This window comes from Pteropus medius, unplaced genomic scaffold (assembly GCF_902729225.1).
Source record: "Pteropus medius unplaced genomic scaffold, Ma_sr-lr_union100, whole genome shotgun sequence".
In the NCBI taxonomy this organism is placed as follows: Eukaryota; Metazoa; Chordata; class Mammalia; order Chiroptera; family Pteropodidae; genus Pteropus; species Pteropus medius.
The window spans coordinates 8322549-8610906 of NW_024346771.1; the positions used below are offsets into that span (position 1 = coordinate 8322549).

The 288358-nt window shown below is 40.5% G+C and overlaps 4 protein-coding genes and 2 pseudogenes across 6 annotated transcripts; 5 read left to right on the forward strand and 1 right to left on the reverse strand.

Moving 5' to 3' along the window:
• Nucleotides 1-25745: 25745 nt before the first annotated feature.
• On the forward strand, nucleotides 25746-26062 carry LOC120613862 (60S ribosomal protein L36-like; annotated as a pseudogene).
• Nucleotides 26063-37576: 11514 nt separating this feature from the next.
• TEX51 (testis expressed 51) lies at nucleotides 37577-40063 on the forward strand. The gene is made up of 6 exons (XM_039876523.1): nucleotides 37577-37727; nucleotides 37881-37955; nucleotides 38221-38310; nucleotides 38654-38789; nucleotides 39319-39450; nucleotides 39835-40063. Exons 1-6 carry the CDS (start codon nucleotides 37577-37579, stop codon nucleotides 40061-40063), a joined length of 813 nt encoding a protein of 270 aa, XP_039732457.1.
• A 25339-nt stretch (nucleotides 40064-65402) lies between these two features.
• LOC120613848 (NADH dehydrogenase [ubiquinone] flavoprotein 3, mitochondrial-like) lies at nucleotides 65403-66453 on the forward strand. The gene is made up of 2 exons (XM_039876524.1): nucleotides 65403-65471; nucleotides 66127-66453. Exons 1-2 carry the CDS (start codon nucleotides 65403-65405, stop codon nucleotides 66451-66453), a joined length of 396 nt encoding a protein of 131 aa, XP_039732458.1.
• Nucleotides 66454-93764: 27311 nt separating this feature from the next.
• On the reverse strand, nucleotides 93765-237157 carry TSN (translin). Of its 3 annotated transcripts, XR_005655779.1 has the most exons (9): nucleotides 236862-237157; nucleotides 235586-235679; nucleotides 234603-234699; nucleotides 232393-232508; nucleotides 231609-231688; nucleotides 139201-139268; nucleotides 109292-109360; nucleotides 101177-101264; nucleotides 93765-94003 (listed from the first exon to the last, which is right to left on the reverse strand). XR_005655779.1 is itself a non-coding variant. In XM_039876506.1 (6 exons), exons 1-6 carry the CDS (start codon nucleotides 236925-236927, stop codon nucleotides 228339-228341), a joined length of 546 nt encoding a protein of 181 aa, XP_039732440.1. In that variant the 5' UTR covers nucleotides 236928-237154; the 3' UTR covers nucleotides 226414-228338. The 3 variants fall into 3 exon arrangements, 2 of the variants coding, with proteins under 2 accessions (XP_039732440.1, XP_039732439.1); XM_039876506.1 differs by lacking the exons at nucleotides 93765-94003; nucleotides 101177-101264; nucleotides 109292-109360; nucleotides 139201-139268 and adding an exon at nucleotides 226414-228431 and having other exon boundaries at nucleotides 236862-237154; XM_039876505.1 differs by lacking the exons at nucleotides 93765-94003; nucleotides 101177-101264; nucleotides 109292-109360; nucleotides 139201-139268 and adding an exon at nucleotides 226414-228412 and having other exon boundaries at nucleotides 236862-237149.
• LOC120613837 (60S ribosomal protein L7a-like) lies at nucleotides 127357-128616 on the forward strand (annotated as a pseudogene).
• Nucleotides 237158-241638: 4481 nt separating the features above from the next.
• On the forward strand, nucleotides 241639-250891 carry NIFK (nucleolar protein interacting with the FHA domain of MKI67). Its single transcript, XM_039876507.1, has 7 exons — nucleotides 241639-241828; nucleotides 242766-242909; nucleotides 246216-246324; nucleotides 247901-248112; nucleotides 249216-249281; nucleotides 249403-249474; nucleotides 249947-250891. Exons 1-7 carry the CDS (start codon nucleotides 241724-241726, stop codon nucleotides 250130-250132), a joined length of 894 nt encoding a protein of 297 aa, XP_039732441.1. The 5' UTR covers nucleotides 241639-241723; the 3' UTR covers nucleotides 250133-250891.
• The last annotated feature ends 37467 nt before the right edge of the window (nucleotides 250892-288358 follow it).

The window sequence follows — 288358 nt, forward strand, 5'->3', positions numbered from 1 at the left end:
CACTGGTCTCAGTAGGGGGTGCAGTTGACCTGACAGGGGGCCTCACAGAGAACTGGTACATCTCTCCACTTGGATAGTATGGGGTCTGTTCAATTCCCATAGAGGGAGTCTTCCCTAAGACCGCAGCCACCCCTCCATGGGTTACGTGGACTAAGCGGTTATGGGATTAGTGCCAGTGATGGCCTCGCTGGCCAAAAGGACTGCATATATGGCAGCCAGTTGCTTCTCTATCAGAGAATACCACACTTCCGTACCTATCAGAGAATACTACGCTTCCGTGTTTTTCCACAATTTGGACCAGAAACCTATTGTTACCTTCCAGGAACTGTGCTTCTGCCACAAGCCCCATCCAAACATCCACCTGCACTGTAAGCAGGAATGGGCAGCCTGGATCTACAGCTTGCTTTGTAGCCTTAAAGTCTTCTTCTATCTCGGGGATCCAATCCCACTGAGTACTCTGTCACAGGGGTCACAGGGGTCACATCAGGGAGGCCAAATGAAGGATGAACAGTCTCCAAAATCCCAGCAGTCCCAAATAGGTTTGGAGTTGCTTCACCGTCTCAGGTCGGGAATATGCTTGTATCTTATCAATCACCACCTCTGGCATTACTTTTGTCTTACCCAACCAGAGAACTCCCAAAAATTTAACAGAGAACCCAGGACTCTGGACCTTGTCCTCATTGATTGCCCAGCCCCAGTCGGCGAGAGCTTCTCAAAAGCTGGTCACCACTGCTTCTAGTTCAATAAGAGAATCACGGGTTAGCATTACATCATCAATGTAATGATACAAGTGCACTGCGGGTAGCCACTTCCACGTGGCTAAATTTTGAGCCACAAGACTATGGCACAGGGTAGGGCTAGAGAAAAAGGCACTTGCCAAGTCCCCCAAATAATGGTATCATCCAAATTCATGTGACAACCGGTCCATTATGTACATAGAGTTGGCATGGCAGCATACAAGGGTGGTGTATCTTTATTCAACTCCTGCGGCCTCAGGTCAGCCAGCTCCCCTGCCAATCAGGTGCCCTGGCTGTATCCCTAATCAGAGATATAATTGGCCAGCTGCACCTCATAGGTTGTGGCTTTCTCGGGAATAAAAGTCAATTGCTGGTCAAGGCACAGCTGATTCCACAGTGTCAGCAGCCTTTCATTAGGTTGCTGCTCAATCTTCTCTGCAGCAACCCCTGCCAGGAGGAGATCAAATTGCATTTGCCTGTGGCTCACTCTCACAACCAATCAGACTGGGGGCTGCTCTACTCCCACTTTTCAGAGACGCCTCCCTCCTTGCACTGGCTGGTTTGGGAGTCAGGCAGGCGGTATCATGCGCACTTGGGTGGAACGCTCCCTGCATTTCACTTCCACATCCCCCAACCTTGCCATAGCTGACATCACCTCATGGATTTGCCTATCCATGTAAGGGGACCCCAGTGCCATCATGGTGCCAAAAGTACCAGCTGAGCCAGAAGTCAAAATCAACTCCTTCATATGGGTTGTAAATACCTCTTCATCAGGGCTTGTATACTGGGTGTGAAACATCATCTGTTGCATGCTCATATCCCAAATTATCTGGACCAGATCTAAGTACACAGTCCATCTACTCACTGTCTCTGGCAGCTCCCCCGGATCAGCCCACACTGTCCATGCCACGGAAATGAGCTACTTAATCAAGGAGTGATTGCCTACACCCTTGCGCCGTACGTGCCACATTCTGGAGGTGCTGCCTGAGGGACAGTATCACTGTTATGGAGGCCAGCTGAGCCATCTTTTCCGGAGATAATTCAGTCCTTTCAGCGCTGTCATCCCACAGCCTCAGAAGCCACCCCGAAACCATTTTTCCAGCTCTCCGCCATACCTGTTGCATCAGATCCCGGAGTTCCACGGGAGTATATTGGATCAAAGTGGTTTGCTTTTTAACCTGGGGAACATTGCTAGCTTGCTGCCCTCACCGCCCCACCCCTGGCTATTCCACTTCAACCTGCTGCTATATCACTGGCCGCGCCTGCCATGGTATTGCTGGTGGTCTCCCAGACCGGGATGATGGCAGCTACGCTTCAGGGTCCTGAAGCACACATTCCACTGCCGCCAGCCACTTTTCCAGCACTTCTTCCTGGCATCGTAGCTGCTGCACCCCTTAGCCTGATCCTGAACCTCCAGGCTGGCCTGCTACAGCAACACCAGGAACACCTAGGCCACCTGACCCACTGCATCGCGGTAAGTGGTCAGGACATTCAGCTCCAACATCTAGAGGGCTTTCTGGATGTCCTCTGGACATGGCATCACTCCATCCCCAATCCTCTCAGGCATCCATGTACCCCGATATACAGCCATGGGACACCACTGGGAGACAGGGAGCCACATGTCCTCCAACTGGGTCTCCTTCACCCAGGAACAATCCAGAGCTCTGGGGGCCATACTCACCTCATCCCGCTAACTACGCCAAGTGTCAGCACCGAGCTGATCGAGAAGGGAAGATTTTGGTGGTGAGACACCCATTTGAAAGAAGGCACAAGGGGTTGACATGAGAATGAAATGGCAGGCACCAACTTTATTGTGGGCAATGCATGTTTGCTGCTCCTCTTCTTCTGCTCCTCTTCTTGTGCTCTCTTTCTGCTCTCTAGGGGACTGCTCCACATATATCAGTATTCAGCCACACATGCATGATACAATAAGCTGAATTATGTTTACATATTTTAGGCTCAGGCACCCTACTAAACTAATGTAACATTCTAAATCCAGGGTCCTATTCCTAGCCATGAGCCTGGATCACAGTCAGACCTGAGACCAGCCAGGTCTGGGACCCCATATATAAAACACTCTACCAACAAAATCAGAGTATTTTACAACTGTAAATAACTGCTTTAAAAAAATCAAATCAATAACCTTATTTACTTAAGACATCAAATATACTCAATCTCAAGCAAGCAAAATAAGGTGAATAATAACAAGTGAAGTGGAAATCAATGAAATAGAGAATAAAAACAAGAAATTTAACAAAACCAAAAATTGATTCTTTAAAAAGACCAAAAAAAATTGGCAAACCTTTATGTAGACTGACAAAGAGAGAAATTTAAATAACTAAAATCAGAAATGAAAATAGTGATATCACTATAGCCTTTATAGAAATAAAAAGAATTATAAGAGAATACTATGAACAATTGTATGCTAACAAATTAGATAATCTAGATGAAATGGATGCCTAGAAACTTGCAAAATACTAAAATTGACTCAAGAAGAAATAAAAGATCTCAATAGACCTTTGACATGGAGAGTTTAAAGCAGTAATCAAAAACCTTCTTAAAATCAAAAAGTTTAGAACCAGATGGTTTCAATGGTGAATTCTACCAAACATTAAAAAAATTAATCCCAATTCTTTCTAAAACTCTTCCAAAACATGGAAGAGGAAAAAACACTTCCTAACTCATCCTTTAAGATTAGTATTATGCTGATACTAAAACGAGACAAAAATAACACAAGAAAAAAAAACTGAAGTGTAATATACCATATAGATATAGAAGCAAAAATCTCTGAGAAAATACTGGAAAACTGAATCAAGCCACATATTAAAAAGATTATAAATGATAATGAAGTGGGTTTTATCCTAGGGATACAATATTGGTTTAACATATAAAATCAGTCAATGTAACACTTGATATTAATAGAATATAAGACAAAAACCACATAATTATTTCAATAGATATAGAAAATACATTCAATAAGCCCTAACACTCTTTCATCACTAAAAACACTCAACAAATAGGAGTAAAAGGAATTTCCTCAATCCGATAAAGGGCATCTATGAAAAACTCACAGCTAATGTCACTGATAAAGACTAGAGACATTCCCTCTAAAATCGGGAACAATGAACAAGGATGTTTGCTTTCAAGACTTCTATTCAACCCTATACCAGAGGTTCTGCACAGGGAAATTAGGCAAGAAAATTAAATAAAAAACATCCAGATTGAAAAACGAAGAGTAAATAAATATCTCTATTTGCACATCATGATCTCTCATACAAAAAAAGTCCCAACGAATCCACTAAAAGCTATGAGAACTAATGTAAGTTCAGCAAGGTTTCAGGCTATAGCATCAATATACAAAAATCAATTGTATGTCTATACACTAGTAATGAGCAATCCAAAACTGAGTTTTTCAAAAATGCTATTTTTTGCAGAAATTCACAAGTCGATTATAATATTTGAATTAGTTAGCTAGGGCTACCATAACAAATGCCACAGACTAGGTGGCTTAAACAATGGAAATTTTATTTTCTCACAGTTCTGGAGGTTGGAAGTCCAATATCAGGGTTTGGGTAGACTTGATTTCTTCTGAAGCCTCTCTCTTTGACTTGTTGCCTTCTCTGTTTTGTAGAATGTGTCCTCACATTGCTTTCCTCTGTATACAAGCTCCCCTGGGGTCTCTCCTCTTATCAAGACACCAGTCACATTATATTAGGACTTCACCCTTATGAACTCATTTAACTTTAATTACCTCCTTAAAGGCCTGATCTCCAAATATAATCACATTGGGGGGTTAGAGCTTCAACACATGAATTTGGGGGTGGTGCACAATTTAGTTCATAACAATATTCATATAAAAATGCAAAGTATCCAGACTAACCACAACAATCTTCAAAAAAAAACAAAACCAGAACGAAGTTGAAGGAATCACACCTTCTGATTTCAAAAGTTACTATAACGCTATAATAATAAGACAGTGTGGTTGTCACATAAAAATAGGTATAGATTAATGCAATAGAATTGAGAGCCCATAAATAAATTCTCGCATTTGTAGTGATTGGATTTTTAACAACAGTGTCAAGACAGTTCAATTAGAAAAGTATAGTCTTTTCAATAAGTGGTGCTAGAAGAACTGAATTCCCGCATGCAAAGGAATAAATATGGACAACTTCCTTTTATCATACAGAAAAATTTAATCAAAATCCATCATAAACCTAAGTGTAAAAGTTAAAACTATAAAACTCTTAAGAAGAAAACATAGGTGTAAGTCTTCATAATCTTGGAATACGCAACGGTTTCTTTGATATGGCACAAAAAAAAACAAGCAACATAAGAAAAAAATTGATAAATTGAACTACATCAAAATTTAAAGTTTTATACAATAAATGATATCATCAAGAAAGTAAAAAATAACACAAATGGGAGAAAATATTTACAAATCAAATATATCTGACAAAGGATCAGTATTAAGAATATTTAAAGAAGGGGTCAAATATTTGGTGACAGAAGGAAATCTAACTTTGGGTGATGAACACACAATGCATTTTATATATGATATAATGTTGAATTATACACCTGAAACTTATTCGATTTTATTAATCAATGTCACCGCAATAATTTTTGATAAAAAAATTAAAACAAAACAAAAAGAATATATAAAGAACTCTTACAACCAAATAATAAAAAAACAGATAATCCTATTTAAAAATGGACAAAAGATATGAATAGACATTCCTCCAAAGAAGATATACAAATAGTTAATAAACACATAAAGAGATGCTCAACATCATTAGTCATTAGGGAAATGCAAAGCAAAGCCATAGTAAGACGTTGCTTCATACCCATTAGGATGGTTATATTCAAAAAGATAATAGTGAGTATTGATAATGATCTGAGAAATTGGAATCCGCATACATTGCTGGTGGGAATGTAAAATAGTACAATTGCTTTGGAAAGCAGTTCAGCAGTTCTTCAGTTAAACAGAGAGTTATTATATGACCTGGAAAAATTACACTCTTAGTCAAGAGGAATGAAAACATACACCACACAGAAATTTTTACACAAATGTTCATAATAGCCAAAAGTGGAAACAATCCAAGCATCTATCAACTGCTGAATGGATAAATAAAATGTGATCTGTTTATACAATGGAATATTATTGGGCAATAAAAAGGAACAATATGTGCTGCAACATGCATGAAAGAAGCCAGTCACAAAAAAGCACGTATTGTATAATTCCTTTTATATGACAGATCTAGAATAAGAATATTTATGGAGACAGTAAGTAGATTAGTGGTTGTCTAGGGCTGGAGACAGTAGAGGATAAAGAGGATTTCCTCCTGCAGAGCAGTCCTCAAAAGACTGTTACCATGGCCTCCATTGGTTGAATCTAGACTATATGCCAGTTATTTCCCATAACACTCTTATTTAAATCTCACAAAATCTCTGCCAAGTAAGTATTACTATTGTCTCTTTTTATACATGGGATATCATTATTTGGGTGAATTAAGGAGCCTGTCCATGTCACAAATCCTATAAGGGGTAGAGCTTGGTTCAGACCCACTTCTAAATCCTCATTCTCCAACATGATGCCTCACCACAGGCCAAACCAGTTCTACCTCTGATCCTTCCATAAACCTTCACCTCCACAGCCTCAGAGCAAATAACAGCATGTTCAGGGTCCAGTGCTTGCCTCAAATTTCAATAGGGCAGCTTTTGGGAATTCTACAATTCTCAAGTATTTAAGATATTCTTGACACCTTAAAAAGACAACAATCAAGGTAAGAGGGTTCTCCTGGCTGCTGAGTTCAAGAGAACTGGGATGTCAATGCCCAGGAAGCTTCTTCACTCTCTCCTGAAGGTAGGTGAGAGATCATCGTTGTACACATTGGAACTCCACAGACACATCAGCAGTGGGGAACTTTGGAGAAGAAACCCATTTGGTTGGATAGAGTGGACTGATATTAAACAGGAAAGCTCCAAGGTGAACAACATTCAGCCACCATCCCGATCACATGTTGGCCCAGATATTTATCAAGACCTCTGATACAGGAAATCTGCCCATTGCACAAGAAGAGGGCTTAATATCACATGCCCCAACCTCCTTGTGGGGTGGCAGGGAACAAGGCTTTAGTGGGGTGAGAGATATTTGCTGACTGCTTGCTCTGGACTTGGTCCTGTACTAAGCTCTAAGGGTCCAGGAGTAAAGAAAAAGTGATCTTGTCCCCAGTGAGTTTCCAGTCTAGAGGGGTAGACTTACAATGAGAGTTCATAGGGGCAAGTCTCATGACAGAGGTAAGAGCACAGAGGATGAGAGCCCAGGGAACAGCACTTCCCTTAGCAGGTGTGGGGTTGAGGGAGAGCACAGGAGGGCTTCCTGGAGGAGGTGGGACTGGAACATAAATCAAGACTATGAACCCACAAGATTAACCAGATGGGGGTAAAGTGAGGGAGGAGAAGTAAGCCCACTTCAGAGAGAGGGACCAGAAGGAACAAGGGCACAGAGGTTATCACAGGAAGGGCTGAGCTGAGAAGTACATTTGGCTTAGTGTTGGCAGAGTATTCGGCATCCAGCATGAGCATCAAAGATGAGGCTGGAAAGGTGGTCAAGAGCTGGGCCACCAAGTGAGGACTTCACTCTGTGTTCAAGACCAGCATTGAGGCCAAGCAGTGGCAAAATCAGGCTTGCATTTTAGAAAGAGGATGAGATAATAGGGTGAAGTCAGGCCAGGAGAATAGTGCTGCAGGTAAATGAGAGGCACAAAATCCTCAGCTGGACAAAGGGGACTGAGAGGAAAGAAGAATGGACTGGAGGGTGATTCAGAGGTAATCGAAGTCTGGTGGCCTTAGGGGAGAAGCACAGGGAATGAGGAGCGAGGAATGAGTTCACATCTCCACCTAGGGTCCTGGCACCAGATTCTGAGCCAGTTGGTAAATAACAATCATTCCAAGTGGGCACTCTGATGCAGCCGAAGCCAGTTCTCCTCCTGCCCAACCAAGTGGAGCTTCTCATGGGCCAGATAAACTAGGCTGAGGTCCCAGGCAGGAGCCTCAGTACTAGCTGGCCTCCTTCCAGCACAGAGCATAGCAAACAGGGACTGGCCACACCTTCCATGGTAGGCTTTTCTCCACTATTACTGACATGTTCACTGATATATTCATTTACTATGCTTAACGAGAAACCTCCAAGTTCTTCAACCATCAAGATGTCACTTGATCATCTTAAACACATAGGATTTGTTAGCAAGACCCTGGAGCCCATTCAATGCAATAACCCCTTTTGATGTGCCTGAGATCTGAGGAAGCTACAAAGAGCCCCAGGAGGAGTGAGCCCTCAGTTTCTCTTCTTCTGGCCTGGGGATGGATAGCATGCCTGGCAGTCCTTTCCCCCCAGAATTTGATGTCAGAAGCAAGCCATCTCTCTGCTGAGAGCATCCAGGTTGGGCCCGTGCTATGGAAATGCATAATTAGGACCCTGTGGCATTCAGATGGTGCTCTATCTACATGGGGGGAAGAGTGAGATATGGGCATCAGACTCCCATTGCCCTAAAGTGAAAAGGAACCTTCCACGATTCCAGTGAATGCAGACCTGCTCCCTGGTGAAACCTCAAGACCCAGGGCTATAGGTCTCCTGGTGAGAAGGAGGTCAGGGATGCAGAATAAGGCACACTCCAATGTTCACTTCAGTCTCCAGACAACAAAACAGCCTGAGAACTTCAGGTTCTTAGGACATGAGCCCACAGTTTCTATTAGATGACATTGGGCTGTCCAAGTTGGGCACTATCCTCCAATAGGCAGGACTGCTCTAGAACAGGTGTCCTGGGGCAGTTCTTTCCAAGCTATACCAGCTACATACTCTCCCTGGCTTTGTCTTTCATGCCTTCACACACAGAGATCTGCACACTTGGGGTTTGATTCCATTAAGATTTAAGATGGGGTGGGAATGGGGCGGGTAATGGAGTTAGGGAAAACATAGATGAAGACAGATGGGGACAGGGATGAAGCTGGGAGGAATGTGAAGGTGAGAATGAGACAGAAAAGGAAGATCTGCCCACTAGAATCATTTGCCAGAACTAAAGCTGGAACTATAGCAAGGCAAGCAAATCAGTCGCTTCAGGTACGAAATTTAGGAGCCCAAAAAACTCAATAATCAAGGTAAGTAATATTTTAATGCAATATTTTTAAAAATCTAAATTAATGCCCAAAAAAAGTCCATGATGAACAGATACCAACGTTTTAAACAAAAATAAAATCCATATTCCTAATTTTCCCTTTTACCTCGAGCTCTAATGTGGCCATCTAACATGGCTGGGCAGGGCGCCGCTATTGAGTGGCTCAGAGCCAAAGGGAAGAAACTGAGTGGAGCTTGGGCCCCTGGGATGTCATGTGTTCTCTGTGAAAACAGTCTAAAAGGAACAAAGGTAGGTGGAAATGGCAATGTTCTAATGGAGAACTCAGGTAGTCCCAGAGGGAGGAGGTCAGAGTGTTCCCAGAAGCTCACATGCCAAGCTTATGCTCACAGGAAGGAACCTTCTTTGGGACATGGTACAACATCCCACCTGGATCAGTGAGTGTAATACTCATAACAACTCCAGGCCTTAGATGATTTCAATGTCCCCATTTCTTAGGTGAGAAAACCAAGACCCTAAGAGTGAAGTAACATTCCCAGGGCCACACGGCTGTCAAGGAGAAATAGGGGCAGGACTAAATACAGACTCCTGATTTCAGCCTCTACCACCACACTTTCCCTCATGTATGACCATAGCCATGCCCTCCATGGAGCTACTCCACGGTCAGCCTCCACACCTGTGCACTGCCTGATACTATCTGTGCCTGGGACACTGACTGCTGCATTCCTTGTCGTCTGTCTCCCAGATTTGGACTTGATGGATGATCAGCATTTATTAGGATAAAAGTAGCCACAGAAAGGTTCTGAAAAGCAAATGTCGTTCCACTTGACCACACAGCCAATGTTGGGGTGAGAACTACTGTGTCTGAATACCCACAGGGGCACTGAGGATGAAAACTCCCAAAAACTCTCAAGCTGGACATAGCTGTACTCAGTGCTAGAGGGTTCCTGGCCTATCACTGGTATCCAATAAATATTTGTTGAACCTTCAGTTTCCCAACCTCAACACTGCTGACAATCTTGGCTAGATAATTCTTTGTTGCAGAGGCTGTCTTGTGCACTGTAGGATGTTGAGCAGCACCCTTAACCTCTAATACTCTTTTAAGTATTAAATGTTAGTAACACCTCCCAGTTGTGACAACCAAAACTATCTACAGACATTGCCGAACAGTCCCTAGAGAGCAAAATCACCAAGCTGGGCACTACTGTCCTAATGAATCTGAGGATGTGAGAAAGAACAGAGAATGAACTGAACAGCTATTGGCTATCTTAGAGGAGAAGTGGGCCCAGTGTGACGTTGAGCAGAGCCAGGTGAGAGTCAGCTAGTAGGCAGAAGGCCCTGGAACATCTTTATTAGGAGGATGAGATGAAAACATAGTGACTGCTTTTCACTACTCATCAAATGGACTATCATAACAAATTTGCAAAGTGTGTCACTTCCAGTAGCAACAAATGACCTATCTGGAATCCAGCCCAGGGCTGTGAGCTCTGCCACTGTTCCAAGCTGCTGCTTGACTTAAACTCAGGCCAAAACCAATTCACTACTTCTTAAAAAAACAATTTCCTCTCAGAGTGATGGGTAGCCTGCCATTCACCAGCCACAGACCAACTCTATATCTCACCTTTCACACAGCTGCACCACTCCAGGGATTTATGGTAAATTAATCAACAATGGAGAGCAAGTTGTGGAAGGGCATGGGGTGGGGAGAACATATATCCAAATCAAAGAGACAAGGCTAATCAGACATTCCCTGCACACAACAAAGACTCAATGACTGCTTCTGTACACCACCATCTAGGGGAGCACTCTCAGAAAGCCAAAAAATATCTGAAGCTAAAGGAAGTGGGGAGAGGGCCACCTGGAGTTACTCTGCTGCCTCCTAACCACCTTCAGGGAGCACTCATAACCTAAAAATAAAAGACCAAAGTGAGAGGCAACAAGCATTTATTTTAGATCAAAAAAAAATAGCTATTCAGGAAGCACTGACTCAGGCAGAAGCTCAAATAGTATTCGTATTAGTATACAAAGGTAAGAGGTATTTATGAGAAGGGGAAGGAGAACAATTACATCAATAAAAGGAAGGCATTCCTATTGGTGTAGATACGCTAGCACAGTGACGTTAATTCTAAAGAATGTTTTTAATGTTCAGTTCGGTGGCCATCCATCTGTTAGTCATAATATCTGCTTTCTTGTTATTTTTACTAAAACTTCTTTGGGGTACATTGTTACTTTAGCCCCAGTCCAAGGGTTATTTTGCCGACTTTAACATTCCAAAGACTTGAGACCTAAACACAATGCCATTCCTCTAGGATGGCAGCTCCGGCTCCATTTTAAAGTGGCTCCATTAATGTTATATTTTTACAGCATGCAGGGCTTTGTAGCTTGGATGGCGTTGGACTATGCATCAGCCATGAGTTATTTATTCCTCATAATAACTCTGCAAGGGAAGCTTTATTATTCCAACTTTACAGGAGGAAACTGAGGCTTAAAAGTTGACATTACTTGTTTACAGTTACACAACTACAAAAAAGTATAGACAGGTTGCAAACTCAAGTCTGTCTAAGGCCAGAGCTTGATCTTTTTGCCAGGCTGCCTTTAGAGTGTCATCATTTATCAACCCCTTCCCATCCACCACAGAAATGCTTTTGGAGAAACAAAACAGAAGCACACTTTCCTCTTGGGCTGTTCCTCATAATTAAAAAGGAGCAATTTTAATGGCCAAGTTGAGTGATTTTGACAGAGATGGTATAGCCCACAGAGCCTAAATTATTTACCATGGGGAAATTTACAGCAAAAGTTCATCTACTAATATGATTGCTGGGCAAAATGAAGCATTTACTTGAGGACTGTGATCCTAAACTTAAAATAAGACACATCAACATAGTCATACTGTTTTCTTTATCTGTAATGTGGCAATAATCAGGCCTGTAACTAGATCACAGTCTGGTTGTTGATCGAATTTAAAAAGATCATATATGTAGAGTGTCTAGCACAATGTGAGTACTTACTCATCATGAAAACCCCAGCCACCTACCATCATTTCCTCCTCCTGGGTCTAAAATGCACAGGTGATGTGAAGTGCAGAGATCACAGTGGGATTCTAAACTGACAGGGCCGCTTCCTAAACCACAGCTCCCAAACAAGCTTCTCCTCTATAAACTGGGCTTTTTGAACCCACACCCCCCAAGAGAAATTTTCTGTGGCCCCTTGAGTAACTGTTTGGCTTTCCTATTACACCAACCCCAACCCAAAACTGTTTTGACCAAATGCTCCTAATCAGTGCTGGGAGGCCAGGCTGTGATCCTGTACCCAGGGGATCCAGAGCAAAGGTTCAGGATCATTTGGGAGGAGATCCCTCCACCGCACTCCTACCCAGCCCCACTACAGACCTTCTTTTGCCAATGCAACTTCCTAATACAAACACAAGAAAGAGTTCAGGGGGATTGTTAGTATAAATGTAATTTCTCATGAATGAGAGTTGTCATTGCCTCCTTAAGACATTTTAAAAATTTTAATCTAATGACAAAAAAAGAGTCATTATTTTCTTAAATTTAAATAATTTATTAAACTCCTCATGGTTCCTTGGATTCAATCCTGTATCTATGATCTTTCTGGGTCCATTACAATCATGGAATTCAACTTTATGTTTTCTAATTTATAAAAATCTCATTAAAATGTAAATAAAATGCAATTTTGAACTTTCTAATGAAGTCTCCCATCTTGGCTCCCCAGCACTCTAAAATTAATGGCTTTTCTCTCCCACCTTCATTGGTGAGAACACTTTAGTTCTATGCCAACCGAAGGGAAAAAGTTGTCATTATTGTGACCAGCCAACGCCTCTCAGTCATTCAGCTGGAACATCATCCAGGAGGGACACTGAGGAGAGAAGTACCCCTGTCCGCAGACCCTGACAGTTAAGGTTGGCTGGCTCCCCATGGAGATTTTTGTTGTTGTTCGTTGTTGTTGTTCTTGTTTTAATAAAATGGAAAGCACTGTCTCAATTAAGGAAAAGTGTAAAACCAATTTTGAATTGGCACCAGCACAGAGGTGGAGTATAAGGGGCCACATCCCCAAGACTACCTCCACACTCATCCCTGCTTGTGCTCCCCACACACACCACGCACCTTCCCTACACCCACTGAGCATCTACTCAGTATGGCCTTTGGACATACGACAACTCTGGGATATAGGTATGGTTGTTACCATTTCTCAGATTAGAAAGTTGAGGACTGAAAAAGCATTTAGCAACCTGTTCACACTTACTCAGGTACACAGGTAGCAAAGGATAGAGCATGGTTGGTTATGCCGTAACAAGGTCAACTGTGATAATGATGAGCAGCAACGACATATCAAGCATTTGTTCCTGCTCAGATTCAATGCTAAGTGTTATCCATGCACAGTCTCATTCAGTCTTCACAGCTACTTGAATAGTGGAAAAGGTTATCAGCCTCATTTTACAAATAAGGTGGAGAGGTGAAGTAGCTCCCCAAGGCCACAGAGCAGGACAGTGGCTGACCTGTCTGATCCAAGGACTGTGGACTCCTTGCCCCACAGCCCATACTATATCCCATGGCCACCTCACACCTGCCCCCTGAAGATAACTCCAAGACAAATGTGTAAAATGAACTCTCTACTCTTGAAATATATGAAATGATTCTTTTTTTCAAATTGACATTTTATTTAATCCAGGCACCTCAGAGCATATCCAAACTTCTAGCCAAGGAAAAGAAGTTGATACGATGTCCAAGACTTATGGAATGTTCAGCCCTTCCAAACTGTACTTTCCAGCCCACTCTCTGTATCCTGGATCTTGCCCCAGTTCCCAGATGTTGAGGGAGGAAAGAAGGTCCTTCTAACTGGTCCCAGTAGCTCAAGGCTTCAGTGGTCATCCATCGGTAACTGTGTTATCCTTCCCACTTTGAATTAGGTGAGGCTACATGACTTGCCCTGAACAATAAAAAAATGAGATAAAATAATGTGTGTCAATTCTAGAGGGAAGTGTTAAGAGGAACTGCACATTTACTACATGTCTTTCTATCTGTCTCAGTGATGAAGGAAGTCATGTTGAGATGGGGTCTCCATTAGTCTGGGTCCAAGTGGGTCCCTGAGTGGAGACCCCTGCCAACCTTCATTGTAAGGAGCACTAAATCTTTGTTGTATAAATAAAACCACTCAGAAATGGGAGTTGACACAGCATAACCTAGCCACACATATAACACATATATCTACAATCCCACACACATAAAACACATATTCGTACAAGCCCCACACATTCTTACAACCCCACTCTAGGATCTGTTTCTCCACTCACAATACCAAATGTGTTGGTTTTCCATACCAACCAATTCTCCAGTTATCTGTAGATACCAATTGGGTGTCTTACAATTTAATTCCATTCTGACACTAACTACCTCGATTTATTTAGCACAGATCCTACGGGTTAAGGGCTCAGTCCCACAAGACTACCCCCTCTTCAGGTGCCAGCCACAAGTAGTGGATTACCCACACTTCTGTCCGACTTGACTACAAATCAGGAATTCCCACTTCCCCTCCTCAAGTTCAATAATTTGCTATAACAGCTCACGGAACTCAGGGAAACAATTTACTGATGAATAGCCAGATGAAGATGTACTTAGATTGAGGTCCAGCGGAGTCCTAAGTGTAGGAGCTTCATTCCCCATGGAATTTGGGATGTGCCATTCTCTCAGCTTGTGGATGAATTCACCAAACAAGCAGCCCTCCAAACCCCAATGTTTAGGGTTTTTATGGAAGTTCCTTTACATAGGCATGATTGATTAGATCATTGGCCATTGGTGATAACTCAACCTCCAGTACCTCTCCCTTCTCTGAAAGTCAGAGTAAGAGGTTGAAAGTCTCAACCCTCTAATCATATGGTTGGTTCCTCTGGTCATCAGTCCCCATACTCCAAGAGTCACTTCATTAGCCTAAACTCAGGTCTGGTTGCAAAGGGCTTATTATGAACAACAAAAGCTCCAATCACCCCTATCACTCAGGAAATTACAAGCATTTTAGGAGTGCCTGTGCCAGGAATGGGAGAAAGACCATATATACATTTCTTATATCACGATTTCACGCTGACACCCACTCACACACATGACTACTTCCCTTCCCCACCCCTGGGTAGGAATGTTTGTTAAGCATCAGCAAATTCCTGGTTCTGTGCTAGGCTGCAGGGAACAAAGACGAATAAGTTATGTTTCACGCACTGATAAAACAATGAGGAGACAGATATGTAATTATATAAATGTACTTAAACTCCTTCCTTGGGGCAGAAACCACCAGGGGAACTTTTGCTTTAGTGTTTTCAGAATCTTTTTTTTATTAAGGTTGTATAAAACTACCTCATCTGTATACCAATAGTGATAGATATGATTCCACAGTTCTACCACCCATTCACTCACTCATCTCTCTCTGTTCTTTTTCTTCTCCTATCCCATCAACATTTTAAAGGAATTCTGTGTGCTAGGCACCTTAAATATACAGATCCTACCCCTTAGGGAGCTCTATGTCCAGAGGTGAAGCCATGCAGCATGATGGGTCTCCACCAGATTAAAAGTGGGGTTGGGACAGTTCTAGTATAGGAACAGCAAAATGAAAGAAGTCCTAGTATAGGAACAGCAAAATAAAAGAAGGTACATTTGGGAAATAGAGGTCTAGCTCATCCGCATGTTAGGTGTGCTGGCCAGACATGAAGTATATAGCAGGGAGTGTGACTCACTGGGAGACAGGCAGGTGAGCAGGGCCTGGCAGTGGACATATAATGTAATTGTATGTAATTCACTGGAGTTGTGCATCTAGGGCTTTCAAAGGACTTTCCCTTGATGAATCAGGGAGCTAGTCAGGGCCTTGAACTGGACAGTTATATAATCAGGTGTGCAGTAGAAAGGACAACAGGCCACTGCCCAGAGAGTGGCTGAGAGCCAAGGCAGGTGAGAGGTAGGGCGTGTCATGGTACCAGCCATGGCAGGGGTGGGGACCAGTGCAGTGGGTCAGGAGGCAGATAAGACATAGAGCTAAGACATAGCAGAGTTGTCTCCTCACTGCTGTTTTGTACTTCCACTCTGACCTTCCTCAATTCTTGGAACGAGACAGATAATTTTTCTAATCTCATTTTGTGTCTGAGAAACCTGGGCCTAAACTGATCTCAGGGAACATCCCAGAGGGCAGAAGAGTGGAAGGAGCCCTCAACCCCATAGTGGTTTCCCACCTTCCTGCCCATCAAGCTGCTTCGTGAGCATGGTGATAACATTACTCCTCTATGCAGTTATAAAGGAAGGAATTGAGCACCCAGAAGCACAAGAAGGGAGGTTAACGAGAAAGCCCATTTCATTACCTGCTGCGTCTAAGCACACCATACCACCCTAGCTCAGACCCTCTGCACCCAGCCCACCACTCAGTGCATGTACAGCTCATACACAACATGGAAGCTCCAAGAGAAAGGTAAGTGCCTGAGTTTCCATTTCATGTTCTCGGTGTGCATCATAGGGTAAATGCAAATCAGAGCCACAATGAGATACCATCTCATACCCATTAGGATAGTAAGATGGTTACTATTAAACAAACACACTTATACACATACACAAAATAAGTGTTGGTGAGATTGTGGAGGATTGGAGCCCTTGTACACTGTTGGTGAAAATGTAAAATGGTGCAGCTGCTATGGAAGACAGATGGACGTTCCTCAAAAAATTAAAATTAGAATTATCATAATATCCAGCAATTTCACTTCTGGGTATATATCCAAAAAAATGAAAGCGGAGTCTTGAAGAGATATCCGTACACCTGTTTTCATAGCAACATCATCACAATAGCCAAAGGGAAACAACCCAAGTGTCCACTGACAGATTAAAGGATAAACAAAATATGGTACATGTATACAATGGAATATTATTCAGCCATAAAAACAAAGGATTCTGATACATGGAACAACATGGGCGAATTTTAAGGACACTACGTTAAGTGAAATAAGTCAATCACAAAAAGACAAATGCTGGATGATTCCACCTATATGAAGTACCTAGAATAGTCACATTCATAGATATAGGAAGTGGAATGGTGGCTGGCAGAAGCTAGGGGAGGGGGAATGGGTGTTATCATTTAATAGGAACAGAATTTCAGTTTGGGATGATGAAAAAATTCTGGAGATTGTTAGTGGTGATGGTTGCATAACAATGTGAATGTTCTAAATGCCACCAAACTGTACACTTAAAAATGGTTAAGATGGTAAATTTTATGTTGTGTATTTTACTACAATTTTTTAAATCTAATTTCTTTTCTAAAAATCCAGATCTGCCACTTCCTAGCTGTGTGAATTTTTGGAAGTTAATTTAATTTCTCTGAGCCTCCAATTACTCGATTTAATGCAGGAGCACTCTCCTTTAAGAATTCCTAATGGCAATATGCATAAACTGCCCCACACATTGCATGGCACAGAGGAGGTACTTATGATTAGTACAATGAACTGCCTGCTCCACGCCCCTGATGTGTGCAGAGTACTGAAGAGTTCACAACAGGAAGGAGGGACCTTGCCCCCTCCTCAAGGACACTGTCTAGAATACAGGTCAGTTGCCCCAGAGGGAGCTTGGGTCTGCCAGAAACATCTTCCTGTGGACAGAAAGAGGAATGCCTATGGCAAACACCCCACCTGGATACCTCCTGCCTCCGTTTACCCTGTGTGCCATACAAACAGTGTCATGCTCTGTGTGTTGTATAACGTGGAAACACTTGGGAAATAGAGGTCTAGCTCATCAGAAATTGCTTGCACTGATAAAACAGTAATAACTGGCTGTTCCTGGGAACCCACCATGTGCTAGAATTGTTTCCTATAAAATATGTCATCAGTTCTTAGTAGAAATCTCCTAGATATGTGTTGCCATTTCCATTTTGTAAACAAGGAAACTGAGGTCCCAAGATGTTAAGTGATGTGCCCGAGGTCACACACCCGGCATTGGCAGAGATGGGTTATGAGCCAGGTAGGTGTGTCTGAGCACAAAGCCTCTATTCTTTCCCACATGCCCCAAGATTCCATACTTGGCTGTCGCTGGAGTGGATGGTGTCCTCCTTGTTCAGCTGTTCACAGAATCCACCCAATTCAGCTTTGCCCCCTTCTAGTTACCATAATAAGTGACCCTGGAAGACTAGATCACTTGGCACTTTTTGACATCCTATGACAGTAGGTGGAGAGAGAGGGAGGCAGACCAAGCAAATTGCGTGATATTTTTTTTCTTTATTTTTTCGTGTGTGTGTGTGTGTGTGTGTGTGTGTGTGTGTGTGTGGTCAGCTCAGCATCTAAACACAGAAAGCCCCCACTTGAGCCCTGAAAGACTGAATTACTCCCTCCCGTGCTCAGGTCCTGGCCTCCTGGACCCAAGGATATCTCTTGGTGCTCACCTGTGCTGGGCATCTATTAACAGTTCAGACGAATGCCAGTATGGCCTGTGCACCACAGGTCATCTGGGGAAATGTGAGGGCAGGCATACAGAGTGGAAACACAGGTCACCACAGAGAGGCCCTGATTAATGAACAGGGACACTTAGGATGATAGAACGGTGTCTTAAATCTGAGAAACACAACTCCTCAACAAGGTAGGTTCACCTGAGTCACACCAAACCCTCCAAAGAGGAGGACACGCAGAGCTTCTCAGTTCTCAGGAAAGACCCCTCTCTACACAGGAAGTTGAGAGCCTGAAAACCTTCGGTTAGATGGAAGGCAAGCCTGGGGAGCCCCACATCTTAGCAGGCTTCTATCTTCTGGTCTCCTGTAGAATGGGACACATCCAGGAAGCCTGCCCTAGCCTGCAAGCCAAAGTCCAAAATGCATCACCTCCTTGAGTTCATTCCCCTGGGTTGTCTCCAAACTCCTCCACTGGCTTTGAAAACTTTCCCCCGGCATGACACCACACTCACTGGAAACCTGGGACTCTACTCTCTGTGCTGCCCTAGCCCTGCCATGGAATCAAGGGGTGGAGTGTGGGGCTCTCATTTTACTTGTAAGTAAATTGAGGACCACGGTATGAAAGGGATTTGGCCCAAATTTATCGGTATCCCAAATCCCAACATCATCAGCAATCTGCTGACCTCAGCCTTTCAGAGATATAGAACAAAGGGATCACAGTGCCAAACTAGCCCTAGAGGAAGGAAAGCCTCCACCCTGCAGGAGAAAATCACATTGCAGAGCTCTCTTCACTCACACTGACCTGGCTCCCCCACCAAACCACCCACCCACTCACCTACCCATCTATTCATTCTTCCATTCATTCATCCATCACCCACCTATCCATCCATCAACTCAATAAATGTTCTTTCCCATCTACGCTGTGCCAGGCCCTGTGCTGGGCACTGGAGGCCCAGAGAGAAAACAAGGTCAACAGGTGGTACAGGGGCTATGTTGGAGGCAAATAAATATAGCACAGGATGACAATGGCTGGCCGCACAGCAGAGCCACTCAGGAAGCTGACTTCTGGCTGCCTGTGGTTGGAATTCTGCTCTGTGCATGTGGCCTTGCCTAGAATTGCCTTCTACATGCATGTCTGGACTTTCCAACAAGACCCTTCGAGAAGGAATGTGGCTTTCACAGGTTTGTGCCCCCACCTGTTGGGGAAACTGAAGCCTAGAGTTGGCTATGTGGACAGAAGATTCCTGTCCAGAGGGTAGTGTCCGGCACATTCATCAGGCCCTAGAACGCATCTGATTCCCTGTGTCATTCCTCTTGATAGCACAGGTGAGTGTGAGCAAGGGATACAAATGAAATCTGCTCTTGATTCATTGTTTCTTTTGCTGATTTGACATCTATTCCCCTCGGGCAGCTTCATGTAGTTGCTTTTCAAATCACTTTAAATCTTGCCATGTAATTATAAGGCCTGGTATTCTCCCATTTGATTTGATTTCGAGATCTCATTAGGACAAAGATGTAGGGCCAGATTTCCCCTAGAATCACCTCCCCACCCAGCTCAGAGGCCTGGGGGCTGGATATTGAGCCCAGACTAGGATGCATCAAAATAAAGAGGAGGAAAGCACCATTAGCCCCATCTCCACACAGCATATGTGACCATGCTTTGAGGCCTGCTTATAATTCTCATTCACTCCCCTATACCCAGGGAAACTCAGCTTCAGAGGGCCTGGCTGATGGCTAGAGGCCATGATACCCTCACAGAATCCACAGAACTGAGGCTCTGTGGCCCCAAGAAACATCGTATTATATTATCTTCAGTCCTGCAGACACCACTTACAGAGGTATGTGCAGTAATCATGGACAAGGAAAAGAAGGTGAGTGCTTAAAAGCATTAATACCACTGCCTGCGTGGTCCCTTCTAGGAGGACAGTTGAGACTGACCAGTGTGAGTCTGACAAAGAGACACTGTGGGCTAAGCATGTCACAGGATCATAGGTGTCGTCAACCATTAACTTCTCTCCTGCTCACAACACACTCTTCAGTGATGTGAAAACCAAGGCTCAGAGACACAGCCTCATGCCCAGGCACCTAAAGTGGCCATATCACCTCTTTCCCCACACACTTCATCCATGATGGTTAATTTTATCTGTCAACTTGGCTGGGCCACTGGTGCCCAGACATTTGGTCATACGTTGTTTTGAGTGTTTCTATGAGGGTGTTTTTGAATGATATTAGCACTGAAATCTGTAAATAGAGTAAAGCAGATTGTTCTTTCTAATGTGGGTGGGCCTCATCCAATTAGTTGAAGACCTGAATAAAACAAAAGGCTGACTCTCCCCTGAGTAAAAGAGAATTCTTCCTTGCTGAAGATCTTCAAACTGCAAAACTTGCTCTCTGTGGTTCTCCAGCAACTTCGGCCTTTGGGCTAAAAATGGGACATCAGATCTTCCAATTTTGGACACGCCAGCCTTCATAACCATGAGAGCTTCAGCTGACTGACAACCCAAGCTGCCTTGCCCTAGCCCAGCTGCAAGTGAGTGGGCTCCATCAAAGGGCCTGTGCCCAAGCATGCCCTGCATAGCCAAGCTCCACAAGGCTGGTCCTGTCACAAGTCACTGATCCACCCAGGCCACGATCCACTATTTTGGGCCTGCCAGGCCCATAACTCAGAGCCCCTCCTGCCCCCTCCCAACTCTTCTACCCAGGGATTGCGACCTGGCAGACTATGCAGTCTGCCCCACAGCTTCCCATGTACCTCTACTTGGCTGGGCTTCAATTCAGCTCATCTGAACTTTCCTGGACAATAGGGTACAGAAGTCTCCTGCTCCTGATGGCCCCTTTTATAGCAGGGACTAGGCTCTGCCCATGTCTCTCCCCTGAGTTCCATTTTTGGGGATGCTCCCATCAGCAGCAAAAGATAGTGCCTGAGCTTCAATACATGACCCCTGCCAGCCTCCCCTTTCTCACCTCCTCCACTTTTCTTCTTACCCTCAAGATCCCTCCAGTATTCAGTTGATCTCAGCAGACAGGGTCCTGATCTTATCATTCTTCCTTCTCCAGACCTTCTTCTTCACTCCACATCCCTATCTTCCCTCTCTCTTTCCTGCCTAAGTCCTCCATGCTAAGAAGCACGGCTCATCTCCCCATAGGGGAAATGCACAAGGCTGTGGCCATGGTTGGTATGCACTAAACCTGTACTATTTTCTGATTCCCAATATTTGATCCTTGATCTCTACTTTAAGTTTCTTGTCATCTCAAGATCCATAGGAGGTGCTCCCTCAGGCCCAAACGCCCTATAGCCATGCACTATGCTCCAGGCATGTGTGCCCACACTGGCGTGATATGTCTGGGCCTCCTTCAGCTCCTGTCTCACAGGAGAGGTCAGACTGCTGAGACTGACTCCAAAGCACATGTTCTTCCCAAGCAGCTCACAATCCAACTGAATGTTACTCTTAGGGTCTATCGCATGTGCACAGGGTGTGGGGAACCCAGCCTCATTCTGCATAACAACACTCTGAAGGAGAGACCAGGCCTATATTAGACTGATAAGGGCCCATGAGTGGGAGACTGTGTGTGAGTATACATATGTGTATATATGTGTGGTATGTGTATGCATGCATCTGTTTATGAATGGGATGTGCTTGTGTGTACATAGGGATTGATGTTTGTACATAAACACATGTGCTAATGGTGTGTGTGCAGTGCTGGTGGTGGTGGTGTGTTTGGTGGTATGTGAAGTGTGTGGTGTGTGTACACATGTGCCTTGCATGTGTGATGTGTGTGTGCCTGCACACACATGAACATGATGGTGGTGGTGGCAGCGGCGGTGGCAGTAGTGTGTGTCCTGCGTGTGTCTGCATGATTTCTGGACTATGTAGGAAAGGCTGCCTTAGATGAGGACATAATTTCTTCTCATCACTGCTTCCTGGAACCTACAGAATTGAAACTGGGAAGGTAGGGTTAAGTGCAGAAGGGAGGCATCTGCAGACACGCCAATGGAAGGCAATAGAAGAGCTTTTCTTCTTGGCCTCACCAGTTCTTGGCTGTGTTGCTTCGGACAAATTACTTAGCCTCTTTGAATATGTTGATAAGCACATGGACTCACAGGGTCACACTGAGGGTTAAATACAACGCCGAGTGTGAAGAATCTGGGCAGTACCCAACCCTAGGTGGGCTCAGTGCTCAGGGAGCCCAGCCCTGAGCCCATAGCCCATTAAGAAAGGGGGAGTCAGATAAACACCCAGCCATCATCCCACCCAGAAAGAGAGAACAAGAAAATGTGGTATGAGTGTGAGAGAGTCCTGCCAGGCTTGGCTCAGTGCTGGGAAACTGTAAATGTAGCTTTATTATGTAAAGTGCATAAGTGATTTTCAGTATAATTAAGATGGATGGCTCTAATAATCCTGCAGGGCCCAATTCTGAGCCACATTACCAGACATTTACAGGGAGATTTTTGCACTTGGCTTCAGTGAACACCAGGGCCCATTAGAGGAATGTGTGAAAGACTCAGTCCTCAAGCCAACTGCCCTGGACAAGCCAGCAGAGGGGGCTTAGGCAAAGCCCCAAGGGAATCTCTGCACAGCCTCCATGTCCCTAGAAAATCATCCCGTCTCCTTACTTCTGCAGAACAAAGCCATTTTTTATTCTTCTTCTTAGACTCCCTGTTTCATCACTCACATAAAACTTTTTTGTATGGAATTGTTTTCCTACTGCTATGGTGAGAGAGCAGAGCCTACAAAAGAAGAAACCAAGGTTTCAAGTATCCTGTCCAAGATCATCAATGACAGAATCAGAGTCAGATGAAGGGATCCAAACGTCTTCAGGTTGTATCTTCCTCATTGCGAAAGTCTCTTCTATAGCACCCACGGACTCCCATACAGCAAGGAGTGATGGTGCCAAGCAGTTCGCTGAGCCCCATTTCACTGAAATAATGTTAATAATTCTAGTAGCTATTATAATTATTAATTATTTATTATATTATTATTAATTTGCTGTGCTTACTGCATGCTAGGCTCTTTAACATTTTAAATAATTCTCACTATAACTCTATGAGACATTATTATTATTATTATTATTATTATTATTATTATTATTATTATTTTCCCTAGAAGGTTAATGACTGGGGCCATGTGGCTGGTAAGGGACTGTGCTGAGTCTCTGCCTGAATCTCTCTGACCCTGGAGTCTACAGAGAGCACAGAAGTTAAGTCTGCACAGAAGAGTCTGCACAGAAAGTTGTTTCTTGTAAAAAAATGAGTGATCCAAAATCTACCTATCAGAGAATCTTGTTTCCTCAAGCCTGGAGAGCTCCTCTCTCCTCCCCAAAAGCAGCCCTTCCCACCCTATCTACTTTGGAGGTCTCATACCCCACCCTACGCCTAAGCCACTTCCACCAGAACGCAGATTCATGACTCTTCCACCCTACCTGTGAAGGTCTTGGTTCCTCACTGGGCCTCACTCTCCTCACAGCTTCATCAACAAGAGGGCCAGCCAGGATCTAGGCAGAATGCCACCTTGCACCCCATGCGCCCCCATACCGCTGGGCTTTCCCTCTTCTCTCAGCAGTGGGTGTGCAGGTTGCACTGGCCTCAAGGTCAGAGACCAGAGTCAGTGCCTTGCTCTGTCCCTTACTCACTGGGCAGCCTTGGACAAGTCACTCTAATCTCCTTAAACCTCAGTTTCTCCATCTTTAAAATGGTGACCAGGATGACCAAGGGCCATGATGTCTACAAAGTTTGATCCTTGTCTATTGCCAACCTTCCTCTTCATGCCTGAGACTGTGAGGGGCAGATAGGGTCTCACTCTGAGGAGTTGGCTCTTTGTCCCTACAAAGCACACCTGAGGATGGAGACTAGACAAAATGCCAGAGGAGAGAGAAAACAGGGAGGAAGGAAAATTTAAGCTGCAGATGTCCTGTCCCTTGGAGCCTGATTGGATTGATGGGGCGGGCCTCTTTGCTGCAGCAGGAGCCTTCCAGCATGGCTGCCCTGGCTCTGAAAGGGGCATGCATGTTTGAGCCTCAAGCTCCCAGGACTCCACATAACCCCCAGGGAGGGCCTTGGAGGGGCCAGGCTCCCATGACACTCCACACACCCTCCCTCTAGGCTATGATTCCCAGTCATGGAGAAACTACAAGCTTCCTCTTGGTCCTGGCTTCTGCCTCCCCAAGCCTGAAGGGCACACCAAGCCCCAAGACCATTGACTTTAACCCACAGCATTTGAACCAGAAACTGCGAGAGATAGCCAGCAGTCCTCACTGGACACTGAGTGCCTCCTAGGGCCTTCCTAACCTAAAATCTCTCTAACTAGAGTTGCCTGCTCAGCTCAACATTCTTGGACAAATGGGTTATTTTAAAGGGCTGTGTGGGGCCATGCTCAGAGCAGGGTTCATGATGGGGCTCAGATAGCCACACCTCATGGTTCTTCAAGGTGTGACCATGGCAGATCCCTCACCCTCTCTGACCTCTGCTTTCTGCACATATAAAATGAGGATAGGCCCATCATTGCAGTGGAACTCCATTTACAGAGCATACACCCAGACTTCCCTTCTTTTCCTGTCTCATCATCTCTCTGAATAGGCTACAGAGCTCTGTGGGAGAGACAACAGGAACAAGACAGTGACTAACATCATCGACTGCTCCCAAATGTTTCTTCTTTGGGTTACCTAAGGACATGACAATTTTCTAGGCTGGAACTTTGTGTAAGTTTAAAACCCTTTTAAAATCTTATAAACGATTTTTGATAATAAAGATTAACCTGGAAAAAGAAAACTAATCACCCAGAACATGGATCTTAGAGTCAGACTTGGGTTTTTATCTGCTATTTCATCACTTTACAGGAGTGACTTGCAGCCAGTGAACATCACACAAAGGGTGCTCACACTTGCTTCACAGGCTGATATGGTGATTGATCATCCTTACTGGTCAGTAAGCATTGCCGCCTCCCCTCTTTGGGGTTGGGGTTGGCAAGGGGGGGGGCGGCAAGGGCGTGTTTCCTCAGCAGAAGTGCTCTTTCTAGACACTTTATAAGGTGATATCTTTGTAAGGTGACCACATCTTTGTAAGGTGATTTCATCATTGATGGGAGAAGGCATATGTCTAGATCTGCCCAAGACTCACAAATGGAAGCAGTGTCTGCGGCATGCTAGCTACAGCCTTTAGGTGCCCACATAATACCCTCCCACACTCTTTCCTCCCTTTGGCACTATGGCCCACAAAGTCTAAGAGAGGGGCTACTCTGTCTGCCCAGATCTCTAAGTGGCTCTGATGAGCAGACTCACAACCAACTCATATGGATAAGTATGTAATAAATATTTATCACATAATAAATAAGTATATAATAAAGACAAATAAATATGAAAGGTGGAGGTGTGTGGCCAGGGCCCGACCTTGCCTACCGGGACTGATAAAATTACTGTAAAGATGAAATGTGATCACTTCTACTACAGCAGGCATTGAGGAGCAGCAGCCATGGCTCTGTGCTACCCCATGGCCATGGGCCTCAGCAGGATCACAAAGTGACCAAGAACGTGAGCAAGCCAAAGCACAGCAGCTGCCGTGGGCTTCTCACCGAGCACGCCACGTTCTTGCGGGACGTAATGCGAGAGGTGTGCGGCTTTGCCCGCTATGAGCAGCACACCATGAAGCCACGCAAGGTCTCTCAGGACAAGTGGGCTCTGAAGTTCATCAGGAAAAGAGTGGGGACACACATCCATGCCAAGAGTAAGAGAGAAGAGCTGAGCAACATCCTTGCAGCCATGAGGATGGCAGCAGCCAAGAAGAACTGAGCCCTAACCCTCGGTGTATAATAATGCCTTTTGGGGGGAGGGGGGAAATAAAATGCAATTATGTACATAAAGCACCTGGTTCACAGCAGATTCTGAAATAATCACTGTATCCCCTTCATTCACAAAATTCAGAAGATAAGAACCTTTTTTCCACGGCAAGGATGTCAAATATCCTGACCAGAAAGGACACACATGGGTGCATATGAGATGTAAGTGGTGAGGGGAGCATAATTTTTTCCCCAAAAAGCAGCGTAGCTAGGAAGGTGGTGAAGACATACAGGATCCAGGTGGGAAGAGAGCATGCAACATATCACTGTCCCCTCCATGGAGACATCCAGGGCTCTTGGGGATTTTGCACCAGAAAACAAACCCCAAGGCTATGGGATACCTGGGTAGGATGAAGAGTGGAAGAGAGGGTTGGCCAGGAAGCATGAGAGTGAGGAGCAGGACCTGGAAGATGTCTGGTAGCACAGCCCAGCACCCAGCAAAGGAAGCAAACTCTTAGCAAACCCCTTGCATGCCCTCCAAACTCTTGGCAAACCCCTGGCAAGCCAATGATGCTGACCTAACCACAAACACCTGGCCCTACTCAGGAGCCACTCGAGGCTAGAGCCTATGCCTAAGGTCCACATCTACCACTGTCCACTCTTCACTATCCCAGCAAAGGAAAAACCTCTGAGGGAATGATCACCCACATCTTCCCAGGCCTGGTGGAAGCCTCTTCATCCCATTATCTCTATAGAGCTTCTAGCATGGCCCTTGGCAAGCTCGGGCATGTAGTGAATGATGTTTCGTAGACATGTGGGAAAAGCCACACACTGCATGTGACACAGGAGCAGCCAGAAGCTTGGCCTCTGTCACAAAGCCTGTTCTTGGTTACCAGAGAAGTCTCCACCAGAGCCCCACCCACAGCATCTCCACTATTCAGAGCTTTCAGTGCTAAATAGATCGCCATTTGCTCTGGCCTCAAAGGAATCAATTTATAGATACTGCTGGCATGTGTGCTTAAATGACTGTTTCCTAGATGTAAATGCCAGTAGCAGTCAACTATTGATCTGTGCTGGCTAGCCCTTAGGTAAGAAGCACACCCAGCTCCAAGCACGCACACATGTACGTGTATGTGTATGCATGTTCCCAGGGTGCTGACACATGGCTGTGCTACTTCCAACAGAAGGCAGCCCAAAAGCACTACTGTCTGATACCTCGTATTTTCTGATGATGCTGAGAGTCCTTTGAGGAGCCATCCCCTACTACCCTGACAAACTGGTCTCTAGCAGGAGGATTCCCATTGATTGTGCATGTCTGAAGATATCTGTGATTTGAGCACCATGCTGAGTAGACTGTATGTACTTCATAATGTTTAGTAAGTGTTATTTAGCAACCAGATTCAGTGTATCCAGCTTCTTCCAAACATAAGGGAAAGGAATTAAGAGCAGCTGAGTGCCTACATTATACTAAGCACTTGACACACATTTTCACAAAAACCCCAGGAGATGGCACTCTAATTATTCTTGTTTTATAGAAGAGGAACCCCAAGCTCAGACATGAAAAACTGACCTGAGATCACACAGCAAAGAAACATCAGAGCAAGACTCAAAACCAGATTTGGCTCAGCAAAGACTGCACACACATTTATTCCTCCGCCTCCACACTTCCACAAGGAGGAGGTATCAGAGTGAATGCAGTTTGCCTAATTGCCCCATATCCACTACTTCTTGGATAGTGGTGGTGGATGGCAGTGGCCACAGCATCCATTCACCTGGGGGCCTAAGACTCTGGCCCTCTGTGTAGCTATTGGCATTTGAGTAATCAGAATCCATTCAGAGGCCCAAAATTTTTCCATGCTCAAGTCCCCAGGAGTGGGGGCTCACAGGGAGAAGCACTGTCACCATTTGTTTTCCTGCCCTGACTGAGCCCTCTATTCCCACTTTGCAAAGCCCCTAATTACATGCACCACATGGGCCATAGGGCTGAGTCCTTCCCCCGTTGATGAACAAGTATGCATGTGGTGATGTCTGTATAGACCTGTGTTCCCTGTACCTCTTGTCACATAAAAGTTCACAGGCCTTAACTGGGAGCACTCAAGAGGCCAGGGCCAGTCATCTGGAGGCTTTTCACTCAAATGCTGGTGTCTCAGCTGATACAACTCAAGGGTGGACTCTGCTCGGACTTCCCACCAGAGTGCCCACATGTGGCCTCTTCACATAGCATTGGATCTCCCAGCATGGAGGCTGGGTTCCAAGAGGAGCATTTCAAAAGCAACAGTGAGCTTCCCAACATAACCAGAAAAGCTGTGTGGCCATTTGTAAAACTAACCCTGGAGGTTACAAAGAGTCACCATTCATGATCAGCAAATCGCTACTGCCTGCCCAGATCAAAGGGAGGGTCATTAGATTTACCTCTCACGGGGGAGTGGCCAATTCCCATTGCCTAAGAGTGTGTGGGTGGGAGATAAGGACTTGACTTCTTTAGAAAAATTCCCTGGAAAAGGAGTGTGATTAATAAGGTTCAGGGACTGAAGCTACTGTCACTCCTATGACAATGCTCCTAATGGCTGCACTATACTGACCCACCCAGGGAGCACTACACAAAACCCTTCCTGCCTAGTCAGAGGAGCAATCACAGCCAGGCCAGGACTTTCCAGATCCTCTACAGTGTCACCAGTCCTGAGAAGTGTGTGTTGGAAGCCTGCAGCTTTATTCTTCCCAGACAAGGAGAATACATTCTGGCAGAGAAATATTTCAGAAAGTCTGGGCAGAGAACCCCCTTTGCCCTTCAAATGTATCCAACATTCCTGGCAGTGGCACATGCTCCTAACTTCATGTGTACACTATGACAGCCTCTATGACCAGTTCATCAAAGGAATAGTCCTCAGCACAGCCATGGCCTTCCAGCACCCAAGGATCCTGGTCTACCTTAAGCAAATACCAACATCTGAGGGCCATCCCATGCAAAAGTGGAAGCATCCCATGCCTGGGTGTCCTTTTTCTTTTCTTCTGCTTCTCCAGGGAGAACAAATACCTATTTAGGAACTGGAGCCTTGTCTCATCAAGACCAATTTGACCAGTATAAATACAATCATTTTCTCTACCCGCCACATTTATTGTAGATTTCAGACCTGTCTTCAAGACTTCTCAGAAGGCCCCATCCTTTTGTGCAAGGAACCTTAGAGAAAGAACTTACAGTAAGGAACAAAGAGGAGATGAGCAAGCTTGCTTTGAGGGCAATTGCACATCTCCACCAGAAGAGAGCAAATGGTATCAGATCACCCCTGAGCCTCGGAACACAGACATTCTGCTTTGGACCTGTGGCTGAATGAGAAGAGTCATTTCTCCTTCTTCACAGGGCAGTGATTGGGGTCTAGAGTCTCATAAGGGCAATCAGGAGAGCCCTGGGCTCTCAGCAGGGAGCCAGAACCCCCTACATCCAAAATAGAGAAGAAGAAGCTAAGAATGTGATGTGTGGGGAGTGGCAGTGCAGAGCTCAATTCCACAGAGAGAAACAGACACCCCAGGTCAACTGCATAAGCTGCGCCCACAGTTAAATGGGGGATAAAGCCTGAGGGCCGCGCAAACTAGTGATGGCAGGAGAGGCAAGAGAGCCAAGCCAAGACCACACAAAAAGGAGATGAGCTTTTCGTGACTGGGTTTTAATGACATTTTAAATCAACAACAGAAAATGTATCCCAAATCAGCATGCAACTAATTACCTAATGAAAAATATAAATGAAGAAAAAAATGGCGTAGATGATAGAGGCTCTGTTCATCCTTCTGGTGACCAAATCAAAGTTGTGATGGAAACGAGCAGCAGCAAGGAAAAATCATCTGGGATCTAGATGAACAAGCCATGCAACTAGGGGAAAGTCCAAGAAAACGCCCTGGAATGGAAGAAGGTAGGATAGAGAGAGGACAGGGGACTGCCTGGTCTCGAGTGACTGAGTGAGACGGAGGCTGCAGCAGTGGCAGTGGCAGCAGCAGAATCCTCTTAAAGGGGCCATGTCCATGAGCAGATTGTCACAATAATGGACCTGCTCGCTCTGAGCACCAGTGCCAATTCGGCTGAGTGCAGGGGACACCAGGGACTTACAAGGAGACATCGTCGGAGTGAGGACAGATGCAAGATTCACCCTGTACAGAAGTGTCAGCAGTATCCATTGTCCCCTGTTGAGCCCTCCCCACTCCCAATGCACAGACACAGCACCGCCCTAGCAGAGAAGTCATCAAACTGGATAACAGAGGTAGCTCTGCCCAGAGGATTCCCTGAAACTCTGCCTCCCCCAACTCACAGCTCCACCCAAGTCACATCCTGGTATAGCCTCAGCAAGTCAGGTGCTCCTTGGTGAGCAGCGCCTAGACTCACATTGGAGGCAGCTGGCCTCGGTTTCTGGTGTGGCCTTTTGAGGCAACTACAAGCATCTGTGGATTACTTGCTGAATTTTAACAAGTGGCCAGAGAAGGGTAGAGGCTTGGGTGAAGTTTGGCCTGTAACTGAACCCCTCTCAGGACTGTGTCACTGGACACCTATTTCACAAATCCACACTAATAAGACTGGGAGACTTAGAGGCTTTGCTTAGTACATAGAAACAGACATGGAAAGGCAGCCAAAATGGGAAGACAAAGAAGCAGAAACTATATGAGAGAACAGAACAGAGATCCAGATATAATGGAGTCAAGTAATCTAACAGATGCAGAGTTCAAAACACTGGTTATAAAGATGCTCAATTCACTTTTGGGACATGTAGATAAATTCAGTGAGAACTTCAACAAAGAGATTTAAAAAAACATAAAAATGGAAATGGAAATTATAAAAGAGAACCAGTCTGAAAAAAATATATTATCTGAGATGAGAAGTATATTAAATGGAATAAACAAAGTGAATAAAGAAGAGGGTCAAATGCCCTATCTAGAGGACAGAAAAGCCAATCAGGACACTCAAACAGGATGGCAAGAAAAAAGATGCCAAGACTATAAAAATAATTTAAGGAGGATATGGGACACTATTAAGGCTCTAAACATTTATCTGATCGGCATAAGTGAAGAAAAGCAAGATGTTGAACAGTTGTTTGAAGAAATTAGGATGGAAAACTTCTCTAACCTGATGAAGGAAATGGACATAAAATCCCAGGAAGCTCAGAGAATTCCAAAAATCTGGAATCCAAAGAGGCCCACACCAAGACACATCATAATTAAAATGCCAAAGGTTAAATACAAAGAAAAAAATATTAAAAGCAGCAAGAGAAAAACAAATAATTTCATATAAGAGAACACTCATACGACTGGCAGCTGATTTCTCAAAAGAAACTATGCAGGACAGAAGGGCTTGGTAAAAAATAATCAACAGGATGAAGACCCAGGATATACAACCAAGAATAATATATCCAGCAAAGCTATCATTTAGAGATGAAGGACGGATAAAGAGCTGCCCAGACAAAAATAAGCTAAAGGAATTTTTCACACCAAGCCAGTGTTACAGGAAATGTTGGAGGGACTTCTTTAAGAAGAAAAAACATGTATCAAAAACAGGAACAAAGAGTGGTAACAACTACATTCCTATCAATAAGTACTTTAAATGGACAAGAATTAAGTGCTCCAACCAAAAGATAGAACGGCTGAAAGGATAAGAAAACAAGACCTCTACGTATGAAAAGAAAGGGAATGGAAAAAGATATTGCCGTGATGAACCTAGAAGCTATTTAAGTCAGACAGAGAATGATAAATGCTATATGATTTCACTTATATTTGGAATTTAAGGAGTAAAAAGAACAAACAATTCAAAAACAGACTCACAAATATAATGGACAGTTTGGTGTCGGACAGAGGGGAAAGGGATTTGGTGGGCTGGGAGAATGGGGTGAAAGGTTAAAGAAGTACAAATAAGTAGCTGATGGATGGTCATGGAGATGGGGAGCACGGCATAGGGAATGCAGTTAGCATTAATACATTGGCTAAGTGGAGGGTAAGGGGAGGGAGGATGCAATGGGGCGATCGTTTTATGAACTATATAGATGTCTAACCAATGTACTGCACACTTGAAACTAGATTTAAAAAATTAGAAACTAAATTTAAAAAAAGAAAAAGAAAAACATAAATATGACCATCACAGAAATCAGAGGATGTGGGATAGAGAAACCCAAATAGGCTTTATAGGTGTAGGAGCTGAGCTCAGTGACCATAAAATTGAAAAAAAAAAAGAAAAAACTAACTATATACAGAATATAATACATAGAGTGTTGAGCACTGGTCTGGAAAGCACAGATCTGAGCTTGAATCCTCACTGGGTCCATTCAGGGTCTCAGTTCACTCCTCCTGGCAGCAATGCATGGGCTGCACTGAGTCCTATTAAGGCCATGCTCATTTCTAGCCCTACATATTTCTCTAGGAGCAGCAAGGAGATGGCCAGGAGCTCCTTGTTTGCAGACCCTCTGGCCATGTCCCCCAATTGTGGAGAGAATGTTTCTGCCCAGCAACAGGGGTGAACAGGAGAGTGTCCTAGCAGCCTCCAACCTTCTGGGCACCAAAGACTGGTGCTCCTATGAGAATCTAATGCCTGATGATCTGAGATAGAGCTGAGGCAGTAATGCTAGCTCTGGGGAGTGGCTTCAAATTCAGAGGAAGCATCACTCGCTAGCCAGCAGCTCACCTCCTACTGTGTGACCCTGTTTTCAACAGGCCATGGACCAGTACCCATCTGTGGCCCAAGGGTTGAAGATTCCTGTTATAGATGCTTGACCTTGCCTCCTTTAATACCAAAGGACCACGGCTTCAGCCTTTCCCAGATGAAGCCTTTCACTTTAAATTCCTCCCAATTCCAGTCAAAATTTTTTGATGGTCATTAAAATTACATAAGTGATTTCATGAAATTTTAATGTCCTCTACCAACAAATTCTGCAGGAGAAATTCCCGCAGGCATCTCCATTGATCATTCTAAGTAGATACAACAAAGCATTTCAAGACACGAGTTTTAATCAGAAAGAAAATGAAATGAATATTTCATTTATGATGGGTCATCTGGTGAGAAATTTTTTTCTAATTTTTTCATTTAAAAATCAAACAACTAAATCTAACCTCTTGTAAAGGCATTGACCAAGCAGATAGCAACCTTTTGGGTTTATCAAATACTCTTTCCACCAAGGTTTCTTGTAACAACAAGACAGAATTTACAGGTCAATAACCTCTAAGACAGTTTTGCCAACTCAGTGAGTGAATTTGGTCCCACACTTTGTGAAGATGGATGTCCTTGTAATGTTTTACTTGTCCCTAGATCTCTCACTGATGCTGTCCTAATATCCTCACAACTCAGTACCTATGAATAAAAGCTTGTGTCCACAACTTGAGAAACTCTCAGAAGATTCCAACAGATGCCAGAAGCAGTACAGAGCCTGGATCCAGGTGAATTCAAGCCAAAATGTTAATAAGTAATAATGACTTTACGTGTTGTCGTTGTATAATAAAGAATCTAGCTGGCCTTCATCACTGGTTCTTGGGAGGTAATTTCAAAATCTTTGGAATTTCCGAGTGCTAGAAGTATCTTTGCTACGGATGGTGGACTTATTGCTGGCTTTATGCAAAGACAACGACTCGGGATAGATGCTGGCCCAGCCAGAAAGACCAACCAGGTGATTAGAGGGTTGGGACTTTGAACAAAATATTATCAGCTCAATCTACAGTGAAGGTGAGGAGATGGCGATTGAATTCAATTACATAGCCAATGATTTAGTCAATCATGCCTACCTAATGAAACCCAATAAAAATTCTGGAGGCTTGGATGAGCTTCCTGGTTGGTGATACACATCAATTCACCAAGAGGGTAATGCATCCTGAAGGCCCAGAAGTTTCATGTTTGGGACCCTCCCAGACATTTCCCTATGTGTCTCTTCATTTGGCTGCTCAAAACTGACAGGATAGTGAGAACCCACATGTTTGTAGCCAGTTGATCAGAAGGGAAAGTGGCCTGGGACCCCAGAGCGTATGGTTGGTGTCTGACGTAAGAGCGATCTTGCAAAGGACTTGACCCTTAACTTGTAGTGTATGCACTAATTATGTCAGCATTGCATCACAGCTATGCCTCCAACTAACTTATTCTCATTCTCACGGTATTGGGGCTATGAAGAGGCACAATTTCCTAACCCAAATGGCGACTAATTATGTGGGGATGTCGGGGATGATACCATAAAAAGTCCAAAGGGTAGATAATTGAGATTTAGGGGTGGAGTAGGAAGAATTCTGAGATGCCCTCCAAGATTCTTGTTCCCTGGTATCCATACTCAGTATAATCCTTTTCCCTTGAGCTTGAAGCTGCCCTGTGAGTATGAGGGATGCCATACCTGTGATTAGGTTTTGGTATATAACATCACAATTTCAGCCTTGTGAGACACTGAGCAGTGAACCCAGCCAAGCCAAACCCAAACCTCTAACCTATGGACACCATTAGATGATAGATGGGTGTTGTTTCAGGCTACTAAGTTTGTAGTAGCTTGTTATGCAGCAATAGAAAACTAATATGCAGGAAAATCGGTACTAGTCGAAAAAATAGGAAGACACAAAGACAAACTTTGCCAACGTTAAAGGCAATCCAGTTGCAAATTTTGTCTTGCCAAAGGCAGAAGGGAAGATTTAAGAGCAAGTAATTAGAATGAGGGAGAAAAGAGCAATCAGATTCTAAGATGAGAACCTAAAGGAATACCTGGGCTGGAGAGCAGATGTTTAGCCTCAAAAGAAGAAGCTTAATATTTATCTTCAAACACCAAATGAGGTATCCTGTGTCAGAGGTATTAGATATGCCCCAATGACTGGAAGCACAACAGGTAGATGTGATCTCGACATAGGGATGAAAGTTCTAATACCTCAGGATGCCAAGAAAATGGAAAAGCGTGAGTTTATCATTGTGACTCCTAATTCATGTCAAGTACACAATATACTATTGAATTAAATCAGAAAAGAGAGAAGAAATCGGGACAAGCAAGTGGAAACTAGAAAATGAATAGGTGAAGAGCTGTCAACCACAGGCAGCAAGCTGGAGTAAAAGTTTCCCACCCATAAGTCTCTGTGATTCTACATTCAAATGTCACTTCAAAGAGTTGGTACCACTTTAGCCACTTGATGCTAAGGATATGGGGTGAATTAAAATAGCATTGGGTCACAGACAAAGTGACACCTGAATTCTGCCCTCCGCTCAAGTTTCCCAAAGGAAAAGCATAAACTGAGCAAAATGAAGATTCTAACGTATTCTAGGGCTTTGGCCCCAAACCTCGGGGTAAAATTCTATCAAGTATAACTTCATCTTATAGAATACTCTCTTTTCTTAAGCAGGGGTTATCTCATGGCCTCACGCCAAAGCGCTCGAAAGACCTCACCCTCAAAACAAAAGGCCAGAGGAACCCAGGTCCCAGAGGGAATTGACACAAACCACGGCTCCAAACCACGGCTTCCACACCCAGGACAAGCCAGTTTGGACTGTTTGTCCTTCTGGGGTGTCTGTTGACTGTCACCATAGAAGTTATCTTCACCCTTCTGCATAATTCTAGTTTTCATTTCCAGACCTTCATGTTATCACCTTTCTTGTTTGATTTGCTCATTTAGTTGGATCACATTCTTTAACAGTTTTCTAAGAAAAGGCAATAGAGGTCAACTTTAAAACTTGCCTGGCTAAAATAGCTTTAGTCTTTCCTTCTCCTTAACTGACATTTTACTGAGTAGAGGATTCTAAGATGGAAATATTTTTCTCAGAATGTGAAAGCATTGCTCCATTGTCTACTACTTTCCTGTATTGCTCTTGAGAAGCCTGAAGACATTCTAATTACTGGTCCATTGTACATGGTCTGTTTCTCCTCTGTGCTTAGGTGTGATATTTCTTATTCCTAGCATTGGATCTCTTCTCAGTGGGCCCTTTCAATCTGGAAATTCATGTCTTTCTATTCTAAAATCTTTTTTTTATATTGTTTCTGTCAGCACCCTATTCTCTCCTCCCTCACACACATGCTGCGTAGGGCAACCTCAGAGGTGACGGGTAAAACAGTAAGCAGCAGGCTTGCATGCCTTGCATACTGAACCCTGCTCGGAGCATCATGGGAGGGAGCACCAGCCTCAGTTTCAGGGAATCAGGGCCTTCCTTTCCAAAGCATTGGCTGAGTAAAAAAAAAAAGAAAGAAAGAAAGAAAACGGGCTAATTCCCTAACCACAAAACTATCCAAAGCCAGTAGGAAAGCAACAACTCTGCAGTGTTCAAAATCACCCTCTCATCTCAGAGCCCATCTGACTAGTGCAACCTGAATTTACCAACATATTTTTTTCTGGCAACATTGATACCTGTCCTCCACATCCTGCTCCCTGTAAGGTAGAATTTCTCCCACCCGAATTCTGTTATAAATGATTCCCTCTCCTCTATTTTCTCTGTTCTTTCTTTCTGAAACTTGTATCAGCTGGACATTAGACTTCATGGACTGATTGTCTAATTTTATCATTTTTCCCCTTTCTCACTGTGTGTTTTTTTTTTAATATTCTGTCTAGGAGATCTCTGAAACTTTGTCCATGAATATTTCTATGAATTTTTTAAATTCCTGATATCATATTATTAATCTCCAATAACTCTTTTCTTATTCTCTGGCTTTTTCTTTTACATAGCAGCCTCTTTTTTTCTAGGAAAATCAATGCTTCATCTATTTAATTGTAGTGGTGTTCTACATGGTCTTCTGTTTCCCACAATGTTATCTTTGTACCTTAATTTTTCCTGTGGTTTTTACTTGCTTTTGTTTTTAATTTTTTATTTTGTTTTTGTCTCTTATTCACATTAAAAATATCCCTCAATGTCCTGGTGGCTTTTGACTGTTTATAATCCACTCAGAATTTAGTTGGAAACATGACATGGAAGGGCAAAGCTTAGCAACTGAAGAGGAACAAGGATCCCACTGGCTTTTTCTTTACTGAAGAGTGAGGAGAGTGCTTTTCTTCGTTGAACTGCTGCCCCAAAGATGACTTTTTTCTCTGTGCTTCCATGAACTGGCTGAAACTCAGCACTCTCTATCTCCACTGTGGTGGGAGTAGCTGTCTAAGCCCCTCTGGCATGGTCAGGCACAAGACAGCTGCCAGTTTATATGCACCATGAAAAAGATGCATGTTCCATAAGCTTCCCCAGGACTGACCACTTCTGTGTGGAAAAGTGATTCAGGTTCTTTATACACCTAACACTTTCTCCTTACCTCTCAAATTTCAGACTGTTGAACTACTCCATACATGGTAAATGCCATCAGGAGAGCTGAGCACCAGCCACAAAGCAGCACAACCATATTTCTGTTCCTCATGAGAACCCCACCACCACCACCACCAATGAGCATATTCAGAGAAGGATTTTGTCTGATGTCAAAACCTAGGTTCTTGCCATGGCTGGCCCTCACCTTATCCTGCGGAATTTACTTTTGTCCTGCAAATAGAATGTGGTTCCCAGGGAGATAGGGCACCAGCATTCCATGTGGAACTGCCAAGCAGGGTGGTAAAAGCACAGAAAGGACAACCCCAAAAGATGCTGCTTCTCCTGCTCAGCTATCTTCTGCCTGCTGCGGACACCAACGGAAAGAACTGCCTCCACTGCTGGCCAGAACTGCCTGCATTGATAGACTATGACCTCCAGATTCTTTGGGGCACCCCAGGGCCACCTTCAGAGCTCTCTCAAAGCCTCCACTCCCTATTCCTGGAGACTCGTGTCTTACTGGATCCCTGGTACCTTGGTAAGGTGCAATCTCGAGATCAGGAATCAAGGCTGGCCCCCTTACCTGGCCTGAGATCTTACTCCCCTGACTTGCCTTCCTTTCATATCCCATTCTCAGATCAGGACCATTTGGAGGAAGAATTAGCCAAATTATTCAATCACATAGATCAAGCCATTAAGACATTTAGAAACGGTAAGGAAGCCGAGTGTCTCAGGGCCCCTAGGTTTGGGTTAACAAAGCCTGGTTCTTGAATGCATTCCCAGAGGACTCACTTGACCTGGGGTGGACAGGTGCTGTGAATGGTAGAGCAGTCACAGCATCTTTCTGTGTGCTGCTCTATGAAGTTTATGTTTGAAAAAAAACTGGTTTGCATTCCCAACCTTGAGAAAGTTATGTAATTCATTTGACCTGTGAGACATAGGTGACCAAAGTATCCTTTCTCTTCTATTCCATCCAGATAAACCATTACTTCTGGAAGAGGTTCACATCCAGAAGAAGCTATTTTCTGAGAGGCTAAGTGAGCTACCTGAGAAGCTGAAGAATAAGGGTGAGAGGTGGGGCTGCCCCTGCCCACACTCAGCCCTTCGCCTCCTTCAAGACCTAAGGAGGAGAGCAGAGTCCAGTTGGAAGCCCCTCCCAGACCCTGCTCTGGAGCCCCCATCCCTGCCCATGTACTGCATACCTATCCACACCTCCCAGCTTCATTTCCTGCTCATTCCCCTACCCCTCCTGGCTCTGTCTGCCTCCCCAGCACCTCAGTTTCTCTACCATCTCATCCACCTGGGCAGCCTGCAACAACTCCTGTGGTGAGTATCTTTGGGGACTGGGCCTGGGCAAGGGGTGAGGGGCACCTGGCCCTTTCTGAGGTTCCTGCCTATCCCCTCTTGCAGACCTACCCTCCTCACTGGTGGTCATCAACTGTGCCAACTGCAAGACACACATCCTAACCTGCAAAGACCCAACTATCTGCCCAGGTCAGTGGTCGGTGGCCCATCTGGCCTTTAGCTCCCCCACCTCCATTCTCAGGTTCATTGTGGATTGTCTCTTTCTGGATTGTCTCTCTCCTGTCCAGCCCTGAGCTCTTCTTGCTTTCCATCATCACTGGTAAAGGTAGCACCTCCTGATATTTCTCAATTCTACATGTCCAGCTTCAGAGCCATAGAGCCACCAACCTCTAAGGCATCTTTCTCGGGTCCTCAAAACCAGCATGCCTGGAGACATGCCCAAACCCATCTTCACTCCCCCAAATCTTCTCTTCCTTCAGGGCCCCTCTTAGCAAACGGCCCCACTCAAGACCTAACTTCCCAAACCAGGAACTGCACTCTCCCTTTCTCAGTAAATGCAATCACCAAGTCATGTGAAATAATTCTTGAATGTGTTGCCATATTTTCATTCAAACATCCACCTTTTCTTCAGACATCTTCATCTCTCACCCACATTATGGCAACATCTACCTGGCCTCCCTCCCCCTCCTAGCCACATCTCACTCAGCAACCAAAAAACTTTTTCTCACAAAGAAAATCTGCCTATGACACTCCCTGTTTATAACCTTCAGGGGCTCCCAGTTGCCCTCAGATAAAGTGGACTCCCCATTGGAGGCCCTGCATGAGCAGTTCCCACTCACCTCCCAAACCCCTGACACCTCGGCCACACTGGACAGCTTCATGCTTCTATCTTTGAACATCCTGTATCCTTTGCCTGGAACACAGTTTTGCCCCTTGACTATCTGAACTAAATTCCTACTTGTCTTTCAAAGTCCAGCCAGAAGTCCTAACCAGTTCCCATCCCCACCCTGCGGCTTATAGCCCTCCTTCAGATTAGTCTTCCTCTGCCCTGTTTTGTCCTGCTTCCCTTAAACACCACACCATAATTCTTTGTCTGCCTCCTAGAGGACAGGGACCATGTCTCATTCATCTCAGTGTACGCTAGGCACACAATAGGGATTCAGTAAGTGTTTGCAAACAAGTGACTGAGTGAGTGAATAAATCAAGGAAAGAGTGTGGCTTTCTCTCTGGGCCAAGTTGGACCTGACTGTTCCCCAAACATCTGGCTCCCTCTTTCACACCCCCAGCTGGGACTCAGAGGAACTTCGCATGGGCTGCGAGCCTCGGCATTCTTCTGCCCCTGGCAGTCATAGCTGGAGGTGGGTGAGTGACTTCTCCAAGGCCCAGCATCCCAAAGGAAAACACATCTACTCCTTAACTGACCCATCTCCACCCTGTTTCCTGGCCCAGATATTATATTTCCTGGCTCGAGAAGAAGAAAGCAGAAGAGGTACTGGGGAAGAAACTTTTGTCTGATGCTAGGGCTCCCAAGGAGGGGATGCTGGGTTTGCTTTGGGTGATGCCCCCAAGAGGTCCTGTGGGCATGTCCCATCTCCTCACCCTCCCCCTGCCAGCCCACCACCCTTCTCTTCCATGAACACCCCTCTTCTACTCTCCTGGTCTCAGCAGTGATAGCTACACAGCCTCACACCAGCCTCACCTAATTCTAACACCAGAGATGAGGGCAGGGAAGTCCTGCAATTCTTGAGGAGTTCCAGTGTCTGAGTGTTGAACAGAGGTGGCAAGAGGCCAGATGAAAGTCCAGCAAGAGCAGGGACTAGCGTAAGAAGACCAGAAAATAGGGTCCATGTCACATTAACAGCAGTCTTTGTCCATGTCTTGGCCAAAATGTCTACCCTGAGGACACCCAGGTCCCCAAGTGAATCTCCCCAAGTGGCTCTGCTAGTGGGAGAACTTTGCCTACTCTTGTTCCATCCCCCTCCATGTTCCTTTTTTCTTCAGGTCCCAAGGCCACCAAATTAAATGGAACTCTTGTATCCCAAAGGCCCAACTCTGCCCCTTCCCCTCAGCACCTTGCCCCTCCTCACTGATTCTCCAAGTCTCTCAGCCTTGGCCCAGGTTCTGCCCTGAGACTAAATGGAACCTCTCTAGCAACCTTGAGGCATCACCAGGTTCACGCTGCTCAGCAGGTCATCTTCTGGGGGTGAAAGAAAACAGGTTTGAGGCCCAAGTTGCAGGAGGGTGGCCCAGAACCTGGACTCAAATCCTGGCTCTGATGCTGAAGTTCTGGTTCCCCACTGCATCACTGTCTCCCCATCCGAACACAGAGAGGGGGATACAAGGCTTTCATCAGGTTGGTATGTTCTGACCCTTCAGTTCACTGGATTCATATTTGTCACCCCATATTTGCTTGTTCTGTGGGTCCAAACTCAATGCCCTTATTCCCTTACCCTCCTGCAGTCCACTGCAATCCTGCCAAGGCCCACAGCCCAGCTCCTAAAAAAAGGCCTCTTGCCTCCTTAAGCTGGCTGGTGATTTGCCCAAGGAGCTGGAAGCAAGCTGACTTTAGCAGCACTATCCTGCAGTAAGGGCCACTCCTTGGGCAGGGGCAGAGGGACTGCAGGAGACTGAAGCGAGACATTAAATGGACCATAAATGGCATCCTGGGCAGGGAGCCCCGTGGCCAAGGGCAGCTGTGAGTCCCCAGCCATGGATATCTCCAGCTTAGCCAGCCAGGGATCTGAGAAGGCTTCTCTGAGCTGGTGTTTTCAATTGTGAAAAGTTGGAAAGGCAGGAAGGGAGGGAAAACTTTTCATTGAGGGTTCAGAGTTGCAGAAGAGTGGAGGTATGAGAGACATTGATAGGTTTGGGCAACTCCAAGACATGTGGTATGGTTGAAGGAGAGTCCCAGCTGAGAAGGTGGTAAGAGGTGAGGTCCAGGGAAGCTCCCAAGCCTATCAGGCCCAAAAGGATCAGAAGAGAACCCTGAGACAGCAGATGGGCAGGGGATCTAAGGGACAGGCCATAGAAGGTTTTGCCAGAGGCAGGCCTGAGTCCCATGGAAACAGATGGAGATGCAGAGTGAGGAATGGTGGGCGCGCTGAGACAGACATGGTTCCATGTGCTGGGAGCTGAGGTGCCACTTCCACCCATGTCTATAGACCCTCCATGCATCACAAAGCTGAAGAGGGGTCCATAGATGTAACATGTTTTTGAAGGTATAAAACACTCCAAGGACATTACTATAGCCATATAGTGAGGACATGCTCATAACCACTTTAAGTGACCCGGCCAGAGCCCCCAAACAGTGGTCATGTGCCTTCAGGGCACTCTAGTTCTTTCCACATATCTGTGAAAGCTGATTGCTATCCAGGGCATAGGAAAAGTCAGACTTTTTTGGTAGTGATGTGGTTTTCCTATTTGTATTTAAATTGGGGCTTATACCATTATCTCAAAAATATCCAGAGCAACTGTTTTCTGATGCATGCAATAAAAATAGGAAACCCTGGATATAATTTATATGAAGCATGAATTTGCATGTTTGTCTGTATAAGTGCATCTCCTATCAACAGATGTTTTTATTATTTGTGGTCTTATTTTATGAAAACTAGATACTGAGTTCTGCTAGAGTAGAAAGATTAAGAAATTTTGACTAAGGTAAACCTTGATCAAAATATAAGCTCTGGGAGACTTCTGCACCTGGCTATGACAGAGAGGCTTAAAGCAGATCAAGACTCTTGCCAAAGGCAACTAAAAATAAAATAAATAAATCAAAAGGGCAAAACAAAACACAGAGTCTGTTTAAAGCACCGGAAGAGGTAGGTCCTATGTGTCCAAGGTCCCAGGGGAAGGCAAGCTCTCTGCAGTGAGCTGGCATTCTGCAGCACACTTCCCCTGTGCTCAAGGGAGCATCAGGAGCACAGGCCGACGAGCTTGGGACCTGGGCTGAGGATGACCTCCAAGTTTGGAGAAGCCAACAGAGCTTTCTGCATTATCACGGCACTGAGGAGACAGAATGTGGAGTTCTAGCTTGCCAAGACAGAATGTGAGGGGTTCAAATCCCTAAAAGTAAGGAGGTGCAGAAAAGTTAAATAAACCACGGCACTGGTTTCCTCCCCAACCTCCAAGATGCCTGCCTATTGTTAATAGCACAGAGCTTTAGACAAAGAAATCAAGCAAAGAATCTGAAATACAACTTATCAGAGATTCGTATGCTCGGGAAATAAAAATTGGAGTTCTTCACACAAATAGGAAGACATGTTTTGATAAATATTCTAGGTTATTTATTGGCTAGACAGGCAATAGCCTAAAAGAAAGGATGCACCATAGGCAGACCAAAGCTTACAAAGTTTGGAGCATGGCCTCAAAGCACTGCATCCCTGACAAAATTAAAAAGATCTATTCTTATTCCATATCACTGCTGGAGGATAGAGTAAATATTTTCTGGAAGAAAATAATGTCACCTAGAGCCAATGCCATGTTTCATTTACAATATGCAGTATTCAAACAAATACTAACAAGCATACCAAAAACAGGAAAAATCAGACAATAGAAACAAACGCACAAGTGATCCAGATATCAGAGATAAATTTTAAAATAGGGTGATTAATGCATCAAAAAATATTTTCCAGTCTTATTGAGATAAAATTGACATATGTCATTGTGTTAGTTTAAGGGGTAGAACGTGTTGATTTGATGCACTTATATATTGCAAAATGATTCCCAACCTAGTGTTAACTATCATTTCTATGATGTCATATAATTATCATTTTTTCGTAGTTACAATACTTAAGATCTACTTTCTTAGGAACTTTCAAGTATATAATATTAACTAAAATCACCATGCCATATATTAGATCTCCACAACTCATTTATCTTATAACTAGAAGTTTGTATCCTTTGACTGATAGCTCCCCATTTCCTCCACTTCTTAGCCACTGGCAACTACCACTCTACTGTTTCTGTGAGTTAGACTTCTTCAGATTCCACATATAAGAGATCTTATACAGTATTTATCTTACTCTGTCTGATTTATTTCACTTAGCATAATGCCCTCAAGAACCTTCCATGTTGTCACAAATGGCAAGATTTTATTATTTCTATAATTGAATAATATTCCATTGTATAAATGTACTGCATTCTCTTTATTCATTCATCCATCAATGGACACTTAGGTAGTTTTCATATCTTGGTTGTTGTAAATAATGCTGCAATGAACATAGGGCTACATATAGATTTCCACATTAGTGTTTTTATATTCTTTGGATAAAAGTGGAATTGCTGGACCATATGATGGTTCCATTTTTTAGTTTTTGAGGAACCTCAATACTGTTTTCTATAATGGCTCCATTAATTTACATTCCCACTAACAGAGCACAAGATTTCCCTTTTCTCCACATCCTCACCAGCATGTGTTCTTTCTTCTCCTTTTGATAATAGCCATCCTAACAGTTGTGATGTGTTATATCACTCAGCATGCACTCAGTTATCTCATTTTTGCAAGGCAGGCCTAGTGGTGGAGATCTCCCTCCACTTTTGTTAAGGAAAGTCTTTATCTTTTTTTTTATTTTTACTGGGGTAACACTGATTAATGCAATCATATAATTTTCAGGTGTACATTATCATTTGACATCTGTATATTCTATTGTGTGTTCACCACTCTAAGTCCAATTTCCTTCAGCTACCATATATTTGATCCCCTTTACCCACTTCACCTTCACCCTACCCCCTATATTTGAACCACTTTACCCCATCTACCTCCCCACTCCTCCCCAACCCCACTAGTAACCACTACTCTATAGTCCTCTGGTAACCACTAGTCTATAGTCCATGTCCATGAGTCTCTGTTTGTTTGTCCTGCTCATTTGTTGCTTTTAGTTTTATATCCCACATATAAGTGATATCATGTGATTTTCAACTTTTTCTGTCTGGCTTATTTCACTGAGCATGGTTACCTCAAGTTCCATCCATGTTTTCACAAATAGCAGTGTTTCATCTCTTGTTATGGCTGAGTAATATTCCATTGTATATATGTACCACAGCTTCTTTAGCCAATCATCTATCATAGGACACTTTGGTTGCTTCCATGTCCTGGCCACTGTGAAAAATGCTGCTATGAACATTGGTGTGCAAATAAATTTATAGATATGAGTTTTCAAATCTTTGGGGTAAACACGCACTAGAGGGATTGCTGGATATGGTAGATCAATTCTTAGTTTTTTGAGGAATCTACATACTGTTTTCCGTAGTGGCTGTACCAATTCGCAATCCCACCAGCAGTGTATGAGGGTTCCTATTTCTCCACATCCTCTCCAACATTTGTTATTCCTTGTCCTGTTGATTATAGCCATTCTGAGAAGTATGAGATGGTATCTCATTGTGCTTTTGATTTGCATTTTCCTAATAGCTAGTGATGTTGAGTACCTTTTCACATATTTGTTGGCCATTTGTATGTCCTGTAGGGAGAAATGTCTGTTTGGGTCCTCTGCCCATTTTTTTATTGGATCATTAGTTTTTTTGTTGTGATTGAGTTGTATGAGTTCTTTGTATATTTTGGATATTAGGCCCTTATCGGAGGTGTTGCTTGCAAATATATTTTCCCATTCAGATGGTTGTCTTTTTACCTTGTTGATGGTTTCTTTTGTTGAACAGATGCTTTTTAGTTCGATGTAGTCCCATCCATTTATTTTAGGTTTTACTTCTCTTGCCTTTGAGGTCAAATTAATAAAACCCTCTTTAAGTCCAAGGTCCTTGAGTTTAGTTCCTATGTTTTCTTCTGTACATTTTATTGTTTCAGGTCTTTAATCCATTTTGAGTTAATTTTGGTGTGTGGTGATAGACAGCAGTCAGCTTCATTCTTTTGCAGATGGCTTTCCAGTTTTCCCAGCACCATTTATTAAAGAGGCTTTCCTTTCTCCACTGCGTATTTTTGGCTTTTTTGTCAAAAATTATTTGCCCATATAAATATGGGTTTACTTCTGGACTCTCAATTCTGTTCCACTGGTCTGTGTGTCTGTTTTGCTGCCAATACCATGCTGTTTTGATTACCATCACTTTGTAGTATAATTTTAAATCAGGCAGAGTGATGCCGCCAGCCTCGTTCTTTTTTCTCAGGATGGCTTTGGCATTTTGGGATCTTTTGTATTTCCATACAAATCTGATGATTTTTCTTGTTCTATTTCTTTAAAAAATGCTGATGGGATTTTGATGGGGATTGCATTAAATCTGTATAATGCATTAGATAATATGGTCATTTTAACTATATTGATGCTTCCAATCCAAGAACATGGAATATCTTTCCATTTCTTTGTATCTTCTTCGATTTTTTTTAATAGAGTCTTATAGTGTTCATTATATAGGTCCGTCACGTTTCATTAAATTTATTCCTAGGTATTTTATTCTTTTTGTTGCAATTGCAAAAGGAATTACTTTTTCCACTTCTTTCTGACACTTCATTGTTAGAGTATAGGAATGCTATGAATTTTCAAACATTGATTTTGTATCCACATAATTTACTGTATCTGCTTATTGTTTCTAATAGTCTTCTTGTGGAGTATTTAGGGTTTTCTTATAGGAATCATGTCATCCCCAAATAGTGACACTTTGACTTTTTTGTTTCCTATTTGGATGCTTTTAATATCTTTCTCTAATCTGATTGCACTTGCTAGGACCTCCAATGTTATATTGAATAACAGTGACAATAGTGGACAGCCTTACCTTGTCCCTGATCTTAGAGGGAAAGTTTTTAGTTTTTCACCATTAAGTATAATGTTGGCTGAGGGTTTGTCATATATGGCCTTTATTATGTTAAGGCACTTTCCTTCTATACCAATTTTGTTAAGTATTTTGATCATAAATGTATGCTGTATCTTGTCAAAGGCTTTTTCTGCATCTATTGATATGATCATATGTTTCTTATTTTTTTAATTTTTGATGTGGTGTATCACATTAATCAATTTGCGTATGTTGAACCATACTTGTGCCCCTAGGATGAAGCCCACTTGATCGAGGTATATAATCTTTTTAATATTTTGCTATATTCGGTTTGCTAGTATCTTATTTAGGATTTTTGCATCTGTGTTCATGAGAGATATTGGTCTGTAGTTTTCTTTTTTGTGTGTTATCCTTACCAGGTTTTGGTATCAGAGTAATATTGGCCTCATAAAGTGAGCTGAGAAGTATTGCCTCCTCTTTGATTTTTTGGAAGAGTTTGAGGAGAATAGGTATTAAATCATCTTTGAATGTTTGGTAGAATTCACTGGTGAAGCCATCTAATCCTGGACTTTTATTTTTTGGTAGGTTTTTGATGATTGTTTCAATTTCCATACTGCTGATCAGTCTTTTTAGATTTTCCAGTTCTTCTTGATTCAGTCTAGGAAGATTATATTTTTCTGAGTACTGGTCCATTTTTTCTAGGTTATTAAATTTGGCGTTATATACTTTTTCATAGTATTCTTGTATGATCATTTGTATTTCTGCAATATCAGTCATAATTTTCCGTCTTTCATACCTGATTTTGTTTATTTGTGTCCTTTCTCTTTTTTCTTTAGCGAGTCTAGCCAGGGGGTTGTCAATTTTATTAACCTTCTCAAAGAACCAGCTCTTTGTTGCATTTATTTTTTCTATTGTTCTTCTGTTTTCAATTTCATTTATTTCTGCTCTAATTTTGGTGATTTCTTTCCTTCTGCTGACTTTAGGCTTCATTTGTTCTTCCTTTTCTAGTTTTTTAAGGTGAAGCATTAAGTTATTTATTTGAGCTAGTTCTTGTTTTTGGATATAGGCCTGTAATGATATGAACTGTCCTCTTATGTCCGCTTTTCCATGTCTCAAAAGTTTTGATATGTTGTACTATCATTATCATTCATTTCTATGTATCTCTTTATCTATCTTTTTATGTCTTCTCTGATCTGTTATCTTCAGTAGCATGTTGTTTAATCTCCATGTATTTGTGGTTCTTCCTGATTTCTTTTTGCAGTTGATCTCTAGTTTCAAAGCATTATGATCATAGAATATAGTTGGTATGATTTCTACCCTCTTATATTTGTTGTGGCTATTTCTGTGTCCCAGTATGTGGTCGATTCTTGACAATGTTCCATGTGCACTGGAGAAGAATGTATAAGCATTGTTTTGGGATGGAAGGCTCTGTAAATGTCAGTTATGTCTAGTTGGACTAAAGTGTCATTCAAAGTTGTTATTTACTTATTAATTTTCTGTTTGGATGATCTGTCCATATCCGACAGTGGGATATTTAGGTCCCCTACTACAATAGTGTTTTGGTCTGTTTCTCCCTTTAGTTCTGTTAGTGATTTCTTTATTTTGCGGCTCCTTGATTGGGAGCATAGTTATTAATAAGTGTTACCTCTTCTTGGTACATGATTCCCTTTATCGTTATGAAGTGTTCCTCACATCTTTCTTTCCCTTTTTTATTTTGAAGTCTATGTTGTCTGATATGAGCACTGCTACTCCTACTTTTCTCTGAATGCCATTTGCTTGAAATATCATTTTCCACCCTTTCACTTTGAGTCTATATTTGTCTTTGGAGCTGAGATGTGTCTCCTGGAGGCAGCATATGGTTGGGTTTTGTTTTTTGATCCATTATGCAGCTCTGTGCCTTTTTATTGGTGATTTCATTCCATTTACATTTAGGGTAATTATTGAAATATGATGTCTTCTTATAATCATTTTATCTTTTGCTTTCTGGTAGCTCAGTGTTTCCATCGCTTCCTTGTCCATGTGGTTCTGTTTTCTTTATTTTGGTTGGCTTTTGTGGGTTTTGCCTCTGGTTCTTCTTGTTTCATGTTATATACTTCAGTTCTGAATCTTCAGTGTGTGGTTACCATTACGAGTATGTAAAGGATAGTTTTATATATATATATAGTCGTCTATTTTCTTCTGCATGTATCTTATCTCCATTCCTCTTTGTGAATTTGGATTTTTGAATCCTCCCCTTTTCAGTCATTGTTGTCTCAATTTTTCTCTATGTATATTGAACGTTCATTACTATCTTGTTATAACAATTCACTTATTATTTAAGCTATAATGTCCTGCTCTTAATAAGGGTTGCACTCCTCTATTTCTACTTGCCTGCTAGTCACTTTATTTCTAATTATGGATTTTTGTTGTTGTTGTTGTTGTTGTTGTTGTTGTTTTGTTTTGTTTTAGATGAGTTGACCCCTTTCAGTATTTCCTGTAGTGCAGGTCTCATAGTAGAGAATTCCCACAATTTTTGTATGTCTGAAAAGGTCTTGATTTCTCCCTTATATCTAAAGGAGAGCTTAACTGGATATATTATTCTAGGCTGGTAGTTCCTTAATAGTTTAAATATTTGATTCCATCCCTTTCTGGCTTGTAAGGTCTGTGCTGAGAAGTCTGAGGATAATCTAATGGGTTTTCTTTTATATGTTACCATTTTCTTCTCACTGGCTGCCTTGAGAATTCTATCTTTGTCATTGATTTTTGATAACTGTAATACAATGTGTGTTGGTGAAAGTCTTTGGGGGTTGAGATAATTAGGTGTCCTGTTGACTTCTTGAATTCCAAGCTCCAGCTCATTCTTTATCTTTAGGAAGTTCTCATCAACTGTTTGTCTGAAAATACTTTCTAGTCTTCGCTTCTTTGTCTCCCCATCGAGAATGCCCTTTATTCTTATGTTTCCTGTCCTGATGGTATCAGATAGTTCTTGTATTTCTCTTTCATTATTTTTTATTCTTCGGTTTCTCTCTTTTTCCTTCTGATTTATTTCTAGATTTCTGTCTTTGATATCACTGATCTTTTCCTTCATTTGGTCAACTCTATTTTCCAAGCTTGCTATTTCATTTTTCAACTCTTGCAGTGTGTTCTTCATCTCCGGAATATCTACTCTGTTCTTCTTGTGGGTTTCAATCTCCTTGCTCTGCTCATCTAGTTGTTTTTTTTAATTCATGAAATTGTTAATATGATTTGTTTTGGATCTCATTGAGTTTTTTCAGAAGTATTATCCTGAAGTCTCTGTCATTTAAGTCGCACATTTCTATGTCTGTAAGCTTATTTTCTGGAGATTTTTCTCTTTCTTTCTGAGATACCTTGTCACCTTGGTTGTTCATGGTGTTTAATGGACTATTTCTCCACCTGGGCATTAATGGAAGTGTATTCTGCATTTTTTCCAGAAAGAAGATTTGTTAAATAAAGGTCTCTCTTTAGCCTGCTGCAAAGAAGGCGCTCTTCTTTTGGTTTCCAGTAGATGGCGTTAAGCCTTCGGATCCCCAGCAGTTTTGTTAGCATTTGCTCAGATTCCTCTGGGGCTCCAGGATAATTGGTCTCGGAGGGTAGCGGGGGAGGAGCCCTCTGTGTTGGGGGTTGGGGGCTGCGGCTCAGCCTCGGTTTTGCAATCTCCACTAGCAAAAATCAGCTGTTGTTCTTCTACAGTCCCACCCCGCTTTTCTGCTTTCTGCCCTGATGACTGTACCCTGCAGCCGGCCAGCCACAGCTCACAGCTTTCCAAGGCAGAGCTGTTCAGGAAACTCACCTCAGGAATTCGTGCTCCTTTTCCCCTCCCCCTCCCCCTGCAGAAGCTCCAGAGGCTGCAAGAGGTAGCTTCAGTCTTGGCAGGGTTTGCTCAGATTCCCCTGGGGCTCTGCAGTGATCGGTCTCAGAGGATATGGGGAGAGGGGCTTTCTGGGTTGGGGGTTGGGGCTGAGGTTCAGCCTCGGTTTTGCAACTAAGGCTGGTAAAAATCAGCTGTTGTTTCTCTGCGATCTCGCCTCATTTCTCCACTTTCTGCCCTGATGACTGAGCCCTCCAGTCAGCTGCATACAAGCCCCAGCATGTCCCGACAGGATTGTTCAGGAAAGTCATTGTGCTTTCACCCCTTTCCTTCCTCCTACAGGGAGCTTTGGTGGCTGCGAGAGGCAACTTCTTTATTACTCCCAGTCCACTGCCTGACATCCAGGATTCTGACCTGTGGTAGCTCTTATGTGTAGATCCAATGTTCTGAAGTGCTGGTGTGCAATTTTGGTGTTTTATGTTGAGTTTTAGATGTTCAGCTTATTGTTGTTTCAAGGGGAGAGATCTAGGGATGTCTCTCGCTCCGCCATGTTTCCACCAAATCCAGGAAAGTCTTTATCTTGCTTTCACTTCTGAATGACAACTTTGCTGGGTAAAGTATTCTTGGTTGCAGTAGTCTTCCCCCTCGCCCCCCACCACCACCACCACCACTTTGAATGTATCATCCCACTCTGCCCTGGCCTTCAAGATTTTTGCTGAGAAATCTATGGATAGCCTTTGGAGATTCCTTTGTATGAGAATTTTTTTTCTTGCTGCTTTTATATTTTTCTCTTTGTTGTTGATTTTCAGTTTTATAATGCGGATTGAAATTTTGAGTTGACACATGAATTTCATGAACTTGGATGTCTGAATCACTTCTCATGTATGAGAAGTTCTCAGCCATTATTTCTTTAAAGAAGTTGTCTACCCCTTTCTCCCTCTCTTCTCCTCAATTCTGTATGTAGTTTCTCTTAAAGGTATCCCATAAGTCCCACAGGTCTTCTTGATTTTTTCATTCTTTTTTTTTTTCCGTATTTGCCCCTCTGATTGGATAATTTCAATTGATCTGTCTTCAAGCTCACTGACTCTTTCTTCTGATTGATCAAGTTGTTGAAGGTCTCTAGTGAATTCTTTAGTTCAGCCATTTTATTCCTCAGCTCCAAAATTTCTGGGTTTTTTATTATTATTGTTGTTGTTTTTTAGCTCTTTGTTGAAATTCTGTTATTGTTTTTTCTGATATTATTTCCCCAGTTTTACTAAAGTGTTTATCTGCATTCTCTTGTATCTTTCTCATCATCTTTAGAACAATTAATTTGAATTGTCAGGTAACTCATGGATCTTCATTTCTTGGGGTTAGTTACTAGAAGTTTATTTTGTTCCTATGGTAGTGTCATGTTTTCCGATTTTTCATGATCTCTATAGCTGTGTGTACATGTCTTCTCATTTGAATTAGATGTCATCTATTCCAGATTTATTGACTGACTTTGGTGAAGAAAGACCTTCACCTGTGAGTAGGGCTAAGTTGCAGTGACCCAAGTCTAATGTTCAAAGATGCCAAATTCAAGGGTATGTGGTGGGACCAGGTGGGGAGGGGCATGGTGATTCATCACCTCAGGCCACTGGGGTCCACAGCACCAACAACTGTGTGATCCTCGGTGAGCAGAGGCTTTAAGGCCTGTTGGAGCCTCAACAGTACCTCTACACCCAGCACCTCCACATACAGGTGATGTTACCCATTCTAAATGTTTAAGATGCTTTTACAACAAAGTTTCTGGAGCACTGGGTCATTCACAGGCAAATATGAGCCTGGACTTATATTTCATACATAAAAAAAATAACAAAATGGATCATGGGGTTAAAGGTAAAACATAAACTATAAAACTTTTAGTATAAACCATAAAAGAGAAATCTGCAGAATTTAGGACTAGGCAAAGAATCCTTAGATGATACCAAAAGCACAGTTCATGAAAGGAAAAATTGATAAATTTAACTTTATCGAAATAAAAATTTTTGCCCTAGGAAAGACTCTGTTAAAAGAATAAAAAGACTGGCTTGAAACTGGGAGTAAAGATGTGAAAACTGCATATCTGACAAAGGACTAGTATCTAGAATAAACAAACAGTTCTCAAAACTCAGCAGTAAAGGTCAAACAATCCAATTTAAAAATGTCCAAAAGACTGAACAGATATTTCAGTCTTTTGCATATGAAAAGATATTCATCATCATTAGGCAGTAGGAAAATGCCAATGAAAGCCCCAATGAGATACCAGCACACACCTATCAGAGTCTACGCTGCACTCTAACACTGAGAACACCAGGTGCTAGTGGGAATATGGAGCAAATAGATCTCATACAATGCTGGAGGAAAGGTAAGACAGTACTGCCACTCCATTAGAGGGGTGGAGGTACAGAGTGTGTGCTCACATGTCCCCAGAATCCACAGGTTTCTGAGCGATTCCACTGGCAGGGCTCCAGGGCCACCTTTCCCTTGTCCACTAGGAAGAGGCTACTGATGTTCTTGTTGATGATTAGGGGAGCCTTGGTACATGGCCCTTTTTCAGAATCTAGTGGTCATACGTATTTCTGAGCCTGACTGGTCAGTCTGAAACAGCATGGACAAGAGCCCCAAGCTCCCAGCAGTGCTACACTCTACCCTGCCCTCCCTGTCCTCAGCAATACCTCCCACCAGAGCCCTGCTATTAACATTCTATGGTGTTAATTGATGGAAACTATTTGACTAAGATCCCATCTCCTTGAAGAAAGAGAACTGTAAGTAGATAAAGAGGCATATCCACATATCCATTTTCAGTTAAGGATCTGTATTTTTCCCTGACTTGGGAAATTCAGAAGGCTTTCATTTTTGTTTGTAGTTTGGGGGTGAAGAATAGAAGCACCACTTTTATCAAAATGCCCAGGCTGAGGTGGCAACCACCTGACACTCCTGGAGACTGAGCCCATACTCTGCAAATACATAATGTCTCCTGTCAATGAAAGTGAGCTATCCAGGCCACTCTCTGAGATCAGAGATCAGTCACTGCCTCCCCTCCCTGTTGCTGGCTGCAGACCCAGTGTCCTGCACATTGTCCGCCTAGTTTACATCACTGATGTCCTCACAACCATATTTTATGTGAGAAACTGCATCATTCCCTCCCTCCTTTCAACATCCCAGCTCTGCCTTCTTTCTGGAACCTCTTGGCTTCAATGTGATATATCAAATTTCCCTCTAGCTGAGCAAAGAGAATAAGACCTCTGTATGTGAGGCAGGGCATGGGGTGTAGAAGTGATAGGAGGGCCTCTCCAAGAGCAAGCTGAGTCTGTTCTCAAATTTCCTAATAAAATTGATGTGAAGAGGTCAGCACATAGATGATTGGTAACAAACAGGAGACCTCTGGCTTCTTGTCTGGTGCTCTTTTCACTGAGAAATGAGCCTCTCCAGAAGTGATGGAGTGTCTGTTTCCAACTACAAACTATAGAAACAAAGAACCTCAAGCCTGAAATGGCCCTAGGTATGTTTCTGGAGTTACTTTAACTCCACTGACTTGAGGACAAAGGTTAAAGGGATGAAATGACTCTGGGAAGAAGGGTTTGCTTAAAGTTCTAGAATTTCTAACTTGTGAGAACCAGTCTATGCTTGTTGAAGCAGCAAGTTAAATGGTGGGAGAGAGAGAAAGCAAACTAAAAAGCAAGTATCATATAAGTATTGAATATATGATTTATTGGAAGATTATCATGTGCCAAACACCTGATCAACATTACCCCTTTCAATCTTTACCATGACCATGTGAGCTGTGGCCCATTATCCCCATTTTGAGGATGGGAAATTGAAAGTTCAGCAAGGTTGGGTCACCTGCTCAAAGTCACACAGCTGGTCAATGAATGAGCTGGGTCTGTGTCAACCTAGAGTCCTCATTTCTTCTATACCACTAAGCCTCCCCCATTGGCTCCCTAACAATGGGATGGCTGTCTCCAAGAAGCTAACTGCTCACCCAGGAAGGGTTGGGCAGATATTAATGGACCTGGGGACTGTGAGCTTCCTCTGATTGACTCTCAGGAACTGAAGTTGCAGGCACAGACGCTGTAGCCAGGTTAGGAGGGTCCCATCCTGGTTCCATCACTCACTAGCTGTGTGATCCCAGACAAGTTACTGCTGACTGCCAACTCCCCAAAGAGACAGCCAAAGTACCCTGTTGATCAAGCAAAGTCAGGTTTGTTGCTCCCTGCACTGAGGGAAGCCACAGGCTTCTAGAGTAGTGTCAGAGGGGAAAGGCAAAAGTGGGATATTTATAAGGTTTGGGTGGGCTGGTTCTGAACATAGATATTTCAATGCAGGGCCCTCAATGGCATGGAGTAAAATTCATAATACTAATAGGATTGGTGGATACAGCAAGGAGGGGGCTGTGAAACAAGTCCTTGGAGTATAAATAGTCATTTAGTACGTCCAATATATTTTTAGATGGGGCTATTTATTTACACTTTTGAGGGAAAGTTGGGTAGTCTATTGCCCAGATAAATGGATTTTCAGGAAGTTTCTAAAACAAACCAGAAAATTATTTGCAACTTCGTCTTCCTGAGCAAGCATGTCCTGTAGTAGTAAAGTCATATCAGTGCTGAATGTCCCACAGTAGTCACAGTAATACCCACAGTAAGCTGTGGGTATAAATGATTTCTGTTCTTACCCCTGTTCCTTGATGTCTTCATCAGCACAATGGGGAGAGTGGTGGCATCTGCTTCTTGGAGTTGGCATGAAAAATTAAGGTCATATGGATAAAGGACTTAGACCAATACCTGGCACTTAGTAAGTGTATTCGTCAGCTAAGGCCAGTGTAACAAAATACCAAGACTGGGCAGCTTAAACAATAGACATTTATTTCCTCACACTTCTGGAGCTTAGAAGTTCGAGCATTGTCAAGGTTGGTTCCTTTCATGGTCTCTTTTCTTGGCTTGCAAATGGCCATCTTCTCCCCGTATCTTTCCTCTGTGCATATCTGTGTCCTGATATTCTTTTTTTTTTATAAGGACACCAGTGATATTAGATTAGTGCCTACCTAGTGATCTCATTTTACTTAACTACTTTTTTAAAAACCTACCTCCAAGTACAGTTGCATTCTGAGATACTGGAGGATAGGGCTTAAACATATGGATTGGGTGGCGGGGAGGGGAAGGTGGGGCAAGATTCAGCCTATAACAATAAGAATTTGCTAATATTATCATTATCATTATTGGATGCCTCAGCTTTCATGTCTCAAAGAGCTAGACTAAGCTCTGGCCATGCTGGGCTATTTTTCATTTCTCGCCACGCATTTCCTCTCTGCCCCTTCAGCTTAACCTTTCTTTTCTCTAGGAAGTCCTCCCCGTGAGCCCCAGATCAGAACAGACTCCTTCTACACAAAGCATTCCTGAAATACCTTTTGCTCCTGTACCTGACACAAATGAAATGCAATAAGGGTGGATCTACTTGGTGCTGTCTGTCTGCCCTGCAGAATGTGAAATGCAGGCTCTCTGTGGTGGGAACATTCCTGCCTGCCTCCCCTTGTGTCCCTAGCCACCAACAACAGGCCTGACAGATGTTCACTCAATATTTTTTGAGTAAATGAATAAATGAGAAATACAAATAAATGAATAAATTTTACTGATTGTTTTGTACTGATAAGTTATTTGAATCCATTGGTCATACAAACAGATGTCACCGTTCATGCAAAAAGATCGGAGAACAGTGAGGAAGATACCTGACTACAAAAACTTGAACCCTGGTTTTGGATGGGACAGAAACTCCTACATCTCAATTCCTTCCCAATGTGGGTGGGGTATCCAGCTATGAGAAAATGGCAGGATGTTAGGCAGCCAGGCCCATCTCGCTGCTCAGGGTCAAGTGATGGCCATATAAAGCTAGAAAAAGGCCAACCCCATCTCTGTGTAAACAAGCCCTCAGCCTCAAAAGTTATTGGAGTGTAGCTTTGTTCTTTATTTGAGTCACAGGCATTTTGTCTTTTCTCCAGCTCTCTGCCTCAGCTTTGACCATGGCAACAACGTTATTCTGAATCCTCTCACCCAGTTTCTGCTGCCCCGTCCACTCCTCACATCTCTAAGGGAATAGACCACACAGTCAACCAGGAGGGACACCAGTGCTCAGTGTGGCTGCTGCACAGAGGTGCCTGCTCCTCCCTCCAGCTCTAGGGTCTGCACATTAACCCAGGTCTACTACACTCCCCTGGGTTTCTTAATTGCCCTGCTGGCAGCTTCCTGATTGGGCCAGTCTCTCCAGCCCACGCTCACCTCATGCCTATCTCAGCACACGTTTTTCTTCCTGTCCAGAGCCCCCAGAATGCACCTAAATGTTTGATTTGTCCACTCTACAGCCTCACTAAGGATGCACCACAGCTCTCTGGTCTGTGTATATGAAATCTGCCTCCTTCTCTGTCTCAGTCAGCTCAGGATGCTGTAACAGAATACCATAGTCTGGGTGGCTTATACAACAAACATTTATTTCTCACAGTTCTAGAGGCTGGAAATCCAAGATGAAGGTGACAGCAGATCCTGTATCTGGTGAGAGCTCACTTCCTGATTCAAGAACAGCTGTCTTCTTGTGTGTTCACATGGCAGAGAGAAAGCAAGGGCACTAATCCCACACATGACCTAATCACCTCCCAAAGGCCCCGCCTCCTAATATCATCACATTGGGGATTAGAATCTCAACATAAGAATTTGGCGAGAACACAAACATTCAGCCCAAAATATTCCCCTTTCTGAAAATCAGAGTGCCATTGGCCCAGCCCAGCATCATGGCACTTCTCCTGTGCTCCTGGTTACTGATGGTGGCTCCAGGCTCTCCTTAGCCAGGCACCAGGTGCTGAGTGCTGACCACCAGAGCATTCATAGACAAGTAGCCCAGGTACTTCACAAGGACTTCACACCTGTGCAGGTACAGACATGGTCTCCTCAGCAGGCATTTCAACGTGCACCTGAATGGCTGCTTCCTGCTAATTGTGGTGACTGTCAGCTTGGCTTGCCTGACCTCTGTTTCCTGGAATTCCTTTCCCTGGTGCTTCTGGTTAGGATGGGCCACAGGTGATACCCTGCACAAGATATGAACAGCAGAAGCACAGCAGTGACCATTTTGTTGCTTACACTCAGAAGGGAGGGGCAGCACCCACCTATTGTCACTAACTTGCTCACTCACCTCATCAGCATCCACGGCTGGGCTGAGGCTGCTGCATCTTCCTGGATCCTTCTCCAGTCCAGATGTAGCTTTAGCTCTATGACTAAGGCCACCAACTTCTCCAGCAAGACACCCATATCACCAAGGTTGCGGCAGTTAGTTCTGCTGTTTTGATTGAGTCCCAGCTGACTGACATGTTAACTGAACCCACCAGGGAGACGTGCATAAACCCAGCATCAGCTCTCTGTGTACATTAAGAAACTTACCTGCCAAGCAGCCCCAGAAAAGAGGCCTGTCTCTGAAGGTCAGTCTAAGTGGGGAAGCAAAGTCTGGCCACAAGTGTTCAAGTGGAGTCAGGGAATGTACCTGGTGGCTGCTGACCTGCACATCTGGTGCCTGAGCTCATCTTCTCTAGAAACCCCAACCAACACTGGGGACTAAAACTCAACTCTTATTCCCTAGCGCTCCTACTTTAGAACATTCAGTGTGCCTTCCCCAAGTCCTGTTTCCACCATCAGTTCTTGACACACATTTTCTACCAGCCAGGTCAGGCCACAGCTCTGTGCTCACCAACTGTACCTTCTTGAAAATTTTGGGGTCAATGATCGCTTGTGTATTGGGTTTCTATGTACCAGAAGCAGCCACAGAGCATCACCAGTGCAGCCCCTAATGCCTGCCACGACAGCCCAGTGAGATGATTGCTCTTTTTATCCCCATTTTACAGGTGAGGAAACTGAGGTTTAAAGAAGTTTAATGACTTGATCATTGTAACACAAGGAAGTGACAGAGCTTGAGCTCAAGCCCAGTACTGTACGTGCCTAAATCATTTCACCAGGTGGCCCTTCCAAGGGCTACACCAGGCCTTTTGATGAGTCCTCCCTAAAGTTTTATGGGCCAACACTTAGTTCATTTAATAGATGACTGAGCTGATCCACTATATATGGACTCATGTTAGCTCCCCTTCACACTAGCTGTGGATGCTGCAATCTGGATGTAGCTTCCTTACTCGTGTAAGCTTATGTTAGCTGGGACACCAACACACAGGCTGGGCCCAGCCTCACATGCAGCAGGCAGGAGCCACCAGAGGGAGCCACAAGAGTGACCCAGAAGGAGAAGGCAACCAGGACAGACCTTCAACCTGGGGCAAGAGGGTGGAGGTGCCATTTTAGAAAAGGAGCTATAGCAAAGCCCTCTTGGCCAAGGGCAGCTTGTGCAGGAGCCCTGAGTTAGGAGCCCTAAGGCGGGATAACCTTGGCCTCTTGGAGGAACAACTAGTATGCCTGGTGCACAATGTATAAGGAGAAGTAAGAAGGAGAATGGCAGGAGCCAGAGCCCAGATCACACAAAGCTGTGTGGTTCATGGTGGAACATTTGGATATTTTGGAGTGAAATTAGAAGGCACTGGAGAGTTTGAAGCAGGAGTAAAATATGATCTAATTTATGCCTTAAAGGCTGATGGTAGACAAGGGCAACAGGGGAGTTAGAATGGAGAGGGTGAGCATGGTGGGGCTCTCTGAGGACCAATAAAAAGGACCACCTTCCCTTTTTCTGAGATGTGCAATGCTCTGAGCACATGGCCTGTGGTCCTAGGAGATCCCGCCCTCCCGCACGTAAACTGCCTCACCACCCCTCTGCTTATCTAGTGAACAGGTCACTCAGGATTCAAGTTGATAAATAAGCAATTTCAATTGCCATAAATTAAAAAATCTTCATGCACTGCATTCCTTCCAGCTTAGCATCTATTGCTTCAAAATGCTCCAGAGAAGAGTTAGAGATGTGAGAATGTTTATTAAAAAAAATAATTCCTAAAGGTTCTTTTGGTTTCCAATGGAGGATTAAATACATTTATCTAAGTTTGCTCCCTCCTGAAACTCCATTAAAACTATATCGAAGATTTTTTTTTTTTTATCATAAATTTGTAGAGATGGGGAGAAGGGGAGAAAAGACAGCAGCAATTAAACTTTGGTAGGTGGAGAGCAAAAATTCAAAGGCGCCTGAGTTAGCAGACCCGAGACAGTCAAATTGAAAGCCAGTAAGGGAATAACAAGCGATCCCTCCCCCCACCGCCAACCCCCCGCCCGACCACCAGAGTGCCGCAGGAGCCTGAAAGCCAGAGGCACACCAAGTTGAAGGGCCTATATATTTTTAATTTTTTTTCTGGAGCAGCGGCATGTTTTTAATTCACATTTTGCCTAGAGTCGCTTCCTTTCATACAAAGATGAGGTCTGCGTGGGAGGAGGCAGAGCTGAGAGTAGGGGCATTTGACCCCTCCCGGCAGGAGGGTGGCTCCTTCTGGCAGCTCCACTTGAGCCTCTGGGCTCGTCCCTGGGACTCTGTCTTCTCCTGAGAGAAGGCCCTCTGGGGTGGGGCCTGGTACACAGCTCAGCTGGGAGGCCCCGCTTCAGGCAATAAGAGAGTGTACTATGTGTAGAAAAATTAAAACAGTAATAAAACTCAGTTTTTCTCCATCCTATGAGTCTCCTTTACTACTTACACAGAACACTTCTGACACTTTTGGTCACCAAATATATAGGGATTTTCCCCCACAACAAGCGATTCCCTGTGATACCACTTGGGTGTCTTAAAATTTAACTCAGTTCTGACACTATCCACCTGGAGAGAGTGTAAGATCTCAGTCTCACAAAACTGTGCCAACCCATTCCTCCCCCATTTCATAAGCCAGTCGCAAACTCGGGTTATTACCTGCACATCTAACCAACCAGCTATGGATGGGAGGTTCCCATGACCCCCTCCTTGGGATCAATTAATTTGCTAGAACAACTCACAGAATACAGGGTAACAGTTGCTTATGTTTACCAGTTTATTAAAAGATATAATAAAAGATACACATGAACATCCAAGTGGAAGAGATGCATAAGGCAAGGCATGTGGGAAGGAGTGCAGAGTTTCCATGCCCTCTCCAGGCAGGCCGTTCTCCCCGAACTTCCACCTGTTCACCAGCCTGGAAACTCCTCAAAACCCATGCTATTGGAATTTTCATGGAGATTTCCTCCTGTAGACATGATCAATTCTTAACTCCGATTCCAGCCTCTCTCCCCTCTTTGGAGAAGTAGAAGAGGAGGAGAACCTTTAGGAAGAACTCTAATCATGGTTTGGTCTTTCTGGTGACCAGCCCCCATTCAAGAGTCCAGGAGCCCACTTAGAATCATCTCAATAGAACAAAAGATGCTCCTAGTGCTTTTATCACTTAGGAATCTACAAGGGTTTTAGGAGCCCTGTGCCACAAATGGGAGTAAAGACCAAATGTATATTTCTTATTATAAATCACAATATCACACTGACTAAAAGTCAGTCTGCTGTTATTACCACCATGAATGGGCAATTTAAAACAAGGTTGATCACTCTCCCCACCCCACTCACCACCGCTCAACTTTCTCTGGCACTGGCAACCCCAGAGCCCTCTGCACTTTGGGGCTAATGACAGTGTTCAGAAGCCCCTTTCCACTCCATTCCCAGGGGACTGCTCCAGCTATACCTCAAAAGAAGGCTGGAGTGGGGGTGCCAGGCACAAGTGAGAATGTAAATATTGGGCCAAACAGATGGTTAGGTGGGGGCCCCCAGCGCTCTACATTCAGAATGCTGGCAGTGGCACTCTGACCCTGGTATGAATCATTTATTTTCTGTATTTCTGATGTTTGGACATTCTTGCTGACCCCAGAGGGACTGCACCTCCCTGGTCCAGCTATTTACTAGATAGCAACAACTCACCTGTAAGTGCACCTTTCAAATACAAACCAACCAACCCAGAACCCACACACCAACCACTTCCTTTATGGGCTCTCTTACTTGATGGTCACTATCCACCCACACTAATCACCTGAAGGTCAGATACCAGAAGCGGAGACAGCCGCTATGTTACAGAGCTAAGTGAGATTATTGAAACAACCCTATCCTAAGCTTCCTTACCCTGCTTCTCCTGTTCTTCCCACAGAAACCACAGCACAAGCTCTTGCCCACATTTTCTCCTCACTCCATCTTCTGACTGACCCTGTTCTCCATGTGGCCCTGCATGCTGTGCTTTGCCTCTTGTTTCCAGGAACCAATGATTATAAAAAATTTCTTCCTTCATGACAGTCATTTCCATGTCTGCATGTCTTCCTGTCCACTGGTGACTTCCTATTTCTCAACCTGGGTGGTAGATTTGTGGGTTCACATTTCATTATTGTTTTTATTGAGATATGATTCAAATAACATAAAAATCACCCTTTTAAAATATAGAGTTCAGTTATCTCAGAATATTCATATAGTTATGCAACCATCACCACTATCTCATTCCGCAACTCTTTTATCACCCTTAAAAGAAGCCTCATACATTAGCAGTCACTTCCCATTCCCCAACTCAGCCCTGGGAAAACATCAATATGCTTTCTATCTCCATGAATTTGCCTACTCTGGACTTTTTACATAAATGGAACTATACAGTGTGTAGACTGTTGTGTCTGGCTGCTTTCATTTAGCATAACGTTTTCAAGGTTCCACCCATGTTGTAGCATGTATCAGTATTTAGTTCCCTTCTAAGAATGAGTGATTCTATTATACAGATTTACTAGATTAGTTTATTCATTCACCAGTTGATGGCCATTTGGATTGTTTCTACTTTTTTGGCTATTATGTGTAATGTTGGTATAAACATGTCTGTAAAAGTTTTTGTGTAGACATATTTTTAATATGTCAACATATTTTGTGTAGACATATTGTCTTGGGTATATACCTAAAAATGGAATTGCTGGATCAAATGTTTACTTTATGTTTAACTTTCTGAGGGATGACCAAATTGTTTTCCAAAGTGTATGCACCATTTTACATGCCAACCACCAATGTATGAGTTCCATTTCCTTCACATACCCATCAGCACTTGCTATAATTTTAAAAATTTAATTACTTTCTCCCATAATTTTCTCACTCATGGGGCATTTATTTTTCTTACCTCAACTGCTACTTATATGTTTATTTGTTTTTAATTTGTTTAAAGATTTCATCCCCTGATTAGACTGAGTTTTTTGAAAACTGCTGACTACAGCATGCTCAGCACTTAGCTGAGTGTCTTACACTGAGTGTAATACGTGTTAATTGACTATTATCAGTAAAGCTCTTGGTCAACAGTAAGCTATCAATAGTTAAGTTTTTGAGGAGTTAAAAGAATTTCAACCATGTGGATTTCAGATCTCCTAATCCCTATTGTTCAAGGGTCAACTGTATATCCTATTGATTCTGTTTCTCTGGAGAACCTGACTGATACAACAGAGATTGACCTAGGTGAAAGGAAGGATAAGAAAACTTTTTATTCTTCCCTTTTATATCTTCTCCCATCTTCCCCACTTTCAAACTGTGCCTTCCAGGCCACCAAGAGCAGGCACCATGAGCACCAGAGGCCCTTTATATCCATTCTGGGCAGCACAATCACCCAAACAGGGTCTGAGAGCCCTGCTCAGAAGGGCCAATTCACCTCTGAGGCACAGCACCATCTTCCTCTATATTGGTAGCAGGAAAGAAAGAATGGTTGTGTCCTAGAGGAGGCCTCTGAGGCCCTGCTCAATCAACACACCTGCACCTAGCATGGGAAGATGTTCAGCTCATTCAAGGTTTGGGGATTTTTTGCTTACCCCACCTCATCTCACCCTGACCCTTTTGATTTACTCCCAGAGATCCACCTGAGATAAGGATGCGGTGAGTGTTGGGCTGGCAGCTCACAGAGAGTACTCCATTCTCCTGGTGGGCCAAGCTTAGCTCTGTAGAGCCTTGCCTTGCACTCTGACCTCAATGTGCACAGAAACACTAGTCTGTGAGCCATGCCACCAGGCCTCATGGAGCTTGCAATGCCAACACTGGGCGATCTCGCCTTATCTGGGCTTCCCCAGACCTAGATATTCTCCATCCATCTTACTTAGGGCCTTCCCTTCCCATAAGCCTCAGCTTCCAGGAAATCTAGGTAGGTTTCAGGTCTAGGGGTGAACATGGGCTGTTCAACCCCAAGTCCTGTGCTGACACCACTTCCCCAGACAACTGATGGAAGATGCAAAAAAAAACCAGAAACAGTTGCTATAATCTAATTTAGTTAGAAGAAGGTATGTGGGTACAAAGCAAGCATTAAATGACTCTAAAATTAGCATTTCATCAAGACCTAATTTGAGTTCTGTAAGAATTCAGACAGAGAAGGACAAGATCAGGGGGTTAAAGTAATTACAAACCACTTCAGGGCAGCACTAGAAGTTGAGTTGGGTGGATAAAGGTGGAATAGTGACCAGGCCAGTGGGCAGTATGAAGGCATTCAGGACACAGGAAAGCATACTGACAATGTCCATTCCAGCCCTGATGTTGTAGCCCTAACACATGGTCTTTCCATCTATGGTCCATGTCTTCACCAGTCAGGTCGGACACTGAGAAATAACTACAGCAGAGGAAATATCCAGTTCATGAGCTTGCAATTCTATTGCCAAAGCTTACCACATGTATTTCACTCCTACGCTCGCCTTGGTTACTGCAAATGGGAATCAGTGACAATTTCTCCTGAATTTGTACAGATGTGATTGAATCATTCAGCAGGGGCTCCTTTTCAACAAAGGTCTTCAAAATTGACCACTGTGATTCAATTCCATTCAGCATCCATTGAGCACCCATCTGTGCTGAGCAGCATCTGAGATACTAGGGACATGGACACAGAAAATGTCATTCGGACCCTGGAAGAGTCCACAGTCTATAGGGAACACATGTGAGAACAAATTACACTGCAATGTGATCAATGACAACGTAAAAAGTTCCACTTGAAAAACAGTTTTATCTGAGCAAACTCATTACTGGTCTCATAAGGACCTAGTCAGAGAAGCTATAGGCAAAGAGGGACAGACAGATCTGGAAAAAAAATAAAGAATATGTATTTTTTAAGGTAATTGCTAACTCCATTTTAGAGATCAGCTGTTATCTGATTAATTATCTGAGAAAAGAGAAGACAATAAGCTCACAACTGAAATTTTGTTTAAATAAATGGTCTGGCATAAGGTTTAATGAGACCACTTTTTGAAAAGTATTTAAAATTATAGTTTTTGTTAAAAGAACATTTGTTGAGGTCCAAAAAACTGTTGATTGTGCATGCAATTTTTAAAAATAAATCAAATCTCCCTTCAGTAGTTCAAAACTAATATAGGCAATAACTGTCTGATTGCAGCCTTAATGGTTCTGTAATGGGGACAGCACATAGAGTTCGTGTTAAGCATTTTACAGTTAACAACAATTGCCTGTAGTTAAGAAAGCTGATCAAGAAAAGAGAATGTTTATTATTCCTATAATTGAAAAGAGCAAGTCACATTCCATTTCATTTGAGGAAAATGATTCTGTTAGAATATTTATGTGAACCCACGGCCTCGTCATCATTCTCTATTTTTTATTCTCTCAAAAGAGCTTGCAGGGTCTCAGACTGGTGCTTTGCGAGGCCAAGTGAAAACCCAATGGAGAAGGATACTTGCTCCAGGACCAAGAGCTACAGTTCTCTCTGACCTCCCCTTTGTAAGCTTCTCCAATCATTGTTCCCACCCAACCCAGAAAATAGATCAGTTCCCTGGCTATTGCATCTTTGTTTATCACCTGTTCCCACTTGAAGGAAGGTGTATCAGTTAGTTCATCCTGCATAACAAACCACCCCAAAACTCAGTTACTTAAAACAACACTCACTATTGCTCATGTGCCCGCCGGTTAGCTGAGAAAGGCAACTGATCTAGAACAGACTTGCCTCAGCAGCAGCTCTGGCTGGGTTTGACTTTCCCCTGTGGGTTGGGCTCAAGTCTGTTCCAGGAAAGGACAGCAACTACCAAATGAGAGCTCCTGGCATGAAGATGGCAAAAAGACAAACCCAACACCACAAGCACATTTCAAGCCTTTGCTCATCTTTTATCTACTAACATTCCATTGGACAACACTAGTCACATGGCCAAGCTCAACATACTTCCAAGAAGCTATGAAACATATTCTGTCTCTAGTACAGAGTGGGGGCAAATATTTGCTGAATAGTAATTGAAACTGACATGGTCTGCCCTATCACTTCCTTTGCACATGCTAAGCCCACCCAAGCCTTTGCCAAGACACCCAAAAGCTTCGCCCAATCAGGCTTGAGGTCCAGGATCTCATGGTTACATCAGATCCACGTCTCCTCTTTATTCAGAGCCCATGGATTACAACTGGTCAGAGAAATTTGAAATGCTACTGAGAAAATATTGCCAGGACTCTTACCTGAGGGTATAGATTTTCTTTTGATAAGGCTCTGGGTCTATATCCTGGGAATAGTCCCCTGTCCATCATTTTCCATGACTCTTGGATCCACTCTGGAGAAGGCCCTTCGTTTTCTATCATTCTCCAATGACTTCATGTGCTGAGAGCACTAAAGAATCTGCTCTCTTACATTCCTGAAAAACCTGCCTAGCCTGAGAGAGCTGGGGCCCCAGAATTCTTTTTGCATCTTAAGCAATCAGTCTCCATCCCTTTTAGATCAGGCTGGCAGTATTTTTGCCAACTGAGTTCTTCCAAACATAGGTTTCTATGTATTTGATTCTGGGTACCTTAATATACCAACAACCACATCCACAATTTTCTGCTGAGGTATGCCTTGCTCTCTTGACTTCATTATGGGCACTTTGGAAGCATTGGGCTCAGATGAGCCCAAGCACTTAATCATTCTAGGGCCCCTTTGACAAGCTGAGGAGCTCTATGAAGTGCCACCTTAATGATTTTAGAAGTCTTAACAAGGCTGTGTCTTACTTCGAGAACCTTTTCCTGAATGGAGAGGCTAAGCGTGAGCAATAGTGTCATTTTCAAACCCAGAAAACCCAGGAATTTCTGACCTCTCTATGTGCCCTTTCACTTCTGTTTACCAACTGGCCATTTCTTTCCTGAGTTTTTCTCTTCCCTGGTGGCCCCCCTGTTGTGGCAAGGACGAGTGCTAAAGACTATGCTCCTAGAAGGACCAGTGTTTCAAAGACTTGCTCCTGCAGTTTCTCTCTCCGCAAAATCAGGAAAGAGTAACAAGGGACTGCCACCAAATCCCAAAAAGCAAAGTCTACCAAAAGATCCCACAGGAGCCACCATGTCCGCCGACAACACCACCTACAAGAACCTCCAACATCATGACTACACCGGGTACACCTTCTTAGACCTGAACCTGAACCTCTCGAAGTTCAGGCTTCCTCAGCCCTCTTCCAGACGAGAGTCACCTCGCCACTGAGCTCCACTTAAAGATCACCCTCCCATCATATTTGCTGTATTCTGCAATGAAGGTGTTGGCCAAAGCATCAATTTCATTTGGGACCTGGGTCCTCTTTCAAGCTCATTGACAGAATTCAGTTTTGTGCTGCTAGAGGACTGAAACACTGGGTCCCAGAAGCCATCTGCAACTCCCTACCATGTAGCCCTCTCCACATATGGAAGTTTGTTTCTTTAAGGCCAACATAAGAGTGCTGCTGCTGCTTTCATCTCTGATCTCTAGAACCGCTTTTGAAGGACTTGCCTGATTAGACCAGGCCCACCCAGAATAATCGTTGGTTTGATTATATCTGTGAAATACCTTTATCTATAGCATAATCTAATTATGAGAGTAAAATCATATTTACAGGTCCCACCAACAGTCAAAACAAGGTGATCATACATGGACATGACCCTTTGGGGACCATCTTAGAATTCTATCACTCTTCCCATTCTTATCTGAACAGAACACAAAATCTCCTACCAGAAAAATAAGACTCTAATAGTATGCCTTGTTTAAGGTCCCTGAAACAACTTCCTTTTAGGGTTTCCCTAACAAATGCATTTTATATCAAGAATGGGTTTCTTTGGTAACTGGGTTATCCTTGAAACATAAAGCTGGGTGGCACAACTTAATTATAATACAACACTGTGAATTTAGGCAAAATGACACATCATTTGGAACACAATAGTCTTGGTTGGCTTTTAGCTCTATCTTTTAAATGTGTTGATGAGTTCCTCAGATTGGAGAAGTACTGCCTTGGAATGCCCGGCCATTCACCGAAAGAGTCCCGATGTCCCCCAGTTGGCCTGATGGATAGAGAAGGTCCAGGCCTTATCAGTCCAAGAGGAAGAGAGTTTTTCAGAGCTAGAAATACTTCTGGATACCACTCAAATCTGACCCCATGAGCAGTGGCTCCTGATAGGGCTGCCCCTGCTTCCACCACACCCCACCTCCTAGCTCTCATCTGTCATTCTACAACTCCTCTCATTGAGGGTGTCATTAACACCCATTACAGTGAGGAGCTCTCTGACAAAAGGGACAGACTTAATTTTCAGCTTTAGCGTGAAGAAGAAAGAAAATCATTAATGTTAACAGTTCTTAAAGAAGAAGGACATACATTTTATATCCATTTCCAGTCATCCTCAGTAATATACTGATGAATATTTATACAAAGAAATATTCTCTTCTGCATCATCCTGAATATGCTTCTCCAGTGTTGATGGGTCTACACTTAAAGAGCTCTGACAGAGCATCATGCCAAGGCTTTGAGCAGGGGAGGATTCACTGGGTTCCTGACTTTGTGCTCCAGGCCTTCTTCATTCGTGACCTTGCTAAAACCCCATAATTGCCCTGTTGAGGATTATTAACCCACTTTTTTAGATGAGTTATCAAGTTCGCAGAGGCTAAGAAAGTTTCCCCAATGTGTCACCCTTGTGTTTCCAGTGCAGGTCTGTCTTGTCTCCACATTCCCCCTCTTTATACTTCACATCACCCTGCTATAAAGAAACACATATTTCTGCTCTGTTCCAGTGGAGTTTCACAGCAGAGCTTTTCATGAAAAAGGACTCATGGTCCAACTGCAAATGTGTTTGCATACATCCTTGGCTGGTGCTTAAGTGAACTTGAGCATTTTATGTAAATGCCAAGAAAGAAAGAAGTAAATTTTTACATGCTAGAAAAGAAGAGTAAACATTCTCAAACTCTCTTGGGTACACCCTGAGAGCTGTCAAAATGCAGCCCCTTGCAGAGATTTGGATTCCTAGGTCCGGATATTGCCTCAGTGGTTGGACGCTGGCCTACCTATCAGCTGGCATAAGCAATCATCCAGGTTTGCCAGGACTGAGAGGTTTCTGGAATACAGGACTTTCAGTGCTAAAACTGGGAAGATGCCAGGCATTGAGATGAGTTGGTCATCCTACTAGTGTCTGCTGTCTCTTCTCCCTTCCCAACAGCACCCTCAATTCTATTGGGTATCCATCTGTCCCACACACAGGCTCTGGGTTGTGGCCTATTGCCCTTAGTCATTGGTTCAGAGGTAGGCATGTGACCTAATCAGACTCAACCTAGGAGAATCGAAGACTGAGGCCTGGCCTACTGGGACAGCAGTACTCCCTGCCCCATGGATTATGTGGAGTAATGTGTTGTGATCTCTAAAGCAGAGGCAGCCATATTACTACTATGAAGCCAAGGCCATAAAGAGCAGGAGCAGTGAGATCAAATGACGCCTTGTCCCTGAAAACCTAGAGTCTCACCTAACCTTCAACCTACCCTACCTCCAGCGTCTCTGGATCACAAATCCTCTTTATTTTTTTTTCCCTCCTTTAATTCCCCCACATACACTCCCACTTCCACCCCTAACCTATGGATGTTGCCGTTTCCCCTTAAGAACTGGATCTCTGAGCGTCTCCTCCCACACACTCGACAGGAAAAGAGGGTGGGGTGAGGTGGTGCATAGAGATCGGACCTCAATATAAGACAGCATTTTTAACTATTCCCGTTGATGTGCTTTACTTGATCCTGTATGCATTTGTCAGTGCTGACTCTAACCATCTTCATCTGAGCAGAGTCAGTCAGGCTGTTTCTGGGAGGCCCTGCTGACATCCTGGTCACGTCAGGTCACTCAGGGCAGTTACAGCCCTTACCCAACAACATGTGCCTCTTCACGATGAAAGAACATAGCCTCTTCTCTCTGCCCCTTCTCTTAAAAAAACAGGTAAGTGTTCTCCCACTTTATATAGCGCTTCTAAACATATATAAGAAAGGAATATTGTTTAGAGTTGACATGGAAAGTGTCTTCTTTTGTGTTGTGTGACGATTCATTTTCCAAAGCCTTTTTCCTCTGCTTTGGAAAAGCCCTGGATCCATGTGGGACCTTGTCAAGTGGCATCAACAGCTGCCTCCTAAATGTCATCTTTCTGAGAGAAAACTCAGAACCTACCCTGGAGAAACATATAGTGTGAGCGAAGGGAAAGACTCTTGACTTAGGAGCACCCAGCATTGCACTAGGTGGGCTTGGAAGAGGTGGAGACTGGTAGTCATTTTGCTGTGTCACCGTGGCTGGGTTGTGGGATCCAGGTATTTAATCAAACACTAATCTAGATGCTGCTGTGAACGTATTTTGTAGCTATGATTAACATCTTCAATCGTAGACTGAGTAAAGCAGTTTACTCTCTATAGTGTGGGTGAGCCTCATCCAATCAGTTCAAGGCCTTAAGAGCATAACAGGTTTCCTGAAGAAGTTCTGCCTCAAGACTGTGACATCAATTCCTGCTTGAGTTTCCAGGCTGCCATCCTGCCCTGTGGATTTCAGACTTGCCTACTCCCACAATTGCATGTACCTATTTTTATGTGTGTGTGTGTGTGGATACACACGGATATGGATATGGATACACCCTATTGTTTTAATTTCTCTGGAGAATTCTGTCTGTTACAGAGGCCTCTTTCTCTTTTCTATGCTGCATTTGGGACAAAAGCAGAGCTTAAGCAATGCGCAGAGGACAGGAGGAATTAAATGCAGTTCCAGTGTCCCTCCAGCTCTGCCACTAAGACAATGGGACTAGAAACAGACTGGCTCATTGGAGCAGAGAAAAGTCTGATTTAGACACTAGCCTCAGTCCCAGAGGTTGAGTACGGGAAAAGGTGAGATTGCCATGGTACCCCGATCGGCCACCTACTTTCTCTGCATCCATGATTACTAACACCACATACAGAGTCTCAGATTTGAAATGATTTCAAAGGAAATTGTCAGAAGCAATGGAGATTCCTTCTAGTTACAAAGAGGGAGAAGGACACCATCTCCTATCTCATTTCACAAAGATTGCATTATGGCAGCTAAAGCCAAGCTCTTTGGAAATAAGCTCCTAACACAGGGAATGGTGTGTGGACAACATTTGAGCACATTCTCTGTGCCTGGCCCCATGTGAGCACCCACAGGGAAAAATGCTAGAAGAAAGAGGCCTGGTTCCTGCCTCAAGGACATGACCTTGTAACTGTTAGGCTCATATCTCTTTCAAGGCCAGCCCCAGCCCTAGAGAGCATCCCAAACCATAATGTATAGGATGCATTGGCAGGTCTTCATGATCCTGCCTGCTCTACCCCTGCCCTCTTTGTTACTGTTCTTGCAGTCCTTTGTTCTACCTCTCCGTCCTATGCTCTGGCCACTCTATGCCTCCGCACCTTGCACCCCCTCCTCTCTCTGCTTCATGGCCAGCTCTGTGTAGGGCTCCTTGGATGGCCTTCCGTAGTCCACAGCACTAACTGTGGCTTTGTGATTTGACCCTTTCTTCTGCATGTTCATCTCTGATGTCTCTGTGTGTCTAAATCTCCTCTTCTTATAGAGATACCCACCAGATTGGATCAGGGTCCATCCTAAAAATCCCATTTTCATTTAATCACCTCTCTAAAGTTTTTGTCTCTGAACATAGCCAATTTGGAGGTGATAGGGGTAGAGTTTCAACATATGAATTTGGGAGGACACAATTCAGCCCATAACACAAAGAATGTGAGTTTGTCCCAGAAAAATAAGGAATGAGCCATGGGGCAAACCACCCTGGAGGATGAGTCTGAGGAAAGCAATTCACCAGAAATCTAGCTCCCTCTGGAACTGGCTCCTTCATCCCCTCCATGACACTCACCTGGAGTTCTTAGGTGCACGTGTCATCCTCCTTCGGGGAGAGAAAACTAAAGACATCTCCAGGAGTAATGAGCTTTCTTCTCCCCCAGGTCTGAGTGGAACAGAATGCACTCCCAACAGCCACTAGGTCTTTGGATATTCTTGTCCCTTCCAACCAGTCTCAGAGCAGCTAGGTAGGTAGCCTGGTGGAATTAGCCATTTTTTGGATATTTTGGACACAACTCTAAAATAGAATATTATGTAACAAATGAAATGATGAAATGATTTGTTGATTTTATTAAACAAAAATCAAAAATTCATAAAATTATGTGCATCGCAACTGTATTTTTAGTTAAATCACATATTTATGTGAGAAAATACTCAAAAATCTCGTGTTATCATGCTAACTGGTTCCATCTCTATATATTAGAGTTTCACGTAATTTTCTTCCTGGTTATGTATTTTCTTTTTTGTACAATGGCCATGTATTACGCACAGTGGAGGCAGAAGAGTATAGTTCTTAAAAATGTATACTCTACAGTTGAAATTTCTAAGCTCCTCCAGCCCACGGTGTGACTTGGTGTATAGAGAATAAAGAATTAAGAACTTTAGAAATGGACTTCACTGGGAGCCAAGACAATAATGACAACTGGTAAACACAGTCACATGATTGGACATCCCTCTGGATGTGAACAGAATGCTCAAAACCACAGAAACATCAGCCACAACTGCAGTCAATAAATTACGACTGCGAAAGCCAATAAGCAAAAGGATTCCATCCTGTAAGGACCATATAAGCTGAACATTTCAGGCAGATAATGTCCAAGTCTGACCCAAGACCACCACAATGAGCACTCTTAGAGATGAAGACTCTGACTTTCTACCTATTGTAGCAACTGGCTTGGACCTACGCCGGACCATCTGTGCTACCAGTCAGCAAAGTTCACTTTGGAGACCCTAAGGACTTTCATCCCTTCTCTCTGCCATGTAAGCCTCTGTACCTTCCCCTCTCAATGTGTTGTGTGTTGACCTGCATGGATACCTGATTGGTTTATCTGAGAAGGTTCTACTCATGTTACGACGTAAAGTAAAATAAACCTGATATTGTGGAAAAACACAAACACATCCAAGAGTGTTATTTTGGTGGCTGCCTTCCTTGCTCACAACAGAGAAGTAGTTGACACTCTTTGAACTTCAGTTTCCTCATCTGTGAATGAGGCTATTACAGCGTCTGCTTCACAGGGTTGTGCTGAGGATGAAATGGGAGAAACCACTTCAAGCTCTCAGCACAGTGCCTGGGATACAAAAGTGCTCAAGAGTTATTATTTCTGTAATTAGTACTCAAAACTAAGAGCAAATCACCTTACATATGCCCCTCATTCATAATTACTAGAATGGTGTCTTGAGACCCCAGGCATTCAATAAATATATCAAAAGTAAAATAAATAAAATAAAATAATAAAGAAATGAATAAATGACCAAACCACCCAGCAAGGAAAGCTGCTCCACACAGGGCAGGGTTCACACCTGTGGTGTCCAAGGTCACTGCAGCAAGTGGTGACACACACTGTGCACCGCCAGGCCCCACGACTGGCCCCACACCAACTCTTCCCTCAGGGCTGGCATCCAGAATGCTGACTAGCTCAGCACTGGCCCCGGTTCCCAGAACTGGTCACCAAACACAAATGGTTTGCCCTGAACTCACAGTCCCCACAAGACTGATGGGCCCTCAACCACATCCTGCTCTACGCTCTCACCCTTCATAACCCCACCTTCCAGCCAGTCTCAAGGACCATACTGAACTTGTGGGATTCTGTTACAAATTAACGCTATTATTTATTGAGCACCTGTCATGTGCCAGCCCAGGACTGGATTCTTTACATATGTTATTCCATTCCAGTTCATACAAGAAGCCTATGAAGTAAATAGAGTATTAAAATGGAAAATGATGTATTACAGGTCAACCCCAAGCTCAATTTCTTAAACCAGTAACACAACTGAAATAATGTGTTATGATGTAAAATGCTTAAACCATTGCTTGCTAAACAATCAACATGATTATTAACAAATGTTTACCTTTTGTCAATAATAAGACATCCCGGCACCAACAAAACCTAAGAAAAACATTCTCTCTATCTCTCTCTTTTTTTTTTTTTTTTTTTTTGACATTCAGACATCTTCAAAAGTCTGCCAGATGTGCTGATAATGAATAAATTGTATTTGGAATGTAACTCAAAACTTTTTTCTCACATGGTTTTATTTTAATTAAGGTATAATTTATATACAATGGAGAGCACAAATCTTAAACTTTTTACATTGTAAACACCCATGAAAGCACCCCCACAACAAGTTACAGAATGCTCCAGCACCCCACTAAGCTCCCCTGTGCCCTTTCCAGTCAGCACCCCCGACCTCCAGAAGGAACCTGCTATAGACTGAATTGTGACCCCCCAAAATTTGTATGTTGAAGCCCTAATCCCCAGTGTGCCTTGGAGATGGGGCCTTTACAGAAGTAATTAGGGTCAAAGGAAGTCATGAGGTGGGGAATTCATGATGGGTTTAATGTCCTTAAAGAAGAGACAACAGATAGTTTGCTCACTCTCTTCCTCTCTGTTTGCCATGTGAGGACACAGTAAGAGGTGACTGCAAATCAGGAAAACCGCTCATACCAGAAATCAGCCATGCTGGCACCTGATCTTGAACTCCCAGCCTCCACAACTGTGAGAAGTAAATTTCTATTGTTGAAACTACCCAAGTTATGTCATTTTGTTATGGCAGCCCAAGCCAACTAAGACAGAACCTCTATCTCGACACCATCTACCACAAGCCAGTTTGGACCTTTGCCACCCATGTGGAGTTTGACCTTAGCTACCCATGTGGAGTTTGACCTTAGCTAATGAGATGGAGGAGCCAAGAGAAATGTGGTATCTCATCAGATGGTCTCTTCTCTGTTGAGCTGGGGCCCGTGACCCTTGAAGAAAAGACCTTGGAGTCACGTGGAGAAGCCAGATGGCTCTGGGAAAGGACAGTTAAGGGATCTCTGCTCCCGCCAGCAGCCCTCAAAAGCTTCCACCTCCGCATTCCATCTGTTCAAACTCAAGTCCAAAGGGGAGCCTGCAGTGTTCTCAAGGATGGGCTTCCAGATTTGCTTTATTTTTAGACAATTTATCACTTTCTTTCTCCCATGGCCAGTCCTGTCAGTACGAGAGAGTTGTATCAGTGGAGGGTAGCTGTAATAAATTCTTAATTAGTTGTGAAATCAGTCCCAGAAATATGACAGAATTTATTTGGTTAGGAAGTGGGTCTCCACACTAGAGGTTTGTTATTATTAATGAGAAGTTGACAGAGAAAACTCTCTCAAGGTAAGAATCACAATAAATTCAAACTTACTTTCTTTCTCAATTCCATAGCAGGAGAGCTTGAGAACTCAGGGAGAGCCACTTAAAAGGGAAAAAAAAAACTGCAAAATACCTGATAAAATACTTTTACTGGGACAATGACCCACAGAGTGGCTAAGGCTGTACAGAGGTATGTGACAATGGGGTCTGTGGGGAGCACATGGAAGGAGCACTAACCCCAGACTGGAAATTATGAAGGATCCGCAGAGCTGTGGCTCCTGAGCTGAGTGTTCAAAGGCAAGTAGGAGACATCCATATTGAGAATGGATGGAGACTCAAGTAGAGGAGTGCAGACAATAGCACGGAGAGCAGGTGCTGGAAATGGGGTGAGAGGGACTTGCATGAAATGCTAAGGTGCTTGGAATTTGTCCCACAGGCAAGACAGCTCCAGAATAACTTGAGGCAGAGGTGTGATATGGTTTAATTAGAAGTCAGAAAAATGAAGGAGAAGTGATAGAGGAGTCAATGACTCCTTGGTTTCTGGTCATCCCCAAGAAAGAGAACATGAGCTGAGGAGCAAGTGGGAAGGGGTAAAGTGGGAGAAGATGATGAGTTTAGTTCAGGGCATGTTGGCTTTGTGGCTTCTGTGAGACATCCACATAAAGGCATCCTAGACACAACTGGATGTATAATTATAAAGCTCAGGAGAGAGAGCCTTGAGTTATAAATACAGCAGTGGTAGCCACTGGCATGAAGTGTGTATAAGTTGTTCCACAATACTAACAGTCGAGTCATCAAGATGTCCCATTTCACAACCTTGGGCCTACTTCTCCCCACTTCCTCAATCATCCAAGAAGCACAGTGGCTCATTCAAACCAAAGGAAGATTGTCCACTTCCTGGATAATATAGCTCTGAGGGGCTGAGTCTGCTGCAGAGAGGATGCTCTCAGTGTGGCGTACTGGCAGGCACCCAGCAGCCACATAACAACAAAGCTGTGCGTCCAGGTCGACACAACCCTCTGAGGGAGGGAAGTACACCTAAACTTCCCTTGTTTCCATACCAAGCTCTGTCCCAGCAGCCTGTGGCCTATGCCCTTCACATATTCTCTCAGCCCTTCTCTTCCAAAGGTCCATGATGTCAGAGCTGGCTCAAATATCTGTCATCTATGACATGCACACTAGCATCCTTCCCAGCAGTGCCAAGCAACTAAAAGCATGCATTCCCTGCCATTCTCAAAAAAAAGCTTAATTGCCTTCATGGTTTAAATGAATCGGTTAGATTTATTTCTTAAATAAGATAATAAACCACAAAGTAGTTTATTATGTAGTACAAAGTCCACATAATTTAGAATTCTGTGAGTACAAAAGGAAAGCCACAAAAGAATTTTTCTTCTCACTGATGTCCTCCAGGCCTTCCAGCTCCCCACCTACAGACAGCCAGCTATCAGCGTCTCCTGCTTAGCTCTAGATACATTTTTTGGCTATCCAAGCACATACTTACCCATATTCCCAGTGGACTGCAGACCCTGGTCTGTACTTTGATTTTTTTATTTAACAATATATCCTGAAGATCATTTCAAATTAGTGCTTAGGAAGCATTCTCATTCTTTTTAGAGATATGTTATGAATTTGCATTAATAACATAATTTGTGCAGCCACCTCTCTAATGGCGAGCACTTGGCTTGTATCCTATGCTTTTCTCTTGTCAACAATGTTGTAACTAATAACTGTGTTATTAGTTACACTCATCTCACTCATCTCACTCATGAGTGAAAAATCTGTAGGTTGATACCCTAGATGTGAAAAGGCTGAGTCAGTGTTACCATCTCTCAGAAACCACTCAAGAAACTCACGAGTACTTTTTTCCTAATAGCAGAAAAAAATAAAATGTAAGGTAAATGTCATCAGAAAAGGGAATACAAAGGACAGGAGACAAGATGGCACTGTGTCTAGATTTTCTAAAATATGCAGGAGTTAAATAAAGGAGTAAAGGATAGCCAAGTAATTGATGGATGTGGCAGGTTAGGCTCTCCAGGAAGCAGAACCAAAGTCTGAGGTTGTTTATTATAGGATTGCCTTTGAAATCCACACCTGTCGAAAGGAGGGAATGGAAACAGGAGTGGATGGGAAAGAAGCGAGGTGTTATGCAGACTAACATTGTGGGGCACTCACCCCTGAAGTGAGTGGCCAAAGGTGCTCTGAATAGGACCAAAATAGCTAAACCATAACCCCTCTTCCTCCATCAGTCATCAGCTGTGTGCTACCCCATGCAAGGAAAGCTGAGAGAATCCCTGAAGACAGCTGAAGGCTTTATACCAACAGCACATACAGCAGCTGGGCAACAAGTCCTTCCCTGAAGGGAGAGCTGGGCAGTGCATCTCCATGTCCATCTCATCAGAGGGCAAGACCTCAGGAAAAAAACAGTTTCTTTTGTAGATAAAAATGCAAGACATCAAGGGAACCCAAGTCTTGGTGAAAGGGTTCCTCTTTCAGCCAAGTAAAGTGGTATAGAGGGCATGGCTGAGTGATAGAGATGTGAACTCCATGCCTGAACTGCAGAATCCTAATCCTGACACTAACTAGATGTGCTATGGACAAGTAACTTAGTTACTCTGACATCACTTCTAGGCAACCATCTTACTGCTGAGAACTGCTGTTCCTGGTGCTGCTTAGAGTCCTCACCCAACCTCTGGGCCTGGAGCCCTGCAGCAGGTGAGAGGTAGAAGAGAAAGTGCACAAGCTTAAGGAAAGTTCAGGTTAGTTCAGGGTTTAACTCTTCTGAGCTTCAGTTTCCCCATCTATAAAGTGCATGCAATAAAACCTACCTTGCAGGGTTGTATGAGACTCTGATGAAGAAAAAATATAAAATCCCTGGCACATAGCAAGAAATAGTAGCCACCTCTGTTTTAATATTGTTGTGATTATGAAAAGAGATGCTCTGAATTTGAAAATTCGACCTTTGTGAAAAGAGAGCTATAGCTGATCAAAACCTCTGCTTTCTCTTTTTCCTTTCTGCTCATCTCCTTTTCCTTTCTCCCTCCTCATTCTCCCTTCTTGGACTCCTCTCCTTGCTGAATCCATGCCCTCCTTTTTCTCTTTCCTCCCTATTCCTCCCCTTCTCTTTTCTTCTCACATCATCCATCACTCCACAAACCCTAAATCTTGGGAACTTGTAAGAAATAGTAAAATCAGTCCTTAATACCATCATTCTTCCCAGTCAACACCGTCTCTCCCCATGCTATCACTATTTTCCCAAGACCTGGCCACATCCTGTTCTCAAAGTTCTGCTACCTACTGGCTTTCAGCCAATCCAAAGACAGATCGGTTATATTTCTATAGGAACTCTAAATTGAAAAGCCTGGGAGACTCAGATCAATGGAACAGCACTGAGGCACTTTTTTTTCTGTACAGGCCATTATGCTATGTGACCACACCTGAGTATATAAGTGTATGCACAAATGTGCATGCATGCATATAACCAGACTTGGTACCACATTTCTGTGAGATGGAGAGAAGTTTGCAAAGAGCCTTCAGGTCCTGGGTAAAGCTGATCTGTTTCCCAAACCTAGTTGTTCTCAAAATCCAACCCCAGACCAATAACATCGGTATCACCTGGGAACATGTTATACAAATTCTCAGCCCCAGCCCAGATCTCCTGAATCAGAAACTCTGGAGTTTTGTGGGGTGGGGTTACAGAGAAAGAGCTGATCCTGGGTCTGATATTCAGCTTCTGAGCCTCCTTCCACTCACTACATCAACTAGTATTACCTACCACTGCCTCATTGGGCCACTGACACACTCTTGTCCCTGGTTTGCTCAAATTCAGATTCCTCAATTGCTAGATTATAGTTATCAAGGAATAGCTCTGAACATTCATTCTACTGCTCGAACACCTTCAGCACCCCCCACTGTCCATAGAGCCAAGGCTAAACCACTTGGCAAAGCCATCAGATGATCTCTCTGACCAAGAGGCAGTGTGCCCTCTCTATTCATCCCCTGGGACTCTCAACCCAGATACTGTTGCTGAATACACTGTGCCCACTTGGCAGAGTTCATTCAAATGCAATGATCCATCATTTCATTTTCTAATATGACCTCCTCCATGAAACCTCATTCTCTCAAGCTCTTTATCTATTTTTGCATCTCAGATTCTCCTTCCCATGTTTATTACACAGATCTTCATGGGAAGCCTGACCAAGTTTCATCTCCTTTCCCAAGGCCCCTAAAATCATGCCCCTTTATCATAGATGGACAACATCAAGTTTAAGAGAGAAGGATGATCTGCTAAATAGACGGACTAGTAAGACATCCCACACTAAGGACGAGCCTAGTGAGAAGTGTTTTACAAGAGAAAATTGCATCACCCATAAACCATAAAGAATTTTGTAGAAAAAAATTGGCTCTCAATGAGCTTCCCCATTGTTGGTAAAAATTATTATTAATTTTAATGGCTTCAAGCAGTGCCATTAATAAGCAGGTCAATAAATCTCTACTTCTGCCCTTGCAAATTTGCTAATTGCCAATTAAAATGCCAGAATGTCTTTCTAAGTGACTATGTTAAATAAGAATACCATGACTGATTCAGAATCTCCTAAATGTTTGAGGGAGCATCTCCTCTCCACTGAGAAAACACCAATTATTACTAAAACCTCTGGAATTTGATTAAGGAAGGGCAGAGAGAACTAACCAGAGCCAGCAGAGATGGGGAGTGTCTCACTGAAGACCACCAGGGGAAACTCATCAGCAAGTCATTACAACAGCAAACACATATATATATCTTACTGTGTGCCAGTTACTGTTCTGAGCCCATTACACTTAACTGGTTTAGTCCTCAGCTCTCTTCTATGAGGGAGTTGCTGTGAGCATTACTATTGGTAATACTTTGTACTTACTGATGTATTATTATTCATTTTCACTCTGATTTAAATAAACCAACATTTACCTTAATGGTTCCTGTGAACTCAGCTTTGATTTTCTGGTTTGTTTACAACTAGATTGTTGTTATCATGATGTTGAGCCTCATTCATCTATGCATTCAGAGTCATATACTGAGTCTGAAAATACTCATTAAGTGCAACACAGTTTTATTGAATGTGCAAAATGAAAAAAACAGGCACGATATATGTGTTTCGAAAATCCTTTTATTTTCTTCCTAGGAGCACAGTTTAACACAGTTACTGAGCCCCCAGGAGTTAGTTTGGAGCTGTGTGACTGAACTAAAATGAAGGGAATGACAGTAGAAGTGGCATTGCCAATGTGAGAAATGTCCAAACCTGTAGAGAATTTTAATGAGTTTATTGAGCCAAACTGACAACAATTGCTGGGAAGCAAAATCTCAATGGATTGAGAAAATGCTCCAGAGGCTGGTAGTTTTGCAGCTTATTTTATACATTAGAATCAAAGGAGGAGACATAAGAAGGGTTTACATGAAATCCATTGGTGGTAGATTAAGGGAGTGGGAGAAAGCAAGGCAGGGAAACCTCTGGGATTGGATAAAAAGGCAAAAAAGAGCAAAACACACTTCTTTTACATTGCTAGGTACAGGATAGTTAATGATTAATATTTATAGCACATAGAGATGATATGTGGTAAACACGATAATAGTGAAGGATCTCATGCTCTGGTTCCAGTGCTTGGGCCTTGAGAGGTCTGGAAAAGAAGATTACTCTGACATTGTAAACATACACAAACTTCATTTCTTTAATATAGCTTTTTTCTCTGATTCAAGCAGGCTTTGCCTAATATAACAACATTATGGCTCACTTGCTGTTCCGCCCTTATCCTTCCACCTTTGTATGCCTACTTCCTTAATCATTAAGCCTTAGGACATGAGGTTCTGGAAAGTGTCGAATATTTTATGAATAGAGCCACAGGTCTATCGATTATGAGAACCATAAGTTTCAGTTAAACTAAGGATAACATATTGGCTTCAGGTGTGTTTCAGCCCCAGACCCATAGAGGTGGAACAGCCCCACTGACCACCTTCCCACAAGACCAGACAGGATAATATTATGGCTGATTCCAGAACTGGACAATTACACCAGCCCTGCCCAATCAGAAGCACCCATGACCCCAATTCCCTTAGTTTCCATGACTAAGGGTTTTTCACAATATACTCTATCCCCTTGAGACACCTGGGGGACAAAGTATTTCAGCAGTAGCTCACCTATGTCTCCAGGACTTGCGACTCTCAAAAATAAACCTTTACTTTCTTTTCTGCAAAACTCATATGTCTTTCTTTGGACTTAGACACATGCAGGCAGACGGACTCCTTTGCTGGGGTAACAACGATGCAAAGGTATGTTATCTTAGATGCAAAAAGACAATAGACAGACTCACTTAAATTAAAGACTGACATTTGTTAGGGAAGCTACAAGCCTAGGATGTGACTAACGACCATGACTACCTTTAATTTATTTATTTTTTTAATTTATTTTTTTATGGTGACATTGGTTAACAAAAACCAATAAGTTTCAGCTATACACTTTAATAGTAAGGCATATATATATTTACACTGTGTGCTCACCTCCCATTGTTAAATTTCTTTCTGTTACCACATTATATGACCACCTTTACCCCATCTACCTCCTCCCTGACCCCAACCCCCAACCCTCTGGCAATCTCTAGTCTATAGTCCATGTCCAAGAGTCTCTGTTTGTTTGTATTGTTCATTTGCTACTTTTAGGTTTATATCACACATGTAAGTGATATCATGTGATTTTCAAATTTGTCGATCTTGCTTATTTTGCTTAGTATGATTTTCTCAACGTGCATCCATATTGTTGTAAATGGCAGTATTTCATCTCTTCTTATGGCTGAGTGATATTCCCTTGTACATATGTACCACAGCTTCTTTAGCCAGTCATCTATCGTAGGACATTTCGATTGCTTCCATGTCCTGGCCACTGAAAATAATGCCGCTATGAACATCGGTGTGCAAATATCTTTTTGGATATGGGTTTTCAAGTCTGAGGTAAATACCCAGTAGAGGGATTGCCGGATCATATGGTAGATCAATTCTTAGTTTTTTGAGGAAACTTCATACTGTTTTCCATAGAGGCTGTACCAATTTGCAGTCCCACCAGCAGTGTATGAGGGTTCCATTTTCTCTGAATCCTCTCCAGAATTTGTTATTACTTGTCCTGTTGATTATAGCTATTCCAACAGGTGTAAGATGGTGTTTCATTGTGGTTTTGATTTGCATTTTCCTAATAACTAGCGATGTTGAGCATCTTTTTACATATTTATTGGCCATATGTATGTCCTCTAGGGAGAAGTATCTGTTCAGGTCCTCTGCCCATTTTGTGATTGGACTGTTTGTTTTTGTTGTTACTGAGTTGTATGAGTTCTTTGTATATTTTGGATATTAGGCCTTTATCAAAGGTGTTGCTTGCAAATATATTTTCCCATTCAGATGGCTGTCTCTTTACTTTGTTGACAGTTTCTTTTGCTGAGCTGAAGATTTTTAATTTGATGCAGTCCAACTCATTTATTTTTGCTTTTACTTCCCTTGCCTTTGAGATCAAATTCATAACATCTTCTTTAAGACCAAGGTCCTTGAGTTTGGTTCCTATGTTTTCTTCTATGCATTTTATTGTTTCGGATATTATTCAGGTCCTTAATCCATTCTGTGTTAATTATGGTATGTGGTGATAAATAACAGTCTAGTTTCATTCTTTTGCAGGTGGCTTTCCAGTTTTCCCAGAACCATTTATTGAAGAGGCTTTCCTTTCTCCACTGTATGCTTTTGGCTTCTTTGTTGAAAATTATTTGCCCATATAAATATTGGTTTACTTCTGGACTCTCGATTCTGCTCCACTTGTTCATGTGTCTGTTTTGCTCTCAATACCATGCCATTTTGATTGTTGTCACCTTGTAGTATAATTTGAAGTTGAGTAGAGTGATGCCTCCAGCCTCGTTCTTTGTTTTCAGGATGGCTTTGGCAATTTAGGGTCTTTTGTGCTTCCATATAAATCTGATGATTTATTGTTCAATTTCTTTTAAAAATGCCAATGGGATTTTGATGGGCATTGCATTCAATCTGTATAATGCTTTAGGTAATATGGTCATTTTAACTATGTTGATTCTTCCAATCCAAGAATACACAATATCTTTCCATTTCTTTGTATCTTCTTCGATTTCTTTTAATAAGGTCTTATAATTTTAATTATATAGGTCCTTCACATGTTTCGCTAGATTTATTCCTAAGTATTTTATTCTTTCTGTTGCAATTGCAAAAGAAATTATGTTTTCCACTTCTTTTTCTGACACTTCATTACTAGAGTATAGGAACGCTATGGATTTTTGAACATTGATTTTGTATCCAGAACCTTTACTGTATTTGCTTATTGTTTCTAGTAGTGTTCTCAAGGAGTTTTTAGGGTTTTCTACATAGAGAATCATGTCATCTGCAAATAGTGACAGTTTGACTTCTTCGTTTCCTATATGGATGCCTTTTATATCTTTCTCCTGTCTGATTGCACTTGCTAGGACCTCCAATGTCATATTGAATAAAAGTGGTGATAGTGGACAGCCTTGCCTTGTTTCCTGTACTTAGAAGGAAGGTTTATAGTTTTTCACCATTAAGTATAATGTTGGCTGAGGGTTTGTTATATATAGCCTTTATTATGTTAAGGTAATTTCCTTCTATACCAATTTGTTAAGTGTTTTGATCATAAATGAATGCTGTATCTTGTTGAAGGCTTTTCTGCATCTATTGATATGATCACATGATTCTTATTTTTTAATTTGTTTATGTGGTATATCACATTAATCAATTTGCATATGTTGAACCATCCCTGTGCATCTGGGATGAAGCCCACTTGATCGTGGTGTATAATCTTTTTAATATGTTGGTGTATTCAGTTGGCTAGTATCTTATTTAGGATTTTTGCATCTGTGTTCATGAAAGATATTGGTCTGTGGTTTTCTATTTTTGTGTTATCCTTACCAGGTTTTGGTATCATGGTAATATTGGCCTCATAAAATGATTTGGGAAGTGTTGCCTCCTCTTTGATTTTTTGGAAGAGTTTGAGGAGAATAGATATTAAATCTGTGAATGTTTGGTAGAATTCACTGATGAAGCTATCTGGTCCTGGACTTTTACTTTTTGGTAGGTTTTTTATGATCATTTTAATTTCCATTCTGCTGATCAATCTGTTTAGATTTTCCAGTTCTTGATTTTGTCTAGGAAGATTGTATTTTTCAAAGTACTGGTCCACTTCCTCTAGGTTATTAAATTTGATGTTATGTACTTTTTCATAGTATTATTGCACGATCCTTCATATTTCTGTGATGTCTGTCGTAATTTCCCCTTTCATCCCTCATTTGTTTATTTGTGTCCTTTCTCTTTGTTTTTTAGTGAGTCTAGCCAGGGATTTGTCAATTGTATTAACTTTCTCAAAGAAAGAGCTCTTTGTTGCATTTTTTTCTTTTTTTTTTTTTTGATTAGTTTGTTTTTTTATTCCTTAAATTCTGCATATAGTGAAATCATATAATGTTTATCTTTCTCTATCTGACTTAAATACCTTCTAGGTTAATCACAGCAATATCTTTTTCCATTCTCTTTCTTTTCACATGTAGGGGTCTTGTTTTCTTATCCTTTTAGCCACTCTATCCCTTGGTTGGAGCACTTAATTCTTTTCCCTTTAAGGTATTTATTGATAGGAATGTAGTCGTTACCAGTCTTTATTCCTGTTTTTGATACACGTTTTCTTCTTAAAGAAGTCCCTCCAACATTTCCTGTAATTCTGGCTTGGTGGTGATAAATTCCTTTGGCTTATTTTTGTCTGAGAAGCTCTCTATTTGTCCTTCAACTCTAAATGATAGCTTTGCTGGATAAATTATTCTTGGTTGTATATCCTGGGTCTTCATTCTTTCAAAAATTTTTGCCAAGCCCTTCTGTCCTGCGTAGCCTCTGTTGAGAAATCAGCTGCCAGTTGTTTGGGTGTTCCCTTATATGTAACTATGTGTTTTTCTCTTTCTGCTTTTAAAATTTTTTTCTTTGTATTTAACCTTTGGCATTTTAATTATGATGTGTCTTGATGTGGGCCTCTTTGGATCCCTGATTTTTTTAATTCTCTGAGCTTCCTGGGGTTTTATGTCCATTTCCTTCATCAGGTTAGGGAAGTTTTTCATCATTGTTTCTTCAAACAGCTGTTCAACATCTTGATTTTCTTCACTTACACCAATCACATGAATATTTGGAGCTTTAATAGTGTCCCATATCCTCTTTAAATCATCTTTATAGTCTTGGCCTCTTTTTTCTTGCCATTCTGTTTGAGTGTCCTGATTGGCTTTCCTGTCCTCTAGATAGGGTATGTGATCCTCTTCTTTATTCACTTTGTTTATTCCTTTGTTTATTCCATTTAATATACTTCTCATCTCAGATAATGTGTTCTCCATTTCAGACTGGTTTCCTCTTATAATCTCCATCTCCATTTTTATCTCTTTATTGGAGTTCTCTACTTTTCCCAAAAGTTCATTGAGCATCTTTATAACCAGTGTTTTGAACTCTGCATCTATTAGATTACTTGACTTCATTATATCTGGACCTCTGTTCTATTCTGTCATATGGTTTCTGCTTCTTTGTCTTCCCATTTTGGCTGTCTTTCTGTGTCTGTTTCTATGTACCAAGCAAAGCTCCTAAGTCTCCTGGTCTTATTAACGCAGATTTGTGACATAGGTGTCCAGTAGCACAGTCCTGAGAGGGGTTCAGCTACAGGTCAAATTTTGCCCAAGCCTGTGCCCCTCCAGGGCCACCTGTTAAGATTCAGCAAGCAATCCACAGATGCTGTGCTTATAGTTGCCTCAAAAGGCCACACCAGAAACCAAGGCCAGCTGCCTCCACCAGTGTGAGTCTAAGCAAGGAGCACCTGACTCACAGAGGATATATGTAGCTGGATGGGGCCGTGAGTTGAGGGAGATGGGGTTTCAGGGAATCTTCTGGGCAGAGTGACCTCTGTTATCCAGTCTGATGACATCACAGCTATGGCAGCACTGTGTCCATGCACTGGGATGGGAGAGGGCTCAACAGGGAACAATGGATACCTCCGGCACTTCTATACCAAGTGAGCCTCACCTCTGGCCCTCACTCCAACAATTCAGTGTTCCCCCTGTAAGTTCCTGGTTCCCCTGTAGCAGCCAACCCAGTGCTAGTGCTCAGAGTGAGCAGGTCCGTCCCCACAAAAATCTGCTCGCAGACGTGGCTCCTTTAAGAGGTATCTGCCACTGCCACAGCCTCCGTGTCTCCCTCAGCCACTCGGGACCGGGGCATCCACGTCCCCACCCCATCCTACCTCCTGTCTTGGCAGAGTGCTTTTTAAGATTTCTCTCTAGTCATATGGCTTGTTCATCTAGCTCCCAAGTGACTTTTCTTTGCTGCTGCTCCTTGTTTCCGTCACAACCTTGATTTGGTCGCCAGAGGGATAAACAGAGCCTCTATCTTCGACACCATTTTGAAGCCCTCTCCCTGTTGTTCTTTTTGTTTGTTTGTCTTCAATTTCATTTAATTCTGCTCTAATTTTTATTATTTCTTTGCTTCTGCTGACTTTAGGCTTCATTTGTTCTTCCTTTTCTAGTTTTTTAAGATGAAGCATTAGATTGTTTATTTTGGCTCATTCTTATTTTTGGAGATAGGCCTGTGATGATATGAACTTTCCTCTCATGATTGCTTTTCCATGTTCTGAAAGTTTTGGTATGTTGCACTATCATTATCATTCGTTTCTATGTATCTCTTGATCTCTCTTTTTATTTCTTCCCTGACTCAGTTATTCTTCAGTAGCATGTTGTTTAATCTCTATGTATTTGTGGTTCTTCCTGATTTCTTTTTGCAGCTGATCTCTAGTTTCAAAGCATTATGATCAGAGAATATGGTTGGTATGATTTCAACTCTCTTATATTTGCTGAGGCTATCTCTGTGTCCCAGCATGTGGTCAATCCTTGAGAATGTTCCCTGTGCACTAGAGAAGAATGTATAAGCAGCCATTGTGAGATGGAAGGCTCTGGAAATGTCAATTATGTACAGTTGGTCTAATGTGTTATTTAAAGATGTTATTTCCTTATTAATTTTCTGTTTGGATGATTTGTCCATATCCAACAGTGGGGTATTTAGGTCCCCTACTACAATAGTGTTTTGGTCTGTTTCTCCCTTTAGTTCTGTTAGTAATTGCTTTACATATTTTGAGGCTCCCTGAGTGGAAGCATAGATATTAATAAATGTTATATCTTCTTGGTGCATGATTCCCTTTATCATTATGAAGTGTCCCTCAGTATCTTTCTTTACCTTTTTCATTTTGAAGTCTATTTCATCTGATATTAGTACCGCTACTCTCACTTTTTTTTGAATGCCATTTGCTTGAAATATCATTTTCCACCCTTTCACTTTGAGTCTATATTTGCCTTGGGAGCTGAGATGTGTCTCCTGGAGGCAGCATATGGTTGGGTTTTGTTTTTTGATCCATTCTGCAACTCTGTAACTTTTTATTGGTGAGTTCATTCTATTTATATTTAGGGTGATTATTGAAATAGGAAGTCTTCTTATAACCATTTTATCTTTTGCTTCCTGGTAGCTCAGTGTTTCCATTGCTTCCTTGTTCTTGTGTTTCTGTTTTCTTTATTTTAGTTGGCTTTTGTGGGTTTTCCCTGTGGTCTTTCTTGTTTTATATTACATCCTTCAGTTTTGAATCTTCTGTGTGTGGTTACCATTACAAATATGTAAAGGATAGTTTACACACACACACACACACACACACACACACAGTCCAACATTTTCTTCTGCATGTGCTTTATCTCCATTCTGCTTTACGAATTTCGATCTCTGAATCCTCCCCTTTTCAGTCATTGTTACCTCAGTCTCTTGTATGCTCAACATTCATTACTATCTTGCTATAGCAATTCTCTTTTTATTGTTTAAGCTTATAATGCCCTGTTTTTAGTAAGGATTGCCCCTCTCTGTTTCTATTTGCCCGATAGTCACCTTATTCCTAAGTATGTATTTTTTTGTCATTTTGTTTTAGGTGAGCTGACCCCTTCATTATTTCCTATGGTGCAGGCCTTGTAGAGGAGAATTCACTCAATTCGGTATGTCTGGAAAGGTCTTAATTTCTCCTTCATATCTAAAAGAGAGCTTAGCTGGATATATTATTCTAGGCTGGTAGTCCCTTTCACTTAATATTTTAAATATTTGATTCCACTCCTTTCTGGCTTGTAAGGTTTGTGCTGAGAAGTCTGAAGATAATCTGATGAGTTTTCCTTTATAAGTTATAGTCTTCTTCTCCCTGGCTGCCCTGAGAATTCTGTCTTTGTCATTGATCTTTGATAACTTTAATACAATGTGTCTTGGTAAAGGCCTTTTTGGGTGTTCTGTTGACTTCTTGAATTCCAGACTCCAGCTCATTCTTTATCTTTGGGAAATTCCTGTCAACTTATTGTCTGAAAATGCTTTCTAGTCCCTGCTCCTTTTCTTCACCTTCAATAATGCCCATTATTCTTATGTTTCCTCTTCTGATGGTATCAGATAGTTCTTGTATTTCTCTTTCATTATTTTTCATTCTTCAGTTTCTCTCTTCTTCCTTCTGATTTATTTCTAGATTCCTGTCTTCGATATCACTGATCCTTTCCTCCATTTGGTCGACTCTATTTCCCAACCTGCTATTTCATTTTCCAACTCTTGCACTGTGTTTTTTATCTTAGAAGATCTAGTCTGTTCTTTCTGAGAGTTTCAGTCTATTGCTATAGAACTCATTCTGCTCATCTAGTTAGTTTTTCAATTCCTGAAATTGTTGATATGACTCATTTCAGAACTCACTGAGTTTTTTCAGAAGTACCATTCTGAATTTTCTGTCATTTAAGTTGCATATTTCTGTGTCCATAAGCTTATTTTCTGGAGATTTTTCTCTTTCTTTCTGAGATATCTGGTCACCTCAGTTGTTCATCATGCTTAATGGACTATTTCTCCACCTAGACATTAATGGAAGTGTATTCTGCTTTTTTTTTTTTTTTCAGAAAGAAGATTTATTATATAAAGCTCTCTCTGTAGCCTGTTGCTAAGAAGATGCTTTTCTTTTGGTTCCCAGTATGTAGCATCTAAGACTCTTGGATCCCTGCTTTATATAAAGCCTAATAATGCCTTTTTATTTTCTCATAGATGTTTAATCATGCTCAGTCTCAGTCCTTGTCAGTGTTATCAACAGTTTCAGTAGCATTTGCTTAGATTCCTCTGGGCTTCATGTGTTCAGTCTCGGAGGATATGGGGGGAGGGTCCCTCTGGGTTGGGGGTTGGGAGTTGGAGGCTGCAGCTCAGCCTTGGTTTTGCAACTGGAGCTGCTAAAAATCAGCCGTTGTTTCTCTGCCATCCTGCTTCTTTGCTTTCTGCCCTGATGATTATGCCATGCCACCAGCAGCGTGGAGCTCACAGCACTCCCAGGCAGGGCTGTTCAGGGAAGTTGCCGCACCTTCTCCTCTCCCTCTCCTCCTACAGGGAGCTCCAGCAGCTGCGAGAGGCAGCTTCTTTATTTCTCCTGTCCACCTCCCAATACCCACGGTTCTGACCTGTGGTAGCTCTTGTGCGCAGATCCCACGCTGGTGAGATTTACTAGGTTGAATTTTTTTTCAACCAAATCCCCCAACATTGCTACAGCACCAAAGCACCAAAGAGACATGCTGGTGTGCAGTTTGGATGTTTTTTGTTGAGTTTTAGATGTTCAGCTTATTGTTGTTTCAAGGGGAGAGATTTGGGGACGTCTCTCACTCTGCATGTTTCTCCAAACTCCCATAACCTGCTTTTAAATAGGAATTTTTATGTTCAGATCATCTTATGCGGTTACTTCCAGTCTCTGAGTTGTAAGGCCTGCTTGTCAGTTGTAAGGCCTTAATCTTGTCAGATTTAGTATGTGGCCCCTTTTTTATCCACAGTGTATATCACCTCAAGGCCTGGCCCATAAAAACCTTCATTCTATTCTCTATCTTTCTGTGGTAACATTGGTAGCCACATTTTGAAGATAGTAGCACCATGAGATCGAAAGAATATGGTCCTTGAAAGGCTACATGGAACAGATCACCCCTAAGCACCTACCAGCCACATCAGAATTGAGCAATTAATACTGTTTTGCATCTTAAGCTATTGAGATTTGAGGACTTTTTGCTACAACAGCTGCCCCTACTTCTCTAAAATATATGATAGGACTATGAGATTTGGGGCAACCAATGTTCAATTTTTATGTCAATATCCCTACTATACTACTTAGAAGCTGTGTGTTTTTGAAGCAAATGATTTAACTTTTGTTAACTGTATGTTACATATTGCAGAAGGTCTAATAAAACATAAAATATTGGGTTGTGGGGATATTTAAATACAAATCTGTTACCATTTGGGGAGTGATTTGAACTCCAGCATCACCCCAGCAGCATCGGGGGTGGGGGGCAGTAAAGACAGAGAAGTGCAATTAACACTCTTCCTTAGTTCTTCTCTGCCAACGCAGCAAAGAATCACAGGTCAGTGAGATTTAGAAAAAGTAAGATTTATTAAAGGTGTATTTTCAAAAGAGATGGGCCATGATAAGGAAGGCTTAAGCCATGTGTAATTTCGGAGATGAAAAGATAGGAGATAGAGTACATTCCAAGAAAGGAGAGGGTTCTCAGCGAAGAGATCTGAAACAGTGCAGAAGTGCAGAAGGTCTGTATTATATTAGGGCCATGAAGGGTGGTTACAAAGATGTTCCTAAGTGATTGCCACAGGAAGTCATTTTGATTGACAGGTGACTGCTATATAACACTTTGTCTAGCGCGCATGTGCTTACCCAGAATTCAGTTTGTCACAATTACATTCATGAACTTCCAGGTATAACATGGTATTATAAGGATAGTATAATGAGGCTGAGGTTGTGGGCAGGTTAGGGTAGTACCTTCTGCTCACACATCTGTAGCCAAATTAAACCAGCTACAGGTTACGGCCCTCCAGTCCTTGGTTTCCCCAGATGCAGGAGGGATTCTCTAACTACCACTGGGGTATTCTTTGGGTGGTCTCTGGGCTGGGCCTCCATTCCTTTTTCTCCTGTCCCTCATGTCTGACTAGCTACCTAACAAATCCCCCAACATTGCCACAGGCTTATAGAGTTAAAAAAAAATAATAATTTAACCTAGTAAATTTGAAGCTCTAATTGGCTTTATTAAGTGATTCCTGAATCAGGAAGCATCTTGCAACTAGAATGGTGCTCTGAAGGATTGTGCAAAATGGAAGGTTTTCATAGGAAGAAGGGTGGGGCAAGGGAACTATTAGCAAAAGAAAATAAAGAATTATTTTGGGGCCAGAACACCTTTTCTTTGGGGGAAGAGAAGAGGAAGGGTCGTTATAATGTGCATTGCCTCTTCTTTCCATGAGAGATGGAGAGGGCCTATGTGACAGGTTACCTAACCGTGCTTGACCAGAAGATTCCAGACTAGTTAAGATTACATTTCTGGGAGAGGCTAAAACTGCAATTAGATCAGGTATTAAATCTAAGTGTGGTATCATGGGCTTTCAGCAAGAGTGATGCCATTTGGGGCTTGTGGTTTTTAGAGGTGTTTGCTTTTGTTTTTGTTTTTTATCAATAGTAAATGCTCGATTAGTGGTACTTAGTTATCACCCTGGAAATCCTTCAAGTTCAAATTTTTCACAAAAAGAAATGATACTGGATGAAGAAGGATGAAGAAGGAAGATAATTGTATTTCTCCTTCCCTTGGGATGGATTGAGTCCAGGATTTTCACAGTTTGCCTCAGTTTGGCTTCACACTTCTGTGTTCACCAGGGGATGCTTTATTTACCTGGACGTAGAATTGAATAGGTGTGAATTCCAAGGTAACAGCTCTGTAGGACTGACATTAGCATTTCAAAAATGCTGTCAAATGGCTGATGGGAAGTGTTTTCACACACTGCCTAATCTCTTTTCACACATCTATGCTCCAAGCTAGATGCTTTTATCACCTATAGAAGGAATTGAATAGCTGTGAGTTCCAAAGCCATGAGGCTTACATTAAATTTTAGCATTTCAAAGAGAAATCAAAGGAGCCTTTAGAAAACAATTTCATATTTCTAAAAGTTATACCTGAGTTTTCTGAGGCTTCTAGGAAGTAAGTTTTTATCTAATTCCAAAAAGAACCAAACTGAGAAATATTGGCAAACCAAGTTTCACAGTTGGAAAGAACCTCAGAGTCCAGCAGGGCCCCTTCTGCCACATGCTAATGAAGTGATCTCTCAGCCTATACTACATCCCATGAGGATGGGAAACTAATCTGTTGGACCCCAGTGTTAGACCCCTCTGGCTGTGAGGATTTTCCTTCTCCTTAGCAAACATCTGTTTCCCTAAACATCTATCCATCCATCTGAGTTATATGCTTTACAGTAAGACCAAATGAGCTAGGCTTCCTGTTATGGTGCAATCCTTCAGATATTGCAGGGCAGCTGTTACAGATTCCCTTGCTTTCACATCTACCTACCCAGTGAAAAGATCCCTGCTGTTCTACTTAACAAACTGTGTCTTTAAAGCAAATTATTTAACCTATGTGTTGATGAAAGAACATCCAGCATTAAAAAAAAAAAAAAAGTCTTATAAGAGTTTATCTGAGCCAAACTGACAATTGCCAGAAAGAAAAATCTCAATGGATTGAGAAAATGCCCTGGAGAGTGTCACTTCTACAGCTTATTTAACACATTCGAATCAAAAGAGGAGATATAAGGAAGGTTACATGAAATTCATTAGTGGTAGATTAGGGAAGTAGGAGAAAGCAAGGCAGAGAAATCTCTGAAACTGGATAAAAAGCAAAATAGAGCAACACATACTTCTTTTACATTGGTGGGTACAGGATAGTTAATGATTAACATTTATAGCACATATAAATGGTATGTGGGGAACAAGATAACAATGTGGTTTTGTGCTCTAGTGTTGGCAGTTGTAACTTTGAGGAATCTGGAAAATTATTCTGACATTTCAAAGGTATGTGTTACTGCTGGTGATGGTCTAACTCTGTCATTACCCCCAGTAGCTCTGAACGACTTTATAGCTTCTTTCCTCCGAAGCTATAAAGATTTACAGATTAGTGAAATTTAGGAAAAGTTTTAATAAAGTACATTTCAAGAGAGAAATGGTCTATGCCAGGGATGGCCGCAGTGCCATAGAAGTAGGGAGGTCTGCATTATATCTGGGCCATGAGGGGAGGTTACAAGCATGCTGCTAGATGATTGGCATATGAGGTCATCTAAGTTGGCTGTTATATAACCATTTGTCATTGTACATGTGGTCATCCAGAATTCAGTCTGTTATAATCAGAGTCATGAACTTCTGAGTATATGTATGATATAATGATGGTATAATGAGGCTAAGGTCAAGGATGGACAGTATACCTACTAACTGCTCAAGCTTGTGACTGGACTAAACCAGCGGTTAGTTTTGTGGTTTTTACTTCCTTTAATGGTAATTTTTAACCACAATAGGGGTGTTTCAGGGAGGTCCTAAAGAAGGTCTCTGAGTTGGGCCTGCATTCCTCCCATCATTCATGTCTACCTAAGTGCCTAACATACACACTAAACCTGAGAAGCTCAGGGGAAGCCTGCATGATGGGTCTTACGAACTCAGAGACTGAAAGTAAGCACATAGGATGGTCTGAATATAAAAATTCCTAACTAAAAGTGGGTCATGGTGGGTAGTCATATCCTAAGCCTGTAGCTTCCTTGACAAAGGTCAGTCTTTACTTTAAGACTGCCTATTGCCTTTTTTTCATCTAAGATAACACCTTGGAAAGTCAGAGTAATCTCCTTTGCCAGACTCCTCAGAGCACAGGCTCACACCAGAGCAGAAAACCACAAAATCCCTCATTATTATCTTGTTCCCCCGCATACCATTTCTATGTGCTATAAATATTAATCATTAACTATCCTGTACCCAACAATGTAAAATAAGTATGTGTTTCTCTATTTTGCCTTTTTATCTAATCCCAGAGGTTTCCCTGCTTTGCTTTCTCTTGCCTCCTTAATCTACCACCAATAAATTTCATGTAAATCCTTCTAATGTCTCCTCCTTGATTCTAATGTATAAAATAAGACGCAAAACTATCATTCTCTGGAGCATTTTTTAATCCATTGAAATTTTGCTTCCTGACAATTGTTGTCAGTTTGGCTCAAATAAACTCATTAAAATTCTCTACAAGCCTGGACATTTCTTACATCAACCTATGTTATCTTAGATGCAAAAAGACAATAAACAGCCTCTCTTAAGGTAAAGATTGACCTTGGTCAAGGCCAAGGATGTGGCTACCTGCTATTGTTACAAAAAAAATCAGACAGGTGAGAAACCAAGCACCACACAGAGTGTTGGAGAACTCAGGTTTATTTTGCTGGCGGTCCCAGAAGAGCTAGCGCTCTGAAGATCTGGGCCCCAAGCTCAGGGGTAACCTTACTTTTATAGGGCTTATCCACACAGCTACAATTGGCATGGGCGATTGATTAAGTCGTCCTCAGATGGTTACAGAACACGCAAGTTGCTATGGGCTACAGGCAGTTACAGAGGATGAGATTTTCAGGCAGGAACTTAGGCAACACATCTGTTATCTAGACAGAACAAGCAAAGGGGAGAGTGAGTCTTCAGTTAATCTCAAGATCACCCTGCCCTTCGGCCTCTGTTGCAAGCATGTCTACAGAAGCAGAACAGGGAGCTGATTACAAGGTAGCCATTTGAGTGGAAAATCACTCTTCAATTCCCCCTTTTGATGCCCTTTAAATTCTTATAGGGCATCAACCTCTTGATTTTCTTGGCCTAGAGGCTGATAAAAGGGTGGTCTAGATGTCACAACCATTTGTAACTTTATAGATTCTAAGCGTGAGGAGAAAAACTTAACAAGATAGTTCAGGACACAGGGACCAAATAAGAGAGCTATGGAGAGCATGAGGAGAGGACCTGCAAGTGGGAGAAGCCAGGATCCCCAACTCCATATTCTGGACCAGGACCCCCATGACTCGTTCAATCATTGGTGGATTTTTGAGGCTCTGTCTGTGAGCATCTTGGCTGCATCTCTAACTATACCAGATTGATTAACATAAAAACAACATTCTTCTTCTAAAAATAAGTATAACCTTCCTTTTTCGGCCCTTTGAAGATCATGTCCCCCACGGTTTTGTAAAACTACTCCTGCTAAGGAATCTAATTGGCTTTGTAAAGTGACAATGCTTTTGGATATGTCTTCTAAGCTGTCAAATAGGTCCTTAGATAACCTTTGGTAATAAGACAGGGAGGAGGCTAGGCAGGCTGTGCCAGTGCCTACCCCTGTGGCAATACCAAGGCCTGTAAGAAGGGAAATGAATTGTATCGCTCATTTGGTTCTGTAGGACATTAAGAGTTTAACTGCCCATCCTGTCAGTAATTTGGCAGTTCAAATGGGCTGCCTCCTCAATACTTGGGGTGAAGAGTCATGTTACTTGTAGCCCAGTACCAGATGGGGATAGGGAAGCCAAGTAGCGGGCAAAAGATGGAGATAGGCAGAACCAATAAGTCATTGTTAGAAGAGTTTGAGACAATAAGCTAAATTAAGAGTTCTATATAAGTACTTGGTATCCAAAATTCCATTATAGGGTGATAAAAGACACCCGAATATAAAATCCTACTAGAATTAACAAAGGAAGGATTTTCCTCATGGTTATAAAAAATTGAAATAACTAATGGCAATTAGACAAAGCCTCTAGAAATGTATTGAAAAAGGGTTTAGCCTGAACATGCAAGAATTGATAGGATCCCGACGTAGGCGAAATAGGTCAGGGCTAAAGTGACTCTTTGACTCAGGGTCCAACTGGTGGGTGCTACTGAGGCAAACCTTGAAGCAAGCAGCAGGACAAGTATACTAAAGAGGGTTAGGGCTAAAGGATGATAACAATACATCTGGACAATCTGGACGGTTGATCCTCAAGCTTCTGCCGTGCATAGACTGGCCAGCTTCTGGGGGTGGCCAGAATAGGGCCGAAGATCTCAGGTAGCCCTCTGCTGCCTCCGAAATGTGACTCAGAGCAGCTGATCAGGAAGAGACTCTGCAATCCAAGTCTCCCATTTTTCCAGAGGCATCGCTCTCTTTACCCGGTATGGTGGACCCATGGGGTGACACCTGCAACCTTAACAGCAGTGGGAGTTGCTAATATAACAATGTGAGAGCCAGTCCAGATCAGCTGGAGTGGCTTCTTCTTCCAGTCTTTAACCCATACTTCATCTCCTGGCCAATAGGGATGGACCCAATTTCCTAAGGGGATAGGGCCTCTTTCTAGGGTTTCCTGGGTGGTGTGGTGGAGGATCTTCCCTAGGCCTGAAGGTGTCTGAACATTTCTAGGTCAGCTATAAGTCAAGGGTCTCCTTTTGGCTTCCCTATCACTGGGGGAGGTCTCCTGTAAAGGATTTCAAAAGGGGAGTAGCCCGAAGGCCTTGGGGTGCACTGTACTCGGAGTAGAGCCAAAGGTAACAAGTCAATCCAAGGTAACTGGGTTTCCTGACAAAGCTTAGCTAGAGTGGTCTTAAGGGTCCAATTCATGCGCTCAACTTTCCCTAACTTTGTGGCCTGTAGGCTATGTGGAGCTTTCATTTGATTCCTAGAGCTTTAGACAGAGTCTGGACTGCCTTAGACAAGTAGGCAGGTCCCCTGTCAGATTTTATAGAGTGGCAGCCCGAATCTTGGAACAATTTCCCTCAATAAGGGAAAATCTATCTACTTCTCGTGCCCATTCAGTGTGTGTAGGGAAAGCTTCAGCCCATCTGGAGTAGGTGCAAACTAATACAAGCAAGTATCAGTGGCTCTGGCAGGGCTTGACCTCAGTAAAGTCCACTTCGAAGGGCATAGTCCCAATTGTTTGCACCCCTGGATTGGATTTTGGCCTCTGGCCAGCATTGTTTCATGTGTGTTATACATCTAGCACTGATCTGGGCACACAAGGTTGGGAGCCTGGGTATGAAATAGCAGCAGCCTAACAGGCCTTCTAAAGTAGCCTTCCCTAGGTGAGTAAACTCATGATGTTGTGTTATCAACTGAGATGCCACCGCAGCAGGAATAAAGAGTCTTTGATCTGGAAGCTCCCGCCAGCCCTCAGCCCTCCTTTCTCTTGGTTCCCCCTTCACTTAGGGCCCATTGTTCTTCTTCCTTGGTGTATTTTTGGGACAGAGGCAATTCTGGTGCTAGGAGAAATTTGGAGACTAGCTCAGGGCCCATTGTGGCACTTGGTTGGTTGGCAGCCTCCTTAGCTGCTTGGTCTGCCAGTTGGTTTCTCCTACTAATAGTGTCGGTACCTCTCTAGTGGCGCTTGCAGTGAATGACTGCCACTTGACAAGGCTTCCAGACTGCCTCTAACAGTTGAAGGATTTCTTCTTTGTTCTTGATTTCTTTTCCTCCTGACAATAGTCCCCTCCCTTTATAAAGGGCTCCATGTACATACGAAGTAGCAAAGGCATACCTTGAGTCGATATAGATATTGGCCTGTTTCCCTTCAGCCTACTGCAGAGCCTGGATGAGTGCCCATAGCTCGGCCGCTGTGCCGACCAGCCCTGTGACAGAGCCTCAGCTCTAATTACCTCATCTGTGGTTGTTATTGCGTAGCCGGCTTTGCGCTGTCCTTCCTGGATGAAGCTGCTCCCATCGGTGAACAATACCAGTTCTAGGTTCTGAAGAGGAACGTCGATCAAGCCCGGCCTGCTTGAGACTTCATCCATGACCCCTTCACAATCATGGTCAGGAGGTCCCTCCTCAGTAGACAGAAAAGTAGCAGGGTTCAGCGTCCACACAATCTCGAGGCGGACACGTGGATTTTCGCAAAGCGGTCCCTGTTAATGAGTTATCCCGGTGTTGGTCAGCCACTTGTGTCCCTGAGTATTCATTAATGCAGTAACATCATGGGAGACCTTTACATTTACATTTTGTCCCTGCGTGAGCTTGTCCACTTCTCTGACCAGGACTACCATGGCAGCTAAGGCCCAGAAGCATGGTGGCCATCCTGCAGCCACTGGATCTAGTCATTTGGACAGATATGCAATCGGGTGCTGCCATGGCCCGATTGTTTGTGTGAGGATCCCCAGTGCAGTATAATTCTTCTCATGTATGAATAGGTTACAGTCCCCTTTCATGTCCAATAGTCTTAATGCTGGGGCACTGGTTAAAAGTCTCTTTATTTCTCTGGAAGCCTTTTCTTGTTTGGTGCCCCATCCCAGGAGGTCTTTTCTGGACCCAGCTGTGGCCTTGTACAGTGGCTTGAAAATTTCAGAGAAACCTGGTATCCAGATCCGGCAAAATCCAGCAGCCCCTAGGAATACAAAGACCAATTTCTTAGTGTTTGGCCAAGGTATTAAACAAATGGCCAGTTCCCTGTCATGTCCAAGTGCCCAATGTCCTTCTGAGATGATGAACCCAAGGTATCTGACCTCCTTTTTGCAGATTTGTGCCTTCCTCCATGACACCTTGTATCCCGTGGTAGAGAGTAGGGCTAGCTCTAGTACCTCTCCAGCAGTCTTCTTAGGTAGGGCTACCAGCAACAGGTCATCTACGTACTAGAGTAGGGTGCAATTCAAAGTCTCTCCAGGGAAGACAGCAAGATCTGTGGCCAGTGTTACTCTAAACAGGGTGGGTGAATTATTGAAGCCCTGTGGCAGTTGAGTCCAAGTCAGTAGTGTCTTTCTCCTGGTATGTGAGTCTTCCCAAACAAAGGCAAACCAGAGGCAGAAAAAGGCATCCTTGAGATTGAGGCAGGTGAACCAGCCTCAGGAGGGTGTACGGGTTCTGGACCTCTGGGTGGATGGTGACCACTGCATAGTTGATGATGCAGAGGTCCTAGACAGGGCGGTAGTCATTCCCTCCAGGCTTTTTGACAGGTAAGAATGGAGTGTTCCAAGGTGATTGACATTCAACTAGAATTTCGGTATCACACAAACACTGGATGTGGTCCCGAATTTCCAAGTGCTTCCCACGGCACTGGATATTGCCTTTGTGTGACAGAAGTGGCTCCTGGCCTCAGGTCTACCACGATGGGTGCGTGATTTTTGGCCTGACCTGGGGGTCCCTTTTCTGCCCAGATAGCAGGTAACTCTTCTAGCAGGCTGGTTCAATTTCTTTGTTTTCTTTCCAGAGAATAGAACTACTATTCATCTTCCCTGGGCACAGTCAGAGCCATAATTAGAGCAGGTTGGCTCCCCAGGGTGAGATTGGTGGGCTTCCCAGGGGCAAAAATGATCTGTGCTCCAAGCTTCATTAATAAGTCTCTACCCAAAAGAGGGATGGTGCACTCTGGTAGGTACAGGAACTCATGAGTCACTAGGTGGCCCTCTAACCGACATGAGTGGGCTTTGCAAAACAAGAGGGCAGCTCGGTCCCCTGATAGTTGTTGTTCAGTCTGTAAGGAGAGCCACAGGCGTGGTCACCACAGAGTGTTAAGCCCCAGTGTCTACCATAAAGATCATTGATTGGCCTCTACTTCTATTGCAACCATAGGCTCCCAGGGACCCAGGATAAGGAAGCCCAGTCGTCCCTAGTCTGACTTTGCTCCGGCCAGGCCAATAAGGTCTTGGATGACTGGTTCAGGCTGGTATGTTCTTTCATGGGGTTGATTGAACTTCTTTGACCTTTCAGACATCTTCTCGCAGTGGGGCACTCATTTTTCCAATGGCCGGTCTCTTTGCAGTAGGTGCATTGGTCATGGTGTAGTGGTGGTCTCCTTTTGGTCTCTCCCTTCCATGGGGGAGCAGTCTGTTGTACCAGGCCTGGTTCCCTAATGCGGCTGCCAGCAGGAACACTTTTTATTCCATCCACTTATCAGCTATCTTTTGAGCCTCCCGGTCATGGTTCACAAATACCTTTTTGCAACCTCCAACAGCTGGGTGACATTCATCCCAGCAAAGCCCTCTAATTTCTGCATCTTGTGGTGGATATCAGTGTAAGAATGAGCCACGAATACTGTGTTGACCATGCATTGGTTTTCTCATGCTTCAGGGTCAAAAGGGGTATACACCCAGAATGCCTCGCATAGTCTCTCATAGAACTCTGTGGGTGATTCATCTGGCTTCTGGAGTACTTGTGCCATTTCGGAAATGTTTGTCAGCTTTCTGGCCCCAGCTTTCAAGCCTGCCAGTACCTGTCGAGAGATTCTCTTCTGTTCAGGATGTTGAAGTCTCAGTTGGTCCTGGCATCAGGCACAGCCCCCAAGGCCCATGCTATGGAGTCTAGTACACTGTCCAGTGCTTGTTCTTGGAGCTACCCTCATGTTTCTGACAGAATTCGGCATCGTTCTTCAGTGTTGAAGAGAGTTAGGAGGAGTTGGTGACAGTCATCCCACATAGGCTGATGGGTTTGGAAGATGGACTCAAGCAGGTCAATCATTGCCTAGGGTTTCTCCAAATAGGACGAGGTATGATATTTCCAGCTGAGGAGGTCAGTTGTGCTGAAAGGGTGATAGTAGAGAACAGGGCGGCCTGGCTGAAGTGTACCATCTTTGCTAATCTCAGGAGAGCCTCGTGTCTCTCAGAGAGGCATCTTGAGAGGCACAGCCTGCTGGGCTGGCTGTGTGGCTGAGCGAAGATGCGCTGTGGATTTGGGCTTGGTGGCCACTAAGGCTGTTGGGGTGGCGAAGGCACCGATAGCAGATGGCTGTCAGGTAATTGGGGGGTAGAGTGGCTGTGCAGGGACTAGTGGAACTGTTGGGATGTACGGTAGTGGGAAGAGAGGTTCTTCCTCAGGGTCCCCTTGGTGGATGACTCTTGCTGGCTCTTCCTTGTCCTTTCCCTGAGTCAGTCGAGCCACAAGTACCTTATTCTTTCCCTGCTTATTTGCGCAGAACCAGGCCCAAGGGGGCACTACAGTAGTGATTTTCAACCATGAGTCTATGTATGGAAACTGGTCTGGATGTCCAGGGATCCCTGTCACTACCAGGTATACAGCTCTAAGAGTGGGGACGTCTAGGGTCCCTTCGGAAGGCTATCCTACCCTGAAAGCAGGCCACTCAAGCTCACAAAGAGGCGAAGTTTTCTTGGGGTCAATTTGACCTCGTAATACCCTGGGAAATCTTTCTTAAAATTTTTCAACATACAATTTAAGACAATTGGCTTAGAGGAAACTCCACCCATATTGCCTTAGGGAGCTTCGTAATGGAGGGGGAAAATAGACCTTAAAATTTCAAGAAAATAATTTGACAGAGGGCCCCTATATCAAAAGGGCCATTTGGAGATAGACAATTCTTAAGCTAAATCAGTAATCAATTGTTTCCCCTCCTTGTATATCCCACCCTGTGTTGGTGGTGCAAAGACAAACAAGAGTGGGTGCCTCCTCCAAAGAGGAGACCACTCAGGTGCTTGTCTGGCCGTGTCTCGAAAGAGCTTTGGTAATCCTTGGCCGTAGCAGACTCAACTTTGTGACTTATGATCGGATACTAGTCCAATGCCTCCCTGGACCATATGCTGTGCATCACAGAATCGTAGACGAGTCCACTCAGACTCCATAGCCTTTAGGGGACCTTACGGGTACCCAGTCATATAGCCACAAATTTGTACCTGACCAAGTCAAACCTGCTAGGTCGCTCATTTACTTGCACATTCACACACCAGATGTTAAAACATTGCCTCCCCGCTTTTTGGAAGGCCCTGACCTTTGTCTCCCCACAACCACCCCCAGGAAGACCCTGACCAGTGTCTTCTAACTGAAGACTTTAGGAGGTGATCAAGCTCCTCTTCCATCTGAAAACAGAACCTGACTGGGGTGCTGAGCCCTGGGGCCTTACCTTATCCTGTGGCTATTCCTGGTGAGTTGGTCCGTCCCTCCTCTGAGTCTGGTCAGGGCTCGGCCATCCGGAGAGTCAGAGCTCCAATCTGAAAGAGAACCCAGAATACTGTCAGGTGATGCGCCTTCTCATTCATCTTGGAGCCTCTCCAGCCCAGCCTGGCCAAGCCACCAGTTCAGCAGCTCAAAGGGCCAGCATGGTCAGAATCTCACTGGGGCCTCCAGAAATGTTGCAGAAAAATCAGACCGGTGAGAAACCAAGCACCACATAAAGAATTGGAGAACTCAGGTTTATCATGCTGGCGGTCCCAGAAGAGCTAGCACTCTGAAGATCTGAGTCCCGAGCTCAGGGCTAATCTTACTTTTATAGGATTTATCCACACAATTATAGTTGGCATGGGCTGATTGGTTAATTCGTCCTCAGGCGGTTACAGAGCGTGCAAGATGCTATGGGCTACGGGCAGTTACAGAGCATGAGATTTTCAGACAGGAACTTAGGCAATACATCTGCTATCTAGACAGAACAAGCAAAGGGGAGGGTGAATCTTCAGTTGATCTCGAGGTCACCCTGCCCTTCGGCCTATGTAGCAAGCATGTCTACAGAAGCAGAACAGGGAGCTGATTACAAGGTTAGCCATTTGAGTAGAAAATTCCTCATCACCATGACCCGCTTTTAATTAAGAATTTTCATGTTTGAGATAGTGAAAGATGGCAGACTAGGTAAAAGCAGGGTTCACCTCCTCCCAGGTCTGCATTGAAATTATAACCCAATTATAAAATAATCAACATGGAGAATCACCTGAATTCTAGCTGATCATACATATATATCTGAAAATATAAAGAAGGAGCCACATCAAGGCAACAGGTAGGAAAGGCAAAGTCACAAACTGGTCTAAGGGCAGTTAACTAATGACAAGTATATGTTAGCCTATGCCACTGTGCTCAAGCAAGTCTTCTCATGCAGACATGACCTTTCGATCGAAGGGCTGTTAGGTGGCCATGTTACACAGATACCCTCATTTTCACAGTGCTTATGTGAATTTTACCAAGGAATGTGGAAGCGTTATTCAAAAGTGAGCACCACACCATCACCCCAATGTCACGTGATCTCCCTGTGATGCACTCAGGCCAGTCTCTTGATGGTCACGTGAATCCCGTGGGTAAGCCTGGTGAATATCACAAGATTCCCTAATTCTTGTTACAAAATTTCCAGATGACTTCCATCTCATTTTCCTGTGCTTGTTAAAACAAGCATTTTGAGTACACTTTTTAGGGACTGCTTCAATGTCAATATCTCAGTTTTCTTTCCATGGTAGTTAAACTAGTCTTTCACAGAATTTGTAGTCTGAGGTTTGCTATAGAGAAATTCTGAGGCAGCCATTCTTTCTGCCATGAAGAAGTATCCTCACAATGACTCAGCATTTTTCCTACAATACAGCCAAATATCAGCTGTTGTTTCCATGGCTATCCAGTGGCTTCCTCACAGACCCTCAACCTCCAATTATCAACGCAGCTAATGTGCGACCGCCGTCTCCACTGCCATAAAACAGGTTTCCTGACAAACAAACAATACGTGAAATGAATTAAGGTTCATTGACTGCCTGCATATATCGTCGACCTCAAGGAAAATTTGTAATGTGGACACTACATTTGTTTGGAGGTCAGTTAGGAAGCTGTCTCGGCTACCTTCTATTCCACACAGACAAATGTTTTCTTAGTGTTTATGTGAATTTTCTCAAGTGATATGCACTCTTCATTGTGAAGGGAACACTACATATTCCCATCTGTCACATGATCTCCCTATGTTTCATACTGTCCAGTCTCTTGATGGGTACCTGTTTCCCATGAGTGGTCAGGTGAGCCTGCCTTGACTCCCTCTAGGCCTGACTCCCAAGGTTAACACTGTCTAATTTTGAACAGACTAAACTAAGGACCTCTACACACACCCAACATCCTAGACCCTGTGACAGAAACTAATATGCAGTGCATGGCCCACAGATCAAAGCTGCCGATTCCTACTGAAAGCAAAGGAGACTGATCTTCAAGTAACAGTACTGTCCTCTACTCAAATGACATAGACTGCATACCAGCAACACTGTATTCTCTTGTGAGGATGTAGATTGGTGACATGGGCCCAAGGCACAAAGACTGTCTTTTCCTGACAGAAAGTAGAAGGGATACTGGGACCCAAGGCACTAAGCCTGTCCTCTCTGAAAACTAGTAGATAGGAAAACTTAACCCACAGGGCAAGCCTGTCCTCATGTAAGAGAGTCTTATCTCGAGATTTAGGACCTTGTCTCTTGCCTACATTTCTAATTAGGAACCAGTGTGCTGACCTTGGTTTGCAGTTCCATTCCCTGCTGCTAATTCCAGGAAGTAGATCTGAAAAATTAGCCCACAGCATTTCTTCTAACTTTGCCCAAAAAAGACAGAAGGGGTGGCATAAGCCCTCAGTCCCAAGCCTGTCCTCTGTGAAAAAATGTTGCCTGGAGTCCGACACTCATTTTTTTTTTTTTTTTTTTTTTTTTTTGGAGCCAGGATACAGAGTTTATTCAAGTCAGCACAGACCAGCCAGACTTGCCTTCCACACTGTGGACAGAAGCAGCTCCAGCAGAGGCAAGGTTGTCATGAAACCGCTTTAATTCCGTCCCTCCACGTGACAAGCCGGCGGGCAGGCAGTGAGACATGCCGCACTCACTACAATACTGAGCCTGTAATTGCTGGTATCAAAATATACATCTGTGTCACCATAAAAAACCACACGTGCTGCCCTCGTCTCGAAAGAAGACTGTGGAAATCTGAACCAAGCCTGGACCATCTAAAAGGAACTAGTTAAAGCCCCAGGCCCACAATGTCAAGACACCCAATTGATAACAAATTCCATTCTGAAGACCTAGGCCCACAAATAACCAGCCTGGCCCATGCTACCAGAAAATCTTGTGGACACCTTGGCTTACAGAACCAAGCTGTCATCTCCTAGGAGGAGAAAGAATGGAGGATTCAGTGCATGGCTTCAAGACTGTCCTCTCTTTAAAGAATTTATGAAAGAAATTGGGCCGAAGACACCAGCCATGTGTCATCTTAACAGTACATTCAACACAAACTTGTCCCACATAACCAATTTTCCTTTTCAAAAATTTTTGAAAGTGGACCATAATTTACAGCACCATGCCTTTCACCTGGTAAGAGAAGGTAGTGTGGGCACTAAGAACCTGGCATAAAGCCTGAACTGTTTTGTAAAGAACTCGATTGGGGACCTTGGAGGCACTGCCAATCATGCCCCCTATTTCCAGGAAGTAGAATGGAGACCTTGGCCCACAGAATCTAGCCTAACTTTACTTAACGGATCCTGAGGTGGTGGATGTGGCACACAGTAACAAGATCTTCTTGGTAAAGAAAAAAAGTCTATAGAAATCCATGGCCCTGGATCCAGTCCTCTACCTGAACTAGGGTAAGCTAGGTGGATTTAGAAAACACAACACCACACCAGTCCCATTTACAAGGTACACTCGAGTCCAAAATGTTTCACACTCTGAGGCCCTGTTCAAAGACGTAAAGTGAAAACCTACGGCCACAGCAACAAGACTAGTCACCTGGTAGACAACAAATTCCTAGGGGGTCTTCCTTGATCCCCACGTGAATCCCATGAGGTGTTCACTTGACCTCCTTGTGATTCCCTAGTGATCGACATGTGATTTTCAAGGAACGTCCACCTTATTGTTCTTTCCCTATCCTCAAACACGTGTTTTCATAACAAGTCTCATAAACTCTCACTCTCAATATTTCAGCATTGAGACATTGGTCGATAAACAATTCCCTCTCAGCAATAGTGGCCTAAGGTCTGCATTCAAAAATAGTGTGGGTGTCCCACCTGAAGCCTTTAAGAGTTATGCTCACAATGACTCAGCATTTTTGCTACAATACAGCAAAATGGCACCTACACTTTCCACCACTCTAAAGTAGCTTCGTCAATGAGACTCAGGCTCCAAATTTCAACGTGGTTAATGTGGGACCGCGGTTCCCACTGCCTTCAAGAATGTTGCCTGACCACAGATGAAACCTCAGGGCAGTTAACCAATGATAAGTGTGTGTTAGTCTATGCCGCCATGCTCAAGTGAGTCTTCTCATGCAGACATGACCTTTTGATTGAAGGACCGTTAGGTATCTATATTACACAGATACTCTCATTTTCACAGTGCTTATGTGAATTTTATCAAGGAATGTAGAAGGGTAACTCAAAAGTGTGCACCATACCATCACCCCAACATCCTATGATCTCCCTGTGATGCACTCAGTTTAGTCTCTTGACGGTCACGCGAATCCCATGAGAAAACCTGGAGAATATCGTGAGAGTCCCTAATTCTTGTTACGAAATTTCCAGGTGACTTCCACCTCATTTTCCTCTACTAGGCTAAAACAAGTCTTTTCAGTACATGTTTTAGGGACTGACTCAATGTCAATATCTCAACTTTTAATCCACTTTTAATCTCAGAATTTGTAGTCTGGGAATTGCTATAGCGAAATTCCGAGGCAGCAGTTCTTTCTGCCATCAAGAGGTATCCTCACAATGACTCAGCATTTTTCCTACAATACGGCAAAATGGCAGCTATTGTTTACACAGCTTTCCAGTCACTTCTTCACAGCACACTGAACCTCAAATTATCAACATGACCAATATGCAACCACTGCCTCCACTACTATAAATCTGTTTTCCTGACAAAAAGGCAAAACTTGGGGCGAATTAAAGATTATTGACTGCCCACATTTACTACTGACCTCAAGTAAGATTTGTAATTGGACACAACATTCAGTGGAGGTCAGTTAAGAAGCTGTCCTGGCCACCTTCTGTTCCACACAGACTTCTCAGTGTTTATGTGAATTTTCTCAAGTGATATACACTCGTAATTACAAAGTTTGCACTACATCATCCCCATCTGTCAAATGATCTCCCTGTGTTTCATACAGACCAGTCTCTTCATGGGCACCTGTTTCCCATGGGCAGTAGCGTGAACCTGTTGTGACTCTCTCTGGCCCATACTCCCAAGGTTTAGACTGTCTAATTTTGAACAGTCTAGGTAAGGACCTACCTACATTACCAACATCCTAGACCCTGTGACAAAAACTAATATGCAATGCTTGGCCCACATATTAAAGCTGTCGAATTCTATAGAAAATAAAGGAGACCGCTATTTAGGTAAAACTATTGTCCTCCCTTCAAATGATGTAGACTGGATCCCCGGCCCATGACTGAAAGCCAGTTTCTTCCTAACACTAATACAATGGATCCTTCATGTACAGCCAAAAATCGTGCCCTCATTTAAAATTAGTGTATTGGAGACCTTAATGGCAAGGCCTGTCTCTCCTCTGGTAAGAATATCTTCCTTGAAGAAATAGAACCTTGGTTCCAGGCCTGGACATTCTGTAAGGAGCGAAAGTGGTGACTTGGCTTGCTGGTCCAATTCTTCACCTATTCCAGGAAGTCAAGCTGAGAGGTCAAGTCACAGCATTTCTTCTGTATTTTTCTAACGAAGACTGAAGTGCTAGCCTGGGCCCACCGTTATAAGCCTGTCTTCCCTAAACGAATGTCGAGTGGTGTACTAGGCTCACAGCACCAAGCCCATCTTTATAGAAGGGAGACTAGAATGGAGACTTAGGCCTCTGACATCCAGCCTGGACTCTCCTCACAAGAATTAGAGTGCAGACCCAGGCACCGAAGTTCAAGACCATCCAATTTTTAACAGCCTAGATGAAATAACTACTTACACTACACTCGAGTTATGCCCTGTGAACAGCAACTCATGAGGAGTGTATGACCCCAAAACAAAGCTGACATCTCAGAACAAAAGAAGAATAGAGGCCGCCTTTCGTAGCAGCAATGCTGTCTTCTCTTGTGAGGATGTGGATTGGCGACAGGGGCCCAGGTTACTAAGCCTGTCTTTTCCTAACAAAAAGTACAAGAGAGACTGGGACCAAAAGCACTAAGCCTATCCTCTCTGAAAACAAGTAGATAGAAGAACTTAACTCAGAGGGCACGTCTTTCCTCAGGAAGAGAATCTTATCTCAAGACATAGGACTTTGTCTTCTTCCTGACTTTCTAATCAGGAACCAGAGTGCTGACCTTGATTTGCAGTTCCAATCTTTTCCCCTATTTTCAGGAATTATATCTGAGAAGTTGGCCCAACAAATATCTTCTATCTTACCATATAGAGGCTGAAAGTGTGGCATACCCCACAATACCAAGCCTGTCCTCTGTGAACAAATGTCACCTGGAGTCCTAGGCTCACAGTAAAAGCCTTTTTTGGAAGAGAAACAAGAATGGAGACTGTGGAAACCTGCGCCAAGCCTGGACCTCCTAAAAGGAAGTAGTTGACAGCTGTAAGCCCACCACATCAAGACCATCCAATTGGTGACAAATTCCAAACTGAAGACCTAGGCTCACAAACACCCAGACTGGTCTTTGATACCAGAAACTCTTGTGACAACTTGGCCTACAGAGCCAAGCTGTCATCTCCTAAAAGGAGGAAGAATGGAAGACTCGGTTCACGGCTACAATACTGTCCTCCCTTTAATGTATTTATGATAGATATTGGGCAGATGACACCAACCCTGTATCGTCTTAACAGTGCATTCAGCACAGCCTGGTACACATTACCAATTATCCTTTTTGACAATTATTGAAAGGTAACCATAACTTACAGCACCAAGCCTTACTCCTGGTAAGAGAAAGTAGTGTGGGCACTAAGAAACCTGGCACAAAGCCTGAACTGTTCTTTAAGAAAGGGGAGCTTGTAAGCACGGCCGAGCAATGCTCCTATTTCCAGGAAGTAGACTGGAGAACTTGGCCCACAGAATTTAGCCTAACTTTACTTAACGGAACGTTAGTAGGTGGACTTGGCACACAGTAACAAGACCTTCTCTGTAGGAAAAAAAAAAGTTTATTGAAGTCCATAGCCCAAGACCCAGATCTTTGCTCAGACTAGGGTAAGATGAGTGGTTGTTTGAAAACACAACACTACACCAGTTTAATCTACAAGGTTAACTCGAGTGCAAAACATTTCACAATGTGAATCCTGGTCATTGTAAGAAGTAAAATAAAATCTACACCACTGCAAGAAGTCTAGTCACCTGGTAGACATGAGATTCTTGCGGGGTCTTTCTTGATCCCCATGTGAATCTCACGAGGTGTTCACTAGACCTCCATGTGATTCCCTAGTGATTGCTACGTAATTTTTAGGTGACTTCCACCTTATTCCTCTTCCCCTATCCTCAACCAAAGGTTTTCAAAACATGTCTCATAAACTCTTATTTTCAATATTTCAGTATTGAGGCATTGGCCTTTAAGCAATTCCCTCTTGATAGTATTGGCCAAAGTTCCATGTATAAGAATAGTGCGGGTGCCCCCCAGAAGCCGTTAAGAGTTATGCTCACAATGACTAAGCATTTTTGCTACAATACAACAAAATGGCGCCTACAGTTTCCACTACTCTAAAATAGCTTCGGCGTTCAGACTCAGCATCCAAATTTCAACATGGTTAATATGTAAGCACCATACCCATTCTCTTCAAGCAGATTAGCTGACCAAAGATGAAACTTTAGGGTAACTAACTAATGACAAGTGTGTTATCCTATGCCACTGTGCTCAAGCAAGTCTTGTAATGCAGACATGACATTTCGATTGAAAGGCTGTTAGGTGGCTATGTTACACAGGTACTCTCATTTTCACAGTGCTTATGTGAATTTTACCAAGGAATGTAGAAGGGTAACTAAAAACTGAGTGCCATACCATCACCCCAAATCACATGATGCACTCAGGCCAGTCTCTTGATGGTCATGTGAATCCCGTGCGTAAGCCTGGTGAATATCACGAGATTACCTAATTCTTGTTACAGGATTTCCAGGTAACTTCCACCTCATTTTCCTCTACTAGGCTAAAACAAGACTTTTCAGTACACGTTTTAGGGACTGCCTCAATGTCAATATCTCAGTTTTCTTTCCATGGTGGTTAAGCCAGTCCTTCTCAGAATATGTAGTCTGAGGTTTGCAATAGAAAAATTCTGAGGCAGCCGTTCTTTCCACCATCAAGAGGTATCCTCACAATGACTCAGCATTTTCTTACAATACAGCAAAATGGCGGCTGTTGTTTCCACCGCTATCCAGTCGCTTCCTCACAGCAAAAGCCTTCTTTCTGGAAGAGAAACAAGAACAGAGACTGTGGAAATCTACACCAAGCCTGGACCTCCTAAAAGGAACTAGTTGACAGCCGCAGGTCCACAATGTCAAGACCATCCAAAATTCGTAACGAATTCCAGACTGAAGACCTAGGCCCACAAACACCAAACACCCAGCCTGGCCCTTGCTACCAGAAACTCTTGTGGAGACTTTGGCCTACAGAACAAGCAGTCATCTCCTGGAAGGAAGAAAAATGGAGGACTAGGTTCACGGCTCCAAGACTCTCCTCCCTTTAAAGCATTTACGATAGAAATCTGGGCCAGTGGCACCAACCCTACTGCATCTTAACAGTTTTCAGCACAACCTGGTCTCACATCACCAATTTTCCTTTTTAACAATTATTGAAAGGTGATCATACCTTATAGTACCAATACAAACCCCTGGTAAGAGAAGGTATTATGAGGAAGCGAACAAATAGCGGTAGAAACAGTAGCAGCCATTTTCCTGTATTGTAGAAAATATGCTGAGTTATTGTGAAGATACCTGTTCATGGCAGAAAGATCGGCTGCCTCACAATTTCTATACAGCAAACCTCAGACTAACAGTTCCGCCAGGGAAAGCTTTAACCACCATGGAAAGAAAGCTGAGATATTGACATTGAGGTTGTTCCTTCAATGTGTTCTGAACACTTTGTTTTAGCCCAGCAGAGGAAAATGAGGTGGAAGTCACCTGGAAATTTCGTAACAAGAATTAGGGAATCTTGCAATATTCTCCAGGTTTTCCCACGGGATTCACGTAATAGTCAAGAGACTAAACTGAGTGCATCACAGGGAGATCACAGGATGTTGGGTGATGGTGTGGTGCGCACTTTTGAGTTGCCCTGAGATTTCATCTGTGTTCAGGCAACATGCTTGAAGGCAGTGGGAACCGCAGTCGCACATTAACCACGTTGAAATTTGGAGCCTGAGTCTCATTGATGAAGCTACTTTAGAGCGGCGGAAAGTGTAGGTGCCATTTTGCTGTATTGTAGCAAAAATGCTGAGTCATTGTGAGCATAACTCTTAAAGGCTTCAGGTGGGACACCCACACTATTTTTGAATGCAGACCTTAGGCCACTACTGCTGAGAGGGAATTGTTTATCGACCAATGTCTCAGTGCTGAAATATTAAAAATAAGAGTTCATGAGATGTGTTTTGAAAACCCTTGGTTGAGGATAGGGGAAGAGGAATAAGGTGGAAGTCACCTGAAAATCAGGTAGCAATCACCAGGGAATCATGCAGAGGTCAAGTGAACACCTCGCGGGATTCACATTGAAATCAAGGAAGACCCCACAGGAATCTGGTGTCTACGATGTGACTAGTCTTGTTGATATGGGTGTAGGTTTTCACTTTACTTCTTAGAATGAACCAGGCTTCAGATGTGAAATGTTTTGCATTCGAGTTTACCTTGTAAATGAGACCAGCAGGGTATTGTGTTTTCAAATATCCACACAACTTATCCTAGTGCCAGCAAAGAACAGGGTCCTGGGCCATGGACTTCCATCAACATTTTTTTTTTACCAAGAAGGTCTTGTTACTGTGTACCAAGTCCTCCACCTAAGGATCCATTAAGTAAAGTTGGGCTAGATTCTGTGGGCCAAGGTCTCCACTCTACTTCCTGGATTTAGGAGCAATGATTGGCCATGCTTCCAAGCTCCCCAATCAAGTTCCTTAAGCTTGTCTTCTCTGAATGAAAGTGGAGTGGTGTCCTAGGCCCATAGCAACAAGCCTGTCTTTAGGCAAAGAGAATCTGAATGGAGACTTAGGCCTGTGACATCTACCCTGGACACTCCTAACAGGATTTAGAGTGAAGCCCCTGGCACCCAAGTTCAAGACCATCCTATTTATAACAGACTAGACAAAATAACTTCTCATAGTACACTTAACAGATCCCAGGTGAACAGAACTTATGTGGAGTGTATGACGCACAAACAATGCTGATATCTCAGAACTAAGAAAAATAGAGGCCACCATTTATACCAGCAACACTGCCTTCCCTTGTTAGAATACGGAGTAGTGACATGGGCCCAAGGCACAAAGCCCATCTTATCCAAACAAAAAGTACAAGGGATACTGGTACCCAGGGCATAGTCTGTCCTCTTCAAAAACTAGTAGATAGGAGAACATAACCCACGGGATAAGTCTGTTTTCAGGTAAGAGAACCTTATCTCGAGACCTAGGACCTTGTCTCATGCCTGCATTTCTAATCAGGAACCAGAGTGGTGATCTTGTTTGCAGTTCTAATAACTTTTCCTATTTTCAGGAATAGAGCTGAGAAATTGGCCCAAAGGATATCATTTATCTTTCCTAGAGAGAGGCTGAAGGGGTGGCGTGAGCCCACAGTTCCAAGCCTATCCTCTGTGCACAAGTCCTGGCTGGCATTGTAGGCTCACAGCAAAACCTTCTTTACGTAAGAGAAATAAGAATAGAGACTGTGGAAATCTGCAACGAACTTGTACCTCCTAAAAGGAACTAGTGGACTGCCACAGGCCTACCACGTCAAGACAATCCATATGGTGACAAATTCCAAACTGAAGACCTAGGCACACAAACACCCAGCCTGGCACTTGCTACCAGAAACTCTTGTGATGCCTTGGCCTACAGAAGCAAGCTGTCATCTCCTAAAAGGAGGAAAACTGGAGGACTCATTTCACGGCTCCAAGACTGTCTTCCCTTTAAAGCATTTACAATAGAAATTTGGGCCAATGGCACAAAGCCTGTGTCATCTTAACAGTACATTCAGCACAACCTGGTCCCATGTCACGATTTTCCTTTTCGAAAATTATTGAAAGGTGACCATAACTTACGGCACCATGCCTTTCCCCTGGTGAGAGAAGGAAGTCTGGGCACTAAGAAACCTGGCATAAAGACTGAACTGTTTTGTAAGGAACTCGACTGGGGAGCTTGGTAGCACAGCCAAGCATTGCTCCCATTTCTAGGAATTAGGGTGGAGACATTAACCCACAGAATCTAGCCTAACTTTACTTAATGGATCCTTAGGTGGAGGATTTGGCACACAATAACAAGGCCCTCTTGGTAGGAAAAAAAAAAGACAATCGAAGTCCATGGCCCTAGAACCAGACCTCTGCTCAAACGAGGGGAAGTTGGGTAGATGTTGGAAAACACAACAACATGCCCATCTCATTTAAAAGGTAAACTCGAGTGCAAAACATTTCACATTCTGAAGTCTGTTTCATTCTAAGAAGTAAAGTAAAAACCTACACACACAGCAACAAGACTTGTCACCTGGTAGACAACAGATTCCTGCGGGGTCTTCATTGATCCCAACATGAAACCCGTGAGGTGTTCACTTAACATCTGCGTGATTCCCTAGCAATTGCTACATAATTTTCAGGTGACTTCCACCTTATTCCTCTTCCTTTATCCTCATCCAAGTGTGATCAAAACACATCTCATAAGCTCTTATTTTCAATTTTTCATCATTGATGCATTGGCCATTAAGCAATTCCCTCTGGACAGTAGTGGCCTAAGGTCCGCATACAAGAATAGTGCAGGAGTCCCACCTGAAGCCGTTAAGCATTTTTGCTACAATATAGCAAAATGGCATCTACACTTTCCACCACTCTAAAGCAGCTTCGTCAATAAGACTCAGGCTCCAAATTTCAACGCGGTTAATGTGCGACAGCTGTTCCTATTGGGTTCAAGTAGGTTGCCTGACCATAGACAAAACCTAAGGCCAGCTAACACCAATTGTCTATTAGCCTACGACGCCGTCCTCAAGTGAATCTTTTCATGCAGACATGACCTTTCAATTGAAGGGTTTTAGGTTTCTAAGTTACACAGGTACTCTCATTTTCTCAGTGCTTATGTTAATTTTACCAAGGAATGTAGAAGGATAACTCAATAGTGAGTGCCACACCATCACCCCAATGTCATGTGATCTCCCCGTGATGCCATCAGGCCTTTTTCCTGATGGTCATGTGAAATGCACAGGAAGGCCTTGTGAATATCGCAAGATTCCCTAATTCTTGTTACGAGATTTCCAGATGACTTCCACCTCATTTTCCTCTACTAGGTTAAAACACGACTTTTCAGAACACGTTGAAGGAACAGCCTCAATGTCAGTATCTCAGTTTTCTTTCTATGGTGGTTTTAAGCCAGTCCCTCTCAATTCGTAGTCTGAGGTTTGTTATACAGAAATTCTGAGGCAGCCATCAAGAGATATCCTCACAATGACCTAGCATTTTTCCTACAATACAGCAAAATAGCGGCTATTGTTTCCACCACTATCCAGTCACTTCCTCACAGCCCACTCACTTTCAATTATCAACGCTGCCAATGTGCAGTTTTCCTGACAAGCAGTCAAAACTAGAGGTGAATTAAAGATCATTGACTTTAATGTGAATTTTATGTGAATTTTCTCAAGTGATATGCACTCATCACTACAAAGGGAGCACTATATCATCTTCCCTTGTGATGCTATGAATTGTTGACATGGGCCCAAGGCACAAAGCCTGTCTTTACCTAACAAATGTAGAAAGGAGACTGGGACCCAAGGCCCTAAGCCTATCCTCTCTGAAAACTAGTGGATAGGAGAACCTAATCCACAGGGCAAGCCTATCTTCATGTAAGAGAGTCTTATCTCGAGACCTAAACCCTTGTCTCCTGGCTGCATTTCTAATTAGGAAGCAGTGTGCTGACCTTGGTTTGCAGTTCCAATCCCTATACCTATTTCCGGTGAATAGATATGAGAAATTAGCCCACAACATTTCTTCTGACATTCCCCGACATAGACTGAAGGAGTGACGTAGCCCACAGTCCCAAACAGGTCCCAAGGGTGTGGGCCCAGCCCAGTTCATCCACAGGTCCTCTGTGAACAAATGTTGCCTAGAGTCCTAGGCTCACAGTAAAAGCCTTCTTTACGGGAAAAAAAAATAGAATGGAGACTGTGGAAATCTGAACCAAGCCTGGACCACCTAAAAGGAATTAGTTAAAGCCCCAGGCTCACAATGTCAAGACCATCCGATAGGTAACAAAGTCCAGTCTGAAGACCTAGGCCCATAAAAACCAAGCCTGGCCCTGATGGCACCAACCCTATGTCATCTTAACAGTGCATTCAGCACAACCTGGTCTCATGTCACCAATTTTCCTTTTTGACAGTTATTGAAAGGTGACCATACCTTACAGCACCAAGCCTTTCCCGTGGCAAAAGAAGGTAGTGTGGGCACTAAGAAACCTGGCACAAAGCCTGGACTGTTCTTTAAGAACTCAATTGGGGAGCTTGGAAGCATGGCCAGGTTTTGCTCCTATTACCAGGAAGTAGACTGGAGACCTTGACCCACATAATCTAGCCTAACTTTACTTATCAGATCTGTAGGTGAAGGACCTTCTTGGTAAAGTAAAAAAGTCGATGGAAGTCCAAGGCCCAGTACCCAGTCCTCTGCTGGAACTAGGGTAAGTTATGTGGATGTTTTAAAACACAACACCACACCTGTCTCATTTACAAGGTAAACTCGAATGCAAAATGTTTCACACTCTAAAGCCTCATTCATTCTAAGAAGTAAAGTGAAAACCTACACCCACTGCAATAAGACTAGTCACCTGGTAGACACCAGATTCCTGTAGGGTCTTCCTTGATTTCAATGTGAATCCCATGAGGTGTTCACTTGATCTCCACGTGATTCTCTAGTGATTGGTAAGTTATTTTCATGTGGCTTCCACCTTATTCCTCTTCCCCTACCCTCAAACAAGTGTTTTCAAAACATGTCTCTTGAACTCTTATTTTCACTATTTCAGCATTGATGCACTGGCTGGTAAGCAATGCCCTCTGACAATAGGGGCTTAAGGTCTGCATACAAGAATACTGCGGGAGTCCCAGCTGAAGTCATTTAGAGTTATGCTCACAATGACCCAGTATTTTGCAACAATACAGCCAAATGGTGTCTACAGTTTCCACCACTCTAAGTAGCTTTCTCATTCAGACTCAGTGTCCAAATTTCAACTTAGATAATGTTCAAAATAAAAAAGGTAAAGAAAAATACTGAAGGACACTTAATAATACTAAAGGAAATCATGCACCAAGAAAACAGAACACTTATTAATATCTATGCTCCCAATCAGTGAGCCCCAAAATACGTAAAGCAATTACTAACAGAACTAAACAGAGAAACAAACCAAAACACTATTGTAGTAGGGGACCTACATACATGACTGTCAGATGTGGACAGATAATCCAAACAGAAAACCAATAAGGAAATAACATCTTTAAATGACACTTTAGACCAACTGAACATAATTGACATTTCCAGAGCCTTCCATCTCACAACGGCTGCTTATACATTCTTCTCTAGTGCACATAAAACATTCTCAAGGATTGACCACATACTGTTACACAGAGATAGCCTCAACAAATATAAGAGAGTTGAAATCATACCAACCATATTCTCTGATAATTCTTTGAAACTTGAGATCAACTGCAAGAAGAAATCTGGAAGAACAACAAATATATTGGGATTAAACAACATGCTACTGAAGATAATGGGTCGGAGAAGAAATAAAAAGAGAGATCAAGGGATACATAGAAACAAATGATAATGATAGTACAATATATCAAAACCTTTGGGACACGGCAAAAGCGATCATGAGAGGAAAGTTCATATCATTACAGGTCTATCTCCAAAAACAAGAATGAGCCCAAATAAACAACCTAACACTTAATCTTAAAAAACTAGAAAAGAAAGAATAAATGAAGCATAAAATAAACAGAAGGAAAGAAATCAAAATTAGAGGAGAAATAAATGAAATTTTAAAAAAACAATAGAAAAAATATATGCAACAAAGAGCTGGTTCTTTGAGAAGGTTAATAAAATTGACGAATCCTTGGCTAGCCTCACTAAAGAAAAAAGAGAAAGGACACAAATAAACAAAATCAGGGATGAAGGAGGGGAAATTATGACTAACATCACAGAAATACAAAGGATCATACAAGAATACTATCAAAAAGTATATAACACCAAATTTAATAACCTAGAAGAAATGGACCAGTACTTTGAAAAATACAGTCTTCCTAGACATAATCAAGAACTGAAAAATCTAAATACACCGATCAGCAGTATGAAAATTGAAACAATCATCAAAAACCTACCAAGAAGTAAAAGTCCAGGACCAGATGGCTTTACCAGTGATTCTACCAAATATTCAAAGATTTAAAACCTATTCTCCTCAAACTCTTCCAAAAAAATCAATATTTCCCAACTTATTTTATGAGGCCAATATTACCCTGATACCAAAACCTGGTAAAGATAACATAAAAAAAGAAAATTACAGACCAATGTCTCTCATGAACACAGATGAAAAAATCCTAAATAACATACTAGCAAACCAAATACACCAACATATTAAAAAGATTATACACCACGATCAAGTGGGCTTCATCCCAGGGCCACAGGGATGGTTCAACATACGCAAATCAATTCATGTGAGACACCACATAAACAAATTAAAAAATAAGAATCACGTGATCATATCAATAGATGCAGAAAAAGCCTTCTACAAGATACAACATCTATTTATGGCCAAAACACTTAACAAAATCTGTATAGAAGGAAAGTACATTAACATAATAAAGGCCATATATGACAAACCCTCAGCCAACATTATACCTAATGGTGAAAAACTAAAAACCTTCCCTCTAAGATCAGGAATAAGGCAAGGCTGTCCACTATCGCCACTCTTATTCAATATGACATTGGAGGTCCTAGCAAGTGCAATCAGACAGGAGAAAGATATAAAAGGCATCCAAATAGGAAACAAAGAAGTCGAACTGTCACTATTTGTGGATGACATAATTCTCTATGTAGAAAACCCTAAATACACCACAAGAACACTGCTGGAAACAATAAACAAATACAGTAAAGGTTCTGGATACAAATTCAATGTTCAAAAATCCATAGCATTTCTATACTCTAATAATGAAGTGTCAGAAAAAGAAGTAGAAAAAATAATTCCTTTTGCATTGCACCAAAAAGAATAAAATACCTAGGAATAAATCTAGCAAAAGTTGTAAAGGACTATATAATGAAAACTGTTAGACCCTATTAAAAGAATTTGAAGAAGATACAAAGAAATGAAAAGATATTCCGTGTTCTTGGATTGGAAGAATCAACATAGTTAAAATGTCCATATTACCTAAAGCATTATACAGATTTAATGCACTCCCCATTAAAATCACATCAACATTTTTTAAAGAAATTGAAAAAAATCATCAGATTTGTATGGAAATACAAAAGACCCCGAATTGCCAAAGCCACCATGAGAAAAAAGAATGAGTCTGGAGGCATCACTCTGCCAGACTTCAAATTATACTACAAAGCGACAGTAATAAAAATGGCATGGTATTGGCAGCAAAACAGACACACTGACCAGTGGAACGGAATCGAGAGTCCAGAAGTAAACTGGTATTTATATGGGCAAATAATTTTCGACAAAAAAGTCAAAAGCATACAGTGGAGAAAGGAAATCTTCTTCAATAAATGGTGCTGGGAAAACTGGAAAGCCACTTGCAAAACAATGAAACTAGACTGTTGTCTATCACCACACACAAAATTAACTCAAAATGATTAAGGACCTGAACATAAGACCTGAAACAATAAAATGTATAGAAGAAAACATAGAAACCAAACTCAAGGACCTTGGACTTAAAGAGGATTTTATTAATTTGATCTCAAAGGCAAGAGAAGTAAAACCTAAAATAAATGAATGGGACTACATCGAACTAAAAAGCATCTGTTCAGCAAAAGAAACCATCGGCAAGGTAAAAAGACAACCATCCAAATGGGAAAATATATTTGCAAGCAACACCTCCGATAAGGGCCTAATATCCAAAATATACATTTGTTTTTTTGTTGTGATTGAGTTGTATGCAAATCAAAACCACAATGAGATACCATCTCACATCTCTTAGAATGGTTATAATCAATAGGACAAGCAAAAACAAATGTTGGAGCAGATGTGAAGAAATAGGAACCCTCATACACTGCTGGTGGGACTGCAAATTAGTACAGCCTCTATGGAAAACAGTATAGAACTTCCTCAAAAAACTAAGAATTGATCTACCATATCCAGCAATCCCTCTACTGCGTATTTCCCCGAAAGACTTGAAAACCCATATCCAAAAAGATATTTGCACACCAATGTTCATAGCAGCATTATTCACAGTGGCCAAGGCACGGAAGCAACCGAAGTGTCCTATGATAGATGATTGGCTAAAGAAGCTGTGTTACATATATACAAGGGAATATCACTCAGCCATAAGAAGAGATGAAATACTGCCATTTGCAACAGCATGGATGGTCCTTGAGATAATCATGCTAAACGCAATAAGCCAGACCAAAAAAGTTGAAAATCACATGATATCACTTATATGTGGGATATAAACCTAAAAGCAACAAATGAACAAGACAAACAAACAGAGACTCATGGACATGGACTATTGACTAGTGGTTACCAGAGGATAAAGTGCAGGACAGGAGCAGGAAGGTAGATGGGGTAAAGGGGGTCTAAAATGGGGGATAGGGAGATGGAGAAGTGAGTAAAGGGGATCAAATATATGGTAGCTGAAGGAAACTGGACTATGGATGGTAAACACACAATAGAATATATAGATGTCAAATTATAACGTACACCTGAAAATTATATAATTGTATTAACCAATGTTACCCCAATAAACTTAATAATTTTTTTAAAAAGTGTTAATAAAAAATTTAATTTAAAAAAGTTTAAAAAAGGGGCATTACATAATGATAAATGGATCAATACATCAAAGTGTTATAACCCTAGTAAACATATATGTACCCAACATAGGAGCACTTACATACATAAAACAAATTATTGACTGACATAAAAGGAGAGATCAACAGTAATATACTCATAGTAGGAGACTTTAACACACTGTTGACACCAGTGGACAGATCTTCCAGGCAAAAAATCAATAAAGAAACAATGGGCCTAAAGTATACACCAGACTGGATGGATTTAATAGATATTGTCAGAGTATTTTACCCCAAAGCAGCAAAATATACATTCTTCTCAAGTGCACCTGGAACATTTTCTAGGATAGACCACATGTTAGGACACAAAACAAGTCTCAATATATTTAAGAAGATTGAAATTATATCGACTGTTTTCTCCAATCACAATGATATGAAACTAGAAAAGAACTGCAAGAAAAAAAACTGTAAAACACACAAACATGGAGGCTAAATAGCATGCTACTTAACAATGAATGGGTTATCAATGAGATGAAGGAAGAAATCAAAAGATATCTAGAGTCGAATGAAAATGAAAACACAGTGACTCAAAATGTATGGGACACAGTGAAAGCAGTCCATAGCAATATAGGCCTTCCTCAAGAAACAAGAAAAAGCTCAAATAAATAATCTAAACTTACACTTAAAAGAACTAGAAAAAGAACAGCAAATGAAGCCCAGAGTAGAAGGAAGGAAATAATAAAGATCAGAGAGGAAATAAACAAAATAGAGTCTAGAAAAACAATACAAAACGACAATGAAACCAAGAGCTAGTTCTTTGAAAGGATAAACAAAATTGAAAAACTCTTAACCAGACTCATCAAAGAAAAAAGAGGACTCAAATAAATAAAATCAGAATTGACAGAGGAGAAATTGCTATGGACTCCACAGAAATACAAAGGATCGTAAAAAAATACTACGAGCAATTATATACCAACAAATTGGACAATCTGTAAGAAATGGATACATTCCTAAAAACATACAATTTCCCAAGGCTGAGTCAAGAAGAAATAGAAAATCTGAACCAACGGATTACCATCAATGAAATCGAATCAGTAATCAAAAACTTCACAAAAAAACAAAACTCCTGGACCAGATGGCTTCGTAGGTGAATTTTACCAAACATTCAAAGAAGAATTAACGCCTATTCTCAAACTACTCCAAAAAATTCAAGAAGAGGGAAGGCTCTCTAAATCCTTTTATGAGACCACCATTACCTCGATTCCAAAACCAGAAAAGACATTACAAAAAAAGAAAACTATAGACCAATATATCTCTTATGAACAATGATGCAAAAATCCTCAACAAAATATTAGCAAACTGAAGTCAGCAATACATTAAAAATATCATACACCATGATCGAGTTGGATTTATTCCTGGGATGCAAGGTTGGTACAATATCCGCAAATCAATTAAAGTGATACACCATGTTAACAAATTGAAAGATAAAAACCATATGATCATATCAATAGATGCAGAAAAAGCAGTTGACAAAATCCAGCATCCATTTATGATAAAAACTCTCAGCAAAGTGGGAATAGAGGGAACATACCTCAACGAATAAAAGCTAACATTATATTCAGTGGGGAAAGGCTAAAAGCATTTTCCTTAAGATCAAGAACAGGACAAGGATGCCCACTTTCACCGCTCCTCTTCAACATTGTATTGGAAGTCTAAGCCACAGCAATAAGACAAGAAAGAGAAATAAAAGGCATTCGAATTGGAAAGGAAGAAGTAAAACTCTCATTATTTGCCAATTTACATGATACTGTGTGTAGAGAACCCTAAAGATCCCACCAAAAAATTGTTAGAATTGATTGATGAATTTAATAAAATAGGAGGATACAAAATTAATATTCAGAAGTCAGCGGCATTTTTATGCACCAATGATGAACTTTCAGAAAGAGAAATTAAGAAAACAATCCCATTTACAATTGCATCAAAAATTATAAATACCTGGGAATCAAATTAACCAAAGAGTTAAAAGACCTGCTCTCAGAAAATTACAAGTCATTGAAAAAAGAAATTGAAGAAGATACAAATAAATGGACATATACCGTGCTGATGGGTAGAAAGAATCAACATTGTTAAAATGGCCATACTACCCAAAGCAATCTATAGATTTAATGCAATCCCTATCAAAATACCAATGGCATTTTTCAGAGAGCAAGAACAAATAATCTTAAAATTTATATGGAACCATAAAAGACCCTGAACAGCCATAGCAATCTTCAGAAAGAAGAACAAAGTTGGAGGTATCACATTACCTGATATCGAACTATACTACAAATCTACAGTATTCAAAACAGCATGGTACTGACAAAAAAACAGATACATTGATCAATGGAACAGAATAGAGAGCCCAGCAATAAATCCACATCTATATGCTCACTTAATATATGGCAAAGGAGGCAAGAACATACAATGGGGTAAAGACAATCTCTTCAATAAATGGTACTGGGAAAATTGGACAGATACATGCAAAAAAAGAAAAGAAAGAAAGAAAGAAAGAAAGAAAGAAAGAAAGAAAGAAAGAAAGAAAGAAAGAAAGAAAGAAAGAAAGAAAGGAAGGAAGGAAGGAAGGAAGGAAGGAAGGAAGGAAGGAAGGAAGGAAGAAGAAGGAAGGAAGGAAGGAAGAAGGAAGGAAGGAAGGAAGGAAGGAAGGAAGGAAGGAAGGAAGGAAGAAAGAAGAAAGAAACTGGATCACCTTCTTACACTGTATACAAGAATAGACTCAAAATGGATTAAAGACTCGAATGTAAGACCTGAAACCATAAAAATTCTAGAAGAAAACGTAGGCAATAAGCTCTCTGATATTACTAACGGTAATTTCTTTTTGGATATAGCTCCCTGGACAAGGGAAACAAAAGAAAAAATAAACAAATGGGACTGCATCAAACTAAAAAGGTTTTGTACAACAAAGAAAACCATCAACAAAACAAAAAGATGACCAACTGATTGGGAGAAGATATTTGCTAATGATACATCTGATAAGAGGTTAATTTCAAAAATATATTAAAAACTCATACAACTCAACAACAAAAATCAAACAATCCAAATAAAAAATGGGCAGAAGACCTGAACAGATATTTCTCCAAAGAGGAAATACAGATGGCCAATAGACATATGAAAAGATGCTCAAGGTCACTAATCATCAGAGAAATGCGAATTAAAACCACAATGAGATATTACCTGTCAGAATGGCTATGTTCAATAAATTAAAAAACAACAAGTGTTGGCAAGGATGTGGAGAATAGGGAACTCTCATACACTGTTGGTGGAATTGCAAATTGGTACAGCCACTATGAAAAACAGTCTGGAGGTTTCTCGAAAAAATTAAAAATGGATATACCTTTTGACCCAGCAATTGTACTTCTGGATATTCATCCAAAGAAAATCAAAACAATAATTTGTAAAGATTTATGCACCCCTATATTCATGGCAGCACAATTTGCAACAGCCAAGATATGGAAGCAACCTAAATGCCCATCAACAGAAGATTGTAGAAAGAAGTTATGGTTCATATACACAATGGAATATTACTCAGCCATTAAAAAAATGAAATCCTACCATTTGCAACGATATGCATGGACCTAGAGGTTATTATGCTGAGTGAAATAAGTCAGACGGAGAAAGATAAATATCATGTGATTTCACTTATATGTGGAATCTAAGAAACAAAAAGAACAAACTAATCAAAAACAGACTCACAAATATAGGGGACAATCTAGGGACAGCCAGAGAGGATGGGGGTTGGGGGCTGGGAAAATGGGGTGAAGGGTTAAAGAAGTACAAATTAGTAGTTGATGGATGGTCACGTGGATGGGGAGCATAGCATAGGGAATGCAGTTAATATTAATGTATTGGCTAGGTGGAGAGCCAGAGGAGAGAAAGAGCAATTAGAGGGATCATTTTGTAAACTATATGAATGTCTAACCAATGTGCTATATACTTGAAACTAATAATAAATACAATTTTTAAAAAAAAAAGAAAATTAAAAAAAAAGAATTTTTATGTTCAGACAATCCTATGTAGTTAGTTTCGGTCTCTGAGTTGTGAGGCTCACCATGCAGGCTCCTTCTCTGTCCGCATACTAAATACTATTAAATTTTATTTGAGATCCTCATTCCATATGATTTGAAATCTTAATTCTGTAGGAAAAGATATATACTTTTTTCCTCTATCCTTCTAAATTCTTGTCTAAGACCTCCCATAATAAAACAGATTAACAAACAATATAAAAACAGAAGTTTATTAATATATATATCTCGTGTACATGGAGATACCCATGAAAATTGAAACCCCCTTACAAATGGATATTTTCTTTGAAAATGTACATTGTTTTTACAAAAATTAACTTCTACTCTGTTTTCAAAGCTTCTCCTGTGTCTGCAGTTTCTCAAAATAATCATTATGCCAGAGGTATATTCTGAGGTAGCATATTCTGCTACCCTTCAGTCCTATCACATTAACTACCTCACTCAGATTTTAGCCTTTCTGCATTGACACACACTTATATAATGAAAATTAAAACATCCTGCACAACTTAACTGTCCACATTAACATGACTTTACTATTCCAGAAAACTCTTACCCAGGCAACACAGTACCTGCTACACAGTAGGTACCTAGTGAGAAAAACCAAAGTTTTGCCGCCCCAAAATATGCCCTTTGGGATGTTGATTTTAAGCTCATTACAAAGAAATAAAAGACTCAGAAAGAATCTTTGACCCTTTATCCTTGGCTGCCTAAATAGAGTCAAATAGAAAAATCTACTTCAAAAGAGAACCTTAGCATATTCACCTTATCACCTATGAATTAAGTGTGGCAGACTGAGAGAAACCTAGCAAAGCCTGTCTATTAGACTTCCCTCAATATCCCATTGTTTCTGGGTGGCCCAGCAAGAATTTGCTTACCACATGTTTATTCTTTCTCATCTACCTGTAAATTGACAATTTCCCTAAATCCCAGACACTTGCCCCCTTCCTCTTTGTCCAGAATGGCATATAAGCCTCAATTGCCCAATGAGACCTCAGGTGTCACTTCTTATCGTACTCCCAAATATACAGCCATAATAACTTTTGGACACTTTCTCCCTTCTAATTTGTCTCATATTAATTTGACTCTTTGCCCAGCTTAGAAGGTAGTGCCACCGTTGGGAACAATCTAAATCTGTTGTTGCTCCAGTGGTACTTGGCGGGGGCGGGGGGGAGGCCTCAGTCCTTTCCACTGACACAGTAAAGAATTATAGATCAGTGAAGATTAAGAAAAGTAAGATTTATTGAAGTACATTTCAAGAAAGAAACAAACTGCACCAGAGAGGGCTATAGTCTCGTAGATGTGGGAGATCTGTCTTATATCTGGGTTGTAGTAGATGGTTACAAGAGTGGTGCTAGCTGATCGATACGTGAGGTCATTTTGATTGATAGTTGGCTGTTGTATAACCTATTGTCAACTGCGCATGTACCCTCCTATAATTCTGTCTGTTATAATTAGATGCATGAACTTCCAGGCATATGCATAACATTATAATGATGGTATAAATGAGGTTGAGGTGACAAGAAGGTCAGAGTACTCCTTACTATATAAGTGTTTGTGGTTGGCCTAAAATGGTTTCTACACTATGGTCATTTATTTCCTTGTACTCTAGGATGTAGGGGTATTGTTATTTTAAAAATGAGTTTTTTGTGGGGAGGCCCTAGGGGCAGCCTTTGGGTTGGGCCGTCAGTGTTGTCATTCCTATGGTTAGAGATCTGGGCCTTCACTCGCATTACTCATAGCTATCTATCTACCTAGCAGTGGGAAGAAGGTTATTTTTTTGCCCCCACATTAAGTTATAATTAATTGATAGGGCTGATTAATAACAAGCAAGGCATTAAAACTTTCTCTTCCCTGAGCATTGGACCATTGGACTTGAGAAGCAAAAAGAAAAAGTTGGAGGGGTAAATGTGGGGGGAGAGAGATGAAAGGAGAAAATGAGAGAGAGCTCTAACACCTTTCAGGAATGTGTCAGTGTGTAAATGCACTAATGCCACCAGAAGGCTTGAATGTCTAAGGCAGCAAAAGGCATCTGCCCACCAAAAGTTCATGCTCCCTCTTCCATCAACACTGAGATATAACTAGAGAGAATCACTCAGCCAAGACTACATAACTTAGACTCATGTATCCAGGTTGGGCATGTAATTCCTTCCTACTGCTAGGGTGGAAAAATAATTTTCCCTCTGAAGCAGGATAGATAGCCCAGGAACAACCCCTCCTGCTCCAGGATATGTTTTTCGAAATTTTTTCCTTTCTTCAGACCTCTCCCTGTTTTAGCCAAAAACGGTCTTTTCCAGCTTAGATGCCATCTTTGGCCAAGGCATGACCTTTGGCTAATTATAATATCATTATAATCTCATCCACATTGCAAATACTGCAGGTCTCAGCATATATCTGTTGTCATGACAGTTCTGGAAACACCATATAAGGAAGAAAAAGGGGAACCAAGCTCCCCGCCTACTGGGAGGAGACAATGAGGCTAGTCAGTACTAGGTTTCCAGATTCTACCTCCAAAAAGAACAAAAGCCTGAAATGGAGACATTCTTATGCATTCAGTTCTCTCTCTCTCTCTCTCTCTCTCTCTTTCTAACAGAAGTTCATTAACATATGTATTTCATATGTTAAAAAAGAGACAATAGGCCCAAAATGGAGCCATTTGTACTAAACTTCACATCACTAAACCAAGACTTAATATCTAACTTAATTACAGTTTCAACCTCTTCCGGGAGTTGAATCTTAAACCAGTTAATCTGAAATTTCATAGTCGGCACTAGTGATGTTATCTGCTTGATAGACCCTTGCCATCCCCAAAAGGAATTTGCCACAAACAATCTACTGTTTGCTAGTATAATTTCCTTGTCCTACTCCCTTCTGCATATAAAAGTCTTTTATTTTTTACAGCTCTTTAGAGCTTCTTTCTGTAGGCTAAGTGGGATGCTACCTGATTTGTCACTCATTAAATAAAGCCAATAAGATCTTTAAAATTTACTCAGTTGAATTTTGTTTTTTAACACATATATACATGGGAGATACTCATGGGGAAAGGAGTAACTTTTAAAAGGCTGGCTTAGAATTAAGGTTTAAATACCATCATTAGCTTAATCAAAGACGGAAGGGTGTTGGGTGGTGGAAATTATAGGAAGGAAACCAGGAAAAGCGGAATAAACAAAGGTAAGGTATGTTTTGCAGATTTAAGTCAGTGTCTTTTCCACTGATAAAATTCTCGTGTTTAGAGTGAAACTTTTCTTCCTGATACAAAGAGGGAGACACCCTTACAAATAGAGATTTTCTTTTTATGTGTAAATTTCCTTTACAAAAGAGTAACTTCTACTCCTCTGTCTGCAGTTTCTCAGAATAATTCTCATGCCATGGAGGTATATTTTGGGGCAGCATACTCTGGTCCCTACACCACCAATAGAATGAGACAGGAGGCGATTTGGGTCATATTCGAGACAAGCTGCTTACAAAGGGGTCTTCCTTCTCGGCTTTTTCTTCTCCTCTGCCAGATAAATGCCAATGAGCATAATAAATCGGTCCCACTCTACCCAAGGCAGCAGTGTCTTTAAGTCCCAGAATTACACATTACTGAAGGTTAAGATACACGTAGATCTCCCTCCTCATTCCCTGTGTGAGCTAAACCAGCCTGAGTGTTCTTCTGCCCTTCTGGCTTCAGTCACTCAATTGGTTGACAATTTCAGTCATTCGGTTGATAATTTCTCCTGTGTCCCACAACTGCATACCCCATGGCCACTGAGACATCTCGCTGCATATCCCATAGGCACCTCCAATTCTGCAAACCCAAGCCTGGGTCACCACCTTTCCTGTTGTTCCACACCCCACCTCAAAAAAGGGCATCATCATCTATGTGGGTCCAAAAGCCAAAAAGGCTGGAAGTTTCTCTGCCTCGTCACTGAAACCCAAATTCTGTTACCCATCATGTTAACCACCCCATCTAAGTCTGGGTCATTCCTGTCCCACTTCTACTATCCCCCATGACTCCTCCTCTGACAGGGTGCCCACTTGCTCTGAAGCTCCACTCTTTATAGTTTCAATATTGTACATAACCACTACATGGAGATTGTTAAACAAAAAACTTTCACAGCCAAAACTTTTCTGAAAGAAAGGTTTATTGGTCCATATGCTAGCCAAAAAAGGACCAGATCTTGGGGCATGAAGTCTAACCACCAGCAGGAGCACCAGGTAGAAAAGGCAACTATCCACTGTCTCGGAGTTGATTGGGCTTTTTTTTGGTACATCAAGTAGGGGGAAGAAAGATGTAAGTTGTTTTGAAAGGAGGCAGGAGAAGGTGAAGTGGGGCTACTTCTGGGAGAGGTACAGAATCTGTAAGGAAGAAGTGATTGCTCTTTTGGATTGGTTGTGGGCAACAATCTGTAAAGTCCATTTGTAAGCAAAAAAAGGAGTAAAGGGAGTATTTTTACATTATTTAAAAAAATTTTAAGGGAGTATTTTAAAGGGAGTATTTTTACATTATCTAAAAAATCTAAAAAGGGAGTATTTTTATATTGTCTAAAAAATTTTCTTTAGATAATGGCAGAAATAGCCACCTGGAAGTTAATTCAGAATTCCAATATACACTCAAGAATGTAAGCAGTGCTTTTTTCCTCCCTCCACCCAAGACGCCTAAGGGAAAGAAGGGCAAGGGAAAGAACATGGTCCCTGCCCCTGCTGTCGTAAAGAAGCAGAAGGCCAAGAAGGTGATAAATCCCCTATTTGAGAAAATACCCAAGAATTTTGGCATTGGGCAGGACATCCAGCCCAAAAGGGACGTCACCCACTTTGTCAAATGGCCCTGCTACATTCGGCTACAGCGGCAAAATGCTATTCTTTGTAAGCGCCTGAAAGTGCCTCCTGTGATTAACCTGTTCACCCAGGCCTTGGACCGCCAAACCGCTACTCAGTTGCTTAAGTTGGCCCACAAGTACAGACAAGAGACAAAGCAAGAGAAGCAGCAGATTGTTAGCTGGGCTGAGAAAATGCTGCTGGCAAAGGGGATGTCCCCAAGAGGCTACTTGTCCTTTGAGCAGGGGTTAATACTGTCACCACTTTGGTGGAGAATAAGAAGGCTCAGCTGGTAGTGACTGTACATAATGCGGATCCCATCAAGCTGGTTGTCTTCCTGCCTGCTCTGTGCCATAAGATGAGTCTCCATACTACATTGTCAAAGGGAAGGCCAGACTGGGGGGTCTAGTCCATAGGAAGACCTGTACCACTGTTGCCTTCACACAGGTTAACTCAGAAGACAAGGGAGCACTGGCTAAGCTGGTGGAAGCTATCAGGACCAATTACAACAACAGATATGATGAGATCTGTCCTCATTGGGGAGGCAACGTCCTGGGCCCCAAATTGGTGGCTTGTATTGCCAAACTGGAAAAGGCTAAGGTTAAAGAACTGGCCAGCAAACTAGGCTGAGTACACTGTCACATTTTCTGTACATAAAAGTAATAAAAATTCTTTCAGCCAGAAAGAAAGAAAAAGAAAAAGAAAGAGAGAGAGAGAGAGAGAGGAGAGAGAGAGAGAGAGATATATATATATAGAGAGATGAAAATATATGAAGAGATGGAAGATATTAAAACAGTGCCATATATATTGATATTAAGCTTTCTGAGATATTGTTGAAATGAAAATGAATGAAATAATAATGGTACGAAATGAAAATGAAATAATGAAATGGTAATGTGAATGAAATGTGAAATGGAAAATGGTAATGGTACGAATGAATGAATGGAAATATATGCCGAAATGGAATGGTTAGGCTGAAAAGAATGGTTGAAATTTGTTAAATGGTTAATGGTTATAATGGTTAAAAATGAGCCAATGGTTAAAATTTGTTAATGGCGAGCCACGTTTGAATGGTTGGTAATGGCGGTTGTACGGTTTGTCAAAAATTTGTTGAAAATGGTTGTTTGGTTGTTTGTTGTACTCTGTTGAAATGGTTAATTTGTTGCATTGTCACGGTTGAAGAAAGAAAGAAAGAAAGAAAGAAAGAAAGAAAGAAAGAAGAAGAAAGAAAGAAAGAAAGAAAGAAAGAAAGAAAGAAAGAAAGAAAGAAAGAAAGAAAGAAAGAAAGAAAGAAAGAAAAAGAAAAGAAAGAAAGGGAAAGAAAAAGCAAGCAAGCAAGCAGTAATTTGTTGGTTTTGCCCTGCAGCTGTTAACTAATTAACCCCTCTTGTCTCTTTCTTCCACCCTCCAGCCTGCTGTAATTTAATTTAGGACATCTTAAAATTTTCTCCTTGTAACTAGTTACAGGTAGCATGAGCAGTCACCATTAATATTCCCATCCAAAGACCCAACACATAAAAGCATCACCGGGGGCTGCACCGAGGATGCTCAGCCAAACTGGCATAAGGAAGAAGAGAATAAAGACAAGGCATAGTCCTGTAGGAACTTCCCCTATCCCTATCAGAGGGAGGAAGGATTCAGTGTTGCTGGATAGTGTGCACAGTTTGAAATATATAATTTCACCTAAGGCAATCATACAGAGAGCCATCTTTTTTTCATTCTCGGTGAATCTCTTTATCATATTTTTAAAGTCCTGAGCTAGCCTAAGTCCTCTAGGGAGATCTGTGGGTAAAATCTACCTGCCCACCGTAGCTGGGCTTCTGAAGCCCATGGTGGCCAGACCAGCTGAGCCATCTGGTATGTGGAAAACTGACTGACTGAACAAGAGTGTTTTTTTTTTCTTAACTTTATTTTTTTTCTTAACTTTATTTTTTTTCAATTGTATAAATAGCACATGCTCACCCTAAAAAAAAAAAAAAAAAAAAAAAGTCCAAACAGTTCAGAAAAGCATAAGGAGAAAAGTGAAAATTGCCTGAAATCCATCTACTATGACCATACTTTCATGCATTTCTCTATACAGGTTTAGTGTTTCAACATAGTACTCAGGCATTTATGCTTAAATTTATGTAAATAGAGACTTTTATCGAGCTGGTGAAGTGGTTAAGAGTATGTTGTCTGGGTTCCAGTCCTAGGTTGGCCACTTAGTAGATTTGTGACCATGGGTAAGTTGCTTGACCTCTCTGTGCCTGTTTCCTCATCTGGAAAATGGGATTAATAGTGTGGTACCTATCTCACAGGGTTGTTCAGAGAATTAAATGAGTACCCTATAAGGCAGGTACTATCACTCTATTTTACATTTACATTTGTCTTTTAAATACAATATCTACTTACCTTGGTAAGCACATCTGCACATGTCAGCCAGTGCTGAAGTATGCAGATCCTGTCCTATGTTTTTTCTGTAATAGTAAGAGGGTTCTAAAGCCTACTGCCCATGCCCTGGAAAGCCTAACTTCTCCTTGGGTCCCCTGGGTTCCTTATCTCACAGTCACTCTCAGAGAACCCCTGCCTATGGCTTCTAGTCCAGATCATCCCTCTAGAACACTTCTCCTATTTCCACCGATCTCTCTTCAGACTGAGATGTCTGAAACACCCCATAGTGGGGACATAGCCCACCCTGGGCAGAAGGCTCTCTCTATCAGCAGACCCAGACCCAGACTCATTGACCCATTATCATCCCTGCAAAGGACTTTCATTTCTGTCCACACTCACTTCCCATGCCCACATCCAAGAAGAATAAATCACCCTCCTAATACACTGCATCTCCAACTGACCTCAGCTTCTGCCATTTGGGACTCTCAGGTTTAGGATCAATTCTAGGCTGGCATGGCAGCCCACATCCTCCTATAGTGCTGGTGTATCGCTGTCTCTGGCCGCCAGGGAATCCTGGGCCTCCTTGAGAAAAAAAGTTTCTTCCCCAAACTATATCTCAATTTCTCCAACTATAAAATGGGATCACTGCATGGAAAAGCCTCTAGTGTCCCCTTCACCCTGATTCCACATCTGAGACTGCCCTGGACTGGAACATCACCTTTGATACTATTCTATATCTCCAGGAACTGTCCTCCTTTTTACCTTTTGTCAGCACACTGTGGTATACTCCACCACTGATCTCTTTCTGCTTAAGTGTCACTTCTGAATTGGCTCTCACCTCCTTGGTCTCATCATAGTAAATTATCCAATTGACTGTGCCAGGGTACAAATACAGTCTTCAACACAAACATTTATCTTGAAACAGAACCAAGTCCAGATCCTCCCTCAAAAACTGAGGAGGTCGACAGTTTTTTCATTGTTTCACAGCTTTAACCTCATCTTTATAATTAGTCTGTAGGCAAAAACCTATATGTCAGGCCAACTACCTACGACTTGGTCACAGCATTCCCTAAGCCTGTGTCCTGTTTCGTGGAGATAGCAGCTCTTGCCTCCTTCCCAGAGTTGTTAATCAAGTTTTTTTCCAGCTTTACTGAGATATAATTAACATATAACGTTGTATAAGTTTAAGGTATAGAACATAATGATTTTATATATATAGCAAAATTATTACCACAATAAGGGTACTACCTCATATAGTTATAATTTATTGTGTGTGCTGACAACTTTTGAGATTTACTCTTAGCAACTTTCAAATACATAATACAATATTGTCAACTATAGTTACCATGCTGTAATTACAACCCCAAAACTTATTCATCTTAAAACTGAAAGTTTGTCCCCTTTGACCAATATCTCCTCATTTTACCCACCTTCTAGTCCCTGGTGACCATCATTCCTCTCTCTGTTTCTGCAGGTTCAGCTTTTTTAGATTCCACATATAAGTAATATCATTAAGGATTTGTCTTTCTCTGACTTATTTCACTTAGCATAAAGTCCTCAAGATGCATCCACACTGTTGCAAATGACAAAATTTGCTTCCCTTTTTATGTAGCATAATAGCATTGTGTGTGTGTGTGTGTGTGTGTGTGTGTGTGTGTGTGTGTGTGTGTGTGTGTGTTAATTCATTCATCTACTGATGAGCACTTAGGTTGTTTCCACATCTTGGCTACTGAAAATAATGCTGCAATAAACATAATGATACTGATATCTCTTTGATAACCTGTTTTCATTTTGTTCAGGTACATACCCAGAAGTGGAATTGCTGAATTATGTGATAGCTCTATTTTTAATTTTTTGAGGAACTTCCATGCTGTTTTCATTATTGGCTGCACCAATTTACAATTCCCACCAAAAGTACACAAGAATTCCCTTTTTTTACATCCTTACTAGTATTCGTCATCTCCTGTCTTTTCTTATACAACTATTCAAAGAAGTTTGAGGCAATATCTCCTTGTAGTTTTTATTTAAATTTCCCTGATGATTGTTAATATTAAGCACTGTTTCATATACCTTTGGCCATTTGTATATCTTCTTGGAAAAATGTCTATGTAGGTTTTCTGCCTATTTTTTGATGAAATTGTTTTGTTTTGTTTTGTTTGCTATTGAGTTGTATGAGTTCTTTATATTTTTGGAAATTAACTCCTTATCAGTTATGTGATTTACAAATATTTTCTCTCATTCTGTGGTTTGACTTATTTTGTTGATTGTTTCTTTTGCTGTGAAGAGCTTTTCAGTTTGATGTGGTCCCATTTCTTAATTTTACCTTTTGTTGCTTGGGCTTTGAGTGTCATATCCATAAAATCATTGCCAAGACCCATGTCAAGGAGATTTTTATTGTTTTATTCTATGATTTTTATGGATTTATGTCTTACTTTTAAGTCTTTAATTCATTTAGAATTAATTTTTATGATTGTCATAAGATAGAGGTCCAGTTTGTGAAAAGACTTCAGTCTAAAATGGAACTGAAGATATAAAATGGAGAATCTCACACATGCACTCTCAGAAGAATGAAACTTAAAAACTAAGAGATTGATTTTTCCATAAATGCCTAACTTACAGACAATAATACTTATCTCTTCACCAGTGAACACCCACCAAGAATCTCTCCCCATTCTCAAACCAATGAACTTACTGTTAAGACTCACTGGACTTTCCCTCTTGGCACTTCTTGCCTATAAATACAGCCTATCTTATATCCTCATGCAGTTACTAAATTGTGATTTCTTTGCTATTACCAAATAAACTCAATTTCTGGTCATTTGATATTGCCTCAGCTTACCTCTTTATTTAGGTTTTATTCTTTTGCATGTGAATATTTAGTTTTCCTAACATCATTTATTAAAGACACTGCTTTTTCCCCGTTTAATATTCTTGGTTTCCTTATCAAATTTTCATTGACCACCTATACATAGGTTTATTTCTGGGTTCTTGATTCTGCTCCATTGTTATATATGTCTGCTTTTTTGTCAGTACTATAGTGTTTTGATTATTATATCATTGTAATATAGTTTTAAATCAGAAAGTGTAATTTTTCCAGTTCTGTTCTTTCTCAGGATTACTTTAGCTACTTGGGGTCTTTTGCGGTTTCACATGAGTTTTAGGATTTTTCTATTTCTGTAAAAAAAGAAAAATGCCATCAGGATTATGATGAAAATTTTATTGAATCTATACATAGCTATGGGTAGTATGGACATTTTAACAATATTAATTATTTCAATCTATAACACAGATATTTTTCTATTTATTTTGTATTTTTCAACTTCTTTTATTAATGTGCTATAGTTTTCAGAATATATATAGATCTTACCTATGAATAAGTTTAAACAAGGTGGTGAAAAATCTATACACTGAAAACTATAAAACATTGATCAAAGAAATCAAAGAAGACACAAAATAAATAAAACACATCTGATTTTGTGGATTGGAAGAACTATTGTTAAAATGTCTATACTACCCAAAGATCTGTCGATATAAAGTAATCCCTATCAACATTCCAATAGTATTTTTACATTAATAGAAAAAGCAATCCTAAAATTGATGTGAAATTACAAAAGACCCTGAATAGCCAAACCAGTCCTGAAAAAGAACAAAGCTAAAAGCATCACACTTCCTGAGTTTCAGCTGTATTATGAAGCCATAGTAATAAAAATACTACAGTACTAGCATAAAAGTAGAAATATAGACCAGTGAAACATAATCAAGAGCCCAGAAATAAACCCATGCATATATAGTCAATGAATATTTGACAAAGGAGACAAGAATACTCAATGGAGAGAATATAATCTCTTCAATAAATGGTAATGAGAAAATTAGATATTTACATGCAAAAGAATGAAACTAGACTCCTATATTACACCTCTCAGACAAATTAACTCAATGGATTAAAGATTTTAATGTAAAACATAAAACACAAAATTCCTAGAAAAAAAACATAAGGAAAAAGCCTCTTGACATGGGTCTCGGCAATAGTTTTTTAAATATAACAACCAAAGCACAAACAACAAAAACAAAAATAAACAAGTAGGACTACATTAAACCAAAAAGCTTCTGTACAGCAAAAGAAACAAAAAACAAAATGAAAGGCAACCTAAAAAAATTGGGAGAAAATATTTGCAAACAATATTTCCAAAAAAGGGTTAATATCCAAAATATGTATGGAAAAAAAACTCATAAACCTCAATAGCAAAAAATAAAATAAAATAAATCCACAAATAATCTAATTAAAAATGGGCAAAGGACTTGAATAGACATTTTCTAAAGAAGATATACAAATAGCCAACAGGTATATAAAAAGGAGCTCAACATCACCAATTATTAGAAAAATGCAAATCAAAACCACAATAAAATATCACCTTGTGCCTATTAAAATGGCTATCATCAAAAAGACAAGAGCTAACAAATGCTGGCCAGGATGTGAATAAAAGGGCACTCTTGTGCCCAGGTGGAATTGTAAATTAGGATAGCCATTGTGGAAAAACAGTATGAAGATTCCTCAAAAAAATTAAAAATAGAACTACCATATTATCCAGCAATCTCACTTCTGGCTATATAGCTGAAAGAAAAAAATCACTATGTTGAAGAGACATCTGCACCCCCATGTTCATTGCAGCATTTTTTACAATAACCAAGACATGTAAACAACTCAAGTATTCATCAATAGATGAATTGATGAAGAAAATGTGATACATATGACAAAATACTATTCAGCCATTAAAAATGAAGGACATCCTGTCCATTGCAACAACCTGGATAGACCCTGAGGGCATTATGCTAAGCGAAATAAGTGAGACAGAGAAAGACAAATACTATACAATATCATTTATATGGAATTTAAAAAATTCATAGAAAAAGATCAGATTTGTGGTTACCAGAAAGGGGAATTGGGAGAAATTGGGTGAGGACGATTCAAAGGACAATTCACCCAATTCGGTTACAAAATAAAGAAGTACTGGGGATGTAATGTACACTTTGATGACTATAGTAACACTGCTGTAAGATATATTTAAAAATAGCTAAGACAGTAAATACTAAAAGTTTTCATCACAAAGAAAGGTAAATAAATAAACAAGTAAATAAATAAAAAGAAGAAAATGTAGTTTAGGAATTCCAGCCGTTCTTTTTTCACCAAAATTGTCTTGGCTATTCTAAGTCCTTTACTTAAATTTCACATTGTTTGTCAATTATAATTTTAAAAGTCTGCTGGGATTTTGATTGAGATTGCATTGAATCTATAGATCTATTGCATAGATTTACTATCTTAACGGTACCGACTCTTATGATTAAACATATTACAACTATCTAGGTCAAGTTTTCAGTAATATTTTTTTAATGAAGACACCTTGTGTATCTTTTACTAAATTTATTCCTAAATGTCCAATGTGTTTTATTGCTATTATATATACTTTATAATCTTATTTTCCATTTGCTTGTTACTAGTTTATAGAAGTACGACTGATTTTGTCATGTCATCTGAGAAAAAAAGGTAGTCTTACTTTTTCCCTTCTAGTCTGTATACACATTTTTTTAATCTTAATGCACTGTCTAGGACCTCCAATATGATGTTGAAGAAAAGTTATAAGACTAGCCATTCTTATCTTACTTCTATCCTAAAAAAAAAAAAAAGAGCATTTAATGTTTTACCATTAAGAATTCTGTTAGCTATATCTTTTATCAAATTCCCTTCTATTCACAATTTGCTGAGAGAAATTTCCCTTCTATTCACAATTTGCTGAGAGAATTTCTCATAAATAAGTGTTGAATTTTATGAAATGCTTTTTCTAGATCTTTTGAGATGATCATATGGTTTAAGGCCTTTGCTTTCTTAATGCAGTAAAATAGACATATTTAAAAATGTCAAACAAATCTTACATTCCTGAAATAAATCTCAGTTTGTCATGTTATATTATCCCTTTTAAATATTGATAAATTTGATTTGCAAATATGTTGTTAAAATATTTGCATTTTTGTTAATTGGTCTATAACTTATTTCTATCTCTCTCTCTTTCTTTTTTTTCTCTCTTTCTTGTAATATCCTTACCAGATTTTGGTGTTAGGTTTATGTTGACCCCATAAAGTATTTCTTCATCATCTACTCTTGGGGCGTGGGGTTGGGGGGAGGAATTGTATACAATTGGCTTTTTTTCCCCCTAATATGTTAAAATTCACATATTAAATCTGGACCTGAAGTTTTTAAAACTGGAAAAATTTTTAATTGTGAGTTTGATTTATTTGACATCAATAGTACTATTCAGATTTTCTGTTTCTTCTTGTGTTGGTATAGAAAATTGTATTTTTAAAGATATTTATCCAATTCTTTGCATTGTCAAAATTTAGAATGGAGTTGTTCATAATAACAGTTAATGTCTCTAAAAGTTGGAAGGATTTATAGTGATATCTTCTTTTTCATTGCAAATATGGGATATTTTTTCTCTACTTTTTTTTTTGATGAGCATTTTTTTTCTTTTTTTTAGAAATTGACAATATTAAATTTTACCCCAGCTCTGTGTTCCTGAAAAGCAGTGACCGTTAAGAAATCTCCCAACCCTTTTGTTCTCTGAAAAATGGCTTACTACAAAATACCCTTCCCTCTATGACATACATAAAATTCATGGTGCCGCCTTGTTTACCCATGACAAAGCCAAACACAGATGCTCTAAATTGCCATTATTTGCTTTATAAATTATTAAACTGTTTTGTCTCCACTGAACAATCAGAAAAAAAAATGCTTGTTAACCATGTTAACCAAACTTTATTTAATTTCTTTCCTTCCCAAGGTTCCTTCATTTTAACTCATCCTCACCCTGAGCCATCATACAACCCCTCTTTAACTGCCCTTCTCAGTTAAAGATCTATTATCTGATCTATTATCTGATAACCCATTTTTATCTGTTCTTCTTGTTCTTTCCACTTTTACATACCACATTCTTTGCAGCCTTTTTACTCCTCTTTAAAAGAAAAGTCCTTTTTTGCCTAAACTTTAAGATGTCTGCAGAGCTCATGGTCAGAGCATTCTTCCTAATACTATGCTCCCTTTCTCTCTCTTAAAATAATGTTTTCAAATAAAGTCTCTCCTTATCTAAGACTGGAGTTGTTTTTTGCTTTATAGAATTTATCAATTTTATTAATCTTTTCAAAGAACTAACTTTATCTTTGTTAATTTTATCTATTGATTATGTTTCCATTCATTTCTGCTCTGAAATTTATTTAGTCTATCTTCTCTGTGTTTTACTATTTCTTCTGCTTTTTAACTTCTGGAGGTAAAAGCTCATACCACTGAGTTTAAAACTACCTTCCATTCTAACATATTCACTTAGAGCAATAAATGTACCTCTTTACACTCCACAAATGTTTATATATTGTTACTTTTTTTAGTTCAAAGTAGTATCTAATTTTCATGTGATTTCTTTGTTGATTCATAGTTTATTTAGAAGTGTGTTGCTTAATTTCCAAATATTTTGTGATTTTCTAAAGTCTCTTTGCCTTTTATTTTGAGTTTAATACCATTTTAGTCAGAGAACAAACTCTGTATGTTTCAACTCCTTTAGGGATTTTTGAGATGTCTAACATGACCCATCCTATGGTTTATCTTGGTAACTATTTCATGTGCACTGAAACAGAATGTTTATAGATAGTAAAAAATTTTCCATGGTCATTCATGTTCTGCATATCTTGTGAGCAGAGATACTGGAGGCCATTTTTATCTTTTCAAGGATGCTTGCATAGAAAACAGACTTTGAAGATAGAGATAATGTGTCAATCTGTAGCAAAGGACAGGTTAGTTTTCTGCCCATTATAATAAAGATAATGTCTCCATCTGAGGCAAAAGTTGGGCAAGTTTACTTTTACCCTGTCATAAGAAATTGAAGTTTCTTAAATTTTAGGTTCATCAGCTATGATGCAAACTCATTACCTGTATAGCATCCACCAAGATGAGACTGCATCACTGCAAGGGGAGTTTGGAACAAAGGAAAGTAACCTAAAACTGTAGCTCAGGATGCTTGCTGTGCTGTGATTAATAAAGTCCTTGGTCTCTGACCCAGAAGTCTCTTATCTTCACCAGCAACCATGGGAAGCTAAGTTATTAGCATGCAAGTAAGGTATAATCTAAAATCCTTTATCTTTAACAAAGTTCTTGAAATTTATTTTGTAGTTGTTGGAAGAAGTGTTATAATATGCTAACTGGGCCAAGGTTGTTAATCAGGTTATTCATATCATATATGTGCTTTATATCTTTCTTTTTTCAGTTCTGCCAATTATTGTTTCATATATTTTGAAGACATAATATTGCATGTATATATTTAAGATTATGTTATTTGGAAAAATTGGACCTTTATCATTTAAAATATGTCTCCTTATATTTGATAATATTTCTAGTCATTACGGTATTATGATATTAATCTAGCCACTCTAGCTTTCTTATACATACTATTTACATGATATGTATTTTTCCATATTTTCACTTTCATCATCTCTGTTTTATTATATTTAAAATGTGTCTCATAAAAAGCATACAGTTGATTCATATTTCTATAGTTTGTCTTTCAATAATAGCATTTTAGTGGTTTTGAAATATGTTCACAGGCAGGACATCAGCAAAATGGCAGACCATAAGGCTCTATGCTCTCTTTACTCCACAGAAACATTAAAAAAAAGCAGAAACTACCTGAGCCAATTTCATCTGACCATTGGAAAAGGTGTAGAGCAACTAAGCAAATGCCCAATCAAAAAAATCTCTCTTCAAAATGATATGAAATTTTTTGTGATTTTTTTTTTACTCACACTTACCCCACTCCCCGTCTGGTGTGACAACAATCTTGATCTTCAGCAGTGAAACCCAATTTTGACTTTTCTCCCTCAAACAAGAGAAAGCAGAGCAGACCTTATTTATAAATTATTATGTGTATCTGTTCCAACTTTTCTAGGGAACACATAAAAGACTGATGTGGGTGCTCATCTCTGTCTTACATAATTCAGAATGCCGGTTTAAAAAAAAAAAAGAAAAGAAAAACAGCAGTGGGCTTGAAAAAGCTATAAGGAGACTACATATACATAGACTCCTAGAGCAAAAGATTATAGGTGAAGCCCTACAATAGTCAAATTAAAGCCCAGAAAAGAAGCTGGGGTGAGGCTCTTTAGGAAATTAGAACATTCAAAAATGTTCTTGTATCTAAAGAAATCTAAAAAAACATTCACATGCCAGATAAGAAACATGCTAAGAATAGTACTGAGAAGACCTTAACTTTTCACCTGGGGTTGATCTCTTGATTCAGAATAAGCCTATCTTAGTAGTGAAAGAATACTTAACACTGAGCCAATCTGCAAATACTGGAGACGTGGATAATTTCTTTTTTGAGGATTTTTTAAATATTTTTTATTGTTTATTTTAGCCCATGGCATTTGAGAAAATCTCTGTCAAAACTTCAACTGCACCAAGCTAAAGGAACAAGATTTCAGCAATAACACATGAAAGGAATAATCTGCAAATACAGTTCGGAAAAATCTCAGAACAAATGGGCTACTAAAGCTTTCAACAATCAAAAAAAAAAAAAAAGGAAATGTTAGAAAAGGAAGAGATCTGTTTTCCAGAATTACCACATTATATAAATAAAATAAACAATATTCGATTAAAAATCACAAGGCACAAAAAGAAACAGAAAAAATGGCTCATTCAAAGGAACAAAAGAAATTGATAGTAACCATCCCCGAGGAAGCCCAGAGATCAGAATTATTACATAAAAATTTTAAAAACAATTAAGTATGCTCAAAGAGCTAAACAAAAGCACAAAGAATTAAAGGAAATCATAAAAATACATATAAACAATTCAGGATATCAAGAAAAAGATAGAAATTATAAGAAGAAACCAAACAGAAATTTTGAAGAGGAAAAGTGCAATAACCGAAATAAAAATTTCACTAGAGAATTCAAAAGCAAGTTTGAACAGGCAGATAAAGAACCAGCAAACTTGAAGATAGACCAGTCAAAATTATTAAGTATGAAAAGCAGACAGAAAAAAGAATTTTAAAAAAGGTGAACAGAGACTAAAAATTTGTAGAATGCCTTTCAGCAGACCAACACATGCCCTAAGGGAGTCCCCAAAAGAGAAGAAAGAGAGAAAGAGGACAGAAAAATTATTTTTAAAAATTTCAAAACTTCCCAAGTAGGATTACCCAAAGTTACTCACACAGAGACACATTATACTCAAACCGTTGAAAGACAAAGACAGAATCTTGCAAGCAGAAACAAAGAAATGACTCATCATGCACAATAGATTCTCAATAATATTACAAGTTATTTCTTATTGGAAATTTTAGAGGCCTGAAGGCAGTCGGGTGATATATTTAAAATACAGAAAGAAACAAAACCTATAAACCAAGAATTTTATGCCCAGAAAAACTTTCCTTCAAAAAATGAAAAAGAAAACAAGATATACTCAAATAAACAAAAGCTGAGAAAAGTCATTACCACTGGACTTGCTCTTCCAAAAATGCTAAAGGAAGTCTTTTGAATGAAATAAAAAATACACTAAACAGTAACTTCACACCACGTGAAAGTAAAACGTAGGTTCTTTAAAAAGGTCAACAAAATTGATAGACTTTAGTTAGATTGAGTAAGAGTAAAATAGATGACTCGTTACTAAAATTAGAAATAAAATTAGAAATAAAAGTGGGTACATTACTACTAATCTTACAGAAATAAAAAAGATTATAAAATAACACTATGAATAATTTTATACCAATGATTTGTATGCCCTAGATAAAATAAACAATTTCTAGAAATACACAATCTACCAAAACTTAATCATGAATAAATGAAACATGTAAATAAATATGTAACTATTAAGGTGATCAAATCTAAAATCTCGCAATCAAAAAAAAAAAAATGCCCTGAACCAAATGGCTTTGCTAGTCAATTTTACCAAACATTTAAAGAATTAATACCAATCCTTCTCAAACACTTCCAAAAAATTGAAGAGAGAACACTTTCTCACTCATTCTAAGGTCAGATTTAACCTGATAACAAAGCCAGACAAAGACATTACAAGAAAAGAAAACTACAGATGAATATACATTATTAATTTGGATGTAAAAGTCATCAAAATACTAGGAAAGTGAATTCAGCGGCATATTAAAAGATTATATACACCATGACAAAGTGGGATTTATTCCTGGAGTCAAAGTATATTTCAACATATGAAAATCCATCAATGTAATACACTACAATAATAGAGTGAAGGAAAAGAACCACATGATCACCTTAATTGATGCAGAAAAAGCATTTGACAAAATGAAACATCATTCTGTATTTTTAAGTAAAAATATTTAAAAACCTCAATTAAATTTTAAAAAGAAGGAAACTTCTTCAGCATGATAAAAACCAAACATGAAAAAAATCTTCAATGGTAAAAAAACTGAAAGCTTTCCCCTAAGGTTAGGGATGAGGTAAGGATGATCACTTTTCTACTTCTTTTCAACATAATATCAGAAGTTATAGCCATAACAATTAGGCAAGAAAAAAAATAAAAAGCATCCAAACCGAAAGGAAAAGATATAATCTATGTTTCCAGATAACATAATCTTATATGTAGAAAACCCTAAATATTCTCCCCATCCCCACCCCAAAAAAAAGCTGTTAGAACTAATAAACAAATTCACCAAAATTGCAAGACACAAAATCAACCCACAAAAATCATTTGTATTTCTATACACTAACAATAAACAATCCAAAAAATATTAAGGAAACAATTCCATTTACAATAGCAACAAAAATAATAAAATACTTAGGAATAAATTTAACCAAGGAAGGGAAAAATTTTACAAAACATTGATGAAAGAAAATTTTAAAAAACATAACAAAAGGAAAATCACTCTGTGTTTATCACTGGTGTAATGTTAAGGTGTCAATACTACCCAGAGAAATCTAGAGATTAAATAAAATACCTACCAACATCCTGATAACATTTTTTGCAGAAAGAGAAAAACCCATGTTAATGTTCATATGTAAACTCAAGAGACCCTGAATCGCCAAAACAATCTTGAAAAATAACGAAGTTGGAGAACTTGCACTTCCTATTTCAAAACTTACTACAAAACTACAGTAATCAAAGCAGTGTGGTACTGGCATAAGAACAGACACAAAGATCAAAGGAATATAATATGGAATCCAAAACTAAGATCTTACGTATATGGTCATTTGATTTTTGACAAGAGTGGCAAGATCATTCAAGGGAGAAAGAGTCTTTTCAATAAAGGGTACTAAAAAAAAACTGAGTATCTATATGCAAAAGGGTGAAGTTGGTCCTTCATCTTATATGATATAAAAATTTTGTTCAAAATGGATCAAAAACCCAAATATTAAGAGCTAAAACTATGCAACTCTTAGAAAAAAAATCACACAGCAAAAGCTTCATGATGTTGAATTTGCCAGTGATTTATTGGATATGACATAGGCAACAAAAGTAAAAATAAACAAATTGAACCTTATAAAAATTAAAATATTTTATACATAAAAGGTCACAATCAACAGAGTGAAATGTCCACCCACAGAATGAGAGAAAACATATATTGGATATAGGATTGTTACCCATACTATATAGAGAATTCCTACAATTTAACAGTAACAAAAAAGAAACAAATTCCAAAATGGGCAATAGACTTGAATAAATATTTTTCCTAAAAAAAATATACAAATTATCAATGAACACATGAAAAGAATGCTCAACATCACCAGTTATTATGGAAATGCAAATCAAAAGCATAATGAGGCACCACTTCACACGCATTAGGAGAGCTACTATCAAAAAAGCAGAAAATAAGTGTTGGTCAGGGTATGAAGCTGGAACTTTTGCACACTGCTATGGGCATGTAAAATGATGTAGCCTTTGTGAAAAACAGTTTGACTGCTCTTCAAAAATTTAAAAATAGAATTAGCATGTGATCTAGCAAAAAAATAGGTTCTCAAACAGATACATGACTGTACACCAGTGTCCACAGCAACATTATTCACAATAGCTAAAAGGTGGAAATAATCCAAGCATCCATTATTGATGAATGAATTAACAAAAATGCGTTACAGTCATACACAGCTTAACAATAGGGATACTTTCTCAGATATGTATGGTTAGGCAATTTTGATCATTGTGTGAACATCACAGAGTATACTGACACAAACCTGGATGATATAACCTACTATAAACCTAGGCTATATAGTATAGCCTATTGCTCCTAGGCTAGAAGCCTGCATAGCATATCACCATACAAAACAACACAAGATTAAATCAAGCTCAAGAAAAATGATGCAATTAAGAGACACAATAAATACAAGATGTATGAGGCTGTTGGCATAACACGGCATACTGTTGTACAGCAAACTTTTTATATAAATAGAAAGAGTACATTCTAAAATAATGATTAAAAATATAGTATATTAAATACATAAATCAGTAGCATAATGGTTTATTATCATTATTAAGTATTCTGTACTATACATAATTGTGTTACACTTTTATATGATTGGCAGAACAGTAGGTTTGTTTACATCAGCATCACCACAAACTAGTGAGTAATGCTTTGTACTGTGATATTGCAATCGGCTACTATGTCACTAGGTGATAGGAATTTTTCAGTTTCAGTATAATCTTGTAGGACCACCACTGTATATTGGGCCTATCTTTGACCAAAATGTCATTATGGGGCACATGACTGTATAAACACACAAAGGAATGAAATTCTGATACATGGTACAAAACAAATGAACCTTGAAAATATTATGCTAAGTAAAATACACTAAACACAAAAGGAGGTACCTAGAATAGGCGAATGCATAGAGACAGAAGTAACGTAAAGGTCACCAGGGCTTAGTGGAGGGTGGGTAAGGAAGTTGTTATTTAATGGTTACGGAGCTTCTGTTTGGGATAATGGAAAATTGCTAAAAATGGATAGTGGCGATGGTTGCACAACATTGTGAATGTACCTAATGCCACTGAACTGTATACTTAAAAATGAATAAAATAGTAATTATATTATGTATATTTTACCACAATAAAAGGTCACACACAAAAACAAAACTATGTCCAAAAATCTTTTTGAATATTTCTCCCTTCAGGTGGTGGAGCCTAGTTCCCTTCCTTTGCATGTAAATTGGACTTAATGACTCACTTCTAGCATATAGAATAAAGCAGAAGTGATGGTTTACAACTTAAAAGACTAGGTCTTAAAAGGCACCATGACAAAAACTTTTTAGTTTGATATAGTCCCATTTGTTTTCTTGTTTGCTTGTGTGTTTGTGTGTTTTCCCTGCCTGAAGAGACATATCCAAAAAAAATATATTACTAAAAGTGATGTCAAAGACTTTACTGCCAATGTTTTTTTAGGTGTTTTATGTTTTCGGGTCTTACATTTAAGTCTTTAATCCATTTGAATTTATTCTTGTATAGGATGTAAGAAAATAATCTACTTTCATTTTTTTTGCATGTATCTACCCAGTTTTTCCAATGCCATTCATTGAAGAGATTATCTTTACCCCATTGGATATTCTTGCCTTCTTTGTCATAAATTAATCGACCATATAGGTGTGGGTTTATTTCTGGCCTCTCTATTCTGCTCCAATAATCTATGTGTCTGTTTTTATGCCAGTACCATGCTATTTTGATTACTATAGCTTTGTAGTATAGTTTTATATCAGGTAGCATATAACTCCAATTTTGTTTTTCTTTCTCAAGATTAATTTTAGGATTATTTGTGCTAGTTCTGTGAAAAATGCCATTGGTATTTTGGTAAGGATTGCACTGAATCTGTAGGTCGCTTTGGGTAGTATGGACATTTTAATGATGTTGATTCTTTCTATGAGCACAGTATATGCTTCCATTTATTTGTATCTTCTTCAATGTCTTACCATTTCCTGAGTACAGGTCTTTCACCTCCTTGGTTAAATTATTCCTGGGTATTTTTGATACAATTATAAATAAAATTGTTTTCTTAATTTCTCTTAATTAAAAACACTAATTCAAAAAAGATATGCATCCTTATGTTCATTGCAGTATTATTTATAATAGTCAAGATATGGTAGCAACTTAAGTGTCCATCCATAGATGAATAGATAAAGATATATATGGATATGTATATGTACATATCCATATATATAATGGAATATTACTTGCACACAAAAAAAGAATGAAATCTTCCCATTTCCAACAACAAAAGTGGACTTAGAGGGTATTGTGCTAAGTGAAATATGTCAGACAGAAAAAACAAATATTATATGATTTCTCTCATATAGGAAATCTAAAAAAAATAAAATAAAATAAATGAATAAACAGAAAAAACTCATATATACAGAGAACAAACTGATGGTTGCCAGATGGAAGGGTGTTTGCGGGTGGGTGGGTAAAAAAGGTAAAGGGATAAAGAAGTACAGATTGGCAGTTAAAAATAGTCACAGGGATATCAAGTATAACATAGAGAATATAATCAATAATATTGTAATAACTATATGTGGTATCAGGTGGGTACTAGATTTATCCAGGGGGAATCACCTCGTAAGTTATATAAAGGTCTAACCACTATGCTGTCCACCTAAAGCTAATATAATATCAAATGTCAATTATAATTAAAAACTTTTTTTTATTTTTTAAGGCCCTGTGGCTTCTTTTTTTTTTCTCACTTGAACTGCTCTCCCTGGGAGAAGTTAGATGCTGTGTCATAAGAGTAATCAAGCAAGCTGTGGAGAGACCCATCTAATGCAGTGTTCTCCTGCCAACTGAGCTGTGAGTGAGCCCCTTTGGGACAGATCCTCATTTTCAGTTAAGCCTTCAGTTTTCAGTTAAGCCTTCAGATAATTGCAGTCTCTGCCAACACCCTGATTGCCATTTTAAGACAAGTCTTAAGCCTTAACCACCCAGCTAAGCCTCTCCTGAATCTATAGAAATTGTAATAAAAAAATGAATGTTTGTTAATTTAAGGCTCTAAGTTTTAGGGTAATTAGTTTCTCAGCAGTAGATAATTCTTGCAAGTGTACCATTCATTTTCACTTGATGATATAGTCGGGTTTAATTCTACCATCTTGCTTTTGTTTTCTATTTGTCCCATCTGTTTTTTGGGGGGTGTTTTTTTTGTTTTGTTTTGTTTTGTTTCTATACTTTGTATCTATGTTTCACTTCCTCTGCCTTCTTTTGGATTAATAAAGTACTTTTATATCTTTCATTTTATTTATTCTATTGGCTTTTTGCTATAACTCTTTGTAATTTTAAGTGATTTCTCCAGGTGATTACAATAGGCATCTTCAACTTATACCAGTCTGGCTTGAACTAATATTGCATCCATAGAAAATACAAGAATTTATAACAGCATAATTTTAGTTTTCCTCCTTTGTGCTTTTGTTGTCATGTGTTCTACATATATTATTAATGTCTTTATATATATTTTTAGTATTGTTTTAAATAGTCAGTTTTTTAAGAAAAATTAAAACATCCTTTTACATTTATCCACATATTACAATGTCAAGTGCTCGTTCTTCTATCTTGTTAATCAGACCTCATATCTGGTGTCTTTTATATGTAGCAAAAAAAAAAACTTTAGATTTCTTTATAGCATAATTCTGATGGACATAAATTGTCTCGAATTGTGTTTGTCTTTAAAAGTCCTTTTTTCTCCTTCATTTTTAGAGGATATTTTCACCGGATATAGAATTCTTCATTTCCAGTATCTTATGTTATTTCAATATTTAAAGATGACATTTCATTTTCTTCATTTTTATTGTTCCTCATGAGAAGTCACTCTTCACTGTCCCTGTTATTTCTGTTAATGTAATATTACACACACACCTAAACTGCTTTTAAGATTTTTATCTTTGGTTTTCAACAGCTTGACTATGATTTACCTAGGTCTTTTTTCTGCTTGTATTTGTTGAGCTTCTTGGATTTGCAGCTTATTTATTTCATCAATTTTGGACATTTTCAGCCATTATCTTTTCAACATTTTTTCTCTCTCCTCTACTGAGACTCTAATTGCTCACACGTTAGACTATTTGACATTTTCTGATCACTCTGTTTATAGTTGGGTTTTTGTTTTGTTTTTTTGTTTATTTGTTTGTTTTACTTTCTTTTTTCCCCTTATTTTTCCATTTGTATAATTTCTATTGACTTGTCTTTTAATTTCCTAACCTTTTTTCAACTATATCCAGTATAGTGTTAAGTTAACCCAATGGATTCTTACTTTCAAGGAAAACATTTTCTGGTTCTAGAATTTCCTTTTTTAAATTTTAGTTTTTGAATTTCCATTCTTTTGATAAAATTTTCCATCTTTTCACCCATTTTGCTCACCTTTTCTGTAATTTCTTTAAAGTATTTATAACAGTTACTTATATACTTGTCTGCTAATTTCAATCTCTGGGTCATCTGTGAGTCTACTTCTATTTACTTTATTCTCATTATTATAGGCCATGTTTTTCAGCTTTTTTGTATGTTTGGTTATTTTTTTATTGTATGCTGAACATTTTCAATGATACTTTGTGGAAATTCTGGGTTATATTATCTGCTTCCAAATAGTGCTATATTTTGTTCTGTTTGACAGTTGAATTCCTGGCAAGAAGGGTCTATTTCAAGTTTATTCTTTTCTTTAATTTATTTATTTTTTATGGTGACAATGGTTAATGAAATCCAATTAGTTTCAGCTGTATACTTTAGTAAGGTGTGTAGTATATATGTGTGTGTGTGTGTGTGTGTGTGTGTGTGTGTGTGTGTGTGTGTATATATATTTTTTTTACATCGCGTTCACTTCCCATAGTTAGATTTCTTTCTGTCACCGCATATTTGACCCCCTTTACTCCATATACCTCCCCCATTTCCCCACCCTCTACCAAGTTTATTCTTAATCTTAAAATATTGTCCTCCAAGGATGTAGACTTTTCACTTTAGATAGTCTTTCTGGGATTATGTTAAATGTCCGTTGTGTTCACCAAGGTCTCTCTGCCTGGGCCAGAACTCCACTATCTCCCAACATACTGCAAACTTAGAAAACTCAGTTCAGCTTTAATTTCACATTCTGGTTACTGCTGGTGTTTTACAAATTATCCCCAAAACTTAGCAACTTAAAAAACAGTTTATTATGCTCTATGAGTCTGTAAATAAAGAATTCATGCAGGAAAGAGTAAAATTGACTATGCTACAATGTCTCAGGCTTCAGCTGGGAAGACTCAAATTTTGAGTCTACTTTCCCTACTTGGGCTGGAATCATATGATTTATCTGGTGCCTGGCTTCAGATGACCCAAATTCCAGCACTGCTAACCAGAGTATCTATCTAGATGTAGCCTTTCTGTATGGCTTGAGGTAGCCAGGATGCTTACATAGCCACTCAGGGCTCCAACTGCAAAAATTCTAGTGACCCAGGTTGATGCTGAATAGGCTTTTGTTGCCTAGCCTCATAAATACAAAATATTTCCCTGTGCTTTACTAGTTGAAACAATCATAGCCCATCCAGGCTCAAAGGGAGAGAAACAGACTCCACTTCTGGATGGAAGCATGCCAAAAGCACATTTTATAAGATCATGTAGGTTAGAATATATTGATATGACCATCTTCACAAAATACAACCTGCCACACACCCCCAGGAGCTACTCTTTATTTCTTAGCCTTTTACTAAATATGAGCAAATATGAGCAAATTAGGATTTGCCCAAGTTCCAAGGGGATTTTTGGAGCTTCTTCTCTGGTTTCTTTCTCTCTTTTGCCCTACCTTACAAATTCCAGCCACCTAGCAGCTTCGAATTTTAATCTCTGTTTCCTATGCACTTGGGCTCTATTTTCCTGTACTATGGCTTGAAAATTGCCCCCAGGCAGGAGGCCAGGATAAATGCATAATTCATCTTCTCTGCTTCCCTCTAAGCTCAAGTCCAGTGCTGTCCTCTGTTCAATATCCGAAAATAGCTACTTCAAATATTTTGTTCCATTTTATAGTTGTTTGCTCTGAGATGGTGTGGCAGACAGACTTTAAAATGGCCCCCAAGGATCTCTGCTTCTTGATATTCACAACCTTGTGTGGTCCCCCCCACACACACATAGATTACATCAAAGGTGATAGGCTCTACCTAATCATGTGTACAAGATTACTGTATATGATTATGCTATATTATTGTAATGTCTGTTTTATTGCAATCTCTTCCTTGCCCTTGGTGACTTTGAAAAAGCAAGCTGTCTTGTTTTAAGCTGTCTATGGAAAGGGCCATGTGGCAGGGAACTGGGGGTTGTCTCTGGCAAATAGTCAATGCAAAATTGGGGCAATTAGTTCAACAACCTGCATAGGAACTAATGAGATCCCCACCGTGCCTAACACCTTGATTGCAGCCATGCAGAGGTCCCAGCTAACGTGTAGAATCTTGACCTACAGAAACCATGAAATAATAAATGTGTGTTGGTTTAAGCTAAAGAGTTTGTGGTTATATTGTTATGCAGCAAAATATAACTAATACAGGTAGTAAGTCTAATACCACCAAGTCCTTTGTGACTAGAACCAGAAGTCAACCCTTGTTGTGAACCATAGAGCAGGAAATTCCATGATATGAGACCTGGGAAAGGGCAAGAGACAAAGTGCCTTATGCATCAATTATCAGTCGACTAGGAGAGGCCTCCCGGCCTCAAAGTATCCCTTTTGTCACAGTGTCAGGTAGCTCGTCTTCAGCACTTTATTCTTTGAATTAAACATTCTTCCATTCAACAAAATTGTATTAAATGCTTTATATTCAGTCCCTGTGCTTGGCACTAAGAAACCAAAGATGAGTTACACATTCTCCCTGCCTTCAAGAAAGGCACAATGCTACTCACCTTACATATGTCATTTTATTTAATATTTACAATAATCCATGAGGTGGTGCCATTATTGTCTGTATTTTTGCAGATTAGGAATTAACACTCAGAAACACCGCATTTCTCATTATAAGCATATAGCTAATGAGTGACAGAGTCAGAATTTGAACCCAAGATTTCTTTTTTATTCTAAAGTCTTCCCACTACATCATGTTAAATTGCTGCCCTGTAGGGGAGACAGTCAAATAAAAAACATACCTGTTACTCAATGTGATAATACTCTACTGGAGGGAGTAAGAAGGAACTAGGGAGCAAGGAGAAGGAGGTTTTAGTCTCAAGGAAAGGCTTTAATGAGAAGCAGACAATTGAGATTGGTCTTCCTGGTGATCAAGGAGAAGGGCACTGCTGGAGAGATGAATGCCAAGATCAGAGAGGGTAGTGGGACAGCAGAGCCTTGTAGTATGGCATGTGTGGAGGGCTAGAATCTGCTTAGTTGTGGAAGTGTGGGAAGGGCAACGGGTAGGAGCAGAGCCCCATTGCTAGGACAAAAGTGCTAAGATGAAAACTAGAGAGTGAGGGAATTCCCCTCAAGGCAGGAAGAAGCATAGCAGAATGACTTGGACCACTGGAGTCCACGGGACCTCTGACTATGAGGGAAATCTAAGAGAAAGGACAGGGATCCAATGCCCCCTTCTCACTGAGACATCTGGTGTCAGCCACCTTGCACCAGTCATGCCATGGCTGCCTCCCTGTCATACCCATTGAGAGGAACTGCTCCCCCCACAGCTCTTGTTGAAGGAATGGTCTAAGCAGCTATGACTATATCCTTTGATCTTATGCCTCTGGTAACAGGTGATTGACCCAGAAACGAATACGTGCTTTTGTTTTCCTCCCAGGTCATGTAATTAGCACATTACACCTAGAAACAGATTGGCAGAGGTGCAAAACCATGTAGCTCAGGACCATGGTGGACACCACAGCTGGTCAAAGCCATGGGTGAGCTTAGAGGGTGAGCTTAGGTAAAGGAGAGGTCTAATAAGTCACAAAGGAAACTAGTCTACAGAGAGAAACAGAAGAATGAAACGGACCCAGAGAGAAGAGAGTTGAGGCCATGAGACTCTCAAGGGTGAGAGAAGGCAAGATGGTTAGACAAATGGTTCCTCACAAGAGCTAGTTGTATACCCTTTTCCTAGATTCCAATATACTTCTCTAAGTCCTCACAATAAATTACCATTATACATGAGTTAGTTTGACTAGATTTCCATTCATAACAACAAATGATCCCTGTACTGGTCAGAACTCTTCATTGCAAGTGATGAAAACCCTGAACTAACTGGTTCCATCATGCACAGTAAGACTTCTACACATGTAACTAAGAAGGATTGCATGGGGGTGGAGTGGCTGACATCCCACACAACTGAATCCAGGACACAAGCCATGTCTTTGGTGAGCTCTCTAGCTATCTCCTGGCCCTCTATATTTTAAGCATACTCTCTTCTTGCAAATGGGCTTCCACTCTTAGATGAGAAGGTGCTTCGGGCAGCCCAGTGTCACATTCTTCTAGTATTGTGATAACCCCCAACCCCGCCCCAGGTAAAAGACAGTCTTTCCACCATCAACAGTAAAAAAATCCTGGGGAAAGACTAATTGGTTAGGTCAACCAAATAAATATTTCTGAACATATCATTCATTGATGTCTGGGAAATTGCGATGCTCTGATTGCCCAGGTATGAGTGACATAATCCCTGTGATCTGAAGGAGACCTGAGGACTAGGTACATTAACTGAAGGAGGAGGAAAAGGGAGAGCTCTGCTGGGAAGCTCGATGTAATAGCTAAGATGCAAACAAAAGAATAGGCACCCCATTTTCCGCGAACCACTTAAGATAAGTGGGGAATCAATCAATATCTGGTCTCATGTAACTCCGGCATATGAGCAAAGGGAGAGCCCCTGGGGGCCTGAACCTCTACCCATCTGCCTTCAAACACCAAACTAATGGAGGTGCCTCAGCTCTTCTGGGAAACAGCTCAGTAGAGCAGAAAGAGTTCAGGTTTGGCATCAAAGACCTGTATTTAATTCTCAGTCTTGCAGTTCACTGGTTGTGGGATCTTGGGCAGGCAACATAATCTCTCTGAGCCTCAATTTTCCATCAATAAAATGGAAGAAATATAATCTACATCACAAAAGAAATGCAAGGATTACACAGTGATGATCTATAATGATTAACAAAGAAAAAATACAGAAGAGCAAGAGACAATAGCATGCATCTAGGGTAGGCTGCATACAGTCTTAGGTAGGCTGCATTCAGCCCCATGAAAAATACCTGCACATAAAAAACATCTGGAACCATGAAAACAACACTAATAGTTGTCTTTTGGCAATGCAACTTAAGGAGAAAATGTTTCTGACTGATCTCATTTCTTCCTATTTGTCATCTCATACGTGAGAATTTGAATATTTGGTTCTCTAATCGTTATGGCACTGTCTTACTCCTAGCTTCAGACAATAGTCATACTCATGGCTTAGCTACCCAAACAGGGGAGAATTTTAGTGTAAAAGACATTGCCAAAGATAAACTAATTTTATTACAGTATCAAAATAGTCTGCTAGATCTGCATTATACATGTCCCAATATAATAAAGGCATCTTCCTTTTACATCAAGAGAAGAAAACCTTTTTCCTTAACTTATATCTTAAGATGAACCCAAATTCTTCATGCTCCAATTCAATGCTGTCTTCCTCACATCTGGTCCTCCCTGAAGGGAGGGTAGTAAGACATCTTTCTCTTGGATGTCACGGCTACGGTCTCAGTCACAGTTCCCCAACTAAACACACTCAGTACTTGGAACTGTGTTAATGCTCACACATTTAAGGAAGGGCTAGAAGGTCCCAGGCCTTGCCTCAGAGACCCTGCCCCTGTAGGGACTGCTTCAGACACAGCTGCTCTTCTCAGGCTCAGAGGCCTGAGGCCATTCTCTCCAGAATAAAACCTAGCTACACCCTGATTGTCCTGCCTTCTATGCAGGGTCTCTGGTTTGCAGAGTCTTCTGTCCTTCATCTGGTCTCCCACAGCTTCCCCTTCTGTATCCAGTATCAACACACTAACATCATCATCTGGTTATAGGTCTGCCTGCCCTAGGCTCATCTGAGCTCTCCAAGGGCTGGAGCTGCATCTTAATCATAACAGGGCCAGGCACATAATACAAATTCAGATTTTGAAAGCAGTAATAAATTCATAAGTGGATGGATTCATGGAAGAATGAACAGACAGATAAAAGGATAGAGAAGTTTTTCGTCTCTCGGTTTCTAGGTTCAATCTCCACTGTTCAGAAGTTCCTTCATTTTGTTCCTTGTGTCTTCTCTCTGCCTCCTGGCTCCTAGTAAGACATTGTTCTTTGTTCATTGGCTGGTAGTACCTCAACTCACCCATGGTTTCAGTTTCTCTCTACTGAATCCTAGGAGTTTTATCCCAGCGGGCGCTGCCCCAGCCAGGACATACTGTCAGCTTGGTCCTCTTTCTTCCTGAAGTCTCCCTGCCAGCCGACTCCATGCTAACCCCACTCCCTGCCATAAACGGCTCCGAAGGGACTTTTGGACATCAGAGTCATTCTTGTTCTTCTCTAAAGATGCCTGAGCTGCAAACAAAGTGTGACGTCACTTCCTGTAGTCATTGGCAGAGCACAAGCTTTCTAGAGAGAGATTTCCTTGGGTTCAAGGAAATCTTTCTGCCTTTCTAGCTGGGTGAATCCTGCAAGTCACTAACAAGATTTCAGTTTCCTAATCTATAAAACAGGGGCAATTTTACCCAGCTCACAGGATTGTTTTAAAGATTAGAGGAAATAAAAGTAGAGTACACGACCTAGTACGTAGTAAGCTTTCAACTGGTGTGTTTCCTTCGCTAGGAAAAATAACTCCTAGATAGCCAACTGAACAAGAGGCCCCTGGCTTTCTCTACCCTCCTGCCTCAGCTACCATCAGCCTGTCTTTCCGCTCTGGAGAGTCTCTCGCGGGATCTGAAAGATCTATTAAAGTCTTGTGAAACAAGTGGTAGCTCTTACTAATACACGGCTTCATTTGACGAGGGGAAAATGAGGCCTAGAGACATCGTGCACTAAGGTAGATTTTTAAAGATGGCCATAAATTCCTCATCACTCTCTTTGTCTTTCCTACCCTTGAAGCCGGGTTGGCCCTGGGACTGCTTAATCGGTAGAAGTCAGAGGCAGTAATGCAGCCATGCCCTGCCTGCCAGAGAAGTGGAAACCTCTGCTTCTTCCCTCCTGGAACACTTGCTCTTAGGATGCTCTCTCTGGCAACACAGCCACTTATAGGGGGCGGGGGTACATGCAGGCAATAACTGCAGTCGGCAGCCCCAGTTGTGCTCCCACTCCAGCATCAGTGCCAACTGCCAGCCACATGGATACACCACCTTGGACATCACAGCCAGCGAGCCCTCCGACGACAGCAGCCCCAGGCAACACCATGTAAGTCAGAACTCAGGGAATCCTGGGAGATAATACAATGGCTATTTGAAGCCTCTCGGTGTTGGGGTAGTTTACAGAGCAAATAGGTATCCCGAACAAGTGCCTTAATGCCGAAGGTCACATGCGGCTCAGGGCTGGACCTCTGAGCTCTGTCCGCTGTCCTGTGGAGAGTGGCGGGGCCTTTGTCGCGGGCCCGCAAGCCTCCTTTCCCAACATCGCACCAGAGGCACTTGGAGGCAGTGCCCTCCGGAGAACGCAGAGCCAAACGTGGGGCTCTGTCTCCCTCTTGCGGAGCTGAGCAGGCACTGCGGGGAGCTCCCTACCAGACCTGCCGCCATGGGCCCGCCCTACCTCCCTGGTGCTTGAGGGGCCGCCAGCCCCGGAAGCCTCCCGCTGCCAGGACCGCTTGGCTGTGAGGCAGGGGCCAGCGGCTGCACCAGCCCCAGCTGCCAGGACCAATATCAGAGCAGCCAGCCCCTGCGCTCATTAGGGCTGCCAACGAGATTTGAGAGAACAGCAGCATTTTCCTCATAAATCAAAGGCTTCTAGAGGGGAGATGGCAAGCAGGGCTGGCAGTGCAGGGGCAGCCCTCAATCAAAAAGCCTGCCTTAAGTGAGCCTGCCAAGGGGAGCTTGGCAAACAGAGAGTAGTCTTACCCTCATCAGGATGAGACCTCACAAAGCCAGGTATGGACAGTCAGGGAACAGGAGTGCGGCTTGGGAGACTGAGAGGGTCAGCCAGCCCCTTCCCCTCCACTCATAGGGAATGCCACCCCTGGTGTAAATTCTGGACTTTTTATTGTAGCAAAATACACATAACAAATTTACCACTTTAAAGCAGTAGATTTCGGTGGTGTTAAGTACAGTCATAATGTTGTATAACCATCGCTACCATCCATCTCCATAACTCTTTTCATCTTCCCAAAGTGAAACTCCATGCTCACTCAACAACTCCCCACTTCCTCCTCCTCTCAGCCCTGGCAGCCACCATTCTACTTTCTTTCTGTTGACTACGAAATTTAGAGATGCAATTATTTCTATCTGCCTACCCAGCTCCACCCCATAACAAAGGCTGACTTGAAATTAGAGGCCTCACTTTTAAGCTTCTTACCCAGACTCATCAGGTTAATAATACTGAGCATTTATAGAGCAGTTATCACATGTCACCACTTTACAAATGCTTTAATTTCTACAACTCTGTGAGGTAGATATTATCTTCACACTTTATAAATAAAGAAACTGAGGCTCACAGTGGGCCAGAGACTTGCTAAAGTCACCAGCTAGTAAACAGCAAATTCAGGACTTGAAGTCGGAGCCATGTGAGTCCAAATTTCCCGCCCTTACAACTGTCCACTCTACCTTATCCCAGCTCCTCATGTGAAGAAGCCCATTTACTGGGGCTCACTCTTACCTCCCAAACCTGAATCTCAATACTGTTTCTCCACTGTCTCTGATCTTTTTTCTTTCCTCCTGAACCAAAATGCAAGCAGTCCTTCTCCTCAGAGGGGCTGTGTGGTGCACCTGTCCTTCTCAGGTAAATGCCAGCCCTTAGCAAGCCCCAGTCAGTCTTGTAGCCAAGGCTGTGCTCCACACAGCTCTCCCTGGCCAAACTCATGGTAACAATGGAGATAATGACTCTGGCAGTGGCTTTCAAGTAATATGGAAAAAGAGAAAAGAAGTCCTCTCCAGATCAGTTCCTACTTATTCTCACCTTTCCAACAGAACAGCATCTCCTAATGAGTCATTTTTGCCAAGAGGCTGAATCCTTGCAATGACCTGCAGGCCCGGCCTTGTGCTCCCAGTAAGAGCAAGACAGGGTCAGGTAGGTCCAAAGGTCTAGCTTCAGGGAGGCAAGAGGAAGAGCCATCACAGTCTTCCAGACCAACTATTTGCAGAAAGTCCCCAGGTGGCACAGATACTTTGCCTTACTTGACTCAAGTCTTTGTGCTTGGCCCCTCTTGGCCAAAACCCTGGAAGGAAAAGAATAAGTAGAGTGGATGCTTCAGGAATCCAACCCACTCCAAACCTCCACCAGGGAGAAACAAATTTTAACCTCATACTGCAGAGAACAACAACTCATCAACTTGACATTGACTCCAGACACCACTATCAAGTCACCCAACAAGGCCCCAACAGCAAAGAGCCAGAATTCCCACTCCAAAGGAGGTATTTATTGCCCCAATGTTGAAAGAAGTGGGATGAATGAAGATGGGAGGCAAAATTCTACAGAGTCCTAAGGAAATGGATGTGTGTGTTCTCTGCTCTCAGTCTTAAGCAACTCAATCTCATCTTAACATCATAAAAACCATAGAACTTCGGAGCTAAAGACGTTGAAGATGCTCTAGTCATAGGTTTTTAATTGGATGGTTTCAGAATGTTTGTGAACCTTAAACTCTAACAAAATTAGACACTGTGCGGATTTTTCAGGGCAAAGTCTATAGCTTTCTTCTTAAACCACCCAAGTGGTTCATGATTCAGGAAGTGACCAGAGCTTCCAGTCTAGTCCAACACTCTTTTTATTCAACTGATTTAAAAAAAGCTGGGCACAGGGTGGGAAAGACACTTGTTCATGGCCACACAACATACCCCACGACAGAGATGGCCCTGGCTCCCATGTAGCCTGTCTTTGGGACAGGTTCTAGGACCTCTCTATAGCTCTGGTGTGAGGGAGAGGAAGCTGAGGAGGAAACACAAGGGATGCTGGAGAGGAAGCCCTAGCAATTCCCATCTCCAGTAGGGACTGAAGCAGGAGGAAAAGAAATCATTTTCCTGCTGGGAAGAGCACCACTAAAAGTGAAAGAGAAAAATTGAAAAATGGGGACAGCAGCTCAACCATTAAGAAAATGGTCTGTTATTCCCAAGTGAGAGAGACACTGCTGTGTCTCCACTGAGAGCAAGGAGACGGGAAAGGACTTTAGCCAGAGGAGAGCAGAAGGAAGGCCAAGAGAGTCCAGGAGCAAGAGTTCAGGTCTGCCACTGTGAGAGGGCGTGAGTCATCCCTGCTCTGGCCTCTGGGCTCCACCTGTACACAGAAGGTCAGCTGGTGGTGGTAGACCCTGGAGCACTGCTCGAAACAACTCTCAAGTCACTCATGAGTAAGTTTCTGTTCCCAATACCCAGGGTCCTGGTGAGTGTGTGAAACCAGGGGCCTCTCCTGCTGCTGGGGATGGAAGATAATCTGGCCCTGCCTGGTCATCAACATGTTTCTAGGGAGCAAAAATATGTAGTGTCCCATCCCCAGCCTCTCCAGTCATGGTAGGCAGCTCTTCTCACTCCCAGCCAGCCTTCCAGGAGCCAGGCTGATAGCTGAGGTAATGGCCCATCCTGGGTGCCTGAGTGTCGAAGGTGCCTCTCTCCGTCATCTCTTCCTGTCTCTACCACACACACAGCCTTGTCTGCTTTAAAGAAGCTTTTTGGCTGACTTGCCCAGGACCTCAGCCTTGCTAGCTAAAACTCTGAGAACAAGGAGAGGGAAGCCCCAGGGTCTCCCCAGGGTCTCCCAGGGCACAAGGCAACAGGCCTAGCTGACCAAGAAGCAGTCAGCTTCCCCCCACCCACCCACCCACCCAAAAAAAACCTGGTGCTGCCTCTTGGTCTCTTTCAACTCCTTGCTTAGACTGAATGGCCAGTGTGGGGAGCATCCCCAGTTAGTTGAGGGCTCTGACATCAGTATCCATTTTAACTCTGGTGAATCAATGTCCCTGTGTTTGTGTAGCCCGCTCATGAACTTGGGAGTCCTGCTGGGCACACTGAGTAGGTACACTGGCTCCAGACAGTCTTAGAAGAGGCCAGGGGTGAGGAAGACTGAGGCCACCCAGGGGAGGGGAAAGGGAGGCTGCACACCTAGAAGAAGGGGAGCTGCTGCCTACCTGTCCTGCCCTCCCCCGCAATGTGCCACATTTCAATGAAATTTAATTAGAATGTAATATAAGCAAGAAAAAGTGAGGACTCTTAATTAAAAATTACATTTCCAGTTTCATCAAGTCTCATAGCCTTGAAGCTATCAGAGCTTCTATAAACATGGCCAGCACCCCGGAGAGTGGGCCCCCCTAGTGCCCTTTCACCTGTGCTGCAGGGCCAGCAGGCAGCTTGTGGTGGGGACATTAGTCTCCAGAGAAAGCCTTAGCTGAGACTCTCCAAATTTCCTCTGCTCCTCTGAGGTCCCCTGCCTCACATCAGGTACCACGAGCAGGAGGAAATGCACACATAGGCAGCCCTTCCCATTCATTCTCTCAATTCATCCTCTCACATAGTTTCTTTTTTTTATATCCATTTCATTGGTGAGGAAACAGGCTCAGTGGCTAGACAACTCGTCCACCTTAGTCACCAAGCTAGTCAGTAGAAGACCTGGGATTCGAACACAGAAATAACTGCATTCAAAGCAGGTGAGCGCATTTCTTTTCACTGCTCTAATGCCACCCTCATTGTATTTTCGATAGGACACACTTCTTGGAGCAGGGTGAGAGGAGGGCATTGCCTGAGGGGAGGGCAATAAACAGCATCTCCAACCATAGCGGATTGATCCAGAAGACACGTGATCACAGCAGGGCTATGCAAACCTTTCTTCCTAGAATATGAATTTTGAAAGGACAAACACGGAAGCTGGGAGTTATTACCAGTAGTGCCCCAGGTTCCACCACCACCAGCTGCCAAAACTTAGGAGGTGGCCCTTCAGTCTTCCCTTTGTTTCTGCAGAGCACGTCATGATCCATCCAATATATTTTGCTTTCTTGCTTTCTTGCTTGCTTTATTTAGATGAAGTATAGTTTTGTTGCTTGCAATCCCAAGAATTTTAATATCTAAAGAGATCTGAAAATGTGTACAGACAAAAGCCTTTGGCATTCTAACTCCATTCAATTATTTAAACTTTATTCTTCTTCATTCTTCAATGCTTACCCCTCCAGTCAGGCCAATTTCCTCTCTGCTCAAGCTGAACCCATTTGGGCTTGTGCCCAGGCCATTCTTCTGCAAAAAGCATCTCCCCACCTCAAACTCCACTTTTCCTCAACCAGAGAAATTCTACCCATTCTCCAAGATTCAACTCAACCACCTAAGCATACTCTGAACTACTACAATGCTAACAATCCAAAATAATAATCAAACTCAAAATATGTTGCTTTGTATTGTTATTTACTTGGTTCATAAGGCCTTTGATTATAGGAACTTCATATTTTCTGTTGTACAACAGAGAGAGTCTAGCCTAGGCTGGGAACAGAGCAGATGAACTGAACTGCTTATAAGGATAGCCTGGCAGAGACTGCTACCACTTGATCAAAAACTATTTCATTTTGTGGCCACAGTGCACACTCAGACCCCCTTGCATTTATGCATGGCTATGTGACTGTGTTCTCACCAATGGAATGTGAGCAAAAATGAGGTGTGCACTTCTAGCCCAGGACTTTAAAAAGCAGGTATGCCCACCCACCACCTCTTAATCCCTTCTTTGGCTACATGTGGATAACAATGAAGCACTAGAAGATGGTAGAGACTAAGTTCTAAATCATTGGCATCCTCCCAACCAAGAACACCTGCTTTGAACAATTACATAAATGAGAAATAAATTTCTATTGTATTTTAGTCATCACACTTTTTATGGTCCATTTGTTAGAGCAGCTAGTACTATCTACCTATTACAGACGGTTATCACAATGATGCTGGAGAAGGTAATGGTGTTTACAGTGGTGAAAACTGCGAAGATGGCCAGTGGTTATGGGGCTTCAGTAATAGGATGACAGTGATAGTGGTAGTGATGATGACAGTGACAATTTTAATAATTATAATGATGCGGCTGATATTGTTAGTGATTGTAATAGTAATTATAACAGTAGTGATGTGATTTAATAGGCTGACAATAAATACTTTCCCTGTTACCACAGAATTGTCAACTATGACCAAAGCTGAAGAAAAAGAGTCGCTAAGTCCTCCTTATTTAAACAGGGCTAGCAATATTTGGGCAGCAGTCACTCCCTCAGAGATCAATAAGAGTTGGCAGAATGAGCCCTACCTTAATTAACTACCATCCACCCATCTCCACCCACCTATGTCTATGTAAGGACAGGACTGGGAAGGGGGAGGGAGAGTCATGTTGCTGAGGATATAGTGTTCATGGCAACAGGTTACTCTCTCCCTATCCATCCCTCTACCCCAAAGCCAAGACTAGAAGAGTGTGGGGGATCACTGAGACAGCCTGCAAAAGGATCTGCATCTCCTCCCCGCATTGAACAGCTACCTTTTGACCTATTCCCTGCATGCAAAGGTCTATGGTTTCCAGCTGGTGTGGTTAGGTGAACTGAGCTTGATCCCTCCACCAGGCCTGTCCCACAGGGGATTATTGTCAAGGCAGGCACTCCCCAGAGGCAGGAGGCTATGAGGTATCATGCTGGCGTTGGAAGCTGAGGGGGCACAAAAGACAGTCTTCACCCAGACTTGCCATAAGTGGGCCCTGAGAAATGTGAAGGCCCTGCAGAGTCCTCTAGACAGCCCACACTCCCTCACTGTGGGACTCATGAATCCCATGAGAAAGCCAGAGAGCAGACATCTGCCAAACAGAGGACATCTGTGCATGTTAGTGTGTGATGGCAGCCATTCAAGAGGGGACTACAACAGCAGCTGAATAGGTTAATAAAAATAAAATGAAATAAAAGAGTGTGTGTCTCATAAAGAAGATGTGGTACATATATACAATGGAATATTACTCAGCCATAAGAAAAGATTAAATACTGCCATTTGTGACAACTGAATGGATCTTGAAATAATCAGTGAAATAAGTCAGACAGAAAAATTTGAAACCATATAATTTCACTCATATATGAGATATAAAACTGAAAGAAATAAACGAACATGGCAAACAAAAGAAACTCATGGACACAGAAGTGAATTAGTGGTTACCAGAGGCAAACGGGGGGAGGGAAGTAAACAGGGGTAAAAGAGATCAAATATTTGGTGACAGAAGGAAATTTAACTTTCAGTGGTGAACACAGAATGCAATATACATATGACATATTATTGAATTGTACACTTGAAACTTATATGATTTTATTAACCAATTTCATCACAATAATTTTAATATAAATAAATAAAAAGTGTGTATCTCTCACACATTCTTCTTCACTGTCACTGTGAGAGAAGCAAGGACTTGAAGAGAAGAGAGAAGGTTGTCTTCCTCTCAAACAACACCACTCCTTCCACTTCAAGAAGTCAGGGCCAGGTGATTTCAGAAATATGGCGGACTGAGAGCTATCCCAAGATCTCTCTCCTTGAAACAACAATAAGCTGAAAATCTAAAACATCACAAAAAACACTCAACTTCCACACCAGCACGTCTGAGTGTGGGATCTGCACATAAGAGCTACCACAGGTCAGAACCCCAGGAGTTGGGCAGTGGACTGGGAGAAATAAAGAAGATGCCTCTCACAGCAGCCGGGGCTCCCAGCAGGAGGAGGAGGAGGGGGGAAGGTGCAGCGAGTTCCCTGAACAGCCCTGCCTGGGAGAGCTGTGAGCTCAATGCAGCAGCAGTGCCTAGGGACCAGGGCAGAAAACAGAGAAGTGGGGACAGCAGAGAAGCAGGGATGGTAGGGAAGCAACAGTTGATTATTACCAGCCATGGCTGCAAAACACGAGGCTGAGTTGCAGCTCCCATCCGCCAACTCAGAGAGCCCCTGCCTCCATATCTTCCAAGACCAAACACCACGGAGCCCCAGGGAAATGTGAGCAAATGCTACTGAAACTGTTGCCAGCACTGACAGGGAATGAGACAGTGGTTAGCAAGCATGATTGAATAACTATAAGAAACAAAAGGCATTATATTACACTAGTGTGGCTACCTCATTATATATATGTAATTAGTCACTATAAATGCTGACCTTCTGCAAGGTGTGACTGGAAAATCCAACCCTTGCAGAGAGAGACAATATTGACATCCTTTAGGTGACTTCTCCTTGTTCTTATGCCACATTCCAATCTCCTCTGGTCCCCTATCCAAGGAGAAATGCTAGGGCCTGGAGGATGTCTTGGATCCACCTCTGAGGGCCAGTTCATGTTCGGTCAGGCCCAGTTCTCCTCTTCCCTCCCGACAGACCCCAGGGCCCTGGAAGCACCGAAGACCATGCTGCTGTCTGAAGTGAAGACGCTCATTCCTGTTTCAAGAGCTGAGCCTAAGAAATGGTCATCGTTGGTCAGGCTGGGTCTGGGCCAAAGGGATAGATAGACAAGAAATACTGTCTCCATGGAGGAAAATGGAAGAGTGAGGGGAATAGAGAGGTGAACATGCGGAAGACGTGCAGGGCAGGCTGGACAAGGAGGGACCGCTGTGAGGAGACCTGGGTCAGGGTGGCTCTTCAGAACCAGGTGAAGAGTATGTGGCATAACGGAAACCAGAAGGAACCCATCACCCTTTACTGCGGCAGGATGCAGTCAGAAGTCAGATGAGCCTGATAACACTTAGGAAGGGAGAGGTAAGCTGAGCACCAATAAGCCTCATTTCTTACCATTTTATTCCACTTCTTTGATGCCAGATAAGAGTGGAGCTAGTCCTGTTCTCACTGCCTCATTAAGTTTTGTAGGAGGAGGAAAATTTCTTCCTCTGCAAAGAGGTTCAGTAGCTGGGTCCCAAGAATCGAACTAATAAAAGACAAATTAACAGAAGAAAAAAATACAGACTTTATTTATGTATGTAATGTACGTACATGCAGGAGAACTGTGATCAGTAACTCAAAAGGGTAGTTAGAATTTGGGGCTTATATATCATCTTAATAAAGGGTAATAAATTTATGAAGAAGTGACAAGACAATGGAAAAAAGGTTTGGGCTTCTATGGGCAATAAATTATGGAAAGGTGAATAAATGGGGAAAACTAATAGAAAATAGGGGTTATTTTAGTATGATTTGTTTGTGCAGACCCAATTCAGTGCCAGCTTTTGGTCCCCAGTGACCATGGTTGTTTTCTTCCTCCTGGTATAGGGAAGAAGAAGAGGAACATCTTCACAAAAGGAAAATTGTACCCTCCCTTTAGACAGAAAAGTTGAGGGCAGACAGCTTTTCCTATGTTTGCTATTTCTCAATTGCCTTTAGCTCAAAATAACCCTTATGCCAAAGTGGCCTATTTGGGGTGGCATTTTCTGATTCCCTTCAGTTTCACTGCTGCTGAGTGAGAGTAGAGGCCAGCTCACAACTGGACCTTCCTGACACTTTCTTGGCAGGGGGATTGGAGCACCTCCCATTACCATGCTTTACTAGGAGACCCCTACTAAGCCCCTGAAAATGTGGGGTATGATTTTCATTGCTGTTTGGCTATAGTAGGAGGATATTGCCAAAGAGGTTTTCTGTTGTTAGGCTACTTTTTCCTTGGTCCTTTAGCTGGAAAGAAACAGGTTTCCTTGTGCTTTTCTGTTTCTGTCTGCTAGTGGGTCAAAATTAGAGGGTGTAAAGTGCACTATTGAGGAGATATGGGAAGCAACAGGAAACCAAGGGACTTACTGCTACGTCCCTCCTTGCATCCTGAAGTCTGAAGGTAGTCTGACTTCTTTTTACCTGACAGAGATTTCCTATGGCTGCTTGTTGTATTATGTCTTTTAGGTGTATGAGGAAGGACAAAGGAGGAACAGCATTGTTCCAAATCCAGAACTGGAAGTTACCTCCCACACTCAAATTCAGATTTTTATTACAGCAGCAGCCCAGTCTCAGTACCAAAATCTGTATTAGTTTTCTATTGCTACATACCAACTACCACAAACTTAGTGGCTTATAAGAACATTAATTTATTACCTCACAGTTGTTGTAGATCAGAAGTCCAGGCATGGCATGACTGGATTCTCTGATGCTCACCAAGGATACAAGTCTTATCTAGGGCTCAGGGTCCTCTTCAAAGCTCATTGGTTGTTGGCACAATTCATTTCCTTGCTGCTGTAAGACTGAAGTCCACATTTTCTTGCAACCTGTGGGCCAGGGAGCACTTTCAGCTCCTAGAGATTGCTCTCAGGTCCTTGCCTCTTGTCCCCTGCCATATTATCAACAGAGGCCTCCTTAAGAATACTTCTCACACTTTGAATCTCTCTAACTTATCTTTCTATAACCAGCCGGAGAAAACTTCCTGCTTTTAAAGGGCTTATGTGATTATGTTATACCCCCTTGAATTGTCTCTTTATCTTAAGGTCAGCTGTGCCATATGAAAACCTAATCACAGGAATAAATTCCATTATCTTCACAATCTAAGGGATGATATAGAGTGTGCACACCAAAGGGGCATAAAATCTTGGGAGACATCCTGGGAGATCCTACCTGCCACAGCATTTCTTCTCAACTCCATGTTCATTGAAATTACATTGTTAGCTTGAAATCAACCGAAGTGGGTGTATTAACACTATGGAAATTAGAAAATGCTATAAGTCAAGGTTTTCCTATCCCCTTCCATCCCAGAGAGCAGCTTTACCAGCACACTGAATAAATCTAACAAGAGATAGATGAACAAGACCTCTACCACTGAAAACTACAAAGCATTATTGAGAATAAATAAAGATAGCCTAAATAAATAGAGGAGCTATAACTTGTCCATGGAGTAAGAGACTCGATATTGTTAAAATAACAGTTCTCCACGAATGATCTATAAATACAATTCAATCTCAATCAAAACTCTCATTGGTTGTGTAAATTATTATATAATTCTAAAAATTAATATGGAAATACAAAGACCTAGAATAACCGTGACAATTTTGAAGTACAAGAGCAAAGTGAAAAGACTAGCAGATTTCAAGACTTACTCTAAAACCATGGTAATAAAGACAGTGTAGCACTGGCATAGGATAGACCAATGAAACAGAATTTTTTAAATTCCAGAAAAAGACCCACACATATATAGTCATTTCATTTATGACAGAGGCAGTACTGCCATTCAGTGGGGGAACCAATGATCTTTTCTATAAATGATATTGGAGCAATTAAATACTTATATAAGAAAAATAAAACTTGGCTCTCTCCTCTACAAAAATCAAATCAGATACATCATAGATCTGAATATGAAATGTGAAACACTAAAACTTCTAGAGAAAAATATAAGAGTATATCTTTATGAACTTAAGGTAAGCAAAGATTTCTTAAATGGAGCACATTGAAAAATGAAAATAAAATTAGAATTTATTAAAATTAAGAGCTTGTGTTTACCAAAATACATTATAAAAACAGTAATAATATGAACCATAAACTAGAAGATATTTTATTACATAAATCCAGCATAGGATTTGTATCCAAAATATATAAAGAACTACTATAAATTGATTATTTTTAAGATGGCCAATCCCATAGAAAAATAAGAAAAAGACTTGTACTTTATAAAAGGGAATATCTGAATGGCCAATAAGTCTATTAAGAGGTGATCAACTTCAGAAAAATATGTTAAAATAATGACAAGATACCACTATATCCCTAGAAAATCTATATTTAAAGGAACTGACAATGCTAAATCTCGGCAAGGAGATGTGTAACTGAAACTCTCATACATTGCTGGTGGGAATACAATTAAGACAACCACTTATACTCTATGACCCAAAAATTCCTTTTTTTGAGTGTGTTCACCAATAGTAATATAAAAGAATCTTGATAGTGGCTTTATTCATAAATGGAAGACAACTCAATTATCCATCAGCAGTAAATTGGATATATAATTTATGGCATATTCATACAATGGAATGCTACAAAGCAGTGAACAAAAATGAACTATAGCCACACACAACAATGAGTGAATCTGAGTGAATCACTCAGATATAATGATGAGTGAAAGAAATGCAAAGAAGTATATACAGTATACATTTATATAAAATTTAAAAAGAGATAAACATATGTCAAACTGATATATTCTACATATATCAAAGATATTTGGGGGGTAATTAGGACAATGTGAGTAAGTACTAGATATCTGACAGTATTAGAGCTTTGTTAATTTCCTTAGGAGTGATAATGGTATTGTTATCTCTCATCTGAAATAATTAAAAGTAAAATGTCATGATATTTTGCAGCCTACTAAGCAAATACTAAGACCATCTATCACTTTTATTATTAGAAAAAATGAAGCGATTTCCATTTGAAAAAAAATGGAAAAGAACTATATAGTTTTGTCATAAAAATATAGTATAAACACTTCTTTTTTAAATAAATTTTTAGTCAGGGATAAAGGGAAAGATTGATATAGTTGACTAGATTAAAATTAAGAACTATTAAGAACTTCTTTCATCAAAAGTTATTATTAAAAGAGAAAAAAGCCACAAGATGGGAGAAGATATTTGTGAGTATTCACTTTTTAATAATGCATTAGGCTGTATATTTATATATTGTATGTGCTTCTCTGGGTGCTTTTGTATTCCACAAAAGCAAATAAAAAGATTTTAATAAGGACATTCGGCTATAAAGGACGAGGTAGATTTGATTCAGCCAGTAGTGGCTCTAAGGAGGTTTTTAGCATGCTTGTTAAATGGGTCATTTAGTTGCAAAAAGGGGTGGCACTGTTGCCTGTGGAAGCATTAAAAACAAACAAACAAACAAACAGTAGAACTAACAAGCAATTTTCTCCAAAGTGTTGGGGAAGAAGAGCCTGAGGCCTGGAAGAGGTGGGGGCTTCCACCTGGGGAGACCCACCTGGAAAATATAAAACATCATGAAGCCAATTAATTTTCCCTGATTGGCATGAAAATTAATTTGCCTAGAATTATTCATGCTGGAGGGTTCTAATTATTCATCTCCATCAAGATGCAAATTGAAAATTAAGTTTTGTGCAAAGAGAACAAGAGGGAGACTAGAGGGAAATGGTGGGGTATGGGGACAGGCCTGGTTGGAGAGAGACGCTGGACCCAGTTGGTGATGAAGACACCCTTGGGGCCAGCTTGCCTTCCACCTGAAGTTTCACTGAGTTAGAGGAGAAGCACTGAGTTAAAAGAGAAGCACACCTGAAGTGCCCATTGTGTGCCAGCTCCATCACAATATGTTCCTGATGCTGGGGAGACCCCAGAGTTGCTCTCTGATGCTAGTGCATGCAACAGCTACATAACAAAATAAAAAAGATGTACTGTATATGAATTCTTGACTGTGATGGGTGTTCAACAAATGTTTGATGACTCACTGCTGCATTATTAATCTTTTGGCAGACCACTAAAAAAAGTCACCCTCTGTATGAATAATAAAATTTATTAAAATGTACAATAAATATTTGTTATTCAGCTAGACTGGGCAAAGCCTATGTTAGGTGATGGAGATGCAGAGGGGAAAAGTCAGCATTTATACCCTCAGAGGGCCCACTGTCTGGTGCTGAGACTATAATAGACCATTAGAGTAGCTGGGGATGTTCTTAGGGAGAAAAGATGTGTAAAAACACAAACCATTATTGAGGAAAAATGAAGAAGACCAAAATATATGAAAATGCAAAGGATCCAGATTAATTAGGGCATTCTTTAAAAAAAAAAAGGTAGATTGACTTGTTTTACTATCAAAACATTATAAAATGATGATATATTAGTGAGAGTTCTTCAGACTGAACCAACAGTATGTGTATATGCACACAGATTTATTTTAAGAAACTGACTTGCAATTATGGATTTGGTAAATACAAAATCTGTAGGGTAGCCCAACAGGTTGGGAATCCAGAAAGAGTTGCAATTCAAATCCAAAGACATTCTACTGGCAGAATTCTCTCTTGTTCAGAGAAAGCCAGTCTTTATTTTATTAAAGCCTTCAACTGATTGAGGAGAATCACCCATTATGTGGAAAGCAATCTGCTTTACTCAAAGTCCAGCAATTTAAAAGTTAATTTCATCCCCAAAACACCTTCACAGAAACATCCAGAATTATGTTTGAGCACAGTGGCCCAGCCAAGTTAACACATAAAATTCACCATCACAAGTGACAATTAAGAAAGTATAGTATTGGCACAAGGACAAACAAACAGATCAATAAAAAATATTAGAAAGTCCAAGAAAAAAAAACATGAATGGGATATTGTAGAGTACTGGGGAAAGGCCAGCTATGGATCAAATGGTTCTGGGACAACTGGATACCCATATGAAGAAAAGAAAAAGAACTTGGATCTTTATCTCACCCCATTCCTAAAAGTAAATACAAAATAGATTATAAACCTAAAAGTGAAAAGCAAAACAATAAATATTTGAGCAGACAATCTAGGAAAAGATCTTCCAGGTAAATGAATGTTTCTTAAACAGGACACAGTAGGCATTAGACATAGTAGAAAGGATTAAAAAGTTTAACTACATTAAAATTAAGAAATTTGGTTTATAAAAAGACACTATTAATCATGTAGAAAGCAGGCCACTGAGTGAAAGATTATGAATGACAAAAACCTTGTTATCAAAATTTGTAAAGAATTACCACAAATCAATAAGAAAAAAGCAAAGATTAAGTAGAAAAACTGGCAAAAGACTGGAACAGGTACAACATGAAAAAGAATAACCAAGTGGCCAATAAACAAAAATATAAATTCATCCTCACTGGTAATCAGTGAAATGCAAAATAAAAGCACAGTGAATAATGCTACACATCTGCCTCACTGGCAAACATTGTAAAGTTTGATAGTACTGTCAGTAAGGAGAAACAAGGTCTTATATACATTGCTGGTGAAGATGTAAAATGGCGCAGCTACACTGGGAAAAATGTTGATAATATCCAGTAAATATGACCCAATAATTTTACTTCTAGATGCATACCTCCAGGAAATATTCATGTGCATGACAATACATTTTGGAAAATGCCAAAATAGCCAAAATGACAACTTAAATGTTTATCAATGGCAGAAATTACAAAGAAACTGAAGTATATTCTTGCAAGGGAATACTGTATAGCATTGAAAATGGATGAATCAGGGATTGGAGGGAAAATGGCTTAGATAGATAGAGGCTTTGTTCACCTCTCTTGCGACCAAATCAAAATTGTAACAAAAACAGTGCAAACAGCATACAAAGTCCCCTGAGATCTAGACGAACAGAAGCACTAAAACTAGGGAGATAAATAAGAAATTGCCCTGCAATGGTAGAAGATAGGAGGGGGCAAAGATGAGAGACACCTGGTCACCAGCAGCTGAGTGGGATAGAGGCTACAGGCAGGTGCAGCTGCAGACGCTCTTAAAAGGTCTGTGTCAGTGAGCAGACTTTTGTGGTGAAGGACCTGCTCACTGTGAGCACCAGCACTGGGTGGGCTGCTCAAGGGGCACCAGGAACTTACAGGGGGACACTCAGTTGTCGGGGTGAGGGCCAGAGGCAAGTCTCTCTCTCGAGGAGAAGTGCTGGCAGAATCCATTGTTCCTCTGTTGAGCCCTCCCACTCCCGGTGTGCAGACACAGGCACTGCCATAGCTGAGACATCATTGAACTGGATAAAAGAGGTCGCTCCACCCAGAGGATTCCCTGAAACTCTGTCTCCCTCAACTTGCAGCCCCACCCAAGCCACATCCAGGTGTGTCCTCGGTGAGTCCAGTGCTCCTTGCTGAGCCAAATCCAAGACTCACATGGTGGCAGCTGACCTTGGTTTCTGGCATGGCTTCTTAAAGCAACTATAAGCACAGCATTTGTGGATTGCTTGCTGAATCTTAACAGGCGGCCCTGGAGAGGCACAGGCTGGGGCTAAACTTGGCCTTTAGCTGAACCCCTCTCAGGACTGTGCACTGGATACCTACCACACAAAGCCATGCTAATAAGGCCAGGAGACTTAGGAGTTTTGCCTAGTGCATAGAAACAGACATGGAAAGGCAGCCAAAATGGGATGACAAGGAAGCAAAAACCATATGAGAGAACAGAACAGAGATCCAGGAAAAAAATGGAGTTAAGCAATGTAATTGGAGGCAAAGTTCAAAACACTGGTTATAAAGATGCTCAATGAACTTAGGGAAAGAGTAGATGAACTCAATGAGAACTTTAACAAGGAGATGAAAAACACAAAAATTTAAATGGAAATTTTAAAAGGGAACCAGTCAGAAATGAAGAACACATTATCTGAAATGAACAGTATATTACAGGGAATCGACAGCATGGATAAAGAAGGTGATCAAACCACCGATATAGAGGATGAGAAGGCCAAGGACACTCAATCAGAATGGCAAGAAAAAAGAAGCCGAGACTATAATAATAATTTAAGGAGCCTATAGGACACAACTAAATGTAAAAATATCCATGTCAGGGTGGTACCAGAAGGAAAACAAGAAGTTGAAGAGCTATTTGAAAAAATAATGATGGATGTCTGTCTGTTTCCTTCCCTTATCCAGTGAAGGAAACAGACATACAACTCCAGGAAGCTCAGAATCCCAAAAAAGATGAAGCCAAAGAGGCCCACACCAAAACACATCATAATTAAAATACCAAAGGTTAAATACAAAGAGAGAATCTTAAAAGCAGCAAGAGAAAAGCAGATAGTTACCTACAAAGGAGACTGACAGCTGATTTCTCAAAAAAAACTATGCAGGACAGAGGGCATGGCACAGAATATTCAATGTGATGAAAATCCAGGATCCACAATCAAGAATACTTTATCTAGCAAAGCTATCATTTAGAGTCAAAGGACAGATAAAGAGCTTCCCAGACAAATATAAGCTAAAATAATTTATCAACACCAAGCCAGTATTAAGGAAATGTTGGAGGAACTTCTTTAAGAATAAAAAACATGTATCAAAAACAGGAACAAAAAGTGCTAATAACTACATTTCTATCAATAAGTACCTCAAATGAAAAAGAATTAAGTGCTCCAACCAAAAGATAGAGTGCCTGAATGGATAAGAAAAAAAGACCCCTACATACACTGCCTACAAAAGACTCATTTCAGATTAAAAGACACACATAGACTAAAAGGAAGGGGATGGAAAAAGATATTGCATTGGTGGGCCTAGAGGGTATTGCACTGAATGAAATAAGTCAGATAGAGAAAGAGAAATAGCACAGGATTTCACGTACATGTGGAATCTAAAGAGCAAAATAAACAACAACAAAAATGGAAATAAACTCATAGACACAGAAAATATATAAAATTTAGTATAAGGAAAATAATTAACAATGTTGTAATAAATATTTTAGGGGGAAGAGGGGTACTAGATTTAGTGGGGTGATCACCATGTGAGTTATATAGATCTCTAATCACTATGCTGTACAACTGAAACTAATATATTATTGCATGCCAACTATAATTGAAAAAACTCTTTGAATTGTACAATGTAAATATGAGCAACTAATTGTGTATTATATTTCAATAAAGCCAGGGGAAAAAAGAATGAATCATAGATACACAGATATAACATAGATTAATCTTTAGAACATAACATTAAGCAAAAAGAAATCAAACACAACAGAATACCACTAGGTAATTCCATTATATAAAGTTTAAAAACAGCAAAATTTAATTAGATGTTTAGGATACATAGGTAGTAAAACAAACACAAAAAAATGAATAAAAAGAATGCCATAGAAATCTAGATTGTGGTTATTGCTCAGGGAAGGGAGAGGGTATGAATGCAAAGGATCATGCAGAGGCTGCTAGGGAGCTGGCAGTAGTACTCTATTTCTCCACTTAGTGCAATTACACAAGTGTTTGCCACACTTGGTTAAGTTTGCATTTTACATACTTCTCTGTATGTTTACTATAAATAACAATACAAAATTTAAACACATTTAAACTTTTATACCATGCCATAAAAAAAAAAACAACACTCAGTGGATGGGTAAAACAGCATATTATACAGAACTAAAGAGAGAATTGGTAAACTGGAAGAAATATTTGAAAAAATAACTCAGAACCCAACAATAAAAGACAGAGAGATGAGAAATTATGAAAGAGGTTAAGATCAAGATTAGAGTAAAAAGGACTAATTTACAACTAACCAGGTTTCTTGATTGAGATAGTAGAGATACAGTTTTTTAAAAAGACATTTAAAAAGATAATGGCTTAGAATTTTCTAGAATTGATAAAAAAAACAAAAACAAAAACACAACCTCAGATTCAGAAGTCTAATAAATCCCAAACAGAAAAAATAAAAATAAATCCAAACTTATGTATTTCATAGTGAAAGTGCAGGTAACTAGAGACAAATAGATCTTAAAACCAGTCAAGAAGAAATGAGAAATTTGTTACAAAGGAGCAACAGTTAGATCAACAGTTAACCTCTCAAAAACAAAGGAAGGAGCATTTGAGATCTTACTTCCTGGCATATGTCATCAGGTTGGCTCAAATAAACCCAAAAATTCTCTACAGGTTTGTACATTTCTTACATCAGCATTTACTTGGCATAGTCAGCAGTATTAACAAAGAAGCCCACCCAGGACCACCCTGCAGACCCAGACCCAGCGCTAGGTATAAGCAAGGGCCCATTGTGCCCCACTGGCTTTCCATTTAGCATTAGGTGAACTTGATTTTTTCCTTGGAATTCCAGGCCTCCTTGCTGTAATTGGCAGGCCATGGATTTATTTGAGCTGTTTTTAGAAAATCCTCAAAGTGATTAAGGGTTGAGATAACCCAGGGAAAGGGAAAAATAAAGTGTTGCTGCTTTAAATTTTGGCTTTTTAATTGGATTGCTTACTGAGAGTCTGAACAAAGTCTTTGCTGGTTAAAAGTGAGACTGAACTCTCTTTAGCTCCAAAAGAGAAAGGACAATTACTTCCCCAACCTGAATGCCGATGGAGTGATGATACTTGTTCAGATCCTTGAATCCAGAGTGGAAAGGATGGTTGCTGTGAGGCATCCAGTGCAGTAGCACAGCAGATCCCAGAGAAGCCAGTCAGAGCCCTGGAGAGAAGGGCAGGGTTCCCTGGAATGGGTTCACCACAAGAGAGAGGTGTATGCCTTGGATAGCATCACAGTTCTAGTGGCATACTGTAGGCTCTCACTGGCCCTTGCTCAGGTATTCTGAGGTGACTAAGAATATTTATGGGTTGTCTGAGGAAGAATTTTCCTCTAGGGTATAAAGCAGTTCTATAGGGATATCCATTGCATTTTGGTATATCTGAAGACGTGCATTTAAAGGCTGGTTTTCCCTAGAAGTTCATTCAGACTCTACAGGTCTCAAAATTAATATGGGAAATTGTGCCTCCAAGGTCAACAATCCCCATGACAGTCAGCTTCCCATTAATATTAAGATGGTCAAAATGAGGATGCTTTGATGCTTCTAAATTAATTTTTGCTCACACAATTAGAAAAAGCCAGGTATAAAATTAGTCAGAATAAATGTAAAGAAATTAGAAACTATCTCAGAACTTAAAAAGGCCTTCTCCTCTAAGCTAAAATAAAACTATGTAAAAGGATTTACCAAACAAAAAAAGAAAGATAAAGTACTTAGATAAACAGATGAAACTATGAAGCTGTTTATGTGTCAACCTAATTCTTTGAGGTATTAAAAATGGGAACCCTTATTTTAAAAGAGAGAAGGACATTTGGAACTTGACTTCTCAAGGATATATATAAATTGTAAAAGGCCTCCAAAAAATTTGGATCCAACTGTTCTGTTTGTCTGTGTGAGTCTATATATATATATTGCAAATGTGAGGCAATTTTCTACCTCCAGAGGGTATTGTTAAAATTAATTTAAAGGAAGAGCTTGTAAGAAGTGGTATTCTAAAATTCTCAGAAATATAGAAACTAATTCAAATGCTTTTCAAGTTCACGTAGTCTAAGGTTAATCTTTAGGAAATAAAAGCTAGCTTAAGTTTTTTGGTTTAAATAAAACAAACATGTCTTTACTTTGCCCGGGTTTTACAAAAATAAGTCCATATTAATAATTTACTTTTATGTCTATGAAAAATACTTCTAGATGTCTAAGCTAAAGGAAGTTGATTAATTACCTTTTAGTTTTCATTGAACATTTGAGGTTTTCAGGATTAAAACCTCATATGTGTATGAATAACTTTGTGGTGTTTCCAAAAGGCCCCTGGAACACCTCAAATTTGTTTTTATGTTAAATTGCATAGGAAGCATTATAAAATAAGTGAGAAAAACTTCAAGGGTATATTGTATGGATAAACAATGGTTTTAAATTAAATGAATAATAAGGATTATGGGAAACACAAGATGACCACTTGGTTCCTCCCATTTGGTTCTTCCCTGTCTCCTGGATTCCCTTTTGGTTGTTGCATTCCTTTGTGCATCATAGTGCATTTAAGCTGGATTTAAATTAGATAAAGGAACTTATGAGCTGACATTATTGAAAGGGGACATCTTACACCATTGTCAAGGTCTGATAGAGTCACTTCAAGAAAATGCCAAACTGGTAACTGCTTCCTTTCATGGTGAGCTCTCAGGAGATAAAGACTTGAAGATTATTAACTGCCTCTTTGGGGGGTTGATGTTTCATGGGTTTTTTGGAAAGTACATCAAATAAAAGATACTGTCCAACCTCATTGAAAGGGACTTAATGAATCACTAATCACAAATAGACATCTACAAAGGATGTGCATCAGACATCAAAGACTCATTGAGGATGTGAAGCCACTGACATCTGACATCAGAGGTAGACAGCTATCTCAAGATATTGACAAGATCTGTATATTTATAAATTGATATTGAACACAGAATCCACTTTTTTACTGTCTTTATCTGTCTCATAATGATGTCAGTCATAATAATAATTATAATTGTTCTTTGAGTTTCTATATAAAGATCAGGAGTGATGTCAGAAACATGGCAGAGTGAGAGATATCCCCAAGTCTCTCCTATTGAAACAACAATAAGCTGAACATCTAAAACTCAACAAAAAAAACATCCAAACTGCACACCAACACGTCTGAGCGTGGGATCTGCACATAAGAGCTACCACAGGTCAGAGCCCCGGGTGTAAGGCAATGACACCCGGAGAAACAAAGAATCTGCCTCTCACAGCTGGAGCTCCCTGTAGGAGGGAGGGGAAGTGGAGAAGGTGCAATGAGTTCCATAACTGAGAGAGCTGTGAGCTCCACGTGGTCAGAGGCAGTGCCCAAGGATCCGGGCAGAAAGCAGAGAAGTGGGGACAGCAGAGAAGCGAGGATGGCAGAGAAACAACAGTTGATTTTTACCAGCTGTGGTTCGAAAGTCCAGGCTAAGCCACAGCCCCATACCCCAAACCAGAGGGCCCCTCCCCCATATCCTCCAAGACCAAACACAGTGGAGCCCCAGGGGAATCTGAGCAAACACTACCAAAACTGTCGTCAACACTGACAGGGACTGAGACTGAGGGTAGCAAGTGTGAATAAAGAGGAAAAAAGCATTATTAAGGCTTTATATAAAGCAGGGATCCAAGAGGCTTAGACACCACCTACTGGAAACCAAAAGAAAAACGCTTTCCTTGCAGCAGGCTAAAGAGAGATCTTTATATAAAAAAATCTTTCTGGAAAAAAAACTGAATACACTTCCATTAATGCCCAGATGGAGAAACAGTCCATTAAACACCATGAACAACCAAGCTGACAAGGCATCTCAGAAAGAAAGATAAAAATCTCCAGAAAATAAGCTTACAGACATAGAAATATGACACTTAAATGACAGAGACTTCAGGATGGTACTTCTGAAAAAGCTCAGTGACTTCCCAAATGAGTCATATCAACAATTTCAGGAACTGAAAAAACAACTAAAACAGCAGAATGAGTTTTTTAGCAAGGAGACTGAAACCCTCAGAAAGAACAGAATAGAACTTCTGGAGATGAAGAACACACTACAAGAGTTGAAAAATGAAATAGCGGGCTTGGGAAATAGACTCAACCAAATGGAGGAAAGGATCAGTAATATCAAAGACAGAAATCTAGAAATAAATCAGAAGGAAGAAGAGTGAAACCGAAGAATGAAAAATAATAAAAGAGAAATACAAGAATTAGCTGATACCATTAGGAGAGGAAACATAGAATAATGGGCATTCTCGACAGGGAGGGAAAGGAGCAGGAACTAGAAAGCATTTTCAGACAAATAGTTGACGAGAATTTCCCAAATCTAAGGAATGAGCTGGAGCTTGAAATTCAAGACATCAACAGAACACACAATTATCTCAATCCAAAAAGGCCTCATTGTATTAAAATTATAAAAAATCAATGACAAAGAATGAAGGCACATTGTATTAAAATTATAAAAAATCGATGACAAAGAATGAATTCTTAGGGCAGCCAGGGAAAAGAAGATGGTAATCTATAAAGGAAAATCCATTAGATTATCATCAAACCTCTCAACACAAACTTTACAAGCCAGAAAGGAGTAGAATCAAATATTCAAACCATTAAGTGAAAGAAACTACCAGCCAAGAATAATGTATCCAGCTAAGCTCTCCTTTAGATATGAAGGAGATATAAAGACCTTTCCAGATGTACAAAAATCGAGAGAATTTGTCACTATGAGACCTACAGGAAATACTGAAGGTGTCAGCTCACCTAAAAAACAAAATAACCAAAAAAAATACATAACTAGGAGTAAGGCAACTAACAGACAAATAGAAGCAGAGGAGCGCAACCTTTACTAAGAATAGGGCATTATAAGCTTAAACGATAAGAGGAGATTTGCTATAGTAAGATAGTAATGAACGTTCAGCATACATAGGAACAAACTGAGACAATGACTGAAAAGGGGAGGATTCAAAGATTCAAATCACAAAAGGGAATGGAGATAAACCATGTGCAGAAGAAAGTGGATGACTGTATGTATATAACTATCTTTACATATTCGTAATGGTAACCACATGCCAAAGATTCAGAACTAAAGTATATAACATAAAACAAGAAGGACCAAAGGAAAAACACACAAAAGCCAACCAAAATTAAGAAAACAGAAACACAAGGGCAAGGAAGCAATGGAAACACCGAGCTACCAAAAAGTAAAAGATAAAATGGCTATAAGAAGACCTCATATTTCAATAATCACCCTAAATGTAAACGGAATGAAATCACCAATAAAAAAGGCACAGAGCTGCAGAATGGATCAAAAAACAAAACCCAACCATATGCTGCCTCCAGTAAACACATCTCAGTTCCAAATATAGACTCAAAGTAAAAGGGTGGAAAATGATATTTCAAGCAAATGGCATTCGGAGAAAAGCAAGAGTAGCAGTACTAATATCAGACGAAATAGACTTCAAAATAAAAAAAAAGGAAAGATACTATATATAGTTCAACTGTTTATGATTACTGAACAAGTATAAAATAACTATTAATACTCTTTTCATGATTATGTAAATATTATACTAGATACCAAATACAGAAAAATGAGACAGAAGGCATCACTTGGATTATGATAGTTCAAAAGATAGAAATAATCCAGAGCGCTTTCTCACAATGAAGGCCATAAGACCTGACTGTCTTCCATTTACATGTCCTTCCCATTTTGGAAAAAATCTGGCCTCAATTCAGATCCCATGGTTATGGTATCGCCCCATTCCCAATGGTCAAAAAGACAATGCTGACACTAAGACTTCTCTTAAGCAAACCTTTCTAGCACTGTGAGATGACACTATCTGACCAAAATGTTGGTCATCAATGCATCCTTTGGACTGACTTAAAAGGGAAGACTGTGGACAAAAAGAGGGGGTTCTATGAAAAGTAACCTCAAAGAGTGATTTGATAAATTCCTAACTGAGCAGGTCATGGTAGGTAGTCATACCCCAGGCATAAAACTTTTTAGTAGGTTTGTCTGCCTTAAGCAAGCCCGGTCCATTGTTTCTGTGCATCTAGGTTAACACGCTTTTGAAGTAAGCATAACCACCCTCAAGAGAGCACATAATCTTAACTATCTTGTAATCCAATTCCCTTGCTTTCTCCCACCAATATGTAATCTTCCTTATGTTCCTCCTTAATTTCAAAAGCATAAAAGAAGTTGCAAAATTGTTATTTCCCAGAGTATTTGAGATTCAGATATGTCATCAGTTCAACTCATATAAACTCTTATAATAATTCAAAAAAAAGAACAAAGGAAATCAGGAAGCCTGTGTTATAATACCCTCATTAGAAGAACAAACTGTCAACATAAAATTGTACACTCAATGTATTAGTGTCCTGGGGCTACTATAACAAATGAGCACAAACTGAGTAACTTAAAATAAAAGGAATTTATTCTTTCACAGTTCTGGACATCCAAAGTCAAGGTGTGAACAGGATGATGCTCTCTGAAGGCTCTAGAGACAAATCTTTCCTTGTCTCTTCCTAGCTTCTGGTGGTTGCCAGCAATTCTTGGCATTCCTTGATCACTCCAATCTCTGCCTCTACCATCATACAACCTTCCTCCCTATGTCTCTGTGTCTAAATTTTTCTCTTCTTATAAGGACACTGTCATTAGATTAGAACCCATTCTAATCCAGTATGACTTCATATTAACTTGATTACATCTGCAAAGACTGTATTTCCAAATATGGTCATATTTGCAAGTACTAAGAATAGGACTTGAAGATATCTGCATGAGGCACAATTCAACCCACAGAACCCAGTAAAACTATCTTTCAACACTGAGAAATAAATTAAGAAATTTCAGACCAAAAACTAAGAAAATTTGCCCTCACAGAAAGATATTATAAAAGATATACTTTATCCAGAAATAAAATGATTACAAATATAAGGTAGGAGATACAAGAAAGACTACTGAGCAAACAAATTTAAAATGTGGATGAATTCAAATGATTAACTTGTAAAACAGAAGTAACATCTTGTTTGTATCTATCCAAGAAAGAAGAAAATATATGTCCACAAAAAATTTGAACAAAAGTTTTAAAAGCAGTATTATTCATAATAGCCAAAAAGTAAAAACAACTAACAAATACATAAACTATTGAATGGATAAATAAAATATGATATATCTATGCAACAAAATATTTATTTTACAATAAAAAGAAATGAAGTACTAATAAATGCTATGACATGGATGGATTTGAAAACATTATGTTAAGTGAAAGAAGCCAGTCACAGAGGTTCACACATTTTATGATTTTGTTTATATGAACTATCCATAACAGGCAAATCTATAGAGACAGAAGGTAGATTAGTGGTTTGTAGGGGCTGGGGGAAGGAAAGAATGGGGAAATGACTGCTAATGAGCATGGGGTTTCTTTTGAGGGATGATGGAATGTAAAATTAGAATATGGTAATTGCATAACTCTATAAATATATGAAAAAACATAGAATTATACATTTTTAGTGAGCAAATTTTATTGTATGAACATTATATCTCAATAAAGTTGTTTAATAGAGAGTGAAAAATACTGAAAAACAATAACGTAGAGCTGCTAGAGCTTCAGCCATCACATATATTTTTCTGGCAGCAAGATAGAGCATAGAAAAGAAAAAGAGCATTGTCCACACTTTTAAAGAGATTTTCTGAGGACCATAAAGTTTTCTTTTATATCTCATTACCCAGAACTTATCTAAGCTATCACACAGTCATCAAGGAAGGTTGAGAAATGTAGTTTATAACTAGGCACATTATGCTTCAAATTTATTTGGGGTTCTGTTATGAAAGAGGAGGAGAATGGGATGTCAGGAAGATGAGCAACAGGCTTCCACCTCCTCTTACCCTTTTCTGAGGTGTTCTAATGCCCTTAGCTTTGAGGCAACCCAAGAGACATCCCTATAAGGGAGCTACCTCTAATCTGCTTTGATTCACATATTTAACCTACCAGAGAGAGATAAATCTAGGCTGTGTGAGAAAGTCTGGAGCCCAGGGTTTACTTTCTGCTAACACTGCCACTCATAACCACCTCTGTTTGAACCTTCCAACCTTGCAACACTCAAACTTGCAGGACTATCAGCCAATTTACACTTCAGGCTGTGGGCAGAGAAGTCTTCTCTCAGTCCACCATAGTCCCTTTACATCTGCTCGCAGACTGGCTATCTCTAGTCTGAGTTTATCCTTCTTTTTCTGGACATTACTGAAAATAGTAATGAAAGCATCACATACCAACATGCTAAACTGTTCCTAACACTGAACTTGCATCCTAAGGTTCTTGGTGGAGTCTGCCCCACTGTTCTCTCTGCTGTGTAATAAGGGTAATCAGCTCTCCAGCCTACAGCATCTGTGAACTCGATGACAAAAGCCAAACTACTCCACTTTCAAATTCTGCTTCATACAGCATCCCACCTCCAAATTTAGTTAAGAATAGATTTGAAAGCTCATTGCATAATAATTCAGCATAAGATATAACAATTCTATTTACACCATAGCTTTAATTATATAAAGTAATGATTGGCATTTCCAGTCAAGATGGCAGAGTAGGTAAATGCTCTGTTTGCTTCCTCTCACGACCACATCAAAAGTACAGCTAAACTACAGAACAACCATCACTGAAAATCACCTGAAGTCTAGCTGAATAGAAATCCTACAACTAAGGATATACAGAAGAGGCCACCTCAAGATGAATAGGAGGGGCAGAGACACAGAATGAACTGGTTTCACACCTATGAGTGGTGGTTGAAAATCAGGAGGGATATCTCAGCTGCAAGGGTCCCCTCAGAGGAGTAAGGGGTCCCAGCCCCATGCCAGGCTCCCCGGCCCAGGGTTCCGGTGTCAGGAAGAGGAGTCCCAACAAAATCTGGATGTGAAAATCAGAGGAGATTGTGGCTGAGTGAGGAAGAGGGGTGCAGAGGTCCCAGATATTCTTCTTGGAGGGTTTGTGCATGAACTTACTCACTAACTGACACTCTCTGGGCTCCAGTGCTCAGAGGGTGCCAGAGATACACAGGGAAGAACTGAATTATCTAGCTTCAGGGTGAGGCCTGGAGGAGCAGCCTTCTCCTAGCCAGAACTGCTGATAGAGGCCACTATTCTTTTGTTGGGCCCTCCCTCACCCACAGTGTGCAGATGCAGGCAACCACCATATCTGAATATCAATCAACCTGGCTAATACTGATCACCTCGTCCTGGTGATTCCCCTGAGACCCTGACCCACCCAACCTGCAGGCCCACCCAAGCTGCTTCCAGTGGCTTTTCCAATCAAAAGGCCTGTCTTGGCTCATTCTGCAGACTTCCCTAAAATCTCTCAAAGATTCACAAAACCCAAACGAGCAGCATATGGCCTCCGCATGCCCCATTTCTCTGGCTTAGCAATTCCAAGCCTAGCACTAGCAGCAGCTAGCTTCAGTTTGTGGCTGGGTCTCTCAAGAGACCTCCAAGCCAAGCATGAGTGGTGGCCATCTGTGGATTGTTTGGTGGCTCCTGCCAGGTGGCCCTGAGCAGGGCACAGTCTATAGCTGAACTTGGACTGTGGCAGGGGCCCTCTCAAGAGATCCCAAGGCCAGCACACCTGGTGGCCTGCTTTGGACTAAGCCTGAGCACCACTTGGAGCCACATCCAAAGATGACACACTCAAAGAGCAGACTAGGCAGGCATCATAGCCCTGTTAAAGTGAATCCTGCTCTATAGGGTCAGCCTCTGCACAAAAGTTCCTCTACATTAGTCAATGACCAATCCTCACTACCAATTAGCCCCAAAGGTCAATCTTTCCCATTGATGTGCAAACAGTAACCAGGCCTCAACTACAACAGGAAGACACACACAACCCATACAAGGGACATATCTGGAGTACCCGGCTCAGGTGACAGGGAAGACTGTACCACTGGGTCCCACAGTTCACCTGCTACATAAAGCCACTGTACTAAGATCAGGAGACTGAAGAGCCCTGCCTAATATATAGAAACAAATACAGAGAGGCAGCCAAAACGGGGAGACAAAGAAATATGTCCCAAATGAAAGAATAAAACAAAGCTCCAGAAAAAAGGAATCAAACAAAATGGAGACAAGCAAAATACCAGATGCAGAATTCAAAACACTGGTGATAAGGATGCTCAATAAACTTAGGGAAGAGTAGATAAGCTTAGTGAGAACTTTATCAAAGTAAATGGAAATAGAACACATAAAACAGAACCAGTCAAAAATGAAGAATACAATAACTAAAATGAAGAATATCTTAGGAGAAATCAACGGTAAATCAGATGAAGAAGATTAAATCAGTGATTGGGAAGATAAGGTAGTAGAAAGCACCCAATCAGAATAGCAACAAGAAAAAAAAGAATCCAAAAAATGAAGATAGTTTAAGGGGCCTCAAGGACAACATCGAGTTTACCAATATTTGCATCATATGGGGTACCAGAAGGAGAAGAGAGAGAGCAAGAAATTGAAATCTATTTCAAGAAATAATGATGGAAATTTTTTCCTTCCTGGCGAAGGAAATAGACAGATAGCCCAGGAAATGTAGAGAATCCCAAACAAGATGAACCCAAAGAGGTCCTCACCAAAACATATCATAATTAAAAAGCCAAAGTTTAAAGAGAAAGAGAGAAACTTAAAAGCAGCAAAAGAAAAGCAATTAAGAGGGAAAAAATGTTGTAGATGATAGAGGCTCTGTTCATCCCTCTGGTGACCAAATCAAAGTTGTGATGGAAACAAGGAGCAAACAGCAAGGAAAAATCACCTGGGATCTAGATGAACAAGTCATACAACTAAGGAGAAACCTAAGAAATCACCCTGCAACAGCAGAATGTAGGACAGTGTGAGGACGGGAAGCTGCCCAGTCCCTAGCAGCTGAGTGGGACGGAGGCTGCAGCAGCCTGTGTCTGTGGGTGAACTTTCATGGTGACAGACCTGCTCTCTCTGAGCACTAGTGCTGATTCGGCTGCGAGCAGGGGGTACCAGGGACTTATAGGGAGACACTGAGCTGTCGGAGTGAGGACCAAGGTATGACTCTCTCTGTACAGAAGTGCCAGCAGTATCCATTGTTCCTCTGTTGAGCCCTCCCCCTCCCAGTGCTGGTACGCAGCATTGCCATAGCCAAGACATCATCAAACTGGATTTCAGAGGTCGCTCTGCCCAGAAGATTCCCTAAAACTTCACCTCTCCCAACTCACGGCCCCTCCCAAGCCACATCCAGGTGTGTCCTCACTTAGCCAGGTGCCCCTTGCTGAGCAGTACCTAGATTCACACTGGAGGCAGCTGGCCTCAGTTTCTCATGTGACCTCTTGAAGCAACTATAAGCACAGCATCTGTGCATTGCTTGCTGAATCTTAACAGGTGGTCTTGGAGGGGCAGAGGCTTGGGCTAAAACTGGCCTGCAGCTGAACCTCTCTCAGAACTGTGCCACTAGACACCTACTACACAAATCGACACTAATAAAACCGGGAGACTTAGGAGCTTTGCTTAGTACATAAAAACAGACACAGTAAGGCAGCCAAAATGGGATGAAAAAGAAGCAGAACCCATATGAGAGAACAGAACAGAGACCCAGATATAATGGAGCCAAGCAATCTAACATATGCAGAGTTCAAAACACGGTTTGTGAAGATGCTCAGTGAACTTATGGGAAGTGTAGATGACTTCGGTGAGAACTTCAACAAAGTGACAAAAAAAAAACATACAAATTGAAATGGAAATTATAAAAGGGAACCAGTCAAAAATGAAGAACCCATTATCTGACATGAGAAGTATATTAAATGCAATAAACAAAGGAATAGACAAAGTGAATAAAGAAGAGGTCCAAATGATCTATACAGAGGGTGGGAAAGCCAAAGCTGCTCAATCAGAATGGCAAGAAAAAAGAAGTCAACACTATAATAATAATTTAAGGAGCCTACAGGACACAATTAAAGGTAAAAATATCTGTGTCATAGGGGTTCCTGAAGAGGGAGAACAAGAAGTAGAATATACATTTGAAGAAATAATGATGGAAAACTTCCCTAATCTGGTGAAGGAAATAGACATACAATCCCAGGAAGCTCAGAATCCCAAAAAAGATGAACCCAAAGAGGCCCACACCAAGACACATCATAATTAAAATGCCAAAGTTAAATACAAAGGGAGAATTTTAAAAGCAGCAAGAGAAAAGCAGATAGTTACCTACCAGGGAGCACCCATAAGACTTATAGCTAATTTCTCAAAAGAAACTATGCAAGACAGAAGGACATGGCACAGAATATTCAATGTGATGAAAATCCAGGATCCACAATCAAGAATACTTTATCTAGCAAAGCTATCATTTAGAGTCAAAAGAAGATAAAGAGCTTCCAGACAAAAATAAGTTAAAGGGATTTATCAACACCAAGCCAACATTAAGGAAATGTTGGAAGGACTTCTTTAAAAAAAAAAAGCATGCATCAAAAACAGGAATAAAGGATGAGTTTGGAGAAATGTGGCAGAGTGAGAGACAGCCCTATTTCCCTAACCCAGGGAGCCCCTCCCCCAATATCCTCTGAGACCAAACACCTTGGAGCCCCAGGGGAATCTGAAAACACTACTGAAACTGTTGCCAACACTGACAGGGACTGAGAATGAGGGTAGCAAGCGAGATTAAACATCAAGAAAAAACAAGGCATTATTAAGTCTTTATATAAAGCAGGGATCCAAGAGGATTAGATGCCACCTACAGGAAACCAAAAGAAAAGCACCTTCTTTGGAACAGGCTAAAAAAAGAGACCTTTATATAATAAATACTCTTTCTGGCGGGGGGAGGGGAAAAGCAGAATACACTTCCATTAATGCCCAGGCAGAGAAATAGTCCATTAAACACCATGAACAACCAAGGTGATGAGGCATCTCAGAAAGAAAGACAAAAATCTCCAGAAAATAAGCTTACAGACATAGAAATATGCATCTTAAATGAAAGAGAATTCAGGATGGTACTTTTGAAAAATCGCAATGACATTCTAAATAATTCATATAAATTATAGGAATTGAAAAAACAACTAGAACAGCAGAATGAGGTTTTTAGCGAGGATATTGAAACCTTCAAAAAGAACCAAATAGAACTTCTAGAGATGAAGAACACACTGCAAGAGTTGAAAAATGAAATAGCAAGCTTGGGAAACAGAACAGACCAAATGAAGGAAAAGATCAGTGATATTGAAGACTGGAATCTAGAAATAAATCAGAAGAAAGTAGAGAGAAACCGAAGAATGAAAAATAATGAAAGAGAAATATAAAAACTAGCTGATACCATCAGGAGAGGAAACAAGAATATGGGCATTCTCGATGGGGAAGAAAAGGAGCAGGGATTAGAAAGCATTTTCAGACAAATAGTTCATGAGAATTTCCCAAATCTAAGAAATGAACTGGAGCTTGGAATTCAAGAATTCAACAGAACACACAATTATCTCAACCCAAAAAGGCCTTCACCAAAACATATTGTATTAAAATTATCGAAAATCAATGACAAAGACAGAATTCTCAGGGCATCCAGAGAAAAGAAGACAGTAACCTATAAAGGAAAGCCATTATATTATTGTTGAACTTAGCACAAAACTTACAAGCAAGAAAGGAGTGGAATCAAATATTCAAACTACTAAGTGAAAGGAACTATCAGCCTAGAATAATGTATCCAGCTAAGCTCTCCTTTAGATATGAAGAAGAAATAAAGACATTTCCAGACATACACAAATTTAGGGAAGTCTTCAATACAAGGGCTGTACTACAGGAAATACTGAAAGGAGTCAGCTCTCTTAAAACAAAATGACAAAAGAAATACATAATTAGGAGTAAGGTGACTATTAGGCAATTAAAAGTAGAGTAGTGTGATCTTTACTAAGAACAGGGAATTACAGCTTAAACGATAAAAAGATATTTGCTATAGCAAGATAGTAATGAAAGTTCATCATACATATGCACAAATTGAGACAACAATGACTGAAAAAGGGAGGATTCAAAGATCCAAATTCGCAGAGTGGAATGGAGATAAAGCACGTGCAGAAGAAAATGGACGACTGTATTATATAATTATCCTTTACATATTCATAATAGTAACCACATGCCAAAGATTCAGAACTGAAATATATAACATAAAACAAGGATCAGAGGGAAAACTCACAAAAGCCAATCCAAATTAAGAAAACAGAAACACAAGGACAAGGAAGCAATGGAAACATCAAGCTACCACAAAGCAAAATATAAAATGGTTATAGGAAAACCTCATATTTCAATGATCACCCTAATGATAAATGGACTGAACTCACCAATAAAAAGGCACAGAGTTGCAAACTAGATCAAAAACCAAAACCCAACCACATGCTGCATCCAGAAGATACATCTCAATTAGAGAGACAAATATAAACTCAAAGTGAAAAGGTAGAAAATGATATTTCAAGCAAATGGCATTCAGAGAAAAGCAGGAATACCAGTACTAATATCAGACGAAATAGACTTCAAAATAAAAAAGATAAAGAAAGATACTGAGGGACACTTCATAATGATAAAGGAAACCATGCACCAAGAAGACATAACACTTAATATCTATGCTCCCAATCAGGAAGCCCCAAAATATATAAAGGAATTACTAAAAGAACTAAAGGGAGAAACAGACCAAAATACTATCTTACTAGGGGACCTAAATACCCCACCGTCGGATATGGACAGATCATTTAAACAAGGAAATAACATCCTTAAATAACACATTAGACCGAACTGGACATAATTGACATTTACAGAGCCTTCCAACCCAAAACAGCTGCTTATACAGTCTTCTCTAATGTACATGGAACATTCTCAAGAATTGACCACATACTGGGACACAGATAGCATCAACAAATATTAGAGTTGAAATTATACCAACCATATTCTCTGATCATAATGCTTTGAAACTAGACATCAACTGCAAACAGAAAGCAGGAAGAACCACAAATACATGGAGATTAAACAACATACTACTGAAGAATAACTGGGTCAGGGAAGAAATAAAAAGAGAGGTCAAGAGATACATAGAAATGAATGATAATGATAGCACAATATATCAAAACTTTTGGGACATAGCAAAAGTAGTCATAAGAGGAAAGTTCATATCATTACAGGCCTATCTCCAAAAACAAGAATGATCCCAAATAAACAATCTAATGCTTCATCTTAAAAAATGAGAAAAGGAAGAACAAATGAAGCCTAAAGTCAGCAGAAGGAAAGAAATCATCAAAATTAGAGCAGAAATAAATGAAATTGAAAACACAAAAAAATAGAAAAAATAAATGCAACAAAGAGCTGGTTCTTTGAGAAGGTTAATAAAATTGACAAATCTCTGGCTAGACTCACTAAAGAAAAAAGAGAAAGGACACAAATAAACATAATCAGAGATGAAAGAGGAGAAATTATGACAGACACCACAAAAATACAAAGGATATGCAAGAAAACTATGAAAAAGTATATAACACCAAATTTAATAACCTAGAGGAAATAGACAAGTACTTAGAAAGATACAACCTTCTTAGACTGAATCATGAAGAACTGGAAAATCTAAATAGACAGATCAGTAGTATAGAAATTGAAACGATCATCAAAAACCTACCAAGAAGTAAAAGTCCAGGACCAGATGGCGTCACCAGTGAATTCTACCAAACATTCAAAGAACAAACTCTTCCAAAAAATCCAAGAGGAGGCAATACTTCCCAGCTCATTTTATGAGGCCAATATTACCCTGATACCAAAACCTGGTAAAGATAACACAAAAAAAAGAAAACTACAGACCGATATCTCTCGTGAATACAGATGCAAAAATCCTAAATAAGATACTAGCAAACTGAATACAACAATATATTAAAAAGATTATACACCACGATCAAGTGGGCTTCATTCCAGAGGCACACGGATGGTTCAACACACACAAATTGATTCATGAGAGACACCAAATAAACAAATTAAAAAATAAGAATCATATGATCATATCAATAGATGCAGAAAAGCCTTCAACAAGATACAGTATTCATTTATGAAAAAAACACTTAACAAAATCGGTATAGAAGGAAAGTACCTTAACATAATAAAGGCTATATACAACACACCCTCAGCCAACATTATACTTAATGGTGAAAAACTATAAACCTTCCCTCTAAGTACAGGAAACAAGGCAAGGCTGTCCACTATTGCCACTATTATTCAATATGACATTGGAGGTCCTAGCGAGTGCATCAGGCAAGAGAAAGATATAAAAGGCATTCGAATAGGAAACGAAGAAGTCATACTGTCACTATTTGCAGATGACATGATTCTCTAGATAGAAAACTCTAAAGACTTCACAAGAACGCTATTAGAAACAATAAGCAAATACTGTAAAGTTTCTGGGTACAAAATCAACGTTCAAAAATCTATAGTGTTCTTATACTCTAATAATGAAGTGTCAGAAAAAGAAATAGAAAAAATAATTCTTTTTGCAATTGCAGCAAAAAGAATAAAATATCTAGTGATAAATTTAATGAAACAAGTGAAGGACCTATACAATGAAAACTACAAGACCCTATTAAAAGAAATCAAACAAGATATAAAGAAATGGAAAGATATTTCATGTTCTTGGACTGGAAGAATCAACATAGTTAAAATGACCATATTACCTAAAGCATTATACAGATTTAATGCAAACCCCATCAAAATCCCATTGGCATTTTTTTAAAGAAATAGAACAAAATACATCAGAATAAAAGACCCCAAATTGCCAAAGCCATCCTGACAAAAAAGAACGAGGCTGGAGGCATCACTCTGCTTGTCTTCAAATTATTCTACAAAGCGACAATAATCAAAAAGGCATGGTATTGGCAGAAAAACAGACACACAGACCGATGGAATAGAATCAAGAGTCCAGAAATAAATCCATGTGTACATGGGCAAATAATTTTCAACAAAATGCCAAAAACATACAATGGAGAAAGGAAAGCCTCTTCAATAAATGGTGCTGGAAAACTGGAAAGCCACCTGCAAAAGAATGAAACTAGACTGTTGTCTATCACCACACACCAAAATTAACTCAAAATGGATTAAGGACCTGTATTTAAGACCTGAAACAATAAAATGTATAGAAGAAAACATACGAACTAAACTCAAGGACATTGGACTTAAAGAGTATTTTATGAATTTGATCTCAAAGGCAAGGGAAGTAAAAGCAAAAATAAATGAATGGGACAACATCAAACTAAAAAGCTTCTGCTCAGCAAGAGAAACCGTCAACGAAGTAAAGAGACAACCATCCAAATGAGAAAATATATTTGCAAGCAACACCTCTGATAAGGGCCTAATATCCAAAGTATACAATGAATTCATACAACTCAATAACAACAACAATGACAAAAAAACGATCTAATTAAAAAATGCGCAGAGGATCTAAACTGACACTTCTCCCTAGAGGACATACAAATGGCCAACAAATATATGAAAAGATGCTCAACATCACTAGCTATTAGGGAAATGCAAATCAAAACCACAATGAGATATCATCTCACACCTGTTAGAATAGCTATAATCAACAGGACAAGTAATAACAAATGTTGAAGAGGATGTGGAGAAAAAAGAACCCTCATACACAGCTGGTGGGACTGCAAATTCGTACAGGCGCTATGGAAAACAGTACGGAGGTTCCTCAAAAAACTAGGAATTGATCTGCCATATCTAGCAAAATAAGCCAGACAGAAAAAGTTGATATCACTTACATGTGGGATATAAACCTAAAAGCAACAAATGAGCAGCACAAACAAAGAGAGACTCATGGACATGGACTATAGACTAATGGTTACCAGAGGATAGGGGTGGGAGAGATGGGGGAGGTAGAGGGGATAAAGGGGGTCAAATATGTGGTGACAAAAAGAAATCTAACTATGGAAAGTGAACACCCAGTGTAAATGTATATATGTCTTACTGTTAAAGTGTACAGCTGAAACTTATTGAATTTCATTAACCAATGTCACCAATAAATAAATAAATAAAGCCCAGAATTAATTAATTGATTAATTAATTAAAAAATTTAAAATTTTAAATTGAAAAAACAATACTTCAACTTACCCCAAGGTTCCTCAGCATTGGCACTATTGACATTTTGAGCCAGATAATGCTTTTTGGGGGGTGGGAGACTCTTATACACCATGAGATGTTTAAAAATATCCCTGACCTCTACCCAGTAGACACCACTAACACCCTTTTCTTTGCTATTCACCAGAAATGTTCCAGACATCACCAAATGTCCCCTGGTTGAGAAATGTTGCCTTACCTAATTGACATTTATAGAATACTACCCCCGAATGTACAGCACTTTCAAGTTTCATAGGAGTTTCACTAAAACAGACAATGTCTCAAGAGATTTCAAAAGACTGAACTTATGCAAAAAATATTCTCTGACAAAAATAAAATTAAATTAGAACTCAATAAAATATTTATCTTGAAAATCTCTAAATTAAATGAAATACCAATTATCTATATTTATTGAACACAATTTATGTACTTATCCTAGAAAAGAAAAAAAAACTTTAAAATCAATCACGCTAGATTCCACTTTAAAAACTAAAAATGGAAGTACAGATTAAACCCAAAAACAATCACTCCTTTTCTTCTCCTGCTTCCAGCCCCTGGCAAATACCATTTTACTTTTTATCTATGATTTTCACTACTCTAGAGTAGAATCATGCAGTATTTGTCTCTTTATGACAGACTTAATTCACTTAACATAAAGTCCTCAAGGTTCATCCTTGTTGTGGCATATGTCAAAATGTTCTTCCTTTTTTAAAGCTCAATAATATTCCATTGTATGCTTTGTTTATACAGTCATCTGTCAATGGACACTTTGGTTGCTTCCACTTTTGGGTTGTTGTGGGTAAAGCTTCTATGAACAGAGATGTACAAAATGTCTCTTTGAGACCTTGCTCTCAATTATTTTGATGAAATTTATAAATCACATGGTAATTATATCTTTAATATTTTGAGGAATCCCCACATTGTTTTCTACAACAGCAGCACCATTTTACATCTCCACCAAAAGCGCACCAGGGTTCCAATTTCTCCACATCCTCACCAGCATTGGCCTTTTTCTGTTGTTTGCTTTCTTTTATAATAGCTGTCATAATGGGTGTGGGATTGTATCTTATCATGGCTTTGATTTGCAATTCTCTAATGATTGATGATTTTGAGCTTCTTTTATGTAATTACTTGCCATTTGTGTGTGTGTGTGTGTGTGTGTGTATTTGGTGAAATGTCTATTCAAGTCCCTTGCCCATTTTTTATTGTTTTTGTGTGTGTGTATGTGGTTGTTTTTGTTGCTATTCTTGTTGACTTATAGGAGTTTTCTTTTTTTTTTCTTTTTTTTTTAGCAGTTTTCTATATATTCTGGATAGTAATCCCTTATTAGAGATGTGATTTGCAATTATTTTCAGCCATTCTCTGCATTGCCTTTTTACTCCATCGATTGTAAATTAAATGAAATACAAATTATCTATATTTATCGATAAGCACATCCGCCTTCCCAAGGCTTGGGGAAAAATAAGATCCTGAAAGCCAGTTTTCCTTAGAGACCCATTCAGAATGTTCCATACCAACCTCTAGAACCTAGTTCATTCTCAGGCTTATCCTTTTCTTTCTAGCTCTTTGGGGTTTTTTGTTTGGTTTTTATTATTTATTATGATTATTTATGCCTACAGCACCTGGTCTTCCTAGGTGGTCTCCTATCTAAGTACTAACCAGGCCCAATCCTGCCTAGCTTCTGAGATCAGACATCGGGCTTATTCAGGGTGGCATGACCGTAGACCATGGACTATGGCTCCACTGGGTCGTGAACCCAGGACCTTCTGTGTATAAAGTGCTAACAGCTACACTGTGGAACCATGTCCTCTTTCTAGTTCTTTGAAAAGTTGTCCACAGTTCTGAGCCAGTTTCCCTGAAAAAAAAGGAAAAGCAAGTACCTCCAGTTACGTACAGACTAGAAAGCTGACTTGGAGAGAAAGTAACTTTTCTCCACACCTCTGCCCTCCCTGCACTAGGGCTCGCTCCTACTCAGCATGGCCAGAGCCTTCTTCTTTTACCCTGGTGCAACCTCACGCTGCAGTCTTCTGTGGTCCAGGCTGGAGCACTGCTTCAGGGACTGACTAATCCAGTGAAGTTATCCAGGCTAAGATCCAAATGAGCCATAACAGCTTAATGGATTCTGCCTTCCATAAAACACTTGAATTTTAATTCAGTCTTAGTGCTTTAGGCCAAAGGAGGAAGTAATCGAGTCTCATGAGTCATGGCAGGTCATCGGAAGGAGGAGTCAGGAATGTGGGAAAGATCTTCTTAGTAGTGGTTTTAGTATTAAGCAACAGCTAACAAACTGGAAGCACTGGAAAATTAAAGGGACATCAGTGTCCAGCAAGGGTCAAAGATTTCAAAAGCACATCTCAACACATATCATACTGAGTACATTGGCCCCACCTGGAAGTATTGAAATAAGTTCTGTCTTATAGGTAACCAACCTTTCCAGTTGGCATGAGGCCTTCTTCATTTTATCACAGAAAGTTTCTTTTCCCAGGAAACCACTCAGTTCCAGGCAGACTGGAATGGTTGGTTTTGCCAGATCTGAGAAACACCTTTGGGATATCCACTCAACCCACCCCTGCCTTTCCAGAGGTCCACCTGTCTCTCCCTTCCACTCACATCCTCATAAGTGGCACTTGCTTTTGCACATCTGACTGGACTAGTTATACCAACTATATAGCCTGACACAATATGGGCCAATTAGAGTCCGATTCCCAGAAACTGAAATTGGAATTCAGAGAGAGCAGCAGCAACAACAATGGCAAAAAGATGAGGCAGAAGAAGTACATTATTCAAGTACTTACCACATGCCAGGTTCTGTTCTAAATGTTCTGCATGTAGTAACTTGCTTAATCTTCACACTAACCTGTGAAGTAAGTGCTACTGTTCTCATCATTTACTTGGAAAAGCTAGGCAACATGCCCAAGGTTGTACCTCTAGTAAATGGTAGACCTAGGGTGAAAATCCAAGCAGTAGGTTTCCAGAATTTTCTCACTCTTAAATATTTAGTCTGTCTAGGTTGACCCCTCTATTCAGTTTCTACTACAAGCATACTTAAGAAATAGTCAAATCTGGGCTGGGCACCAATGTCTCTAGAGTAGCAGAGAAAACCAGCATGTGTGTAGGAGACAGGGACAGACTCAGACAGAGAGAGAATGATTCACATACCCCCAGGGCTGAGAGGCCCCCTCACACCTGACCATATCCAGGCTTGGTTCCAGGCATGACTAGGTTTGGGCACACCTTCTGCCCATCAGCTCTGTGAACCCTTACATTTTGTGTTGAAGTTTGTTGGACATTTTCTGGTTCTGAAAACCAAGCAGTCCAAGTTTAGTGAGACTAAGAGTTGGTAAGGCATGGTGATTAAGAGCAGGCTAAAAATGAAAATAAACTGGCTGAGCACAAATCACAGCTCTCCACTGCCTACCCGAATGTCCCTGGACAAGTTTTATGACTACTTGAGCTTCAGTTTGCTTCTCTGTAAAGCAGAAGCACAATTTCACCCTCATACTGGTTCTTGGGAAGACTTAGAAGACTTAGTGAGATAAATTCTGCCGAAGAGATATTTGTCTCTTTGTGAGCAGGGCCTCCTTTCTTCCCTGGAAGTTTAGAGTTGTCCTGCTCAACTCTGGGTAGAAATGGCAGGGAAAGCCAAGGGTTTCTTTGAAGCAGTCTCTGAATCTCTGGGAGATTCATCTGGGGTTGGTCATCACCTCTGCCTGACATCCCTGAGAGACAGCAGATGCTCCAGGGGCATGATGAAACCAGAGTTCTTCAATTTGAAGCATGAAGGACTAGAAAAGCTGAATTCTTTGGCCCAAGTGGAAATGAGTACTTGAAGAAGGCTTATTAGCAGGAGACAAAGCTGGAGCAAAGACCAACCTGTGCCCTGCCCCTCCTTGCACCCCCCAGTATTTCCAGTCCACCCACAGTGACAACTGTGCTCACTAGAAAGATGCAGCAGTGGCCTAGAGGGAACACCCACACACACACACACACACAAACCTAGAGACCAAAATGAAGGTAGAAGCCTTTAAAGTTAGATCCAGGGCAGTGGTTCTCACTATGTGCCCTGGACCAGCAGTATCAGAAGCACCTGGAAATATTTTAGAAATGCAGATTCCTAGAACTACTGGATCAGAAACCTGGAGGTGAGGACCTAATACTCTGTGTAAGCCCTCAAGACAATTCTGACACAGGCTCAACTTTGAGAGCTACTGATCCAGAAAAATGGCAAGAGAACAATGGCTTGTCACTGAGAGCCAGAAATTCAAGATTCAAAGATTGTAACCAGACAAGATCTCTGACTATGAGAACGTCCTGAAGCAAATAGACGAAAGGCCAAACCTGGCTGACCACAGCCTGTACCCACTCCAGCCCTACACTTGCAATATCCAAACCAGCAGGAAGTGGGCAGTGCTCCAGCCTGCAGACAGAGGCCCCCAGAGCCTAGATCCAGGACTTCAAAAAGGACAGTGACCACAGAGACTCACAGAGGGCACTGCAGTGGCTGCCAATGGGCTGGCCCTGGAACAGGACCCTCCGCACCCCTCCTCAGTCCTGTGTGCCATGGGACTGTGATAGCAGTGAATGCATCCTTGTGCTCCCCTTCTCCAACAGGTAGAATTTTTGTTCTTAACAGCTGTCCTATTCTCACTACACTATTGTACATCGGGTGTGCCAGGCTGAATAGCAACTGTTTCAACCACAGGTGGCTGAAACAGAAGGCATTCCACATAGATATGATGGATTAGTGTCCAGATACTGAGATCTTGGATCATGGTGCCAGAGGTGATGACATTTCAGCCTTGTCTCCCTTTGGGGAGTTTCCCATGAGTGTGCACACCTTTGAAGGCATATGTAATGAGGACGTTGATAGCCAGGGGGCTACACCCCAGTGGACACTGACAGCTGCCTCCTCTGTATCCATTTAGCCTTCTTGACTAACTTTCATTCAGATATACATCATTTTCCTATCCCATGCTTCAAGGGAAGCCAGCCTGCTTTCCAGTTGCTAGGAGGAGGCAATTGATGTGAAGATAACCCAACCGCCCTCTTCAGAAACTGGCCTGGAATATAGTCCTGCCCAAATAGCCTCTACACTACCAGAAATAAACATGTGGCCCAACTCTGAGAGAGGATCAGCTAGAGCCTTCTGGGCTAGTTTTCTTACTCTTAAGAAAGAGCCACTGGACTTCTTATTCTCTCTTACATTATAATATTTCCTCTCTCTTAGATTAATTCCATAGGCAAAGAAACCAGCCATCAAAATGTCCAGGTGTCTCTCATAGAATGGAACCTTGGCGCAGCTGCCCATCTTTGCTCTAAAACTGTAGTCCAGATGATCCCAGTTCATCCTTCAGGAGGGAAATGAGCATATGTGTAGGTAAGGGCTTTTAAATAGGTCCATACTTTTTCCCAGTCCTGGGACTGAGCCTCTCCCTACACCTGCCTAATTCCTGATGCCTACCACCTAGGACTTGTGGGTTCCTTGACTGTGCAATAGGCACCTGGGAGGCATATGGGGGCTCTCCATGTCTGTTGGGCTCTCTCTGGAGATTGCTAACTCTGCATATCTCTCAGAGTAGAAGGAGTGCCCACTTTTTTTTTTTGAAAATTGTTGTGATTTGAAGTTTTAAAATGGCCACAGACCAGTCAGTCCTCATTTGGACCCACTACCTAATCAAGTCTCAGGCATCTTCAGCCATCAGGTGTCTTATATTAAAGGGAATCTGGGCCGGATAGCCAGGTCTCACTATGGCAAGAAGTCCAGCCTCTAGTCCTCTCTGAGGTACTATCCACCTACTTTCTGATGCACAGGTAGGTAAAACTCTCCCAGGTGTCCTTATGTAATGTACAGAGGCACTTTTATTCAAGTGTGAATATCCAATTAGTTATAAATAAAAGGTGAGAGAAAAAAGGAATAACTGATGCTGCCGTGGTGCTGCTATCACTCTTGACCCTAATCTTGACCCTGCACTTGACCCTAACCTTGATCCTGAACATGACCCTCACCTTAAAAATAACCTGGCTTTGACCTTCACCCTAATACTGACCCTGCAGCTTTATCCTTAACCTGATTTTGAACCTGACATCCACTGTGACACTGACATCAAATGTGATCCTGACCTTCACTTTGACTTTGACCTTGAACCTACTCACACCCTGATTATTATCCTCACTCTGAATTGATGTGTGTAAGTGCACTCTATGACGTTCTCACAATGATGAAATCACCTAAAGATGCATTTCTCAGACCCTATCCCCAACATTAAGTGGCACATGACTTTATTTAAATTGATTCTAGGTACGTGTTCAGCAAAGCTGGAGTGAGATCAGACCCAACCAGCGGTTCTGGCATCCTGTGTCCAGTGGCCAGCATCTCATAGGTGAGCAGAGGCCTCTTTCACATGCCTCTTTCTGTCAGCCCCTCAAGCACCATCTCCACACACTTGTTTCATGCACAAGCTGCCCTTAGGAACAGATTGTGATTGAAAATGCACAGCTTCTGTTTCTTTCCAGACAAGGGCCTATTGCATGAGCTGAGTTTTGGTTGGCTCCTAGGGGGACAGTAAGGAGAGCTCATTCATGTCAGCAACAGCCTGTGCCTCCAGGATCTGGGGTAGTTGTCCTTTTCTCCAGCTTCCTGAATCAACAGATGCTGATCGGTGAGGCCAAGAGCATGGTCTCAGCCCCAGGTAGGCTGACTGGACCCTGCTTTAGGTCATGGGTCTGGATCTCCCTTACATTAGGTTGTCTTGTTTACCCAGGGCACAGTCACCGAAGCCCAAAGTTTGTGCAGGGCTCAGGAATCACCATCCCCAGCAGGCAGTGGGGTCAGGGTAGGGGTTATGAGGTTATGAGGTAGTGGACAGAGTTTCAGAGTAAGATTAATTTTGGCCGGGTCTTGGCCCCACCAAGTCACTCTTCCTCCACAAACTTCTGTGAAAACAGTAAACCCTGTTCAGAATGCTCAGCTACCAGCAACCACTGTGATGGTAGAAATGTTGATGATGATGATGATGATGATGATGATGATGATGATGAATCGACCCCATCCTCCTGGGCAGCACTGCACTGGTATGGACTGCCCCCATGGGATACCACCACTTCCAGTCCTCCATAGCACCCTCCCACTACCAACTCTAGGACCTTTTCCTGGGGGTGAGCTCAGCTCTTGCACTTGTGGGTCATCACTCTTTCCATCTCAACCTTCTCCTGATTCATCTCAAAGACAGAAACCCAGTAACAGAGTGAGGATGGTTATAAAAACCTCCCCACTCTTGGAACACATAACCCTAGCTGAGTTCCACTGTCAGTGTTATCATTTGCTGGTGACAGAACTTCTAGCTACAGGATCCCCAGCATGTAGCATGGTGCACATGACCACAAAGCAGATCTTGGAGAACCTCACTGCAGGGCTCCACCTGGACCAACATTAACTATCAAGACCATTGTTCACTCAGTGGATGAGGGTTTATAAGTACCTGGGATGTCCCATGATCTTTCCAGTGCTCTGAAGACACTGAGAAGATCCCTCTCAGGGACAGCGATTAAGGAATTCCTGGTCTGGAGGAAACAGATACATTCAGACAATATGATGTGGGAAAGGGTGAGCCTGATACCAAGAGAAGGATGACAACTTGACCTGGACAAGCTAGAGACTTCTCAGAGGACAAGTTGAGCTGGCATTTGAAGGGATTTTTCCAGGCAACAGGAAAAGTAAGTATGAAAACAGGTTCTATCATGAATGAGTCATCTTATTTTCAAAGAATACCCCAATTTTGTTGCCATTATTATATCTAAGGTGGCTGCTGAGAAAGTTTGTCCAAAATGTTCATATGACCTCCCAGAAAATGACGGGTGTTGGTGAGGATGTGGAGAAATTGAAGCCCTGTGCATTGCTGGTAGGAAAGTAAAATGGTGCAGTTGTTGGGAAAAATAATTTGGCAGTTTCTCAAAAACTTAAACATAGAATGATCACATGATATGGTAATTCCACTTCTGAGTATGTGCGCAAAAGAACTGAAAGCAGAGACTGAGATACTTGTACACCAGCATTCAAAATATTATTCACAATGGAAAAGTAGAAACAAGTCAAATGTTCATTAACAAATAAATGGATAAACAAAACGTGGTATATACCTTTGATGTAGTATCATTCAGCCTTAAAAAGGAATGAAATTCTGACGCATGCAACAACATGAATGAACATTGAAAATATTATGCTAAGTGAAATAAGCCAGATGGCAAAAAGACAAATATCATGTAATTCTATTTCTATGAAGTATCCATAAAAGATAGATTCATAGAGATTTAAAGAACAGAGGTTGCCAGAGGCTAGGAGTAGGGCGAATGAGGAATAATTATTTGGTGGATACAGAGTTTCTGTTTGGGATGATGAACAAGCTATGGAAGTGGATAGTGGTGATAGTCACACAAAATTGTGAATATACTCAATGCAACTGAATCATACACTTCAAAATGGTTCAAATGGTAACTTTTGTGTTATGTAATTTTTACAATAAAAGTTTTAAAAACTCTTTCTCAGAACTGGTTCTGAAATAGTTACATGTAATATGGAAGAAGGCCCCTCTCTCCTAGAGCAAGAATTAGCCTTCTTCTTCACACTGGTATTACACACATGAGGCTTTTTTCATACACACCCAGCATGATCTCCCAACGTGATGAAGTCCACATGCATCTGGCTCACTTGAACTTCCTTCCACTATCCTAGTCCCCTTTTCAACTCACCCCTTTCCACAAACCACAGGCAACCACTCACTGATCTTTTCCATTTCTTTACTTTTGTCTTTTTTAGAAGGTCATATAGTTGGAGTCAAACAATATGTAGTCTATTCAGACCAGTTTCCTTCACTTATTAACATGCATTTAATCTTCATCCATGTCTTTTTGTGGCTTGATAGTTGAGTTTTTCCTATGAATAGTAAGTATGCCATTATGTCAATGTATCACAGTTTTGTTATTCATTCATCTATTGAAGGCCATCCTGATTTCTTAAAATATTTGGCCATTATAAATAGAGCTGTAGTACATGACTTCATACTGGTGTTTATTAGTACCTGTTTTTTTTTAAATTAAGGTATATTTAACCATTAAGACTTGTATATATTTAAGGCGTATGATTTAGTGATTTGATATACATAAACATTGCGAAATAATCACCACATTGATTATTTCCATTTCTTCAGATAGTTACTTTTTGTGTGTGTTTACGTATAGTGAGAACACATATGATTTACCTTGTTAGCAAATTTTACATATATAATATACTGTTAAGTATAATCACATTGCTGTACTTTAGATCTCCAGTATTTATTCATCTTGCATAACAAATTTTGTACCCCTGGACCAAAATCTCCCCATTCGCCCCCTACACCCTGTCCCTGGTAACCATCATCCTATTCTGCTTCTATAAGTTCAACTATTTTAAATTCCATATAAAAGTGTGATCATACACTATTTTTCATTCTGCATCTAGATCATTTCACTTAGCATAATGTCCTCTAGGTTTATCTACGTTGTCCCAAATGGCCGAATTTCCTTCTTTTTCATTGCTGAGTAATATTCCATTGTATGTGTATACCACATTATCTTTATTTATTCGTCTACTGACAAACATTTAGGTGGAGTCAATATCTTAGCTGCTGTAAATAATGCTGCAATAAACTGAGAGTGCAGATATCTTTTTGAGGTACTGATTTCATTTCCTTCAGATAAATATCAGAAGAAGAATTTATGGATTATATAGTAGATTTATTTTTAATTTTCTGAGGAATCTCCATAGTAACTGCACCAGTTTACATTTCCACCGACAGTGCACAAGGTTTTCTTTTTCTCCAAAGTGAGCATTTTCAGTCTGGGGAGGTCATCAGTGATGCCTCCACAGAACCTCCTGGCTGGTTCCTCCTGGGTCTCCCAAACCTCCCAGCATCACTGCCTCAGAAGAGATCAGTGGGCAGAAGAGAACTTTATTCTGCAGAGGGAAGCTGAGGCTGTGAAGATCAGAAGCAGGACCCATGCAGGGAGGGGCAGAGATGCACCACCACCTCCTTCAATGCAGTTCCTAAAAGGGCGCTGGAGAATGTAGACACAGCCTGGTTCTGTCTTCAGATTTGTTATCTGAGGAGTCTGGCTTCTTAGGTTTATTCCATGCAGGTGGTTGGGGTCTCGATGAAGTGTTGGCAGTACTAGGGCCCCCCTGGAGGCCTCTGGAGAAACAGCCTCATATCCCTTTGGTCTGGCTCCTCTACACCCATGGACACCTGCTCCCAGATGCACTCTTGCCCTCAAGACAACTGATTCACACATGCTTTTTAAGTGGCATACACCTGAACTGGCCATTCCTGGGTAAATCAATTTAAGTTAATATTTCATTTTCACTGACTTTATGCCATTATTTAAGTCAAAATGATTCTTATGTATGGAGGACTGAGGTCTCTAAACATAAATGATGGTGGTCTGACATTTTTTCTCTTCTCTTGCCGCCCCCGCCGCCTGATCATGAACTAGAAATAAATTTGAAACTCATGTTGTATATGTTTTGCTGCATATAAGACAGACATTTATATCCAAGATCAAGCATATAAATACATATATCCATCTAGAACATTATTTCCAATTGTCACCTGCTAATAATTAACATATGGTAAATGTTAGCTTTCCATTAAATGCCTACATTGCATATAAATCCATCTGTGTGACAAAAGAACGTGATGTGTTTGGCATGTTCTTTACAAAGACATTCTTTTCTGCTCTCTTTATAAATAATTTGTTAAATTCTATAATTAATCAACTTACACCTTGTTAGAGAGCTGGCATTTTCAGTGATTATTTTATAAAGGGCAGTGAGCTGTATCACATCCCTCACTTGGCCTCCACACAAGAGCAGCTACGTTAGATCAACATCAGTTGCTGTGTGGCAGGTTTCATGTTTGGCCCTGGCTCTGTTTAGCTCCATTTTATAAGATGCTTAGATCTTTGGGTAGAGGACTGTAATCCCACGAGTAAGTTCTTTTGTATCCTACAGAACCTTCCTGTGTTCATCTGCTCTCAAGGAGCACATCTCGGTTTGGGAGAAATGGGAGTTACCATAGAAACCTGGACCCTATTTGATGTCACTGTTGCCTAGCATCAGAATCCTGGACCAGTCCGGACTTGCTCCCCAATTGTTATGTCACTATTCTTGGGTGTGCATAATCACACACCTATTCACATCTATTCTACAATTTTTGCATTCTTCTCATTTCAGTAAATATTATTCCATAAGCACTGTCTCGTACCAATAAGTGGTTGGCAAAGGTTCCAGAGTGTTCCATTATTTATTTAGTCAGTGCCATGCTGCTGGACATTCAGTTTTTTAAAGCTAATATAAATAACATTGACATTCTTTAAAAAAAAAACACTTGTGTAGTGTTTGGGAGGAAAATATCATCTTAATACACATCAAATTGCTTCACCCGACTTCATTTCTCTTTTCCAAATAAAAGGTCAGTTGTGTGGGCTGTCCTCATTCTGAAAGCGCACATTCACATTCCAGAGATGAAGCAGGACTTCCTGGCTGCCTCTAAGGAAATGTGTAATTGTGGAGGTGTATGACTTCAGCAAACAGACCCTGTGTTCTCCCTCTCTAACTCAGACATGAGATCTGAGCACACCCACATAGCATCAGTCCCTCACAGGAGATTAATTGTCACCTGACATGTAGATTACAGCATCCCTAAGATCAAACATTTGGCTAACAAGAATTAGGCACAGCAAGGTGCTCAAGTATGTGCATATGACCAGGTGACACCCAAGTGCGGCTAACCCAGACATCCAGGAAGCCTTTAGGAGCCATATCACACCCAGACAATCACAACGAGGGCGTGGCTTTTCACACAGGTGCACCCCTCAGGCACTGGCTCATGGCCACTTGTTTTCTTCTGTTCTATTCTGCTCTATTCTAAAAAGATCAGCCACAGGATGGCTGGAGCATAGATACTGGAAGGTAGGAGGCTGTTCTTGTTGCAGGAGATGTGTGCTGGCAATGGTGATGGGAGGAAGACTGGAAAACTGTCAGCAGCAGATCTGAGCAATCAAAAAGCCCTGTATATGAAACAGGTGGCATCAGGACTGCTTTCTTGGGCCCAGGAGTCCTATTGCTTTATTATTCAGTGAGCTTTGGCTTGATCCTGCCACCTGACATACCATGGCCCCTGTGGGAAAAGAGATTTCCCAGGTCTCTGTACCTTGTGCTTAGCCTGGTACCCTTCTCACTTTCCAAGGAACAAGGGCATCAGAGATTCCTGAAAACTACAAATCAGTTCTTTACAGTTTGCAAGGGAATAACAGTAGAAACAAGACCTCCCAAAGCAGTCCTATCTGAACTCATGGTGTCTCCTCACTGGCAACATTTGTGCATTTGGGAAATGGGGCCTGACTTTTGCTAATTAAGCCTCATCAAAGTTAGTAAGATCAAATTAGGTCTTATATTATATTAGTTGACATCAAATCAAATTAGACATTTTTGACAATCTGAGTTGATAAGAAGGGCTGCCCCACAGGTAAATTTTCCAGAAAATGAGCCATGGTTTATGGAGCAGCAACTCAAAGCCCAGTGACTCTGCTTGTAGCCAAGATCCTCCTATAAACTCCCCTCCCATGGCTCATGTCACACCTCTTGCTGCTGCCAAGTGGTGATCAACCCCAGGGCCTCCCATCCATGGCACTGTACATGGTCTCAGCACAACCAGACAGGCTGCTGGCATGAAAGCCAGAATGGAGAACTAGCATCCAAACCCAGATGTGATCTCTGAGGAGATCTAGTATGCAAAGCAGAGCAACCAAGGTGTATGGTCCCAATGCAGAGAAATGTTCATAGTGCTGAAATGACCCCCAGGTATCTCCCTACCCCACCTCCTCCTGCTGCAAATGGACATTTAGAAATACTGGGTGAGCAACGGGGCTTTAGCCAAAGGACATGGAGGGCAGCAAATTGCTCCCTGCTCTGACTTCTCCCCATTCTGGGCCTATCCATGGTAACATTAAGACATCTTTGGCCCCAACCTCCTATTTCAGGACCAGAGGGGAGGAAACACTTGAAAAAAAACAATTGTATAAAATCGGCATTTTTTTCCAAGATTCTAAGCCACTTCTAAGAAAGGAAAGATCGACAAGGTAAAAACCTCCTCTTAGCCCAGCCCTGCTCAACAGCTCTGGGGTCCAGGGGTCCAGGGAGAAGGGCTTGTGGGGTGGGGGAGGACAACTGCTCCCAAAGGTCTGGGGCATCTCCGTGTCATTTCCACCACTGGGGGAATCATTTTCTCAGCTTATCCTCTAGTATGCAGATGTTTCCCTGTTCAGAGTGACAATCCATCAACCAGAACACATGGGGTTTCTGGTCACCCTGGAGTTGCAGTGGGGCCAGGGGCACCACCAGGCCTATGTTCCTGAGGAGAGCTGCCCCATGGTGAAGGACCCTGGTCCTGATGCACCAGATCTGGGTCTGGATCAGTGCTCAGGGATCTATAGTCAGGGTGGATCTGGATCAGTGGTCCCACTGCAGTTTCCCTCCCAAGCACTCTGTTCGAGAACATAGGGGTCTTTTCTGTCTCCATATCTTCAATCTCAGTGATTGGACTGGGGCCAGGGCCATGGTGGGTGCTCAGACTGGATTCTTTCACTTAACCATGTATATGTAATATTCATCCATGTCCTTGCATCCATGTCCCTACAGAGAGGGAGACACTCTTACAAATGGAGATTTCCTTTAAATGTAAATTTCCCTAATGTAAGGCATCTTCTGTTTTCAGAGATTCCTCTTTGCTGTTTTTCAAAATTAATCAATCCCAAATAATCCTTATTCCAAAGAGGTATATTTAGGGTGGCTTATTCGGCTCCCCTTCACATGGATGTACACCAACTTGCTAATGATTTAATCTAATGAAAGATGTCCTTATTTCTGTACATTTTTAGCCATTGTGAATAAAATGGCCCCTACAGCCTGCAGGGGGCGCCCAGGATCAAGTCTCTGACCATGGCATTGCAGGTGCTTGCTCTGTCTGAGGTCTTGGCTTAGCTTCAATACTAAATGGAGCTCAGATTCCTAAGGACCTTCTGGGGAGGAACAACCATGACTTGCCCTTCGGAACAAAGTGGGGTCACAAATGGGTATTAAGAGCTTCCTTTCCTCAGGAGCCAATAGGAGACACCACCACGGGAAGAAAAGGTAAGGAAAAGTGAGGAGAGTCTTCCTTTCCTGTGTGTGGTGGAAGTTAAGGGGCTGTCAGTCTTCAGGACACCCAGTAGAGGGGCTTATGTGGAAAACTGTGGGTATTGTTAGTTATTTTTCGTATGGTGTAAGAGGGTGACCAGTATCATTCTTTTACATATGGCTGTGTGTCTGGTGTTCCCAGCATTATTTATGTGGGATTATTTCTGGGCTCTCCATTCTACTCTGTTGATTGTGTCTGATTTTATGCCAATACTACAGTTTTTGTCATTGGAACTTTGTGATAGAGTTTGAAGTCAGGGACTGGGAATGACCACCGCTTTAATCTTTCTGAAGATTGCTTTGGTTATTTGGGGTCCTTTGTGATTCCCCAGTGTTAGGATTGTTTATTCTATTTCTGGGGAAAATGCTATTGGAATTTTGATAGAGATTGCATTGAATCTGTGGATCACTTTCAGTAGTATGGACATTTTTAGCAATATTAATTCTCCTAATCATGAGCAAGGAATAACTTTCCACTTATTTGTCATTTTCAATTTCTTTCATCAGTGTCTTGTAGTTTTCAGTGTATAGGTCTTTCAATCTCTTTAGTTAAGTTTATATCAGGGTTTTTTATCTTTTTTGAGACAATTGTAAATGACATTGTTTTCTCAATTTCTCTGTCTGATGGTTCATTATAAGTGTATACAAACACAATTGATTTTGCATATTGATTTTGTATCCTGCAATTTTACTAGATTTATCAGTCTCAACAGTATTTTGTTGGAATGATGTGGAAAATTGGGAAATTCAAAAACTCCACTGAGTCTACCGCATCCCAGATTATCCACAACATCCAAGAAACAGTGGCTACTAAAATAATCTTATCACAATAACTCTTAGTAACATGAACTCCTACAAGGGTGATTAGCTTCATCAGTCTAGGTGAACTGGATCTGTGTGGTGCTTAGCCTCTGTAAGGAAATTTGATGTCCTCTCTGCTTTTCTAGCATGATATTGACATAATTGTTTTGAAAAGTCATTTACTTTCCAGTAACCTCAAAACTGCAGAAAACTTACAACAGCAGTGCAAATACTCTGTTTATCTCCACTCAGATTCCCCAGCTATGTTTGCTTTACTACAGCTGCCATTTTACAGGAAGTATTAGTGTGTTTTATCCAAAACAGGTGCTCTGTCCCAGGGCACCACCACATAACCCCCAAATGAAGAAATCACCATGAATTCAACATTATAATCCAATCTGCAAGCCCACTTCAACTTTCCCCACTTGCCCCAACTATGTGAAAATGTATTTTTCCTTTCTGATCCAGTTTTCTTTTTCTGGAATTGTTCCTAAGACTTTCCCTCATTTTCATCACCTGATGGATTTGAAGCATACAGATGACTCCAATCTGGGTGGATTTTTCTGTATGGCTTCTTTCACCTAGGATGTTTTAAGTGTTCATCTATGTTATAACATGTATCAGTACTTCAGTCATATTTTTCCTGTGATTAAATATACATAACACAACATTTACCATTTAAAGTATTTTAAGTATACTATTCTGTAGCATTAACTACATGCACATTGTTGTACAAATATCCCCACCATCAATCTCCAGGATTTTTTCTTTTTCCCCAAGTTTAACTCTCCATGAAACACTCACTCTCCATTGCCCTTTCCCCTCTACCGCTGGAAACCACATCCTACTTCCTGTCTCTGAATGAGATTTGTCAGGATACCTCATATAAGTCGAATCCTATAATATTTGTCATTCTGTGCCTGGCTTCTGTCACTCAGCATAGTGACTTTAGGTTCGCCCACATGGCATGTGACAGAATTTCCTTATTTTTTTAAGGCTGAATAATATTACATTGTAAAACCTTTTGTTTATCCATTTATCTGTCAATGGAGACTTGAATTTCTTCCAGACTTGGCTATTGTGAATACTACTACTATGAATATGGCTGTACCAATTTCTGTGCAAGTCCCCGCTTTCAAATATTTCTAGTATTTACCCTGAAGTGGAATTGCTGTATGAGACATTGATCCTATGTTTAAGGTTTGGAGGAACTGCCATACTATTTTCTAGAGCAGCTGCACCATTTTACATTATTCCTTTATTTGGCAGAAAAATATTGCAGTTTATAGACCTATCACATTTTGTTTATCCATTCATCTATTGATAGGCATTTAAATTGTTTCTACTTTTGGGCTATTGTGAACAGTGCTGCTGTGAATACATGTGTACAAGTTTCTTTTTAAGCACCTGTTTTCAATTCTTTGGGGTATATATCCAGGAGTGGAGTTGTTGAACCATATGGTAATTTTTTTTTTTTTTTTACCAAATGCCAGACTATTGTACACAGACACTATTTGAAATTTGCACAAGCAAAGTTTAAGGATTCCAATTTCTCTACAACATTGCCAGCATTTATTATTTTTAATTTTCTTGATTATAGCCATTCTAATATATGTGAAGGGGTATTCCACTGCGGTTTCAATTTGTGTTCCCATCATGAGTAATGGTATTTAACATCTTTTCATACAATTGTAGACTATTTGTATATCTTCTCTACAGACAGGTCTATTCAAATCCTTCATCCATTTTTAACATTGGATTGTCTGTCTTTTGTTGATGAGTCATAGACGTTCTCTCCATATTTTGGATAACAAACTATTATCAGATATATAATGTCTAAGTATGTTCTTCCATTCTATGTACTGTCTTTACACTTTCTGGATACCTTCTTTCAATGCACAAAAGTTTTTAATTGTGAGGAAATCCAATTTATCTATTTTTTTCTTGCATTTGTTGTGCTTTGGGGTCAGATCTAATAAACCATTGCTAAATCCAAGATCATGAAGGTTTAGCTCTATGTTTTCTTTTGAGAGTTTATAATTTTTCCTCCTATTTCTTTTATATATGTTGAGTTAATTTTTGTATGTGGTGTGAGGTAATAGTCCAATTTCACTCCTCTTCATTTGGATAACCAGTTGCCTAGCACTATTTGTTGGAGATATCTATCTTTCCAGGTTTATTGTGGTCTGATGTTGTCAAAAGTCAATTGACTATCGATGGATGGGTTTAGTCCTGGGCTCCCAATTCAATTCTATTGATCTATACATAAATCTTTATGCCAGTAACACAATGCTTTGTTTATTGTTGCTTTGTAGTAAGATTTGAAATAGAGAGATGTTAGCCTCCAATTTTCATCTTTTTCAAGACTGTTTTGGCAACTCATGGTCCTTTGAAATTCCATAGGAATATTAGGATCAGCTTGTGCATTTCTTCCCAGAGGTCTTTGAGAATTTTCATAGGAATCACATTGAATCTGTAGACAGCATTATGTACGATTGCCATTTCAACAACATTAAATCTTTCAATCCATGAGAATGAGATGTCTTCACATTTAGATTTTCTTTAACTTCTTTCAGCAATATTTTGTAATTTTTAGTGTACGTGTCATGCATCTTTAATTAAATTGATTCCTAAGTATTTATTAATGTTGATGTTATTTAAAACAGAAATTGTTTCCCTAAATTTGTTTTCAGAATATACATTGCAAGTATATACAAATAAAACAGATTTTTGTGTGTTGATATTTCTCCTGTAACTTTCCTGAATTAATTTACTAGCTCTAATAATTTTTTGTTGAATTTTTAGGAAGAGTATATGTGTGTGTGTGTGTGTGTGTGTGTGTATAGTATATATATATGTGTGTGTGTGTGTACATACACACACACACACATATATATAATGATGTGATCTGTGGTCTGGAAATAAACATAATTTTACTTTTTTATTTCACATAAAGATGCCTTTTATTTTCTATCCTCTTTGTTATGGATAGAACTTCCATAACAAATATTGAACAACAGTGGTAAAAGACAGCACCTTGGTCTTATTCCTGATTTCAGGAGTACACTTTATAGTCTTCACCATTGAACATGGTATTTATTTTCTGTGGGTTTTGTATAATGCTGTTATCATATTGAACAAATTTCCTTTCTTTCCTACTTCCTGAGTGTTTATATTAGGCCATAGCACCAGATTTTGTTTAAAGCTTTTTATGCATCCATTGATAGAATCATGTGTTCTTACTTCACACAATTATTGTGGCGCATTATGTTGCTTGGTTTTAGTATGTTTAACAACTATGGTTTGGAATTTCTGGTGTGGAGACACTTCCTTATGGTGCATCCTGCTTTTAATGTGCTGTTGGTTTCATACTGCTATTATATTTTGGAGGATACTTATATCTATATAAGGAATACTAGTCAGTAGTTTTGTTTTCATGATGCCCATGTGTGACTTTTGGATTGGGGTTGGTGTTAGTGTTTAAGTATGCTAGGGCAGCATCAATGCTAAAGAGAAGGTCCTTAGGCCTAACCCCTCTAGTGTCTTGTGGCGAGTTGTGTGGCTCAGTGGAAAGAACTAGGTGTATGCATCTTGAGGTTTGAATTCTGATTTTGGATTGGCCACTAGCCACTGTGTGACCTTGGACAATGAGGGTGCTGGCCAGAGAAGATCTGAGTTCATTAATTCACTCTTTGCAGGACTGGTCACTTCTTCCTGCCTTCAGTGCCCTCATGTAATCTCTAGCTCTAATAGTCAAAATCTCTACTTTCATTAAAATAGACCAGTCACTTCTAGTCAAAAAAAAAAAAAATAGAGTGCTAGAGCTGGGGCTGGGTCTGGATTGTGGGGTTGTGTGTTATGGCTATTGTGGTTTATGGTTGATAGTTATGATTTATGGTTATGATTATGTGTAACAGCTTGTAGTTTATGGTTTATGGTTAGTGTTTATGGATTGTGGTTATGGTTGATGGTATATGGTTTATGGTTATGGCTTATGGCTTTTGGTTTGTAGTTACAGTTCATGGATTGTGATTATGGTCTATGGTATAGTTTAAGGTTTATGGTTATGGATTAAGGAATAATGGTTTTGGTTATAGTTAGGTTTATGGTTTATGATTATGATTTATGGTTATGGTTTAATAATTTATGATTTTGTGGTGTTATGGTTTGTGGGTATATGGTTTAATAGTTTCATAATTTAATGATTTCATGGTTTAATGGCTCTAAGGTTTTATGTTTTAGATTCTAAAGTTGAAAGTTAAAGTTTATATTTTACGTTTAGGAAATTAGAGAATTAGGGTGCAGAGTTTAGGGTGTTGGGGTTTGTATTAGGGGTTAGAGTAAGGGGTACAGTTTTGTGTTTAGGTTTAGGGATTAAACATAAAGTTAGGGTTAGGTTTAGTTAGGGTTAGGTTTAGTATAAGAGATTAAGTTTTGGTTTAGGGTTAGGTTTAAGGTTACGGTTTAGGATTAGGGATATAGGTTTGGTTTAGGGTTAGGGTTTATGTTTAGGGTTAAATTTAGGTTTAAGAATTAGGTGTAGAGGAAAAGTTCAGGTTTAAGTTTAGGGGTTAGAGTTAGGGTTTAGATTAAGGTTAGGTTTTAGGTTAGGGATGACTTTTAGGGGTTAGGCTTAGGCATAGGAGGTAGGTGTTAGGTTTAGGTTTAGTTTTAGAGGTTACATTTAAGAGTGGGTTTAGGTTTGCGTTAGGGCTCAAAAGGAAGGATTTAGGTGTTGGGGTTTAGAGGTCAGGGCTAGAGCTAGAGATGGGCTTGGAACTGGGGTTGGCACGGGCTATGACTAGGTGTGGGGCTGGGGCTAGGAGTTAGGGATTAGGGTTATAGCATATGGTTAGGGCTTAGGGTTAGAGGTTAGGGTTAGAATAGTGGTTATGTTTTAAAGTTTAGGGTTATGGTTATGGTTTTTGTCAATACTCAAAAGAGTGAATACAGACATTCAATCACCTGTATACAGATATTCATACCACCACAATACACAAGAGCCTAAAACAATGCAAAATGTCCATCAACAGATGAAAGAGTAAACAACATATATGTTCATATAATGGAATATTAATCAGCAATAAAATAGAACGAGGTACTGATACATCTACAACATGAATGAGCCTCAGATCCATTAAGGCAAGTGATAAAAGACAGACATAAAATATCACACATATTGTATGCTGCACGTGCACAAAAAAACTCAGAATGGGTAAATGAAGAGATACGATGGATTTGTGCTTGCCAGGAGATATGAGGAGTAGATATGAGGGAGTAAGTGCTTCATGGGTATGAGGCTTCCATTTGAAGGGATAAAAATATTCTGGAACTAGATAGTGGCAATAGTGCACAGCATAGTGCATGTAGTTAATGACCTTAATTGTACGCTTCAAAATATTTGAAAGGTAAATCAGCTGTTGGCACTGGCTCTTCCTCTAAACCTCGTACTGATTTAATCTGGAATTACTTTGAACCTGGTTCTAGGACTAGAGCTGGTAACAGAGTTATGGCTGGAGGTGGATGGAAATTGGTAATGGACCTGGCCCTTCCTCAGGTGGTGGTACTGGCTCAGACTCTGGACATAGCATGGGAGCTATTGCCAGGCTGGTACAGGAGTTGCTAGCTGTGCCTCAGGTGTTCATGCAAGAACTGGTGGTGTAGTTGGGTCTAGTTTCCACAAGAGGCACTAGCTCTAGTCTGGAGTCTGTTCCAGAGCTGATTATCTGATAAGAGTGTCTGAGCCAGTTCTAAAAATGACTCTAGCCCTATCTTGGCTCTTAATCTGCTACAGGAGCTGGCACCAGCGCTGGTGCTGAAGCTTGCTCTGTCTCAGGAAGTGATGGTGCCAGGATTCATTCTGGTGTTGGCACTAGCTCTGGAGCTGCCTGTAGCTCTGGTGGCGATGCCAGAGTTGATATTGAAGTTCGCTCTAGCTCTAGACCTGGCATTCATTGTAACTCTGAAGTTGGTGTGGGAGTTCATACTCATTCATATTCACTGGTGTTTTAGCTGGGGCTAGATTTGGACTATGAATCGATGACAGAGCTGCCTTTATCTCTAGAGTTGCTGTCGAACTGGTGGTGCTGGAGCTAGAGGTAGCTAGGACCATTTGCTAGAGTTGATGGTGGTACTAGTTGTAGCTCCGGAGTTGATGCTGGAGCTAGCTCTCACTCTGGAAATGGCACTGGCTCTACATCTGGGAGTGGTTCTGAGGCCAGGGCTGGGCCCAGCTGTGGAAATCTTGCAGGTGCTTGTGCCAGAGCTGACTCCAGGTCTGTAGCTGTCACAAGATCTACCTCTGGTGCTGATGCAGAAATGGCTCTAACTCTGAAGCTGGTGGAGGAGCTGATGCTAGGGCTGGGGCTGAGCAACTCTGATCTGATGTTAGGACTGGCAGAATCTATGGAGCTGGTTTAGAGCTAGCACTGAAGTTGACACTGGAGCAGCAAGAAGTTAAGTATTCACAAATATAATGGCCAATCCACTTGCTTGTCAAAGACAGAGAACATTTCACTTCCTTGAAGAGAATCTCCAGTGCATAAACCCACCCCAAGGAAGTCCTCCCAGACTGCAATCCACCTGATAAATGTCTACAGACATGGCAGCCTCTGGAGGCTATGCTGTATGTGGCCCCACTCCAATCACCTCTCAATACACTACCACATCCACCCTGAGTCCTCCTCACCCTCTGTCTGCCTCAGCAGGCTCAAGGTCCTCCAGTTGCGCAGTGGGCCCGGCCCACCAGCTCCATGCCTGGCATGTTGAGCTCTATGTAGGCCAATAGCATCTTTAAGCAAGGAAGTTCTGGGGTCTGGAAAAAATCCTCAGGGTACCAGTTCAGCCAGGTGTCCAGGATGGAGAAGATAGGCCTAGGGATAGATAGGCGGGCAGCAGAGACTGAGGCTTGGCATTTCCTTCCACACTCCCATAGCACCCTTGCTGTGGGGCTGGGCTCTTGTGCCTCCTGCTCCTGCCCATCCAGAAGCTAGTCCTCATCCCTGTCCACCTTCAAACTGCCATTCCTGGAAGAGACAAGCTTGGTTACCCAGGAGGGCATGCAAAAGCCTTCTTAATGGAAAGCCTCTGATCAATGGTGTGACCAGTTGGGAGAGGATGGGTCTGGGTCCTCTTAGGGGCTGTCTGTCAAATGCTCTCCCACAGCACCCTAACCCGCATCCACAGTTCTCTTTGACTGCTCTCCTCTTTTCCAGAAGCCCTCAGCCCTCTGCCGTCTTACAAAAATCACATGCTGTGTGGGATGCAGGGTTTTGCCAGCACCTTCAATTCATAGCCTGCATACTCCCCTCATAGTTCTGCTCCAAAGCCTACTCAGTTTTTCAACTAGTCCAGAGGTCTGCCATCTTCTTCAGAGTAAAGGAGGATGCATCCATACCTAGAGGACAGGAGGACATCGCATCGACTGTACTGTGGACACTACCTGCTCGTGAAGTTGAGTGTGTGTCTCACTCCAAACTAGAATGCAAGCTCTGGAGGGCATGGTTGTTGTCTGCTGCTCTGGGCACTGGATTATGGTTCATGCCTAGAAATGTGCCTGAGCTAGTGGGGCCTCTTATGTATTTGTTAAATGAGTGAGCTCCAACCAGCCCTATCACAGACATGTGAATGAGCCGGGGCCCCACTGCTTGCCCCCTGGTATTTCTGCCCTGGCTCCATCCAGGATGGAAACCCCTTGCAGATCTCCAGTCTCCTTTTCCAATGAGCTCAGCTCAAGAACTCCAGGACAGTGAGGGAGGAAGCAAAGGCTTCGTCATGGGGAACAGGCAAAGGATAAGTTAGCGCCAACACAGCCACTCCAGCAGACCTTTCCACAGGGCCAGACGCACAGAAAGCACTTTCCAGCGAGGACCCCACTGAGTCCCTACAATAACCCTCTGAGGTTGGCCCTTCACTCCCTGCAGTGTTCAGAGGAGCCAGTGACATTCTGAAGACTCCCAGCTAGGGGGTGGCCAACCCACCAGAGTGCTATTGAGGTGCAGGGTGTTCGCCTTTGAAAGAGTAGGTCTAGCACCTGTTGGGTCATGGCAGAAGCTCTGTAAGTCCCCAGAAAGTGAGGGACGAAGGGTTGGGTCGCTGCCCAGGAAGGTGGGCACCAGATGTTCCACCAGTTTATTCAGCCTGCATGCCTGGATGACTCACACTATGCAGGTGTCATTCCTGTCCACAGTTGACACATGTTCACCCTGGGGTGGGACAGAGGAGGGCCGTACAGTAAGAGGCAGCTGCACTGTGACCACTAGGTGGATTGAGGCCTAGAGCTCAGACTGAACCCTCAAGCCTTGTAGGAAGACGTGGGACATGAGTGCCCAGAGGGGAACAAAGGTATTGGCACGAAGTCAAATTTTAGGCGGGGAATGGTGAAACATACTAGTATCTTAGGTCATTTTCTTGGCCGAGTACTGACAGCACCTCCCCGTAGTAAGTGTCCTCCCCATGATTTCAGAAAAAAACACCCCATTCTAAGATGAGAACACAGAGGCTTTCCCTGGGGTGGGAGGGATCAGGATATTAGGCCATGTGGGATGTTTGGGGCAGCACTGTTGCAATGGCAACAGAAGGGAATCACATTGAGGTCCAACAGCAGTGAAGGGCTGGTTTGCTGTGGTAACGAACTGGTCTCCCTTCCGGTATGTTGTGCAGCCCAAGGAGGCCCCAGCTCCTGACCTAGAGGAGGCCACAGCGATGTGTTCCTCATGACAGCAAATGGCAGAGCAACAGACATAGTATCATGAGCCCCATGCCCTTTAGGGTGAAAACATCCCTACTGATCCTGATGATGTGTAAGCCTGAAAGAAAGTGTGGAAGGATTTTCAGGCCAACATGGATACTTAGGGACAAGAGTTCCAAAATGACAATCTGTAGAAAAGTGCAAAGAGACTCTTGACTGAACACGAGGGGAAATGGTACAAGTCTCTTTTCTGATATTCCCACAGCAATGTGAATAGCCAGTTTTCCTCCGGCCAAGAAAGGCACTGGGCAGTGGGGGTAGGTTTGGGATAGGAACAGGGACCCAAATTTCTTCATGAGCAGGACTCTAGGAGAGAGCCTGAAGAAGCTGCTGGGCAACTTGTGGGACCAGGGGCCTCCTCTGGCTGTACTGGGGCCCTAGGTGTTGGGACTCCTCAGCACCTGCACTCACCCTGAGCCAGCGCTGGGCTCTACTGGTGGAGTGGGGCACCTGCTCCTCCCACGGGAGATGGATTAGAGAACCCTCGTCAGCCCCTGTCCCACCTCCTGCGTGGAGCTCTGTAAAGACAGTGCCTGGCGGCCAGGCAGAAAGCCTCAGAGCCCTGTCTGGCTGTCTTTGCTGGTTCCCAGACCCATGTGACTCTCTCCACTCCAGACCACACACACCACCACCACCACCACCCCACCGTTGCCTCAGACCTCCACCAGAGGGAATAGACATGACAGCCTGTGGGCCATGGTTTGCACTGGCACAGATAAGAGGCCCCTCAGGAATTCCCTTTCCACCCTTCCCGCTGTCCTGATGTGTGATCGGGACAGGACCACCAGGTATCCACTGCCCAACAACCCGTTCCCCCTCAGGGCAGGGCCTCTCCTCATGTCCCTCTTATTTGTACATTATTCTAGCACGTACTCCCTAGGAATGTCTACAGGCGTATGTGGGATAATATCTATAAATGGGAGTACTGTCACATGTAAGTATGCCTCCAACCTCAGTTTTCTTTCTCTTGTCACCTCCTATGTGTGCTCCTCTTCTGATCCTACCTGTAGTTATATCATGAGTGTCTGTTTAAGTGTGTGTGTTTGTCAAGATTCATGTTCTGGATGCCAAGAAATAAATGGGAATGTTTGTAGCACCTCTACACATAATATCCAAAAATTGGAAACCACCAAAATATCCATCCACTGGTAAATGGACAAATTGTGGTATTTCTATACTATGGTATCTACTCAGCAATACAAAAAAAATGAACTCCTGATATACCCAAAACATAGATGAATCTCGAAACCATTACACTAAGTGAAAGAAGCCAGACACAAAAGGCTACATACATACTATACGACTCCATTTATATGACATTCTGGAAATGGTAAGACTATTGGGACAAAACAAATTAGCAGTTGCCAGCAGCCAGCATTCAGGGAGGGGAAAGCAAAGGGCAACAAGAGTTAGTACAAATGTTCCACACCTACTTTATGAAATTTATTGGGTGACACTGGTTAATAAAATCATATAGGTTTCAAGTGTACAAATCTATAATACATCACCTGTATGTTGCATTGTGTGTTCACTACAGTCTGATCTCCTTCCGTTACCATATATTTGACCCCCTTTACCCTCTTCTGCCTCCCTCCTACCCCACTTTCCCTCTAAACTGCTGTGTCTATAAGTCTGTTTGTCTTGTTCATTCGTTGCTTTCAGTTTTATATCTCACATATAAGTGAAATCATATGGTTCTCAACTTTTTCCATCTGACTTATGAAATGTTCTACATCTTTTTTTTTCCTTCCATCGTTGCAGGGTGTTTTCTTAAATTTCTCCCTAGTTGTATGGCTTGTTCCTCTACATATCAGGCAATTTTTCCTTGCTGCTGCTCCTTGTTTCCGTCACAACTTTGATTTGGTCGCCAGAGGGATGAACAAAGCCTCTATCATCTATGCCATTTTTTTCTCCTACCCTGAAATGTTCTACATCTTGATGGTGGTGGTGGTTACATAATTATATCCAAAACTCATAGATTATGTATGCTTAAAATTTGTAAATTATTTTAATTATATCTCTCAATAAGGTTGATTTTTTTTTTAAGAATGGGGAAGAAAATTGGGGGGAACTCTAATTGGTGATTGGGTGTTGCTAGTGCACCAGTTCACTATTCTGAAAACTGATAATTAAAGGGAAAGGAAAGAATCAAGTAGTTATCTGCCTCTCCTGTAAAGACTATATTTCATGGTACAATCTCTACCTGGTCCTTTCAAGTTCTACTAAACATACAACTCACAAGCCAACCATGCACCACATGGAGAATGAGAGTCTCTGGGACGCCTCAGGGCAGGAACACAGCTGGCCAGCACTCAATGCCAGGCACTCCTCCTCTGTGGATGTGTCCTCAACACAGTCCACACAGCAGCCCTTGGGCCATCCCAGCTCAGAGACAGCTCAGTGCCAGGGAAGACGACCTCCAAAAGGCGGATGCAGGAGCTGTGCTAGCATAGAAGTCTTGTGTCCCAGAGGAACTAATTAATATCTCTGTAATAAGTCCACAGACAAGAGTTTCCAGGGTCCCCACCTGAGTCCCTGCACTTAAGGAAGCTGTGACTGATTGCATTTTCCAAAAAGGGACATAAACAGTATTCTTGTCCCACACATTATTTTAGAAACTTGCCATCAAAAGGTGAAGTCTAATACTCCTCCCCTTGAATCGAAGCAGATTGTGACTCATTAGTAACCAACAGAACACGGCAGAAGTGCTGCTGCGGGATCTCCAGGCCAGGAGAGAAAACATGGTGAAATGTCCACCGGTTCCCTGAACACTCACACTGGAGCAGGAGCTTCCAGATCAATCCACTGGCACCTGAGCTGGGATATAAGCTCCAATTGCCCTTGCCCTTTCCTTTTTCCTCAGATATGGAATGCAAATAATTCAGGTCTCACTTCTGAGGTGACTTTGGAGACAGGGCCCGCATGCTGAGGATAGTGAAGCTGACAAATAGAAGAACTCCAGGTTCCTGATAACTGTTTAGTTAGAACCAGCCTAGACTGCTAACATCTGGACTTTATCTGAGAGAATGAGCCCTGGTGTGTTTGAGCCACCTTCATTTGCAGTTTCTGTTCTATGCAAGTAATCTAATCCTTTCCGGTATAGATAGCACTCTGCATCAGAGGAAAAAAGAAGCTCTCTATAGATATTGTATGAAGACTTCACTAGACAGGGTCCATAGCCTACTACACTACAATGGGAGACTCCAAAGACAATCCCCAAATAGAGCCCAGGAACCTTAGCATACATACGCATACCAAATGTCCTCTCTCATGGGACAAAAAGATTATGACCAGAGCTCTTGTACAAGGTATATCAAAGTGGCTGACCCCTTCTTGGAAGAGAGACTGCACATCTGAACTGAGAGAAAGTGAAATTATGTCAGTGTCCACATAGGAAACAGACAGCATGTTCAATCCGATAATATGTAACAAATTGAATCAAAGAATTATCCACAGAGGTGTGGGCAAAGTGTAAGGGATCCACATGGGGTAGTGCAAAACCTCAGGCCATATCAGCCATCCTTAGATCTGAAGGGGCAAGAAAGAGCAATTCCTGTGACTTAGAGAAAAGGGTTTCTGTGGGAAGTGCTACATGCAGAGCTGTGACTTTGAGGACTGCAGCCAAGCCAGGGCGACACAGCAGCAAGGGTGCAGAGGGACAGGCACCCTCCTCACCTTCCCTCTCTCTGACCTACCCACACTCCCAACTGACTAAGCATGACCCCAAGTCAGAGGGCAGGCCAGAGTACCCATCAAAGGAGGACAACGGGGAGAGAGGAAAGAGGAGATGCAAAGGGCACACAGCAACATGTACAGCTTCCCAGTTAAAACTCCTTTGTTACTTATCCTGTGTTTTCCTCTGCACACGTGTCCAGGAAACTCTTTGTATTCCAAGTAATAGAAGAAGAAAAGTATCTATATTCCCCTACAACCCACAATCAGTAACTGAAGTCTCACTTTCAAGCAAATGTTATTTCCATGTGGTTGAGGCATTACAATTGACAAGGAAAAAGACAAGTAAAACCTTCAATCAGGATCAATCCTGGAATTTCCATCGCATTATGATCCAAAGAGTTTAATATAATCTAGTTCAGAGAGGAAAAGCATCCTCTATTTGGGTAGGCTTAGAACATCCATCCCTGACTCCGCGTGAACCTGCCCCTCTTTCCACACCTCCATGGTTGTATTAGGCCTGTGATAGACACCTGGCCCAAGGCCAGCCATTCTGCCAGCTAGCCAGTCACCAACCACATTTTCACTTATTCTTTACATTTCAAGAGTAAAATTATTTGCTTTAGCACATAGTTTTTCAACCTTGGCTGGAAGACCGGATAATTCTTTGTCAGGAAGAGACTGCTCTGTGCATTGTAGGACATTTAGCAGCATCCCTGGCTTCCACCCACTAGATGCCAGTAGCACTCCCTTCCCCAAGTTGTGATGATCCATATTTCCAGACATTGAATAATGTCCCATGGAGGACAAAACTGACCCCAGCTGAAAATCACTGCTTTTGTTACTCACAGATTTGAGCCCTGAAGGCTTCTGAAGTCTCCTCTATATGAAGATATGCTTCTCTCCTGAGTTGCCAGTGGAGCCTTTTGTGAATTCCAACCTGCAGTGGCTAAGCTCCAGGCACAGTGACTAGTGTTCAGGGACATGCAGGAAGAAGTGAGCAAGGACACAGAGAGAAGTACTACTGTCAAAAGCCACAGATGCCAGCCTAAGGAGTACACATTCAATCCATTAGGACACAGGTAGCCAATGAGTGTTTTTACAAGTGATCAGAATCAGACTTCACAACAATATTGTGATAGCCGAGTACTGGGCAGACTAGAGAAATGAGTTTGGAAGACAGATTAATAGGCTCTTGGAACAGGCTTGCAAAATATGATGGCATTCTGATGTAGGAAAGTGGTGGAGTAGGCAAAGTAGGAAAAAGGTATAAGAGGAATCTAGGAGGTAGACTACTTAGGAACAGATGGACAGTGGAGAGGCAAGGAAGAAGAGTCAGGTGTTCAGCCTCAATTGCTGAGAGGGGTGGGAGGTATGGGAAATGTTTGGGGCTAGTCATGCTGAGTTGGGTATGAACCACAGACTGGCTGGAGGACAGCAGTCACCCTGTGTCCCAAACTTCAGTTTCTTCCTCTTTAAACGCAAATAATGGCCAACACAACCACTTGGGCAAATTGAGTCATACCGCATGTAACGCCCAAAACAGCATCTGGCATTTGGTTCTTCTCCCCATAGTGTCACTGAGAGGGGCAGAGAAATCACAAGCAGCAATTTGGGAAGGTAAATGGCAAGGGCAGTTTTTTTTATTAAGATATAATTTGCATACTATAAAATTCATCCTTTTAAAGTGTATGGTTCACTATTTTTTAGTATATTCACAAGGATATACAACCATCACCACTAATTCCAAAACAGCTTCATTACACTGAAAATAAACTCCATACCCATTAGCAGTCACTCCCATTCTCCCTTCCCCATCCTATGGCAACCACTGATCTATTTTCCGTCACTACAGATTTCTCTATTCTGGGCATTGCATATAAAAGAAATCATAGTATGTGGTCTTTTGTGACTGGCTTCTTTCACTTAGTACATTTTCAAGATTTGTCCATGCTGTCACATGCATCTGCACAGCAGGTCCTCGAATAATTGTTTCATTATAACGTTGATGAGATACCACAGAAAGTTAACTCGTTTATATCAATTAGCCTGAGAAAAATTGGTTTTATTATGTCGTTTCACCAGTTGACAGAACCTACAATTATCAACGATGTTAAGTGAGAACATACTGTTCATTACTTTTTACTGCCAAATAATAGTCCATTGTATAGATAAAATACATTTTGTCATTCATTCACTAGTTGACGAACATTTCGATTATTTCCACTCTTTGGCTATTATGAACAAAGCTGCTATGAACATTTGTGTACAAGTCTTCATGTAGAAATGTTTTCAACTCTCAAATATGTATCTAGGAGGGAACTGCTAAGTCATATGGTAACTCTATGTTCAACTTTTCTGAGGAAGTGCCAGACTATTTCCCACAGCAATACAAGATCAGTTTTAAACACTTGACGCTGAGGTGTCAAAGTAGTGATCAGAATTCAAGACTAAAGAACATGCTGATCAGCTTACGAGTGGATGACGGCAGAGAGAAGACAGGCTAGGGAAGACGGAAACCCCTGGAAAAAGCTCCTCCTTCATTTGTCTGGTCCTCAACCTCCTATGTCACAGGACAGCTCTGAAAGTCAGATGATGTCAATGTAAAAATACTTTGACAAAGCAGAAAGTGACATAAAAATTTTTTTTCTAATTTCATAGGAATATCTAATTATAGCATGTTTGTTTCAATGCCAACTTTGTACAAAAGGTGCAATGTAAAATGTGCTGCAAAGGACAGAGAAGCTTGACTGCAGAAGCTGAGCACCTCCACGGAGCTTGCTGAGAACTGGACAGCAACAGATCTGGATCTTTGTAGAGGAACTCAGGATGGAGAACAGTCACATAGCAGTTAACTAAATGATAATACTTCTGATCAAAAGTTAATAGTAGAATTCACAATTACCTCAAAATAAAGTTTTTAAAAAGTCACTATATTTAGGATAAACAATGCAAAAATATATATATGCATCTTTAAGATTTTTTTGTAATTTCCCAATTTTCTACAATGTTTACATATTTAAAATCTCAAAAGTAACACAAATCGAGAAAAATATATAAAACATATCATAAAGCAACAGTATGCACATTTACATATTCCTCAAAGTCTCAATAACACCTATCATATAACCTTTGACTGAATACCAGGCAGTATCAGCTATTCCCTCCTTCCAATGTGCATAAACACATGAGGATTAAAGTCAAAGTTCTTCTGAAGTCTGCTGAAAAAATACTTGTGCCAACGCTATTTCCTTCTCTTTTTTCCTCAGTGGGGATCTTTTGGAAATACAGGGGCATTTGTATTTCCAGACTGTTTTCAGTTTAAGGAAAGGTTAGAGTTGCCTGATGACACAAGAAAGTCCACAGCCCAATAATCCAGGTGCCCATTTGGCCAGTTTTGTTAAACAAGATGAAGTCATGTCCTTGTCCACTGAGAGCTAGGATTGTAGGTAAAGCATGAGAAGGCTCATTAAGTCACAAAACCTGGGCAGGACTTGTTTTTTCCCTACTTATGCCCATCTCCCAGGACTGATCCCAGGAAAACTGATGGTCAAGCTCTACTAGGCACATTTGAAAAGAACCTGAATCTATCCCTCTGATCCTGGGGTCCTCTTGGGGATTTGAAAGTTAACTTCAGGGTGCAAAGAAATGAAGGCTTAAAGTGTACTGATGTTAGTCTTTCTTAACACTGATTATGAATGGGTCCTTGTCTTTGTTGTCAGTTCTGGGTCTAATTAGTTTATTAAAATAGAAAGGCCTAATCCACTGACTCTGCACCCAAAATAACCCCTTAATTATTAAAACAATCTTTCACTCTTCCCCCAGGAAAGCAAAACCAAACACCTAGCCTTTTGTATTTCCCAACTGTGAAAAACACTCTGACTTCAATTGTCAGGGTGAGCAAAAAGTTAATCAGTGGCAGGTTTGACAACAGGGACATGACAGAGGAATCCCCAAGGGTCTTTTCTGACTTCTGAACTGGTCCCACCAGCAGGTATAGCTGGTATTATCCAGAGAGTGAGGCCAGCATTCTGTCACTGAGACACACAGCTGAAATGGATGAATGCAGAATTCTAGCCAGAGCAGATGGCTGTGGGTAAATGTTAATTAATATTAAATGACACCAGATGATCATGAGTAACTAATGTAAGGGACAGAATAAATAAGAAAACAAATGAAGGAAGTAACTAACAAGCCCAGCTTTCTTGACTGGGGATTCTATATAGTTTCACAGATTTTCCTTTAGCCAAAAACCCTATAATCTTTATAGTAAGTAAAGGAAGTAAAGGTGATAGGAGAAAGCACTTTACATATAACACATTTTTATCAGTCTCAGCTCCTACTTGGAAATGAAAGAATGACACAGGCCTCTACTTCTCTCCCATCTTCTCAAGGTCTTCAATCCCCTCCATAGGCTCCCTAGGATACTGTTAATGAATGACCTCTGCACTTCTCTCCCATACCTCTCCTTCCTCTCATAGATATTTGAATCTATGACTTCGGAGGAAGTCATAGATTCAAATATCTACTTTATCCACTCTATGTAAAGGACTCCCTCATCTCCAGTTTTAGCGTCCTAAATTCTAATCCAAATAGTACAGCCACCTGTGCAATATCTCACCGTCACAGTAAACTCAACACTAGCAAAACTTAACTTCTCATCTTCCCCAAAATAATAGCTCCAACTTTCCCACGTTTCTTCGTTCAGAAGTTCAGGCACCTTTGATTCCTCTCAACTCCTCTTCCTTTGTCTTAGTCTGTTCCAGCTGCTATAACAAAAATACGCAGACTGGTTGTCTTAAACCTCAGAAATATTTCTCAGTTCCGGAGGCTAGAAAGTCCAAGATGAAGGAACTGGCAGATTTGGTGTCTGGTGAGGGCTAATTCCTGCTCATAGACAGCCCTCTTCTGGCTGTGTCCTCACATGGCAGAGGGCTAAGAAAGCTCTCTCTGCCCCTTTCATGAGGGCATTAATCTTATTCATAAGGACTCCACCCTCATGTCCTAATCACCTCCCACAGACCCCACCTCCTAATACCATCCAAATGGGAATTAGGCTTCAATATATGAAGTTTGGGGGGACATAAACATTCAACCGATAGCATCCCTCTACCCTCAACTCCAATCAGCACGTTTACTCAATTTTTTCTTTGCAGTGTATTTCATGTGCACCCAGTCATGCCCATCACCAGCTACCCAAGCCGACTCTTAGAACAACCTCAAAGACAGCAAGAGCTTCCTCACAGGTCTCCCTACCTTTGGTCTCTCCCCTTGGAAACATGACAAAGCCAGGATTCAAAACTATGGCTGTCTGACTCCACAGCTGCATCCTCCTCTCTCCAATAAAACTCTAGTCTTCCAATGCCTATCATTCAGTCCAAACTCTAATCTCTGACTTCAGGCTTTTCTAAATCTAACAATCTGACCTTGCTAGAACATCTCCTCCATTGGAATGGGTGACATGGTTTCAGTTATTCTGCCCACCCAAATGACCTAGTTCCATGTTTATCTCTTAGTTCCATCTTATTCAGATCCTATCTCTTCCATGAACGAGTTCAAATTATTCCTCCTAAATTCCTATAGCAATTGTTCACAAGTTATTTAGCAAGTAAGTATGGTTATTATGGCATCTTGTCTATTAGCAATTTGAATTTTAACTCAAGTAGAGAACTCTCATAGATTGCTGATAAGAAAATAGACTGGCAGTTTCTTACAAAGGCTAAACATAAAATTACCATTTTTACCAAGCTCCTAGGTATCTATCCAGAAGAAAGAGAAATATCCATTCACACACGGACTCGCACAAGAATGTTCATAGCAGCATTATTCCTAAGAGCCAAAACATAGAAACTTAAATTTTCATCATCTGATGAATGGGTAAAATGTGGAACATCCATACAATGAAACACTATTCGAGAATCCAAAGAAACAACCTACTAATATGGGTGAACCTGAAAAATGTGACAGGGTGCTAAGTGAAAAGACAGAAGAGACCATATACTTACTGTATGACTTCATTTATATGAAATATCCAGAAAAGGTTAATTTACAGAGATGGAAAATAGATTAGTGGTTGCCTGGGACTGGGAATTGAAAGAAGGATCTTTGGGGGAGATAAAAATGTTCTAAAACTGATTCATTGAGATTGTTGCACCACTTGACAAATTAAATCACTGAATTTTATACTTGATATGAGTCAATTTTATACATAAAATGCACTCCAATAATGCTGTTTAAAATTTTAAATTATAGTAGGTGCTCAAATATTAGTAATTTTTTACCTGTTTTTATCTTTCTCACCACTCTCTCCCCTGCAATTAGACCCTAAACTTCTTGAAGGCACACAGACCAAGTCTCTACTTGCTATACATACACTGTGTTCCTAACTATCTGTGGATTTGAATTTTGCCTTGTCAGGCTATGAAGTGATGCCATCAAGAGCATCAAGGAAGAAATGGTGTACACAGAAGTTTGAATCGCAGCTCCTTTATAGCTAGCTAAGAGCTCAGGGAAAGTTAATTGTCCTAAGCCTATTCTCAAGGTCTAAAAAGAAAAAAAAAAAATCGTGGTAGCTACCTTATAGAATTGTTATGAGGATGAAATGAGATGGTCTGGATAAAATGTTTACTAGTCAAGTACTTGGAACATGTGAGAGTTCACTGAATGCTGGCTTAAAACATGCATATACAAACCCAATCACAAATGCACACACACCAGAGAAATCTGTTTCAAACGAAAAACAACCTTCAATAACAGAGAGGACAATTAAGGGTTGATCTACTTTCTTCTTGTCATCCACCAGGCAAGAGTGGCCCTACACCAACTGCGATTGAAAAATTAATTTTTTAATTATAATTTTTTTTTTAAAGGAGTGGCCCTGGGACATCTTTTCTCCCTCCCAAGCCCACTTAAGTTTATGACCAGAAATACTACTACCAATCATTTAACACAAGGAACTAAACACTGCCCGCAACTTTCGACATTTAGTTCATCTGACTCTCCACCTCTCCCCAAGGTGAGATTTCACTTCCTGGACCCCTTGGTGTTCAGCAGGGTCACATGTCCAGTCCTAACCAATAAACCATGAAAGTGACATACCACTTGAAAACCAGAGCACATTTGCATAAGACCCTCCACAGTTCTTTCCCTCTCCAATAGCAATTAACAATGGCCAAGTTGGTGGCTGCTCTGGCAGTTAGATGAGGATAATGTGGAGTAGAACTCTCAATAGACAGTATAAGTGAGGAATTAACCCTGTTCTCTGCATATGAGTTTTGGGGGTTGTTACCACAGCATAACCTAGCCTCACCTGACAAAGTCATAAGGCTCTTGGGCTGTGAAATTATATATTTTCTCTCACCAAAAAAACCTTCTAAAGACTCTTTATTCCCCTGACTTCTGTGACATGCCACTCTCCCTGTTTTCTGCTGACCTCTCTAACCACTTTTCTATTTCTTCATCGATTTTACTTCCTCTACCTAACTCACTAAACCCTGCTGTTAACCAGGGTTCTGTCCTCAGCTCATTATTCTTCTGTTCTACATGCTCTCCAAGGAGACCTTACACATTCCCCTGATTTATCTACCACATATATGCTAAAGCTACCCAAAGCTATCTCCAGGCTGGCTTGGAGTTTTCCTCGTACCCAAAGTCTTGATGGACCTAGCTGCTCCACAGCATCGTAAATCGAACACATCCAAAAGCAAATGCATCATCTGCCAAGCCCCCTCCAGACATGCATTTCATCCTACAAACCCTATCTTATTTAACAGCATCTAAAACCACTCAACCAGATCAGAAACCTAACAGTTAAACTAGGCTCCTCCCTCTCCCTTACCCGTCCTCATTCAACCAACCAATCCAGTCAATGTCACCTCCCTTAAATGTTTATAGTTTGGGGGAAAGAGAGACTGACTATTCTAATTTGTTTAATGCTTATTATAATGAACACTGAGAAAAATTATTTCAGGCTCAGAAAAAGTCTTATTTTGATGTCAGCCATGACGATGATGCCCTACCTGAAGAGGACAAATAGTTTAAGCCAGACCAAAAAACAAAAGAGCTACAATTTGTGAATGGACAATTATAAAATTATGCCAGCAGCAACCTGGATATTTATTTCATCTCTTTAGCCACTTAAGAAAGATCTCAGAAAAAGCATTACTCTTATCGTTGTTCAAGAGGATAAATCTTATGTTTTTATGGGGTTTTCCTTATAAATAAAGTCTATGAAGAAAGCACCAATTCACATCTCCTTTCTCCAAACTGCTTAATTTTCTAAAACTGGATAAAGCAATTTTGGTATACTAAGACCAGAGCCAATGCTTCTCAATTTCAGTTAAAATACTTATAATTTCCCAATCAAGGTAGATCACACAAATGATACCTGCAAGTTACAGAAAAGAACTCTTGGGTGCTGGCTGCCTTTTGATTATTTGAACTATTACACAGCAGTATGTGTTTATTACCTCTGGTCTTCTTCAACCTCAAACAACATTTGGAATTTGTTCTCCATATAGAAGAGTACTCACAGCAGCACACTTAATTACAAAAATAAAAATAAAAAATAAAAAAGTTTTTATTGCTTTACAATAAGCCAGCAACAAACACAAATGAATAATTATAAACATGACTTTTAAATTCTCAAATAGTTTTATAAGACCAGAATGTGTTCCTAAACTTAAAATGCATTTGTTAAAACTGAAATCCACTTCTGCCAAAATTTTAATATTCTCAAGCAAAATCAATAGAGGCAAAGAAAGATATTATTAAACTTACTGCATATTCTCATCATGTAATTAAACACCTTTTATGTTCAATCCAGGCAGTGCTATGACCACACATCATTAAAGACCATCCGAGTCACTTTAAAGATCTTAACACTTCTTTTCTTTCTACAACCTCTTCTGTAGAAAGAGGTGCCAAGAAAAATTTTCTAAAATCCAACAGTGCAAAGCAATTTATGCCTCATTTCTACTTCTTTCATCATGATAGAAAATTTGTTCAGTCCATAACTCAGCCTGATAAAAACTCTGATGACAATGCCAAATATTCCACTGTACAAACAGAAAGCCCAAACTGGTTTCAGGTATGAAAGAGTGATACGTCTAAATACTGCAGATTGTTCTGGAAACAACAGCACTTTCAGTGAGATTCAAAAAATTGTGGGTTGTCACCATTTTAACAATTTCAATTCAACAGCAAAAATGACATGGCAAGTAATCCTAGTACTGCTTGAAAATGGGGAAGGGGAGAAGGGTGCCGATAAGATTTACGTTACTTTCCAAAGCTGTAAATTTAAAACCTAGATGTTGGGAGAACCATCAATAACCTTAAATTGCTTACTCTAAAAAACATGACCAAATCAGCTGATTTTTTTTCTTAATCCAAGGTTTTCTCTTTCTATACAAAGCACAGCATTTTTGTCTCAGAACATATCAGTCAGGGTATTGCTACTTAACTTGACTGGGTGGCTTTATACCCCCAGACCAGTCTAGCTGGCTACTAGGAAAAGGTTTCATATCTTAGAAATACAACATATAATGTGTTAACTCGAGATGTGTGAAAACAATTTTTAACTGCTTGCAATAGCAAAATGTTAAGGCAACATCAGGAAACAGGTATTTTCAAACACTAAGCCTTACCCGCACACATACACCTGGTAAGTAGAGCCAAATAATAAGATGTTAGTCAATCCCTTAATACAAAAAAATTCCCCAAGATAATGTGTTGAACTTAACTTTGCAGTTTAATTCTATATTTTGATGGCAGTAAGAGAGAACCCTGGAGCTAAAACTCCCTTGCAAAAAATTTCAAAATCTGATTTATTCACCAGGCTTAAAAGAAGAAACAAAAATATAAAATAAATGTCCTTTGCTTGGCAACCATCATTTTTAATTATTTCCATACTGTATCCAGTATATACCTGTGGATGAATGGCTAATTTGGATATAGAAAATATCAAGGATCACTTCTGGGAAAATCACAAACAAGACAATAAACTTTTCAATTAGTACATCAACAGCATCAGGGTAAGCGAGAAATAAACTTTACCAAGAGATTGACATTTACACTTTTTGACAGAACTGAAATACACTAAATTACACAGCAAATTCACTGAAACAACAACAAAAAAAAAACCTGTCCTTGTAAAGACTATTCTTTTACCCCCCAAAAAAGTGTTTCAACACACCACACAACTGGCTAAAAAATAAAGCGTGGTGCTTAGCAACAGGGCATCATAACTACAGTGAGTGGCACTGTGCTCACCCTCACTGGCAACCGCTGAGGTCGGCAAGGCCAGGCACAGGGAGAGCCTCCTATTTCTCCACACAAGCTGCTGCCGTCTCCTTATTGAAGCCCCGGATGGAAAGATCATAGACCACCTCCTCTACTTTCTTCACATCGTACTTCAAGCCATCATAGCGCTTCCTCAGAGAGTCGTTTTTCAGGTTGAGAAGGCGGAAACCAGAATCCAGCTCATTGATGAAGGTGGAGATGTGAAGGGGCCTGGAATAGTCTCCAGCAGTCACACTGTTGACGGACAGCCTCGACTACACAAGGAAAGAGAAACTGGGACGCATTACAATATGGCTCCTCCTTAACATGTCTTCCAAATCATAACTACAAGACCCTCGAGGCCACAAAACTTTTCCATATTGTCCTTGATAATTACATTTTTAACAACTCCTTAATATTACTAACTTAATAACTTAAGAAATCATTCCCCTTTTGTTGGAGTTTCTATGGTGTGCAATTTTTCATAAATGTGAGTAAGCCTATAATGAACACTCTCAACAGCTTTTCTCATCCTTAGAATTACTTTTATAAGATAATTTCTCAGAAAAGAGACTGAGATAAAAGCAATAATAACTCATATAGTTATATAGTTAAGTTGTTCTCCAAAACAATTATATGAACCAACATAGTTACCAAGGAATATATTTGTTTTGCCACTACTGTGAAACGAAGGGGTATTATCATCTTTTAAAAATTTACACATTAGTAAATACACACAACTGCCTCATCGTTAGCACTGGCATTTCTCTGATGACTGGCAAAACATAACACGTACAGTACACAGTTGATGACTATCTGGTGACCAAAAGATGGCTTAAAAGAATCACACTTTCTGAATTATTGTACCAATTTGACAGTGAAGTGGAAAGATTAAAAAAGCAAATGTCTACAAAATATTCAAAGAAAATTTAATATCTATCCTTCTCCGACTCTTTCAAAAATTAAAGAGGAAGGAATGAATGCTTCTGATCTCATTTTATGAGGCCAACATTATCCTGATACCAAAACCAGAAAAGGACAACACAAAAAAAGATTACAGGCCAATATCTCTGATGAACATAGATGCAAAAATCCTCAACAAAATACTAACAAATCAAATACAACAATATATTAAAAGAATCATAAACCACAATCAAGTGGGATTCATTCCAAGGATGCACAGATGGTTCAACATTTGCAAATCAATCAATGTGATACACATTAACAAAATAAAAGATAAAAATTATCTGATCATCTCAATAGACACAGAAAAACCATTTGACAAGATACAACATCCAATTATGATAACTCTCTCTCAATAAAATGGATATAGAAGGAAAGTACCTTAACATAATAAAGGCCAACTAATTACATCAAACCCACAGCTAATATCATATTCAATGGGAAAAAACTGGAAGCTTTTCCTCTAAGATCAGGAACAAGACATAGATGCCCACTCTTGCCACTTTTATTTAATACAGTACTAGAAATCCTAGCCAGAGAAATTAGGCAAGAAATAAAAAGCATCCAAATTTGAAAGGAAGAAATAAAACTGTCACTATTTGCAAATGATATGATTTTATATATGAAAAATCTTAAAGACTCCACCAAAAAACTATTACAAATAGTAAATGAAAACAGTAAAGTTGCAGGATACAAAATCAATATGCAGAAATCTATTGCATTTCTATATACTGGCAATAAAATATCAGAAAGAGACATGAAGAAAACTATCCTATTTACAACAAACTGCAACAAAAATAAAATACCTAGGAATAAACTTAAAGGAAGTGGAACACCTGTACACTGAAAAGTACAACATATTATCAAAAGAAATTAAAGACACAAGGAAATGAAAAGATATCATGAACTGGAAGAATTAACATTGTTAAAATGTCCATATTACCTAATGCAATCTACAGATTCAATGCAATCCCTATCAAAATCTCAATGGCACTTTTCACAGAAATAAACAAAATAAATCCTCAAATTTGCATAGAACTGCAAAAGACCCCCAACAGAAATTCTGAGAAAAAGAACTAAGCTAAAGGCATCACACTACCAGATTTCAAACTATACTACAAAGCTACATTAATCAAAACAGTATGGTACTGGCAGAAAAAAAGACCAATGGAATAGAACTGAGAGCTCAGAAATAAATGTATACATACATGGACAACTAATTTACAACAAAGGAGCCAATAATACACAATAGAGAAATAAAAGTTTCTTCAATAAATGCTGTTGGAAAAACCTGACAGTCCTATGCAAAAGAATGAAACTAGACCACTATCTTATACCATACACAAAAATTAACTCAAAATGGATTAAAGACTTGAATATAAGACCTAAAACAACAAAATACATAAATAACATAAGCTTCTGGTCATCAGTCTTAGGAGTGTTTTTTTTAACATGACTCTAAAGGCAAGGAAAACAAAAACAAAAGTAAATAGGACTACATCAAACTAAAAAGCTTTTGCAAAGAAAACCATCAACAAAACAGCAACCAACCAAATGGGAGAAGATATTTGCAAATGATAGTTCTGATAAGAGATTAATATCTAAAATATATAAAACACTCATACAACTCAACAACCAAAAAAGCAAACAACCTGATTAAAAAATGTGCACAGGATATGACTAGCCATTTTTCCAAGGAAGACATAAAGATGGCCAACAGACACATGAAAAGATGCTCAACATCACCAATCATCAGGGAAATGCAAATCAAAACCACAATGTCACTTCATTCCTGTTAGAATGGCTATTATCAAAAAGACAAGAGATAACAAATGTTGGTGAGGATGTGGAGAAAAGGGAACCTATGTACACTATTGGTGGGAATGTAAACTGGTGCAGTTACCATGAAAAACAGTACAGAGACTCCTCAAAAAACTTAGAACCACCATATGATCCACCTATTCTACTTCTGAGTATTAGCCAGAAATATAAAAACATTAATTTGAAAAGATATAAGCATCCCTATGTTCACTGAAGAATTATTTGCAATAGCCAGGATATGGAAAAAACTTACGTATCCATCTTAAATGATAAATGAATGAAGATTTGGTATATAAACAATGGAATACTACTCAGCCATAAAAAAAAGAATGCAATCTTGCCATTTATGACAACATGGATGGACCCTGAGCATACAATGGTAAGTGAAGTCAGTCAGATAAACACCATATGCTCTCACTTACGTGTGAAAGCTAAGAAAACAAAACAAACAAAACAAAAGCAAACTCACAGATACAGACAACAGACTGGTGGCTGCCAGAAGAAGCAGGGAGAGCAAAATGAGTGAAGGGGGTCAAATACATGGAAACTAGACTCAGAAATAAGCATGCAATAATGTACATAGATACAAATTATGCTATACACTTGAAATTTATGTTATTAACCAACATTACCTCGATTTTAAAAAGTTCAAAAAAAAAGCAAATGGCAAATTACTAAGCTTCTTACCAGTTCACTAGCAAGAATTAGAACTCCTGAGAGATAATCTTCTACATCCAGATGAAATCCTTTCTCCCGATCTGGCTCAACTAAAAAATGTATCAAAGTAAAGATAAGGTCATGATGTGAATACAATTAAAGCCCAAGAATATTTTTTAATTGTGCACGCATACACACACGTGCACATGCACACGCACACACACACAATTTTTCTCTCCAAGTAAATGAAAAAAGGATGAATCTTTTAAACTATCTTTTTAATGTATTCACACCCTTGGTAACTAGACCTCACTTGTGTATTTTCCAAGCTCTTACGCAAAACTCAATTTTCCCCTCCATTCTTCTACCAAAAAGTAATGCCACCAAGAATGGTATCTAGTTATACCAGGAAAAATGTTTTTAGAGGATGCAGGGAGAAGCTATGATATCTGCAACTGACTTTCACATGATTTGCAAGGACACACAGACGTGCACACGTGCACAAATACTCAGGAAGTGAGGAGACTAAATAGATGTGGCAAAATATTAAGTCGAAGTGGGGTGTAAAGAGATGTTCACTGTACTATTCTTTAAACTTCTCTGTAGCCTTAAAAATTTTTTAACTAAATTTTACAAACACTCAAGTACAAAGAGCAAGACACTACATATTCTAGTTTTTCTGTTTTCCAAGTAACCAATCTCCCATTTAGCTGTCATTTGTTACAGTAAACAGAAAATATAAGCAACAGCCCCTCCCACCAAAATTAATCTACCATGCCTGACTCTGCAGATTAACACTAATGAAGAAACTCACTGCCAAGAATTTCTGTAACTGCTTCTCGAGTCACTAGTGTTTCTGATTCCAAGTACACAACAAATGCTGCCAAGAAGACCAAGCGCTGCAACACAAACCTCCAGTGCTCGTGAAATCTGCATAATACAAGCACATTTAGGTTGAGGGGTTAGAGGCCTTAAGAAAGACAGGTTTGATACAGTCAAGTGCAAACATTTTAGAAATTGGAATCCTTTTTCAAATAAAATTTTATGTGAAACTGCAATATATAAAACATGTAAGAGCACTATGACATTTAAATATATTAGCTGGGTTTAGCATAAATTTTGCAAGTTCGAATTAATGACAATTACTTATAAGTTTAATAAGAAGCATATCCAATTTTACAAATACAAAAATTTACAACTGAAAATTATGAATAACAATAGCAACTATAATTTAGAAGTTTCGCAAATAAGAACAAGGATACTGCTCTGAGAAAAATAAATATTGGCAACTGAACTTTGATGAGAACCGCAACTATACATCACCCGTATCAATACCTAACTCATTCCTACATTTTGAGTGTAAGGTATCAAGAAAATCCTGATTTACACATATAAGAAATAACTCCTATTTGCAATCACTAAAGAGACAGATTTAAAATCTCAGGATACTGCAGGTAAACTGAGCTAGAAGCCTGAAAAAGAAATAGGAAATTTTACAACCCTTGGATATTTATGCTATGCCTCCTAATTGTCAAATGTGGCAACAAATTTAGAAAAAATTTCAACACAATGCAGGTCAAACAAAACCTTCTAAAGGCCAAATCAGCCACAGGGCAGTTTGTGTGTGACCTCCAAACTACATGGTCCCTAAAAACCCTGCCAATTTGTATTGTCCTAGTTCTCTATGCTTATTATTACCTTATGGTAGGGGTTGGCAAACTTTTTCTGTGAACAGCCAGACAATAAATACTTTACACTTTGAAGGTCACTTTCCACTGGTATATTATATTCTTATCTGGCCGTTTTCTTCTTTTTTAAACAATGCTTTAAAATATAAAAGCAATTTTTAGCTTCCAGAGGCAGCAGGGCACAGGTAATCTGCTGATCCCTGCCTTAAAGAATCTTGTGAGGTTATACTATCCATTCCACTCAGAATCTTGTGAGGTTATACTATCCATTCCACTCATACATGTCCTATTAATTGCTCATATATGTCTTTTTTAAAAAGTAATTTTTCAATTATAATTGGCAGACAGCATTGTATTCATTTCAGGTGTACAAAGTAGTGATTAGACATTTATACAACTTACAAAGTGATCACCCCAATAAATCTAGTATCCATCTGACACCATACAGTTATTACGATATTGACTATATTTGTAATGCTATACTTTACACCCCCATAACTATTCTGTAACTACTTCTTAATCTTCCTTTTTCACCCACACCTTCCCCAAACCCCAATTTGGCAACCATCAAAATGTTCTCTATCTATGAGTGAGTTTGTTTTATTTTGTTTACATTCCACATGCAAGAGAAATCATATGGCATTTGTCTTTCTCTGTCTGACTTACCCCACTCAGCAGCCATGTATGTGTCTTAAATGAACATATTTTTCAAGTAGAAAGTTTAGGTTCTTATTTACCATATTTCATCAATATTCAGATATAATTTTTCCCAGTTTAATATCTGTGAAATCAGGATGCATTTTACAATCTACATGTTTCACAACTATGGTTGGCAATAATTTTTTCTTTCACAGAGGTATATAAAATAATGATGTATCTTAAAATAAATGGTGGCATAAATTCTATCAGATATGACATAAAACATTAGCAAAATATATTACTTGACAGTGAAATTCATGCTTTGAGGTAAAACAACTCCATATACATACTGTCACCTAATCTCATACCCGTATTAGGTATGGTTCATCCAATTTCACAAATAACTTGAATATACTAAAAAGATATTATTATTTTGACCACATACAAAAAAAATTTTAATTGCTTTTTCATTGCAAAAGTTATACATGTTCCTTGGGAAAATTTTGAAAAGAGAAGAAAAAAAACAAATCATCAATTTTGTCACCATTAAAATACCACCACTATTAACAGTTGGATTTTTTCCTTTCTGTTGTTTCTTCTGCCTACAGGGATTTTTGCCTGGTTCTAAGCAATCATTTAGAATGTATATTTTTCTGCTTTTTACTTAACATTATAAAATGCTACTTTTCTTACAAACCTGTAATACTGTTCAGCAGGGAACTTGGTCTTCAAAGACGTTAGATGTGTTTTTACGGTACCAAAATGTTCTCGAGCTTTCAAACACCTCTTTGGAACTGATCACAAAAAAAGATAATCAAACATAATAATGAAAGAAAGAATTACCAAATTTCAAATACAGTCCTTGCTTAATAATCTATGCAGTCTACCGGAAAATAAACAATTTTTTTTAAAAGCTCATAACTGAATTTAGGGTACACATCGCTGCTTTTCAACCTGACTCAAAATTTCACCTCCAGTCTCCCTATCGATTAACCAATACTGAAAAATAAGCATACAAAAACTAGTTAAAACGGAATATGCTAAGAAACACATCACTAAGCTATCATAAATAGCCTCATTCTTAAGGGGCTGTGCACAAGATGCATTCCTATCAGGCTGACCAACTTCATATCACTGAAAAAATATCTTGCCTCTGATACCTATATTATTACATCATTCTCTATCTGGAAATGTATTTCGGCTCCTTCAGTTGTGCTTGCTGGCTATATGTTACAATGAAGGTTCCATTTCTAAACTTGCTCTCCGTTCAAGGGGCTAACGGTAAACACACTAAGAACATTTTACACTGCCCATTTCTTTTCATAAATGCATATTACACCATATTCAATAACTGAAAGGTTGAGGTTTTTTTACGCGCCAAATAAAAGTTGCTAGATACACAAGAGAGATATGATACTACTACCATTATCATCAGAACTCCATCACAGTAGAAAACATTCCATATTAAGTGAAAGTGGAAAATCAATCAAAACAGAATTCTGTAAACCTACAAAACAATCAACTCACCTATTTCTTCACTTTTTATTCACCATAAAGCAAGAGGGATAGTTTCCATAATAAAATAATACACAGTTGAAATATCTTCCGGTTGGAAATTAACTCTAAATCAGAAATTGATAAACTGGATAAAAACCCTCAAAATCAAAGCAAAGAACTTACTGTCCTGAAACCCAGCACCCTGATGGACCCCTTGCAGTAGAGTTAAAATTTCTCGAGCCGTTTGTTCTAAACTCTGTACAACTTTTCGAATTTCCTAGAGAGAATTAAAATTAAAAATATCAGATATATTCAACATATTTATCATCGTGACGCCAAACCAAATATACTAGATAACATATATGACCTACGACACCTTCACATACATTCAAAACACTAAAACTCTTTACAAAAACTGAATTGGTACAGAAAATAACTAGTTTGAATCCACACTCTTCCACTTATTTCCTCTGTGAGACTTTCAAGAGGAAAGTCACTAAAAAGGTCACTAAAAAGCCTCAAGTTTCTCATGTAGCCTTCAAAGGACAATAGTCACCCACTCACCCCAAATATCCCACAGAAACACTGTAAACATTAAGAGATGAGCTATCCGAATGTAATTTGTAGAGATGAATGAAATGCAACACAAAGGTTGGTTATTTTCATTCATTTCATTTTAAATATTCATTGAGCACATTTATGTGCTAGGCATTTGTAAATACTGAGGAACCAAGTACAGTCCCGTCCTTCTGGCAGTTTGGACTATAATGGGAGGGAAGACACGTTTAAAATACAAAAATCGCAAAAAAAAAAAAATCGCACATATTTCTTAAAATGTTAATGCTCTACCAGCAAACATGACAAGAGATTATTTAGATTGTGAAATCAAGGAGACAAAAATGAGATAACAGGAAAAATAAGTGGAAAGAAGCAAATTCAGGTAAGAGCAAAGAGTACACAATCTTGAGGCAGGCAACTATTTGGGGAAGTACAGGAATGAAAAAGAAATACACTGAACATAATATTACGTAAAATAAGATTGGAGAGAGGACACGGACACACACACACACACACACTCTGGAGGCCACAACTGAGTTGGATTTTTAGCCTATGTGGAATGAGAGAGGGCGCACGTGCTTCGAAAACACCCACAACACATAAAATGCGCGTTGTCTGAGTCTCAAGAGCTGAGTCTTCGATGTAAACAAGTGCTGGAAAAGAGAAAACTGGCATTCAAATGAGGTAGGTGATGCCAAGGAGCCGAAATCTGAAAACAAGAAATCAAGACTGGGAAGCGGAATAAGAGCGGGGAGAACTAGCCCTCAGGTGAAACAAGAAGGGAAGCGACCCACCCTCGGAGGCTTCCCCACTGCTGGAGACTGAGCGACGGAAAAGGGCCGAGCGATGTGGCCCAGCTAGGAAGGGAAAGGGAAAGGGGTTGGGGAGAGAAAAGGCTCACCTCCCGGATGTCCTGCTCGGCAGCCAAAAAGCCCTGCAGCTCTACGAAGATCTCGCTCACAGACATGGCGCCGGGCACACAACTATCAGCCAGTGCTGCGAGGGTAGCCAGCTAAATGCGTTCCACAGGGAAACAGTGCACTCAGTTGCAACGGCCACCGCCGCTGCCGCCTCGTCCACTGGGCCCTATCCTTCGGCCGTCGCCGAGGTCCTCCGACGGCAGCGGCGCGCAGGAAGCCAGGCTGTCTGCAACGATGCCTGAGGTGCCGCCCGCCTCCTGCTGAGCGGAACAGCACGGCCAGAGGACGGGGCAGGGCCGCTGGGCGGGGCTTCCGCCCGGGGAATCTTCAAACCGGCTTCGCCGGAAACAGCTCGCTGAGGGGGGTGCTGGGGCACGTGGGACTGAGGCGGGGCGTGGTTTGGAGGTAAAGCGAGCGCTTCCTGGTAGCTTATACAACGTATTTCGTACCACACCTTTTGCGGGGTAGGGACGTTTGCTTCAGTACTAAAGAGTATGCGCAGTAGGCCAGGTGCTGAAGAATATAGAGATATTGCAGTCTTCGTATAAGAATAAGGAATAAATGCATTTGTATTTGCAAAAAATAAACGGGAAAATGAAAGTATGTGGGACGGATTGGGAGCGAAAATTTTTTCTGTGCTTTTTTTACGCGTTTTCTGAATGTATTACCTGTTTTCAAATTATATGATTTTTTTAAACGTATACCGTGAGAAGTTTCTCTTCCACTCAGCTAACACCTCCTTCCCCCAATTCCACTTACTTGAGGCAAGTGATGTAAGGATGTCTTGTTTGTCCTTGCAGACTTATTCCGAACATCTACGCAACAAATACAAATGTGTTTGTATATGTAGGATTCACTCTCCAAGTGAATTAAAATAATTACTCATACCAACTAAATGACAATTTGTTTAGAATAGACATTATTCTAAAACTTTGCTAGAAGGATCGTATTGATACTGTTATAAGTGAAGTAACTATGGTAACACATTGATTGACTTCCCTAGGCAGCTATTAAGTGTTGAAACTGGGATCAAATGCTTTGTCTTAATCACTATGCTATTATCATCTATCTACCATTTAACAATATTTGCATGAGGCTTTAAATATCTAACTTGACCTCTACAGCCCTAGAATGTGGCAGATTAGAAAAGATCAGTTTTTGCAACTTGCTCGGTAACAAAGATTTTTTGTTTGTTTTTTTGTTTTTTTGCCTGTGTGCTGCTGACATAATGTGCCAATTCATAGACCAAAAATTTAGCAATAGAATTTCATAATTCATCCAAAAAAAGAATGAAAATAGCAATAGGAGCTCATTTTTATTAAGAATATCTGCCAAATGTGTTCTGAGCACCACTTTTTGTATTATCTGACTTCATACAAATCCAAATTAATTTTTCACATCCTGCAACGTCTTTCCTTGCCAACTCAAAGATTGTAACAAAATTCTAGAAACAGGAGTGTGCCAAATAACTTCTTTCCAAAAATCGAGATTTTTAAGTATCCGGTAAGGGAGTCTTTTCTCATTTGTCAAGTTAGAATTTGTAATCTCTAGCTCTAAAAGTTACAAGGATTAGCAATAATTTGTGTAGAAGACTACATTCTGTCTCAATGAATTTGGCTACTCAGATCCCTCACAGAAGTGAAGTCATACAACATTTGCCTTTTCGTGACTGACTTATTTGACTGAGCATATTGATAACCTCAAGGTTCATCCATATTGTACCATGTGTCAGAATTTCATTCTATTTTAAGGCTGAATAATATTCTATTTTATGTATATACTACATTATCTGTTCATCTGTCGATGGACATTGGGTTGTTTCCACCTTTTAGCTATTATGAATAATGCTGCTATGAACGTGAGTATACAAATATCTGCTTGAGCTTTTGTTTTCAGTTCTTTTGGGTACATAACTTGACTGGAACTGTTGGGTCATATGTAATACAATGTTTAATTTTTTGAGAAACATTCATACTATTTTATAAAGCCTTTTTTATAAAGCCTTTTTTAACAACTATTTCCATTCCACTTCTCCCACAAGAATTTTAACCTAACATAAAAATATTTATTGTTTAAATCTTTTGATTATCCATCATTATTCTCTATAAAAATTAATAAAAATTAAAATGTAAATTTCATATTACAAGGAGCTAGATGTTGAAATTCCTTCTAGATTATTCAACAGTAGTACACAGTTGATCAAAACGACAAATGTATTATACATTTTATAAATATTACAAAAGCAAAGTAAAGTTTTAATGGAAGTAGTCTCTAGATGAGATGAATATGGCTATGTTCTTTCTTTTACTAATTTGTTCATGTTCCTGTAGGTGAACATTCTAGTCATAGATACATAGACAGATAGATGATAGATAGATGATAGATAGATAGATAGATAGATAGATAGATAGATAGATTGAATTGCTGAGAAATTAAATTCACAGTAATTATCCCCAGAGGAGACTTCCCTCATTACTTTTTATAAGAAGCAATGTGGAGCCTAGAAAACTCTCAGGGGAAAGTCCCACCCAACATCTTCACTGCATTAATTAATCCCACTGGTGCTTCAGCCTCCCCTGAGGCATAGGTTAGGCTTCAGCACTGCCTTCATCATACTCCTTATAGCTGCTGTAGCACAGTCCCAAACTCCCCCGCTTAATTCATAGAGGCTCTAGCTTCATCAATAGCTCCCCAAAGGGGCTGTGTACATAATCTGAAAGTGTGTGAGGTTAGCGCTCCAGGGACAAGGGGCAAACTTTGACCGGTGAAAGGCAGGATGTTGTTACAAGCCCACAGATAAAGTCCTTGCCCTTCCTCTTCCTAACAGATGTCCTAAGAAACAGCTCCATGCAATCTCTCCAGAAATGCAGAAATATCCCATGTAACTGAGCAACCAACCAGGTTTCTTGTGATACTGTGACCAATGTAATAATGCATCATCTTGTATTTGCTTTCTGTCTTTTGCTGCCTTACTTCCATTTGTCTCTTACTCTCAATGACCTGAAATTCATCCACCCACCCAAATAAAATGTTAGTACCTAATCTTTGTTTTAGACTTTGTCTTCTTGAGAATTCAGGCTAAGATATTCATTAAAAGATAAAAAGAGGAATGGAAGGCATTCTCTTATAGCAATTTCATTCAATATCTTAAATTCCTTGCTAGATATTGGCCATATGTAACAATAAGTTATCATTCAAAATTGTTTTTAATGATTATTGTGGACATTTCAAATAGGCTTTCCTTCAATGCTTTTGAAAGCAAAGAATTAGGTACCAACTTACAAAACTTTGTGTTACAAAAAGTTGAGTTATCAGGCATTAGATTACCTTTCCCAACACCTACACGAGTATTTCTCACCTGAAACAGATCTGAGCAGGGAAAGAAGACATTTGATGTTAGATTTTGAACACTTGGAAAATGTTGCTACTTACTGATATCTGAAGAGCTCTCTCTCAAGATTTCACCTAGGGGAACAAGCCCATGAAAAGGTGCAGTCCTGAGAAAGAATAAAATTGCTCTCAGCTTACACTCTCCTTACAATCCAACCTGTTCATGAAAACAGTTGTAAGAGAGCATTTAATAGAAAGAGCTGACCTCAGCTACAGAGTCACAGAAGGCTAGCCCTAAGAGGTGACAGTTGAGCTGAGCTGAGGGAGACTGGGTTGAAGGAGGCAATGGCAGGCATGGGAGGCACGTGCCTTCCAGAAGAAGCAGGCTGGCCCTCACAGTACAATCCACATCCATGCCACTCTATCCTACAGGTTTACCTGCACTCTTCCCGCACATACACATGGGCACCAGCCATATTCAGCCCTCACTGGTTCCAGAACACTTGATGACATTAGCCCCCAGAGCAGTTCTGCTTGGACTATTCCTGTAGCTTCCCTCTCCTTGCTTCCTCTGTAATCCACTTTCCACCCTTACTAGATTAGTATTTGAAAGGGATAAACAGCCACAGCCTTGCTTAAAACCCTCACGTCCCCTTGTATTTACAAGAAAAACTAAGCTTTAAACCTTGACATGCAGAGCTCTGGAGCTCCAGCCTGCCTCCAAGCTCTCTCGTCATTCACTGAGCTCAAACCACACTGGCAGATTCCTTCTTTCCAGTACTAAGGACACTGCACGCGCTATACTGGTGGTATCTGCATGGGCGCTGCCAGGTCTTCAAATGCGGCTCCTTCCAGCCTTCAGGTTTCGGCTCAAATTCCAACTCCTCCAGGACACTGTCGTTAGTCACCCAGTGTGCCTCTCGCCCACAGGGCTCTTAGGTCTCTCCATAGCACCAATTCCACCCTCAAATGTCCTTTATCCAGCCCTCTCCCCAGTCTGGAAGTTGCCTAAAGGATAGCAGCACAATAATGTACAGTAAGAGCTCACAAAACAAGTGAGTGAAAAAAAGTAAAAGACTTAAAGAATGGTTAGCAAGACCTCAAGATCATGGGTATTATTTTATAATTTGTTTTTTTAAAACCACCTCGTCACCCCCTTGAAATTGGCTGGCCGCAAAGTAGGCGTAAGTTACAATCCACCACTTTAGACAGGTGGCAGGTGTGAGAGAGAGGCCAACTGGCGCTTGCCAGCAGAGGTCGCCCGGACTCCGCCCCCCGCCCCGGACTCCACTCCGCCCCGCCCCGGACTCCACTCCGCCCCGCCCCGGACTCCACTCCGCCCGCCCCGGACTCCACTCGCCCCGCCCCGGACTCCACTCCGCCCCGCCCGGATTCCACTCCGCCCCAGGTCTCTTTGCGCACCTCTCCAGCCTCCACTTCCGCTTTGGAGGAGCTGCGCGATCGTCATTTCCGGGATTGCCTCGTGGAGATCGTCGCCTTGAAAGCTTTTGGGATGGCGGTCTTTGCAGGCCCTGCCAAGCCACTCTTGTCCCTGAACCCTCAGGAGGAGGCCAAGTTTCAAAAGGAGGTGGCTCAGGTTCGTCGGCGGGCAACCAAGGTGAGCGGCCGCCGCAGACCTACCTCGGAGTCTGAGGAGTCTCCGAGACCGCGCGGAATCCTGTGCGGTTCCCTTTCCGGGTGCGCCTGCCATCCTCACGCTTCTGCTACCTCCAGGCTCTTCCCGGTTGGCTCCCGACCTCACGAGCTTGGAGGCCGAGGCTTCCCCGAGGGAGGTTTCTGCTGATCAGGAAATGACGGGTTTGGCCGTGGAGGCCTTAGGATCCTCCTATAGAGTTAAGGGGTATAACGCAAGGAAAAAAGAGCCGGCTGTTGGGGATGGCCCTGTCATACCGCAAATTAGCACCAAACTGGAGCAGTCACGCTTCCGCATTGCCCCGGAATTCTGGAGGTGTGTTTGCCCAGTTGGTGGTTTGGGGGTTCTTAAAAGACAGTATTTGCCAAGTTCCATTTACTGAATAGGACCCCTGACATCAAGTTAAATTTGCCTTGGTTTTTAGCATAAAATACACGTAAGTTCTTGTTACAAAAGACAAGGGCATGATAACTGAGATGCTGAAAGGTTAGTCAGCATGCCGAAGGTTTATAGTTGGCTGGAAATTGTTCGATCGGGTGGGTACGAGTAAACGGTGATCTGCATACAGAATTGAAAGGTACATTTATGTGGAATTCTCCCGCCGAAAGATTTGAAATGCTGTGTTAGAAAATTGACTTACTGAGCCATTGATTCTACGTTTAGTTATTGAGTACTTACGTTGTGCTGGGTGGGCCGAGAAGACAATCTATATGCTTAACCACTGTCCTCGTGGGAGAAAGGTATTAAACAGCTAACTCTTTAGTTACTGCTTAGGTAAGTAAAAATACAGGGTAGATTTTTCATCTCTTGTCTTGTCCTGAGAGCTAGGGGTTTTGCAAGTTTTGTTGCAATGTGATTTTTTTTTCATACTAAAGTATTTACACGGTTTTTATGTCTTCAGCAACAGAAGCAAGAAAAAGAAAAACTTACTCGTGGAGTAGTCTATGTGGGCCACCTACCTCCAGCACTTTATGAAACCCAGATCCGAGCATATTTCTCTCAGTTTGGCACTGTTACAAGATTCAGACTGTCTAGAAGTAAAAGGGTAAGATTTTTGTATTGAAGTAGGTAGGTTTTTTTTGTTTTTGTTTTAAAGTGCATCATCCACAACAGTTTAGGGAGCATGTTCCTTTGTTATTGCTTATCCTTCACACCAGAGAGGGGGAGGTGGGTGAGGTTTAGAACCAGAAACAACCACAAAAACAAAATCAGTATTACTATAAATGTTTGTTTTACTATTAAAGAAAGTAGTTGCCCCAAATTCTCAGATTAAACTGACAGTTTTGGTGAATGAATCATTTATCCTGTGGTCAATAAGACACATGTATTTGAACTTCAATTTGAGCAGATTCATATATTTTGTATTAGCCTTTAGTCTAGATATCTATAATAGCAAAAGCATGTGTATGGTGAGTAGTTAAGAATACAGACACTACTCTATGGCCATGCCACCCTAAACAAGCCCGATCCCGTCTGATCTTGGAAGCTAAGCAGGGTCAGGCCTGGTTCTTAGATGGGAGACCACTTAGGAAGACCAGGTGCTGTAGGCGTAAAAAGTAAAAAATTAGGGATTTTAAGCTGACAAGGTCTTTGAAATCTGTGAGGTCAACCAAGGGTTGCCTCACCTAAAAAAATAAGAAATGAAGGGAGGGAGGGAGGAATGAAGGAAGGGAGGAAGGAATGAAGGAAGGAAGGATGGAATACAGACACTAGAGTCATATAAGTATAAAATAGCACCAACCTCCTAAGAGTGTCTAATCAAAGATTAAATGAAATAATGAATGTAAGGTTTTTAGAACAATGCCTGATACTCAGTAAACACTATATATGTGTGTTATTGTTATTACATCTCTACATTCTAATTTTAAAAAGTTTATGTGGTTTGTTTCAGTAATAGAGTGGCCCATTCTATTTTCTTCCTGAACACATATACTTTTATTGATTGTCGCCACAGAGATCTTTCATTGTTGGAATCTCTGGGGGAGGGGGGGAATATAGTTTTTCCACATTTTCTCATATGAATTACAACAGATCAAAGTTAAATTTTATATTTGATTTAGTAGATGAAGGGATAGGGTAATCCACTAATTGTCATAAAACCACAGGCATTAAATTTTGAAGAAAGTAGTGGTTGTAATACTTTAATGCTAAGTACTTTATTGTAAATCTACTAGGAATCAAGATATTCTCATACATATCCACAATATAATAGTCTAACATGTACTCTCCATCTTCATATATCACCAATAGTCAGAAAATGTCTGTAGCTACCCGTTCTGGAATTCAGTTAAGGTTCATAGATTGCTTTCAGTATAGCTTTTCAGCCTATCTAGAATAGTCTCCTTGCCCTTTTTTGCTTAATTTTGTTTTTCTTGACATTGGCTTTTTTAAAAGAGTTCAAGCCAGTTGTCTTACAGAAAGCCTGCTCCTTTAGGAGATGCACTAAAATTTGTCATTTTCAGCATTGTTGCATAGTAAAGATACCACCTTCCCCAGTTTTGACTGTCTGCTTAGTATTTCCAACATTCTGGGATTACCAGGTAAAGATTGTTTTTATTTCTTTAGACTCAACCTATATTTTCAAGTCACTTTTAAAAAGGTTTATGTCAGTTTACAATGTGGTACGTTAAGTTAGATTTCATAGTGTCTCTTTCGCTCCACCATTTTTCCCGTCCCTATTGAGAGTTGGAATTGTAAAAAAAAAAAAAAGTCAGACATTTAAATTTTTATCAAAATCCTCTGTTGAGAATAACAACTGAGACTTAGAGTTGTGGGCGTGTCCAAGTTGCTAGTTGGTAGATATGAGCCCCCTGGCTCCTCCCCTGTTAAGCTCTGAACCTTTTTAAGTGGTTTCTTATGTCCAGAATCACATCACCAATTTTTAACTCTATCCTAAAATACGTTGTATAATGCCAGATTAGAAACTATTTCTAGTTATTGTCCCTAATAATTAGAACCGTAAGGGAGGAAGAATTTTCTTTCTACTACCCTACAAGGTTCTCTGGATGGGACCCTGCAAATTGGACTGACAAAAGACATTAACAAGCAGACAGAAGTATGTTTACACATGGGAGCACTCAAATGAATAACTCTAAGGGTTAGTTAGAACCTGGGCCTATGTAGCATCTTAGCAAAGGAACAATAAATTTTTAGAGAAGTGACAGGACGAAGAAAAAGGGCTTTGAGTTTCTAGGGCTGTAAATTGTAAGGAGGCAAATACATGGGAAACTAAAGATAAAGTCTAGTTCATAAAGTTTATTATGTAGATTTCTCTAACTTTTGTTTTTCTGGTAGAGAGGAGAGAAAACACCTTTGAAAGTGTATGTTCTGCTTTTAGGCAAGTAGAGAGAGGACAGAACTTTTCTTTTAACTACTTTTCATTTATCTTCAACTCAGAGCAATCCTTATGCCAAAGTAGCATGTTTGTGGATTGGTATGTTCTGCCACTCTACAGTAACAGTTTTTGAGTACTTGACAGACATCATGTGGGGCACTCATGGATTACTTCATATCTTCATAGCAACCCTATGAAAGTGGTTATTTTATCCTCCATTTTATAGAATGAAAAACTGAGGCTTAAACATTACTTACCCAAGTAAGTGTCAGAGCCAGGATCCAAACCTAGGCATTTGGACTCTAGAACTCTTTCTAGTAAGATAAGTGAGAAAATCCACTTTATGTTGTGTGGAAGTCAGGAACCCAGGGTGGCTTTTCAGAGAAATATTGGCACTATTCCTTTGCCCCCAATTAGGTGACCAGTCACGGGTAAATATGCAAATGAATGCAATAGTTTATTGATTAGGTTGGAGACATTGAGGCGACTGAAAAGAAATTACTTTTCAGTGCTTACATATAAAATGAGAATTATATTATCTGATTTCTTGTGAAGCATCTTACTATCTCCTGGGTATTGTTACCACATGAACAATATGACTGACAATGAGATGGATAATGAGTAAAGGACTGTAGGACCCTACCAGATTTCTGTACACTGTGGCGTGTAGCTGGCTGTTGAATAAATTCCAATTGTAGAAATGTATTCTATATAAATGTCTAACCAATGTACTGTATACCCAAAACTAATATAAAATTTTTGTTAAAAAATGCATTTATCCTGTAATCAAAATCCCAGGAATACCTCAAAATCTGTGGTATGTTCAGCCTATTTTCAGTTTTTTCTTTTCCCACAACAGTCCCCACATTTTGTGAGTTGACAGTGGAATTAAAGGTACTATAATGTTATTTACTAATGAAGCCAGTGTACATTATTTGAATTAATGGCATTTTAAGAGTTTAATGATGCTTTAAAGTTTAATTGTTATAGTTTTTGTGGTGGCTTTTTTAATTGCAGACTGGAAATAGCCGAGGCTATGCCTTCATAGAGTTTGAATCCGAAGATGTTGCCAAGATAGTTGCTGAAACAATGAACAACTACCTTTTTGGTGAAAGACTCTTGAAGTGTAAGTTCTCTTATCTTACCTTAGGGTTGCCTGGATGCCTGCTGCTGCTGGGTGGCCGCGGTTTGAAGGACAGATTGCTTAGCTGCTTGGACATCCCACTTCATCTCTGGGATGATTCTCTCTAAGGAATGGTGCAAAAATTTAAGTGCATTTTCCAGACAGATCCTAATTAGAATTTTTAAATCTTCCAGGGTGAGAGCTGTTTTTATTCTGAAATGGAATTGGGACACGTCACTTTAGGAGTACATATGAAGAGTAGGTAACCCCCCTTGGTGGGATGCAGAAGGTATCCCTGAGGAAGTAGTATTTAGATTGAAATCTGAAGATTAAATAGGAATGAATTCAGGTTCAGGGTAAGGGAGTGAAGACTGAGATACTGGCTAGAGATGACTAACAATATTTGCCTATGAGAGAATATGAGAAAAATAGCAAGAGATGAGAGGACGTTGGGTTATTGAAGGCCTTATAATACAGAGAGTAGAGCCATTGACTTTGCGTCCCAGCATCTCGATCTGGATCCCAGTGCTCTTTGGAGGCCAAGTTAAGTTTCTGGCCTCCCTGTGCTCATTGTGGAGTGTGCCTATCCCAGGTTCCCAAGTCACATACATCAGTTCAAGCAGCTGTTGAGGCTGCCCAAGTAGCATCTCTATCTCTGTTGCTGTGAGAGAATCCCAGTAACCTTGTTGAGGTCATGGATTTATTCTCACATTAAAAACATGGCTCTTGCCAGGAAGAAATGGGCTGAGTAGGTGACCTAAAAGATGTCAGAAGACTACAGTGTAGGATCAGTGCTTTGTTGTATCTTACTTTTGAAGGGTAGCACAAAGGAGTTCTGAACTCTGATCTGAATGAAATAAGCCATATTTTTTTTTCTGAGCAAAAGTAGTTTATTTTGGAGATGATCCCAGGAATATACTTGTAGAGAGTGGAGAAGTAAGACAGAGGGGAAGGACATCAATCAAGGGTATTAGTAAGCAAGTTAACTGCTTAGGCAACTGGGCTCTATCCTGCTGCGTAACACTGGGAGACAGAATTATTCCAACTGACGGCAAGGAAACTGGGGTATCTACCAACTCCCAGTCCATTATTGGTTGAGGGTTGATTCCAGGAGTTTGGGCTTGCCTTTCCTATAGACCCAGTGTGCTCCCACAGCCAGAAACAGGCCCTTAAACAGAGAGATGCAGATAAGCAGTATGTTGCCTTAGTCCCGGAGAGGCACCCTGAAGATCAGAGCTGGAAAGTGATAGCTTCTGCTACAGCAGTTCACACAGTCTAAGTAGGGATCCTTTTAGCTTCAGGAACCCCAGAGGCTTGAGGCAACCAAGACTCCTTTATACTACTCATCTTGTTCACTTATATATCCCTAGCTCCTAGAACAGTTCTTGGCACACAGTACATGATCAGTAAGTACTTGCTGACTGTATGACTTTCTTTTGGGTGCCTGCTTTATTCTTCAGGCTTCTTATAGACAGGAGACACTTCATCTTGATTATGATGTGAGGAACAACACTTGGGAATTTATAAAGTTAACATCTCCTTTCCACTCGGTTGGAAACTTTTTCCTTTTTTTATTTAGGTCATGTTATGCCACCTGAGAAAATACATGAGGAACTTTTTAGAGAGTGGCATATTCCATTTAAGAAGCCATCATATCCAGCAGTGAAACGATATAACCAGAACCGAACAATTCTTCAAAAGCTACGGATGGAGGAGCGATTTAAGAAGAAAGAAAAATTACTCAGGAAGAAATTAGCTAAGAAAGGGATTGATTATGATTTTCCTTCATTGGTAAATATTCCTTTATTGAATATATTTTTGTGTTTTTTCTTGCAGGTGAGCTTCGTATCTCACTTTATACATAAAGTATCTAGCCTGGTGCTTATCACATACTAGGGTTTGACTGAATTTTTGAAACATTGCATTGTGGGTTCTTAAAGTTTGTCAAAGCAGATCCAATTATCTCAATTATTTGGAATAGGAAATTCTAGAAAGGGAGTAGCTTATCTGCAAAATTTTCATGATGTTTTTAAATTATTAATGTTAAACCACTATTTAACCAAAAACCATAGTGCTCATAGATTGCTGTTGAAGATGATGTTAACCAGAATTAAATGTTTGGTTCATTATACCCTGTCAGTAAACATCAAGACTATAATATGACCATCTTTTTTATGCCATTCTATTTAAAATTTTGTTTGGTGTTCTTTTAAATTAGAAATATTCTTAAAGCGTATGTCAGATTTAACCAGCATGTATCATCTCTTGAATTAAATAGCAGGGATCGAAATACAGCAAGCTTGCTTACATGTAAATGAGTTAGCACAGACTTCATCTAAGTTTTATATCTTTGCCTGTTGAATCTTTCCTCCCTCTTTCATGGTAAGGAGAGCTATGTGTCTTTTTTCTACAAAACAAGAATGCAGGTCATTAAGGTGTGGCTAGTTTCAAAAAGCTAATTTGTTGGTAAGATGGCACCTATTCCTAAGTTTATTAGGTCTTTTAATCTTACCCAGAAGCTACAAAATTGAGTTACCCTCCTTTGGCCCAGTTCTGGGTTGTTAATTCTTTGCCCAAATCCCAAACATAGTTTTTAACAGTATGTTTTTTAAAAGCATTATGCCACAGTCCTTGCTGGTACTGAGAAACCATTTAGGAGCTGGGACACTGAAGCAGGATTCTGTAGGCCAGCTCCAGCTTTCTGCCCATTCCTCAATTAGGCCCCTTTTCTATTTTTGCCCTTTTAACATCACAGTATTTGTGGATTTTGCATTTTAAATTGAAATGCTCTATCATTTAGGAGGATTTACTAATAATATGTGTAATGATCTAATGGTAAGTTTAAAAATGTAAATGTGAGACTGCAGTTTATAACTTCTTTATGTTTACTTAAGATTTTACATAAAAAGGAAAAAAACAATGCTTCAAACAGTGATCCTCGGAAATCTAGAAATAGCCAGGTAAGATTTCTTGATTATATTACATGGCAGGTATTAGCAAAAGATAAGTGGGAAAATATATTCAAGACTACTACAGCTGATAAATACACAGACTGATGAGGTCTCTCAAAATCTATTGAAGGTTTTACCTAAGAAGAAGAAAAAAGAGGTTTCAGTCACCCCTGATACTCCTGAGAAGACTGTGGATAGCCAGGTAAAATTGTCTTCAATATTCTGAGAATCAAGTATTATAATTCAAAAGAGGAAAAGTAGTTTCTGCTACTGTCACTTTGTTAAAATTTCAAATTTAATCTTGTGAGTTTAGCAAACATAAGGAGCTTATTAGCAAAAGTTATCATTGTGAGTTTATTGCAGTTTTTACCTCTTAGGCAGAGTGACTAAGTAAGGAGAAAGGAAGCCACTGTTTTTATAAATGTAAGGTTAGAGTTTTCTACCTCATACTCTGTAATGGAGCATATTATATTCTAATTAATTGGGAATTTTCATACTAAGTTTGATGAGCACCTAAGCTCTTTATTATGTGCAGTTGTATCACGGAAAGATGGAAACAGGCTTAAACTAACATGCCGCAACTTGTAAAATTAGTAGGGAGATATTAGGAGGTCATTGAAGTCATTCCTCAAATCTTCCCACATTTATGTGTTGTACTCTTTTGTTGAATCCAGGGCCCCACACCAGTTTGTACACCAACATTTTTGGAGAAACGAAAATCTGAAGCGGCTGAAATGAATGATGATGATAAAGATAACGAAATCGTTTTCAAACAGCCCTCATCTGGCATAAAAGAAGAAACACAAGAGACTGAACTACCTAAACGTTCAAGGAAAAAACGACGAAAAAGCAATCAATGATTCTGAATGTGCTGTGTATATAATACTTCTGGAAAATGTGATTTTATTATGAGGGCTTTTTTTTTGTATTTAACTAGATACAATGGACTACAACTATTTACAAGACTATGGCAAGAAACACTGTTGGTTCAAGTTAGGAAAGCAGTAATTTTGGCTTGCCCCCAGCTGAAATACAGGTGTGCATACCAGCTGGCAGCTGGGCTCATGCTGCCTCTTCGTCCCAGTCTCTTCTAGTTCGCTTTTCAGGTTTCATAGCTGTGTTTGGTTACCTGCTTGGGTAAGGGTCACCATTAACTGCAGGTTTAAGTACTAAACTGCAGTCTTTGTTGATATCAAATAAAACAAAATCTTGCTTGACTGTCTACATGGTTCTCTGTGTTAGGCCATGAACATTTAACCCCTAAGGGTATTTTAGACTTCAGGTGGTTGAAACTGGAAGTTAAATTATGGAGAGTGACAGGGCAGTTCAAGAATTAATAAAGATTCATACATGTATATGATTGTTTTACTAATGTTAAATTAGTTTTTGGTAGGTTAGCATGGATTAATAACTGCCATTTTGTATCAGTATCATCAGTGTGGAATTGTATTTCATGATTCAAACAGTGACCAGTGAATAAACTTTTTCTACATTTTATTTGTATGCAAGTGAGACTGGGTGTCTTAAAGTAATATGATAGGTTTTCACCTCAACTATTAAGTTTCCGATGCCCTTGAAATGTGCTTTTGTATTAACTAATCCAGATGCATTAAAAACTACCACAAACATTTTTCGTCCAATATTTGTTAAATCTTTAATATGATACCAGGCTAGGTATTCTGATACAAAATATTAAACAATTGGTTTTAAATGTATACAAAGCACATATTTTACCTCTAAAATAGTACCTGTCACATAGAATATGTTCAATGTGTATTTGTTGAGTGAATAACAGAACCTCCATTTTTGAATCATCTCTCAACTTTACAGATCTGGATTTCTCCTTCTGGGAACAGATAAGTTTTGGGACAGCATCAGATAAACTTATCAATGCAGTCTGTCTTGTTTTACGTCCAAGAGGCAGGTGCACTTAAACACATTCAGTATGTATAGTAAGATACACTAAATATTTTCCCCTTCCCAGCCTGTCACCCACCCACCCCATTCAGGCATGATACCATTTGTCAGTACTTCATGTGTAAGGTATTTTTTCATGTACTGGAGCTGGGAAGGGGTGATCCAATCCCATCTTTAGCATATGGCCGTGGGTATTACATAGAGTTGAAGTGATTATAAAGAATATTGTTCTGTGGACTAGATTTGGATCTTTAGAAGAAAATACATTGGGGTGGTGTGGGTTTGATTTTCAGATTTTATAGGGTTAAAAATCAGGCTGGAATTGACTGGAAGCCTGTTTAATAAAATATGAAATGTTGGTAGTAATGTGGAGAAAATAAGGAGAAAAGGTATAATTCAAACTGCAGTGTGACCACAAGTACATAAAAATGCATTTTTAATGGAAGATAAATACCAAACTAATATGGAAACATAAGAATGTGTTGCTGTCAATAATAATAATAAAAAAATGTTCCTGTTATATATAATTGGAACAAAAGCTGTAAAGGCAAAATGAAATCCACAAAGGTTCAGTTGGAGCCAGACATTTCACAAGCTGTAAGCTGGGATGGCAAGTGAATAAATGCTTGACACATTGCAAAATGAGGCTTTCTATCAACATTTGGAATACAGTGGCCTTATCCATGGCAACTGTTCACTATGACTGATGTATGAGGCTTGGAAAATTAGGATAGGCTGTGCTAATATGAATTCTGAAGTCTCTGTAATATAGCAAAAGCTATTTCTTGTTCAAAGACAAGATTTGGGGAAACAGCAACTCTTCTAGGCAGTGACTGTTGCAGATTGCTGCTCTCCTTAACCCGGAAGTGTGTGGCAGAAATAATTGCATGTCCCAAACCTAACTACATTGTGGGTCATCCTGTGGACCACAGGGTGACCAACTGTCCCAAGGCCAATGTTGAAATGCAAATTTCAGGGTCCATAAAGATTTATTGGAACACAGCCACATTTTATATATTGCTTATTTGCTGCAAGAGTTGTGGTAGAGACCACATGTGGGCCTCTCATTGCTTAGTGCTGCTCATGCTCTACAAATTGCAGTGATGTGGTTTCAGGGCGACATACTTTGATTGCCACATGTATTGTAGTACCATGAATTTTATGTATTTTTAGTACCAGTGCATATCATGTCAAAAGAAAAATGAACTTTGAATATTATACTTGCCATGGGGTGGTTTATTTTATCAAATCAGATTGCAAAGCACTATGTCTATATCACAGTGACACTTTGGCTTTGCTAAAAGAATACAATATATGTTGACATTACCAGACAGCACTTTCATAACCTTCCCAACATGGGAAAGCAACAGCCAGAAGAGTTAGAATATTTTAATTGAAATGTCTCAGCACACTTTCTTGACCTGAAAAATTACAATGAGGCTTGGTAACTAAAGTTTCTAAGCAACTTGTCAGCCAAGCAAGGAGAGCCCTTTACCAATGACAAGATGACTAAATTATGTTTGATTATAGCAGCTGAAGAATGCGTCCAGATAAAATGAACTTTTTGAGACAGCCTTTCAGCCAGAGTGTTGCTGGAAGAGTTAAGGAAGCAACATAATAGTATTTAAAAACAAGTCAAATGATTTTAAATGTTCTTCTTGGCTCTAAAAGAGTTAAAAGGCATACCAAGACTGTTCAAAACATCAATGCCGAGTTTGAAGTGCTAGAGTGACCAATTCATGGTTTGCTGAGATCATTACTGGTTTTAACACAAAGACCCAAATTGCGGAAACTCCTCAGTCCCAGGCTAATGCAGATAGTTTATCACCCTAGAAATGATGGAAGAATTAGCCTCTAAAATGTAGAGAAAAAATTCATTCAGTACAACTGAAGTGGAATCTTCCAAGATGTGCCACAACCGATGGTGATAAAAGTATGTGTGGAACAGGAAAAAAAAAATGTACAGTTTGTGAAGATATAAGGTGTTTAGAGCCTATTCATTGTATTTACCAGCAAGTACTTAGAAAATATGTGAACATACCATGTGTTATTGAACCAATGGTATCACTGGTGTACTTCATTTGTTGTAGACTTAGACATCATCAGTTCCATTAATTTTTTACAGAAATAGAAACTAAATATCCTGACTTGCCCTAACACACAGCAGTTTGATGGCTTGGCAGTGGTTAAGTTTTATTGAGACTTGCTGACTTCAGGACCAAGATTTCAAATTTCTGAATGAGAAGAACCCTCAACCATTATCAAACACTGAATGGTCTTAGAAATTAGCTTTGCTGCAGACTTGATGTTTCTTAATGAATTTAAGTTAAGGAATTCAACTTTGAATTATAAGTCAGAGCACCACTTATATTTGAAACTTACAAGATGCTGAAGTCACTTTGATGACAATATTTGAATACAAGATATGTTATACTGCTTTATATACTTTGTGCTGTCAAAAGTTAAAACAAGAAGTGAGATCTCCACACAAATTTGCAGCAGATATATTTTCCAACCTCAAACTACAGTTCCAGCAGTGTTTTTCAGACTTCAAGACAAGTGCAAAGGAAATTTTCATATTTCAAAATCCATTTAACTGTAGTATTGCAAAGCTTTCACCTATCTTTCAGCTGAAGGTTCAATATAATGAATGACATGCTAAAACGCAAATATCAAGACAGGGAGCTAACAATTTAATTCTATAAATGCCTTATTAGTGAGAAATATACTCAAAATCATAAGTTTGGGGATTGATAGCAGTACTCGATACTACCTATCTGTGAAAAGACATTTTGAAAGATAAAATACACAAAATGTTATTATAGATCAATATCAACAAATGAACATTTACAAGTGACTTTGATGATAAGAAATGCTAACTTCACGCCTTGTATAAAAATTAACTCAAAATGTATCATAGACCTAAATGTAAAACATAAAAAAAAAAAATTAGAGGAGAATATAAGAGAAAAATCTTCATGACCTGGTATTTGGCAAAAAGTTTTTAGATATTAAACCAAAAGAATAATCTATAAAAGAAAAATCTGATAAGCTGAACTTAAATTTTAAAACTTACTCTTTGCTTAAGACACTGTTAAGAGAATAAAAAGATAAGCCACACAGACTGGGTGAAATTATTTGCAAAGGACATTTAAATCCGGAATAGACCTTTCAAAACAATCAGCCCAACTTGTCATAAGGAACCCAACTTCTGCTTCTGACCATGAAATAAGTAATATAAACTGTTTCAACACTTGTATTCCTATTAAGGACTCAAACATGATTTAAGGTATGTGATAATAATTAACATTTATTTAATATTTTCACATGTCAATATTGTCATAAGCATTTTAAATATGTTAACTCATTTAATAAAAAAAAAAAACATGAAATAGACATTACTATTTCTACCTATGAGGAAATTGAAGCCCACAGAGCTTAAATAACTTGCCCAATGATAGTACATGGTGAGCCAATTAAGCTGACTCAAGCCATAAAGTTTCCTTCCAACAGAATAAATATGAATGCTAGATTGGCACTGTTAAAAAAGAAAGATGTAAAAACCTTCCACTGACAATATCTGGTGACTTTTTGAAATGGAGGCAGAAATGGGGCACTGGGGCAGGCCTGGGAGGAGGCAAATCGGTTCAAACCTTATGTACTCAGCTTTGAAATAACTGAAAGCAACATAACACTAGGTGGCAATAGATCCCAGGCACTTAAATATCCAGTCAACTCATTCCACTTAAAGAGGTTGGCAAAACTGCAAAATTATTAAATGGATTTAGACCCTAATGTTAACATTAAAAAACAAACAAACAAACAAACAAACAAATTCCCTGAGAAGCATCACTTGACACACAGACACACACACACAGAGCACCAATTTCTACTCAACTAGAGGGCAGAAACTGCTACTATGAAATTACTCTTAAGCAACTGAGTGCTTAATGATTGGTAACTGTTGAAAAATATATTTGCCAAAGAATTTCAGATCACCAGCAATACAACATACTGAAGATATGAACCATGAAAGTTTTTAATTTATCTAATTGCATGTAGTTATGAATAAATATAACTTAGGTTAACTGTGAAATAATTGTGAACAGTTTTATAATTTGGAGTTCCCCAGCATATATTAGAATTTGGTGGCTGTGTTTAAAAAAAAAATTTTTTTAATCATATAAGAGAACTTTATTTTATTACCATAATCACTCTAAACACAATCTTTAGGCCATGGTGTTCAGAATATTTCTTATTTTCCATTCTCTGTGCTCATTTAAGTTTTATTTTTTACTCATGAGGGCTGAATTATATGCACAACATAAAACACTAGACTTAGAATTTGAGACATTTTCCTACTTCGATTAGTGAATTTCAACATTTTAGAATTATTTTTCGAGTTATATCTTGGCAATATAGTTCTGACCTTTTTTCTTTCAAAAACAAACAAACCAACCAACCCATAACTGGGAAGTTAGGGCTTAACTTGGGTCAGGTGTTAAGGTCCCATTGATCCAATTATAGAATGTTTCACATACCTGTCTACAAATTTCTCCAGTTCCAGTAACCGATTTGTTTTATAATTAAATTGCTTACCACGTATCTCAGTGGCCAGCTCTGTTTCTATTTGTACTAACAGAAAAAAGGAAATGAATTAGCAGTGGTATTATGGAAGTTACTTTTTCATGCTAAGTAGTCAATTTTATTTTATTTTTTTATTATTATTTTTTTACTTTTTAACTTTTTTTTATTATGGTGACATCGGTTTACAAAATTCAGTATTTCAAGTGTACAATTAAATAGTAAGTCGTATTTATATTGCGTTATAGTTAGATTTCTTTCTGTCACCACATATTTGACCCTTTTTACTCCATCTACCTCCTTCCCCCCCACCACCCTCTGGTAACCACTAGTCTATAGTCCATGTCCATGAGTCTCTGTTTGTCCTGCTCATTTGTTGCTTTTAGATTTATATCCCACATATAAGAGATATCATGTGGTTTTCAACTTTTTTGTCTGGCTTATTTTGCTTAGCATGATTATCTCAAGGTCCATTCATGTCACAAATGGCAGTATTTCATCTCTTCTGATGGCTGAGTAATATTCTATTGTATATATGTACCACAGCTTCTTTAGCCAATCATCTATCGTAGGACACTTCGTTTGCATCCATGTCCTGGCCACCGCGAATAATGCTGCCATGAACATCAGTGTGCAAATATCTTTTCGGATATGAGTTTTTATGTCTTTGGAGTAAATACCCATCCGAGGGATTGCCGGATCATATGGTAGATCAATTCTTAGTTTTTTGAGGAACCTCCATACTGTTTTCCATAGAGGCTGTACCAATTTCCAGTCCCACTAGTAGTGTATGAGGGTTCTTTTTTCTCCACATCCTCTCCAACATTTGTTATTACTTGTCTTGTTGATTATAGCTATTCTAGCAGGTGTGAGATGGTATCTCATTGTGGTTTTGATTTGTGTTTCCCTAATAACTAGTGATGTTGACCATCCTTTCCTATGTTTGTTGGCCATTTGTATGTCTTCTTTGGAGAAATGTCTGTTCAGGTCTTCTGCCCATTTTTTAATTGAATTGTTTGTTTTTTTGTTGTTATTGAATTGTATGAGTTCTTTTGGATATTTTGGATATATTTTGGATATTAGGCCCTTATCGGAGGCCCTGCTTGCAAATACATTTTCCCATTCAGATGGTTTCTTATGCTGTGCAGAAACTTTTTAGTTTGATACAGTCCCATTCATTTATTTTTGCTTTTATTTCCCTTGCTTTTGAGGTTAAATTCATAAAATCCTCTTTAAGTCCAAGGACCTTGAGTTTAGTTCCTATGGTTTCTTCTATGCAATTTATTGTTTCAGGTCTTATATTCAGGTCCTTAATCCATTCTGGGTTAATTTTGGTGTATTGTGATAGACAACAGTCTAGTTTCAATCTTTTGCAGGTGGCTTTCCAGTTTTCCCAGAACCATTTATTGAAAGAGACTTTCCTTTCTCCATTATATGTTTTTGACTCTTTTGTCAAAAATTATTTTCCCATATAAATGAGGGTTGTTACTCTGGACTCTTATTTCTGTTCCACTGGTCTGTGTACCTGCTTTGCTGCCGATACCACGCCATTTTGATTATTGTCACTTTGTAGAATAATTTGAAGACAGGCAGAGTGATGCCTCCAGCCTTGTTGTTTTTTCTCAGGAAGCTTTGGTAATTCGGGGTCTTTTGTGCTTCCTTACAAATCTGATGATTTTTTGTTCTATTTCTTTAAAACATCCCACTGGGATTTTAATGGAGATTGCATTAAGTCTGTATAATGCTTTAGGTGATATGATCATTTTAACTATGTTGTTTCTTCCAATCCAAGAACACAGGATATCTTTCCATTTCTTTGTGTCTTCTTCGATTTTTTTTTAATAGGGTCTTATAGTTTTCATTATGTAGGTCCTTCACATGTTTCATTGGGCTTATTCCTAGGTATTTTATTATTTTTCTTGCAATTGCAAAAGGAATTATTTTTTCCACTTCTTCTTCTGACAATTCATTATTAGAGTATAGGAACATTATGAATTTTTGAAGATTGATTTTGTATCCTGAGTCTTTTCTTTATTGCTTATTATTTCTAATAGTGTTCTTGTGGAGTTTTTAAGGTTTTCTATATAGAGAATCATGTCATCTGCAAATTGTGACAGTTCAACTTCTTCATTTCCTATTTGGATACCTTTTATATCTTTCTCTTGCTTGATTGCACTCGCTTGGACCTCCAACGCTATATTAAATAACAGTGGTGATAGCAGACAGTCTTGTCTTGTTCCTGATCTTAGAGGAAAGGTTTTTAGTTTTTCACCATTAAGTATAATGTTGGCTGAGGGTTTGTCATAGATGGTCTTTATTATGTTAAGTTACTTTCCTTCTACACCTATTTTTTAAGTGTTTTGATCATAAATGGGTGCTGTATCTTGTCAAAGGCTTTTTCTGCAACTATTGATATGATCATATGAATCTTATTCTTTATTTTGTTTAAGTGGTATATCACATTTATCAATTTGTGTGTATTAAACCATTCCTGAGCCCCTAGGATGAAATCCACTTGATCAAGGTGTATTATCTTTTTAATATGTTGCTGTATTTGGTTTGCTAATATCTTATTTAGGATTTTTGCATCTGTGCTCATGAGAGATATTAGTCTATAGTTTTCTTTTTTTGTTTATCTGATACCAGGTTTTGGTATCAGAATAATATTGGCCTCATAAAATGTGTTGGGAAGTATTGCCTCCTCTTTGATATTTTGGAAGAGTTTGAGGAGAATAGGTGTTGAATCTTCTTTGAATGTTTAGTAGAAATCACTAGTGAAGCTATCTGGTCCTGGACTTTTACCTTTTGGTAGGTTTTTGATGATTGTTTCAATTTCCATACTGCTGATCAGTCTATTTAGATTTTCCAGTTCTTCTTGATTCAGTCTAGGAAGGTTGTATATTTCTAAGAACTTGACCATTTCTTCTAGGTTATTAAATTTGGTGTTATATAATTTTTCATAGTATTCTTGCATGATTCTTTGTATTTCTGCAATGTTCGTTGTAATTTCCCCTCTTTCATTCCTGATTTTGTTTATTTGTGTCCTTTCTCTTTTTTCTTTAGTGAATCTAGCCAGGGGTTTGTCAATTTTATTAACCTTCTCTTTGTTGCATTTAATTTTTTTCTATTGTTGTTTGGTTCTCAATTTCATTTAATTCCGCTGATTTTAGGCTTCATTTGTTCTTCCTTTCTAGTTTAGTAAAGTGTTAAGATGTTTATTTGGGCTTATTCTTGTTTTTTGAGATAGGCCTGTAATGATATGAACTTCCTTCTTATTACTGCTTTTGCCATGTCTCAAAAGTTTTGATGTATTGTACTCTCATTGTCATTCATTTCTATATATCTCTTGATATCTCTTTTTATTTCTTCTCTGACCCAGTTATTCTTCAGTAACATGTTGTTTAATCTCCATGTATTTGTGGTTCTTCCCGCTTTCCTTTTGCAGCTGATATCCAGCTTCAAAACATTATGATCAGAGAATATGGTTGGTATAATTTCAACCCTCTTATATTTGTTGAGACATTTCTGTGTCCCAGTATGTCGTCAATCTTTGAGAATGTTCCATGTGCACTAGAGAAGAAGGTGTAAGCAACTGTTTTGGGATGAAAGGCTCTGTAAATGTCAATTATGTCCAGTTGGTCTAAAGTTTCATTTAAAAATGTTATTTCCTTATTGATTTTCTGTTTGGATGATCTGTCCATATCTGACAGTGTGGTATTTAGGTCCATTACTGTGATAGTGTTTCGGTCTGTTTCTCTCTTTAGTTCTGTTAGTAATTGCTTTATATATTTCGGAGCTCCCTGATTGGGAGCATAGATATTAATAAGTGTTATGTCTTCTTGATGTATGATTCCCTTTGTCATCATGAAATGTCCCTCAGTATCTTTCTTTACCTTTTTTATTTCAAAGTTTATTGCACCCGATATTAGCACTGCTACTCCCACTTTTCTCTGAATGCCATTTTCTTGAAATATCATTTTCCACCTTTCACTTTGAGTCTTTATTTGTCTTTGGAACTGAGATATGTCTCCTGGAGGCAGCATATGGTTCGTTTTGTTTTTTGATCCAATCTGCAACTCTGTGGCTTTTTATTGGTGAGTTTAGTCCATTTACATTTAGGGTGATCATTGAAATATGAGGTTTTCCTATAGCCATTTTATCTTTTGCTTTCTGGTAGCTCTGTGTTTCCATTGTTTCCTTGTCCTTGCATGTCTGTCTGTTTTTTTAATTTGGTTGGGTTTTGTGGATTTTCCTTCTGGTTCTTCTTCTTTTATGTTATGTACTTCAGTGCTGGATCTTTGCCACGTGGCTACCATTAAGAATATGGTGCCATTAAGAAAAAATGGATATATGTGTGTGTGTATACATATATGTATACATACATACATACATACATACATACATACATAAAGTAGTCCATTTTCTTCTGTGTCTGCCTTATCTCCATTCCCCTTTGCAAATTTAGATCTTTGATTCTTCCCCTTTACTGTTATTGTTGTCCCAGATTACCTCTATGTATGCTAAACAGTCATTTCTATCTTGCAATAGCAATTCTCTTCTTATTGTTGAAGCTTATAATGCTCTGTTCTTAATAAGGATTGCGCTACTCTGTTTCTGTCTGCCTGCTAGTCGCCTTACTCATAGTTATGTATTTTTTTTGTTGTTGTTATCATTTTGTTTCAGATGTGCTGACCCCTTTCAGTATTTTCTGTAATTCAGGTCTCATAGCAGAAAATTCCTCCAACTTTTGTATGTCTAGAAAGGTCTTTATTTCTCCTTCATATATAAAGGAGATCTTTGCTGGTAATTCCTTTCATTTAATAGTTTGAATATTTAGTTCCACTCTTTTCTTGCTTGTAATGTTTGTGCTAAGAAGCCCAAAGATAGTTTGGTGAGTTTTCTTTTATAGGGTACTGTCTTCTTTTCCCTAGCAGCCTCGAGAATTCTTATTTTTATCATTATTTTTTGATAATTTTAATATAATGTATCTTGAAGAAGGCCTTTTTCAAGTTGGACATTCTATTAGCTTCTTGGATTTGAAGCTCTAGTTCATTCCTTAGATTTGGAAAATTCTCATCAACTATTTGTCTGAAAATGCTCTCTGATTCCTTCTTCTTTAATCTCCTTCTGGAATACCCATTATTCCATGTTTCCTGGTGTTATCAGCTAGTTCTTGTATTTCTCTTTCATTATTTTTCATTCTTTGGTCTCTCTCTTCTTCTGATTTATTTCTAGATTTCTGTCTTCGATATCACTGATCCTTTCCTCCTTTTGGTCAGCTCTGTTTTCTAAGCTTACTATTTTATTCTTCATCCTTTTTAGTGTGTTATTCATCTCCAGAAGTTCTATTTGGTTCTTTTTTAGGGTTTCAATCTCCTTGCTAAAAGCTCATTCTGTCAATCTACTTTTTTTCTCAACACCTGGAATTGTTGATCTGAATTATTTCAGATCTTATCGAGTTTTTCAGAAGTACATCCTGAATTTTCTGTCATTTAAGTCGCATATTTCTATGTCTTTAAACTTATTTTCTGAAGATTGTCCTCTTTCTTTCTGAGCTGCCTTGTCACTTTGGTTGTTCATGGTGTTCGAAGGATTATTTCTCTGCCTGGGCATTGATGGGAGCGTATTCTTCCTGTTTTTGTTTTTGTTTCAGAAAGAAGATTTATTTTATAGAGGCGTCTCTTTAGCCCGTTGCTAAGAAAGTCTTTTTCTTTCGATCTGGTAGGTGGCCTCCAAGCCTCTTGGATCCCTGCTTTGAGACTTAATAACCCCTTTTTTTTTCCTTACAAATATTCAGTCGTGATCACTGCCCTGGGTCTCAGTTCCTGTCAGTGTTAGCGACAGCTTTAGTAGCATTTGCTGATACTTCCCAGGGGCTCTGAGGTATTCGGTCTTGGAGGATATGGCTGGAGCAAGGGGGGAGGGGTGCCCTCTGGGTTGGTGGATGGGAGTTGCTGTTATCTCCGTGTCTCAGCCTAACACTTCACAACCATGGCTGCTAAGAACCAGCTGTTGCCTTTCTGCAGTTAGTTCCCACTCCCCTTTCTGCCCTGATCCCCGGACTCTGCTGTTTGGAGCTCATAGATTCCTCTGGCAGGCTGTTGGGGGAACTGGCTGCAACTTCTCCTCCCCCTCCTTCTGCAGAGAGCTCCAGCTGAGAGAGGCAGCTGGTTTGTTCCTCTGAATCTACCACCTGACTCCCGCAGTTCTGACCTCTGAAAGCTCTTGTATGCAGATCACTTGCTCAGATGTGTTTGTGTGCAGGTTGGCTGTTATTTGTTGAGTTTTAGGTGTTCAGCTTATTGTTATTTCAAGGGGAGCGATCTGGGGGATCTCTCACACCACCATGCTTCTGATGTCACTCACCTAAGTGGCCAATTTTAGAATCTCCCCTGTTATAAATAAATGCTGTCAACCTTAGGATGCCAGGAAAGAAATTCAGACATTTGATACTTGCCAAACATAGTTTCCATAGCAAATGTGCCATGAGTAATGAATGCTATTGTCCTCTAGCAGCTTCATTCACAGGTTCTTCTGTGGTTTGAGTGTTCCAAAGGCAAGTGTTAGAGCATTGGTTTGCGGGGAAGCAAGACTTTTGCAAAAGGAACCATGAAAACATCCTAATTATCTGTTCAAAGAGAAATTATTCAGATATTTTTTGGCATTCATACAGTCCAATCATTGGTGATTTTTTTTTTCTGCAGGAATGTGTCTATTTTTCTTCTTTTTCTGATTTAACAGATAGATGATAAATATTGCAGCTTTTTTCTCATTAGCTTTAAAAAAATATCACTGCTGATGCAAGCCTGGTATAATAAAAACTGCAAACAAGTAGTTTAGTGAATGCAAATTGTATAACTCTTTCCCATGTTGCAAATTTGCACTTAGCCAGTTATCTGATTTGATGTTAATGTAGAACCAGGCATATAAAGACATAGCTTACTCACCTAACTCATTATTTATGATTTCCTGGTGAATTTTCCTCTTTAAAAAAAAAATAATAATAATTGCCTGAATAGGGAATACATACAAAGGTACAAAAATCCAAATGGTTCTAAAATGTATTGAGCGAGAAAGCAGTCTCTGTCCACACATTGTGCACTCTGTTCCAGCCCATGGGCATGTCACCCCATAGCAAAGGGCTCTCCCACCTCAGCGCCAGCACCAGCTGATCTCCAAAGTCTCACTTCCTGGGGATCCTGCCTCCTCAGGAAGCATTTGCTGTCACATCACTTGAATAAAGAGGCCCTGTTGGTTTCCCCTTCATTATCTGTTTTCTAATTATTGTCTGTCCCCAGCCCACCCCAAGTACCCATATTTCTAAGGGCAAGAACTTTGTCTTCTTTGTAATCATATCCCCAGTGATTGAGATGATACTGGCACATCATGTTTGTTTCATTAATTAATCCATTCAAAACACATTCATGAGTGTTAGGCACTGGGGGTTAGCAGTGAACAAAACCAGCAAATTTTCTGTCTTTAAGAAGCCTACATTCTAGTACTATGAGACAAAAAATTATCAAAAAAATAAGAAAAATATATGTTATGGCAGAAAGTGGTAAATGCTGTGAAGAAAAATAAAACAAAAAAAGAGAACAGAGATTTCTAGGGGTGGCAGTGGGATTGCCATTTTAAAGGGGTGGTCAGCAATCTCTTAAGGGAAGGCAGGAGGAACCATGCAGAGATCTTGGAAGAAAAATTTTCCAGGTAGAGGGAACAGCATGTGCAAAGGCCCAGAGGTGAGAGTAGGTGTGGTTATTCTAGAAACAGCAAGGAGACCAATGTAGCTGGAGCAGAGCTGACAAGGAGGTAATTAGTAGGAGATGAGGGCTTCAGCAAAGAGGGAAAGTAAAGAGATGCCAGGTGGGGCAAAACCATGGAGGCCTTTGTAAACATTGAGTTGGGGAGCATTGGTCGATTTACATTTTAAAAGGATCACTAGGGCTGCTGTACTGAGAGCAGAATATAAAGACACACAGGAGGAAGTTGATGCTATTGCAGTCATCCATGGTTGGACTAGGGGGATAGCAGCAAAGGAGGTGAGAGGCACTCACATTCCAGATATATTTTGAAGGTGGCCAATAAAATTTGCTCATAATTTTGATGAGGGTGTGGGAAAAAAAAAAAAAAAAGGAGGAGTCAAGTTTGACACCAAGGATTTGGACTTGAGCAACCAGAAGAAAAAACGTGTATTTACTGAGAATGAGGAAGACTGTGGGAAGATGTTTGAAGGAAGAGTGGAGATCAGGAGTTATGTTTTAGACATGGTAAGGTCGAGATGCCTGTTTGACATCCAGGTGGAGATCAAGCGTGCAGCTGGAGACACAGGTTTGAAGTTCAGAGGAGAGTTCTGAGCTGGAGACATAAATTCAGGTTATAGACATGAGAATAAATGAGCTCCCAAAGAGTGCCTGCCCTGGAGCACTCTAATGCTTAGAGGCTGGGACAATGAGCAGGAACTAGCAAAAGAAGGAGAAATAGTGAGGTGCGAAGAAAGCCAAGGTGGAGGGAAGGGGGAAGTCAAGCAAAGAAAGTGTGATCAAGGTCAAGTGGGATGAAGGCCGAGGATGCACCACTGGATTTAGCAACATAGCAGTGACCTTGAAAAGGGTATTTAAGCTTCTTTCCAGCCCTGAGATTCTCTAATTATCCTTTTAATTTAAACAATTTATTATGTTTTGATTTAAACAATTAAGTAATGATAGAAGAGTCAAAAGCAGTCTAAAGCAGTTCCCTCATCGAATATCTCGACACCTCTCATACTGTAGGGCAAGAGTAGGAAGCATGGAGCCCTCCAGCTGTTCTCCAGCTGCCCTTATTATTCTTTGGCACATTAATTCTACTTAGGGACTCTGGCTTTAAGATGGAGTCAGGATTGGAGTCTAGCTCCAACATCTTTCTCCTCATTACATTTTTATTTCTTTTTAGAGTAAGAAATGTTCAGCACTGAAACTTCTGGAAGTTCCAAATCAGTTTCATTCTTCATTTTTGCTTTGCTTTAGAAAAATCTGACACTGTCCTTTAGGATGTTCTTTTTCATTTTCCTTCAAGCATATTTGTGCTGCTGACTTGTCTGAAAGCATCATTCCTCTAATTCATAATTATGTATCTGAGACAGTCATGGAAAGATAAAGAAAAAGGAAACAAGGCAATGAGGACTCAGGTTCCTAGAAGACCGTAATTTTGTTGTTGATCATTAGGAAGTCTGTCTCAAACTTCTGTGATGCTTAGTATCCAAACATATAACATAAATGGTTCCTCCTATTTGTGTCTTTGGCCCTTATTCTTCTTACTCTTCCTTTGGTAGTTCTATATACATGCCACAAATTTGATCACAGACATTCATCAGTGGTGGACCAGAGTTTCATGGACAGAGTGCTTTCTTTCTCTGGTGGTCTTACAATCCACGGTTGTCTCAGATTCAATGAACTATGATAGAGCCACCTGCAAACTATCTATGCTGAGCACTTACGCTGCTACAAGTGCCTCTTCCGTGTGCCCCACAGCTCCCTGCTTTTCCTTATCTCTTATCTTAGCTCTCAGCATACTATTTTTTCCAATCAATATTAGCTATTTATTATTTTCTTATTTCTTCTTTTTGTACTGTAGAAATAACTCACCTTCAGTAACTCATCTTCTTTTTTTGGAAAAAATATTCCAAAATATTTGCCTTTTATTTCTTTTCTCATTTGATTAATTTTTCCCTCCCAGGAAATGAAAATGACATACATTACATAAAGCCTGGATCCCAGTGCTGGTGGCAGCCTAGAGACCTGGGGAGGAAGTTAGGGATCTGGGTTCTTTTCTGGCCATGCAGGAACTTGCTGGCTTGCCATGGTCCAGCCCCTTCCCCTTGCTCACTGAGCTTGGGTATTTAGATCAGGGAAAGAAGGCACTGAGTTAGCCAATCTCTGAGGTCCTTCTTGCCCTGGGGAAGGGGACCTCTAAGACCAAGAGAGCCTGAGAAGTCTGTGCCCTCCTCTAGCGTGGAGTAAAACCTTGTTTTTCATGACCACGCCATCCACTCGGGTCTCCCCCAATCACAGATCAGAGTCTAACATCCAGAGAGCCATTCTGAGGTACATTACTGGGAACACAAAAAAGTGTTCCCGAGCTGCCAGGAACCAGAAGACATCCCACTGTAGTGACTGTTTACTCGCCTCTTTTACTGGGACTGGGTCTTGTTCAGCTTTATGCACACCCTCACTCCCTCTCCCACACTCAGCATTGACAGCACAGAATAGGTACTCAGGAATGCTCACTAAGTGAATGGGTGACTAGCGACAGTATAAGTGGAAGAAATGCTCAATTAGCTAACTGAGAAGGAGTAAAGCAAAGGAGGGAATTATATGATGCCACCGTGGGGTTAGGGAGGACCTAGGATTCAGAACAACATGCGTGAGAAACAACTACTAAGAAATAAGAAGATGACTGTAGGGTTTTGCTTGCCCAGCATCCTTCCCCTGTGCATTAGCCTACCTGGTTTTCCTTGAGGTTACCACCTCTCCCCACTATCAACCCACATAATTTGAGTAGAGTGACAGCCTGAGGTCTTGCAGGTGGCCACGGGCTCCAGCCCAGGGCCAGCCATGTTACAGAAATTGAGCAGCTTCCCTAGAACAATTGGGAATAGGCGGTCTTTCCCCGGGGCCTATAGACCACCAGCCTATGATCCTGCAGCTGCTGGTGGCCCATTTATACCACAGGGAACTCTAACCTGAAAATAAAGCCAACCCAAAAGAAAGCTGAGTAAAAAGGTTGAAGGAAATGGATTCCAGACACACCTATTTGAATCCCTTGCTCTAGCCAAGTCCAACATCCCCTGGACTTTTCAGTAAGATGTCCAATAATTTCCTTTTTTCCTCCCTTAAATCAGTTCGAATTAGGTTTCTACCACAGACAACCAAAACTGTACTGACTAATACAAGCAACAGATTTTCCCAAACTGGCAGACTTGAAACAGTTGTAGGCTTAAAGGAGTAAAATCATATTATTAAAAAAACAGCATTGGAAGTTATACTATCAGGGAGGAGGTGGAGAGCCGTGCCGGGACAGGCGAGAGCTGCCAAGAGCTCTGGTCCCGCCCACCTGTCGTGGCTGGCTGCGTGCAGGGGCTGCTGTGGCTGGAGAACGTGCCTCTCAGCTCAGTGAACTCAGGAAACAGAAAGTTCACTCTGCCTGCCCGTCCTTCTGTTAGCAGGTGTTGCTGCCTTCAAACAGCGCTTCCAAAAGTCTCAAAAAGCTGACAGCAAGGGCTCTCAAGCCTGAGGATGGTGGTTGGCACCTGTTCTGCTAGTAAAATTCAAGGAAGCCGCTACATACTATTGCCACCCCAGTGTGACTAGTAGGGGGCGGTTTCTACCCTCACCCCCGACCTCCCATGCCATTTACATTGTAAACATGTCTTGCATAATTTAGCCTCTCTTTTTCTGGCTAAACATTACCCACAGCTGCCTGCTACATGGAAAAATGGGCAACAAATCACTGACCAGTGTCAGTGAAGAATTAACCAGAGGGGATGTTGACCCTTCATTTCAACAGCTTGGGAGTGAAAGGACTTAAGAGTTACTTGTGCAGAGGGTGGGGGTTGCAATTAATTGTTCTCTTCAGATGATACATGTGTCAGTAAGCAAGGCTTTTCTCCAATATTATTATGACCTCATATTCATTCAGCAGGCAGATTCTTTAAGCAAACAACACAGGCCCAGTGGCAAAGTTTTCATTTGTTTTTCCTCCCAAAAGTTGTGTTTTCAAGGAAGATTAAAAATTGGTTCTGCTTTCCAGTGATTTGAAGTTTCCCATGTGTTATTCAGGAACAAAACAGACTTAAATGCCACTTTATTTATGGCACTTGTTGCTGGGGAAGTTGACATTATTTAAACTATGTACCAGGTACAGTACTGGGAGAAGCTTTTAACATTTATCTCACATACGAATCAATAAAACGTGTATGTGTGAGTATGAGTTTTATTTTATTTTTCTGATGGAAAACTACCACGCAGACAAGCAAACTTAAGCTCAGACAGGCTAAGTAACTAGCTCGAGGTCACAGAACTTGTACGTAGGCAAGAGAGCATTCTCTGAGTCTGTTGGCCCCCAAACTCTACGTTCTGTCTACTTTCTGTCACCTCCAACCGCATAAATGAAGGAATGGCAAAATTTTAAATTTCAATGAGGAACAAAACTGTAAATTGATTTTCCCCTTCTTGGTATTCTAAAAGCACTTACTGTCTTTATCCCTCATCTTTAAAAGTTAGCTTTATTAAGATATAATTTACAAACAATAAAATTATAATTTTTTATTTTTAATTTTAAGCATGCAGTTGAATGAGTTTGGACAAATGTATACATTTGTGTAACCACCAGTCAAGATACAAAATATTTCCATCACCCCGAAATTCCCTCATCCCGCACCCCTGCTTCCCAGCAACCACTGATCTCATTTCTGACCCCAGAGGTTTCCTGTGCTGTAATTTCATATGGATGGATCACAGAACATGCACTGATTTTTGTGTTTATTTCATAGAACTTAATTTGTTCACGATCATTCATGTACCAGTAGTTTGTCCTTTTTATTACTGTGTAGTGCCCGCTGTGTGAATGAAGTACAGTTTATCCCTTCACCAGCTGATGGGCATTTGAGCTGTTTCCAGTTTACACTCTCATTAATAAAGCTGCTCTAAATATTCACGTACAAGGCTTTTATTGATCATGTGTTTTCATTTCTCTTGGGTAAATACCTAGGAGTGGGATCTCCAGGTTATACAAGTGCATTTTAACTATATAGGACCATGCCAAACTGTTTTATCTTTCCAATAGCAATACATAGATGAGATTGCCAGTTGCTCCACATCCTTGCCAATAGTTGGTACAGTGAGCCTTTTTAATTTTGGCCATTCTAGTGGATGTTTAGAGATAGCTCATCATAGTTTTAATTTCTGCCTCTCATTTTCACAAAGAATTATAGGCTGGAGGGTCAGAGCTTAAACTTTTGCACTCATGGTCTCATCTGAAGGCCATAACTGGGGATAAATCCTGTGGGCCCAAGTCAAAACCCAAGGAGAAAACCCTACCCTTTGGAAGACAAACCGCATGCCTAGATTTGTCTCAAAGCTTAATTTACCAAGAGATCCATTACTCACAGGTGTCGTTACTGAGAAGACTAGCCTAAATGTGCAGCTGCACTGGTTTTGAAAGGAGAGGGCTGACTTAGCTCTATTCACTAGGCCAGAGTTTTGACCTCAACCTCCATGAACTCCCTAGGCATCTCTTTAGGACCTTGATCAAAGAACAGATATATTAACAGCATGTTGGGCACATTCCAAGCATTGGTGTCCAGGCCTCACAGGGAAGAATACAGACACCACACAAGCAATTATGTAAATAACATGGGTTATGAAAGGCAAGTACACTAACCCATGGGCATATAACAGGCAGACTTAACCAAATCCTGGAGGTTAGAAAGGTGCTCAAGCACTCCAGGAGAGGAAAGAAAAATGTGCAAAGCTCTGAGGAGGAACAAGCAGGATGGCTTTGAGGAAATAAGTGAAGTCTAATATGTCTAGAGCCTACTAAAGAGAACAGAGGCTCAAGCTCCCAAAATAGGAGAGGACTTGGTCCTTGTATTTTGCCACACTCCCTAAGGTACCATGATGTGCACCCAACTTTCAGAATCACAACACTGGGCTGCCTCTCGTGAACGGTGCCGATCACAGCCTTGCATTGGATGGAACACTTTCCCAACAGATCTCCCAGTCTGAGTCTCCACATTGTGCAATCCTCTTATCATTTCTGTAATCTGTTTTCCAGAGTTTTGACCTCAGATCGTGGGTTTTTTTCATTATTATATGCTTTTATTTATTTTAAAAATCAATTTTATTCAGGTATTTATATGCAGCAAATTTTAGCAATTTTAAATCTAAAAAAATCAATGAGTTTCAACAAATATGTACAGTTGTAAAACATCCATCACTCCAAAAAGTTCTCTCGTGCCCCTTTGCAATCAACTCCCTTCCCCCACTCCTGGCCCTGAGCAACTGCTGATCGGCTTTCTGAAATATATAATTTCATATAAATGAAATAATATATTATGTAGTCTTCTGTGTCTCACTTCTCAGGTAGCATAATGCTTTTGAGTTTTATTTCTTGAGTTGTGTGTATCAGTAATTCATTTCACTTAATTACTAAGTGGTATTCCCTTGTATAAACTACTATAATTTGTTCACCAGTTGATGGATATCTGAGTTGTTTCTAGTGTTTGACTATTATAGATAAAACTTCTATGAAAAACAAGGATGAGTCTTTGTGAGGACATGTTTCATTTCTCTTGGGTAAGAAGTGGGATTGCTGGGTTATATGGCAGTGTATGTTTAACCTTCAAGAAACTGCCAAACTCTTTTCCAAAGTGGATGAACCATTTTGCATTCCCACTCAAAATGTAGGAGAGTTTCAGTTCTTCCATATCTACACCAACACTGATATGTCGGTCTTTTTAATGTTAGCTATCTCAGATTGTGTTTTAATAAAACCATTCTTCCTGCAGGAAGGAAAATGGGTTGAAAGGGACAAAAGACTGGTTAAGTGGCTTTTGTACTAACCTAGGTGGACAGCTTTGAGAGATAGTTAGATAACCTCTGGCCTACTTTCACATCAGTAGACATAGGGGCTGCATGAAAGGGATAAAGAAAATTTACCTTTGAATGTGCTGAGCACCCTGAGCACATAGAGGAAATGGAGACTCGGCCAGCATTGGACAGTGACCAAGTCACAGAACTAGAAGGAAATTCTTGTTCTGCAAAGAGCTGCTCCTGATCCTGCTTTGGGGTGTGGGGACCCCACCAGTGGAGGGGAAAAGGGCAAGGCAAAGAAATAGTTTCTGTCTCCTCGGCTAAAACCATATAGTAAATCCTTTGGGACCACCGACCCTTCCCCTCAAGTTGCTCATAGTTTAGTAAGTGAAAGGAATTGACTTTTTCTAACACTGTTTCCATAGGAAACTATGTTTCTTTGACTCTTTCTCAGGTGTCTAATCTATTTCTCTGTAGCCTCTTCTTGAGTGGGCCTAGACATTCAAAACAGCAGCGGTGTGGCTAACATTACTGCAACTCTTGGACAAGGTGAAGTTCATTGCACTAACTTTGCAAGGATTAATTAGCGTAGTTGTTATCTTCCAGGATTCCAGTACGATGTGCTGCTAAGGCCTCAGGCCCTGAGTGGCTCCTTCCTCACGTCTGTCTCCCCAAAGCCACATAAGAACCTATTTTCACCCCCACTCTCAGAGTAGACTGACATGGGGGTCGCCCACAGAAACTACACTATGGAAACTAAGTGGTTGTAAAAGTGTGCCAATCAACCACACAACTCCTAGCTCTCCTGATTTGTCAAGAGACCAATCAGCTGTAAGCATTCCCTTGGAGAAAAATGCTCCTTTATTGGGAGAACAGGAAGTGGACCTTTTCCTGAAACTACTCTGCCTTCAACAGCAACTTTTTAATGCCTTTGTCTGGTGCATGAAATCAGTTCCCAGAACACAGGGGTTATTAATAACCATGGGACCTTTTCCCAGTCTCCAGATCAATTGGCAGAAGCCTCTGGTTACTTCCTTCTAGATGCTTCTCTTAATTAGAGCTAGAGAAATGGCCTCCTCATTGAAACCTGTACAGTTTTTCACTGGGTTTGAGACTCGCAGAGCGCCCATCACCCCAAACCTAACCCAGCAAATTGAATCTCTGCCCCGTTTTGCACCTTCCTGAGCTGGCTCAGCTTGGCTTGTATCTTTGCTTCTGCTGAGATGCTCCTGCTCTTTTCCAGAGGAGTGCAGTGTGTACCTCTCCTCCCGGCTGGCTCCTCACAGCCAAGTGCCATCGTGAGTGTTGACAGGGATCTGTGGAGCCGGCCTGATTTAGAATGAGGTCACTTTGAGCTGGCTCCTCTCCTTGTGGACTCCTCAACCACTTGTGGCTGTGGGGGCCCCAGAGTCAGCTGCTGGGCAGGTGCTAAGTAGGGCCAATTTTAATTTGGGGACATTGAGGTGGACAATTCTCCAGAAGGAGCTCAGATGGCAGCAGCTCCCGTAGTAGGGGGAATGTTGTAAGTGTAGGTCTCCTTCCAGAGCTTGCCATCAGCTGTCCTCCTCTTTCTCTTTCACCCTTTCTGGGGGCCTAGTGATGCCTGTGGCTTTGCCAGGATCTCAATTCTGGAATCTCTGCTCCTCTGACTCTCACCTTCCGAGCTCCACCCCACCCACCTGCCCGTGGCCTATCATCAGAGATACACTGGGGTGGATAGGCCTGGGGTCACCTCCCTGCCTCAAGCCTATTAACTCACCTGCAAAGGAGCTAAAACAAAGACACTTGCCTTGTGAGGCTTAGTATTGGTGGGAAGAAATCACCTCCCACACCAGCACACAACAGGCACATACTAAGTGACCACCAAGAGCTGACTTCATCTTCCCCCCAAACTTGCACATTCTCCTCTAATTCCCGTCCCAATTAATGGCATCATTGCTCTCTTAGTCATTCAGAATGGATGACAAAGCAATATTCTTTTTTTTTTTTTTAAAGGCAATTTGGCTAAGACAATGATGAAAAAAAATCACATGCTATACCTTCAATCTGGCCTCCTTCCTGTAGTCTATTTTCTCCCTAATAAGATGAGTGGAGACTTACAATTCTCGTTAAGGTTAACCAGAGCTGCTTAGTGAAGTGTCTCTGCATTGAGACTATGTTTCCTGAATCTCACCTAACTTTACTACAAGTGAGTTTTCTCTCACCACGACAGGATTGGATGCTAATCGTTCTTTTCTCAGATTGGTTGCTTCTGCCTACGAAGCAGTATTCTTGCACATCTTTCATTATTTTTTTTTCTTTTGCAATAAAACATACATAACACAAAATTTACCATTTTAACCATTTTTAAATGTACAATTCAGTGGCATTAAGCATATTCACATCCATCTCCAGAACTTTCCCATCTTCTCAAACTGAAACTCTATACCTTTTAAACATTAATTCTCCATTCCTTCCTCTCACCAGCCCCTGGCAATGCAATTCTACTTTCTGACTCTATGAATGTGATTACTCCAGGCGCCTCATACAAATGGAATCACAGTATTTTTTCTTCTGTGACTGGCTTATGATGAGCACAATGTCTTCGAATTTCATCCATTATTATAATATATGTTAGAATTTCCGTCCTTTTTAAGGCTGAATAATATCACATTTTAAAAAATAGACTTATTGGTCTATTTTTTCAAAGGGGTTTGGAAAGGAAATTAATGAATAGGTTTAAAACTGACGCATTACAGAACAGTGTACAATGAAAACTTATCTCCTCCTGGGCAGAGGGCGGGGTACCCAGCCCTCTGATGTTTTCCTCAGTGGTGACCATCCAGTTTGCCTTTCTTTCTGTGCCCACTGTCCAGCCCTGGTTTCTGCCCCAATACCTTCCAGTTCTCACTAGTTTCTCCAACTCGGACTCTGCTTTCTGGAAGCCATCCCACTTGTGCTGCCAGCAAGGCTGTCTTAAGGCGAGTCTTCATCCTCACTGGCACATGGTCTTCGAGAATGCCCACCATTGTCATTGCTGACCATTTGCAGGGCAGCCCCCCACATACACACAGGACCTGCTTCCTCTCCAGGTGCCTGGAGAGATCTTTCTCACAAGAGGCAACACAAATGCCTCCTTCCTCAGAAAGTTCTCTGGACTCCTCCCTTCATCCCAACCACAACTGCTCTCTCCCTCCTTTGTGCTCTGACAACAGCTACCCTATTCTGACTCTGCTCTGTGGTCACTTTGGCTACTCCCCAATCTCGCCCAAGATAAAGAAACTCCTGGAAGTAAGAAAAGGAAGCTGATTTATCTTTGTGTGTCCCCAGGGCTAGCCAATGCCCTGCACAGAGGAGCACAGTCAGTGTTTGTGGAGTCAAGAGCAAAGTGCTCGGATGACTTCTTCGCACAGGCCTGGGTGCAGACTGCCTGTGGGTGTTATTTAGCTTCTCAGAGCCTCCGTTTCCTCAGGGCACTGGGGGTGATGGTCTCTCCTCACAGACTTGCTGAGAAGAATCAACCAGTGTAAGTTAAGCGCAGTTGGTGTTTAATAAGTCCTCCCAGATGGGAGCAGGACTGGCTGTCAGGTAACAGGGGTCTGTGATACTCACTCACCTGGACAAATGGAGTCTGGTGCAGTTCTAAATGTCCCCCTTTCCACACAACTGAAGGAAGGGAAGTGGGTGGCTTTGGATGAGGGAGGCTGGTTCTTACAGTAGGAGCAAGGGAGAAATAGGGAGTGCCTCAGTGGTGTCTCCAGTCCTAGAAACGGCCTTGGGGGCTTCCACAAATGGGAAGGGTTCCTGTGGATTTGGGTTTAGGGACAAGGTTGATGCTGAGGTCTGCACAGAAGCTGCAGCTCACCAAGCACCACCCTTGCTTCTTCTGTCCTCCTTCTTTCCCAATCATCTCCTCCAGCTCTTCCTGTGGGGCCCTGAGCAGGGGGAAGGCTTTGCCACAGGATGGGGTTCAAGTGCCCTTAGCCTCTAGGCCCCAATGCCCCAGTGCCATAAAGCTCATTTAACCATGGCCTTGCTTCTACATGGAAAAGTTCTCTGGTGCTTTCTTATTTAACAGGGCAACCAGAGAGACCTAAGTTCAAAAAGGAAAGCTGCTCTTTTACACATTTACTCATTCACTAATAATATTTATAAAAACACCTATGAAGTGTCAGGCACTGTTTGATGGGGTATAACTTGCTTTTATACGGACTTGCAACCACTCCTATCTCCCTGTCGTCAGTTCCATTCAACCCTCCCCCTTGTCTGGCCTATTCCTGAGTCTGGCCTTTGGGACTCCCCTAACCACCAAGCCTTCCCACCAAGTTTAGGTTTCAGCTTTCCGTACGTAATGCTTGGCATCTCTTCTCTCACGCTTTTTGGTTTTCTAAATTTTGTAGACCTATCTAATCAATTGTCATTTTCTTTCTCTATTTCTTTGTCTTTTGGATCTATGCCAGTTTTGATCCTTTTTGATCCCCTCTGACACGGATATTTTTACATTTAATTGTGTCCCATAGGCTCTTTAAATTATTATTATAGTCTTGGCTTCTTTTTTCTTGCTGTTCTGATTGAGTGTCCTTGGCTTTCTCATCCTCTATATCGGTGGTTCAATCCTCTTCTTTATCCACTCTGTTGATTCCCTCTAATATACTCTTTATCTCAGATAATGTGTTCTTCATTTCTGACTGGTTCCCTTTTATAATTTCCATTTCAATTCTTATGTTTTATATCCCTTTGTTAAAGTTCTCACTAAGTTCATCTACTCTTCCCCTAAGTTCATTGAGCATCTTTGTAACTCGTGTTTTGAACTCTGCATCTGTTAGATTGTTTGACTCCATTATTCTTGGATCTCTGTTCTGTTCTCTCATATGGTTTCTGCTTCTCTGTCTTCCCATTTTGGCTGCCTTTCTTCACCCTCTCCTACCTGCCTATCTGTTTCTATGTACCAAGCAAAGCTCCTAAGTCTCCTGGCCTTATTAGTGTGGCTTTGTGTAGTAGGTGTCCAGTGACACAGTCCTGGGAGGGGTTCGGCTACAGACCAAGTTTATCCATAGCCTGTGTCCCTCCCAGGCCACCTGTTAAGATTCAGTAATCCACAGATGCTGTGCTTATAGCTGCCTCAAGAGGCCACGCCAGAAACCAAGGCCAGCTGCCACCAATGTGAGTCTCAGAGTTCATTTAGCAAGGAGCACAGAACTTGCCGAGGACACACTTTGATGTGGCTTTGGGTGGGGCTGCAAGTTGTGGGAGGCGGAGGTTCAGGGAATCCTCTGGGTTGAGTGACCTCTGTTATCCAGTTTGATGACATCTCAGCTACAGTGTGCCTGCATCTGCGCACTGGGAGGAGGGAGAGTTCAACAAGGAAAAATGGATTCTACCAGCACTTTTGCCCTGGAGAAAGCCCGCCTCTGGTTCTCGCTCTGACAACTTAGTGTCCCCTTGTAAGTCCCTGGTGCTCCCTGTGTAGCCGACCCAGTGCTGGTGCTCAGAGCGAGCAGGTCCATCACCGTGGAAGTCCACTTGCAGACACGGCCCCTTTAAGAAGTGTCTGCAGCTGCCAGCTGCAACTGCCTCAGCCTCTGTCCCACTCAGCTGCTCGGACCCCGGCAGCTTCGCTTCTTCACCCTCTCCTACCTTCTAGTTGTGGGGTGATTTCTTATTTCTCTCCCTAGTTGTAGTGCTTCTGTTCATCTAGATCCCAGGTGACTTTGCTTACTGTTTGCTTCATGTTTCCATCACAATTTTGATTTGATCGCAGGAGAGATGAACAAAAAGCCTCTATCCTCTACACTGCTTTTTCCACAAATCAGAGAGTAATTTTTCAATAGTATTAAGAACCTTAAAATGTTGTACCTTTCGATCTACTAATTTTACTTCCTGGACTCTAGCCTAATGAGAGAATTCTAAATACAATAAAAGCTTTCTGCACCAAAGTATCAGTTGCCACCTTAGTGACAACTGATACTTTGACGTTAGTGAATGTCAAAATTGATAACAATCTAAATGCTCAATAATATTATAGTTCCATAAATTGTACTTGTGAAAAGTTTATTATAATATGACCAAATCATGGTTACTGAAGTAAGTGAAAACAGCTAAACCCAATATTTATTATACAGTTTGGCAATGGCTGTCAAGACAAAACTTATGTATATACTGAGAAAGGAAGAAAATATACTCATATTTTAATATTAGTTACCTTCAGATGAAGGGACAGAGAAGATTTTATTTTTTTCTCTCCACTTTTCTCTGTTTTACAAACTGTATGTTATGCATTGTTACTTTTATAATTGGAAAACAATAAACCTACTTTTTAAGGAAAAATATAAGCCAGGTGTACTTTACATTAGTCAGTGCTACTGAAAGTCCAGATCACAGATCTCTTTGAGCAGTTGAATTAACCTGAACTCATCTTGTGCGATTGTTTTCTATTTTACTGATAAGGAAACTGCATTTAAAGAGGGCACTGGCTTTGCCCCAATCCTGCCTCCTGGCCCCATTGCACACTGCCATAGAGAATGAGTTAAGCACGGTGTGGCATGACTAGTCACTTCTTAACATCTGTGAGTTAAAGAGGACTGAGATCGAGAAGGCTGGTTCTGGGAAGTGATGGACATTCCACATTCCTGTGGATAGGGGAGCTGGAATTTGGAAAATGCTCGTCATCATCTCTCTTAAGAGGGCCTGCAAGCTGCTTTCTGTGTCCTCCCCAGGTACCGTTCAGGTCAGTGGTCCCCAGTAACTGCCTGTGTTTTGACCCTCTGTCCTCACTGCAGCCTTCCTTCCACCCCTCTTTCCACCTCAGGGCCCTTCCCCTAACTGGACTTTCTACTTGGAATTCTATTGCCTCAGTCCACACAGCTCTGCACCTACTTAACTCATGCTCAGCCTTCACATCTCAACTCCAGCTCCCTTCTTCCAGGAAGTCCTCTCTGACACCCAAATCAGATTATGCTCTCTTTGTTCTTTTCTTCCATAGAGAGATAACCACTTTCATTAAATAACCGACTACCTATTGTAGGTTAATGCCTATCTCCTCCTCCAGACCATAGGGTTCAGGGGGTTATTTACCCAACATCTTGGCAACAAACTGGACTTGAAGATACTGAGTGCTCAAAGCACATTATATGAATAAACGAAAAGCTATTGATTCTGTTAGCTTGACCAAAGGGCAAGGGCTGTGCGCTCCTTTCCCTGTCTGCTCCCTAGGATTGCTAAAAACCATCCTTTCTCATGGAACCAGAGAAGGTAAGTATACCATCACTCATTTATTTCTGCTTTCATTCATGCGACAAATATTTATGGAGAGCCTGCTATGTGCCAAGCACTATTCCAAGCATTTGAGATTCATATAGGCAGTGAACATAACACTGCAATCCTTGCCCTCATGAGATTACATTCTATACTAAGGGAGACAGACACCGAGCAAATAAACGGGAAACTGAAACCATGCTGTCAGCTGGTGGTAGAACCAGAAGAGACTGGGGGAGAAGTGGAGGTAGAGTACAATTTCAAATAGAATGGTTGGGAAAGGCCTTCATGAGGTGACAGTTGAACAAAGACCTACATGAGATGACAGAGCAAGCTACGTGGCAATCTGGTAGGGCATGCCAGATACAACCCAGGCAATTTTGAATTTGAGAAGAACATTAAGTACATTTTTAGCATGTCCAAAATATTGCATGAGACACATATGAAAAATTATTCATTGATTATCTGAAATTCAAATATTTGTATTATATTGAATTATTTCATTGTTACAGTAAGAATGCATTACTATTATAATTAGAAAAATATCAAAATTTTAAGACAAATGAACAGGAAGCATCCTTTAAGGAATGTTTAAACACAGATATAAAAGTACAAACAAAATACAACCCCAACCAAACGCCCTCTGAGATAACTGTTACTAACTTGCTGGATACAGCCCTATTCCTCCTCCTTGTTGGCATGTATACACGTCTGTATTAGTTTCCTAGGTCTGCTGTAAAAATATTGTGCAGACTGGATGACTTAAACAACAGAAAGTTATTCTTTTATAGTTCAAGGTACTACCAGGGCCATGATCTCTCTCTGAAGGCCACAGGGGACTAGCCTTCCTTGCTTCATCCAGCTTCTGGTAGCCCCAGGCATTTCTTGGCTGTGGCAGCATAACTTCTACCTCTGACTCAGTCTTTATGTCTTATTTTTTCTGTGTCTGTGTCCAAATTTCTCTCTTCTTAAAAGGACACTGGTCATTGTTTTGGGGGCCACCCTAATCCAATAAGTTCTCATTTTAGCTTGATTACATCTGAGAAAAAAAATTTCCAATTAAGTTCACATTTATAGGTACCAAGGATTAGGACTTCAACATAGCTTTTGGGGGGACAAAATTCAACCTATAACACTTAGCTTCAAGGACTCCAAACCATTCTGGGTTGTTGACTTATTTTAACTTTAAAAAGCTTTATGACATACATATACTAAAGTACACAACAACTAAATGTACAGTTCAGTGACTTTTTACATATGAATATATGTGTGAAACCATTACCTAGATCAAATTACAGAACATTTCCAGCACTTTAGAAGGCTATGTTGTGTTCTATCCCAGTCATTAACTGCAGCATTTGGGAATCCCCAAGTCACACTCACTTCTGACTCCAGTTGCAAGTTTGGAGGTCCCTAAGATAAACTTAAGTTTCCATAATTCACTAGAAGGACTCATAGAAATCACTGAAAGTTGTTATACTCATGGTTATGGTTTATTACAGCAAAAGGATACAGATTAAAATTAACCAGAGAAAGAAGCTTATGGGCAGAGGCCAGAAGAGTTCCGTGCTTGGCGCTTCCAGTTGCCTTCTCCCAGTGGAGTCGTGGACACTGCTAAGTTCTCCCAGCAACAATGTGTGACAAGATGCACCGAGTTTTACCAATTAGCGAAGCTCACCTGAGTCTTGGTGTCCAGATAATCTCTGTGGAGGACTGATCATATAGCTATGTTTAACCACTAGCATGGCTGCCCCTAGCTATCGGTCCCTCTGAAGGTCAGTCTCATATTGTGTAGCCCAAAGCCTCAAGTATAAATCATATGGTTAAATTATCCAGCGTAGTTTACCCAAGGTCACCAGGTAAATAAAGATGGTCTTAGTAGGCAGGACGGTCCAAGGCTTTAGAGATCACCTCGCAGGAACTAAGGGCCAGGCCAAGTCCAGACTTCTCTTTGGGTTAGGTCAGTTCTTTACTACAAATTACCTTCCCAAAAGAAACAACTATTCTGACCTCTCTCTCCATAGATCAGTTTTGCCTGTTTTGAACTTCTAAATGAAATCATGTAATAATCCTTCTGTCTGGCTTCTTTTGCTCAACATGATGTCTGTGAGATTTGTCCCTTTCAATCCTGTATATTATTATTCTATTACCTAAATATACCATGAATTTCTAATCTTGATAAACATTCTAGTGTCGATAAACATTTGGACTGTTTTCAGTTTGAAGCTATTTTGAATAAAGGTGCTTTGAACATTCTCATACATTCTCTTATTTCTGTTAGTTAAATGCTCAGGAGAGAATTGCCAGGTCATAAATAAACATATTCAACTTTAATGGATATTGCTAGTTTTCCTAAGCGGGTGGATTTTCTCCTACTTCTCTGGTTTGTCCTTCTCAGTCTCCTTTGCTGTTCGTTCCTCAACTTCATTACCTCTAAATGTTGTGTGTCCAGGGCTCAGTTCTTGAACCATTTTTCTTTTTCGTCTGTACTCACTTTCTTGATGATCTTATCCAGTCTTATGGCTTAAATACTGCTAAGGATTTGTGCTCTCCCAAAATTCACATGCTGAAGCCCTAACCCTTATTGTGACTATATTTGGAAACTGGGCTTTTAGGAAGTAGCTAAAGTTAATTGAGGTCACAAAGGTTAAGTCCTAAACTGATATGATTGGTGGTCTTTCTTTCTCTCCACATGCAAGCACCAAAAGAAAGGCCATGTGAGCACACAGTCAGAAGGTGGCCGTCTGCAAGCCAAGAAGAGAGCTCTCACCAGAACCTTATCATTCTGGCACCCAAATCTTGGACTTCTAGCCTCTAGAACTATGAGAAAGTAAATGTCTGCTGTTTAAGCCACCCAATCTACAGTATCTTGTTATGGCTGTCTTAGTCAGCCTGAGCTGACTAAGACAAATGCTATCTGTACATTATCTTCTAAATTTATATCTCAAGTTCAGATTTCTCACTTAAATTCAGACCCATAAATTTAACTGCCTACTTGACATCGTCACTTGAATAACTAATAGACATCTTAAACTCAATGTGTAAAACTAATCGCATGGTCTCTCACATGATCTAATCACATGATTGCTCATCTTTTCCCTCTCAGCTAATGCTTAATCCTCTTCTCCCAGCTGTTCTGGCAAAATATAGAGAATTATCCTTGACTCCTCTCTCCCACAACCCATATCCAATTTCTCAGCAAATTCTATTGACCCTACTTTCAAAATATATTTTAAAAATGGACTAGTTCTCGCTCTGACCACTGCCACAACAGACATCTCTCATCTGGATCCTGGCCACTACCTCCAGTTCTGCCCCTAGAACTACTACAGTCTATTCTCAACACAAAAAATGGAGTGAGACTGTTAAAATTTAAGTCAGGTCACATTAGGATCAAAATCCTCCAATGGCTTCCTATTTCACCAGAGTAAAAGGCAAGGACTTTACTCTGGTTTATAAAGCTCCAGGTGATCTGACCCCTGCCTACCCCACTGACTCCGTCTGCTATTTTTTCTCTCATTCACTCCACTCTAGCCACATGGTCTCTGTGGTTATATCTCCTTCTTCAGTCCTATTTTGTATTTTTTCACATATACTCTTTTTTTCCTAATCGGTCTTAAAAGAAGTTAATCTATATTACTGGTCTTATTTAGATTTATTGATCAATGCTTTCCCCCTCCTCCTGCTCCTCTCCCTTCTCCTCCTTTGATTTGTTTTCCATGCTATTAGTCTCAACTTAATATTTAGTAATTCTTTCTACCTTCTTTCTTTTGGTTTATATTGTTACTTTTTCTTCTAGTTTCTTAATATGATAATCAAATTATTTTATATGTGATTTTTCTTCTTTGTTGTCTTCTTTAGCAATGAAATAACTAACTCATGTTATTTTGCTCTGCTCTTATTTTAAAGCTTTCTACAGCTTTTGGTATGAAATATTCTCCCTTTTTATTACTTTTGAGAAAATTTGTAATTTCAGAGTTGGTAATTTGTAGAGAAGGAAAGAAACTCTTCCTCTACCTCTTAGGTTCAGTGTCTGGGCCAGCAAACCAAACTGATTAAAGACAGATTAAGGGCAGGAAAAAACATTTAATTATGTACCTATGCACAGGGGTTTATAAACAAATGTGACTTAAGGAAGTAGTTAGAATTTGGGACATATATCCCATCTTAACAAAGGGTGATAAAGTGTGGAGAAAAGGGATTTGGAGATTCTGGGAGTATGTTATAAAAAAGAGACTAGGAAATGTACAGTAAATAAGGGCTGTTTAACAAGATTTGTTATGCAGATAAGAGTCAACTCAGGTGATAAGATTTGCCACTTGTCTCAGGAGTAGTGCTCTTACTTCTCCAGGAGAAGGAGATACCTTTAGAAATGGAAATTTATGTTATTTATTTACATTTCATTATTTATATTATATTATTTACATTATACTATTTACATTATAATTTATTTAAATTATTTTTATTTATTTACAAAGGGAAATTTATACTCTGCTTTTAGACAGAAAGATGGAAGGCAGAGAGCTATTTGCCTTCAGCTCAAAACAGTCCTTATGCCAAAGTAGCATGTTTTGGGGATGACTACTCTATCTCCTTTAGATTCTTATAATTAATTGAGGAGTGTATTTCTTAATTTCTCAGTAGTTAAAATTCTGTTTATTTTTTTATTATTTTTACCATGTTGAATTATGATCAGAAAAAGAAGGCTACCACTTTTTAAATTTGTTCATTATTATGTTATTTTTTTGCCAAAGACATGATCACTTTTTGTAAATTAATCATGGACATAAAAATTTTCTATATGAGGGTAATTTCTCTATGTCTATTAAATTTTATATAAATTAAATTATTTACTTTCTGTACATGGCCAATTTTTATCTATTAGGTGTGGGATTTTTTTCAGTTATAGTTGACATTCAATATTATTTAATATTAGTTTCAGGTGTATATCATAGTGGTTAGATATTTATGTAATTTACAAAGTGAGTCCCCAAATTAGTCTAGGATCCACCTGGCACTATATATAGTTATTACAATATTATTGACTATATTCCCATGCTATACTTTACATCTCCATGACTATTTTGTAACTACCAATTTGTGCTTCTTAATCTCTTAACCCTTTTCACCTAGCCGCACTTCCATTTGGCAACTATCAGTTTGTTTTCTGTACCTATAGGTCTATTGGTGTTTTGTTCTTTAGAGTCCACATGTAAGTGAGATCAAATGGTATTTGATCTGTCTGGTTTATTTCACATAGCATAATACCCTCCAGGTCTATTCATGTTGCTGCAAATGGTAAGATTTCACTCTTTTTATGGCCAAGTAATATTCCATTATGTATATGTACCACTTCTTTATCCAATCATCTATTGATGGGCACTTAGGTTGCTTCCATAACTTGGCTATTTTAAATAATTGTGCAATGGACACAGGGGTGCATATATCTTTTTGAATTAGTCTTTCGGATTTCTTTGAATAAATACCCAGAAGTGGAATTGCTAGGTCAGAAGGTAGTTCTGTTTTTATTTTTTGAGGAACCGCCAAACTGTTTTCTATAGTGGACATACCAATCTGCAATCCCACCAACAGGGCACAAGGTTTCTCTTTTTTCCACATCCTTGCCAACACCTGTTTGTTAATTTATTGATGATAGTCATTCTGACAGGTGTTAGATAATATCTCATTGTGGTTTAATTTTCATTTCCCTGATGATTAGTGATATTGAGCATCTTTTCATATGTCTAATGGCCCTCTGTATGTCCTCTTCTGGAGAAATGTCTATTCTGATCCTCTGCCCATTTTATATTTGATTTTTTTTATATTAAGTTATATGAGTTCTTCATATATTTTGATATTAACCCCTTATTGGAGGAATCATTGGTGAATATCTTCTCCCATTCAGTAGGTTGTCTTTTTGTTTTGTTGATAATTTCCTTTGCTGTACAAAACCTTTTTAGTTTGATATAGTCCTGTTTGTTTCTTTTTTCTTTTGTTTCTCTTGCCCAAGGAGACCAATTAAAAATGTGTGTGTGTGTGTGTGTGTGTGTATTACTAAGAGTAATGTCAGAGTTCACTGCCTGTGTTTTCTACTAGGAGTTTTATGGTTTCAGGTCTTACATTTAAGTCCTTAATCCATTTTGAGTGTTTTTTTTTCCTTATATGTACTGTAAAAAGTATTCTAGTTTCATAGCTTTTCATGTGTGCATCCAGTTTTCCCAAAAACACTTACTAAATAGACAGACTGTCTTTACTTCACTATATATTCATGTCTCCTTTGACATGTATTAATTAATTGACTTATATAGATGTGGATTTATTTCTGGGCTCTCTATTCTGTTCTGTTGATCTACGTGTCTGCTTTATGCCAGTATCACGCTGTTTTGATTACTGTAGACTTACAGTGTAGTTTCATATTAAGTAGTATGATACCTCTGACTTTGTTCTTCTTTCTCAAGATTGCTTTGGCTATTCACAGCCTTTTGTGGTGCCATATAAATTTTAGGATTATTTGTTCTAGTTCTGTGAAAAGTGCCATTGGTATCGTGATAGGGATTGCACTGAATCTATAGATTGATTTGGGTAATACGGACATTTTAACAATGTTAATTCTTTCTATTCATAAATATTGTATATGTTTCCATTTATTTGTATCTTCTTCAATTTCTTTCTTCAGTGTCTTATCGTTTTCTGAGTACAGGTCTTCTAGCTCCTTGATTAAATTTATTCTGAAGTACTTTTTTAGTGTAATCATCAGTGGGATTATCTTCCTAATTTCTCTTTCTGATAGTTCATTATTGCTGTATAAATATGCAATTGATTTCTGAACATTAATTTTATATCCTGCTACTTTATGGAATTCATTTAGCAGTTCTAATAGTTTTTTTTGATAAACTCTTTGGAGTTCTCTCTATGTGGTATTATGTCATCTGCAAATAATGACAATTTTACTTCTTTTTTCCAATTCAGATGTGCTTTTATTTCTTTACTTTGTCTGATTTCTGTAGCTAGGATTTCCAATACTATGTTGAAAAAAAATGGTGAAAGTGGACATCCTTGTCTTATTCCTGATCTTCAGGAAAACACTTTTAACTTTTCACTACTGAGTATTTCATTTGCTGTGGGTTTGTCATATATGGCCTTTATTATGTCAAGGTATGTTCCTCCTATTCTCACTCTGCTAAGAGTATTTATCATAAATAGATAAATAGCTGGATTTTATCAATGCTTTTTCTGCATCTATTGATATGATCATATAATTTTGATCCTTCATTTTATTTATGTGTTGCAGCATATAAATTGATTTATAGATATTGAACAAACCTTGCATCCCAGGAACAAATCTCACTTGATCATGGGGTAAGATCTTTTTAACACATTGCCAAATTCAGTTTGCTAATATTTTGTTGAGAATTTTTTAATCTATGTTCAGGGATATCAGCCTATAATTTTCTTTTTCTTTTTTTGTAATGTCTTTGTCTGGTTTTGGAATCAGAGTAATAGTGGTCTCATAAAATGAGCATTGGAGCTTTCCCTCCTTTCAAATTTTGTGGAATAGTTTGAGAAGCAAAGGTGTTAATTCTTCTTTGAATGTTTGGTAAAATTCACCTGTGAAGCTATACAGTCCAGGACTTTTGTTTGCTGGGAGTTTTTTGATTACTGACTCAATTTCATTAGTAGTAATCTATCTGTTCAGATTTTTATTCTCCTTGATGCAGTCTAGAAAGATTGTATGATGCTAGGAATTTGCCCATTTCTTCCAGATTGTACATTTTGTTGGCACGTAATTGTTTATAGTTTTTTCTTATAATCCTTTGTATTTCTGTGGTGCCCATTGTCAATTCTCTTTTATTTCTGATTTTGTTTATTTGGATCCTCTCTCTTTTGATCCTCTCTCTTTTTTTCTTGAGAGTCAGCTTAAAGATTTATAAATTTTGTTCATCTTTTCAAAGAACTAGTCTTATTTCATTGATCTTTTGTTTTGTTTTAGACTCTATTTCATTAATTTCCCCTCTGATCTTTATTATTTTTTTCTTCTACTAACTTTGGGCTTTGTTTCTCTGTGCTTTTTCTAGTTCTTTTAGATGTAAGATTAGATTGTTAATTTGAAATTTTTCTAGCTTCTTGAGTTAAGCTATTAGGTATATGTGTTTTTTTTTTAATTTTCATTAGTTTCAAGTAGAGAGTATATTGGTTAGACATCTATAAACATAGTAAAATGAATCTCCTAATTGCTCCCTCCCTCCCCTGACCCTTCACCTAGCCAATATATTAATGCTAATTGCATTCCCTATGCCATACTTCCCATCCCTGTGACCATCCATCAGCTACTAATTTGTACTTCTTTAACCCTTCACCCCATTCTCCCAGCCCACCAAACCCTCCTCCCCTCTGTCCGTCACCAAATTGTCCACTATAATTGCGAGTCTGTTTTTGATTTGTTTGTTCTTTTTATTCCTTAGATTCCACATATAAATGTAATCATACAGTGTTTATCTTTCTCTGTCTGACTTAAATACCTTCTAGGTTCATCAAAGCAATATCATTTTCCATTCCCTTCTTTTTCATATGTAGGGGTCTTGTTTTCTTATCCTTTCAGCCACTCTATCTTTTGGTTGGAGCACTTAATTCTTTTTCATTTAAGGTACTTATTGATAGGAATGTAGTTTTTGCCATTCTTTATTCCTGTTTTCGATACGTGTTTTTTCTTCTTAAAGAAGTCCCTCCAACTGGCTTGGTGGTGATAAATTCCTTTAGCTTATTTTTGTCTGGGAAACTCTTTTTCTGTTCTTCAACTATAAATGATAGCTTTGCTGGATAAATTATTCTTTATTATAGATCCTGGGTCTTCATCCTGTCGAATATTTTTTTGCCAAGCTCTTCTGTCCTGCATAGTTTCTTTTGAGAAATCAGCTGCCAGTCATATGGGTGTTCCTTTATATGTAATTATCTGTTTTTCTCTTGCTTCTTTTAGCATTCTTTCTTTGTATTTAAACTTTGGCATTTTAATTATGATATGTCTTGGTGTGGGCCTCTTTGGATCCCTGATCTTTGAAATTCTCTGCGCTTCCTGGGGTTTTATGTCCATTTCCTTCACCAGGTTAGGGAAGTTTTCCATCATTATTTCTTCAAATAGCTGTTCAACATCTTGATTTTCTTCACTTAAGCCGATCAGATAAATGTTTAGAGCCTAAATAGTGTCCCATACCCTCCTTAAATTATTTTTATAGTCTTGGCCCTTTTTTTTTTTGCCATTCTGTTTGAGTGTCCTGATAGGCTTTCCTGTCCTCTAGATAGGGCATGTGATCCTCTTCTTTATTCACTTTGTTTATTCCTTTGTTTATTCCATTTAATATACTTCTCATCTCAGATAATGTGTTCTCCATTTCAGACTGGTTCCCTTTTATAATTTCCATTTCCATTTTTATTTCTTTGTTGGAGTTCTCTACATCCCCCAAAAGTTCATTGAACATCTTTATAACTAGTGTTTCGAACTCTGCATCTATTAGATTATTTGACTCTATTATATCTGGATCTCTGTTCTGTTCTGTCATATGGTTTCTGCTTCTTTGTCTTCCTATTTTCACGGCCTGGTCCCACTACCATGTGTGGCAATTGAGAATTGAGAAGGTTACCTTGGCTACAGAGCCCCCTCCCACACCTGAGGAGCGAGGGGTCCCAGCCCCACACTGGGCTCCCCAGCCCAGGGTTCCAGTGCCAGGAAGTGAAGTCTCCACAACTTCTTGCTATGAAAACCAGCGGAGGTTGTGGCTGAGTGAGACGAAGGGCCGCAGGAGTTGCAGGCGTTCCTCTTAAAGGGTCTGCGCCTGGACTTAACTCACTGATGAATTCACTCGCTCTGAGCTTCAGCGCAGGGGCAGCTGCTCGAGGAGCATCAGGGACGTACGGGAGACACTGAGTTGTCCGGCTTGGGGTGAAAGCTGGAGGGCAGGCTTTCTCCCAGATAGAAGTGTTGACAGTATTCATTATTCCTTTGTTGAGCCCTCCCCGTTTCCAGCATGCAGATGCAGGTGGCCACCATATCTGAGTCACCATCAACCTGGATAACACAGGTTGATTCCCTGAGACTCCGCCTCTCCCAACTTTTGGGCCCAAAAAAGCCGCTAGTGGCTCTACCCATACAAATGGCCTGTCTTGGCTGTTGCTGCAGACTTTCCTAAAATCTCTTAAGGGCTCACAAAACCTATAAAGGCAGCATCTGGCTTCGGTATGCCCTGTACCCCTTGCTGGCCAGCCTTGCACTATTGACAGCTGACTTTGGTTCCTTGCTTGTTCTTTCAAGGCATCTACAAGCCCAGCACAGGCAGCAGCCATCTTCGGATTGCTTGGTGACTTACCAGGTGGCCCCAAAGGTGCACCGGCTGTCGCTGAACTTGGCCTACAGCTGGACCCCTTTAAGGAGGCTCTTGGGCCGTCATGCCCAGTGGCCTGCTTCAGCTAGTGCCAGAGCCAGAGCACCCCCTGGGCTGTATCTGAGGAGGACACACCTGAAGGGCAGACTGGGCAGGCACCAGAGCCCTGCTAAGGTGAATCCAGAGCCTTAGGGTCAGGCCCTCACCAGCCAGTCCTCATAACCAATCAGCTCAAGGGTCAATTTCTCCCATCGGTGTGCAAACAATAGCCAAGGCTCAGACTATAACAGGAGGGAACACATGACCCATACAAGGGACACACCCTGAGCATCTCACTCAGGGAAGACTGTGCCACTGGGCCCCACAAGACACCTACTACATAAGGCCACTCTACTAAGACCGGGAGACTTAG

Coding starts and splice junctions, on each gene's coding strand:
- TSN (XM_039876505.1), bottom strand. CDS start 236,927: ATGTCTGTGAGCGAGATCTTCGTAGAGCTGCAGGGCTTTTTGGCTGCC. Junction 234,700..235,585: donor GGGTGCTGGGTTTCAGGACA/GTAAGTTCTTTG, acceptor TTTTGTGATCAG/TTCCAAAGAGGTGTTTGAAA. Junction 228,413..231,608: donor TAATTCTTGCTAGTGAACTG/GTAAGAAGCTTA, acceptor TTCCTTGTGTAG/TCGAGGCTGTCCGTCAACAG.
- TEX51 (XM_039876523.1), top strand. CDS start 37,577: ATGCTGCTTCTCCTGCTCAGCTATCTTCTGCCTGCTGCGGACACCAAC. Junction 37,728..37,880: donor ACCTTCAGAGCTCTCTCAAA/GCCTCCACTCCC, acceptor TCCCATTCTCAG/ATCAGGACCATTTGGAGGAA. Junction 38,311..38,653: donor TGAGAAGCTGAAGAATAAGG/GTGAGAGGTGGG, acceptor CCCCTCTTGCAG/ACCTACCCTCCTCACTGGTG.
- NIFK (XM_039876507.1), top strand. CDS start 241,724: ATGGCGGTCTTTGCAGGCCCTGCCAAGCCACTCTTGTCCCTGAACCCT. Junction 246,325..247,900: donor TGGTGAAAGACTCTTGAAGT/GTAAGTTCTCTT, acceptor TTTTTTATTTAG/GTCATGTTATGCCACCTGAG. Junction 248,113..249,215: donor ATTATGATTTTCCTTCATTG/GTAAATATTCCT, acceptor TGTTTACTTAAG/ATTTTACATAAAAAGGAAAA.
- LOC120613848 (XM_039876524.1), top strand. CDS start 65,403: ATGGATTACAACTGGTCAGAGAAATTTGAAATGCTACTGAGAAAATAT. Junction 65,472..66,126: donor GCCAGGACTCTTACCTGAGG/GTATAGATTTTC, acceptor TTCTTTCCTGAG/TTTTTCTCTTCCCTGGTGGC.